Source organism: Melanostigma gelatinosum (genome assembly GCF_949748355.1).
Source record: "Melanostigma gelatinosum genome assembly, chromosome: 8".
NCBI classification, from domain to species: domain Eukaryota; kingdom Metazoa; phylum Chordata; class Actinopteri; order Perciformes; family Zoarcidae; genus Melanostigma; species Melanostigma gelatinosum.
This window is the reverse complement of record NC_136641.1, coordinates 4,273,954-4,517,711: the sequence shown is the minus strand read 5'-3', so window position 1 is coordinate 4,517,711 and position 243,758 is coordinate 4,273,954. Positions and strand designations below refer to the sequence as shown.

Genomic DNA, 243,758 nt, shown 5'->3' with positions numbered 1-243,758 from the left:
TGTCGGTATCGCTTTTCAAGGTGGTCCGGTTTTCTACCGCTGGGACTCTAAAACTTGCCTGTAGGTGTATCCAGTAGCCAGAGAATAACCACCGTATTGGAAGACAATGTGCTTGACATGATTTATCTCCAAAGCCAACGTTTGGTACGACACTGTGTTGGAGGATGTGGAGGTCGGCATGGTTGACTTTCATGCAGGAGACTGGAGTTTGAGTCCTTTCCATTAATTTGAACCATAATCTCTCCCCAGACCCAACCAGGTGTTTTAGTTCCTTCACCACCTTTATTTGCCAGACCCACAGTCTTTCTCTAACCATCCTGATCAAGATGGCGGCGCGCGTAGTCGCAGCGACCTCTCGCTCCTCCGACAATGCAGTGGTTTGTTTATTTAATAAGAGTCCGTCAGAAAGTTTGTCATGTTCGTCTCGTCTGTCTACGTTGGAGTATAAATACAATCAACAGGCTCTGCTAAACATCAGCAAGCTTCACTATACTTTGGACACTTCAATAGAGTCCATCATCGGGGAACTCGGATTACTCCGCCAGCCCGGGGCCACGTCGTACTCTAACACGGCGACCACAGCCCCGGTAAGGAGACTACCTCACCAGCCCGTGACCACATCGGACTCTACTGCGACCACAGCCCCGGTAAAGAGACATCGGAAACGGTGTGCGAGGAAGCAGAAGAGGGGTAAACGCGGAGGTATCCGAGCTAGGCTAGCGGCTAGCCCTACTCGTCCAGCCATACCATCCATCATCCTGGCTAACGTACGGTCTCTGGACCACAAAATGGACCACATACGACTGCTGAGGTCAGGAAATAGGACAGTGAGTAACTGCTGTGTGCTTGTTTTTACTGAAACATGGCTAAATGACAATATCCCGGACTCCGCTGTGCAACTCGATGAGCTAACATGCTATCGGGCGGACAGGGCCCATGCTAACGGATGTAAACAAAGAGGCGGGGGCGTGTGTGTCTACATACGTGACGTGTGGTGCCGAGACGCTGTGGTAGTATGCAGACACTGTTCACCACTGGTGGAGTTTATGATCATAAAGTGCCGTCCTTTCTACCTGCCGAGGGAATTTAATGCAGTCTTGCTAGTTGCAGTATATATCCCTCCAACCTCCAACAACAGTGACAGGAGTGCGGCACTCTGTGAACTGCATCATGCCATCAGTGAACAACAGACGGCTCACCCGGATGGTTTCATTGTCGTCGCAGGAGATTTTAATCATGCAAACCTTAAGACTGTTCTTCCAAATCTCTACCAGCATGTAAAATTCCCAACAAGGGAGAAAAACATCCTGGATTTAGTCTACACTTCACTTAAAGGAGCATACAAGGCCACCCCTCTCCCCCACATTGGACTCTCTGACCACCTCACTGTTATGCTAACGCCAGCATACAGGCCCAGAGTGAGAGTGAAAAAACCGGTTCGAAAAGAGATCACAGTGTGGCCCGAAGGATCAAGATCTGCTCTCAAGGACTGTCTCGCTACAACAGACTGGGACATGTTCAAACATGCAGCCACGTACAATAACAATATAGACAATGAGGAGCTCACAGACACTATTCTTTCCTACATCCGGAAATGCACAGATGATGTAACGGCTAAAAAGACCATCACCACTAGGGCTAACAAGAAGCCTTGGCTGACAGGGGCCGTCCATCAGCTGCTGCGGGCCAGAGACAAAGCCTTCAATGCCGGAGATAGAAATGGCCTGAAAACAGCGAGAGCCAACCTGTCCCGGGGCATTAGAAAAGCAAAACAGGACTACTCTGAAAAAAGCATCAACCACTTCAAGGACAGCAGAGACACACGCAGCCTGTGGCAGGGCATCCAGACCATAACGGACTACAAGCCTGCTTCACAGACCTGTGATGACAACATCTCTCTGCTGAACGACCTCAACAGCTTCTTCGCACGGTTTGAATCAACAAACACCACTAGCCCACAGAAAACCTCACCCTCCCCCCACGACCAGGCCCTGTGCCTGTCTGCTGCAAGTGTGAAAAGAGCACTCTCCACCATCAATCCCCGAAAAGCAACAGGCCCAGACAACATCCAAGGCCGCACACTAAGGGACTGCGCAGAGGAGCTAACAGATATCTTCACTGTTATCTTCAACACTTCTCTGAGTCAAGCTGCTGTCCCATCACACCTCAAAACCTCCATCATCATACCTGTACCCAAGAAACCGGCTCCATCCTGCTTCAATGACTATCGCCCCGTGGCACTGACCCCCATCATTATGAAGTGTTTTGAACGGCTAGTCATGGCCCACATCAAGTCCATCCTCCCCCCCACCATGGATCCCTCTCAGTTTGCATACAGAGCAAAACGTTCCACAGAGGACGCAATCTGCTCTGCTCTCCACCCAGCCCTCACCCACCTAGAAAAAGCAGACTCGTATGTAAGAATACTTTTCATAGACTTCAGCTCAGCATTTAATACCATAATCCCACAACAACTCATCTGCAAACTGGACCAGCTGGGGTTCAACACCCCACTGTGCAATTGGGTCCTGGACTTCCTCAGTGAGAGGCAACAAGCAGTACGTGTCGGCAACAACACCTCACGCAGCATCACCCTAAGCACTGGGGCCCCACAAGGCTGTGTGCTCAGCCCCCTGCTCTTCACCCTGCTGACTCACGACTGCGAACCTACATACAGCACCAATCACATGGTGAAGTTCGCAGACGACACCACTCTGGTTGGTCTCATCACCAAGAACAATGAGACCAACTATAGGAAGGAGGTCAACCTTCTGACCACGTGGTGCAGCGACAACAATCTCCTGCTGAATGTCACCAAAACTAAGGAGATTGTTGTTGACTTCAGGAGACGCCACACTGTACACCTGCCACTGACCATCGATGGTGCTGCTGTGGAGCAAGTAGAAAGCACCAAATTCCTGGGGGTGCACATCACTGACGACCTCTCCTGGGCCACCAACTGCGCATCACTGGCAAAGAGAGCCCAGCGGCGCCTCTACTTCCTTCGCAAGCTGAAGAGAGTAAAAGCCCCCACATCAGTGCTGACATCATTTTACAGGGGCACCATTGAAAGCATCCTATCCAGCTGCATCACTGTGTGGGGTGGTAGCTGCACCCAACACAGCAGGAAAGCACTCCAACGCATTGTAAAGACAGCCGGACAGATCATCGGTGCCCCACTCTCCTCGTTACAGGAAATATACACCACCCGCCTCACCCGGAAAGCCATTCAAATTGCAAGCGACACCAGTCACCCTGCACATAGTCTGTTCAGCCTCCTACCCTCTGGAAGAAGGTATAGGAGCCTCCGCTGCCGCACCACCAGACTAAAGAACAGTTTTACCCACCAAGCTGTCAGGACACTGAACTCTCTCCCCTCACTCCCCCCAATCATATCCTCCAGCCTGAGGGAAGCTGAAGCTGAAAGTACAGAAGTACTGTAAATATGTACTCATATTTATATTTATATTATATTTATTGCCCACTTTTCACACACACACATACACACACAGTATTATATTAATTGCCCATTTTCCCATCATTATTATATCAATTGCCCACCTGCCCCTACATTATTAATTATTTATTACATTAATTGCCCACTTTTCCCGTTTTTATGTGTATTGAATGTTTTATTGTAGTATAGTATATGTTTTAACTAGGATATCTGTCTTCACTTAGCCTAGGAAGTGTTTTATGTTTTATGTGTTGTGCTGCACTTTATGTTCCACCGTGGGAGAGTGGGAAACGTTATTTCGATTCCTTATATGTCCTGACATGCAAGAATTGACAATAAAAGCTACTTTGAACTTTGAACTTTGAACCATAATCCTTCTGTAGTTGCCACAGATATTGTAGCAAGGGAGGATTTAAAAACATGTTGGTATTTGTAACGGTCCAATATCAATGGTGTTGTCGTCTGGGGATTGGGTGCTGGGACAGGATCCAGAGCTCTCTGTCCCTGCATAGGATGAATGGAGATAGAAAATAGATGGATGCAACATTTTAATCCTTTCAATCAGCAACAATAGATTGTATTTGTATGCCAGTAAATCACTACCTTGGAACCTCGCCCCATTTGGAATACCGGCAGGAAGTCATAATTTTGGCCCTACTTAGGTATCTCTGTGTCACGTCCACGGCCGTACCTCAGTATCATTCCCTCGGGTTTCTTGTGGGCTTCTCTCTCCTGCCGTGTCCCCTGTTGGGCTCTCTGTGTCCCCTGTTGGGCTCTCTGTTTGCGTGTATGTGTCGGTCCTTCCCTGTGATGCCTTTCCCTCCTTTACCCATCAACACAGCTGCTCTGGATCAGCCTTGTTCGGCCTTCCCCACTCCCCAGAGTTCGTCCACCCTAATCACCTTATCCGCCTCACCTGAGCTTCTCCGCCCCAATCTCTCCACCTGGTATTTCATCCCCTTGTCAGATTAGTTGGCTTTAAGTCCTGGTTTTCAGTTTGGTCTTGAGTTTGCTCTGTAATGGTCAGTTTCGTTTTGCCTGCTTGAACTTCAAATAAAATGATATCTTCAAGTTCCTGTTGCCTGCAGTCTCCAGAGTTTGAGTCCATGTGCTCCACTCCTCATGACACTCTGAATAGCTAAAAAAAGAATAAAAAGATGACGGGAAATACCCCGTCTGCTTTTCAAGTTTTCCTTTGAAATCAAACAGTGTCTCTTACAAAGTACATACAGTTGCATGCAGTATGCATTCAATTGGGACATACTACTTTTTATCCTTGAATTTTGAATTGCCTTGAATTGGATTGTGGATCAGAACAGCCAGAAAATCATGCATATTGCACAATGCAAGTGAATACAGAGGATCCTGGTATTTTTTGGCAAACTGCATTTGAACTACAACTGACACGTCCAAAATGAACCCTAGAGGCGTATGTAGAGTGTCAGTTTGAAGCGTAGAAGCACTGACCAAGCCGCCGTGTTGGACACATTAGGGTTTGAATGTTTACTGACATATTATGCAGTATTTCACCCCTAATACACACCCTATTATTTGCATGAAACCCCAGCAATTGATGGGTCAAAGTCAAGAGATTCTACGTGAGCGATGCTGACTGTGGTAGGTTGGCCGTAAATGAGAGGTTGTGCCTCTGGAGTGCTAACAGCGCGGTAGGTCAAAGTGGGACTGAGGGCATGAGAGAAGGACCACACAGACTCCCAAAGCCACGAATGATCACGATGTTATGAAGTTACAAAGCTTTTCTACTAGCCTCATTTCACACCTTTTGTAATCTACAGCAACATGCTGCTGTGATTCTCTCAGCTGTTAAATGTATTTCTATGCACCAGTTCATCAGAGATACATTAATCAGGAATCCATTGTATGCACCATGCACATGTGCAGTTTCAACTGAATGTTTGTATCCATGGTCCCTGGTTTGTGACTGTCCATTGTTTTGGTTCAGACTGAAGTTTCTCAACAGGTTTTTGATGCATTGCCATGAAGTCTATTTCAGACATTCATGTTCCCCAGAGGATGAATCCAATTGGCTTCAGTGATCCCCTGACACCATGAGGTTGAGGTTTGAGCGAAATACCTCAACAACTAGTGTTTGCTATGAAACTGTGCATGCATTCGTGTCCTATTTACGATTAATTATACTATTTTATAATCCCCACCGTTTCCAGACTTTTGCTAAGCTAGGCTCTATAGAGCAGGAAATTGCAGTTTTAGGTATTTAATAGGATGAAAGATGTCCTGCCATACCTCCTTGTCACTATCTTGCACCACCACTTTTAACTATAACTAGGCACCCATGGTATGTAGTGTACTGGTTTGGCTCCCTGCAGGTGAAGAATTAACTTAAATGTCAGTTCCAAAACCCAGTGAAACGTTTGAGGTTTCTAAAAGTAGAACTTTGTTCTTTCTAGTGGAGCCAGCCTTGCGATGTAGAAGGGCTCATCCTGCTTCACATCTTCCAAGTGGATAAAACACATAATTCAATAAACAACACTGCTGGGTGACCGTTGTGGTGGCTCCTAAAAGCAGACCACACAGAGGAGAGATCCGCTGATGAGTTGCAGGTGCATCACTATGACAGAGCTGCGGATTCTCAAGCTGCAGGCGGTCTCAGGGCCACGCCACCCTCTTGGTGCGCATCCGTGCGCAGTGGCCCCTGTGTGATATTTTTGGTTGTGTGACTCACCCTCGACACCACAGCAGAACTGGATGATCTTGCTCGGCTGTTAGTTACATAAGTAGTTCTATTTTGAACACAACTTTGTGCATGATGAAGGATACAGGCATCAGGGCCTTTTTTTATGGTAGAAAATAATGTGTGAATAAAGAACTGTATACCAGAACGTTTTTTATGGCGTTGCTTTAAAGGAACAGCTTGTAGCATTTAGGGGGGGAAATATTGTTCGGAATGTGATATCATATTAATAAGTATGTTTTCTTTAATGTATTATCCCCTGAAAATAAGAACTTTATAATAAGCTGTTTATATCTACATATGAAGCAGGTCCTCTTCACAGAGTCCACCACGTTTCTACAGTAGCCCAGAATGGACAAACCAAACATTGACTCTAGAAAAGACCATTTGTTTGTTTTTTTCTGTCGGATACCTTATTTCTCCTACATCAGGGGTCACTAAAAGGCGGACTGTAATCCGGATCCGGATCCAGACGACGGTGTATCCGGACCCTGGACCTGAAACCAATAGATAATTGGGAATTATTTTATTTTGACGGAGCGCTTCAATATTAACCTTCGCAGCTTTGCTGGCCTTTACGGCACTCGTTCAGCGGTCCAGGAAACACACGGACCAATTACATGCATTGTAAATATTCTCACATGATGCTACTATCTATATAAGTAACAAATCAAATATGTCTATTCTGATAAACTTTCCGACTCGAATGAGATTCACACACACGGGGGAGAAAGGCGAGAGACCGAGTAGTCAGAAAATGAGTGTTACATGAGTCACAGAAGTTATTTCACATGACGTTCTCTAAAAAGAGGAACGTGGACTGCAAGACCAGAGCACGAACAGACTCGTACAGGTTGATTCTTCCCTCGGGCAGTTCAAAACCAGTATGTCTTATGTGTTCATTCTCTCTAAATGGACCTCGGTGAATTTGAATTGAATACCCCTGTCCTTCATGTTTGGCCCACAGGAAAAGATTCAGTTGGTTGTAACGTGCAGCCTCACCACTAGATGTCGCTAAACCCTACACGCCTGCCCTTTAATAATCCACACGATTCATTGATTCAGCCAGGATAACGTTATTGAATGTAAAATATCTTTTATTCGACCTTTCTCAAAATGTGGTTTTTTTTACAACAGAAATTGTCACGGTGAGTCGCAATACTATTCACAAATAGGAATTCATTAGACATTCAAATTTCCCAAATCAAAATCATCATAATTAATGAAAAGCAATGCAACTCTTTCAGACTCTGTCTGATCAAACAACATCAAACAACTTTATAGACTTTTATGAATTCTGTTTTTTTGGGGGGGGGGGGGGGGTCCGGGGGTGTCTGATGTGACAGAAACAACAGTCATCACACATCCTAAATACGCAGCAAGTAAACCGTGAAAGAAAGGAAAGATTCTGCAGTTAACACATAAAAACAAAGATCTCATCAGAAGTACTTGAGAAATATATCACTATATCATTCTTTAGTTCTCCAAAACTAAAACGGATTATTGTCTGTTTTTTCACATGAACAAATTATGTTGGTATTTTGGCAACATCTGCCTTTCAGGAGTTAACAGAAAATCAACTGTTCTCACAACGTAAATCACTGGACTTTGCCGCCGACCCGTCCCACCCCCAACATTATGTCTTTATACATGATATTGCATGATAGAAACCATGATGAAATCATTGACATTTACACAGTCTGCAAACATTTCATTTGCCGCTCGAGTTTTCACCTCCTTAATAATCTTTTGTAATTCAAGATTGAGGTAAATTCAGCTTTTGGAGTCCAATCAAACTGAAGATAACACAAAGTCAAGTGACGGTTTTAAAAAGTTCTATATCAAAATGTTTCCCAGGATCAAGCTAAATAACTGTGTGTGTGTGTGTGTGTGTGTGTGTGTGTGTGGGGGGGGGGTTATAAAATACTTTTAGTTTGAATTGTTCGACTTGAAGCTGAATCGACCTCACATCTGCAGTGAAACCCATCTGGGTCAGTGTGTCTTCAGTCGGAAAAACAGCTACAGTGTCACTACTTGTTTAGCTGGTTCTGCAGCACATCTGAATGGAATCAAGAGTTCTAGAGGCACCTGGAGTGGTACAAATATGTGCTCACCGGGGTTTTAAGGTACTGTCAGGTCCTTGTTACGGTATGTTTCAGTTCATCGTCGAGGAGACCCGACCAGTGGTCACACAGGAAGCCTGACGTGACCCTTCGGTCTCAGGGCTTTTGTTTTTCTTCTTTATCTCCTTTTTCGTATATTCTTTTCTTGTAAAGTATGTCCTGGGCCCGTGAAAGAATTCCCAAATGAGAGATGCACGCTGTAGCGGATATCTTAATCACAATACGCCTTTGATACCATCAGATATATATCAAATAAAAAATCACCATGCTGACGTCTCAGCGAGTACATATCAAAGCAAATTTCTTGCAATACCAAATGGATGAGGTTCGTAGATTTCACTTCAATTGTTTCTACCGTATCTTCTTTTTTTTCAACTCTCTCACTTCAAGGTTAAAGTGAAAGAAACCTTTCTTGAATGAGGGGCCCACCACTTCCACCCCAACATGGTTGATAGACGCAGGCTAAGGTCTGTGCAGGACAGCATAAGGGCTGTTTTCATATTGTCTTAAAGGCCCAGCTTGGAAAAACATAGTACTACTGTACTAAAATGTGTTACAACTAAATCTGTACTAACAAGGGACGTGTGATGTGTCATTCGGCCCAGATGACCACATCACAACACTGAAAAGGCCCGACTCGTGTTTGTTCATCGTTTCCGTCATGAGCCTTAAGTACAGTACTGTGTTCACAGCTTCCTGAGAGTTAGCTAGCTACCGTTCTGAAAAAAACTACACATCTAGCTATCTGCTCATTATACGTATATAGTGTAGGGATGCACCCATAACCAATACCTATTAGGCCAATATCTGGCTGACATTAGGTCTCCTGAAAATTACGTTCTTGTTCATCGAAAACGTTCACGTTCAGGGAAATGTAATTTCACCCCCAGATAAGTTTCTAATCATAGTCCATAGAACTCCATGTAGGGAGGAGGTTTGGATCAACGTCGGACTTTCACCCAGGAGACCGTTGTTTGTGTGCCATGTGAAACCAAAACCAACGTTGACTTCTTTTACAAACTCAAACAACGTAACAAATGTAATTTCCTAAAGCCAAATTCATGATGTTTTACTCAACATAACCAAAGAGCCGTGTTGCGTTTTGTTAACCACATGTTTTAAAACTGCGACCGTGAACTGGAAGAAAATACGTTCCCCTCCAAACGTAATATAGAATTCAGTTCAGTTGTATGGGAACGTAATTTTGTAGGAGACTGGCTGGCTTACTGTTTATTAACCCGTTATATTATGTGTAGGAAATGATAAGGTCAAATTGTTCCGGTTTGTAACTGCTTTATTGTTTTGTAAAAGCAAACGGCGTCCTCTGATATTTCAACGTATTTCAACGTAACACAACTACTTAGTTAGGTTTAGGAAAAGATCACAGTTTGGGTTCAAATAAGTACAGATGTGCCGTTTCTGAAGTGTGCAAGTTACGTGACAAATAAATCATCGTTGAAGTTCTCGTTCCACATGGAGAAGGAACAGCAGTCTCCTGGCTGACCCTCCCTCCTGCCCACTGTGGGCTTTTGTGGTCTGCTTCATGATTACGTGGATTACATAGGATTTTATTTCGTAAGACATCTACGGAAATACAGAGCGTGGCTTTGTATAGCTACGGACGCAGGATGAGAGCAGCCTGGATATTTTAAGATGAATACTATTGTCAACAGTGCGTCCCTAACAAAGGGTAACATAGACTACAGTCAAATATGACGCAGTAAAGGTCCATTAGGTTCATCGCTGGAGGACGCAGATCACCGTGTGTGGTTGAGCTATCAGTTGAATGGATTCAATTACTTCTCAGGGTTGACCATCAACCCACCAAATGGGCAAAGCATGCAAATTTCTTATATGAAACAATTACTTTTGTGCTTTTATTACACAACTAACTTCATTTGCGTGACGACTGGGACCCAGCTTTGGTGCCTCAGGAGGTTCAGTGATAGTAAATCAGCCTGAAGTGCTGCTCTGAGAGGGCTAAGAGCCCCCTGGCGCTCTGGATTCCAGCAGCCAGCTTTATCGTACCATGCAACCGCAGCTTGTCACATGTTAGCATCACATTGGTCACTGATATCATGACAACCGGAGTCGTTGCCTACAGAGGCCATAGCTGTGCTCATGGGTACAATGTTGAGTCACTGACCTCATCCTGGCAGCGCCACCGGACCAAGCAAAGAATGCTCTTGCAGGTATTTTCCTATTTATGGAGCAGGTGTCAATGTTTAGTTCAAAGCAGCACCCGTTCATATGATTTAACAACCAGACATCTTGGGTGTGTCGGCCAATCCCCTCTGGGCTGTCCTATAGAAATTCCAACTTGATCACAAACGTGTCGGCACATAACTCACGTTGGAGGTGTTTCTAATCACAACCGCCAACACTAGTGGCTTCGTCTTGAGCGCTACATCGAGGTTCACTGTTGCCGTGGCGACAATAATCGGGGTGTATCGTGGCATGTCACAATGCTACATCAGTGATTTCCTTTTTTTGACATTACTATTTTGTTGCTGTAACATATGGCGGCTATTTTATTGGCTGATTCCAGAAAGTTTAGACTCAATGGGCCTCATGCAAGAATCCTTTGCACAGTCGGAACAGATTCATTTTTTAATTCAGACGGACAAAATAGCAGAGTAGTCCAGACCCGATGCACCAGTCGAGAACAGAAACTCTGCATTTCTCCACAGGGAGAAATAGCTTGTTGTAATGCCTGTGTTTCAATGGATTTGAAGTTCAATATGTTGCCAAAGTCATTAAAAACGTTTGCCTATTTCTTGACGGCAACTTCTTCAGTGTAGTTGCTCACCCTGTCAGCTGCCTCAAAGTCTTTATTCAAATCTCGTAAAAATTCAATCCCATACAAAAACTTAATTTCTGCTGATTTACCTTAGTTGTTTCACAAATACCTTCTGATCAAAGTCTGCGAATGGAGGAGGTCGGCGCGGATGGATGGACCAAACAAACAGGACTTTCACCCAGGAGGCCGCTGTTTATGCCCAATGTCAAACCAAAAGTAGTTGTATGGGAACATCATTTTTTAAGTTATTGTTCTGCAGGTCGTTTTACAGGGGTCTCACAGTATTGGAACATCTTCTACTGTATAACATTCTCTCATCTTTCTATTCTTGCATTGAGCTCCTCCCATCTCACGGTCTGCTTTGCTTTAGCTCAATGTTATTTTAGCATCTCACACAATGTCGAACCATTCTCTTTTTTTTGGCGCGGTTCGGCATCGTTTCGGGCCCTTTTTCAATAAAACTACTTAAACTGCTGCTTTTTGTCTGCTGGTTTCCGACAGCAGGACTTGAAGCTTCTTCTTTTTACTCTTTGGTAACATTTTTGTGAATGAAACTCACTTTGGGACCGGTGACTATGCGCCCACTGATCTGGATTAAACTTCTCAAAAATGTGCTAAATCCAACGCGGAACAGTCATCCGACATACTGTAACCTCCCAGAGAAAAGGGAACATTCTGAAATGTTCTTGCATGAGACCCAATAGATTCCAGTTTGGCTACTTTTACGCTACTTTATAAGGGGGAGGATTTCCTGTAGACTCTTGGTCTCAGTATTTTTACTATAAAAATGTATATTTAACATGGTACGACAGCAAGTGCTTAATAATGGACCTGCTGCTGTACTCGACTCCGTTAATGCCAGTAATCCTCTTCCAGCCACGAATGTACAGAAAGACAAACTCAAAAGCCGTTAAATAGCAATATTTGAAATAAATGGTGTAAATCATACATGGACATGATGGTTCTTCATCTTAAGGATTGGATTTCTCACACAAATCAAGACTTTAAATACCGTAAATCTTTTCCTTTTTTTTTCATCATAAACGTTTTCGTTGAGAAAGTCGAGTTTTAAATGCACTGTACAACTTATTTTTTGTTGAAAATATAGTTTATCCCACTGTCTTTCAGTTGTTTGTTTGTTCATTTTTTTGTTTTGTTGAAGAATCCTGTACACTTGGTGTCGGTATTAAGATTGGGCGATATCCTGATCATTGGAGGGACGAGAAGAAGAGGAAGGGAGGAGAGCAGAGGAGAAGAAGAGAGGAGTTGTGTCCAGTGCCATTGTTGCCCTCAGTGAAGACGCTGCACTCCGTACCTCGGCTCTCTTCTGTCCCGCACCTCGATCTGGAGAGGAGAACACAGAGGATCCTCATTATACTGATTTACGAGAGAGAAACATCAAGAATAAACGTTTCAAAGGTAGTAAGTAGGTAGCGGTGGCGGAATAATTGAAAAAATGAGTTTCCCGACTCAGGATCGTCCTCCTCGGGTCTGAACAACAACTCAAAACGTGTTAGTATAGAATAGAATTTATACTATCTTTATCCCTTTAAGGGGGACATTTTTCTCTGCATTTGACCCATCCCTGTATATAGGGAGCAGTGGGCTGCCAATGACAGGCGCCCGGGGAGCCGGGGGTTCAGTGTGTTACTCAGGTACACTTCGACACGTGACACGTCCCAGTCGGGGATCAAACCGTTGACCTTCCGGTTCCCAGACAACCTCTTAACCCAGTGCGCCAAGGTCGCCCTAATAAGCAAGTAAATTAAATAAGCAATTAAAAACAAGACATCTCCTTTTAGAGTCCATGTTGTTTTCCCATTTCAAGTTAAAGCTCATCAACACAACAAAGTCGTGCCGTATGAATATCTACGGGAAAAAGAAATTCCTAACTCGGTAAATTGACGCAAAGAGAGGAGCAGGGGATGCATCGTTTCCTGCACTCGTTCAGTGTCATTCTACTTTCCCATAATAGTCGGTCTACTGCTGGTCACGTCGTCGTCTGCTGCAGCTGGCTGTCTGATGATGAGTGCTGTGGGGTTTTTGGCGCATCTTGGAAAACATTTTGCACTTGTGTCATTTAATGGCCCATTAACACCGAGCGACTGCGTGCCGATCTCCCCTCGTGGCTGGGTTGTACAGCTCTTATGTGATTGGCAGCCGCAGCGTGATGTTGGGTTGCGTTACTCCAAAAGTGAATCTCTGTAAACACGTTCTGCCTTATGGAACAGGACAATACATTTGGTATCGCAAGTGTTCTGGTTTTCCGTTTGTAGTCCGAGTAGTGTTGATCAATCACGTCAGAGTAGGCTTTGGCTGAATGCAGGTAAACACACAATTTAGCTTTTCATTGGTTCGGAATTAGCTTGTAAGCTGACTACGTCTCTCAACTCCAACATATTTAAGTCTGTTTGGATATGCTTTTTTAATTTGAAATAATACCGATAATAGTTCATATACACGGTAGTCATATGAGACATATGGGCGGTGGGTGTGGCTATGGGGGCAGCATACGGAGCGATGGCATGCAACAATAAATCACTGGTATTACTGTCTCTCAGCAATAAATGATCAAACAATCTGCTTGGGTTTGCAATCTGTGGGATGATTTATGAGTCGGACGAAGGACGCCTCCACCACCTCTGTCAGCCACATAACGCGGAGGAGCGCTGTACCATGCTCAGAGGCTCATGCAGAATGGAAATGTAGAATGGAAATGTAGAATGGAAATGTAGAATGGAAATGTAGAAGGCAAAAGTCAACTTACCCTCGACACAGCAAAATCTGCACAAAAAAAAGAACAAAAGTGTTGGCACAGACACGGTGAGGCAAGAGCAGAAGAAGTGCATGCCTGTGTAAAAACATGAATCTGCTTATGTAGGAGTTAGGCATTTAGGTCATGATGAGGCTTAATGATGAACTAAATCAATAAAATGACCCTCTGTGCTGCCACAGTTTTCATTCATTTCATTTTCTTCTCATTATTGAACTTTGCTTTTTCAACTTTTGTCCGTCACACGACGATACAAACGCTTTCATGGATTGTCCGCAGGTTGTCACACAGTTTTGTTTTGGAATTTTATATAAAGAAGCAAAAGAAAACATTTATTTATGTGAAAGAAATGCGAGCGAAGCACGAGATGCATCGAATGTGTAAAAAAAAAAGAATCAGTGACACTGTCAATGAGGTTAATCAGATGAAGACGGAAAGACACGCCCACGCTCTGGAACATCTCCAGTTACCATGGAAACCATGGCGGAGAGAACCGAGACGTCTTATGTCACTTTTCCCTCTCGACCTCTTTACTCCGCTCTTCTACTCTGCCTGAATATCCCTCAGTCCTCTCATGTCACGGATCCATCTTTCACCCTCGCTCTGGTTCTGTTTGTGTTGTTGCACGTTGTGTCAAATCTAACGCACGATCCTCACGCAAGGAGACTTTTTATTGTTTGGCATTGTATCTTTTACTCTTGCCCCTCCAATGCCTTCTCCTGCCGTTCCTTTGCTCCTCTTCCTCTTTCCCTTTGCACATTGCTGAAACAATGCAATTCAAGTGTCCTGACGCAACATCGTGCAAACTGTCAGAAGCCCTCCGGAGGCTGGAGAAACGACTGAACACAACACTGAGAGCAATGTGGCTGAAGTTGCTGAGGTGAGGTTGGTGTGTCGTCTAGTTTTCGACCGGTGCAAATCTTGTTCACGTTAATTGCCTTACAGTTAAAAGGGCCACTGTGTGGCATTTAGGGGCATCTATAATATTCATAAGTCTTTTTGTTTGTTTTTATCAGTGCAATTTTGCATAGAATGAGCCGTTTATATCTACATAGGGAGCTGGCCCTCTTCAAGCAGTAAGCCATGTTGCCCCGCCATGTGTCTACAGTAGCCCAGAATGGACAAACCGAACAAACAAAACTGAAGGCCGCCGTAGTTCTCTGACACAATTGTGAAACTGAGGTAACGTGAGCCGCAGAGGGGAAAAACCATCCGCCGTCCGACTTAGTTTTCTCCTAAGTTAGTGTTATTATGGTGTGGATGCAGCGGCTCTTGTTATCGCAGTCTTGGAAAGTGAGGAGAGAGCAGGTTCAGTTCATTGCAATCTGCAACCATGCTGTTAGATGCCACCAAATCCTACACACTGTCCCTTTAGAGGCCTAGAGGCCAACTGGGCACCTATAGCACACTCCTGTGTCACTTTTTAACATGTTCATTTTAAGTGGGGAAAAAATCTGCCAATAGTTATATAATATTGTGTAATAAGTCCTTTGATCGATGTATACTATTTTTTCAATTTCATCAAATACCCATGCTATTTTTTAAATGTCTAAAAAAAGCTGAATCCAGGCTGATTAGACCATTAAACAGCGCTTGTCTGGAGGACAAAGAAGAGGACAGCCCAACAAAAGAAGAGCATTTAGGACTTGCACATCCAATGTGCGGGAGATCAGTTTCTACCAGCGTTATATCAGAGTTAGGAGCGACTCTCCAACAACCCCAGGCAGCCAAAGTCTTCCCACACATATCCCAACCTCATCATAAGTCCTCACCCTCAAAGTCTGTTCTCCTGTATATGAGTAAAGCCTGCTGGTTGAAAACACTGACAACAAAGCATAAATCCAATCTCCGAGTTGTTTATAATATGTTTTTCTATCCATACAGAGTTATGTTCGACTAAAATGATTATTCTACCCTGCCATGCAAAACCAATGCCACTCCTTATTTCCATGTCTCCTACATGGATCATAGATTGGTGGAGAATGCCTTCACTGACCTTTGTTGTCCATCTGCAAATCATCAAGATAGAAGTCTGTCTGCCGGTTTCCCAGGACGAAGGCCAGGAAGGAGAGGATGAGGGCGTCCAGGATGCCCATGATGGCCAGCATATAGGCCCAGCGTACAGAGCAGTCGCCCAGGGAGTACTTCCCCGTCCGCTCCCCGCACATGTCCCGGATCACCTCGGCGTCCCATCCGTTGGGGAAGATCATGCAACCCAGCACCAGGCACACTCCTGCAGCAGGACACAGAGGAGGAGAGATTAGAGATTACAGGAGCACGATAAAGAGAGTGTAATGGTGGTGTTGGAGGAGTAAGGTTGGAGACAAAGAAAGAGAGATTCTAAACAACAGAAGGGGAAGAGTAGAAGTTGAGGGAGAAAAATGTGCTCGACAAATTGAGCATATCTTGAAAAATATGACAAGCTAATAATGAAGCTAGTTTAACACATTTAGACCAGTAAATTCGATAATTATCACATCATTGATATGCAGAGCAGCATGTGACGCAGGCAGCAACCTCCACGTTGGAAAGCGAAGCCAACGTAGAGGTGCCTTAAACCTGCATTCTTTCTAATGGCTAATGGCAACTCCTCTGGTTGCAAAACTACAAAATGGTGGTCCACAAACCAATGGACACAATGACTACTTCCACTTCTTATATACAGTCTGTGATAAAATACAGCACTTTACATTACGCTGCATCTTCACTCCAGACCACACATGTCTTTTCTACGGGCAACATCACTTGTGGTACACATGTATGAAGGTAGATTTGTGTCTTTATTACGCAAACAAACAAAAAAAGTTTTAAAAGCAAAAACAAAGTTTTAAAAGCAAAGAAAAAAGTTTTAAAAGCAAATATATAAACTGAGAATAATTTATTTGTTAGTTTTGCTCATGAAAATAAAATCTTTGTTTGAAAAAAAAGCTTTGGTTTCAAAACTAAAAGCTTTGGTTTTGAATCCAAAAGCTTTGGAACCAAATGTTTTGGAGCCAAAAGCTGAGTTGGGTGTAGTGGGCGGGGCATACGCTGCTGAATGTAACCAGGACTACAAATTGTATGCATCCATCATGTCTAGGAGAATGGACTCCTTCATTCCTGACCTAATTGATAGCGACCAAACTGGGTTTGTCCAGGGACGGCAAACGCAAGATAATATTAGACGCTCTCTTCATGTTATAGACAATATCGGCGAAACCAAATCAAATGCTGTGCTAGTTAGCCTAGATGCTGAAAAAGCTTTTGATTGCGTGAGCTGGGAATATTTGTTTTTGGTTTTAGAACAATTTGGTTTCGCCGAAAAGTCAATTAACAGTATTAAAGCTCTATATTCTGCCCCAACAGCGAGAATCAAAATAAATGGACGTCTTACTGACCGCATAAAATTGGAAAGATCCACTCGTCAGGGGTGCCCCCTCTCTCCAACTCTTTTCACACTCTACATGGAACCCTTGGCACAAGCAATAAGAGAAAGCTGCGATATAAAAGGAATTCTGATAAAAAATAAGGAACATAAGATAGCGTTATACGCTGATGATGTATTACTATACATCCGTGACCCAGATATCTGCCTTCTCAACCTTTTGGAACTCCTTGATAAATTCGGTACATATTCAGGATACAAATTAAATATGCAAAAAACTCAAATATTACCATTTAATTACAATCCTTCACCTTTTATAAAGGAAAAGATCCCCATTAACTGGTCACAAAAAGCAATTAAATACCTCGGAATTTGGTTAACTCACTGTACTAGTGATCTGTATAAAAGAAACTATGAAATTGTAAACAAAAAAATTAAAGAAGATCTGAGTAATTGGTCAACACCGCTGTTGAACTTAAGTGCGAGAATTGATATTATAAAGATGTCCATTTTACCTAGACTACTGTATTTATTTATGTCACTACCAGTTAAAATCTCAGCCAGACAATTCCAGGAGTGGGACAGACAGATCTCCACATTCATTTGGAACGGAAGGAAACCAAGGGTTAAATATAGCACGTTAAGCATCAGTAAGGAGGGAGGTGGTATGTCTCTCCTTAACCTTAGAGAGTATTTCCATTCCGCCCAATTAAAAATACTAGTTCTTTGGTGTGATAATGGTTACGAGGCTAAGTGGAAGGAGATGGGCAATGAATGCAAAGGTATTCCAGTACAAGCAATGATCGCAGACCACAAATTAATGTTAACTTATCGCGCCCAACTGAACCCCATTGTCTCATTCACCCTGCACACCTGGTTTGACGTTGTAAAGCAATTCAATTTGTGGACCCAGTTAAGAAAACTTGGATGGCTTGCATATGACACAGAATTTACACCAAATAGTATAGATTCTAGATTCAGGTAACGGACCAAACAAGGTATTACTGCTTTCTGTACAATAATGGAGAAAAACACATTACACAGCTTCCAGATATTGAAGGAAAAATACAATTTAGAAAATTATGATTTCTTCAGATATTTACAGTTACGGCAGTACTTTTCAAAAGAAATGAAGAGACATGAGGTAAATATGGAACCGAATGAAATAATAAAATGAATAGTACGGGCATACATTGGCAGCTCCAAATCAGTCGTTTCAAAACTTTACCAGGGAATCACAAAGGGCAGAGGAACTACCACAACATATGTCAAGGAGAGATGGGAGAAAGAACTAGAAGATCAAATATCCAGTCAGCAATGGGAGAATATGTGTGGAACCGTGTTCACTACTTCCTGTTCAATGTATTGGCGTGAATTTAGCTGAAAGAACCTTGTTCGTTTCTTTATTACCCCTAAAATGAAGACATACTTGGTCTCAATAAACCATACATGCTGGAGAGATTGTGGGGAGGGCTGTGCAAATCACCACCATATCTTCTGGTGCTGCTCCAAGATACAAACATTCTGCCAAAACGCTTGGACAATTATGCAGCATATTCTTGGGCAGCAGATCTTATTCACATGCAAGTCACTTTATTTGGGTGATCTACCAGAAGGAATAACAGGAAACGACAGATACCTCATGAAAATATTAACGGTAGCAGCAAAAAAAAGCTATTACTTGCAAGTGGCTACAAACCGAACCACCTTCAGTCGAAAATTGGATTGAAATCATGAAATTCATGATATGGAAAGACTGACTTTCCTACTGAGATTAAGGAAAGACGCATACATAGCAAGATGGACAAAATGGACCAAATATTTGTCAGAATAAGAACTTGGCTGGTGATTTTCCCTCCCTAACCTCATACAGGGTTTTTTTATTTGTTTTTTACTCTGTTCATTGCTGAAGCTGATATCTTTTAAGAAGACAGGTACTCGCTTCAAACAGAATGCTACTTCATCTGTGAAAATCTAGACCTTAACATAAATATTGCTGTGTGTAGAATACACACAGCTTCCAATACATCATTTTGATATCTGATCCTGGAGTTGTGGTTGACACGAGTGACGGACAATGTTGTTGGCATGCTGCATGGTTGTTTTGATGTATTTTGTTTTTTGTTTTTGTTTAATTTAATTATTTGTTCAAATGTATTTCCTCCTGGCCTTTTGCCAGGTGCATGAATTGTTAGTTTTATTTTTTACTTGTTTAGGATGTGTTTTTGTTTTTCTTTGCAACAAAAAAAACTAACAAAAAAACCTTAATAAAAATATTGAAGTATAAAAAAAAAAAAACGTTTGTTTGCGTAATAAAGACACAAATCTACCTTCATACACATGGACATTTAAACGGATTTGGCGTTGAGTTGAAGATTATTACGCTTCGGTCCAAAGAAATGTTCAGAAGATTCAACGTCCGCAACTTAACTGGTGTGCAACTGTGAATATTTTGAATGCCATGTGTGCCTGTTGAAGGATGTTGGGCTGCGTTCAAACACTGGAGCTGCTGTGTGGAACGAGGCGTATAGTGGTTGAGAGATCACGGGCCGACATGTAGAACGGAGGAGTAAACAAGGAGTTCAGACACTACTGATCTCTCTCTTGCTGTCGATACAGAGATGTAAGAAAACAAAAAGATTTCCATTCGCTGATGCAACTGTAACTATTTAAAAATTCAAGGGATTTGATTGGCTGTGTGCAAAAAACCTTCTCTGGGGAAAATAAACAGCAGTATTCCAAGCTCTTTCATGTTATTGCTACTGAGGTTTGGTGCCTTCATCGGACAGCTTACGGTATAAAAATGGCAGGAAATACAGCGAGACAAAGGTCCGGGTAAGAATTGAACAAGGACAGGAACATGTTATGCTCGTAGGGTCTGAAGCGGATGGATCTGAGTGTATTACCCTGGCACATTAGTGATTCCCTCTGAAGACCCTGTGTTTCTCCCACCACCCATCCATCATGAGCGAATGGTGAAGTAGTGGCAACATGATGAGGGCGGATATCAGATGAGTCACCACCTCTCTGTGCACCGGAGAGCACCACGCAAACGCGAGGAGTCGCATCTCAGGCCGAGACACACGCAGCTTGGAAAATGCGACCGCTCCTCCGTCCGAATGATTGCCGGCATAATGAGAGAATGTAATGGAAGAGAGCACAATGATGATAACACGGTAAGTAGTGAGAGAATAGAAGAGCGATGGACGTAATCGTCGGGGGAAATCATCATGGTATTAGCTTCTTTTATGACCTTTATGCGAGATATTAGCATAGATGAGAGCTGATAGAAATCAATAACTGGGTAAAGAACGTCGGGTTACGTGTTTTATGGCTTTCTGATGAATGTTTCCTCATCTGGCATGAAACTTGTCCGACGTGCTTAAGTTTAGGCTTCCTGACAATGTGGATGCAGAGCCATGGCCTGACACTTCATTCTCCTGAACCAATCATTTCCCTTTGTGCTAAATATTACATCTTGCTTTGGTGGAACAAACACCAAAGCCCGTGTGTGTGTGTGTGTGTGTGTGTGTGTGTGTGTGTGTGTGTATTGCTGAGGGGGCACTTTACAAGGATCTTGCTCGCACCAGGGTTCACCGGCCCACTTGGCACGGGGCTTTCACCCTTCTTTTCCCCTTTCACTCTATCCTTCCACTCCTTCACTCCTTCTACGTAGTGTTAATTATCTGTGCTTTTTCTGTTTGAATATGAATATAATTATAGTTTTGGAATGTAAGCTGAGCTTCTGATAAACCCTTTCAATTTTATAAATCCACCAAGTAAGTAAAAAATGTTAAACATAATGCCAAACGAATTTGTTGGTATTGAAAAGCCAGCCTTTCCGTTCTCCCCTCTCTCTTCCTTGATCATCTCCTCACTCATCCCAGCCTCCTTCACCAGCTGAGGAGCGTGCAGTGGCTTACATATAACCATATCATGTGTCATCTCAGTTTTTTATTGAGCAACGCAAAGCAGTTCTGTGAGATACTGAGGGATCAAAGATACCCTCTGGCCAATCCATCTAATTCATAAATAGATTTGTTATTTGGGTGAGCCAAATGGTCAGCTGGCACGTGAGAATGCGGACAGGTTCGATCCCCACGGAAGACATCTGTGGGGGTCGGCTGTCCGTTCATCGTGTCCTAAATAAAGCAAGACGACAAACGCCGCCATCGATTGCCTTAGAAAACAATCCGCAAAGTACCTCCAATATGAAGCTTATCCAGTGTTTATGATGAAGCTGTATAAGCTGCAAATCATCATCATCATCTTCAGAAGAAAATAGCTTGTTTAACACTAAAAATCCTGAAAGAGAATGAATAATCCATCTTTTTGTTCAGATTGAGGCACATACAGTACGTTACTCCATAAAGATGACATATTAATGAGGAGCATGGATGATGTATTGTGGAGAAATTCTCCACTCGTACTTCTACATCTCATCAACATGCTTCAGGGGCTTTCTCATTCTTTCTTCTGCTTATTTTCTTACACACACACACACACACACACACACACACACACACACACACACACACACACACACACACAGTGAGTGACAACGCAGAGACGGTCAAAAGAATCCATTATTCAGCTGTCAGGGTATTTTTAGAAACACCCCGGTGACTTTGGAATTATTTATTAAGTGGCTGATAATTAAAACATGCACGTTTTGTTGTACGTTTTGGTTGGGAAAAGCCAGCCAGAAATCTCAGAGAGAGAGAGAGGGATATCCCTCGGGGATCGTCTTCTCTCTCTCTCTCTCTCTCTGTCTCTCTCTCTCTCTCTCTCTCTCTCTCTCTCTCTCTCTCTCTCTCTCTCTCTCTCTCTCTCTCTCTATTTCTCTGTTCTATATTTAACTCGACCACTGTAGCATCTATTTAGCTCCTGCAGGAAACTGATGTTTGGTGAGTTGGTTCACATGTGTGCAACAGTGCTACCGAGCGATCTGAGCGTGTACACATGGACTAACGACAAAACACACGTATGCACTCTTTCCATGTTTGGTAGTGCGGGAAAAAAAAAACGAGCTCCAAACATTATCATTAATAATTTAACCCTCACACCGTCACGTACACATTTACCCGCTGTCTTGCTCGATGATCTGAACACACACACCCATTCACTCGCTGTGTTTCCCTCATTTTGTCACACACACGCGCTCTTGTTCGTTTTCCCTTTGCATTAAGACATGTACGGTACACTTCACACTGCTTGTAAGAATAAAAATGGACAAGGTGGGTGGTCTGTGTGTACACGTGAGAGAGTGACAAAGAGCAAGAACAGAGAACATTGGTTATTCATCAAACGCTGTGTTTCTCCTTTTCAAAATGAAGAAGTTCATAAGGATTTGTTAGTCTGCAAACTAAACAACAAAACTGTCTGCAAAAAGAGAGTCATTACGTTGTGGGTTATCAAGTATTTATCAGTGGGGGAGGAGGTATTCAGGTCCTTTACTAAAAGCAGGCGGCAACCTGAAGTAACTGAAGCCAATTGTATTAAAACTTGCATTCTCTCTAGTGTCCAGCAGGGGGCGACTCCTCTGGTTGTATAGAAGTCTATGAGAAAATGACTCTACTTCTCTCTTGATTTATTCCCTCAGTAAACATTGTAAACATGAGTTTATGTCTCAATCTCTAGTTTCAAGTCTTCTTCAATACAGCATGATGTTCATTTAGTACATTATGGTCCATTTAGAGTCAAACAGACCATGAAGCAGGGGATGCTTTAGGGCGGGCTTACTGTGATTGACAGCTCGCTGCCGCTACCAGAGCCGTATATGTCTCTACGTCACTTCTCCGCATTCCAAATATGCTAACTTTCGTTCATTGGTTGCAAAAAAGCCAAGATGGCGTCGACAAAATCGTCAAACTCAATTCTTCAAAATGGTAGTCCATAAACGAATGGGTGGCGTCATGATGACTACGTCCACTTTTTATATACAGTCATGACTTAAAGCTACTACGAGGAACTTTCATTTTGTCTTGATTTTGGCGGTTCCCTGTGGACAAAAGCGGTAGTGGTTTCTGAGCACCAGACGCCCTTTAGAAAACCTTTTGTTTTACTGGAGCAGGGTCAAACCTGTCCCGCTCAGTCCTGGTTCTGCTTCTCCCGTGCCTCCCCTCCCTCCAGCGGGCCCAGCAATACAGCCTGGGTCTCCAGCAGCGTGGCATCGGTCTACAGGGTATAAACACTAATACCACATTGTAAAAATACTCTGCTGCAAGTAAAAGTCCATCAGTTTCAGCATCAAAATATACTCTGTACCAAAAGCAAAAGTAGGCCGACTCATTCTGCAGAATAGCCCATTTCAGAATACTACATAAAAAGAGAATGCATAAGAATTATTGATGCATTTATGTGTTTACCTTCATGTTGCAGTTGATGTAGGATGTAGTTTGTGTGATGGTCAGGGAGATGGATGGGTGTGTTACTTTCATGCAGAACACTGGAATTTGCACCCTGTCACTTACATCAATGTCACACAAATAATAAGTTAACTGTAACTACGATCTTTCCTTGATCTGAACGAAATGTTTTCGTTGCCGAAACTAAACCATTCATCTGTATCTGCAGATGTAAGAAGTGACCTTTGACAAGAGTCCAGGCTGCAACAAAGTGTCAGGCGATTTAAGCAACTTTTCCGTTCTGCATTTCTTGGAGCCGGAGCTGCTCTGGGGGCATCTAGCATCTAGTGTGGAGCTGTTGGCTAATAATGTGACATATGGATATGAATATGAATGTAAATGTGCACTGAATGTGATGAGTGCAGATGAGTGAGCAGGCCACTTGAAAGAATCGAAAGATTGTAACTAATACAGACGTACTAGCGGGCATTATAAGGCATGATTAGTTACATCGATTGTTACTCAGCAGATGATATGGAGTCGATCACAGACATTTAGCTAAGTGTCACAATGCTGATTCACAGATATGTTGCAACTGACTAACTACAGTCTGTTCTTAAGGAATCCATCATTGTCTGTTTATTAATAAGCTTTTCTTAACATTTGTGGAGGCACAGATGTCACTGGTCTTTATTGCTACTTTACCACCGAGGAACAAGCGGTAATGCACGGCAACAACATCAGCATCACTTCGGCACCGAGTAGAGCGCACGCCACGGTTCAGACTTCATAAATAAACAAGATTTTACTCAGGAAAAACAGCAAAAAAAAAATACCATCCTCACTGTCAACTATCTGATCACAGTATGGATGAAGTCAGCATTATTGCCGGTTCATCCCTCATGCTAACATTAGCAGAACAGTTCGTTGCCACAAATCCACCACACTCAACTCGCTCCGCTGTTCACTGTCACTCTCGCTAACACAGAGAAACACACCAACCAATCATTGAAAACAAGTTGGTGTCCGGTTGTAGATGTTCCGTTTCATTCTGACAAACCTACTAATGACTTAATGACAGAAGAGCATTCACAAAAGAATTTCTGTCTGAGAGAGTCTGTCCACCTGATATTTCTTTGCAGTAGTATAGACTTGTAGACTGTCGCATAGAATCCCTGAAAAGATTTAAGAGGGGACATGGATGCCTCTCATTTACAGAATGCTGCCACTTGTGACTCAATTTTGTCAAATGAATCAATCTAAACTACACCGTTGTTTAATATATTTCATGTCACAGTCGTGTGAAACCCAGGGCTGGTCAACTCCCCCGCCCTCCCTCGCCATTAAACCCGCTATTGGTAACAGCGAACCAAAATGCATCACAACCTCTTAGCCACAGGTTAATAGTTGCCTTAAAGCTGCACAAATTACTATTCTTATGAAAAACAATTTATCAAATTGACATGTATGATGTGAAAAGTTTTGCCCGTAAGTCAAGATGATCACCCACAGTCCACCTGAGCTCGACAGAGCTTTTGGCTCCTTGTTTTTAGTTTTGTGACCGCCCGACTCTGCTCTCATCAACCCCATGTCAGGACGCAGGACAACTCCGCACAAATGATAATGTTCTTATTTGTGTGGCGTCTATAGGGGACTGTTTTGTTCATATCATAAGGTCATGTGTTTTCAGATTGATCCGCTACCGCAAAAAGTGGCCCAAACAATGAATGATTTAATAGCTTTAATAATATAATGCCAAACATGATGTCCAATCCTTTTAGCTTGGAAGGTTTTTCATTCACGCTCTCTATTCCTCCAAGTTACTATTTCCATGTTTTTTCTCTATTGCTTTTATACACACACACACACACACACACACACACACACACACACACACACACACACACACACACACACACACACACACACACACACACACACACACACTCAAACCGACCATTCTCTGACAGGTCGTTTCTCCCAGGACAGCTCCTCCCCTGAGCCACGGCCCATGTCCTGCTTAGTTCTGTTTAATATTGCAACAGACAGGGAAAGACGTTACAGAGAGATGGAGGCATGAGCTGATGGCGGATAAGAAGAGAGTCATCAAGCTGCAATGGCTTGTGGCCCACTGAGCTTTGCTGGTACCTCAGTTCTGCTGGAGGGATGGAAGGAAATGATACGAACCATAAACAGGAGAGGAGACGGGGGAGGAGATAGAGAGGATGGGCGAAGTGAACAACATATTTCGAGTGCATTGACCTTATGGGCCAACTGAAAATGTTCAGCTCGTGGAAGCCAAGACCGACTGTGTCACTTTGCTCTGCCAAGAGGTCTGCGCCCCAGTGTTTTGGCCTCGGTTTCAATCTTTCATTTGATTGAACCAATAAGTCCCATTAGTTGACCACGATATCGATTTTTTTGCCATACTTGTTGCTGAGTTTCCCTAATTTGAGAGAACCATTCACTTAGAATTCTGACATGTAGCTACAGGAGTAAAACCGCTGTCCTATGTGGACGTTAACACTGTACTGTACTTAAAGCCGACACAAGGGTGAATGGACGAGGACATTTTCATTGGGTGAACATTTTGGTTTCACCTTCCTGTTGCGGTAGCATGCTCGCAGACCATCGCGATCGGGGACCCGAAAGGCTCCCTAACTGACACTCTCAGTCCATTTGGCCTGTATCTCAGCCACCGCCGCTCCAAATTGGCCCTCGCTGTATTTGCTGCGGTATACTCTGTCACTGCGCGATGCCAGGAGACCTGCCGCGACGCCCAGCAGGGCAGAGTGGATGATTAAACTATCATCTCCAAGGTGGTCTGCCAAGCCCATTAGACCATTTACCTCCACTACACATCGCACGAATCCACTGGAAGGACAGTCGTTAAGTTTCACAAACTCTGACATGTACACCCAGATTAAAGGGAAGGCAAATATCAATTTAGATTTAGAAACAAAGAATGGAGGTATATCAAACAAACACAGGACTTTCACCCAGTAGACAGCTGTTTGTGTCCTGAATGAAACAAAAAAACAGCTTTGACTTCTTTCAATGTTACATTTAAATGTTAGTGACGTTACATAACAAAACCTACACATTTTTAGCCAAACCATGAGTTTTTACGAGACATAATCAAGTAGTTTTGTTGTGTCTATTTGCATTATTGCCTCAACTTTGTGTATAATCGTGCTGTGCAAAAATGTTGGCTTGGCAGGAGTTGTATTTGTAATGGGGAGATTTTACGCTGCAGCTTTGCTACTTTTACCTCTGTAAAAAGATCCACCGCTGCTTTTCTTTACCCAGTGTCTTGATTCATGGTTTCTGAGACCTGGGTTCAATACCTGTGAAGTCATGAAGATTTGTAGAAAAAAAATCGGTACCTCCGCTATTCTGTCTGATTCATGCTGATTGTAGAGCACCAAAACCCTTTCGACACACTTGGCAGAACAGAGGACAGAGTGGGCAGATGCGGATGAGGAAAGGAACAATACAGGAGGAAAGAAAGTGCTGATCTCCCTCTCTGTCTCTCCCTTCCTCCCTCCCTCCCTCTCATTTAGTATGCTGACTCTTTCCGTACAGAAAACTGACTCCCACGCTATTCTGCCTGGCCTATTTATCAAATTGATCGGCTTATGAAGGAGTCGGATGCACACAGGAGGCTCGCTAGAACTGTGCGTATGAGAGAGATCGGGGTAGGTGCTGCTCTGGCTGCTCAGAGGTTAAGTCCTGCTGACGTGGTCACTTTACTCTCTCGGCCACAAGACGTTCGATCACCGTGGATTCAATTCATTTCAGCCGTTTCTTTTCTGAGACAACAACCGTTGCAAACAAATAACTGGAGATCAGTGTAATTTAAAAGAAGACAGTAGCAATACATCAGAGCAGAATGTTCCTGTGCGGATTATTCGAATAATCAGTCAATATGAGCATCAGAGTCTTTATCCTGAAAGTGGAATACAACTTAAAAAAGACAAGAAAGAAGAGCTGAAGTAATCAGTTGAACAATCAATTAGTTAGTTGATCGTCAATCATCTGCAAGGATTATTACAAAATTGATTTGTCAAGTAATTTTTCAAGCAAAATGGGCAACAAAACAATAGGATCTGATTCCAAATGTCAATATTTGCTATTTCTCTGTGAACTGATCATCTTTCAAAACAAGATATTATGTCACCATGGGCTCAGGGTACTTGTGATATACATACTTTCTATTTGCTTCTTGATTTAATTGATTATTTATCGAGTAATCAACTTGTTTTTTTTTTTTTTTTTTGAAAATAAGTGTTAGTTTCCCCCCCTACTGTACACAATGGCGTTTGTAGATGGACTATTAGTAATCAAATGAAACCCGAATTTGACACACACAGCATATAATAATTTTGGTTGTTGTTGATACTGTATTGTTATTGTTATTATACATCCTTTCTTGTTCAAGTACCTTGTCATCAATATTAAATAGTCATATCTCATGTACATTCATTTTGTGTTTGTAAAATTTTAATATTGTGGAGGCTTCAAAGTAAGCCGGGTTTTCTGCATCTCCCTGCACAGTGATATTATTTTTCTTTGTTGTGTTTGTGTGAATTAAATTGAATATTACTAAATATTGCATTCCTTATAATGTTATCTCATGTTTCTCACACAACGCCACCTTCATGTGCTACAGCTCTGGCACCTCCACAAACCTAAATGTGTCAAAGTTACACTTGTCGCCATCGCTAAAGCTGTATTGTCCGTGAAGGTAGCACTGTAATCTGCACACGAGAGCAGGAGACAAAAACATCACCGTCCTAAAACAATAAAGATGTACATGTAATCCAATCGACCTGGATTCACCCCATATCAAATGGCGACGTAAGCCCCAAACGACGTCACATCACATCACACCACGTTGTGCACGGCGAGTTGCGAATGGATGAACGAATGACATTTGCATCCATTAAAACACATCCTAATTAACCGCAACAGAACGTGGCCTGCGGCGCTTTAACCCAAAGCGTGTTGGTTTTCACGCAAATGGAAAACCTGCTGCACAAACACCTTTTTTAATCTCACGTCCACCCGCAAGAACTCTCACGCGATACGATAGTTCTACAGGAGCGCGAGCCGGTGCCACTCCAGTACACTGACCTCAGAAGTCCGTAAAGATGTTTTGATGATGTCACACCAGTTAGTCTCTCACGCGGCTGGTGTGAGTGTTTGTGTGTGTGTGTGTGTGTGTGTATTCTGTGTATAATAATCAACTATTAATTCAGACTCATGAGTCCATATAGTATCAAAGTATATGTAAATGTATAGTCTGGAATAAAAATAAGATATGTATTTGAGCTTCTAGAGACCGACAGATTTTGGTGGATCAGGGACTGAAAAAGGTGTCAATGCAGCAGTGAACTGTGGGTAAAGTGATTGTCTGATCAATCCGGTTATCGGAAAGTAGAATGCATTCATAAAAAGAAATGCATTCATAAAAGATTTCAAATTGTGATATAACACCAACACCCCTGGATGCAAGGTGGCGGTTCGTGCAGTTAAAACAGGAGGGTCAATGAGTTTAGGACGGGGTTTCCCCCCTCATCAAAAGGCATTGTAGGCTAAGTGACAAGGTTTGCCCTACCGCACAGCAGCTGCATCCAGGCGCAGGTCTTGTAAACGGTGCAGGTGTTGCAGAAGAAGAAGAGCGCCATGCAGGCGATGCAGGCGAGGATCAGCACCATGGAGAGCAGCACGAACACCGCGGCCGCCTTGAAGCCGCTGGACGGGATAGAAGCGAAGTCAGCGAAGCTGCCCGCGCAGGTGAGGTCTCGGCTGGGCGACGGCCCGGGGCCCACGCAGTAGTGGAATAGGCCAAAGTAGCCGGTCTGCGGCGTGCTGACGCTGTCGCCGATCCAGTAGGGCTGGATGAACACCACCACGTTGACGATGGCGAAGCAGATCGTGAAGATGGCCCACAGCACGCCGATGGCGCGGGAGTTGCGCATGTAGTTGTCATGGTAGATCTTGGAGGCTTCTTGGGAAGGCAACATGTTTGGTTGTTTTTTCTTTATTTTCTCTCCTTGTACCTCTCTTTCCACCCCCTGTCCTCCTCCTTTGTTTTGACTCATACAAGAAAAATCTTTAAAAAATGCCCCCTCTCACTACCCCGATTTGTTCCCCCTTCTCCAGATATCAAAGCGCCCTAAATCCGCCCTAAATCCCCCCCCCCCCCACACACACACACACACTTTGGCTACCTCGTATGTGGCTTTTAAAGGCGTTTGAAACAGGCCTACATAACCACACGGTTAAAACGCTACCTGCAAATATGTCCGTGATATCACGAGGCTATAAACATTGTAAAAAAATGTATAAGTGAGCAGAAAATGCTACATTGAAGCAATACAAAACAAAACAAAAAACATAGCCTACCTACACCACTAAAGAATAATTGACCAAGACCAGTGATTCAACATTGCCGTCTGAGGCGCGTCTCCTCGGGGCTACTCCATGAATGATAGAGAACAAAAAAATATATTTAAAAAATCCATCCAAACAGGATTTTTCTATTATTTCACAGTGGGCGGGTGGGTTGGTGGGCGAGGGGGGAGGGGGGGGGGGGTTAAAGCTGCGGTCCTTCCTCATCCATCAGTCCAGGTCCGGGTGTCCTTTTTTATTTACCATCCGTGGGATGAGGACGCGCAGCCGTGGAGCCCGTTGTTACCGTTACCGAGGCATCCGCAGGGGTGCTTCCCCCCTTTTTCCCCCTCTGCTCGCCTTCAGCGTCCGCGCAGCATGTGTGTGTGTGGGAGGGTGTGTGTGGGGGTGGGGGTGGGGGTGGTGGGGTGACCGAAAGAGGATGGGAGAAGAAAAAAAACAAAACAGGTTGTCAACGGGAGCCCTCTGTCAAATTTCAGCAGTCCTTTCTCGTAAATCCGACATCCTCCACCGCCTCGACTCCATCATCAGCATGTTTCTTTTTCTTTTTTTGTCGTAGCCGTATCCAGTATGTCTCCGCTCTCTCCCTCTCTCCACCTCTCTCTTTCTCCGTCCTCCTCCTCCCGTTTCTCTGCGCCCCCCCCCCCCCCCCCCCCTACTCCGGAAGATGCTATGATGACAGTGACGAAGCGCGTTCTCGTACGCGCGGTGACAGCGCGTACGAGCAGTAGTAGAAGACGGGGATCAAGGTGCGTCTCCGCCGATGAGGCGTTTTCGTGACGGACACGCGTGAGATCATACGTTCTGGCTCGGGGAGCACCCCATGTGAGAGGATGCGCGTTCACTGTGCGAGATGGAGCCAATCCTGAAATCCTGAAATCCCAAATACTTCTGGTCTTATTATATTAGCTCCGAATAGCGAATGCAATGGTGCTAAAAGTGCTTTCAGTTCAATCTACAAATATGTGAAATGAACAATTAGTGTTCATTATATGTGGAATATCAAAGGTTTTTATCTTTTATTTGGGTCATTTTATTTGCATGCATTCAATAACTTTTGCATACATATTTGCAAAATATACTTAAAGTATCAGAAGTAAATGTGCAGGTGAATAGCACCTGCCAGAGTCATATTAATAAATTGCATATTTTTATTATATTATTGGATGATTATGACTGATGCATTATGTGTCAGTAGCATTTTCGCGTTATAGCTGGTGGATGTGAAGATACAACTTTATACACTGTTGGTAGTTTTATCAATAACAACGTATCATATTTCATAAACGTATTTAATCGTTTATATGTAAAACCTGAATGTGCAACGTAACTACCCTGTAGTGCAGTAAAAAGAACAATATTGTCTCTGAATGTAGTGAAGTAGAAGAATAAAACTGAAATACTCAAGGAAGGTAAAATTGTACAGTGCCTGAGTAAATGCACTGTTTTCATTTAATTCCACCACTGCATTTGTTATGCTGTTACACGTGAGATACTGTGGACCACATCTGCCTCGTTTATATGAATTCGGTGTTTTACATGTGAAATAGATTTTTATTCTTATATGTGACGTATTTTTTAAACGTGAAAGATAAATGGCTTTAGCATGGGAAATGATCACATGGATATGTGAATGGTGTGCACATCCAGTTGGGTACAGCCAGGTCATATGAAAATAGGAATATAATGGATATTCAAATCAACGTTGCCAGAGGGTCAGAGCGGCGGCCATTTTTATGTGTAACTTAATAACAACACAATGCTTCACCGACATACTCTTGTCTCACCCTGTAGCCAGTGTAGCATTAAAGTGTGGAATTAGTTAGCGGGCTAGTCAGGTTGGCTCATCTTCAGTAACCAGTGGTGGAATTCACACTTTAATGCTAACATTTAGTGTGTAATGCTACAGTGGTTACAGAAAATGAGAAGAACAGTGGGCTGGTTGTCGAAGGTAGCTATGGGTCTTGAGGTTACTACCCAACCAATCCAGAGAAGGACACGCTAGCTAGCTAGCTAACTAGCCAGCCGTCCGTCTCCGGAGCTATGTTCTCTCTTTTCCTGGCAAGGTGTGACAACACCTAATGGCCCCCACTTACGTTTAAAGTCACCCTGACCAACTAACAACAATCTCCATTTTCTTTTGAACAACTCTTAATGACCATGGAAAAAGGTTCAATGTCCTGTTCTATTTCTAAGCTACAGGTGCAGGACAAAATCAGCAACAAAGGAAGTTTTTGTAAATGCAAAGTTTGAAAGTTGCAATGGTACATTGTTAATGTTACTTTTTTGCATTTATCGCATATCGGAAAATCACATCAGGCTATGTGTACATTCATGGCATTCCACAAGATAAACATGGCTCCTCTTCTGCCAGAAACATCAATGTTGCAATGTGGTTCATTGTCATTCATTTCATTGTTTTCAAGCCTCGGTTTCCCGCCCTAAAGCATACTCCTCTTTATCTGTTTGACTCTAAATGGACCATCATTTACAAAGTGAACATCATGCTGTATTGAAGAAGACTTGAAACTAGAGATTGAGACCATAAACTCATGTTTACAATGTTTACTGAGGTAATAAATCAAGAGAGAAGTAGAGTCATTTTTCCTTGATACAATCCGACTTCTTTTTGCAAACAGAGGAGTCGCCCCCGGATGGCCATTAGAGAGAATGCAAGTTTAAGGCACTTTAGAATTGGCTTCACTTTTCAGACCTGGTGTTCTGTTATCACCAGATGTTGCAATAACCGTTGAAGCCTTCAATTTCTGTCCATTAAAAGCTCTGTTTCTCACTCTGCACCTGAACCTAGCACATTTATGGAAAACTAGGCCAACACAGTTTTTGAAGGGAGTGTATGCTTTAGAGGTGGAACATACAGAGACTTTAGCGTTAGCTTATTACTATGGGGCCCACATTTGATCCTCAAGCAAGTTGTGTTTGAGTTTGACAAAATAAAACACGTCAGTGGAGATCTCAGAGGACCTCATGCACATTCCCACATGTCTCCACACGCATACAGAAATCCGATTAATGATGCACAGGCTCAACTCTATGTTGTACCTTCTGGCTGCGCTGTTCTCGTTCCGAACATACGTAGCACATCTGGATGCTGTCCAAACAAACATGCATTTTTTTGCCCTCTTACTTTCACTGCACTCAGACTATCTTTCTTCAACCTCGGGGGCCTCCTGTCATCTGTTAGCAGCAGCAGCGGGGGAGTTGACAAGCTGCGTTAGTGTGTTCCTGCGTGCCTGTATTTTTCATGTGTGCATGAATTAGCGCGTGGGGGATTCATGTGTGTGAGCCTGTGTGTGTGTGGTAGTGTGTGCTAAAATTGGCAGTGAGGGCAAAAAGGTACAGCGTGGCCTGCTGAAGTGAAGACATGTCAGCAGAAGAAAATAGACTCGTACACAGCGAGGGGGACACCTCTCGGGGAATGAGAGGTGTTTTCAGAGAGGAAGAGAGAAAAAAACAAGACTTGTGAATTGTGTGTGTGTGTGTGTGTGTGTGTGTGTGTGTGTGTGTGTGTGTGTGTGTGTGTGTGTGTGTGTGTGAACGTCTGCATGACTGACTGCATTCGTGTGTAAAAGTTGTCAGAGGCAGGCCAGTCTATATTACATCAAACGCTGTATATATTACACATATTTAGACAGTATGCAGTATGTATGTTTCACACAGTATTTCCGAGCATGTTTCCATCTCAGCACACAGTGCTGCGTGGTCGTTCACATGATCTTGTGTTAGGCTGCCACCTGTTGGCATAACAGTGTGTTGTGGGGAAATAACAGTGCACAGTTGCTTCCCAGCAGTGATCCATCTTAAAGCGTCAACAGTACCATTAAAACTTCATCAGCTCATAAGATCCAGAAGATAAGGCTCACGATATCTTGTGCTTCCATAATTGTCAATAATTGGACAAAAACAAATATTGTCCAATGAAAACACCTGAACCAACCACCTGAGTCAGTGTGTGTCTCAATACTTGTAAAAGGCCTTAAGTGCTATTCAAATGTCTTCAATTAATCTGTCAAAAGTCTTCAAAAATGCTAAGACTTGTTTTTCTGACAATGCAACATAAAAACTCAAAATAATTGGTGACATCTATTAGATTAATAATTTACCGAATGCCTTTCGCAACAACGTGAGCCGATCAGGATAGTGGAAACAACAGCTGGGCTGCTCAGAGCAGATACACTGTCTGTCAGCTAGCGACGACATGGGGAAGTGTTTTACGTAACATAAACAACATGAAGTAACTGATCTCGTTTATTTTCTTATTCGACTTTGGTTCTTGTAAAGTTGGTCTAAAATATCAATGTGAGTTGTCGTAACTTTTAAGTTAGATTTATCATTTTGTGTTGATTTTGGCACTCCCTATGGACAAAAAGCGGTAGTGTTTCTGAGCACCAGATTCCATTTAGAAAACCTCTCATTTTACTGCAGCAGGTGTTTGACAATCTGCTACGTGCAGTCCTGGTTCTGGTTCTCCCGTGCCTCCCTTTCCTCCAGCGGGCCCAGTAGTACCATCTGGTTCTCCAGCAGCATGGTGTCGGTGTTATCTCCCAGTGGGTAGCTGGTCCAAGCTCTGCTCATGGCCGGAGGAGTAGACGTGGTTGTTGGGCATGGAGCTCTCCTTCCAACTGCATATTGAAGGCGGCAGCGAAGCCCGATCTGGGTCAGGTCCCAGATTCTCATTGTCATCTCAACTCTTTTTCGACAAAACAAAAAACACCTCAAGAGTGTAGAACGTTTGTGCAATTCAGGTTGTTTTATCAATTATATAGATATAAAAATATACGTATACAGAAACAAAATATCAAAGTATAATGGGGGAGGGGGAGGGAATCAACAATTTCATTTCCCTGAAGTGAAAAGCATTCATGTTGTTTCCAGTTCCCCCATCTGAGCCTCTCCAGGACTGTTTATTTGTGTTTGTACACATCCTCCCTCGCCTCTTATGGTCACGATCGAGGTAGATGAACAAAAAGTAATGGCTTTGAATGAAACATGCAGTTTGTGGTGATTCCTGCAGGTAATTCCTTTCTTATGAAGCTCGTAAGCTTCTGCCAGTCGGATTGAGGCTACAAACAACTTGAGAGGTTTTTTTTTTTAAATGTATGGACATAAACACCAGAACTTTTTTGCTGCCACAAACTACAACACAGCTTCACTTAAGTTTGCCCTCACGGATGATAAATTCTATATTCATTGCTCTGGTTAAAATGCTTACAGCCTTGCACATAGAAAAACAAATGCGTGTTCATTTCCCCCTGGAAATGAAATGGATGTTGCATCCTGTGAGATGATAAAAACAAAAAAGAAATCAAACGAATATCCTCGTGCATGAGAAGATGAACACGACTGAACATTCTGAATGCCAATAGCTGAGTTGAACCAAATTCCATACACAATATCTGAGTTGCAGTGTGATGCACTGAACACTGGGAGGAAGCATTTCATCAAACCTGGCACAGTTAAAGCTCAGACTGCTCTTCATTTCAATGGACGCTTTCTATGGCTTTCTGCTCTTCATATTATGTCACACTCCTCGATAAAAACTGAAATCGAAAGGACTAAATTCAGCTCCAACGCTCATTTTCCATTAATCAATTAATAAATAACTCTTCGACTTTCTGTTTGGGTGTTTTGACTCCTTTTTAATTTTCAATGGTGAAATGTGGACACAATTGTGTAGTAAGAGAACCATAAAACGCACGCCACACCCTGAAACGTGTGGCGATGCTGTTGTTCCAGTTGTCTCTTGTGCTGAAGAGTCGGTCCAGCTGATCACAGGCTTGGCACGTCGGCAGCGGTCGCTCCGAGTTGGAGCCACTGGAACACACAAGCCCTGCGAATCAAATATGCTGTCACATGATCAAAGGGCGTTTCAAACTGGGATCTGAGGCGGAAATTTGCAAATGGCAATGTGTTGCAAGGCTAGACACACTCACTCAGTGAGAAACCAAATGTGATGCTAATGCTAGCTGTGGCTAACCCCATTCCCTGACCAACATATCACCTAAGTAAGTGTATATCAGCTACATTATCATCTTGTCCCAGCTGCTGGGCGATCTCAAGCCATATAGTGTCCTTGTTGTTGTTGAGGTAATGGTCTGTGTATTATTTTTCTACAATACTAGGTGTTGAGGGTCCAAAAGGATAATACGCTCCTGGAGCTATACCTCAGATATGACATCACTTGGAAGAAATGATTTCATTGGTCAAACATATATTAAAGCAGGTCAAAATCTGCTGAAATTGTGTTCCGTTTGAATATTGTTTCCCACGCACAAATGTCCCGCATGAGTGTGCAAGCTTAGAACCGACAAAATCAGTTTTTATAAATATTCATGACAGAATTTCAGATGAAAATTTCTGCTAAAGAAACAAATGTGTATATAAGAAGTGAACCTAATCATAGAGATGTCATCCGTTTGTTTGTGGACTAAGGTTTTGAAGCCTCGAGTTTGGCATTCTGGCTGTCGCCATCTTGGTTTTTTTGGAAGGTGGAGCTAAACCAAACGCTGAATAAGACATTTTTAGGCAACAACAATGTTACAATTATGAACTGAAAACACACCGTGAAAGGGTTAAAGTTGTAAGACGAAAACACCGACAACGCCGTGGTAACGCCTGTCAATCCCAAGGTAGCCCCGCCCTAAAGCATCCCCTGCTTTATGGTCTGTTTGACTCTAAATGGACCATAATGTACTAAATGAACATCATGCTGTATTGAAGAAGACTTGAAACTAGAGATTGAGACCATGAACTCATGTTTACAATGTTTACTGAGGTAATAAATCAAGAGAGAAGTAGAGTCATTTTCTCATAGACTTCTATACAACCAGAGGAGTCGCCCCCTGGTGGAAATCAGAGAGAATGCAGGTTTTAGGCTCTTCAGCATTGGCTTTAAAGCCGAGGCCAGTTTATTCACCGACCCTTTCAGAAAATACATTTTTGAGGAGCACCTTATGGTTCTTACCCAGGCTTCTACATTTCCTGGACATGTACTCCTTTTTCTAAACATTCATTACATTTTATATTCCACAGCAACCTGCATCACCTCCTCAACTCCTTCTAGACTGAGTCACACAGTCGGACATTATGTGCTTGCCTTGCTATAATCAGCATGTGCTTGTGCTTATTTGTGGGTTAGATATGTGCGTTTGAACCATGAGGCATCTCACTTAGCACACTCAGGCTGGCTCATCATGTCCTAATCAGAGAGGATTGTGAATGTGGCAGAGAGTAGACGTCCTACATTCAGGTCTGTGCAGTCTGGAAAAAAATGATTGAAATTGCTTATTTAAAAGGCATCGAAATGTCGTTGCATTATTTATCTTTATCTTAAGCAAGCATGTGACAGATTATAAAAAGTGCCTGTCTCTTTTCTTGTCATACTTATATTTCTTGCTTTTACTCGACCGATATATGGGAGCAAAACTCTTTTATTACTGATTATTGATCACAACTTTTTCCCCTGAGAGGGTTGTAGAGCGCAGTGACCTGCGACGGGACAGCAGATGTAATGCGGAATGGAAAAAAGAAGCGAAAAAACATGAAGAACATCAACAAATGAATTTCTGCATATACTTTCTCTTCCTTATTGCTGGAGGCCCTCTCTATTTGGACGGCTGCTGTTTTTCTGCTGCAAAATGGAAACTAAACAGTATTTCTTCCTCCTTGAATAATTAGTTGCCGCTCACGCTCACACACACACACACACACACACACACACACACACACACACACACACACAACACACACACACACACACACACACACACACTGGCCGCTGCTCTCTCATCCAACCACTTTATTTATAGATCGTCCAGAGACGGGAGAGAGGAAAATGTTTAAATAACTCGACTTTCTTCCCCTTTTCTCTCTTTCATTCTCTTATTTCCTCTCTCTCTCTGTCTCTGTATCTCTTTCTTTCTCTCTCTCTCTCCCTCGCTCTTTCTCTCCCTCTTACTCTCTCCCTCAATCCTTTCGCTGCTGCTTTTCCTCAGCCCATGAAACTATTTGATTTCTGTCTGATCAGCTGCAAAATTGAGTGGATCTGCACACACACAAACACACACATGTGCACACACACACACACACACACACAAACACACACATGTGCACACACACACACACACACACACAAACACACACATGTGCACACACACACACACACACACACACAAACACACACATGCGCGCACACGCACTGTCCACGGACTGACAATGAGGGAAGCAGGACTTAGAGTGCACCCCAATTTGAGCCGATTTTCTGTGTCCACCACAGTAAGGCCATTCAGAGAAGAGAACAGGTACAGTATGCTACTGTATTTTTGTAATTGCAAATTTACTGTACTACACTATATGCAGCTGTTTCAATAGACATTTGTAAAGTTCATCACTGTAGTATTGTATACTGTAGTAGGCCTACAGTGCATTGTAGGCTGTATAATGTACAATAAACAAATTGTATGGCCTTGAACATCGTGCTTTCTATTTGTTACAGTAACAGTACTGACTGCTCAATAGATGTTGACTGGTTGCAGGTTCATATCAACAAAGAACAAGAATTACAGTATCACAGAGACAAAGGACACGTTTGTGAGATGCAGGGTACAGTACTGTAAAAATAGGGGTACAAGGAGGAGGAAGAACAAAAGAAATTGCAAAGAGCAAAGCACAGTAGTCATTTCTGATCAATTTTGAGCGACTGTAATAGAACATGTTTTCGTTCATGTGAAATTTGTTTTGAGATTAAAAATCTACTTCTCCCTGAGAACTATATGTTTTGAACAATGTGCTTTCTATTTATTGGTGTATTGTTTACTGACTGCTTGATAGTGTATATTATTTTGATCACTTTGTTTATGATTTGAGAGCAGTGTTTGATTTTGAGCACAGGTAAAACTGTTTTGAGGCGAAAGTTTCATTTTGCAAGAGGATTCAGAGGTTTTGTGAATAGTGCTTGAAGATGAGGTTTTGTGTTTACAGTTTTGAGAGAACGGGTGACCGTTTCAAGAAATGTGTCTTAGCAATCGAGAAAAACTGTAATGTATGCAATATAGGTATATATAAGTAAAACAGAATTAAATAAATAAATGGATGTAAAATAATTAAATGAATACAAATAATGAAAGAAACTGACTTTTACAGAAGGGCATTTGTATCAGTGCAGGATTAGTTACAGATGAGCAGAGCAATGGTAGTGTTGGTAGCACATCACAGTTTTGTTCCAACAACCCACCTCAACTGTTTGAACCACGAGGAGATCATTAATCTGCAGTACATACCTCAGAACCAACACACAGATTGACTGATGAATCAATTTACAGGAGATTGAGTTGCATCCCCTTTGCTCTTTCTACTAAACTTGAACCTTGCCTTTGTTTTGAATCTTTTGTTCACACACTCCTTCCTTCCTTTTGTCTGATTCCCGAACACCTTTTGCATCTTTGTTTTCCAAAAATACAATATTTCAAAACACAGCTTTTTTTTCTTTTCCAGTAGCTCGAAAATGTAATTATGGTGTTTGTGTCACCGTGGGAGGCTTTAAAAGATGTCATGATGCTTTCAGGAGAGCTGATTATTGGAAATTACAAAGAGGCCTCTTGCCAGATTTAGAAGCGCAGACGCCTCATTCGAATACGACAGCTTTTGCTGCTTCTGTTAGGCTAATTGACCACGAGTGTGCGCGCCTCACTGTTTGATTACCTACTCCAGTCAATATATTCAGCAGTACATGATGTAAGTGATTGCATTACAATGTTAGAAGAGGAGGGAAAGCGTGACGGTGTGCTGTGTTCGGGGTTCCCACAGGTGAATCTGTTGAACATTTAGAGCTTTAGTTTCACACAAAAATAGTTACGATTACATACAAACGTAAACACAATCCACTTATTAAGACATAAGACTCACAAATATATATCTGATGCACACAAATGACATGAGCGTGCCCCACTAACTGTAATCTATTACATCAACTGGCTGACTTGCTTCATGACACAAAACATTTTCTGAAGTATCTTAACATTTAAATTTGAATATTTTTTCTGTGAAGATATATGTTGAAATAGTGGATGTGATTAATGGCCTCCAGTATCACTCAAGTCTCTCCTCATTGTCTCTAATCCTTTACTTTTTCTGAATTTAAACTGAATTCAAGCGCCGGCACACGCTGCACAACGTAGCGATGCATCTGTGGCGACGCTTTATTTGTTGATAAGGATACAAGACGTATTCTTACATGGAGAAGAGTGTGAACACATGTGGCCATGAAACGTCCCCAAGTTGATTATTAACATTAAGATGATTATTTATTGGGTCACAAGTTTTCAGAAATTGTATGTTTAAATATGTAAATGAGGCATTCTCATATTAAATATGTGCAAATGTCGAATGGAAATCTGAACATTGTATAAAGCCAGGTTCATAATTCTTGTTTCCTCTTGTTGACGTGTTTGTCAAAGGTTTTTACAGAGGGATCATAGGGTATCTCTTTGTATCACTCCATAAATTAGAAATACTGTCTGTAAAATCTATTTTTAACCATGTTTTTAGTAATAAAATGTTGTATAAATCAGGCACTAAACAAACCGCTCTGTAAAAAAAATGTTCATCATATAGAGAGGAATGAAACTGGTAAGTTTGATGTAAGAGTGAAGTGGAGATTTGAAGACAGGTAGGTTTCACCATGAAACTTCCCCAGTTGATTACTTACATTTGGACAAATATTTTTCATAATACAAGTTTTCTGAAATGTTATGTTTTAGATATTTGGCAGAATCTAATGGTAACTTTTGGTGAGTTTAGGAGAAATCGACAGACTCAAACAGACAACGTATTAAAATAATCACCTGAATGTGTATTTTTTATGTTTTCTTTCCACTATCGACTAAAATAATGGATAAATAGCCAAAGTCAGAAATAGTCATCATGGGGTGCCTCGACATTATGATTTAATGCGTTGATTCAAATTGCAGGCTGTATCATGGACTCCTGTTGCTATAGCCATTGACAAATGATCAATGGTCCTCCATTGGTGATCTAATTATCACCACCTGAGAGAGAGAGAGAGAGAGAGAGAGAGAGAGGTAGAGAGAGTGAGAGGCCGAGAGGTAGAGAGAGAGAGGGAGGGAGAGAGAGAGAGGTAGAGAGAGAGAGGGAGGGAGGGGGAGAGAAAGAGAGAGAGGTAGAGAGAGTGAGAGACAGAGAGGTAGAGAGAGAGAGAGGTAGAGAGAGAGAGGGAGGGAGAGAGAGAGAGAGGTAGAGAGAGAGGTAGAGCGAGAGACAGAGAGGTAGAGAGAGAGAGGGAGGGAGGGAGAGAGAGAGAGAGGTAGAGAGAGTGAGAGACCGAGAGGTAGAGAGAGAGAGGGAGGGAGAGAGAGAGGTAGAGAGAGAGGTAGAGCGAGAGACAGAGAGGTAGCGAGAGAGAGGGAGGGAGGGAGAGAGAGAGGGAGGGAGGGAGAGAGAGAGAGAGGGAGAGAGGTAGAGCGAGAGAGGTAGAGAGAGAGCGAGGGAGAGCGAGAGGTAGAGAGAGAGAGAGGGAGAGAGAGAGGGAGGGAGAGAGAGAGAGAGAGAGGTAGAGAGAGAGAGGGAGAGAGAGAGAGAGAGGGAGGGAGGGAGAGAGAGAGAGAGGTAGAGAGAGATAGCGAGGGAGAGAGGTAGAGAGAGGGAGAGAGAGAGATAGAGCACTGGTGCCTCCGGTTGGCTGCGCTCTCCTCCTCCTCTTTCTCAGCGCCGGACAGACACCGGGAAGCGCACCGTAGACACACGAAGGATGAAGGAACTTTAAATCTGCCTCACAACTTTCAGCGCCTCTCTCTCCCTCTCTCTCTCTCTCTCTCTCTCTTTCTGTCTCTCTCTCTTCCTCCTCCGCTGCTCCACGAGCATCAGATCTGAAGAAGATTTCCTCGACAATGGATTTACCGCAATCACAATCCTGTTGTGAATGATCACACCTTCATTATCATCATCTTCTCCATCTCCTTCTTCTTCTTCTTCTTCTCGCTCTGCGGATGCTCATTAGCGTCGCGAGCCGCGATGATGGCATCGATAGGGGAATTCGACCCTCTCAACACCAGAGTCCCTGCAACTAAAATAGAAGTTACCGTCTCGTGCCGGTAAGGTCAATCCCCCACGCAAATACACACACGTGGATGCAAACGTGTACAAGTGAGATTAAAAGTGGGCATCACGTAAAGAAATGTATAAAAATATGTCTGATACGGAATGCAGATGAAGACATCAGAGTGACAAAAGTTAATTACGTGTGTGTGTGTGTGGCGAATTTGGTTGTGCCTTACTTCTAGTGTAACTAATGTACACTCTTTAACATTTTTTTTTTACATTTAAGATTTAAATGTTAAGTATAGCTGTCCAATGCATTTGCGTAGATCAAGACAAAAACATCTTAAAATAAGTGACATGCATCCATCCCGTGCTGACGGGTCAATCCCATCGGCTGCCTCCCAGCATGCATCAAGGTCATTAAAACCCTCTTGATTTCTGTACTAGGTCCAGCCGATGACCCTCTGATGTTCACAGACATGCATGGTTGTGGATTGATGCTGAGCATCGGGTCACAGATTTAAGCATGATGCAATTTTATACATTTAAAAAACACTGTCAGTAAAATCATCATTTAAAAAAAAAAAAATGATTCCATCTCCCCTGTGACTAAACATCACACCTGGCCTCTCTGCTCGGGTGGCAGGCTGCCTCTCGGCTGAACGCCCGCCGGCTGAACTGACCGGAGCAGTAGAAACTCAGTCATGGGTTTCCACAAACCTACCCGCCTGGTCTCGGGTCTGCCTCCTGAATAATGAATGGGATGCTGCTCGTGTGTAGTCCCTCCTGAGATCCGCCAGACACCTGAGTCAATCTGGAACAGGGAGTGGGCTTCCGATGCATGGATGATGGGGGTTCTTTGTGTTTTCATCCCCCCCACCCCAAAAAAAAAGAATGCAAAAAAAGGCTAGAATTACATGTCAGATGTCTTAGACTGACCAAGGTGGAGCTAGTTGTTAAATTTATGGCATTTTCTCCATCTTTTTGAGAAGAATCTTTTTGTCAGACTAGTGGACAGAAAACATCCAAAATACACATGAAGGTGTTTTTGTTAATGCATTTGTCTATTTGAGTCTGTAGATTTATCCTAAATTCACCAAAATCTCCCATTAGATCAGGGGTGTCAAACTCATTTCCACTCTGGGCCACATCAGCATCACGGTCGCCCTCAAAGGGCCGGTTGTAACTGTAAGACTGTATAACTAACTTCTCCCCAACATATTGTGAAATAACTCTCTGCATTTGATTGTTGTTTATTCAAGTGTACAAATATTGTACATGCAGTTATATAAATGAAAAATGATATTTAAACACATTTCTGTTATTATAACATAAATCATTTTAATTTAGGGTTAAGAAACCCACATTACTCTATCAAAGATCAAACTGTTAAAGAAAATAACAAAGACAAATATCAAACACAAGTTATGACATTAACAGGTCAGGTCAGGTCTGATGAACATGGATAGATGATGTATCCGTGTTGTCTGTGCTTTCATCAACAGTTCATTAGAAACACAAGTACCTGCTCGTCTCTCAGCTAGCTGTGTTGTTAGATTGCTGCTAGTTCATGAACTCGGTCTGCGATGGTGTTTCTTCACAAACTGACATTTGTAAAAGTCTGTATCTGGTCGGAGCTCTGCTCACATACCTTCAGCATGCAATGGGCTGTAGCTGTGTAAATATATTCTGCTGTGATTGCAGTCTGCCTTTTAATTCTTGGACAATTTGATGTTTTTCTTGGAGGCTAAATTTAGCTCCGTGTTTGGTGTCAAAGTGCCGACGTGAATTATATCCTTCATCACAGACATGCCTCATAACACAGAAGACAGACCCGTTTGTTCTCCTTGAAGCACAAACATGTATTCGCTTTCCCATCTTTCATGACATTTTCTTCCCTCTGCATCAATTTTTCTCTTCGTGGACATTTTGGGATTATTTGTCGATCTTTTTCAATCGTTGGAAAACCTCTTTTCAGGCTGTTGCCTCTCCTGTCCACCTGCTGTGATAGTTTTAATGTCGGTACACAGACAACATGCTATCTCATAATTTCAACTTTCTATCTCATAATTTCGACCATGGGGATACTTTTATTTTCAAGTCTAATTTTAATTATTTTTCCAAATTAAAAATAAATAAATAAAAAAACTTTTTTTTTTTTTTTTTTTTTTTTTGCTGTCGGATTCGCGGGCCACATAAAATGACGTAGTGGGCCGGATTCGTCCCGCGGGCCTTGAGTTTGACACATGTGCATTAGATAATGCCTCATTTGCATATCTAAACATGAAGTAGCAGAAAACAGTCTTAACGTGGTGATAACTTTTAGTCTTTCTCAAACACTGGCTCATGTTGTTGAAACAGTCTTAACACTCTCTGTACTGTAATTGTTCGTGAACAACATAATTGTTCAGAGATTTGGACTTCTTGTTTTGAAAAAACAAAACAAAGAAATCTCATTCAAGGACTGACCCAAAGCGAATGATAAAGACTGTGATCTTTTTACCCGATTGACCTGTAGTGTCTATATATAATATAATACATATATATTAAAGGCCGTCTTCTCTCAGACTCTGAGGCAGAAAATCTCAGCGTAAGTAACACTTACAAACTCTCCGGTTTCATTCCTATCGACATTCTGAAGGTTTGTTCATGTATCCTTCATAGCCTGATTTATATCACAGTGTATTACTAACAACATGGCCAGAATGAATTCTGTAAAAAACCTTTGACTCAAATATGTCAACAACATGAAACATGAATTTCAAGCCCCGCTTCGTCCAATGTTCTGATTTGTGTTCTGGAAACGTATGTAAATGTAGTGAGCCTTGTTCTGTGCAAAGGTAACAAAATCTGCCTGCCGACACTAAATGAATTACTTCTTCATCTTTCTCTTCATCACACTTTGACTAGTCGCCTAGTGTACACTATGTTTCATGGCTTACTGTGGCAGAGAAAAGGGTTTGGCAGCACAGTAGTTTTAGATGTTAGTTCCACACAATTACTCAGGGAGCAATGCAAATCTGCCCATGACCTAACTATCGGGGGAACGAAATACAAAAGGGTTAAAAAATGGAGTTTAGGAAATGTAAATGAATGAATACATTGTCTCAATACTATTTAAAAAAGGGCTGAAAGGATCCATTGTTACCGGAACTTTTGCTCTTTCAACAGGAGTCTGCTGGATGTTGACACATTCTCCAAGTCAGATCCAGGTATGTATGAAGTCGTGCTGTCTGAGATGCATTAATAGAACACTGTTTGTTTTGTCAGCGAAGTTTGCTTTCGCAAATAAATTATTGTATTATGAATTTGGATATTGAACTGAATATCAACTCTATCTTTACTGTCAAAAACTGGGAGATGCATTTTTTTTTTACACGTCATGTGTACACCAGCATTCTTTCTTACCGGAAGAACAGCAGCACGATATAATGGATGGTGTTTTACTCTTGCGCTGGTAAATAACCCAGAAAGCCAGAGGTATCGATGGGCGACACGTCTGCTCATGAAATACAAGAGTGAGGAGGGAGAATAAAAAACGAGGACAGGACTAAGGATGGATGGAAAAGTCAAGGTTGAAGAAATGTCGTGAGGTTGGCTGAGTTTTGGTATGTTGGTGGTAAAACAAGAAAGAAAAAAGATAGTGGAAGAAAAAGGGAATAAAAAGCCTGTCTCTGAAACTCTATTACCCATTCTATTACCCGTGGCTATTCACCCCTTGCATACTGTCTCAATAAATACACAAGGCTGGTGGTTGTCTTTAGGTATTTAGTGAATTATTATTATTTCTCTTAAGCGGGACTCTGGAGCTGCAGATGTTAGTCAGGTATCTGAGCTATGTATAATCTGAGAATAATTAAATTTGCAGCTTTCAATTTAAGACCAAGGAAACTAATGAAGACCAGAATGTCTTCATGAAACACATGTCAATTTGGAAACCTTAACGGTTCTCTATACAACAATCAGAAGAGTAATATAGCAGCAAACAACTATTTTTTATGGAAAGATATAGAGTGGTATTGTCTCCCTGAGCAAAACATGAAGTCATTCTCCCACTGTGCGAGTTGGTATCCGAGCTTCTCCCTGCTTACCTTTTAAACTTTTAGTGGATATTTGTGCATGTTAGCATGACCCACAGGCTAGCTCACGACCGTTGGTTTGGTTGCCTAAAACTAACATTTGTTTGTTGCCTAAACCCAACATTTGTTTGTTGCCTAAACGTAACATTGGTTTTGTTGCCGAAACCCAACGTTTGTTTTGTTGCCTAAACCCAAAATTGGTTTTGTTGCCTAAACCTAACGTTGGTTTTGTTGCCTAAACCCAACATTAGTTTTGTTGCCTCAACCCAACATTAGTTTTGTTGCCTTAACCCAACATTAGTTTTGTTGCCTCAACCCAACATTAGTTGTGTTGCCTAAACCCAACGTTTGTTTTGTTGCCTAAACCGATCGTTAAATTGCTTCCGTGGTGGCAGCATGTAATTTCACACATTTTCGTGCCTCCACCACATAAAGGTCATGGTCATTTCTCTTATTTCTGTGAGATCACGTTTAAACACTGTTAGCTCTGTTGCTGTTCTTTGCACTGTTCTTGCTGTTAATACTCTTAGTGTTGTGGAGGTAATCCCTCTGCCCAGAGTATTGAATTTACCACCTTTAACTAACACAATCAACAATGTCAGCAAAACGGGATAATCCTCAAATCAAGGAACGTACCGACTGGACGGTATCAACCTGTTCACAAAATTACACAGATGGTCAAATATAAAATACCAATTGTCCATTTAGATTTGCTGTTATCAACACAACAAACTGCATTTCCTGCTGCTTGTGTTGTGCTCTGTTGTTAAATCCTGACAAAGTTGAAAATAGGGTGAGAAAGAAACAATTCACTGAATGCTTTAAAGTCTTGTAAACACTTTAGAGCAGCATTCTCTTACACAAAATTAAGATTAAATTCATAGTAAAACTGTCTTTCCAGCGGATGTAAGGTTGTGTATATGATGTCAGCATGTTTGCCTCCTATTCAGCAAAAGCCGAGGCCGGAGACATTCTGGCCTCTTTCAGAATGCCAGCTCAAATACATTTTTTTCTGGCATATCCAGATTGTAACCACATTTATTTTAGAACTCTGGAAAGCAAAAATATAATCAAATGAAATGTCATTTTTGCAAATAGGATCCAATACACATTTTGAGGTGGTTTGAAATGTGATTATAACAGGATTTCTACAGATGCGTCTCAGTGATGGCATTGTGGACAGACATGGACATAAATTGTAACATGACATGGAAGCTGAGGCATGCAACTGCCAGACTGTTACTCAATTTTCTTTTTAAATCCTTGATTCTGGGTTGTGAATTGCCGACTAATGCTATGGTGGCCAATGGACTCTCTGCAGGAAGCTGCCTGGTTGTCACTCTGCCAGCAACTCACGGAGAAGCTCTGAAATATTTATTTTATTTTCAAAGCACAACATCTTTCCAATCAAAGAAAATACGGGAATAAAACATGAAGAGAGACAAAAAGGGCTGAACGGCATTAAATAAACACAAAGAGCATGGTACATGCTGTTGTTGAGGCCAGCACACGTGGAATGATAGCTTTTCAGACACACGGCGCTAAAAACGTTACCGAAACTGATTTACAGTTATAAGGAATTGAATTCCACTGATGCAAACACGATCACAGTTACACATTGGAGTACATACTCCTATGAAATATTAAAACAATAAAACCCCATTTGCAAAAACCTCAACTCAGCCCCTCAGGTGAAAAACACGTCCGTCGTCCGAGGGGCATGACACAGAGAGAGGAAAAAAGTCTTGAAATTAAACCTCCCACCTGTTCGAAACACCTCCTCTTCCATTTATCTCGATTCCTATTGGCTAACTTCCAGGAGTGTATTCGGCTGTCTGCCCCTGAGTCTACTAACACATTCAATGACTGTCAGTTACGTTTTAACCCCTTCTATAAGAATCCTTCAGTATGAAAGTTAAACTTCTGCAACTTGGCAGAAGCTTCATGTTTTTTAGCTACTATTCCTACATCACTTTATGTTTATCTTAATTATGCATTCCCAAAACCCTTATGATTATGACTAATTATGAATTATTAATTATGAATTATTAAACACTTTTATTATATCTACTAACTACAGTTTTTTGCTCAAATTTCTTACAATTCCCCCCTAACTCACAGTTCACTGTGAGTTAGCTACTCAAATGTAGTTAGTTATTCAAATGTAGTTAGTTACTCAAATGTAGTTAGTTACTCAATGTCCCTGGAGACCTCCCCCCTACTCAATCCAGGGAGAGGCTCCCTATCTATCTAAACAGAGGCAAACAATTCATGCAAACAGATATCATTTCAAGTATTTCTGTTCAGTCCGTTTCAAAACTGAGTCCGTAAAAAGGAAGACAAAAAAAGGGAAAAATTAAATCCGTAAAAAAGGAAAAGATTGAATGCGTTGAAAATCACTGCCTTCCATGTCTTGGGGCTGGCAGGATCAGGATACAGCCTGTAGGCTAGAGAACACATACTGAGAAGCCTTGACTGTTCTTTTACACTTGACAAAATTACATTTCTTAATCTTTACACCCTAAAATCCCATTATAACCCATTAAACAAAAATAAAATCTCAAATTACTCATCCAGAACAATCAGTCTATTTCCCAAATTTCCAATATCTCACCGGATGTGTTAGAAGTCCATCTGGGCCTTTATCAGGTCCTTCAGGATCTCCGAGAGGATGGTCAGGAACCGCTCGTGAAGTTCCTCTGGTGGCCTCATCTAGACTGTGGCCATCAGAAGCTCCAATTCTCCCTCATCCTCGACACATAACTGGTTGCCCTGGACAGGTGTCTGGCTCATCGTTGAAGCAATAAACCCCTGTAGAAGTCCACGGATGCAAGGGAACCCCCATCCACAGACAACTAGGAGGCCTACGACAGCACACAGAGTAATTACGATTGCCAAAAATGTATGTTTCCACTGGCCAAACATACTTCCCAACCAGTCGGTGAATGGATTTGTGACACCAGAGCTCTCCGCTAGCTCTTGGCTGAGTGCTGTCAGTCCCTCCAGCGCCCTGGTCACCGATCCATCAGGAGCTGTGTTATTTGGAATGAAAGTACAGCATGCAGACCCAAACATCTGGCACACGCCACTTTTCTCTGCTAAATCATATCTAATGCCATTCTGTTCTGCAAGGTCATAAAACTAGTCTTCGCCAGCTGTGCATGCAGTCCTGATATGGCGTCATTGGTGAAGTTTACAAAACGCTGTTGGTTATAGTAAATGTAGTTGATCCAATCGACATTTTTATTAATCATCACCCTCTGAGAGAAAACAGATTCTAAATCTGCTGCTATTTGATTTCTGGCTTGAAAGTCATTAGACACCCCCCTTGGCACTCTTATGACATCTTATGTACACTTGGTCATCAAAGGCTCCCTTCGGGCCACCGGCATCTCTTTTGGATCTTCTGTTAGCATGTGGGCGTGGAGAGATGAGTTCTCTATAAGTTGCATCAGTGACAGGCAAGATATAGAATGACAATATAAGTTGCACCAACGCACATCTACCTGTCCAATCTTTAGGCAGGATTGGATATATGGTTCTTCCTCCACACCACCACCATAAATCAGCTCTAGGTGCTGTCTGTCTTAACACACTGTTATATAGATAGTCGCTAGCATTGTGACTGTTGCTACAATTTGCAATAATTTGCAATACTACTACCTACATTGGGCCCCTTAGCTGTATCTGAGACTATACAATCAAATGGACCCTCTGTAACCTTGAACAGAGGTGGGGTATTATATTCTACAGGTGGGTAATCCCAGTGCAGCCTCTGACAAGTGTGATGGAGGGGCAAAGTGTCATCAGTAAACAGAGTTAAAATACAACTAAATTCAGGACTTATGAGTCTGAATCTTGAAGGAACTGGTGTTGCTAGGGGTTGCTAGGTCCTGAACACACAATACAATCTGTACTTCTCCGACTTGAAGCCGTATATTGTACCCACCATAAATTCCCATCTGCCATTCCAGTTTCCACCCCTTACCTCATTCTCTGCGTCAGTCGTATGTCGAACCTGGTCTTTTTTACAGGCTTAACAATAATCCTAATGAGCCCTTGTGGAGCAGGACTATCAGTAGTTGCCTTTCCCTGTACTACGTAAAGTCCTCAGTCAGTCAATTTTGGGTCTGTTAAGGTAAGTCTTAAAGGATTACATCTACCCACCCCCTTTGTACACATGTGATAAGAAGCTGGGGCATTTAACATCTTCAGTCGGTCTTTAAGACCTGGGTTGGGGTCTTTTCCTAAACCCTCGCCCCCTGTGTTCATCGTTGCCCATCCCCAATCTTCACAATCACAGTTATAATACGATAACAGCTTCCCATACTTATGTGTGGCGGGCCCACACTCGTCAGTTATGATGCACAAGGTTTTGGTCATCCACCCGTAGGTGTGGTCATACCTGGGACAGGAAACTACTTCACAGAAGTCGAACTGGACCGTTGATGTTGTACCTTCTTTGAACATAAGAGTGAGAGTTAGAGAAGCCTCTCTACGTGGTCTGAGATCGGTTTGATTAGCTACTGAGGCTAAATGTCGAATCCTGATGTAGTCATGCATGTGATCTGGTTCCTGTCTGTGGTTAATTCCCCATACTAAGAGGGAAACTACTGAACTCAGGAATAAAATAATTACAGACTTCCATAACCCACTGACCTAGAGTCTCCTAATGGACGCCCTCGCTTAAACTGTGGGGAAAACGTCATCTTCAGTACTGTCTAAACCCCTCTTTTGAGGTGTCTTTGGCTTCAAATTTTCCTGTTTGATGTTCAATCCTGTCTCTGCGAGTGTCTTACTCGTTACCTTCGCTGCTGCACAGTGAGTGAGGTGGTGCCAAGTCGCTCCCATTTTACCTTTTCTGCATGTGAGGTTGCCAATACTACCTCCCATGGACTGGTCCACCTTGGTTCACTCCACCTGCGCTTGTGGACTTTTATCCACACCAGACTGCCTGGTGACACGTCAGCCTGCTTCCTTTCGTCAGCTGCTGCTTCTGCGTTTGTCACCTGAGAAAACAAAACTCGGCTCATGTTAGTTAGAGCTCCCGTATATTTCTCAATTTCTAGAGTTAGCAAGTCTAGGCTAGGACCTATCACTGAGTTAGAGGACTTGGATTGTGCTGTATTTAAATTCAAAGTTGTGGTTTATCATGACGTTATTAATCTCAAAAATTGTGAGTAGCACCTTTACTGAAAACTATTCTAAATGTGGATCTACAAAAAATGTTTGACACCTTACCATATCCCCCCTTCACCTCGATATCTCTGCTGTAAGGGATCACATGGCAACCATCTATGTATCTTGGCTATACACTGAACCTCCCCATGGTCCTGGTGACAGCATGGGCATCTGTTGATGTCTCACGGGAGGAGGTCCAGCTGGACCTGGTCGTAGGTACTGCTGATGTTGTGGTGGGAACGGAGCATGTTGTGGTGGTGCATTGGGCTGTCTTCCTCTTCTTTTATGTGGGCAATCTCTCACCAAATGACCTTCTCTCCCACATACGTAGCACTTCCCTCTACCTACAGGTCTTTCATACCCTCCTCTGTAGTTACCTCTCCCTCTGTTGGATGCTCGTGCACGTCCTCTGCCTCTATAATGTGGTGGAGGTTGGTAGTACACCACTGTGGGGGTCGGTTCTGCTGGATTTTGTTGGTATGAGGTCGGGGGTGCAGCTGGATATTGGGGCTGTTGTGAGGCCTGAGCCTTGGCTACGGCCATCTGTTTCTTGGCCAGATGTTTTCTACTGATTTCTCTGTCGACCTCTGCTACTTGCAGTTTCAGCAGTCGCCGCTGCATTCTCCTTATCTCCTCGTCTTCTTTACTTTCTGCTCGTCTTTCCTCTATCTGCTGTTGCAAATCTTTTCTGATGCGTTCTACTTCTGTTACTTCACATTTTAGTCTTCTTACCAGTGCTCCTACTTCCTTCCTCTGCTTCTTTAATGTAAACATTATGCAGCCTAGGAGTATTCAAATGTGTGTATTAAATGTGCATGCTTGTCATCACATGAATCAAAGTCAACTCACCCTCTGTGCTGTATGGTGTGCGGCCGTTGACTCCAAAACTGGGATCCACTGCTCCACTTCCCAGATCTGGATCCACTCAACCACGCACCTTGACTAAAACAACCACAAAACTGCCAAAAGTTCAGCAGTAAATGTTAGCATACGTCTGTAGTGTAAGAGAGGTCAACGATCTCTCAAATATGTTTGCGCCGTCCGTGTCAAAATTGATTCTTAGGAACGATGTAAAATAGTAAATGTACCAAAATGAGTCAATACTGGATATGTGAAGGAATCTCGAGTCCAAAATTGAAGTTAGAATTCCGAAATCAAACTCAACATCTAAATCAGAATCAAAATCACAATCCAGTTCCAAATCAGAATTCGAAAGGTTTAAAATTGGAAGTAAAATGAAATTAAAAAAACAATGAATAATTAATCAATTAAATATTAAATTCAACTTTAAAAAATCAATAACTGTGTTCAAAGATATTCAATCAGACATACCAATGCAAGTCAAACTGTTGAACTGCACTTACACTCTGGTCTGCACAATAATGAATCACAATTAAGTTCAAGAATTGAAGCACAACTGAAACCATTAATCTTTGTTAAAATGCTGAATTAAAACCAAAGTCAACGACTAAAGTTATAATGCTTAATTAAAACTAAGGTCAGGATATAAGCTCACAGCTCTTAGACAATGAATCTCTGAAAAATTCACAGATTCTAAACACTTATAACGATCATCTAGCAGTTACACCTATCTAGCAGTTACTCCTCCTGGCCGCTTGTTGGTTTTCTGGCGTTTTATCCTTATTCTACGCTGTTCTGGCCGAACCGGAAGTTACCCTGAAACTGGCTGTTTTGGTAACGGATATGCTAACCGCTATGCTAACGACAAAAACGGAGCTTCTAATAAAGCATACGCACACACAAGTTTCACCAAAATCCCACACTTTAATTCCACTGGTACACCCTCTGTCTCCTCTCACACTCTACTGGTTATTTTATTTTATAAGCACGTTTATTTTACATACAGAGTACCGCAACACCGGAGCTACACGTAGCTAGCGTTAGCTCCTCACAGCGCGGCTACAGATTATGCAATGTTATTCATCATTTTAAACGTATTTCCACGCTGCTAAAACACAGACTAGTCACACGTATTATTGGACTTATTGTCCGGTTTTATTAAACCTTAAATCCTCCGGCTTAACAGGCTAATAGCTCCTCCAGACCCGAGTTCACTGTTACGTTATGATCACGAGTTATAAACTTCCAGCGACACACCACTCACCCAGTCCGCCTAGCACCCCCAAAAGCCCATTATTCTACATCTTCTGAATCATCCACACGATCCTCTATTTATACACGGCCAAAGCAAGCAAGAGTGTCTTCCAGGATTGGTGTTTAGCCGCAGCCTCAGAAGCTAACTCCCGCTAGCCTAGCTTCTCTAAACAGCGTATGCTCAATGGCCCAAAACGCATGGACTAGACCCACAAAGGATTGCACCCCTAAGCCGGAATGCCACAATATTTCAGTTCGCCAAGCTACATACCTGCTTTTGAACTAGTTGTTAACACAAACCCAAAAATGCACCCGCCGAGCCAGAGTTTCTCTCAGTATGTGCAAAATTAGTCCGCTTTAGCCAACAGCTGTTTGATACCAATGTGATGATTTAATTACAGCGCTGTCTGCCTTTAATTTCTTTATTCTTAGGATCCTTATACCTTGGACTAGTCCCTTAGTTCACCATACTTCAGACAGTAAATCGTACTTACCTCAGTGGAACCCGGCCTTCCTCGTGGAACGTCCCCACCGGCAACGCAGAGCTAGCCGTTAGCAACGCTTAGCCAAGCAGACATTCCCCTAAATGTTCTAGAAGCTACCTCACAGATTTCATGAAACGGCTCTGCCTACCGATATTATGGGCCCAGGATGTCTGCTTGGCCAACCCTGCCTTCAGCACACACAGCGAGGCCGGTAAGAATGTCCCTTCGTGGTTGCCAAATTTGTTGAGGCCAGCACACGTGGAATGATAGCTTTTCAGACACACGGCGCTAAAAACGTTACCGAAACTGATTTACAGTTATAAGGAATTTAATTCCACTGATGCAAGCACGATCACAGTTACACATTGGAGTACATACTCCTATGAAATATTAAAACAATAAAACCCCATTTGCAAAAACCTCAACTCAGCCCCTCAGGTGAAAAACACGTCCGTCGTCCGAGGGGCATGACACAGAGAGAGGAAAAAAGTCTTGAAATTAAACCTCCCACCTGTTCGAAACACCTCCTCTTCCATTTATCTCGATTCCTATTGGCTAACTTCCAGGAGTGTATTCGGCTGTCTGCCCCTGAGTCTACTAACACATTCAATGACTGTCAGTTACGTTTTAACCCCTTCTATAATAATCCTTCAGTATGAAAGTTAAACTTCTGCAACTTGGCAGAAGCTTCATGTTTTTTAGCTACTATTCCTACATCACTTTATGTTTATCTTAATTATGCATTCCCAAAACCCTTATGATTATGACTAATTATGAATTATTAATTATGAATTATTAAACACTTTTATTATATCTACTAACTACAGTTTTTTGCTCAAATTTCTTACACTGTGGAAGTGTTAGTTAGAGAGCGAAAGTAGGACGGAGGATCTAAGTGCGGCGCTTCACTTATTCGGGGCAACTGTAAAACCCTACTAATCAAACTTGACTGTCTGTTACAAGGGATCAATTGACACACTTTTCAAGAATTGTCATAAGCAAGAACTACCTTCATCTCTAGCTGTGTTTAAATCCATAATAAAATAATATTCATTTTTAGCTTCATTTTTAGCTTCACAGATGTCACACACAGCAAAAACTGTGGCAGACAAGGCTGTAGAAGAATGCCAAGAAAGTGCTTTTGTCAGAAAACTAATGACAACAAGACTGAGTGCGTTTAGCCCTCGAAAAGACCACAAAAAGCCGAAGAGCCGTTTCAAAGAAAATTACATCTTCTCTTCACCTGGCAATCCAAACTGCTCTTTTACAAGTTCTAGGTGTTTATGCACTTTTGCCCTCCTGATCCTGAAGCTTTCTACTGATTGAAAGTCCGGCGGCAGCAGCAACAGAAAGGCAGTGCGGTACCTTTGAGAGCCCCTCGGGTGCAGCTTTCTCTGACAAATGTTACCCCCAAATCAGCCAGACAGTCAGGCCTTTTTAATGAGTTACACAGGTCACACCTGGAGAGCACAGCTGTCTTACTCCTCGCCCGATCTGGTCTCAAGGCTCGGGTCATCATGCCCCGTGACTGGCTGCAGATGTGAGGGCAGCCTGAGGAGCTACTGGGCTCCAACCGGTACAGACAGGGAGAAGTGGTGCATGAACCTTTCCTTCAGTCCACAACATAAGCCAATGAGGTGATGAGTTCTCAGAGCTGCCTGTATAGCTGCTACATTGATTGACAGGTCGCTCCCATGGCGTTGGCCCGTCCGTGTTTTTAATTGAACCCTTTCACAGTGTGTTGTCAGTTCATGAAAGTTCATTAGTAACAATTTCATTGCCTACAAATGTCTTATTCAGCGTTCAGTTGTACTTAGCTCCAACCTCTTGTGTCACTTCTGGTTCCAAAAAACCAAATAGCAACAGACAAAATGCCAAACCCGAGGCTTTCAAACGGTTGTCCATGAACCTGTTGGTGATAGAGTCAATCATATGCATCTAGAACAAGTTGAACTATAAAATGAAAGGCCCCCTCCAATGAAAATCAAGTTTTTAACCCTGTGAACATGTACATATGGTATTTTTTGTATATGCTTAAAGACATATTGTGATGCCCGGCAGGATCATTAACGACTTGGAACAGTGTACCAATGACAGAAACACATGGTGAGACTGCCAGGTTTCATACATCACATACTTAAGGAATCAATCCCGCCTACATGAAAGTCGGTGAAAGTCAAGGTGACCTGACGTCCAACCCATTCGAATGAACGATCTCAGAAACACCTGGAGGAAAATTCTTTGAATTTGGCAAAAATGACTTGCTGATGACCTGATTAGATTCTGGTGGTCAAAGGTCAAGGCCATAATGACCTCACATGACACATTTCTGACCCAAACTCAATAGTTCATCTGCTAATTATGAGAATTTCACACGAAAGTCAAATCGGATAAAAGGATGTAAAAAAATCTAAATAACAAATTCATAGATACACACATATTAATGACGCAAAGGTGAATTATGTTGACGCTAATTCAAGGCATGAAGGGATTATTTTCATGATTAAAAAAACTAAATGTAATTTTCATGAACAGAGATGCGTTTTAAGGAGCTTAAATCAATACCTGGAGAGGACTTTTAAATGATCATGTTTTCTATCCTCTGGTTTAAATTCATTGAAAAATAAAACTGTACATTTGCTTATGTGTGCAACAGCATTACGATGTTTGTACAGGTAATTTACATCTGCTGTATTGATACAGTAGGTTGGATGTGCAATACTAAGTTCATCATGCACATAAGTGTGTAGAGGATAACGATCACATCAGAATTATGTAAAGTCTGTATTTTTTGCATTATTATGCACACTAATTAGGGTGATAATTGATAGTGTTTATTAATAGTGTGTATAATTATTAGTATGGCAGTGGTTGCTAAAACAGCTCCACAATGTGATCTGAGTGGCATAGATAATCTACAGTGAACAAACGACCAGTTTTCTGCACAGTAATGTCTGACTCATAGACTGTATATAAGCAGTTGATGTAGTCATCGATACATCACCCATTGCTTTGTGGACTGCCGTTCTGAAGCCTCAAGTTTGGCAATTTTGCCATCGCGATCTTAGCTTTTTCCAACCAATGAATGAATGAAGTTCCCATATTTGGAATGTAAAGGAGTGATGTAGAGGCTTTGGAAGCGGTAGTGTTGGGACCATGTGCTTGGCTTCGCCATGTGCTCTTGAGACAAAGAGATCTGGGCCTCCCGATTCTGCAGGCAAGGCCCATCCTGGAAGAGGAAGCGGACAATTTTCCTGCAGAAGTGAAGAAAGGGATTCTTCAGAGAGAGAGAAGCACATTTCTCCTCTCCACCTAAGCCGCCTTTGTTCCAGCCATAAGGAAAGAAAGATTCCCTTAACAAGCCAAACAGACGCACAGAGTTTTATCACCGTGCCACACGGAGCCGTGTGAACTCATAGAAGGACCACACCTCCGACCACAAAACCCACTCATAGTAAGGCAAAGAGTCTGGCCAGATTTAGTCTATGGTGTTGATTATCTTGTTTGTGTTCTTTAAGTTACTGTGTAATTTTTACAACGTGGTGTGTATGCTCAACAATCGCCAAGATTAACGGCCGAGATCGTGAATGCTGTGTATTTCAATACTGCTGCAATCGTGTTGAGATGGTTCACCGCTGGTGAGAACGGAAGTTGCTGTTTCACCGGTTCAAAGGTCAGCATAGTGCTCAGGCACCCAAAGGTTAATGTGAACATTAACTGGGAAGTTATGAAGTCATACAAAGACCAATGGACAGCCCCCCCATACATTTGTCCACTCGTATTTTCATGAGATGGACCACAAACCCTTCTGCTCCCTGCTGCTGGCGTCCAGCCTTTACGATTGTCGCGTCTCAGCTGTTGGTGATTCGGCAGCAAAGTAACACAGGAGCAAAAATGCCATGGCAGTGCTGTGACTGCGGTTTATGACAGGAAGGAAGTAATTAACAGTGTGGGTGCCGTACAGGAGAGAGGAGATTGACCCACTCAATCAGTCACTCTTTTTCCACCTCTCATGTCAACGTTTTAATCAAATTATACACGCTATTCAGAGCTTCTTCTATGGGAGGAACTACTGTAGACTGATGCTGATTGTGGAAATGCTAAATATAGTAACATCAAAGGACAGAGAGGACAAAAATACACAATATAAAATCAGGCTGAAAAGAGTTGCTTGACATCACACAGCTGAAGGTGAGTTAATCACTCCATTCTTATGTTAATATTATTCAGCACTAATAGAGAGCACCCAGTAAATGGGTCACCTGTCTATAACCACCTCAAGATGGTCCATGGGAGAGGGGGTGAGGAATATGAGGAGTCCATTTTATTTTAATCTTCTATTTCGAGGTATAGAAGCTGAAATGGAACCTCAGGGAGAGCCCTGACAGAAAAAAACGAACCAACTCTGAACAGAAATAAAATCAGCATACTAAAACAAATCCCCCCAAAAGTAGGAGGAAAGTAAGTCAAATGGCTGCTCTACTTTACGCGACTCCTTGGCGAGGAGTCAAAGGTGGTAAGACACAACAGAGAGAAGAAGAAGTCTCTTCAGATAATGACCTGATAAACTGAAATTGACAGCACACCTCAACACACACATCACATCCCGCTGTTTTCAATAGGGCCATTAAAGTGCCTTAATCAAGTCGCGGTGGAGGACACATTGCCATTATTTGATCACTGGGACTCACTATTAGACATAGGTCACCTGAACGGACCTCAGATGTGTTTTTTTAGAAATATTATATTTGGTAAAACATTCGAAAATAAATCATGAGCCAAGTTTTTTCCAAATTTTAAACAAATTTCTAGAATATTGGCAAAAAGTTGGATGCCAAGAAACCATTGCAGACAAAAGGTATGCAACAAGACGGTGTAGTTTAAAGCTATTAAAGCTGCCTTCAATCTTCTCATCACCCCACACATATATACTCCCCTGCTTTCCTTGTTCGTGCCCCTGTCTGTTCCAGTCTTGTGTCTCCCTCGTGTTTGCTCGATGCTCCAGCGTTTGCTCCTGGTTTGCTCCTTTGCCTTTTTTTGTGATTGTGGATCTTTTTGCCCACTCCGTTTGAGTCGTTTTCAGTTTTTGTTTTGTGACCTTTTTTATGAACAGTAAAGATTCCTACGTTTAATCTTCACCTTGTGTCTGTGTCTGCACTTGAGTCTCTGACCTGCCCCTTGGGCGAGACAAATGTAACTTACTTCCATAACTGAAATTACGACACAAACATACTTATTTTAAGCCAACCCACGATGCTTTAATATACAAAACCAGGAGGTTTTGTTGCCCAAACATAACCGTAGTTTTATTGTGTTTTTTTTATTTTGTTTCAATTCACAACATTACCACGTGTTTAAAACTATGAACGTAATCTTGGAGAAAATACATTTGTCCGTGTTTTCAGTTAATTTGGTTGCCTAAAAAATGTCTTATTCAGCGTTTGGTTGTACTTAGCTCCGCCTTCTCGTGTCACTTCTGGTTGCAAAAAAACAAGATGACGACAGTCAAAATGATGAACTCGAGGCTTCGACAGCATAGTCCACAAACCAATGGGTGACTAACTCCACTTCTTATATACAGTCTAACAACAAATAACACACGCAGGGTCACAATTGCAAAATAATAGAACCAAGCTCATCTCGGTATTTGTGAACACCGACTGTTGAGATATACAAAGAGGTGACTATACAACAGGGCATGGCAGAACATTTGGCAAAGCAGAGCTTTAACTGTGAGCTAAACCTGCATCCATTTCTAAATATTTCTGTTTCCAATATCGCTGCACCAACTTTGCAACCAACTGCACCTGAGCAAACACCAATGTGGTTTAAGTGACATCGTCCCGGGTCTCCTGTTGGCTTTGTTGAACCTGTTAGGGTGGGGACAATGCTTCTAAAATTCTGATATCAAAAGAATTTCTGTATACCAGTCAAGGTTTTATTTCTGGTCCACAAGGTTATCTGTTAAAAGTATCCGCCCCACTGTGCCAGGTCTGACGTTGTTGCAGAACATCTGCTCAATCAGTGAAAGTGAAAACAGGTGTTTTAGGTCCTGACAGATGTCAGGTCATCTTTGCAATGAGTGACTGAGCTTTTCTCAATTTGTGTGAGGAAGAGTAAAGCCTCTGCAATAGCTGAAAAAAAGGACGGGATGAATATTTACTCAAGGTCCACTTAGTAACTTCCTTTTTTGAAGCTTTCAACCATTTGCCGTTGTCTTAATCCGCCGAGTTCAGTTCCTAAACTCAAGAATGAACTTTCGCACTCTAAAGACCAAACTACAGAGAAGCACGCTGCAAGCAAAGGGAGCTAGAAATAGCCAGCAAGAGCTTCGGAGGCCACGCTGACGAGAGTGCAAATTACCAATGTGAGGCACCGAGGGATCAAAGTTAGTGATCAATGACAGAATCCACAGTGCAGAGACATGAAAGACGGGAGCACACGATTGCACATTTGGAACACGGACAAAAACAGAAGGAGAGCAAATTAGATACAGAACCAACCCCCCCAAAAAAAGCTTCCACACTTTGATGGTACTCAGAAGATGCTCTGTGATACCCGTTCCTGATATTCACTCTCATTCCAGTGCAATGTTGAATCATTGTTTTGTGTCTTACACCTGAGGTAGTCAGAGCCTCGTTGGCCCTGATTAGATTTTCCTCAAGAATGCGATGGGGAAAATCATACGCGGTTTCGTTTTTTTCTCCTTGTGTTGCGGCTCTGTGCAAGAATGCGCCGAGATACAAGAGCAAAGACTCTGAAGCACTTCTCCTTATCTAATTTATCAATGAGACAGTGTTTGCCCTTGGGGACATTCACGTTGCCTAGTCATTGTGTCAATTCAATTTATTACTCTTACTTCGCCATCAAATTACCTGATGCCTCTTGTATCTGCCCACACGCTCCGGATGTATAACAACCGATGCGTGTCTGGAGGAAATATGCCGTACTGGTGTTTCATGTTGGAAATGTTTTGCAAAGATGCTGAATAAGAGATGACATACTCTTCCTTCCTGCGAGCAAACTCACTATACAGCTCAACTAAATAATATGACACGCCTTGGCAACAGCCTCGACACCAACACGTGGCGTAATGATCGAATCAATCACTTGTTGATTTTTTACACTAATATTTTGCTCACTGAGGATTAAAGTTATGTAAACCTTCTTTTTTTTGGACAGCGTTCATGCATGCTGTGTACCAATTTACATTTTTCATTTTGAAACAAAGCCCCTTTCATACACCATGCTCTGACTTGCCGTTCGTCAGCTCGATGTACTCACGCTGTCGTATTCCGTCCAGGCTCGGGCCGGGTTCTAACATATTCTAGGCATGCGTGACCTCAGACTCAATGATGTCGTCCTTGGAGAGACGCAAACGGCTCTGGTGCCAGTAAAAGTCCTCTCCATTTGAACTGAAGAATTGAGATTATGGGCTGGCAAGAGGGGGGCAAAAAGTTCTGTCATTCGTTCAGAGAGAAACTCATCTGATTCATTCTTTGGGAGCCAGATTAAAATAATAGAATTCATGAGATATTTTCCTTCCCGTTCCCAACCCCTTATAGATGTACTTCTTCTTTTGTTTTCCTCTCACTGAATCCACCCTTTTGCACTTCAAAAAGCGTATTTTCATGCTCCTATTATATCACATTGATACCATTTCAGTTCTGAATTACTAGAAGAAAAAATAATATCACTGGCATTGGCTTGTTAAAACTCGAAAGCGCGAGAGAGAACACTGAGGCGATCTTACAGCCGCTCAGTGTGCAGCTCCCGGAGCTACGCACCACTTGTATTTCTATCCAACCACCATCTAAACCTCCATCAGGCTCCCATATGAAACATCCCACTTCTCTTATGTAACATCATTTGCCAGTGGAGTGCAGGCAGTTTTCATCCACATGCGTGAGCGTCTCACTCCATTAAAAATCTGTATCGGAGAGGACGGCCTTCCCACTCCCACCGGTCCGGGAGTAGTTCAGATTAATTGCAATTAAAGGTGTATCAAATCAATGAGGATTATTCATTTTCTCCCATTGCCGACTCACGTTTGTTAAATTTACTGCACTGCGTGATGCTTCCTGCACATTTCATTTCATCTGCTTTAGGATTGTGACTCACTAGCAGGTAGGAGTTATAGTATATTATTAGCTATAGCACAGCAGGTGTGGTTTTAGCTCTGATGTGTTCTTTGTCCTGCTGTGGTTTTACAATGACTCACCTTGGAAGACCATATTCTGATACATGAACTGGATGATTTATACTGGTTTTATGGGACACATGAAGTCTGTTGTCACATTTGCGGTACGGCTGTGATTTTCTCTACGAGCTGTTAAGTATTTGAGTATGAAATTTGTGAAAATTGCTTTTGAGCAGTTGGTAAGGCAGAATTTCTGTCACGGCACCAGATGACAAACGGAAGAAATGATGATTATATTTTCCCTTCATAACACTTCCTCATGCATTGTATAGATGTTGTGTTGACAACTTCCACTTCAACAAGTGTTGTGAAAAAATGTGCTGTAGCTGTTTTTCACACTTTAGAGCAGGTTTAAGAATGAAACAGAAGCTCTCAGAGGCGTATAGTTTAAATCAAAAGCAATAGGTTTATTTATCGAACAAAGTTATTCAGCCAACACAATTAAACATGCATGGGCTCTAATGATTTCCCTCTCAGAGGTCCACCATAAGACACGCTTAAACACATCAGCATCATCCTTAATATATGGGGTCCGCCCCTTGCTACACATTGGCCAAAGTCAAAGATGCAGGCGTGGCACGTTTGTACGTTATGACACCTGGGTGGAGGCCGTGAATGTCCATTCACCTTTGGCCCCTCCCAATAGGCGTTGGTTTCCGTCAGTGTGAGTGAGAGTTTGAGGCGAGAGGACCTGGGAAAGAGTGTGTGGAGAAAGCCGGGCTCAGCTGGGCGTTGGCCCTCGCTTGAATCTCACTGTCTATTGTGTCTTCCTTATCTTCTCTAAAGATGGCTGCCTGTTCTTATGTGACGCAGTTAAATAAGTAACCTCTCACCTGCTTCTCTCTGGCCTTGCTGTGTTGTGAGCACTGTATAAGTGGTTAATAGTGCTGCATAAGATAATGGTTATTAAAACTACAAATATACTAGTGATTAATTAAACTGTATATATAAGCTAGTTGCTGATTAAGCTGTATATAAGCTAGCTGTTGAATAAACTGTATATAAGCTAGTTGCTACTTAAAGCTGCATATAAACTAGCTGTTGATTAAGCTGTATATGAGCTAATTGCTGATTAAAACTGTATATATGCTAATTTTATCAACAAATCCCTCTCTTGACGTCTGAAGGACGTCACTTTCTTTACTTTCCTACCCTGTTCACACGCTGGTGTCTTCCTCTGCCTCTCCTGACCCTACCAGGCTGTTCTGCTCTTCCCATACTGGGTAAGCGCCATAAGGAGGGGGTGGTAATGGTTCCTTGGAGAGGGCAGTGGTGATGAGACGGCCAACCAAAGAACGAATACAGGGTATTATACAACATCCACATGAGACCAATATTGCAATGAACACACCCACTGACACTGCTATTGACAAGATCAGGTGCTTCCATTTTCCAAACATGTTTTCCATCCAATCTCCAAATGGATTGTTCACACCTGATGCTTCCTGCATTTCGTTTGACAGTGCCCTCAGACTATTCAGTGCTTTTGTGACTGAACCGTCCGGCGCAGTATTGTTGGGGATGACAGTGCAACACAGGTCTCCAAACATTGAGCAAACACCTCCTTTTTCAGCAAGCAACATGTCCAAAGCCATTCTGTTTTGTACAGTAATCAAAGAAGTAGGGGCCAGCTGCTCAGCCAGACCCTCTATTGCATCCCTAGTATGATTAGCCAAACGAAGAACATTGTAATGCACATAATTGATACGATCAACATTTTTATTCACAGTTATCCATGGAATAATACTTGCGACACTCTCAAAACCTGCTGCAATTTGGTCTACCAATTTGTATTCATTAGGCACTCCTCTGGGCACTCCGATAGCATCTATGTAAGTTGGACCTCTGTCCAGGCTGAACTCAGCTTCAGCTGCTCTTTTAGCTAAGATATGTCTGCGTCTGCGTTGGGTCAGGCTTTGTACTTTGTTTTGGTCCTGTATTATTTTGTCTCCCACTAAGGTAAGTGGCATTGCCAGCCTCACCATAGCACAGACTCCTATTGTAGATGGTGGTATGTTAGTGAATAAGCGCAGACCCCCACAGTAGTAGAATAGCCCTCCCCTAGCCCAAGAACCTATCTCTGAGCCTGGTCGTGTCATGTTGCACCAGTCTTCTGGCACACTACCTAGGTGGATTTGAGCTCTATCGTTGGTGAAATGGTAACAGACATATCTGGATCCTAGTCCTTTGTAAGCTTTGAAATAACCTACTGCAGTTTGGTTGTCAATCGGTGGGAATATGGATGCCAGAGTAGTGCAATGTGGTGGAGTAGCCATTTTAGTCATTTTTTGTCATGCACGCGTATCCTGTTGGGTCAGATTCAGGATATAGTGGTGCTGGTTCGGTGAACATAGCTGGTCTAGCTGCAGCACAAGCTACACAGCCACTCATTTTGTTTTTTATAGCATTATCAACAATCCAATTTAACCATACATTGTCGCTTCCTTGTCCTGTAGCTAATTGGATCACCTGTTGGGGAGTCCATTTAGAAAAGTCTTCTGATAAGACAGTAGGTGGGTCTGGTGGTAGCGGTTGTCTGTGCGGAATTATGTTTATTTGAATTCCTACTCTCGGGTCTTTGCCTGGGACGTCCACTAATAGGGCGAACCATATTATGTTTTTTCCTGTGCTGCTTTTGGTGACGTTGTTCAGGGACAGAGATAAGGGATTGGCTGTTGCTGAAAAGTCTCGTTGGAAGTCTATTTTGTCCCATAAGGTCCTTCTCGGACTTTCCCCTCGCATTGTTGGCTTCCACCGCCCTGTGTGCTTAGTTACCGCCCCCCAGGAATGACAAAACGCTATGGACGGGACGTTCACGTAATTCTCACATCTGTTGACTATGGCATTGTCAGCACACAAATACACAGCACGACCTCTCCATGCTCTTGGACTTCTTCCACAGTTAATCACATCACACAAATCAAAAGTAAAAACGGTTTTGCTCCCCTTGGTATAGTTTAAGGTCAGATATGCACGACACGCTTTTGGTGGTGGCTTGTATGCCGGTTCTGAGGCATCTCTTTTTTGCCTAACCTTCCCTCTCTCGAGGTCGTTTTGAGTTTTGTTCACATCCTCGCCGCTTGTTGTCAGATTGAAGCTTGGATGACTCTCAAACCTTGTCAGATTTTGCATGTTCACATCCTTGCCACTTGTTGTCAGATTGCAGCTTGGATGACTCTCAAACCCTGTCAGATTTTGCACTGCCTCTGGCAGACAGCCATAGTTTCCGCTAGTCGGTTTGTTCACTGTTTTGTCCCCCATTTTCAATCCCAAAGTCAAGAATATCACAAATGCCACACCCAAACCCAATAGGACCCACCCAGTTCTTTTACCTATCCCCATGTCTTTCCAGGTACCTGGAGTGGGATGAATCCCCTGTGGCTGGATGTCTGTTTCCCCCAACAGATTACACTCACACTCCATTTTGCGCCAGATCACCTCGGACCTCTGCTAAGGGTCTGGAACGCTCAGATGCTGGGGCACAATGTGACAGGTGGTGCCAAGGTGCTCCTGATTTACCTATGACCTGGACCGAGTGTGAAGTAACCTCCTTCACTTCGTACGGCCCTGTCCACCTGGGGTCAGTCCACTTTCTCTTGTGAACTTTGACCCTGACCCAGTCACCCACTCGGATGAGATTTTTCACTTCCTCCTGGTCAGCTGCACTGGTCCGCAGGACCTGTTTGGAGAGAGCCTCCGTGAGAGTGATTAACGCAGTCATATATGCCTTCATTTCAACTTGCTGCACATCTAAAGCAGGAATATGACTACTGTCTCTTGGAGGACCAGGCATTTGCCTCCCTGTCATTAACTCATGTGGTGAAAGATGCGTCTCATTTCCTTGTGCGCTCCTCATTGCCATTAGAGCTAATGGTAAGGCTTCAACCCATGTCAGCTTTGATGCCGCACATGTCTTTGCTATTTTTGATTTTAGCGTCTGATTTGCCCTCTCTACCAGTCCTTGTGACTGTGGATGATACACTGATCCATATCTATGTCTGATTCCTAGTCTGGCTTCCACTTCCTGCAAATGCTTATTACTGAAATGTGAACCATTATCGGACCTTATGCATCTAGGAACACCATAGCGAGGTATTAGTTCTGTTTGCAGCCACTTTATTACTGTCTGTGCGTCTTCTTTTTTAGTTGGGATTGCCTCTACCCACTTTGAGAATCTGTCAACCATTACCAAAATGTATCTTTTTCCTTGTACTCTGTTATCATGTCCCATGTCAGTAAAGTCTATGCTGATGTCTTGGAAGCAGGCTGATGGTACAGGATAAGAGCCCATAGGTGTCTTGTACGGTTTCTTCACATTGTGATCCCCACAGGTGGTGCATTCGTCGCAGAAGAGGGACACCATGCTTTCCATGCGTGGGTGCCACCACAGTGCTTCCACCCTTTGTAATGTTCCTTTCTTTCCTTCGTGCGTTGGTCCATGTGCCTCTGGTATCAGTGAGACACATAATTCTGCTGGTGATACCACTCTGCCATCATGGGATCTCCAAAGTCCACTTTCTCCTTTTGTTGCTCCTTTCCTTTGCCATTCAGACCATTCGTATGGTCCAGCCTTCTTCTGTATCTCAATCAGTGTTTCTTCAGTGATTTCGGGTTCTTGTATGGCTATTTTCAGAACCATCTGTTTTGGTCTGTATCCTCCTACTTCTTTAGCAGCTTCATCTGCCTTGTCGTTTCCCACACTTATTCTGGTCTTTGCCTTGCCATCATGTCCTTTGCATTTCATGATTGCCACTCTTTTTGGTAGCTTCATAGCTTCCACCAGTGCCATGATTTCCTTCTTGTGTTTGATGGGTGCGTCCATTGATGTTGTGTATCCTCTTCTTCGCCACATGGGCCCATCAACGTGAGCTGCTCCATGTGCGTAAGCAGAATCTGTGAAGATGTTTACAGATTGTCCTTCTGCTATTTTCAAGGCTTGTATGAGCGCTTCGACTTCCGCTAGCTGCGCAGATGCTGGTTGAGGTAGGATACCTGATGCTACTATTGTGTGTTTCATGTCTTCGAATTGTCTCACCACAGCATAGGATGCTGTGTTTCCGTCTTCTCCTTTGTAGCAACATCCATCCGTGTATAACCACATTTCTGCTCCTGGGATTGGTGTATTTCCCAGGTCTGGCCTTAGTTTGTTTTCAATGATTGCTCTTGCTTCACAGCTGTGTGGTTGATCTCCTTGCCCTTGTTGTAGTGATGACGCCATATTGATTCCTCCTGTTTCATAGACAATATGTGGTCTTGTGCATTCTCTTTGAATTTTCGATTTTCTTGCAGCTCCGAATGTGAATTCTTTGCTGAGGAGGAATGCAGCCACACCATGATGTGTGTGGATTTTCAGAGGGTGGCACATGACAATGTGGGATGTTTTCTCGATCGCCTTTGCAATTGCCGCCATGTGTCTTGTACAGGTGGATTGGCCAACTTCAACTGGGTCCAGTTTTGATGAGTGATACATGAGTACCACTCTTTCTCCCCCTTTTTTCTGATACAAAACTGCATTTACCATCCCTCCTTTTTGTTCAGAAACATCTAGGTGAAAAGGGAGTAAATAGTCTGGAGCTTGAAGAGCCGAGGCATGTGACAAAGTCTGTTTGAGTTTGGTGAACGCGTCTTCAGCGTCTTGTGTCCACACCAGTGGGGCAGAGGTGTTTCTAGTTCCTGGTTCCTTGAGCAGGCTTCTGAGACAGGTGGTGAGGTCAGTGTAGTCTGGAATGTGACTACGAGAGTAGCCTGTTAGACCCAGGAATGACAGCATATGTCCCACGGTGATAGGTCTGTCATGATGGAGAATGCTGTCTCTGTGGGCTGTGCTTACAGCCAGGCCGCTAGATGAGAGAGTGCGACCCAGGAATGTGACTTGTCTCCTACATGTTTGGACCTTGGTCTTCTTAACTTTGTAGCCTTTTGAGGCTAACAGCAGCAGCAGAGTCTCAGTGGCCTCCAGGCAGGTGGCAGAAGATGGGGCAGCAATCAGGAGGTCATCCACATATTGTATGAGGACGACACCATCCGGCACCTCTATATCAGACAAGTGTAGTCTGAGATGATGGTTGAACAAACCTGGAGAACAACGAAAGCCTTGTGGCAGGCGAGAGTAGGTGTATTGCTGGTCGTTGAATGTGAAAGCAAACAGTGTCTGTGAGTCTTTGTCCAGAGGGATGCTGAAGAAGGCGTTAGCGAGGTCAATTACTGTGAAATATGAGTGCTGTGGGCTGAGATTTGTTAAGGCAATATGTGGATCTGGAACTGGATATGACGCCGGTTGTGTGGCATCATTGATTGGTCGAAAATCTTGTACCATCCGCCAGCCTGTGTTGTTTCCGGCCTTCTGCACTGGCAATATCGCTGTATTGTATGGTGATCGAGTTTTCACCAACACTCCAGCTTGTAACAGACCTGCAATGGTCGGGGCGATGCCTGCGATTTGTTCTGGCTTTAGTTTGTACTGTGGATGCCAGATAGGAGGTGCAAATGGATCCAACAGCGTCACCTTCACAGGTTTGACCGTTGCCAATTTTCCCACATCATAAGGGCCAGTCGTCCATAGTGTCGCAGGCACGCCGTCCAATAGAGCTTGAGTTGCAGGATGGTCAGTGCATGGTTTACCATGATGGCGTGGCAGTGGTAAATGTTCAGGTAGTGTGTGTTCTTTGGTAGAGATGATCCATCGCCACATATCTTCTTCTGTTGCCTTCAGCAGTCCTGCTGTATCTGTGTGTGTCCATGACAGAGTATGTGCTCTTTTAATCATGGGGCCGAGTCCTCTGGCCTCTTGTCCAAATCCAACCGCTAGGGTGACGTGTGGAGCAGATTCTTTGCTGAGACCATACCACTTGGTCTGATAATCATCCAATATCACTGCTGCTGCCACGCCTTCTTTTCCACAATACACATCATGACATATTATTTGTGGAGTTAGGTGAGCCATATTGATGTCCCAATCGTCAGCATATGGGCAGTCTGGATCGTCCGTGACATTCATAGTGCAGTGCACATATGGTAGAGGAGTTTTATATGGATGCAGTCTTTGGATCTGTTCTCTGTGTATGTTGAACCAGAATTGAATTGTTGGTGTGCTTGGTCCTGTGGCTAGACATCTCAGCCAGTACACGTCTTCATCCAATGATTCCACATTAATGGACGTTTGTGGCATAGATAGTATTCGCACAGGCATTGATAGTGTGCTTGCAGGGGGAGGGTCCAGTGAGACTTGGACCCCTTCGTTGTTTAGCCATATTGTGAGACCGAATTTAGTCATCAGATCGCGGCCCAGTAGGTTTACTGGGCAGTTTGGCGCTGATAGGAAGCTGTGTGACCATTGTTGACTTCCAATTTGGACATTTAAAGGTTTAGTGCACCACTGGCGTTCTGGCGCGCCTGAGACCCCAACCACTGACACATATTTAGATGACAGGACCTGTGGAGACGTGAGGCTGGAATATGTTGCCCCTGTGTCCACCAAAAATGTGTGTGCCTGTCCGTTTATTGTGCAAGTGAGAGTTGGCTCACTTGCTAGTCCAAATTTCATGATGCCGGTGCCAGGTGGTTGTGGGGTGTCCTAGTAGGGATAATAGTTATTCGCCCACTGAGCTTGTAGTGCCTGGTTGACATTTTCTCCGGAGCTAGGATCATTTTGCGGCCATTGCTCAGTGCCTCCTAGTGGCGCCTGGTATGGCTGTCCAGCTTGATTCTGGTTTCGTGGATCCTGAAAGCCTCCTCTTCCTCTCTGATAATTTCCTCTTCCTCTGGGTCCTCTTCCTCTTCCACGTGTTGGGCCTTGTTGATGTGACAGGTCACGTGTGTGACAGTTACGTGAGTAGTGGCCTGGTTTTCCACAGGTGTAGCAGTAGAAAGTGCCTCCTTGGCCACCCCCTTGATCACCTCCTCTTTGTCCTCCTCTTTGGTTTTGTTGCCATGGTTGCTGCACCATTACAGGGACCACTTGTGCTGCTAGTGGTTCCAGTTGAGCCATCTGCTTCTTTTTGTCCTTTGCAATCTTTTGGGCCGTGTCCAGGTCAGACAGCTGTCTCTTCATCAGTGCCACTTGCAGTGCCTTGAGCTCCACATCTGATGCTTCTGCAGCTGTTCTGTGTTTATCATAGTGATGCAGTACATGTTCTCTCCATGCAGATTGAGTGAAGGAGGCGATGGCCACAGTGTTTTCAATCGCCTCTCTTACCTTTGCAGGCAATCCTTTGGTCACCATGCTTCTCCAGAGTGCCATTGATGTCTGAGATGCATCTGGGGATTCTCTAAATGTTGTTCTCCATACTTGCTCAGCGCGAGCTAGGAGATCTGCAGCAGGCTCCCCAGGCTTGGCCATGAAGGTTGACATTTGGCTGTGGTCTGTTGGGGTGGGGTACTCTCTTCTTAAGGCCTGATGTAGTAACAGCCTGACACCGCCTATGGGCGTGGGGTCAGGCGCGTTTGTGGTTCCTGCTACGGCTTCAAGCTTTTTCAGTGTGTGTGGGTCAGATGCTCTGGCCAGCAGGCCTCTGTAGTCACCAAGTGCCAGTTTGTGGGACTTTGTATATTTATCTAGCTCTTCTAGCCATGGCTCTGCTCCTGAGGACAGTGAAGGAAGGGCAGTCAGCAGTGTTGACATGTCCATGAAAGAGAAGGGAATAAATGCCATCTGGTGAGGGGCTGCAGCTGTTGGAGCTGGTCTGAGTGGCATCTGACGTGAGTTAGGCCCATATTGTTGTCCACTGCGCGTTGTTGATGGGGCTGTGGCATATCCGGTGAAATTTCCATTTAGCGTTAGCCTCTGTACTTCATGTGTTTGTGGCCATTTGTGTTCGTTGGCTGGCTGTGCAGCTAGTTCGATCAGCTCCTTCTCTTCCTCTGTACCAGGAACCCACAGGTCCGCTTGTGGTATAGCATATCCACTAGCCTCCATGTAAGGCGTATAGCCTGTTGCTGCATGGGCTTTTTCCAGCTGTTCGAGCTCCTCCAGTTGTTGTTCCAGGATTTGAATATCCTCTTGTGTTTCGTCTTCTTGTCTGTGTTGGTAACGGTCTCTGATTGAGTTGCTCACTCTGTGCCGAGTTTCGAGTGGGGCAGTCGATTCGAAAGCATCGAAGCGTGGCTCATTGTGTGCGTCGACAATTAGTGTAGGTGTAGTTTCAGGTCCGGGTGTGTTTCGCAGCCCTAGGGCGCTCAGTTGAGTCATCAGGTATCCCACAGTCTTCTCAACTTGCTTCGCTCTTTTTCTTCTCTCTTTTTCCTCTACTGAGACAGGTATCTGCAGCTCTCCTTCATCTACTGCGAAGATGCCTTTCAGGAACCCCTTTGATACTGGTCTTACTGGAGCCTGAATGAAAGGGTTATTTGTGGGCACATAATCGGGAGGGGGAGGTGGGAGATCCGGGTGCAGTTGGCTTTGTTCATGTTCATGCATGTCTTTGTGTTGCGGTGGCAGGTCAGGATACAGGTTGCTTTGTTCATGCTTGGGCTTGTCATTGTCGATAGGGGTGAATGGGTTGTCGGCATATGAGGGAGGGGCAGTGGATGAGGGTGTTAGGGCCGGAAACATGCCTCCGCTGTGTTTGGCGGCCTCTAGTGGTGAACGTGCTGCTTCAGCATCCAGCTCCATTGCGTTCCATGGCTCTTTGCCAACCCGCTCCATCCATCTCTTCTCGATTCCAGTGAGAATCAGCTTGCTGCCCATCCTGTTGTTATCAAAATCGAAGCACCGTTTAAGATAAGGCCAGACGCCTTTTTCTGCAGCTGCGTTGTTTCTTGCTGTTCTTTTTCCCATGTTTAGATATCTTGGATTTCTGTCCTGCCATTCGTTCTTCTTCTCTTCACAGTGTCTCATCACTTCCCTGTTCATCTGTTGTACCATCTCTTCTGAAGGGGAACAATTCAGCCGTTCTCCATCCCAAATGGCTTTATCTTTCCATCTTTTTATCAATCGTTGGTAGGCGTGTTGTTCCACTGGCCAAAGTTTGCTTCGTCCATTAATCCTGCTCTGTTCCTGGACAGCATTCTCCAAGATGCTCAGATAAGAGGAGAATTTCTCCGCCATGATGGGTGTTTCTGTAACATGCAATGAGAGTCTGAAATCAGTATTCCCAAATGTCCACACGATGGAGCCAAAAACTCCTGTCCATTGTTCCTGTTGCAGTTCTTGAATAGGCCACAGAAAAGCCAACATGCAGGACAAATGTTTTTTTTTTTCAAAAGCACCAGCAGAGGGAGCCAACGCTCCTCCCAAGTTTCCTGGTGTCTGGTTGAACTCAAATCAATGTCATTCACACTGCTGCATGTCTTAAAACCTGCTTTTCTCTGTAATATGTGTGTGTGTGAAATGATGATCTATTTTATTATTAACACTTTATGGTGAAGAGGACGAAAACAGTACAGGTATAGAGTTATTTCGAAGTCTCTGTGTGAATGGACACAAAAGCTCGTCCATTATACTAATGTGGCAATTTTCAGCCATAATCTTATGGTTTTAGCAAGCATTACCGTGCAGAGGTCACTGATCTTTATTCTGTTGTACGAGAGAATGACGGAGTGCTTCTCTCGGCGTTTTAAACCTTCATACAGTGACCTCACAACTCCGCATATAAGCATTACAAGTATTACGCATATTATTTAACAGTGTATGAATATATATTATTTACAAATCTGCCTATATACCCCTGCTAGGTGTGAAATGCTATGTTTTAATTACTCAAGCAATGGCTTGTAACTAAATATTTTATAAGGCAGAGAGAGAGTGTTAACCTTGCCCCCACCTTTTTAAATATCTTCCGCTAACTGTCTTTGTAACTGTCTTTGTAAGTAGACACAAATCAAGGCCGCGTCTGTATTTTTTATCAGGAGTAGTCAAATCCTCCCTAATATTCCCACCGCCAGTCTTGACTAAATGAATAGAAGATTTGTAGCAGCTGTTAACCTTGTATATTCATACTTTTAGCGACTGTCTGGCTGGAACAATAGAAGCTGTGTATTAGCTTTTAAAACTTTTTTTTTTTTTTTTTTTTTTCTTCCTGGTAGCATTCCTGGACTGCTGTGTTTCCGCATTACACTTTGCTAACGATCCCTAAGGAACACAATTTTCCAATAAATTTAACTATGCCAGTAAAACTGACACTTATATTAGCCCTCAGCTGTCTCTCAGCATATTCTAGTGATTTATGTGTGTGTGTGAATGTAACAGTCGTGTATAATGTGTGTTTTCCCTACTCTGGACACCAACCTTTGAAACAACACACCAACATTTTCAAACACCAAGCACGGCCTCAGCTGGCTGTCTCTAACGCACAAAGAAACTCAGAAACAGCATAAACTCTGAACCAGGTCTCAGCGCTTACATATATGCTCCTAATAATCGCACTCATTTAAACGAAATCGAATCCATACACAGCCGTGGTTATGTACGCTTCAAACATGCACTTTCATTCAAACAAAATTGCAACACACTGCCATTTTTAAATGCGCAGAGATCACCAATGCGGTAAAGGAATATCTTTAGAAACACAGTCAAACAAATAAACAAACGTTAAAACGTACAGCTCAGCAAATAGTCACCCGCATTCATACTAGATAATCAAAACACACGCTGCCGTGTCTATAAGCATAAATCAGTCACAAGCACGGAGTCACCCGCATTCCTACTAGATAATCAAAACACACGCTGCCGTCTCTTTAAGCATAAATCAGTCACAAACACGGAGTTGTAGAAGAGATGTACAGCTCTTTTTACACACTCATCACATTCCATCAGCAAGCTTTTTTTCTCAACCTCATCAAACAGACTGGAGCGCTACTGATCGTTCGATCACAACGCAAATGACAAACAGCTTTTTAGCAACCAAAAAACAGTCAGATTATAAAGGATTCTTTCCCTATTCCGTGACAGCTAATCCACTTTATCAAACTAAACAAACAGACACCTCTTGGACGCCTGCGCAAATGACAACTGCTTCTCAGCAAACAAACACAGTAAACACCAATTAAAACCAAATTTGAAATGCGCACAATTCACAAATACGGTCTAGCACGTAAGTAATACTTTTACAAATGCAGTGAAACAATGAACACACATTAGAACATACACGGCTGTCTCTTTAAATGTAAATCAGTCAGAAGCACGGCCTTCGGATGAACTGACTCTTTTTTTTTTTTAGACACACATTTATCAGAAACGCATTGTAACAGCAATTTGTCTTTTATCTCGATCTCATCAAACAGACTGTGTACCGCTGATCTCTCGACCACGATACAAATGAAAAACAAATGCTTTTTCAGCAAACAATCAGTCAGATTATAATAATTTCTGTCCCTATCTTACACACATATCAAAGAGCTCTGCTTCTTTAATACATCACAACGGCCGCTGCTTTTTGTCAAAAACAATGTTACAGCCGGGAGCTGATCCCGGACCTACCGCGTCGAAGACTGATATTTTAACCACTACTCCATCAGGGTAGAACGTAAATAATACAATTTAACTGCTTTTTTATCCTAGGTCATCTCTGGACCTGTACACGTTCTGGCCATTTTCATTAATCTCGTCCGTTATTAACAACACACCGATATAATCAACTTCTGTGCTCTCGTCCAGAAACTCCGTCGAGGAAACTCTAATCAGAGTAACACTATTTTTTACTGAATCGCTACACACGAGTTGATGTCCGAAGACTCGATGCTCTTAATACGGGAATCCCGCAGTCAGTTTTCTCCATACAGTTTATCAATGACATCAATGACATATACATATATCCCCGTCATGTTATGCAATTTCTTCGTAGCCCAAAACATCCCATAAGTACGTTAGAAATCACGCCTTTTGCAACATGAATTTGAGTGTTCAGCGTGGAGCGCGTGTCTGCGAGCAAATGCGTTACACGGCTCACAGCACCTCACATCTACGCTATCACAAATGCGTCATTTCTCGCCGTTATTTGACGTTTTCTGATGGGCACATTCATACATATTCACAAACCCCCAAATGGCTGTATAACAACTCTGTTGCTGTGTGTTTAATCTTTACCATATTCTATACTAAGCAAATACTTACAGTTCGGACAGTCTGAGCACATTTTAGAATATTTCTATGAATACAATGTTGCAGAATTCAGTTAAATAGGTCTCTGCATACCTTGAGATGTGCACCGGTGCGTCTCAGACCCCCCGACTGCAATTTCGCTCCGATGGCAATTATCGGGTTCCCAGCCTCGAAGGGAGTGTTACGCCGTTATCTGGAATCAAAAGGAGAGGCCTGTTAACATTCTAACCTGAAGCTCTGTATCGTATCAGATCACGTCGGGGTCACCACTTTGTTGTGAAAAAATGTGCTGTAGCTGTTTTTCACACTTTAGAGCAGGTTTAAGAATGAAACAGAAGCTCTCAGAGGCGTATAGTTTAAATCAAAAGCAATAGGTTTATTTATCGAACAAAGTTATTCAGCCAACACAATTAAACATGCATGGGCTCTAATGATTTCCCTCTCAGAGGTCCACCATAAGACACGCTTAAACACATCAGCATCATCCTTAATATATGGGGTCCGCCCCTTGCTACACATTGGCCAAAGTCAAAGATGCAGGCGTGGCACGTTTGTACGTTATGACACCTGGGTGGAGGCCGTGAATGTCCATTCACCTTTGGCCCCTCCCAATAGGCGTTGGTTTCCGTCAGTGTGAGTGAGAGTTTGAGGCGAGAGGACCTGGGAAAGAGTGTGTGGAGAAAGCCGGGCTCAGCTGGGCGTTGGCCCTCGCTTGAATCTCACTGTCTATTGTGTCTTCCTTATCTTCTCTAAAGATGGCTGCCTGTTCTTATGTGACGCAGTTAAATAAGTAACCTCTCACCTGCTTCTCTCTGGCCTTGCTGTGTTGTGAGCACTGTATAAGTGGTTAATAGTGCTGCATAAGATAATGGTTATTAAAACTACAAATATACTAGTGATTAATTAAACTGTATATATAAGCTAGTTGCTGATTAAGCTGTATATAAGCTAGCTGTTGAATAAACTGTATATAAGCTAGTTGCTACTTAAAGCTGCATATAAACTAGCTGTTGATTAAGCTGTATATGAGCTAATTGCTGATTAAAACTGTATATATGCTAATTTTATCAACACAAGCAAGGTCAATTATAATTTGATTATGGCTCAGTGGCAGAGGAGAATGAAGGCAAGGCTCGAGTCATACCGTCTCTCTAAAGGTCACTGGTCTCCAATTAGCCTCGAGGCCTCCTGAGGAGATCTGAGGAAAGTGTGAGCAGCTCCGCTCCCCCCCCCCGTTGATTCAGACGTCCGTGGTCGTCAGTCTCACACCCGAGGCATTTAGCAGCCATATTCATTTCAAAACATATCCCTTCTGGGTAAGGAATGTGTCCATATACACCTGACAGTGATATGACAAAGCAACAGTCATCTGTTCAATGCTTAGCTAAATGTGAATTTACTGTCCCAGCCTGTTTCAGCTTGAACACGGCCCCCTCACAAACAACCAAATGATGAACAAACGTGTGAAATAAAAGCGGGTTCTGCAGTTTGCTTTTTGCTAGTTGTTTCTTTTGATGCCCTTGTGTTAAACACGGAGATGGAACCAACTAGTTAAACCCTAGAAATAGTTACAAGAAACAGTGGCATTTGTGTTTTTACTGATTAAAACAGCAAAAAAAGACAATGTATTAATGATCTTTTGAGATCGATTCATCGATCTCAAAAGATCTGGAAAGATATTTTTGGTAAAGATTTGGAAAGATATTTTTGGTAAATGGACTTGTACTTGTAGCACTTTTCTAGTCTTCAGACCACTCAAAGCGTTTTACCACAACATGTCATCATTCACCCATTCATACACTGATGACAGGGTGCTACCATGCAAGGTGCCACCTGCCCAGCAGGACTCCAACTAACCTCTTACACAATTTGGTTCAGTGTCTGATCCAAGTACACATCAACATGGACTAACCCTGCTCTACCGCAGACAAAGAGCCATGCTAGCAATCAAAAGAATGCGTTTGCCAGATCCAGTACTGTGAAATACTGGTGTTGTGGGCTTATGTTCTGTAGTGCCACATATGGGTTGGGCACTGCAATTCCTTTCGTCTTTGTGGCTTGATTTACTTCTCTTAAATCATGTACCATCCTCCAACCTTTTCCTCCAGCTTTGGGAACGGGCAATATGGGCGTGTTCCAATGAGATTTTGCTCATCTCAACACTCCTGCTTCAAGCAGGCCATGAATGGTGGCTGTTATCCCTTCCACAGCATCTTTGCTAAGACGATATTGTGGTTTCCACACCGATGGCTGTCCAGATTTCTTTTCTAGAGTTACCGAATGGTGTGGAGTACAGCCGACATCATCGTCGCCTTTTGCCCATAGATGTTCTGGCATTTCATTCAACAAGTCTTCTGCTGCTGGGTGGTCAGTCAACTCACGGCCGTGATGTCTTTCCAATTCCTGCCTCTCCGATACTCCATTCTCCCTGCTGCAATGTGCTATTCTCCAGATTGTCTTGTCTGGACTGTGATGAAGTAGCGGTGAGGCAGTGGAACACCAGTCTGTTATTTCCTGGGCTCTCTTCATCATTGGTCCTCGTGAGCGGGACTCTTGCCCTGCTGCTATGGCTAACGTGACATGGGGTTCACTCTCATGGTATAGCTCATACCATTGTGCTTGAGTTTCAGTGAGTTCATGGTGTGCTGCTACTCCTTCTGCACCCACAAAGATGTCTGTGATCCTGATCATCTCTTGCACTCCTTCTCGTTCTTCCTCCCATGTGTCAGCATATTCTTCATCCGGTGCCCTCAAGTAATTATAGGTGCAATGGAATGGGTCAATAGGGGAACCATATGCTCCCTGGCTGTTGATCCATGGCTTCCAGTCTTGGTATGTTTTGTTGACGCAAGGCTGTTCCCTCTCTCCTGGCAACAGCCTGGTCCAAAACACTGCAGTCTTTTCTTCTGGTTCTTCAGAATTCGTCATGAAGAGAATTCTTCCTCCATGTGTCTGCCATGGAGTCAGTGGTTGACCTTTGAATGTAATTCTAAGTCCGTCTGCTGAACATTGAATTTCAGCTCCAACCTTTGTCATCAAATCTCTTCCCATTAAGTTGACAGGGCATTTGGGAGAGTACAGGAATTGATGAAGCAAACGTTGTCTTCCTAGTGTGGTTTCCAATGGTGTTGTGAATCTCTGCACCTCTGTTTTACCCGAATATCCAACCGTTCTCATCGTCTTTTCTGAGAGTGGGGGTGTTTTCCCATTTAGGTTTCGTAAGCATGAGGCTGCGGCACCAGAGTCAACCATCATCTCTGTGTCAACTCCGGCAACGCTACAGGTCACCATTGGTTCTGTCTGAGCCCTGTAAACCAACCATGCTTGTGGATCTTCTGGGCCTCCTCAGTCCTCACCCTGTTGGTGAGCCCCCTCTGGTACTGCTGGAGTTTGTGGCTGCTGGGCTTCTGCTACTATCATCTGTTTTGTGGCCTGAAGTTTTCTATTTAATTCTCTGTCAGCCTCTGCTATTTGAAGTTTCAACAGTCGCTGCATCATTCTCTTTATGTCATCTTCTCCACTTGTCTCCTCCGCTAGATGCCTTTGGTTGTAGTGAGTAAGGTGTTCTCTCCACATGGCATCGTCCATGTTACTCAATCCCACTACTCCACTCAGCGCTGTTTGTACTGTTGGGGGCAGGCCCTTCTGTACAGTGTGTCGCCATACTACAGTGGTGGCTTCATTGCTGTCATGTCTCCCCCCTGTGGCCATAAACCACTCTACTTCAGCTCTTTTCAGATACTGATGAGTTTCTTCCTCTAATTTTATCTTCAGTCCAGAAAGAGAGTTCATATTGGGTTTTGTGGCCCAGATGCTCCTCATTGCTGACCAGAAAACTCCTCGAAAGTTGTCAAATGAGGTTTCATCCCCCCTATTGGTCATTCCTGTACTTACCTCCAAAATATTCAATTGGGCTGTTCCCTCTGTGCAGATTATCATGGCACGTATGTCTCCCAATGCCAATTTATCCGCTGCTGTGAGTTTTTCAAAGACACGGATCCACGGATTTACTCCACCTGCCAGCGGTGGCAGCACCTTTTCCAGTGCGTCCATGTCTCGATGTCCCCATGGCACAAGCTCAGCTTGTCCGTTGGATTTTACCAGCAGGGGCTACTGTTGGGTCTGGGCTAATGGTGGCATCTCACCTCTTACAGGATACAAATGATCTCCATAGCGCTCTGGTCTCCTCCTGTTCCTGCTGGATCGTCTGGTAAGTTAACAACCTCCAGCTTCTCCTCTTACCCTTTCTCTTCTGTCCTCCTCATCAGTGTCTTCATCGCCACTGGTGGTTCCTATCTGTCTGTTCTTGGGGGTGAGGAACAAGTAACCTTTTGCTTTATACTCACCCTTCCTCAGGTTCCCTTCCTTTTCCTCTTCACTTTTTTCCTGTCTTTCTTTCTTGCCTGATGTCAATTCTTGATGGTTTCTTGACCACTCTTGTTCCCAGATAAGCTGTTTGTCTACTGTTTGTCCACTCGTTGGCCAACGTTGTTCCAGGGGCAACTTCTCCATTTCCATCTCTTTTTGCCGCTGTCTGGCACTCTTCTCTGGATCTTGGGCATCACTGAAGGGCCATGAGGTCTCTCCATCAACTCCGCCCCCCATTGCCCCTTGCTGGTCATGGCAACTTTCTGGAGTACTCACCTTCAGTTCTGTCCGTCTGTGGCTGACGCTTTCAGGCGTCAGCCCAGGCGTCCCCAGACCTGCTTCCCTCTTCACTCTCCTCGTCCATATCCAATGTTCCCCCCTTGACTCTGTACACAGGTGCTTGGATTGAGGGATAGATTGTTCTCTTCACTCTCGCATATGGCGGGGGAGGTGAGGAAAGCTCAGTCTGTCTGTGTGCTTCTGTCAGCACTGACGGGTATACTGGTGTGTAGACAGGGGTGTCAATTCAAAAGGTTTAAAATCTAAATTTAAATTAAATTTAAAAATGTAAAAATGTAAAAATGTAAAAATGTAAAAATGTAAAAATTAAAAAATTAAAAAATTAATAATTAATTAATCAATTAAAATTCAAAATCAAATCCAAATGGTTTAAAATCGAAATTTAAATTAAATTTAAAAAATCAATAATTAATCAATTTAAAAAATCAATTAAAATTAAAAATCCAAATTCAACAACTGTATTCAAAAATATTCAATCAGAAATACCAATGCAAGTCAAACTACAATTACAATTACAATCCACACTGCAATCTTTGACACTTCATCAACCCCACACTGCACAATAATGAATCTCATTTACTAATGAATCACAATTAAGTTCAAGAATTGAAGCACAACTGAAACCATTAATGTTTGTTAGAATGCTAAATTAAAACCAAAGTCAACTAAAGTTATAATGCTTAATTAAAATGAAGTCAGGATGTAAGCTTAAAGATCATAGACAATGAATATCTCCAAATAACTCTGTTGTTGTAATTTATCTATTAACCCACTGGGTGGTGTACTTCTTATAATATTATAAAACTATGCTGTGATTGTCTCTCTAAGCCACCAGATGTCAGATTGTTTTAGTACTAATGTAATTACAGATTCTAAACACTAGGATTATTATTATCTAGCAGTTACACCTCCTCGCCGCTAGGTAGTGGAGTTGCTTTCTGGCGTTATGTTCTTCTTCGTTTTCTAGCTTGCCGACAGGAAGTTAACCAACCGGATGTTATGCAAACGGATATGCTAACAGCTATGCTAACGAGAAAAACGGAGCTTCTAATAAAGGATACGCACACACACGTTTCACCAAAATCCCACACTTTAATTCCACTCATACGCCCTTTGTCCCCTCTCACAAACCACCGGTTATTTTCTTTATAAGCACCTTTATTTTACATTCACAGTACCGCAAAGCCCGAAGCTACTCGAAGCTAACGTTAGCTTCAACGGCGACAATTACAGCATCAACATTGATATTCACCATTTAAGCGTATTTCCACGCTGCTAAAACACAGAATAGTCACACGTATTATTGGACTTATTGTCCGGTTTTATTTAACCTTAAATCCTCTGGTTTAACAGGCTATTTAGCTTCCCCAGACCCGAAGATGATCATGAATGCTTTTTAGCGAGTCACACTCTAGCAGTTAAGCAAATACTACCCCAGTTCGCCTGGATACACCAAATGCCTTGTTATTCTATTTCTCCGAATCACCCACACGATCACCCACACGATCGCTATTTTAATGCATGGAAAAAGCACACGAGAGAGTCCTCCAGGACCGGTGTATCACCACTTGTGACCCGCAGTCTCGGAAGCTAACTCCCGCTAGCCTTAGCTTCTTCTAAACAGTTTATCGAGCCCAACCCAAAATACGCGGCCAAAGCCCACAAAGGATTGCAAACCTAAGCCCCTCTAAGCCACGATATTTCAGTTAGCCAAGCTACAAAAACTGCTTTTAAACACGTTATCTGCAAGACCCAGCAATGCACACGCTAGGCCAGAGCTTCTCTCAGTATATGCATGCTAGTTATGCCTAGCAGACTCTGTTCATTGATTCCAATGTGGTGATTTTTATTACAGCGCTGTAATCTTTAATTTCTTTAATCTCTGTATTCTCTGGATCCTCTGTATTCACTGGACCGGTCCCTTTAGTGCACCATGCAAGTAATACTCTCACTGCAAACTGCAATTTACTCAGTTCAATATGGCTTGCTCACACTTTTTTTTTTTCTCCCACAATCCTACCGGACAAAGCCACGCTCAGCAGGTTGAACGCCGGTCGACCACATCTCCGCTAAAGTATCTTAATCTACCTCGACAGACTTCATTAAAAGGTGCTGTTCTTAACTTTATGGTGGCGCCTGGAGATATAAACGGCCGATGCCGTGTCTCGTGTCTCGTCCAGGAGGATTCAGTCCTGCCGCGGTCGCCAAATTTGTGGAGGGAAAATGTCCCCACAAAGGAAGTGGAGTAAGCCGAGCACACGTGAATTTGCTAGCTTTGCAGTCCCACGGCGCTAAGAACGTTACCGAAACTGGTTTACAGTTAAAAGGAATTTAATCCTACTGATGCAATTACAGTTATACAATGGAGCACATTACTCCCATGAAATATTGCACTATTTAACCCACTTTGCAAAAAACTCCCTCTGGTCCCAGGAGACACATCCGTCGCCTGGGAACGTCACTAACAGAGAAAGAAAAAGACTTCCTATGCCCGCCCTCATATCCGTTCAAAACTCCTCCCCTTCTGTCTATCCCTATTGGCTAATTCCCAGGAGTGTATTCGCCTGTCTGTCTTTCTGTCCCTGAGTTCTTTAACACATTCAATGACTGTCAGTTATTGCTTAATCCCTCTATGATAATCCTTCAGTATAAACGATAAACCTTTTGCAACTTTGGCAAAAGCTTCATGTCTCTAGTTCTACTTTTAGCTACTAATCCTAAAACACTTTATGCTTATCTTAATTATGCATTTCCAAAACACTTATGATTATGACTAATTATGAATTCTCAAATATGAATCATTAAACACTTTTATTATAACTACTAAACACACAGTTCTACACTCAAATGTCCTACAATACACTGACTATGGATAATTAGGCTACCTGATGAGGGGGGCTAAGGGTCTCATGTGTAGAATATCCAGAAACTGCCATCAGGTCACGAAGGAAAAGGATTTAAGAAAGGGCTTGGGTAAAAGGAATTCTGATGCTAAAACCTGCCAAAACCAAAATTTAAATGTATGAATTTGAAAACATAAGGAACTACACTGGCTATAAAATGATATAAAAACATAAATACATAGTACATAGATTTTTGCCCTTTAACAATGGACCCACACAGAATAATGTTCCAACTGCAGTTCCCTTCGGCTCGACGGAGCTTTTACTGTTTCTTTGTTTAGTTTTTTTCTGGCCTGAAGCTGTACTATTGTTTTAGTTATTTATTGATTTTATTATTATTTTGGGCGATTCACACCCAGCACCATAACTTTATTTTGAGAATCAGGATATATGCGGCGTTACTTGTTGATAAGAAGGCTTGATTTTCACAGAAAGGAAAACAAAACTAAACCCTTCTTGGTGCAGGTTCTCTCCATATATTTGCTTCCAGCTGAGCAGCTTTGTTATAGCTGCTCTACTGAGGTTTAAGAATTGGCCTCCACGGGTTTTGGGGCTCTCTGGCTTTATCCCGCTCTTGGCAGCAGATCAATAGATCAGCGGGGGCTGTGTGAGAGGTGTTTGTGTGAGGGATTTCTGATGGACGAGCCATTCTTCTCCATCTTAAATCTGTCACCGCCTGACAGTGGATTTCCCAAACATCTATCCATCTCATCGCATTACCTTCATGTCCTCTTCTTCTATGTAACCCCCCCACACCACCACCGCCATTCTGTCCTCCTTTCAGTCCTCCCTCTTCATCCTGTCCCCTCTCTGTTTCACCCCACGGCGGGCAGCTTGTGCCCCCCAGCCTGTAAGTAAACCTGTGGTATCCCGTCTATGTCTGCCTACTCTCTGATTATATTATTCTCCTGCAGTGCAAACTCAAGAGGCAAGCTGCCAGAAATCCCCAGTCGGCAAAAAAAAAAAAAACTCACACTGTTGCTGTCAGCTCGTTCGGCATTAGCCCGATGAGTCCGAAAGTGCACTCTGCCACTTTCAGTGATGGGACGGGCAGTTGGTGTGCTTGCTGGAGATTACATTGCAGTCTGTTGAAAATATTAATTAGATGTGAAAACTTGCACACTAATAGTTAAAGTGGACCAAGTTTATTAATATAAATGATCAGATTATTGCAATTATAATGGCCAGGAGAACCATGTGATTGCTCGCGTGTGTGAGTGTGCACCTCCGCTCCGCATCTGTCCACGGCTAATCTGTATAATCTGCTGCAGAAAACTGCATAATGTTGGGTGCTCAGTTATAGGACTGTGGTCGTTGCAGAGCTCTTGTTGTACTCTTGTCACACACACACACACACACACACACACACACACACACACACACACACACACACACACACACACATCTTTCGGGAAGTATTTTCTTCTTTTGTGGTTTTATGCAAAATTGGTGAAGGTTATTAGAATAGCATATTTTGCATTAAATTGCTGGATTGTTGGCAGGTATACATTACTGACTTGTGAAAATTACAAATAGTCTCATAGTAATGCTCGCCTGGGAAATTCTTGCTAGCGCTAGGCAATTTAATTGAATCCACGTTAAGAACTAAACATCTCGGATAAATGAAGGTCTGGTGTTTTCTCTCTTAAGATTCATGCAGTGGAAGAGAAACAACAAACTCCTCAACATTGACTTACTTTTCTTTTATAAACTTATATAAATTGCTATCACTAACAAACATAATGTTCCGAAACCTAACCAAATACTTTTGTTGCTAAACCTAACAAAGTAGTTGTTTTTCAAAAAGAGACCGTATTCATGTAGTAATTGGAAACTCTAGGTTTTTGATATTTTGATATTTACCTGGAAGCAAGTTAGCGTTTTTGCTAATCATATAATGTTGCCCGCCACAGTGACAGAGGCAGAAAGAGTCTCCATATCTTGTATTAAAATTAGAAGTATACAGTTATAGACAAGATGTGCGTTCAACAGGAGGCATAGGGATAATACAATGGATGTGGGGGAAAACCTTTTTTAAAACAAAATGCCCCCAGTGCACCTCAAAACGTCCGTTCACGACCCTGCTTGTGTTTGCAGGAGATACATCTGTGTCACCTCAGAACTTACTTATTTACTGTGTGCTGTTACGCCGCGGCTCTACGTGAGAACGTAATATAATTTGAGCTCACTTCCGATTCATTGGTGTTCAGAGTTGCCTTGGGTGCCCGTCCGACTGCTGTCAGGAGTTGGAGTTGGAGAGACAACGAATTGCATTGTGATTCAGCCGCTCCGTGGCTGACCAGATGGGCTCTTTCTTTTCTCGGTCACTTCCCATGAAGCAGGCAATCAGTCAGGTTCTCAGGACACGGCCGACGCCGCGGATTAGTCCGAGCCCACTGTCGGCCTGTGTCGCTGTTACTCTGCAACCTTGGGGAAACATCAAGGTGCTGTGACTTTGATGTCTGATAAAGAGACATAGTCTCTGCATTAATTCAGCTGTTGGGCCAGAGAGAGTATTTGGGTGTGACCTTGAGGCAAGCAGATTTAATCCCCGGAGTGTGTTTGCCTTTATTGTTTCCTGTAGTGTAATCTAATTGAAAGGCTAACATGTTATTCACAAACTGATTAACTTGTAATACCCTTTTAAGCGGCATTGTAAGTCTTGCCCGTACGGTTAACAATCTGACAAAGTGAAGATTGTTTTCCTCTAAAGACACAATGCCCAAAAGGTTTGCTGCCTGCTGCCCTTTCTCTGTTATCTCCCCCTCTGTTAATTGCTCATTAGGAGGGAAAATGCACTTTTAATTGTCTGCCGGTCCAGACAATCTGAAGTTCGTTGGAGCTAATGTCCAAACTTCACAGAGGCACACAGTGGCTGATGGTGCCTGTCTAGACACAAACAGCAACACTTGGCCAATTATTAATACATCCCATAAGAGCCTTCAGTGAGTGTTGTTTGCTTGCGTGTGCAAGAACTTATATATCCAAACATGACAACATGATGAATTTGTGGGTTGTAATTGCACTGCCTATTTATGTAGTTGTATTCAAATTTGTCCTCAGAACACAAATGTACGGTATGGTGAACAAACAATGGCAGGACTTTGTAAACAGTAAAGCACAATTAATGACTGGTCAGGGGACCCACACTTTAACTTTATATTAGACTTAGAGTGAAGCGATGTCCCATCCCTTTCTATTGTCCCCCATGGAGCTTCATTTCAGAAAGAATATGTACTATAGTGAATGGCGAGAGACTCGTCATTTTTTGATCACGTTTGAATTGTGCCATGAATTACACCAATGGTGTCTGTCAATTTAGAAGATAATTGCAAGTCAAAAAAGGAGTACCATTTAGTTTTGTGGGAAACCGCTCAGTGAACTACATCAATCGTCTCGCACAATATCCGTCACAAACACTAGCTAGCTAGGTAACGTGGCTTTGTTCCACGCACAAATGACATGAGCCTACTGCTAGCGCAAAGAAAACCAAATTGCTCGGTAGATAAAAGCTCAGGACAAAAACGTCTTTCCCATCTCTAATTGGTCTCTCTCATTGGTCAGAGGGTGGTAATAACATTAATAATAAAAAGTCAGACAGCTAAAATAACAAATACTTTGCTGGCAATATTGTTCAGGTCATATGTTTCGTGATGTAGGCCTTCAAAAGTATTTCCTTGTTTTTTTTACTGAATCATTCTTACAGTTATTACATCAAACATTTGTAGTCTATTGTCGTCTATGTTGGAATCTATTCTTTTGTCTGTCTATTTATTGATATAAACATCATAACATGTAATATTTCAGTTAAATGTGTTACTAGCATGTTAATACATTAAGTAACATTAAACACAATGTATTGTTGAGGCTGTTCGGAATGCCAATATTTTGAAAAGGCATTAACCAAAAGGTCGGTCACCAAAATGCATCATCTGGGGAACAAGAATATCTCTATCAAAATTTGGGGCCAGTCTATCTTGTAGATGTAGAAACTTTCCTGGATATGTGAGAATTTAGACCTGTTGTCACTAGATGAAAAGTCAGGGGCTCCCCATTGTCATTAAGGCCATCATCTGCAGGAGATATTTTCGTCAGACCGACATTACTGCTGCAGAGCCACGCTGTTCCAAAAGTCCATGTGTGACTCGCCCTTAACGGCGAACTATGTCATTTTCTTTCGGATTGGACACCACCATCAACAGGATCATTTGTCCGTGCCTTCAAGAAATCTGTAGAACCACTGTTGCAAAGTAAATCCGTTTTATAACGTGACAGCGCTGTGGTTACGGTTTGCTTAGGTTTAGGGAATGATCATGGTTTGGGTTAAGAGGTACCAAAGTTGACTGATGCTAGGAAACGGGCAATGAACAGTTCTCTCGTATATTGTCGGCATTGTCTGTAATAAGGTCACCTGTTGACCACCTCCACCCCCAACGGACAGGAGTCATAATTACCATGGCGTTTTTTACCACCCCATTACCACCCCATTACTGTGGGGCTCTGTCAGCCAATCGTGAACACGCCGTTTTGGGGCGTTTGCTGAAACGATATATTGTGTTAATTATTCTAAGGTTTAACTGTACTCCTGTTTTGACATATTTAGGGTGACAGTCTTAATTATAGATGATATAGCTGTGCTTTTAGCTACGATAGATCTCATGAAAATACATGTGGGTCTCATTGATTTTCTTCGTTTGGATATATCCGTCTGGTGCATAAAATGTACAAACCATCAGACCAATCATTAAAATTGAATGTCGTCTTTTTCTTCCTAATTTCCTCAAACTTCCCCTTCTTCCTTTTTCATCCTTCCAGTGGTCGTGTTGTATTTGCAGGCCGTGGGAACCAAAGAATGGAGAGAGGTAAGTTGAGTAACCTTTAGCAACCAATATATATGTCTACCCTTCTGCCACATATGTGGGGTGTTTTTTTCTTTTAGGAATGCTAAATTATCAACTTTAAGAGTTTTCCTTGATGTTAGTTACCTTCAGTCAGGTATTAGAGAGGAGGGGGCGGGGGTTATTAAGATGAAGTCCAGAGGCAACTCACTGCAAACCCCTGAGAAAATGGAAAGTGTCAACCTCTTCACTTGCCCACAGGAGTGTAACCACTGTCTGAAAACAAAGTTATATTCCTGACCCAAACTGATGAATTAATAGTAAAGGTTAAGGAATTAATAGTTTAAAAAAATCTCATTAATTCAAGTTTCTGATGCTTGACAAAAGTAATTCATATCATTGAGATTCCTTTTTCGGTCTCATCAAATATGCACCAACTGCTCCTCACGACTGCTCCTTCCGTCTGCTCATTCCGTCTCGCCTCTCTGTCACTCTTTTCTTTTTTTTTAAGATGAGGAAAGGTGACTTTCCATTCGATGCTGCTTCTTTGAATTTCTTCCCTTTTTTGTTACGTCTCTCCAGCACAGATTTCCACATCGTCTCTTAGCCTCATTTCCCCTCTCATCTATGACATTCCGTCTTTAGTCGGTGTATTTACCCATTTGCAAATTCAAAGTCAACACTGATGTGTCGGTGTGAGCTTTGTCGTGGTTGATCCCCTCACGTCGAGACACCTCACACCTTTTTGACTCCTCGTGGCGCGGCTTTGTCAAAAAACATGCCATGAATTGCACAGCAATCAGCAGAGTGAACATCGCGCTGTCAGCCGTGCACGCCGTGAGCAGATAATTGTGCTTGAACGTTGTTGCTTTTTAGCACCATGGCAATACTCTGTATGTCATTTGTAAATTAAATTTTGTCCTTTGAGGGACAAATCGTGCATTTGCATTCAAAAAACAAATCAATCGGTGCAAGTACCATTTGTTTCATCAAATCGCGATTTGTGATTCTTTTTTTGTGGGAGGTTTTTGTAATTGTGTGCTTCTTCTATGGCTGTCCCTGCTGATCAGGTTGTGCACTAACTTGTTTCCTGATCACAGGATATTCTTTTCTTCCCAGCCGATGGATCTGACTCGCTGGCGCCCACAAATCATTCGTGGTGGCCCATGGGGGACTACAGACAACAACTTAGACATTTCAATTTGCGTTATCATTCGATCGCAAACCGATCAAACTCGATACTGCTGACCTTCGACCCCCTCTGTCAGAGTATAAAGTGAGCCACACAGTCGAACGATTTGCGAACACTTCTGAGACAGGAGTCGATGGTTCAGACATGCTAACTGACTGTTAGCACCTTTTACAGAATTAAACAATTTACAATCCCCAGAACAAGATGCCATCAGTTACGTCGCAGTTACCAGTGAGACTTTCAGGGCGATGGAGAGACGGACCGGAGGGAGGCTGGACCTGGGACTCTGTGACCTGAGTCAAGTGTAGCTATAATTTAGTCTCTGATTTCTCTCGGGACAAAGGAGTTAGCATCATAGCATAATGAAGCTCAGTGTGGTCATATTATTTAGAAAGGAAATTAATATTTATGGCTTCCAAATCCTGAAATGGTCCGATGGTAATATGGGTTGCTGCTGAATCTCGTTCATTTATTCACATCTTTCTCTGGTGTATTTTTCTTGATGGGAGCTTAATAACATGCATTGACTCGTGACTCAATGCTGCTATTATCACTCTGCTTTTGTAGTCTGGCAGGACAGAGGTAATCGATAACACTAGGAATCCGGATTTCGTCAGAAAGTTTGTCCTGGATTTCTTCTTTGAAGAGAAACAAAATCTACGGTTTGATGTGTAAGTATTCTTGACAGCATTTCATTAACTCTTATCTGAATGAATCTCGACTCATTTCATTTCAAATTTGGATACATTCTGCTGTGCTATGGATTCATAGTAACCACCCAAAAATAGCAACGCCTTTGATTGCATTTGAATAATTTCCCTCTCTGCAGGTCTTCCGTTTGGTGAAAAGCTAATTTTGCATGATCAGGATAAGTGATCAGACCAATCACAGATTAGATTAAACGCTGGGATGTCCAATCATGAAAGGATATTTAAAAAAAGGTCACTTGCCAAGGTTGCATGATTGCCCCACTGATTAAATAAGTGTCTGCATACCCGTGAACCTCAATCAATAACACGGAGATATCACTTAAATGCCTCTGTAGCTGTGTGTTTATTGCTCAGTGGGGTCTGTGTGTCAGAAGATTGTATAGTCAGTTCCAGGAACAGGGACATTGTTTGTGGTGACACCATTATGCTGGTGTTGTATACAAAATTTAAAACTGCTTTGCAGGATAATTTCCTATTTTTTTTTTTACAAAATAGGCTCTATGAAATAACCCAGATACTACAGGAGAATTTCTTTCAGATTTTCTTTTATGCTTGGGTCTTTTGAGATGAGACACACCAGGCCTCATCATTTGTCATGCATTGGCCAATTTATTTGATTTCCTGCCATATTTTCCTTCCCAACTTGAAGAAAGAAAACATCCAAACTTAGTCTGTTACGCCGATAGATTTCTCCTAAATTCACCACAAGTTTGCATTAGATAATGCCTAATTTGCATATTTAAACATAACATTTAAGAAAACTTGTAATACAAAGGATAACTGTCTTCATGAATGAAATCAGCAGGGGAAGTTTCATGGTGATATATATTTGTTAAAAGTTTTCACCCCACTTGTAGCGAAAAGTTGAAACAGAATCAACTTTTGGAGAAATGCAACATCATGCTGCAGTGGCCAATCACGTGACAGGCGATCCAGATCTGTACAACACAGCTGTGAGGGAACTAAAGACGTAAAATGACGTGCAGTCGCTGTTAACGGGCCATAGGTGATGCTCCCATGCCGCCGCACAACCTTGCACTATTCGCCACGACGCCTGATTTAGTGTAAATACAGCGTTAGCCAATCAGAAGCCGAGTAGGGCAGGTCATAATTTAGCCATCGTAGGAAAAAAAACGATCACTAGTTGGATACATTCTATTTTTTGACTCTGCACCAGCCTCTCCACCAAACATAATGAGGGGTCATTTATTTTTGTCTTAGTCCCGCCCCACTGGGCTGTGATTGGCTCGGTAGACTGTTCCGCTCATTTTACACATGGAAGAGTGATTGATTTTAGGGCTTTTTGCCAGAAAGGGATGATTTTAAACCGAACCATGAATTTGTATTTAAACTAACCAAGTGGCCTACCTCGGAGATTTCTAGCAGAAAGGGTTATGAAAGTGCAATTAGCAAATTTCTATTGCCAGATAATCCGTCAATCACAGCACAGTATTACCAGCCAGTACTAGCCAGTCACAGCACAGCTGGGCGGGACCAGGTGGAGCACTCCATACAGAGACATTAGCCCACCCCTTTAAACTAAGTCAGCAAATATACTGATCACCCATGTTGAGGTAATAGATACTTGGACTGGTAAGGGCAAAATAGATCAAACATTTTGACTTAAATGTGTTATTGCCCAACAAAAAAGATGAATCAATGGAATTGTTGCTTTTGGAAGTAAAGGGTTAATTTTTTTCAAGACTAATGCCAGTGAATCTGTACAAAATCCTTTATAATGCAATGTCACAAGTTCTTCCAATCTTATCGTCCTATTCCCCCCCCCCCAACCAGATACAATGTGGACTCCAGAAGCTGCAACATATCCAAACACGTAAGCACAATTTGTCGAACTCAAATTACTCAGCGTTGAACTTCCATCAGCGCTCCAAATGTATCGCATTGTATTCAGCGTTACTCACACCGCTAAAGCTAATTTACAGTGAATGAGGTCAGCGGCTGATGATGATTTGGCATGAATAAATCTATTTGGTGTTTAGATGGCCGATAATGCAAATCCATCTTGTGACTAAGCTTTGTTTTTCCTTCTCAACAAATCAACTCATGTGGGAGAGCAGAAGGTGAGTGGTGTATGCAGATAGCGTTATCCTTATGAGTAATGGCCTATCCTTCATTCATCTTCCTTTCTTTAATTTCCAATACATTCCAGTGTCCCCAGAAGAGTCTTTTGTATCATTCACTTTAATTTCATCATATTATTTTCTCCCATTCTTTCATTTCATCAAGGACAAAACACCAGCGGAAAGCTTCCCACGTACTCTTGTTCTTCATTTTGTCTGTCTGCGTTTCATCGCTCGCTCAGGTACAGCAACTTTCAGAACACAGCTTCGAAGTGAAAGCAGCTGCCTCCGTTGTTCGGGACCGCGGCAGATTGTGCACGTCGGGACATTAACAGCAGCCACAAACATATTCGGCTTTGTGGGACTCACGCCCACACCCGCTCTCTGCCCCCGGGCGAAATTGTGTCATGTCATCTCTGCTTTTTTTTATGCTGCCATGTGTTTTTCCTCTGCAGCGTTGTGCGGTTGTGAGGACTTGCCTTATGTGCAGTCTGATGCTTTTTAAGAACAATCAGTCAACAAGCAACCTGAATAAGGAACCCCACCAGGACTTCCTGGGCTTGACCTAGTTGGCTTATTAATGCGTGCTTGTATAAAAGGCGGAATTAAAGCCTAAATTGAAAGTGTAATTCATAGTGACACTTAAGTAAGATGAAATTACACTTTGATGGAACTTTAATAACTAATATCTTTCTTGCTATCCCCACGGATTTTATCTTCAGTTTATGAAAAGCACACCAGGCCCATAAATGTGTAGAGTAATTAGTTTAATGTTAATGTACTTTAATGAGCTGGTTTCCCCATGCTAACAACTCATGAACTAATATGTTAAAAATAAGTTTGAGAGCTCCAGAAATGAATGGGAATCTGTAACAAACTGAGCACACTGTGGTGTAGATGTGAGGAGTTAAGCATCGCACTATGGCCGCACCAAGATGTTATTAAAGGACAGGTTCACGTTCATCGTAAAACAATAGTCTGGTGCGCGTATCAAGATTGAGGTTTTACTTGCTGCGATTGTTCGTTCTGTCCGTACAGGCCATCAAGAAATCTCTTCTAAAAGTGATTTCAATGTAAGTGATGAGTGGACACAATCCTTGTTCTTGGGCATAAACACATTCTGAAGTTCAGCTGAAGACTACGTTTCAGAAGTCTGAATTTAACTAATTAAGTGGATATATATTCCAAAGTTATGGTCTTTTCTGTACTGTAAATGGCTGGACTACATCTTGGTCCTGTCACGTAATTAATTCTCTCTTTTCTATCCCCCCCCCCGCCCTACCTCCAAGGACTTTCTGGGCCAGACCTTCTGTACCCTCGGAGAAATCATCGGCTCCACAGGAGGGCGGATGGAGAGGACCCTCTCGTAAGTCCCCCCAACAGCACCCTGTCTTTTTGTGTCAATGACACATTTCTGCCCTCCTTCTTTTTCGGTTCAGGTTGTTGAATCGTATTCATGAAAGAAATTATGCACATGAATATTCTCGAGACGGTCAAAGTGAGAATAATGTGAATCCCCCTATCCGTCTCTCGTTCCATGTTTATTGATGGCTGCGGTGGAAAACAACGCTGGATGAGTCATCTCACTAATGCAGTGTGTATAGACTCACCACGCTTACATGGCCTCATCTATTATGTTGTTACAGCAGAGTTTGAGAGGTCAGATCAGCATCACGGCACACTGAGCTCTTGTCACTTAAGTAGTGATGGGTTTTTCATATGTCACACGAAGCCGACTAAAGGGAAGTCAATATCACTTTGGTTATTGACAGAATCTGCTCATATTTTCTGCTTGGTTACATGTAGATGGAAGAAAGCACTTTATTTCTTTACATAATAAAACTGCATTGTATTCTTTGTTGTATCTGTCTGCAGTGTTGGATAACACTGTATTCTGAGGAGTGAAGGGAATGCTGGGAGGCAGAGCGATGGGAGGTCAGAGAAGTCACGAGCCAAGTTTGAACCCGTTTAATTGCAAGGATCAGACATCTCATCAGACAGGCTGCAGGGAAGCGCTTCATCACAGTAACGCATGCATCAGAAGCTGTAGCTGATACACAGCAGCACGTTTGTCTGCACGAGTACAAAGAACCACGATGTGATTGGTTGTTGGTTTCTGTTTAGTTCATAGCTTTGTAGCCGCAGCAGATAGCAGCTGATCTAAATCACTCCTGATCCCCCTTCTGCCGGAAGGAGGGACTTTATATTAAAAAGGATCTGGAAGTGAAAATTTGCAAGATCAGTTACATGACGTCATGATTTTTAAAGGTTCCGTGTGTGGGATCCAGAGCGTTAATATAGCAGCAAACACCTATTATCTATGTGAGGATATAGTGGAGTGAGATCTACCTGAGCAGGAAAGGAAGTCTTCCTGTACGTAGTTGAGGTAGCCGGGCCTGCCGCATGTGCTATTAGTGCATTTTTAGTGCATGTGAGTCTCTTCGTCGCGCCCCACTGCCTCGCTAACAGCCGCTGCTTTGTACTGCGCTCAGTCTGCGGTTACCGCTGATAACACCGGCCCATTGGCTTTTTTTCACACTTAACCAAACAACGGCTAATTGTGAGTTTATATTTGAGATAAAATATGTGATTTTAGACGCCAGCATCGCAGAGGAGAGGAGCAACGTTTTACAGGACATTATTTAGAGGCATGTTGGGTACCGAGGATATTAATCTGGTTGTATAGTTTCATATGATACCAGTATTTTCTCTCTAGCTTTAAGACTGATCCCGCCGGTACTAAGTAAGCTAAAAGCTCTGGAAAATTAAGTCTCAGAAATTGAGAGAGTTTTTCAAACTCCAAATCATTTTTCATTTTCATTTTGTTTTTTATTCAATTTATTTTCTATCTGCCGTCAAAGTTTGCCAGTCAGCTAATTTGCGATGCCTAAAGCTTCTTTTCCGTTTATTCACGGAGGTTCAGCTCAACAAACGGCGACAGCTCTGCTTGTAAACACATACTTGTATAAAACTCCAATCTGTTCAAGTCAGTCTAGGTTTATACACTTTCTTTTTTTGTTTTCTTTTTTGGGAATGGTAGCAAAGTAAATAAATGACTGACTTCAGCTGGACTCGGTGATGAGTCTTGTCGGCTAGGGGCCAGTTAGCTGTCCCCGGCCAGCAGCACGATTGACATGTTTTAGAGAGCTTATCGTTCTCGGACAGACCAAACAACCGGACGAGGTTACGGTCCGATGGCCCAAACGCCACAGAGCTGGGCGAGCAAAGGGGCGGAGAGAGACGAACAGAAGGGGGAGGGTAATAAAGTATTTTACATTTTGGCATCACTGGAATGCCGAAGCGAATGTGATGCCAGTGTCTGTAGACGCATACACAACCGATGCAAAAAAGATCCAAGCTGTCTTTTCTGCAACTGTATGTCTCCATTTAAACTCAGACAAACACAAATGTTGCCCCCCCCATTGAATGGACTTTTAATGACTGGGACAATTACTCACACTCATCACAAACCCGCCAAAAGTTCCAGGCGATTAATCATCTTTGCACCGTATGCAGTAATGGAATTCACCTTGAGGGGAGAAATGAGAAAAGCGACAGGGTACATACAATGTCTGAAGGACTCTTATAATGACTCACGCTCTGATTAATGGGGGGCAATGGAGCTTTACACTGACCAGAAGGGATTCTCCAGCAGCGGCACAGACAACAGCCCGATCGATCCGCCCAAGCCAACCAATGCGTGCCACTGAGAAAAAATACTTTATTAAATTTTTCTATGAAATTAGCAAGTATGTGCTTCTAAAATGAGCAGTTTCACACACTCTGTCTTCTACGAAGTCCGCTGCTCTCGAGGTCGGCGTCGCAGGAAATACTTTGCAGATCTTATTGCACGACCATTAAATCTTAACTTCATGAATCTGTATGTTTCCCAACAATGGACTTGTTAAGCTCCTCCAAGTATTTGCCATCAGATATGTCGGTGGGATTTGCAAAGCTTACAAGTGGACATTTTATCCTCAATGACAAAGCAAACACACCGACTCCTGCTTTTTAAAAATACAGCTCATTAGCTGCTGAATGCTCTGCCAGGTCCCCCCCCCCCCCAGCTAACTAGATGCCATTTGGTGCTGTGCAGGCAGCGTGCAGCAGGGTCTATCAGAGCTCTTTCACTGTAAAGCAGCTGCTGGAAGCAACTTTGACGACAGCAGTGAGAGGGTTCGTCTCCACCATTGACCCTCTTTAACATCGCATTCATTTGAACCCTCAAGTCATGTAATATTGATTGGTGCAGCTTCAAAATGATACCTGCACTCAATTAGTGAGACATACATCTTAACACACTGCGGTCTATTCTGAAAGTGTTGTACAATGTTGAAAGTGAGAAATATCAAACTGAAGCACTGACAATTAATTTCCCATAATAACCAACAAAATGTTTCTTTTTCGTTGTTGTCTCAAGTGTTCTCTGCCACGCATACAGAAATAACCAAGACTAAAATACCTGGTGGCCTCAATTCTCTTTAAAAGACAACATTTTGAGTTAAAAAAACAGCCCAAACAATACGGCTGAGATGTGCAACTGTCCCTAATGATCCCTCGATACACACCTTGTGTCTGCGGAGCAGCTTGTGTATCGCCGGCCTGTAACATTAAGTGAGCAAAAATGAATGCAACCGAAGGGTGAGTGACAACTCGGCAGACAAAAGGAGAGAGGGAGGATGGAGACAAAGAACGGGAACGTAATTCAGCAAAGACGGCAACAGCAATGCGAGGATGGAGGAGGAGACGGGAGGAGGTGAAGAAGAGAGAGTGGTGAAGTTGGGAAAAGGGAGTTGGTGCGATAGACGGAGGAAGATAGATGCAGGGTAGGAGACATTTCCTGAGAGACAGAAGTAGACAGATTTGTGTTTACTTCCCAAACCTCAGAGTCCGCGCTACGCAGTAGTGCTGTCATTTAGAAGACTCTGGACTTGTGGAGTAAACTGTGACACACACACAAAAGCTTGGACAAAGACAACATATGCCCTGTATATATGTATATATATATATATATGTATGTATGTATGTATGTATGTGTGTATGTATATATATGTATATATATATATATATATATGTATATATATATATATATATATATATACATATAAAAACAACCCTGGATTATTGATATTTTTTCTGCTTTTGCTGTCTTCAAACGCACACACATAAGGAGTCAAAAACACATATGGCTCTGGTAGCCTCCTCGTGATGGTGGGTGTATGCTTTTATAGGTCAACAGTTTTAGAAATGGGCTTCATGCTGCGTGGCGAACTGAGCACTCCTTTCCACCTACCTGCGTGTTGCCACGGCAACCGAGGGGGGGGGGGGGGGGCGTGCTATTAGCCGAGGCGGTAAAAGTATAACAATGATCCAAAATACACTTTTGAAAAAAATAAATGGGGAGCTCGGTGGGATGCATTATATGGACGCCCATACGAGCACACAGCGAAGGTATTTATGAACATGAATTGATTTTTTTCTCTAGAGAAGCATAACCTGTGATCCAGACAGACACACACATAAATATATATAAAATATATGAATTCATATATACAGTCAGGGCCATAAGTATTGGGACTATGACACAATTTTTCCAATTTTGCTTATTTACACAACTCCAATGGATTTGAAACTTGTCAGTCAACATGTGGTTGAAGTGAAGACTTTCAGCTTCAATTCAATGGATGAAACAAAAGAAATCACAATAACCTTAACAATCCCACATGCTGCCAGTCGCCGAGATAAAGATTGATGAGGCGGACAGAGGGACGGTGGTGTTGCTGGCCGTATGACGGCAAACCAGCCTGTGTCGTGAAATTACACCTGGATTTTCACTGTGAGACGTTGCTCAGTGTGTCAGAGGGCAGGGGGTGTAATTGGGGGCAGTAGGATGCCTTCTGCTCTGTGGCTGATGGAAAAAAAGAGCAGCACACACATATAGTCCCAAAGAACTTTTGGCAAAAAAAAAAATACAAAAAAGGAATGTTCAGCCTCATACAAAATAAGAGATTTTCTGGTCTGTGAGCGGCAAGGCAAGTTTATTTGTATAGCACATTTCAACAACAAGGTCATTCAAAGTGCTTCACATGAAACCATTAAAAGCATCAAAACATAAAAACAATTTTAAAAAAACAGTGTAAGAAATAAAATGCAGTAGTAAAATGCAGAAATGCAGGAAATTTATTAATATATGAATTGAATGTGGTTCAATTAAAGGTAGCAGCAAACAGAAAAGTCTTCAATCTTGATTTAAATGAGCTGAGGGTCTCAGCAGACCTGCAGCTTTCTGGGACTTTGTTCCAGATATGTGGAGCAGAAAAACTGAACGCTGCTTCTCCATGTTTAGTTCTGACTCTGGGAACAGAAAGTAGACCGGTCCCAGACGACCTGAGGGGTCGGGATGGTTCATAAGGTAGCAGCAGATCAGAGATGTATTTTGGCTCTAAACCATTCAGTGCTTTGTAAACCAACAGCAGGATTTTAAAGTAAATTCTTTGTTGGACAGGAAGCCAGTGCAAAGACCTCAGAACTGGAGTGATGTGATCCACCCTCCTGGTCTTAGTGAGGACTCGAGCTGCAGCGTTCTGAATCAGCTGCAGCTTTCTGACGGATTTTTTACAGAGACCTGTAAACACACCGTTACAGTAGTCCAGTCTGCTGAAGATAAATGCGTGGACAAGTTTTTCCAAATCCTGTTGAGACATAAGTCCTCTAATCCTTGATATATTCTTCAGGTGATAATAGGCTGATTTTGTAATTGTCTTGATATGGCTGTTCAGGTTGAGGTCTGAATCCATAACTACACCTAGATTTCTGGCTTGGTTTGTGGGTTTTAACATCAGTGACTGAAGCTGAGCGGTGATTTTCAATTGTTCGTCCTTGGTACCGAAAACAATTACTTCTGTTTTTTCTTTGTTTAATTGAAGAAAATTCTGGCACATCCAGTTGTTGGTTTGTTCAATGCAGTTACCCAGCCCTTGTATGGGATTATAGTCCCCTGGTGACATAGTTATGTAGATTTGTAGTTTTGTAGATTAGATTTGTAGATGTATGTCGTCTGCATAATTATGATAACACACTTTGTTGTTTTCCATAATCTGAGCTAGTGGAAGCATGTAGATGTTGAACAGAAGAACGGTAGCAAAACAGTGGCAGATTGCAGGCCAGTGAGCTGGAGGAGGCATCTGCAGATGTCATCGCATCGTGTTGCAACACACTGTGATACAAACAGACAGGTAGGGACACATTATTAGAAAAGTGGCTCCTGCTGTATGTCGCTGTGCACTAGGTCCCAGATTTTCTTTGGTCACCTCAGTGATTGAAGGGAGGTGTCCACTCGGGTGTATTTTAGAAATAACTGTGGTTGGGCAATATGGCAATGTGTACTATTGTCAGAAATGTTGTCATATCCCTTGGCTGAATGAGGCTATTGTTGGCAGTGTTGCAAATCAAGGACAGCCATGCTTTTAGCCATGCTAGTGCCATGGTTCTAGGGATGATTATGTCTGTCAGGAGGTCCGTCCACCACTATGGCCCAGACTATTATTGGTTGAATGTGATTCAAATGTGGTACAGTTATTCATGGTAGAGAGACGATGACTTTGGTGATCCCCTGACTTCCTGTAGTATCACCCGCAGGTCAAAGTTATCCAGCATACAATCTCAAAATCTGCTCAATTTAGGACCATTTATCAGAGTCAGGAGGATGAATCCTCGTGACTCCCTCTCAGCGTCGCCATGAGGTCGACATTTGTCGATACACATTTTTTTATGAATGAAAGAATGGACACCTTAATTGCGTAACCAAGTCTTTATACATGGGCAAAAAAGCTGTGGCCGCCAAGCAGAGATGCTGAATAAAGGGTTCATTAGGGAGTTCCCTGCAGAAACATTTGCACTGTATTTTTACGGTATATTTCCCTTTCTTTGCCAGCTGCTGTTGTGTCGTTAATTATACAATTATGTGAAGTTGTCAAGGTTATTGACGTAGCTGAGCTGGAAGTCAAGCTTAAAGAAACTTGCCTATAGCGATCTACTATAGAAGCTAGTTGGCCGACCTACTGATCTTAAAAGGTCATGGATTTCATGGTCACCAATTAACATTTACCGTATGTTTGATTTATAATGACGTTGTTTTCAGACACCAGTAGGTTTTCCAGATACCTAGCAAAAGACTGAATGGGGTTTATTTTTTGACATCGGTGAAGTTTGGATTTTATTTTTCGGAGTAAAATTCCAATCTCTACATTACAATTCATTTTAAATCTCTCTCTAACTCTGTCTCTCTGCCTCACACAGACACACACACAAAGCAGTGATGTCATTGTCTGTCCCCTGTGGTCTGCATCCCACAGAAGCGCCACCTGCCATCTGGTATGGCGGTTCAGGTCTCATCTGGATTACTCTGCTGTGACAGGCACGATAGCGAAACACTTGTGCCGCTGCTGCTGTTATCTGTAGGGAACGTTAAACTTTATCAGGCTGAAAGTCAAATACATGACATTTAATCTTGCCACTCATGCAAATGTGATTAAAATATAGGTGTCGTTGGCACCTGTTGGAGTTGAGCCTCAGCAAATACCACCCTTAACCAGTGTATTACAAAGTGTAAAGAATATGGATACAAAAGGAAACTATCTTTTTATTCGTTCCAATGTCCCCATTGAAAAATAAATCAACCTCCACTACACAGCAGATGAATCCGCACAGAGACTTACAACCGTGTTTCTTCCAACTGGCAGGAATTAGCTGTTACTTTATCTTGCAAACCAAAGATATGTTTGCAATTTGGCTCTGTTTGAGCATGCAGAAATGAGCTCAGAGCTAGTTTCATGCTTGCCAGCTTCGAGCATCTTGACAAATACCCCCACAATGTTGTTCTGCAACAGTCCCGAATACATCAATCTGTTAGCAACACCACTTGTTGCGACAACAAAGGATATGGACTGCAGAGACAGAGCTTTTTGATAAGATCATTAGGACGGATTGGGGAGAACGCTTTTGCAGAGAGAGCGTAATACATTTGGCCATTGGATTTCAATCATTTTTTTATGTGCTGTTCAAATTATTTGCCCAAGTATGTGTCAAACTACAATATTGCTTTGTCTTGTGTACTTTTCCTTATCTGCAATTAACAGTGTCAAATCAAAATACAAATCAAATCAAAGCCAGAAATAAAACAAGAATCAAAACAATGGTGACGATACACAGCACTTAAAGCGCTTCTCTCTGGCTCCCACAATGTCCACTGCAAATATTTCAGAAGCTGGGCACCTGTTTTTCAGCAGCCACTTTTATACATTTCTTTTGAGTTTTACAAGCTTAAACACACACTTGCAGCACATTTAGATGTTGTATCCGATGCCTTCTTGCCTTAATTGAATGACGACCTTTTGTTTCGTCTAACCTTCTCTGTTATTATACAATGTAATGAAAGCCGTTCCCAGCTGCTGTCATTGACTATTATTTGTCTGTAAGCATGGTATTTAAATGCCGCAATCAAAGTCCATACTTGTTCTGTTGTCTGACAACAGACATAGAAAAATATGTCAACGTGTTTCCATTGGTGCACATTTACAGCAGGGGCCCCACAGGTTGTCTCTGGCATGGGACAGCTCTGCACCACTATCCTTTATCTTGTAAAATGAAACATTGAAAATTCCACATGGGCTCACTCTTGGAAGTGGTGAGAGTAATGTTCTCTGGAGAATAGTAATCTTTATTACGGGGTCGGCATCATCTCTGACTGCTGTGATTCTTGGCAGCTTGAAAGATGTTTCAGTTCTCCATCTGTTGCCGAAAGACGGGGGAGACACTTTCTTATACACCAGTAATCAGAAGTGACCGTAGGTTACACTTTACGAACACTTTCAGTGCTGACCCATTCCAACAGATACACTTTGGACTGACTTTTAAAAACTTGGTAGCCTTGCAACATGTACAAGATAATGAGACTCGTGAGGTATTGACCTCAAATGGTTAAGATTAGGCAATGGAATGGTCTATGTTATCCATTGACCTGGAATGCTCAAGGTTATGCATTGCCATTGAATGGTTAAGGTAAAGCATTGACGCATTTCGGATTTTGTGTATTCGGAGGCTTGTGTCTGTCTATGCCAGCTGCACACACATAAAGAAAAAGTTGTTCCGAGCGACAAGAAAAATAAGGATAATTCGTGTCCCCTGTACACAAAACAAATAGATTGCATTTCGTGACTATTTCATTTATAATATTTCATTTTTCGTGCATGCTCCTACACGAGTGACACAAGCAATCAGTGCGTTGCGCGAGCTCCTTCAAAACGGAACCTGTTCATGCAACAGAAATGCAACAGAAAAGATTGTAGTTTGGAGGAAGTCTGATTCTTACGTAAAATAACTGTTTGCTACTTAACTGATGTAGGTGGCATTAGTTAAGTACGTTTGCTTTGTAATAAAAGTGAGGTATAACAGGAACAGGCTGTTTTTGACTTCAGGTCAGGAGATTTGTATTGCTGTCATACCTGCATCCACAAACAAGCAGAGGGAATAATCTCTCACCGCACCGAGCTAATCAGTGAAATCACATTCTGCATTGTTTGGTCAGAATTAAATATTTGCACACTGAGCCTTCCATGTTTGATCACGCCTGAGTCACAGATCCTGGCCTGAGAAATGACTGTTGGGTAGCTTCCCAGAAAGAAAAAAAGAGGCCAATACGCCCATGCATGGCACTCTGTGAACCTTTCAAATGGTAGCTGAGACCCCGAGGTTAACCAGTGCTCTGTCAAGAGACTACACTTCATTTCACTTCATCAATAGCAGATGGCGGCTCAGCCTGTTGTGTTTCCCGTGAGCTGTTTACAGCTCATGAAATAGCTCAAAGCTGCCCCACTTTGATGGTATTTTGCATATGTAGCCCAGAGTAGCTAAATCAGCAGTAAAATCTAAAATCTATTGATATAGACAGAATCATATAATACACATGTTTATGTTCTAGATAGTTTAACGAATGCAAAGACGATGTTTTGTTAACAAGCTTGACAAATAGCCACAATAAGTTTACTTTCACTTCAGCCAATATAATGCTTTAGCCCACCTCCCGATTGTCCACTACTGTTGTGTTGACCTGTGTTAATTCATACTTAATGTAAGCATTATCATACCACAGCGTGGAGCCGGTGCACAGCAGCCTGACGCCATTTTCCAAGCTAATTTACCACGTCATGATAGCTAACTAAAGAATATGTCCGCCAGCCGTGATGCTAATTTCCGCTATGGTCAACTCCATTGAGTTATGCGAGAAACATTCGCGATCAAAAAGTCTGCTAGATGCAACGCTATTAAGTGTCATGTAAAATCATATTTTATAATGCTAAAAGTGTTACATAAACATAAATACAAGATAAAAGGGTTTAAGATTTTAAAAACTGCTGATAAGCAGACATTTCCTACCATGTTGGTGTTCTAAAAAGATTGTTGTTCATTATGTTTGATGCACTCTTTGCACTTTGTGTCAATGACTGTAGCTTAGCTGCTGGCTAAGATGTAGCTTGTTAGTGAATTTCACTGTTAGTGTTGTGTATTTTTGAGAATTTAATATTTTACAAGATGCAGCAGTGACTATAACATTTAGCTTGTTATTGGTGTTTTCTATCATGTACTTCACTGCAATTGAGTTTTTGCTAAAAGTAGTAGCCCTCTAGAGCAGGGGTCTTCAACGTTTTTCAGGCCAAGGACCCCCACACTGATAGAGAGATGGAGCAGGGACCCCCGACTATATATATTGTATAAAAGTGTTTTATATTAAACTGGGCCTCTTGCCATGAATACCTCTTTATTGTGCATTCAATACTAAACTATTCAAATAATACACAGGTTCATATCTTCATGTTTTTATTTTAAACATGTGCAAGGGAGGCCGTGCCACTGACATTTATAAACATACCGTGTCAGCTGATACCAAAGTCAATATCAACATTGTCTGTCAATTGCATGATAGTCATGCATACAAGCTAATAGACGTTTTCATTTTAAACATAAATGTGGATTAGTGCCACTGCCATGCATAAACATACCTGTTATCTTGCATACAATGCTGAACTATTAAAATAATGGACAGATTCATGTTTGGTGGGGGGTGGAGATAAAAAAAAAAAAGTAATTTCTATCATGTACTTTACTGCAATGGAGTTTTTGCTAAAAGTAGTAGCCCGCTAAACCAGTGTTTCTCAACTGGTGGGTCGCGACCCAAAAGTGGGTCGCGGACCCGTTTTCAGTGGGTCAGCCTTTGCCTGACAAAAAAAAATAAAAAATTGTGATTTTATTTTGAAGGGCATTTTTTTATGCAGCGGAATTATTCCAGCATTTACGGCACTTGTTCAGTGGTGCAGGAAAAACACCGACCAATGTGTTGTGAATCACATCACGTGATGAAGCTCCGCCAATCAAATATGAGTATTCTGACTGATTTCCTGACTTGAAATGAGAATAATATTTGTTAAAATATAATTGATGTGTGCTTTCTTTATTTGATTTGACAGTTGTTTACTACACAGATATGTTACCACTACTAGATGTCTTGAATATAGATATACCCAAATTATCGATCGATCGATCGATCGATCGATCGATCGATCGATCGATCTATCTATCTATCTATCTATCTATCTATCTATCTATCTATCTATCTATCTATCTATCTATATATATATATATATATAATTTGGGTGGTGGGTCCCGGCTTGTCATTAAGGGGTGATGGTGGGATAGTTTTTCTCTGTTCTTTGAGCTTAAGTTTTGATGGCAGATGTTGTGCCCGCTGAGTAAAAAACAATGGTGATGGAAAGCACAACAGTTCAGGGACACAAACGACAAGTTTATGATGACAAGACGCTGTTGTCGCACCGTTACATGAAACTGCTTTAGATCAGTGCCAACTCATCCACATTGTCGAAATCATCTAAGTATTCAGCCATGACATTGAGCATCCTTTAGATAACACTGACCTACGCTTTCTGGACTATTAACACAACAAACTCTGCCCGGCTGGCAGTTGCATTTCCACTGTTGTCTCAGAAAGACTCTTTCCATAATGTTAGTGGCAGAAACAAGCACTTCACATGGACATACATTGACGGTGCCAAATTGCCCCGATATGATTACATTCGGTTGCCATCTACAACTCTGGTGAGCTTTAGATTCCGGTGCATATATTACGGTGTACTTATTTACTGGGTATCAATAAAACACCTACTGGTAAATTTGGGGTAACAGTGTTGATAATGCAATAAAACAGGGTTGGGGTTGAAAAGTGTAATCCCAGAAAATGGAAGCATCCAGATGATAACATTAACGCGAAGTTAAGGACTTCAAAGCTTTGTTTTCTTCTGAAATGCTAGCCAACCAAAGTATGTCACCTGCGTGGTTAGCTGACGTCACGGAAGGATTCAATGAAAGAATAGCCACTGGAATGAATATGTACAGTTGTTGGTGCTGTATTTATTGCTGCACTGTCCAGTTTGAACTATAATCTTACAATAATACTGCAGTTAGCACAGAGAGACGAACATAATAGTACAAGAATCTGCACAATGTAATAGAATCCAAGTGGAACTGCATAAAAACATTACATTACTCATTAAAATACAGTTGTTAAAGTTCATTGAAGAATGATTTTTTTAATTGAATGTTAAGGCCTCTGGTGTTTTCAGTTGTTAGACCTCTGCTCAGGTTGATGGTGGTCCGGAGCTTTGATAGGAATTTATAACTCACAAATCTTCATCGACCAATAACAATTATAAAGGTGTCATTTGTCCCACCCCAATAGGTTCAACAAAGCTAACTGGAGAATCAAGAGGCTGTCAGTCAATTGGCCCCGTGGCTAAACCCCGCCCACCACTGCTACTCCGTCAAGTTGCTCAGAGCTACGTTACCATGTAGCCCACACTGTCACTAACTGCACTTCCTGAAGAATCATTTTGACGTTTTTGGAAATAAATAGCCAAGATTCCTAGAGACAAGCAGGCAGAAGGATCTACAATATTTGTATTAAGGATATATCCAGGATGTCAAACTGACTCAGCAGTGAAAACAGGCTAAAAAGATGAAAGCTAACGCTACAGATCAGTTCCTGTAAATGTGTAGGTCTTTAGTGCCTGTTACTATCATAAAAATGCATTCAGTCAACCTTCAGTAGCTGGCGTAGCATAGAACTGCTACCGCTAGTTAATGATGTGCTAACGTACTCTGCTAATGTTAGCTCATCAGGTTTTTACGTGACGCTAGAAAACTAGTATCATTATTACACAACGTTCCACTATGACAATGGCTCCAAATCCACAAACTAAAGCTGGTCAATGCTACGCTATGATTGGCCAGTCTGCGTTTGAATCTAAGCATGCCCACGCAGTCCTGACAAGTTGTCTGATCAGTCAGATTAACTGAAAACACCTGTGTGGGTGTTCAGAGGCTTGAAGATGAACTAATGAGTGTGGCCGTGAGTCTGTCAATCACGAGTCTTAGAAGCATCAATTTAAGAAATCAAATCTTGTCTTAGATACTCAGTGCTCAGACGTCGGAGCCTGACACCAGCACATGAAAGCACCTCGTGACAACAAGTGTTCTAGTGCTGTTTCTATTTTCGTTCCAGCCCATCTTATGGAAACCCACCTAATATATGTACATTACTGTGAGTATCAAAAGTTTAAGTAACCTATGTTCTGTTGAGTGTGCAACTGCTGCTAACATGTCAAAGGTTGCATTTCACATTACTCATCTGTCTGTCAAGCCTCTTTCATTCTTTTGTTGTTTATTTTCCTTCCTCTCTCTCACCTCCCTTCTCCTCCTCCTAGTCCTTCATCTCTTTAACCTCATCTTTCATTTTCGTAAAGTATGATGAGGCAGCAGCGCAGCTCGGCCCTTTTGTGCCCCAACTGTGACAAAGCCCCTTGTTTCTTTTCTCTCGCTCCCAATCCGTTCCTCCTTTCCTTTTATACTCAGTCTACTCTTTAAGACATCCACTCCATATTTCCTGTTCAATTCCTCCCACTTTTCACGGTTCAGTGAATTCTACTTTGACCGCAGTCAGTTTCCGGCTCAGGACTTGAAATTAATTTGAGTTTAAATTGGAGAGAAACGAAAGAAAAGGGAAAGAAAAACACAACCTTTACAAGCTTTGACCGAGAATACATCGTAGAAAAAAAGACTGAGGGTGTGATGGAAGGGATGCAGACATTTTTGTTCTTGTGTGTGAGTCATTCCTCTGATTTGGAACATTAGTAATGTTGAATATTGCATACCAAAACAATATGGCCTAATAAGATGAAATACAGTTCTACATTTAAAGAAATCACACCAACTGCTACTTTTGAAAGGATTCCAGCTTTAACACTTCCCTCTATTACAGCGGTTCCCAAACTTTTTAGGCCGCGCACCCCCTTCTACATCCCGACCGGGTTCGCGCACCCCCCCCCCCCCCCCCCCTTAATAAAAAAAAAAAAAAGAAGCAACAGAGCCTTTTAAGCCTTTATAGCCGCATAAGAATCGGACCAATGAGAGAACAGTTTGCTCGCGCGTGGCATTTGTTTACAAGATTTAGTCCGCTGTTAAATGTTGCAGTGTGAACACAAACCGAACAAAGGAGCAACTGCAACAAAGCAAACGAACTGAAGGTGTGGAAACGCCCTGAAACACTGCAACAAAGTTTCAATAACTTTCAGTTACACAAGGCGTCACTTTTAAAGAGCAATACGGATGCGAGGACACACGCACAGACTCAGAGGCAGATTATCACATTTAATTTACAATTAATGACCGACTAATGTAGCCAGGATGTCTTCGGACAAAGCATCGATGCGGCGCGACACAGTGTTGTTGGACACCGGGATCATGTCCAACTTTTTTGCTTCTTTCTCCCCAATCATACATTCCACCATCTCTCTGGCAGCTGGCAAGCTCTCTTCGGCGATTGTGTGCGGTAGCCCCTTTCTCGCTATTCTGTACCCAGATATGAAGCCCGTAGTGCGTCATTTATAGACCCAACACATGAATGAGACTCCAGTTGTTTTTGGCTGTTTTGTAACTCCTCCAATTTCGATATAAACAATGTAAGGGGCTTTTGACTTGCACTGGCATGCTTGGTGTTCAGGTGGCGACGTAAATAAGAGCTTCAGACTGTTAGCCAGAACCTCACTGCACACCACGCACTGTGGCTTTGGGGAATCTGCGTTGCCAATCCAAGTGAAGCCCAGACACACATACTTTTCATCATATTTCCTCTTTTTTTCCCAGTCTGATGCTCACTCTCGTTTCCTCTTTTTTCACCTTGACTCCGCGATGGGCCGATGTGCTCCCGATTTGTCTGTGCTATCCCTTCCTCCTTTCCGGTCTCCTCCGTCTCATCTTCCTCTGACTCTGGCTCGATTTCTTCTCCCGGTCTCTCCCCAACGCACCTCTCCGTTCCCCTCGCCTCCGATTCCTCTCTCTCTCTCTCTCTGTCCCTCTCCTCTTTTACGACTGATAGCTTCAGATGTCCCACCTGACAGTTTTTAAATTAAAATTACATTTTTTTTTAATATTTAATATTATTACACCATCAGACCGCCATTACACTTTTCCTCTCGCGCACCCCCTAGAGGCAGCTCGCGCACCCCCAGGGGTGCGCGCACCCCACTTTGGGAATCCCTGCTCTATTACATCACTCCTTTTATTCGATTGTATCCTGCTCAATAAAGCCACTTGATTTGATTAAAACCAAATTCTTTCCTTTGTTTTTCATTAAACCTCCAATAGAGGTGAAATGCTGAATCACTTCAGAGACCTTATTTGTTTCCTATATGTATCATTAAAACTACCTGGAGTTTTTGTACATGGAGGTTTTGTAAGCCGGTCCTGTTTTGTTTTGTGCACACAAGCACGTCCACGAGCATGCAGGCAACACATTCCTGCTTCCTTAATGCAATAGGCCCTTTTACAGCAGACATTTGACTTGTTTTAGTACTGTGTTAACACCAAACGCAAAGCCTCCAGTAAGTGACGCCAATAAACGCAAACGATACCGCGGTGAAGCTCACTCCAGAGAGAAGGAGGGGCTTACCTCCATGTAGATATGGACCACAGACGGCTTAGAGCATTTCTTTCCATCATGTATCATGGGTGAAATAACCACTATTGCTGCTTTGCACATGTTGTGGAAGTCCCAGATACATCGGAAAAAAACAAACAACGAACGACGTCGTGCAACTGGCCTCGGTACCTGGCGTGCTATGCTGGAGTTCACATTGATCGACACATAAACTGGTTGTTATGATTAGAAACCGTGTCTGATGGAATTATCTTCACTCTGATTGCTTTATTGTTTGGAAAGTCTCATACATGTGATTGACTAAAAAAAAGAAAGCAACGAGTTAAAGTTAACTAGTAGCTCACGTATTATGTGAACTATTCAGACTGTTTCAATAGAATTGCAACAGCTTGGGTCCATGATTACTTCCTGTCGACTGAAGTCAACAGGAAACAAACTGTTGTAGTATTTCACCCATGAAACAGCCAACTACTGAGGCCTGTATATTGTTATGAGTGTACGGACATTGTTATGAGCGAAAATGGATCGTTTTGTAACTCGACCAAAAAACATGAATCTGTCCATTGTTTTATGCATGGTAGGGGCACTAATAGGCCATCACTCATTTTTCGCCACATTCTAATTTAAGCCAGTTCAGTTAGCACCTTTGGCAATTTAACAGGCTAACACTAAGGCTAGCTAATGTTACATTATATTCCGATGGGACCTAAGATAAAATGTTTACTGCACAGACGACTGCTTTCGGCCGGTGGCACCTTTGCCCTCTTAATTGTTGCAAACAATTTCTGACGTCCGTTTACTTATTTAGGTGTCAAATATGAAATATTGGGCTCTCCTTTTTTGTTGTCACATCCAATGTTCCCTCTAATTTTTCATGTGTCTGGGCATACACACAAGCTCCCTGAGCACACTGAGGACCACTGTGAGCAACATCAGATGTGCACGCTGTGGCCACACACCAGTATCACACCTGTTCAAAACCTTGGATCATAGCAAGTTACATGGCTTATTAAAAGAATCAAATTACAGCAGCAATTATCACTAGTTTACTTTTAATATAAGTGATTTGACAAACTTTAAAGGAAAAAGACAAAAATCTTGTTGTTCATGAGATGTGTAGTATGTTTTATGTGAGAGTCCTGCTTGGCCATGGGAAGAGTCTTGCTTTGGCCTGTGTGAGGTCCTGTTGTGATGCCATGTGATCGTGGATTTGTTGAACTGACAGTATTGATGCATTCATTTTGATGGCTAGTAAAATGTTGTCAATGACAACTTTAACTTGCTTGGGGTCAGATTTTGTTTTGTGTGACAGCTCGTTCCTTTTCTCTCTGTCTTTTGCGTTTTCCTGCAATAATGTACCAATCCCCTGTCCCATCTTGAGTCTTCGTACAATTCCAACAGCTTTCAAATGACTTTTCTGCTGAATGTGACGCTTGAGGTAGTCCAACTTCCATTCAGTCCACATTTTTCCCTCGGAAAACTCATTTGCTACTTTAGCTTCGCTGCATGTTTTGCAGAGTAGACCCTTCTCACTCGAAAAAGAAAAAATCTCACCCAGTTTCACCGCTTGTTCTTCTATTTGAACATACTCCGACAGCCATTCCATCTTAAAATAACCACATTTCTTTTTTCCAATGGCTTGGTGAGTGGATGTGTCGCTGCCCGTTCGTTTCGCCATGATAAGGGGTTAGCATTTGCGTCTCGTAACTCCGCCGCACTGTTGTTAGCCAGCTAACCTGCACGGCGCGAATGGGCAGGGCAATAGTGTCAATGCTATGATTGGCTGCGTAGCGTAAGTGAACCGAATCGTATCATTGGCTGGACACCTGTCACTCACTGAGTTACGTTGCAAAATAGTACAGAAAACAAAATTATTATTATTATTATTATTATTGGTTTAATTGATTAGATAAGATTAGGACTAATATTAGATATTAATTAATACGTTTATGTTGAATTTTATTTTATGCGCTGCATAGATTTTCTTGTGCGCTGAGAATGTGCGAGCAGTGCGCGATTGCCCAAGCGCGCAGCTTAGAGGGAACATTGGTCACATCCCCCTGCACAGCATAAAAAAGGCATGTTCAAGTCTGACAGTGGGCTTTTACCCGGAACCCAATATGGCGGTGGCAAACAGTAAACAAACGCCAGCTGCACAGCTATCTAATCTACATTACAGGGTTGCTTTAAAATTCATTACTTAAATACGTAAATATCTTATTTCTTACACCAACTCAGCACACCGTCTGTCTCAGTTGTTGGTTTGATGGACTGGAAAGATTTAAATCTGTACGCGGGGTGCTCCTGTTACCACCTCTGAGGTGCCCTTAAGCAAGGAAGTATACCTCCATCTGCTCCAGTGGAGCTCGTCCGTGGCCAAATTCGATTGTTGTCAGCTGCCAGCATTTGTGCTGAGAGCAATTACCCTGGTAGAAAGTGAGTCATTTTATGAAGTAACTACTGCTGTACCGGCTGTTTTGAGGAGATGTTTAATTTTTACTAACATGGTAGCCATTTAAACACACACTGAAATCTATTTGAATCCACGTTGTGAGAGGTAACAGGCCTGATATGTGTTTGGAAGGGTGTGTCCAAAATGTGCTTAAGATCGACAGGATTTATGTGAGGTGAGTTGGGCTTTTACTTTTTTATGTGAAATGTGAATGTTGAAAACAAGTTAGGAAATTGAACGGGCCTCAACTTCCCCTTTTTCAGAAAAGTAAGTGCAGATATGCAAATTGGAAATATGACAATCTGCATGCTGGGCTGTCACCTATCTCAATAACAGCTTGTAGCTATGAATCTGCTTGGCAATTGTGTTATTCATGACATGCCACAATTACCTGCTTTCTCAGTCTTTCTCTCTGTCTTTCTCTCTCTACTCTCACCCTCAGTGGGATTCCAGGGAAGAAGTGTGGAGTCATTATCTTTGCTGCAGAGGAGCTCAGTAACTGCAGGGTCAGTACACACACACACACACACACACTGTCTCGAACATGCACACAACACAGTGTTGTTGAAGCATTTTCATATAGTTTGCATGTTTTATTTGCCCTGATACTGTTGTTATATGGCTTGCAATCGTCTCCCCCCCCACACACAAACACACCCACACACCAATACACAAAAAGGGTTTCATGATGAGCCAATCTTTCAACGATAAATCATGAAATGTACCCAAAAAAGGTCCCATCATTGGGACCCCCACCTTCAAGTTAAGCTTTTCAGGCTTGTTGAGCGCTGATCAATGCTGTATGTTGAGTTTCTCAGACTCTCTAAATATGATTAAAATGAACTGTCAAGATGGTTTCCAGCAATAAACAAAGTCATTTTTCTCTTCCAATGTTTCCATTCCCCTGCCGCAATAATATATTACTACCAATCAGGCAGTCAGATACAGACAGAGAATTCCCTCTGTGTATATGTGTATATGTGTGTGTGTGTGTGTGTGTGTGTGTGTGTGTTTCTGGTAATATTTGTATCATAGATCATTTAAAAAAATATTTAAACTAATTATCAAAGTCATTGTGGAATGGCAATTCCTTTAAAGCAAATTATAAAACACATTTGCAGTAATATTCTGGGTACATTAGTACATTATAGTACATTATAGTAAAATTACCAAAAACAGTGGTCCTCACTTGGATGGAGTAGCACTGTCCACCGTTGGGGATGTACGAAAGTATGTTTGTGTGTGTGTGTGTGTGTGTGTGTGTGTGTGTGTGTGTGTGTGTGTGTGTGTGTGTGTGTGTGTGTGTGAGAAAGAGAGGGTTGGCGGTTTAGATCTTCAGAATGAGGACATTTTTGGGAAGGGAGAACATCTTTGCCGGAGACAGACCCCTTAAAGGCATGTTTGAGGGGTCAGACCTTGTTTTAAAGTTCAGATTACAATCAGGTTGATGGTAAGGGTAAGGGTTGAGGTCAGGCATTTAGTTGTGGTGGTTAATGTTCGGGTAATGTGCTACGAAATACATTGTGTCAATGATTGTCCTCATAAAGTTAGAAGTACAAGGTTGTGTGTGTGTGCTCCAGAGAACATTTTGTGAACAGGCCTATCCTGGTTGTGTTCATCATAATTTCTCTGGGAGGTGTTGTTCTTGACAAGATTCAAATGCTCTTCAGAAATTTTGATAAGTGTGCTGTGTATGTGTGTGTGAGTGTGTGTGCGGGTCTAGGCTGACAAACCCCATCTGTCAATGGCGAGCATGTCCCAGGTTGCCTTCCTACTGGAGGCAATGACTAAAGTGGCTCATTAAGGGCAATCAATCCATCCATCCACATATCTCCCCTTCCATCCTTGGTTCCTTCCTTTCTTATCCCAGGCATTTTAATACAGAGGCAGGAATAAAATAGTTTCTCATTAACTGCTGCAACCATGCATCCACATGTATGAAGCCATTCCCTTATGTTACAGACAGCCCATAATAAAATCGGTTTCTCCCACTCGTAAAATGTGTAATTTAAAATAATCTTATTGAAATCACTGCAGTCTATGTATGCATCGGTTATCAAGCCTATCCGAACGCTGGTGTTTGGGATTCAGATCCATGGTTGCCGTTAAGCGTTGCCGTTAATTGATGTTCCACTAAAAACTGCTTCTTCTCTCTCAGGATATTGCTACCATGCAGTTGTGTGCCAACAAGCTGGACAAAAAAGACTTTTTTGGCAAGTCGGACCCCTTTCTTGTTTTCTACCGGAGTAATGAGGACGGAACGTGAGTCTGACAGCATTCAGATATGACCAGATAAGGCACTCTGAACAGACAGGAACAGATTTGATGTTTAAATAAATATGACATTGAAGCCTGATTTAAGGGCCGTCTAAAGAGGTGCATGCAACATTAGAGAGCTTTTCCCATTTTTGTCAAGAGTTTCAAATCAATATTTGAGCCTCCTTCAATTGCACACACACCCTCCAGTTTTAAAAAGAAAACAAATCATGTGAAATGGCCAAATGTGATTCTGATTTATAATGTTTTAATGCCAAAACTGCTTGTTCTGTCACTTACTTTAACTTTGACTCACTTTATATTTACTTTTTCATCTTTTAAAGGTGGGTTTCAGATACAAAGCATGCTTTAGATAGACAGATAGTATTTTATTGAACCCAAAAGGGAACTACAGGAAGCTGAAACCTTTTAAAATATATGCAGTCTGCTTATCTTCAAAGCAACCTGGTGGTCCAACAATGTCATTTATCACTGACATTTTTATGCAAGCTGTGTTGATGTTGCTGAACATCAAGAACAGCTTACAAACAATGTATTGGACAATGATTGAAAAGTGTTTTGTCAGCATTTCGGAGGTGATAGATATACTTAAACAGATGTAAAAAATAAAAATAAAAAAGCTGCAGATAAGTGATGTGGGATTATCTTCCCAGGCAATGTGAACGTGCTTTCCCTTTGGTGGCCTTGTGTGTGTGTCATTTTGCTGGCAGGTTCACCATCTGCCACAAGACGGAGGTGATCAAGAACACACTGAACCCGGCGTGGCAGCCCTTCACCATCCCCGTTAGAGCTCTCTGCAATGGCGACTTCGACAGGTCAGAGATTTTATTGCACAACTCTATTATATAAACAAATGGATAGTGAATGAAATATCATCCTGAGGTATTCCATTTCTGTAAGAAACTTGACTGTACTGACTTGTATCTGTACAAAGTTTGGTGGTACAGAGGCATGAGCCCCTGCTGAGCTGGAGGGGGGGCTGATGGTCTGGGGCTGGTTGATGGAGCCGTGGGGGATGGAGTCAGGACTATCCCATTGTCTTCCAAATCTACAGTAGAACTCGTTCAGCTTGTCTGCCAGGCATTGGTCGTTGATGGAGGGGGGGGGGCTTTAGGTTCAGTAGGTGATCTGTCTGAGGCCTCTCCAGACAGAAGCAGAGTCACTGGCTGAGAGCTGGTGTTGCAGTTTCTCAGAGTGCAGTCGTTTAGCATCTCTCACCGCCTTACTAAACCTGTATTTTGCCTCTTTGTACAAGTCCTTGTCCCCACTCCTAAATGCCTGATCCTTGTGCAGCCTTAGCTGTCTGTGAACCAGGGTTTGTCGTTGTTGTAACTCACCCTGGTGCTTGTTGGAACACAGCTGTCCTCACAGAAGCTGATGTATGACGTCACAGCCTCTGTGTACTCATCCAGACTGTTGGTAGCAGTCCTGAAAACATCTCAGTCTGTACAGTCCAAGCACGGCCGAAGATCCTCCAGAGCTTCACTGGTCCACTGCTTGAATTTCCTCACCACAGGTTTACGGAGCTTTAATTTCTGCCTGTATGCAGGAATCAGATGGAGCATGACGTGGTCAGAGAGACCCAGTGCAGCACGAGGGACGCCGTGATCGGCCCTTCTGGGGTGTAACAGTGGTCTAGAATGTTCTTCTCTCTGGTTGGACATTTAATAAACTGTCTGTATTTAGGGCGTTCATAACAGGTTTCCTTTGTTAAAGTCACCAAGGACAATAAGTAAAGAGTCCGGGTTGGTCCGCTCCACACACAGTATCTGTTCAGCGAGTGTCCGCTGTGCCTCCTGCACGTTGCCCTGCGGCGGCATGTAAACACCGACCAGCATGAATGAAGCGAACTCATGATGGGAGTAAAAGAGTTTACAGTTTATAATGAAAGATTCCAGATCAGGAGAACAGTGCTGTAGAATCACTGTCACATCGTTGCACCAGCCACTGTTGGAGTAGACACAGATTCCTCCACCCTGTAGGGGAACTTTGAGGCACAGGCAGACTCCATTGTGGATGACAACACCTTTTGCTGGGGCGATCAGAATAATGCCAGCAGTCGGTCATGGTGTCCTAGGGACCAGCACTGGTGTTATTGAGACTGACTCAGTTTTCACACAGCACTCTGTTATCTAAGTCAGGTTAGACCAGAGGTAGCCAACACGGTGCCCGCAGGCAGCTGGTCGCCCGCAGGGACCACGTGAGTCGCCCGCAAGGCATGTTCTAAAAATAGCACTAGGTCCCCATGGAGCTCCATCTAAAAATTGTAGTTTCTGTTCTTTTTGGATCAAAAACGCTTGCATTCATGTCGATTTTAAAAGGAAGAGGCCGCCGCACCGCACTAGGTTTTCAGGTTCCAAATGGCGTGCGCTTCCCGTTGGCACCGGACGCGCTGCCCCCGCCGTGATCGCACACCGTCATCAGGCCGCGGGGCAACAACTCGTGGGTGGCCGGGGTAGAGGCGAGGCAACGCAGTACGATGGAAAAGGCCCAGACTAGAGGTTTGAACGCAGGCGAGTCTCCGAGGCAAAGACGCTCGCGTGCCTCGGAGGGTTGGATTCCCCCCCCCCCCCCCGGCTACAGACAAGACTTTTTACTAGTTTCTTCGTGGAGAAAAAGGTACCCAAAAAAAAGCTGGTGACTGCAGACTACAGGCCGACATGCAGGCTTCATTGCGCAATGCAAAGTTGACCCAGATTTCCCAAAATGTGGTGATTAGTACTAATGTAATAGGATTAATTTAAACGTGAAAGAGTTGATTTTTTTTATCTTACATAACTGATCATTTGTATAAACATGGGACAGAGTTCATGATTTGTTCAAAAATGTTACGAAGGCAGTGGTTTGTACAAAGAGTCATGATGTGAAGATGACAGTTAATGATTTCCTAATTATTTTTAGAAATGATCATTTTTACAAAAATACAACAGGTGCGATTTTGAACAAAATACACAATCATTGTTAATAATTATTGTGAGGAATAATTAACATTGACATGTGATCAGTCTCTTCACATATATTATGATTATTAAAAGGTGATCTGTGCAACTTTGTTATTCAGGAAGTTTGTATCAAACAAGTAGCCCTTCGTACTGCTCAATACCCTTGAAGTAGCTCTCCGTTTCAAAAAAGGTTGGTGACCCCTGGGTTAGACTGTGCTGAGCTGCCAGATACACACTCCATACAGAAGTGCATACAGTGCCACTTTTGTAAAAACGAGGGAGCTATTATCCTTGACTCCTCTTTGATTTTTGTTCATTATCGTAGGGACTCGCTGTTCAAAATGACATCCATGAGCATTGACGCGTTAGCGGGACGTTCCATCTAAAAGGCTGGAATGTTTGAGTTAGAATGGTTTGCAAGAGCTTAAGTATAAACACAAATATACACACAGGTGTTTTTGACAGGATGTGATCTGATATAGAGCAGACCGTCGGAATTAAAATATTCTCTGTCTATTTCAGGACTGTAAAGATAGATGTCTATGACTGGGATCGAGATGGAAGGTAACATCATCTATGGGTAACCACTCACTGTGGCCCCGTGATTCATAGCGATGTTTTTCAAAAGTCAGAGAACAATGAAAACGCTGTGTGTAAATATATTAGAATGTACTGAGAAATTGACAGAAACAAAGAATCCAGAAAAGACACGTGGATAGAGACAAAGACGTGACAATTACTCTCTCAATGATAACATCTGCATTCATCTCATCTCATCTGTCTTTGCGGGTGTTTTGTCTGCAGCCATGACTTCATTGGCGAGTTCACCACCAGTTACAGAGAGCTGTCTCGGGGGCAGAACCAGTTCAATGTCTACGAGGTGAGACGTGATATTGTTCGTTCTTTTTTTTAGGACACCAGGTGAGAAACTGAAATGTTGAATTTCTGAAGAGTCTACAATAATGGCCAAACACTCAAACTAAAAACCTTATTTTTCTACAGTTTTGACCAAATATGCACACAAGTCAATACAAACACCAAGAATATATAAATGGTCGGGCTGCTCTCACTGTTGGTGGCTAAAACCTATGGAAGGTAATAATGGGGTATAATTGTTATACAACCCACGTAATCAATCTGTATGTAATCCACATAATCGTGAGGCAGGACAGTTGACGGAATGTAAAAATCGACAAAGTCGTAGAAGTGTGGAGGTTGTGGAGGTCGTGGAGGAAGGTACGGGCACAAAAACACAGGACTTTCACTCAGGAGACCGCTGTGTGAAACCAGAAGTAGCTGCCGATACCAGAGCCGAATACGGCGTCTCTACGTTACTCATCCGCTTTTCAAATATGGTAACTTCCCCTCATCCGTTGCAAAGAAGGCGAAATTGCTAAACTCGAGGCTTCAAAACGGCAGTCGACAAACCAATAGGTGACGTCATGATGACTACGTCCACTTCTTATATACAGTCTATGGTTATAACCCAAAACCCCAATCTTTACCGAAACCTAACCTGGTAGTTTTGTTGCCCAACCAGGTTCTGCACTGTAAAGGGCTTGTGCGGGCACACTGATCGCTCGCGTTGCTGGACATTCAGAGGATAACACCAAAAGAAAGTACAGCAAAACCTTTCTTAAGATATCATACGAAACGTTGTATGAGGATATTGAAATGCAATGTATCCTTTCACACTGTAAAATACACTCAGTTCTTACCAGAACATTTATTTGACTTCAATGAGGCGAGGCAATTAGGGCCAAGAACTTTTCTTAAGCTTAATGTTGAGGTTTGAATAAAACGATCCAAACAAAACCATTACTCGACAAGAAGTATTTATTAGTTGTGCTGGGGATGAAAGCCCATCAATGGCCACAGCTTATTAAAACCAGCTCAAACAAAGAATACTTAAATGTGCTCCAAGCTAACCAATTAATAATAGTACTGCAGCATAATGATTGAATCCTCTAATCTAAAGGAGAAGAGAAAGTGAAGTCGGTTTTGTAAAGTATGCATGCTTTAATCTCTCCACCTCTCCCTTTACACAGTCTCCACTCTCTATATAAACACAGTTAAACATAACATCAGTCTCAATGCGTGGCCTCTCAGTATCAGAAATCTGTTGAATTATTCATGTGAACATCGTTCCAGGGTATAAGTACCCGCTCAGTCACTAACTCGCTTCCCACCATCACCGGCAGGTTTTGCATCCCAAGAAGAAAGGCAAAAAGAAGAAATACGTCAACTCTGGAACTGTGAGTGTACGCCCACACCTCTAATGTCCCATTTCATGTTTTACATAGTCATATAGGTACCGTCACCTCTTACATCTGCTTCTCTCTTGCTGACTCTGCTGCTGTCTGGCCACCTGTTAGTCTTATTCCTTCCTGTCCACCTGGCCCCGGTCCCTTCTCTGCCCCTCCTTCTCTTTTCATCACTCGGTATGTGTGTGTGTGTGTGTGTGTGTGTGTGTGTGTGTGTGTGTGTGTGTGTGTGTGTGTGTTCGCCAGGTTACTCTGCTGTCCTTCAAAGTGGAGTCCGAGTATACCTTTGTGGATTTCATCCGAGGAGGGTGAGTGGAATAATAATAAGTCTGCTCTCACAGTGAGAGCAGACTTTGTTGCGGGGACATGAATCTGTTTACAACATCACATTGTGGGGACTCGCCGTGCTTATGGGGGCAAAATGCAGGTCCCCATAAAGTAAATCATTGCATATTAGGGTGAGGACTTGGTCTGAGGTTAGGGTCAGGGTTAGGGTAATGGCCGGTTAGGTCTGGTGTAAGTCATCAGGCAATGAATGTAAGTCAATGTTTGTGTTGTGTGTGGAGATACTTGATTGAATTTCCCAATGTACTAAGAGCATCACTCTGAATTCACTGGCTATGAGTTTTTGGGGAAATTTGCATTTGTTAATACCTAATTTATTCAGTTCAATCACCTTTGAGTGCTGGTTACATTTTGTAGGCCTTCGTGGAGGAATATTGTCCTGCAATACTAATTAGCCAGTAAACAAATTACTTTGCTCTTATTTGCATCAATGTGTATGCGTTGGAGATAAAGTGTGTGTTAAGTCTTCTGAAGTGTGTGATCTTTGTTGTTTGTTCTCTTTGATTCCCATTGTCTATGCAACAGAACACAACTCAACTTCACAGTGGCTATAGACTTCACAGCATCCAATGGTACGTCCCGCACTCTTGTGTTATAGATACATTCCTTTGTCTTGCATGTATTTTCATTCACAGCAACAGGCTCAGAACAATTCATTTGCAGTGGAAGCCGGTGTTGTGAAGTTACAAACTGACACTTGTCGAGCACATTCTGGACAAAGCAAAGTGTAGCACTAGCCCGATCTGACCAATGTCTGACGAGGATCCTGCTCTGCTTTTATGCAATTGTTTCATATTATTATGGTTGGACGTTGTCTAATAGTGATACCCGTTACCCGGAGAGGTAACTAACACTGAGTACGTAGCACATCATTAACTAGCATTTGCACCTCTGTGCCACGCTAGCTACTGCTTTGTAATGATTGTAACTGAATAAAAACATACCTGGCTTCATAGTAACACTGATCCTGAATTGTATTGTCTGTCTCAATCGCCAGCTAATGCGGTGATTCTTTTCTGCACTGTGACCTGGAGGCTTTAGCTTCTATCTTTATTGTTTTAGCGTTTACTTTTAAAATATAACGCTTCGGTGTGAAAGGCACTCGTCCCTTTTCTCCTCTGTAATGTAACATGGCCTTTCTTCATTTTTAATGGCAGACACTCCTGCGTTTTGTTATGGTGGGCGCTCCGCTGTTTCGGAATAGATTGTTACATTTAGGCTCTGACTTTCACATGATGGAAAGTGCAGTCGACCGTGCAACGTGCACGGTGCGTGGCCAATGTATTTGGTATTTCCGTTAACATGACTCTATAATTTACCTTTTCTATCCCTGAAAATATCTCATTATTCATGCCAAGATTCTGCATGCAGCTCATCGCACACACACAACCTGTCGGGTTGCAATTGCTAGACGCTACTTTTGTAGAAACCCGTTTGAAAGGAGGAGATGAAACACACGGTAGCATGAATCATCTCCTGTGCTCCACTGGTGACACTTTGTATTTCACAGGTGGGGGGAGACATATTGTTATTCACTTCTTTGTGTTGTATGTATATGTGTGTGTGTGTGCGTGTGTGTGTGCCCTCCTCCAAGGTAACTCCTCCCAGCCCACTTCCCTCCACTATATGAGTCCCTACCAGATGAATGCCTATGCCATGGCCCTGAAAGCGGTAGGCGAGATTATCCAGGACTACGACAGTGACAAGCTCTTTCCTGCCTATGGTTTCGGAGCTAAGCTGCCCCCCGACGGCAAAATCTCCCACGGCTTCCCACTGGTAAGACACGCGTGTGAACGTGCACACAAACGCATGAATTCACACACACAAGGCGCACACGCGGTCCACCCGTATATCAGGGCGTGGCTTGGACCAGAGTTGTCGCTGCGACGACAGCTGGTCGTACAAGTTGAGGAGTCGGCTCATCTGGCTGCCAGCGGGAATCTCCCAGCATTCCCCCTCCACTTCCTCCTTGCATCCTCCTGAGGGATCAGGGCAACCATTTAGGAACCGCAGGATGCTAAGCTGAAGGGAAGTCTGGCTCTTAAGACACTGGCATGGCCTCTGCTTCTTTGCTCCTGGTTTTCTTTTCTTTTTTCTTTTTTATGAACTTTAGGGCAATGATCTACATCACAGAAGTGTCTCTTTAAAAAGTCCAACTTCAAACGTTATGACTGTAACATTATGGATTCTTAAATCCCTGTCAGCAGGCCTAGACGTAGGGTTTTAGAAATACCAAGGTTAAAACATATCTCTGTGTTCATTTCATTGTGTGAATTGGATCAGTTTTTTGTTTGTGCTGAACAGCACAGGGACAAGATGCTATCCTGGGCTCGGTGGATAGTATGTGCCATTCCTCTCTCATCTCCATCACCTCTCTTTCTTTTTCTCTCAACCTCCTCGTTGTCCCCGTATCTCTTCCCTCTCCCAAAGCTGACTTTTGAAATCTTTCAATTTCCGTCTCTCTCAGTGAAAAAAAAGTGAACGGGGTATAAATTGATAACTTCATAGAACTGGAGTTGTTCTGATACCAATATACAATACACAATTTTCATTGAAACTTTGCAGTCTTCCATTGGATGTATGTGATCATTGTTTGCTGGCTAGAAAGCTAGCTAGTTAATTCCCCTCAAGTGAAACTAAGAAGGCGGGATCATGATGGGTGGTCCCTGTAACAAGCCTGCATGGGAGCTATCCGTCGGATGATGTCGGTCCGGGGATGAATGGCATTGAACTGTAGAAGCAGTCTACTCGTAAAGCGAACTAATTTTCTGAATCACGCCCAGCAGGGATTTAGCTGCCCATCCGGTTTCCTCGAGTTGTTGGCATAATCAAAGAACCACTGTGTTGAGTAACACACACACACACACACAAGCAATGGCGGCAATCAGATGAGCAAGTCAGTAATCTTGGCATCGTATCTTTACCGCTAAGTATTTGCAGTCAATTATTTCACAATTTGTAATATATACACCTAATAAAAAATAGTGGATCCCAGTGATCTCACTCTTTGGGCACAGCCATGTCTGTACTTGTGTGAACTTGACAGTTGAAGTGAGAAATGTACCGGTATTGCCCTCTGCCGAATCGCAAGCTCACAGACTTTTTCATTAGATGCAGAGGTCTGAAGTTCGAGGGAGACGGACACATTTATTTGTAGCTAGTTTTCTGGATGTCTTCTCTTTAATGGTGTGGGCCACCTGTTTTCCCCTATTTGCTTGTATACAGTGCATCAGTTAAATGTAGATATATTGCGTACAGTGGTGTATAGTAACGAAGTAGAAATACTTCGTTACTGTACTTAAGTAGTTTTTTTGGGTATCTGTACTTTACTTTACTACTTATATTTCTGTTTACTTTTACTTTTACTTCACTACATTTTGCAAAGAAAACTGATACTTTTACTCCGATACATTTCCCCTGAAACCTTCGTTACTCGCTACAAAATCAAATCTATCTTTAGAAACAAAATGAATCACGAGAGCAGCGTCGGGGACTGTGGTGGAACACAGACTGCAAGCAAGCAGGTTTGGTGAACCAGTGGTCCTAGCAGCAAGTTAAATCATTGGTTAATCACGTTAATGCACAATTGAAAACAAGTGCTCTCAAAGCCGCGGTGTTTGATTCCCAGTGATGCCCAGGATGCTACATGCTATAAGCTAGCGGGCGACTATGAGTATAATTCCACTCTACGATGACTGATTTCATGATGGAAGCAGAAATGGAAGCACCTGCTACTCCCGCAACAAACGACGGTGGTGACGAAGACCAACACCAGTGGATCGCTAGCGAGTTAGTGAGCTGAGGAAGTGTTGACAGTTGTGCAGCACTAGTTGGCTAACGTTAGCTGTAGCTATATACACGGATTGACAGGAGCCGCGAGAGCGCAGCATTCGGGGAATCCTTCGCAGCTGTGCGTAAGCTGTCTGTGACGCTGAACACACCTCTACCTGCCTCAGTATGAAGGTAGATTTGTGTCTTTATTTTTCAAAAGCAAAAAAAAGTTTCAAAAGCAAAAGAAAGTTTCAAAAGCAAAAATAAAAGTTTTAAAAGCAAAAAAAAAAGTTTCAAAAGCAAAAAAAAAAGTTTTAAAAGCAAATATATAAACTGAGAATAATTTATTTGTTAAAAAAATAAAAGCTTTGGTTTTGAATCCAAAAGTTTTGAAACTAAAAGTTTTGAAACTAAAAGTTTTGAAACTCAAAGTTTTGAAACTAAAAGTTTTGAAGCCAAAAGTTGTGAAACCAAAAGTTTTGAAGCCAAAAGCTGAGTTGGGTGTAGTGGGCGGGGCATACGCTGCTGAATGTATCAGGAGTTTCTATTGGTCCTTTGACTTGCGTCTCGTATCTGCATCATCTACACAAACGGGAGGTTACGTGACATGGAGGTAAGTTGACTGCTCTGTTTTGTCAAAATGATTGTAAATATAGCAGCACTTCACTTTCTTCTCATGTTGTTCGTGTCGGTGAGTCTCTTTTTAAGAACGACATGGAGGGCTGCTGTGTTGACATGTAGCCCCACTGTGGGCGAACGTTACATGCACCTGAGGCATCTATGTTAGCTATGGTTAGCTACACATGTATGACACAATTTAAAACAAATCCTATGAGCGTGGTTCTCTCTGACCGATGTAGGTACAGATGACGACACTGTATCTAAAAACGACATGCGTCTTATGACTACACTGGTCAGACACCGAAGAAAACTTTTACTACTTCTGCCACCTCTGCTTGAAACGTCCCTTATTTGTTCAAACGCACCACCTTGTGGCGGAACTGTGCAGTACACACACATACATGATAGTCGATAAATTGGCAATTATGAACGCAGGCTCTGGGAAAATACTTTAAATCAGTGTATTTTAGATCACATATATGCCTCGCATGGAAATTAACATGCATGTGCTACAACTCTATTATTTTTATTCATAGGTTCTTGTGTGCAATTGTAAATAAACCTATTAAATTAGTTGAATTGATTAACACAAACATATTAAGTTTTGGGTTCCTGCTGACAAGTACGAATCATGTAACAGTCAAAGGTACCCAAAACATTATCAGTTGACCCCATACAAAGGCTTGTATCATTTTATACTTGATAATTAACAAAATTGTACCACTTGTGCCTTTATAATAAGCTCCAGAGAGTAAAATAGTGACACAAAACGCATTAAACTTACATTTAAACGTGTCTGTGCATTATGGAGGGGTTCTGTATATTTGTTAAATCATTCCATTGTTTAGTTTGTTGGCAATGACTGGCTTTTCTTGTTCGACTATATGGTCTGTGTATTTATAATAATCCAGTGTGGTCATAATTCCCTTTTCTACAGAATGGAACCTCTTCCACAAAGAGCTTTTGTTCAGGTATGTTGACCTCTCTCCTCAAAATGTAATTCATCTGCATATACACATCTAAACATTTTTGATACCACTGCTGGTCAGGGATCGGCTTTCTGCAGTAATCACAAGGGAGCCAATTGATGTTGATTACCTGCATATGGTTATCTCTCAGGAATTGCAGTTTCTTCGAGCAGGGGCAGTCTATATGGATATTCCTCAGTGTGTAGTAGATGGTTTACAAAATCTAAGTGAAGTGATCAAGTCTCACATTTCAAACAGCACTGTTGCTCCATTACTTGACAGTGTAGCTGTAGTTGAATGTGTCAGGATCCAGGATCCCTGTCTGACCCGGTGTGTGTTTCCCCTGATCTCCTCTCCTCATGTGTTCTGTCATTCCCCCGTTTGTTGTGGTGTGCCATGTGCTCTGTTTGTCCTCTGCCTCCAGACACCTCCCATGGCCGCACCCTTGATTGTGCACAGCTGAGGACACTCCAGCCGATCACCTCCTGCAGCCTGACACACCAGACTCAGGGCCCACTAATGAGTCTCCTGTCACTACATAAGCTCTGGTCCTGCAGTCTGGGGTTGTCAGGTCGTACCGTCTTTCACCTGCTGAAACCCCGTGGCATCCTCTGCCCTCTTTGTGTTTGTGGATTACACGCCGCCGCTCTACCCGCCTTGTGGTAAACGGACTACACTCGCCGTCAAGCTGCCAGCCCTCCGGTGTCGAGCCACGGGACTCACACCGTCGATCTGTCTACTCTCTGGTATCGAGCCACGGGACTTCACGGCGTCAACCCACCAGCCCTCCGGTGTCGAGCCACCGGCCTCACACCGTCGATCTGCCACTCGGGTGTCGGACCACGGGCTCCACACCTTCACCCAGTCTAAATAAAACCTGTTACTATTCACTTCTGTCTCCTGTGGTCTTGCGTTTGGGTCCTACCTGTGAACTCCCGTGACAGAATGGAATGGTACTGTGGGTCGACCAAAATTTAGCATTAATACCCAAGTCCTTGAAAATCTTCTAAGCATGAACCTACCAATGACCACTCTGGCTACTGCCCATAGCATTTCAAGATCCACACTTTACAGGAGGATGAGGCAGCATAATCTCTCAGTCAGAAACACCTACTCTGATATATCAGACATTGTACTTGATCAAAAGGTGAGATCTACCTGATAGGGTCTCTACTGGCTATGGCAATGGCTATATTCATAATTAATGTATGTGTTTGGTCCATCTCAGATCCTGCAAGCAGGACACTTGCATGATGAGGAACCTGATCCAGAGCATGGGGTCACTGTAGCAGCGATGCCGTGCCCCTTGTCAGCTGAAGGTCTTGCTGCAGTGCAGCAAGTAAACCCCACCGTCGAGTCCTCTTCTTTTGGACGGGACATCTATATGCATGTCCTTCAACTGGCCTCATTTTTTGGATGAAGTTTGATTGATATACTTGATGCACATCTCATGTGCTTATTCTAAAACCAGTATGCACTTTTAACTGATCACAAATAATGCACAGTAAATAGATACTTGTGTGTTTATTTTGCTCACTCACATTATAACAAGGTGGCATAAATAGCTGCAGTTTAAAATGATTCTGGAACATTTTGTTTGTTTCACTAAAGAATAGAAAACATAAAGAATAAGCACAAGTGAAACACAGAACCATGCTCTTGCCAACAACTATTTAACACATTTATCACACTCTATTAAATCCTGCACCAGACTTAATGGCAGTTTGCAGGAGTGTTTTAAAAGATTCATCATCTTTAATGTGGGCTACTGGGAATGTGATGGTGTCTGTGCGAGCACTGACACTTGGGTAACACACAGTGTGGTTAGGCATGGCGTTCAGACACCAATGATCAAATTTCACTGTGAGTTGAATGTTTGCCGATCTTCCAAAAGCAGATGACTGTGAGCTTGACCAGTCATCCACTGCATGACTGAGGATACAGTCAAAGCCTCTCCTGCAGTGTCGCCATCAGTTTGTGCATCTTGAAGAGAAATACAAAGTGTAGACCAGAATAAATCTCTCCAGTCATTTTATATGCAAACAGTTAAATATGATGCTCATTAAGACAGTTCTATGGTATAGAATTAGGGTGGAAATCTAAACTTTCAATCACAAATAATTATTTTCAATGAATGGTTGGACATACAGTCAAGTTCTAGGAGGAAATCTTGGAAGTGCTCCAAGATTTTTGATTCCTTCACTTGCTTACTTGAACCACTTACACTCAACTCCGGGGCCAGATGGGTCATGATGTAATGTGAGTCCACCTACATTTCAAACATAGTGATACACAATGAGATTCCTCAAAACTTAGCTAGTTAAGAAGCAGAAAGGACGTTATGGAAATACTATGTAGTACAACTAGTACAACACTCAAAGCAATACTCGTGCATACTGAGTCATCGTCTCTGAAGATGAAGAGACTGCGACACTCTTCTGGCTTTGTCTGCATCACTTTGATGAGGTCACACACTTTCAGGCCCTCACGCAGTTGCTGAAGCATGGGCATGCGCTTAGTCTTCACATGAAGTCGAATCGCCCTGAATACAGAAAAAATGATTTCAAGGAAAGGGAAATAATCTCCAAGTCAAGCTGTCCAGGTGTAGTAGTTAAGACAGGCTGAGGAAAATGGCCTTGAACAAGGCTTTGCTACTACATCACCTCATCACCTTGCACAACTACAGGCCGGTGATACAACACCACGAGTTTACAGGCAGAAGCTGCATCGAGGGGACGCTGGCGTGTTTTTCGCCGCTCTTCATGCCGACACTTAATTCTCGTTTTCTACCACTCTCTGCCGTTAATCTATTCAATCCTGAACACAGTCTGAAGATTGTCCTGCCCTGGTTTTTGTGTTTCTACCATTTCCACTGCTCAGCTGATTACCTTTGGCTGGTGTTCGGCTCCTAGCCTCTGCCGACCTACCACTAGCATACAAGCTATCCGACGCCGCTCTTAGCTCTTAGCAAAACAAGCTATCCGACGTGCTCTGCCATCCGTGGAATCCCCGCTCCGGAACACTCCGACTGGGCTCTTCTCTGCCACACTGCCAGGAACTTCCACGAACCCTCCCTCAGTCCTGCCAATGCAACTTCGCTGCTTTCCATCGCCGCTGCTGAAGGTCGAGGTCCGGTGTCTACCAGGCTAATGGTGCCGGCTGCTAGCTGGCTCTCTGTTCTCTTCATGGTGCTCCTACAATACTCTCCGCTGGAACTCCTAAACTTTTCCAGCCACACCATCCCTGACTGCCTCGCAGTTATCAAGTCTCTCGGACTACTGCGTCGTGCCCGCTACATACACCGGGCATCCCGACGCAAGTTTTTCTACTCCAAAACTCCTATTCCCGCAGTTGTATCCGACAGTCGGTCCGTCGCACTGCGATGTCATCATCACAACAATCGACGTCATCCGACCAATCCTCACGTTCGCTCTATCTACCTGAGGTCCCTGGTCTGTGCTGACAGTGTGCTGGTTTCTCCCTCCTCGTCCTCCCCAGCATCTACGAACAACACTGCAACATTTATGCTGCTGAATACTCGCTCCCTCAACAACAAAGCATTACTCATTCACGACATTATCACTGACAGAAGCATTGACATTCTATGCCTAACAGAGACATGGCAAAATCAGCAGGACTTTGTGACACTCAACCAAGCCACACCCCCAGGCTATGTATACATCCAGAAGCCCCGCTTCCTGGGTCGTGGCGGTGGACTGGCTGTTATCCACCGAGCCGGCATCCTGGTCAAAGAGCTCCCAGTACCTACAACCTCCTCATTCGAGAGTGTTGTCTTCAAACTGGCTGGGTCTGCTCCGCTCCTGGTCGCCCTCATCTACCGCCCACCTAAAGCCTCCACTACCTTCCTGTCTGAGCTTTCTGAGTTGCTCACCTCTCTCTTCTCCATGTCTCCATCAATTTTCCTGCTTGGCGATTTCAACATTCATGTGGACTCCAGCAACTGCAAGTTTGCTACTGAATTCCTGTCACTCCTGGACTGTTTCAGCATCAAGCAACATGTCAAGGGTCCCACCCACAACAAAGGCCACACACTGGACCTGGTGTGCTCTACCGGCCCACCACCCCCCGACCTACAGCGCCTGGACCTGGCTGTATCTGACCATCACGCCATCCTCTTCACTGTTCCTGTCTCCCTGCCCAGGCAGCATCCTAAACGCACCATCATGTTTAGGAACATCAAGACTGTGAGTGCACCAGCCCTATCCAACCTGATAGCTACCCACATGGCCTCGGCTCCCTCCGACTCCACCGTGGACGGCCTGGTAGCCCACTACAACGCTGCCTTATCCCTCAGTCTCAACTCTCTCGCCCCCATCAAAACCCGGACTGTTTCCTTCACCCGCCCTGCCCCCTGGTTCACTTCCGAACTCCGCAGCATGAAGGCCTCTGGTCGCCAGCTGGAGAGGCTTTCTAAAAAAACTGGCCTCACGGTCTACCTCCTGGCCTTTCGTGACCATGTGGAAACCTACAAGGAAGCTCTCTCTCAGGCCAAAACAGTATACTACTCTCATTTGATCGGTGCCCAGCAAAGCAACCCTCGATCATTGTTCTCCACCATCAACCGCCTACTCCGCCCCATTGACGCCCCCCATCCCTCTGGTGCTCCCGATCTCTGCTCCAAATTCCTCGACTTCTTCCAGGCGAAAGTCGACTCCATCCACCAGCAGCTCCTGACACCAGCCCCTCCCCCTCCACCCGCACTTCAGCCACCTGGCAACGCCCCTTCAGCGCCGCACCTCTCCCTTTGTGACCTCTCCTCCTTCTCCCCTGTGGATGCTCCCCAACTGGCCAAGTTGGTCAGCTCGGCCAAGACGTCCACCTGCTCCCTGGACCCCATGCCTACAGCCCTGGTCAAGGACTGCTTACCCACCCTCTGCCCCTACATGTTGGACATCATCAACGCTTCTTTGGCATCTGGTATTGTCCCTACCAGCTTCAAAACTGCCTCAGTCACCCCCATCCTCAAAAAGCCTGGCCTGGACATTGATGACCTCCACAACCACCGGCCGATCTCCAACCTCCCCTTCCTCAGTAAGACTCTGGAAAGAGTAGTCGCCGGCCAACTCCATCTCCACATGTCCAACCATGAGCTCTATGAGCCCCTCCAATCCGGCTTCAGACTCCAACACAGCACGGAGACCGCCCTCATTAAGATCATCAACGATCTCCTCATTGCTGCTGACTCTGGCCGCCTCAGCATCCTCATCCTCCTGGACCTCTCTGCAGCATTTGACACTGTCTCCCATACCATCCTCCTCAACCGCCTATCTGACCTTCTAGGGGTCACTGGCACCGCCCTCTCCTGGTTTTCATCCTACCTCCATAACAGGGAACAGTTTGTTTCCATCAACGGCTCTATTTCCCCCCTAGCCCCAGTCAATCATGGCGTGCCCCAAGGCTCTGTGCTTGGCCCCCTCCTCTTCACCATCTACATGCTCCCCCTCGGCAAGATCATCCGCCATCACGGACTGAACTTCCACTGCTATGCTGATGACACTCAAATCTATCTCAGTACTACTCCATCCTCCCAGTTCCCCCCTCAGTCCCTTGTCAACTGCCTGCATGAAATAAAAACCTGGATGTCATCAAATCTCCTCAAACTCAACACCAAGAAGACAGAGCTCATGGTTGTGGCACCCAAGGCGCTGCTCCGGAAGGTTGGTGACTTCATCCTCGAGGTTGACGGCTGCTCCATCTCCCCATCTCCTGAAGTCCGCAACCTGGGTGTCATCCTGGACTCCACCCTTTCCTTCGAGTCCCACATCAAGTCCGTCACCAAAACTGCCTTTTTCCATCTCCGGAACATTGCCAGACTCCGACCGTCACTCTCGGAGTCTGTTGCTGAAACCCTGGTCCATGCATTTGTCACCTCCCGCTTGGACTACTGCAATGGTGTCCTGTTCGGGGTACCCAACAAAACCCTGGACAGGCTCCAGTATGTACAAAACTCTGCCGCCAGGGTTCTCACGCACACAAAGCCCTGGCAGCACATCACCCCCACCCTCATCAACCTCCACTGGCTCCCGGTCAAGTCCCGCATCTCATACAAGATCCTCCTCCTCACCTACAAGTCCCTCCATGCCCATGCCCCCCAGTACCTATCGGACCTCCTCCGCCCACATGCCCCTCCCCGGAACCTGCAGTCTTCAGACTCTGGCCTGCTTGCCACCACCCGCACCAAACTGCGAACCTTCGGGGACAGAGCTTTCAGTGTGGCAGCCCCCACCCTCTGGAACTCTCTCCCTGCGGTGATCCGCAACATCTCCACTCTGGACGCCTTCAAAAGGGCCCTCAAGTCCCATCTGTTCGCCAAGGCTTTCGGCTCCTAGTTTACTTATTCTGTTTTTCTGACTGTTTGTCTAAACTGTTTTTGTCTAAACTGTTACTCTTGTAAAGCGGCCTTGGGTCCCCTGAAAGGCGCTATATAAATTAAAGTTATTATTATTATTATTATTACATGTAGACAACGATATACATTTCCTTTTAACCCGACATGGACATGTCAGTAAAATACATTTTGAGCATTGTAATTGGAGTGCCTTGGCCTCTAGCTCATTTCTCTTTACTCAAAATAAATGTTTCACATTGAAGCCAAAGAGCACCCTAGAAACAATAACCGATTATCATTATCCTTAAATTTCTCAAAGAAAAAATAAAACACACAAGGCCTATGATTATCTGAGGCCACACTTTAGCTTATCTTCATCAAGTTTAATACAAGACAGTAACATGGTTGTAACCTCGTCATCTGTACCTACCTCGGTCAGACAGAACCAAGCTCATAGGATTTGTTTTAAATTGTGTCATACATGTGTAGCTAACCTTAGCTAACATAGATGCCTCAGGTGCATGTAACGTTCGCCCACAGTGGGGCTACATGTCAACACAGCCGCCCTCCATGTCGTTCTTAAAAAGAGACTCCACGACACGAACAACATGAGAAGAAAGTGAAGTGCTGCTATATTTACAATCATTTTGACAAAACAGAGCAGTCAACTTACCTCCATGTCACGTAACCTCCCGTTTGTGTAGATGATGCAGATACGAGACGCAAGTCAAACGGACCAATAGAAACTCCTGATACATTCAGCAGCGTATGCCCCGCCCACTACACCCAACTCAGCTTTTGGCTTCAAAACTTTTGGTTTCACAACTTTTGGCTTCAAAACTTTTAGTTTCAAAACTTTGAGTTTCAAAACTTTGAGTTTCAAAACTTTGAGTTTCAAAACTTTTAGTTTCAAAACTTTTGGATTCAAAACCAAAGCTTTTATTTTTTTAACAAATAAATTATTCTCAGTTTATATATTTGCTTTTAAAAGTTTTTTTTTTGCTTTTGAAACTTTCTTTTGCTTTTGAAACTTTTTTTTGCTTTTGAAAAATAAAGACACAAATCTACCTTCATACCTCAGCGGCATGTGAAAGGATATTTAGCATCGCAGGACTAGTCTTCAGCCCAAGAAGAGCGAGGCTGAATTCTCGCAATTTTGAAAACCAACTTCTTTTGAAGATGAACAGGACATGTTTCAGTTTCAAGTAATGACTGGGTTGTTCCTTTCGGTGCTGCTTTAGTATTGATCATGTTTTGATATTTGAGTCATGTTGTGGATGATCAGATGGAGTTATGATGGTAGCAGTCGCGCAATTGCAGATTCAGCTTGAGCAAAACCTTTGCCTGTTGTGTTCAAATCAGGCCCATAGGAGTTTACAGGGCAGGTGTCCTTTCTCTAAACACTGACCTGATGCATCAAGTGGATATGTTTTGCTGAACACAATATTATGCATTTGTCCTCTACATCCTCTAGTCTAATGAGCAGACTTATAAACGCACTGTTACAACTCCTTCATAGTGTCATATTGCTTTTCGGAGAATTATGATGATAAGTTCATAGTAGATGCAAAAGTATCCTTATGTACAATATATTATGTTGAACATTGTTGCTCCTGAATGGATCACAGCAACCCAATTATGTTCAACACAGCTCCATGTCCGTGGTCATGATGCCACAGCACTTAAAAGAATAAACTTCATAATTCTCACAATTCTGACCCTTTGCTTTTTTATTAACAGCATTTACTTGTACTTTTACTTTCAATGAACAGGTTATGATGGTCATTTAATGTTCAGGTTGTGATGTACATTTAATGTCAGAAAATTACTTTTGAAAAGTACTTTTGTACTTAAGTACAATAAATATCAGATACTTTAAGACTTTTACTCAAGTAGTATTGTAAGAGGTGACTTTTACTTTTACTTGAGTAGTTTTCCAGGAAGGTATCTTTACTTTTACTCAAGTATGGCTTTTGAGTACTTTATACACCACTGATTGCGTATCATTACAGCTAATAGCAGCATGTATAAGATATGTTTGATTATCTTTAATTGGAAGAACAATGTAAATATGCCTACAGGAGGGATTGATGCCCATTGCTTATTGCACCGCCCTGTTCATTACTGTCTGTACACTGAATGTGTGAATGTCTACTGTGCGCTTCATTAGTGTCCTGTATGCTGTCTGTTGCAGAGCGGTGATGCTGAAAATCCAAACTGTGTGGGCATAGAGGGGGTTCTGGAGGCTTATTTCCAGAGCCTGAGGACGGTGCAGCTGTACGGACCCACAAACTTCGCACCTGTTATCAACAAAGTGGCAAAGTAAGTTTGAAAGTGTGTGTGTGTGTGTGTATTGGGTGCAATTATACCTTTTTAGATTAAGGGGATAGTTATGGTATTTTATTTTCTGTCAGCCAGAACTGATGGATTTTTTTATTAATTTGTTTGCATTTATAAACCTTGATCAAAGCTTATTAGTGACATGTGGCAAACAACAGTTGAGTTCTGATGTGGGGCTTTTACACACATATCTCATTTATGTCTATGACCTTAAAATACCTTTTTCTCCAAGATATTTTAAAACTTTGAATGATATATCCAGTATTTGCAGTGGGATACATAGACTTTCAATGGGGGAAAATAAGACTCAAAATGGGTGGCGGAATCCCTTTACGTCGAAATAGAAAGCATTTTGTACAACCTTAAATTGTTTTCAAAAGAGTTTCATTGGTATCTGTGGCATTTTTCTTGCATTTTAGGATTCCAAAAGCTTTATACTTTGTTAAATTGGGAAAATGATAGATCAGGCTTATAGTTTTAAGACACTTCCTCCTGGGCTTATTATGTAACTCCCATCCTGCCAACCAGTCTTTGATCAGCACCATGGACAGCAGCCAAAGTGCCAAATTCATCAACGCTAATTTAACAGCCTGCCCTGGACACTGCTCAAGAACCACCGCGTCGGAAATACCTGGCTGCTAGCAACGCGGCACGTCTGAGCGAAACTTTTGTCAGTCGAGATGATTAGAAAAAAAGCTAGTACTCTTCCTCCTCTGTTGTTCTATGGGTATTCAGCATATGGGGCAAATTGCCAGTTAAAGCAATAACTTTGATGTCTTTGTCTATTTTTGCACCTTAAAACTAAGACCTACAACAAATGAAAGGTCTAGAGGTTGCTAAAAGATCTGACTCCAAAACATTCCATGTTTTTGCTGTGAAAACACGGATTAACCTGGGTCACTCGATACAAACACACACACACACACACACACACACACACACACACACACACACACACACACACACACACACACACACACAGAAATATGGAGTCACAGATCAATGTCATGTTCAGCCAGGTGGAACTGCTAAGTCGCTTGTATAAGATACCGTCTCCCTGCAATAAAGACACAAACAGCAGGTAAAGGACACACACACACACCTACGGGTTGAAACACTCAACCAACACTCACCTGCCAAATATCAGCTCAAGCTTGAAATGATGCCAGATGAGTTTGGAGACGTGGATATTTCCGTTTGTTTTTCTCATCGAGCCCCATGTTGGAAAGGGAATGAAGAGCAGTGGAAAAACAAGACGCAGGGTCACACGGTTTCCTTCGTGCCGTGTTTTTCGGCGCTCGTTATTTTTTGAAGGGTCTCTCTTGTTGCTGACGGTTGTGGTTTTTAGGCGGTAAACAACTGTGAACAAAGGGGTTGCCATGGTGTTTGGAAGGAGATCAAATCCATTTTAATTGAGTTTTTATGTTACATTCAAATCAAAATGTACTGAAACCCAGAGATCCCAAAGTTAAATGCCCATTTTTTGGGGTATAATAATAATAATGGTTTTCATGTAATATTTTTTATGAACCATTTTTTTTTGACTCAGTTTTATACTTGTGTTTTTGGTTTAGTTCAGAAAAGACACAAACCTCCAATTCACTCTTGCTTGAGCCCCGTGCTCAACTTCATTCAGCCCGTGAGGAAATCCTAAACTTGATAGATCTACCTAGATTTGCTAGGCTGTGATTGGACAAGCACACATGGATAAAACTGTACAGGGAGTTGACAAAGAAAGAATGGAAATGTATCTGGAAGCCATCGAAATATATATTTATAAAAATAATAATCAACCTAATTATATGTAATCAAGTAATGTTGGAAACACACCGACCAATTGCATCCGTAAACCATCTCAATTGACGCTACTCGGCCAATGAAATATATGCGTTATATATATATAATCATCGGTTCTCGAGTGAGATATACACACATGGGAGTGGAAACACACAGTCGGAGGATTACGTGAGTCAGAGAAGCTATTTCACATGACGTGCTCGAAAAAGGGAAATGTGGACAGCTTGTAGAGTCCTTAACCAAGAATGGACAGACTCCTAAATGTTCATTCTTCCCACGGGCAGTTAAAGAACCAGTACGTCTCAAATCTTTTGAGTAGACGTACCCACTCAAATCTGAAATTAATGCCCAGAAAATAAACAATCTAAAGCAGTGATTCTCAACTGGTGGGTCGCGGACCCGTTTTCAGTGGGTCGCGGGCCTTTGCCTGACAAAAAAAAAAGAAAAAAAAAGTGATTTTATTTTGAAGGGCATTTTTTTTATGCAGCGGAATTATTCCAGCAATTACGGGACTTGTTCAGCGGTGCAGGAAAAACACCGACCAATGTGAATATATATGAGTATTCTGACAAGTTTCCTGACTTGAGTGAGATGTACAAACACCGTGACACACGGGGAGAGACGAGGATACAGAGAGCAGAGCAGGACTGTTGTAGTGTGAGATGTGAAAGTCAAATCATTGAACGATTTCCAAAAGAGAGAAATGTCCAGAGAGACCAGAGTCATTAGACTCTGACTGGACAGAATCATAGAGGTGAATTCTTCAAACACTAATTTCTCTTTTTAGAAGATGAGAAAAATACAATATTGTGGCTTTTTCACTTCACCCTCAATGACCTGAATTTAAAGCTGCAGGGCAATTCAGTGAACATAATTTTTCTAAAATGAATTTTCACTTTTCACTGAATTGCCCTGCAGCTTTAAATTCAGTTCATTCAGGGTGAAGTGATGAAGCCACAATTATCAATGGCCAGATTATATTTTTCTCATCTTCTAAAAAGATAAATTGGTGTTGGAAGAATTCACCTCTACGAGTCTGTCCAGTCAGAGTCTAATGACTCTGGTCTCTCTGGACATTTTTCTCTTTTGGAAATCGTCCTATGATTTAACTTTCACAACTCTCGCTACAATAGTCCTGCTCTGCTCTCTGTATCCTCGTCTCTCCCCGTGTGTCACGGTGTGTGTACATCTCACTCAAGTCAGGAAACTTGTCAGAATACCCATATTTGATTGGCTGAGCTACATCACGTGATGTGATTCACAACGCATTGGTCGGTGTTTTTCCTGCACCGCTGAACAAGTGCCGTATAGGCTGGAATAACTCCGCTGCATAAAAAATGCCCAACAAAATAAAATCACATTTATTTGGTTTTTGTCAGGCCAAGACCCACTGAAAACAGGTCCACGACCCACCAGTTGCGAATCACTGCTCTATGGGGCCCTTCCAGTAGAGAAAACTTCCACTCGAAGTGACGCCCAGGGTGCCATTCCAGTGGAGAAAACGTAATGCAGTGCTACAAACTGTAGGCTGCCGGACATGCTAGAAACATTTCTCTGCACTGGTGCCCCCTGCCCCCTCAGACAGCCTGAGTCTGCCACTGTAGTTGCTCAGCACAGACAGTTATTTTGGTGCCATATAGTTTGGTCAAATAAAAAAAATAAAAAATTCTAAGACAGTGATGTCATCATGGGACCAGAGTATTTTCCTCAAGTCATTTATAAGTCAACATCTAGAGAGCAGAAGGGAGAAAAATAAAAGACATGCTGTTGATTCGGTTTGGCAAACATAGCTTCAGGAAGGTCAAAGGGTCGGACACAACTAGAAAGTCACTGTATGTCGTGAGCTTGATTGAACTCTGTGCATGTCCTGAGCCACCGTAGACTCTGGAATGATGTTTGAGATCATCAGGCAGGTGTTCTTGTTGTTTTCACTAATCGTCTGCAAGCCCTCAGGCAGAATGTTAGCTCTAACCCGGGTTAATTTGTGTGTGTGTGTGTGTGCACGTTCCCCAGCTGCGCAGCAGAGATTACAGATGGCTCTCAGTACTTCGTTCTACTGATGATCACAGATGGAGTGATATCCGACATGGTCCAGACCAAAGAGGCCGTGGTCAATGTGAGTAAACGAAACACACACATACAGCGCACACACACACATTTGATGTGTAAACAAGCGTGCACGGAGACTGATGGATGCTTTTCACTCAGTTCTGATGTTCATCTCAGTACCCTCTCTTGTATTTCGTGTGGAGGGCAAAAGCTCCATTATATTTCGAAAGAATAATTCTTTGTATGATGTTTGGATTAAAGCAGCTTCTTAGTATTCCGTGATAAGTGAAAGACAGAAGGAAAGGAAAAATACCAAACTCAAATTCAGGGAGAGGAAAATATATTTTTGCTCTAATTGTGACTGATCTCACTTCCGTGGAGAGATCAATAGTCGTTTCAATTGCATAGTTTGAGAGGCGCCTGATCCAATTAGTTGGGTTCCAAGTGTTTTCTTTCATGGCAGGGGATGTACGATATTAAAAACAAGTTATTTGTTATTTTTCCCCTCCTAATTAAAAAGCTGAAGTGTCTGATATTTGCTTTAAATCGCTTTAAAACTCTTCTTCCCTGGGGTTCTATTTCATCCTTACTAACCGCCAGAGGCAGTGCTTCACACTGGATATCTTCCGTCTCGTGCATGCGCAGGTCGAATATTTATATCAACAAAGTCACGTGTGACCTCGGATGACCCCCGTCGTCTATAAGTTCCGGTGTCATCCTGAGCTCAGTCCTTTTTCATCTTCTCGCTACGCAGGTTAGCTACCATGGTAGCATAAACAAGGATGTGTCTACGATCAAGACATATTAGAGCTCGTCGCTGTAGCCTTGTGACCACCGGTCGGAGTTGCGGTTCTCTCGCCCTCCAAAGGCTGCGACGAGCTGTCCCTCTTCGGATGGAACGGTGTGTTCGCCGTTCGGACATCGAGCCCCGGACTGGTGGACGCCCCTATCATCGGTCGTCACCAGTCTGATAAGGGCCACCTAAATTGTGTTGACAGCAATCGGTAAGATCGATTAACATTGTTTTCTATCGATCGAGTGGCGCGCTAACGAGAGCGTAGAATTACGCTGTCGGCCCGCCCTTCACAGTGTTACGGCTATCACAGTTAGCAGAGTGTTCCTGCTCAGGCAAACTTGGTGAGACACTAGATCGGCATTGGCGTTGTGTCCATTGAGATTTCATCTTTACATCTGACGTAATTCGCAGTTAGCAGTGTCTTCACTCAGGCTAACTTGGTGAAATGCTAGCTGGGACTGCGTCCATCAACTTTGTAAACCTTACGGCTGTCACAGTTAACAGAGCGTCCCCGCTCAGATTAACTCAGTGGGAAGCTAGCTAAACAGAGCTGATACTGGGGCTGTGGCCATCAACTTTGTATCCTTACGGCTGTCACAGTTAACAGAGCGTCCCCGCTCAGATTAACTCAGTGGGAAGCTAGCTAAACAGAGCTGATACTGGGGCTGTGTCCATCAACTTTGTATCCTTACGGCTGTCACAGTTAACAGAGCGTCCCCGCTCAGGTTAACTCAGTGGGAAACTAGCTAAACAAAGCTGATACTGGGGCTGTGGCCATCAACTTTGTAGCATTACAACTATCACAGTTAGCAGAGTGTGCTCACTCAGGCTAACTCGGTGAATGCTAGTTATACTAAATCAACATTGAGTTTGTGCCCATTGATGCTTTTACGCATTACGGCTGTCGCAGCTGGCAGTGGCCTCACTCAGGCTAACCTGGTGGGACACTAACCAGACTAAGTTAATGCTGGATTGTGTACATTGATTGCTGTAAACATTATGCCATATCAGTTAGCAGAGCGTTTCGCTCCAGCTAACTAGACTAAGCTAATACTCTGATTGTGTCCATTGATTGTTGTAAACATTATGGCCATATCAGTAGCGGATATCAGTTAGCAGAGTGCCCTCGCTCAGGCTAACTGGTAGCACACCAAGAGTTACAGCAACTGTCCAAGTGAAGAGAGTGTCCTCGCTCCCCTCTCACTGTACGGACTGTGTTCTTTTTTTGTCCGTTTTTTCACAGTAGCAGAGTGCTCTCGCTCAAGCTAACTGGTGGGACACCAATATCTGCAGCAACTAGCTTAGTGAAGAGAATGTCTTCGCTCCCCTCTCACTATAAGGACTTTGCCTGGCCTGTTTCCACAGTGGCAGAGTGCTCTCGCTCAAGCTAACTGGTGGGACACAAATATCTGCAGCAACTATCTTAGTGAAGAGAATGTCCTCGCGCCCCTCTCACTGTAAGGACTGTTTTCTTTGGGTCTGTTTCCACAGTAGCAGAGTGCTCTCGCTCAGGCTAACTGGTGGGTCACCAATATCCGCAGCGGCTGGCCAAGTGCAGAGTGTCCGAAGGATCACTCTCCTCTGACTGCCCCCTGCCTGTTCTCTCAACATTCAGCAGAGCACTCCCGCTCAGACTGATTTGGAATTCCGCATCAACTAGTGGGACAAGGGTTCCACCAGAATCGCGGCCATGTTAAACTCTCCCGGCTGTAGGACCTGTATAGCTCCTCTTCAGCCTGAGGACGGCCCTGACCTCTTGCCTTAGCCTCGAGCTTCTGAGGCAGGGCCTCTCGGAGAACCCAGGCAGGACCTGCGGCATCACGCCTTGAGCAGTAAGGTCTGCTAGGCTGGCCGAAGTGGAACACCTGATGCGTGAGGTCTACCTCCCCCTGTCAGGGCAGCTAAATCCAGCCCAACCTACCCTGGTCATTTGTATGGCGCTTGCATGCCTGGCATACACAGCAGCTGGAACATCCACCTGTGAGTGCCTTCTTCAGGCACCTTCCCGCCCTCACCACCTTTTCTGTTCCTCCCTCCGAGGAATATCTGAGGGAGTTGCATGCATGATGGAGACACCAGGGCTCTCTCCCGCCTTACATCAGACCATGCAGGAGGGGGGAAATCTGGCCTTGCACGTATTCCAGCCAGTCAGACGACTATTGCGTCCATCATAGTTTCCCCCGAGGGGACTCTGAGGCCCGATGCCCTCGACCCAATGTCGGGTCAAAGATGACCTGCTATCCAGGGCTTATGACACAGCAGCGCTGTGCACCGTATCGACAACTCCCTCTCCCACCTCATGCTTTCCCTCGCAGATTCTCTCCAGCATGCTACTTCGACGCTTCCGCTCAGTGATGCTTCATTGCAGGCGTTTGCGCTCATGTCGAGGGAACTTGGACGTTTGATGTCCACCCTGGTTCAGACTCGCCGCCAGGTTTGGCTGGCGCAGTCACCCCTATCTGAGACATGTAGGAGGACCCTCCGTACTGTCCCAGTGGAACCTGGTGAGCTGTTTGAGTCAGCTGCTATACGGGCGCTTCAGCGAACTGTTAGAGCTAACCAGACCAGGCAGCAGTTCTCTGGTCTTTGCAGGGACATGCCTGCACCCCCAGACCTAGGGGTCCCACTTTGGCCCCACAAGGCCGTTTTCTCAGCCTCCAGCTTACCCTAGTAGCCGCCACAGGCCTCTGCATCCTGCTGAGAGACCGGATCGCTACCTATACAACCCTACCTACGTCTCCCCCTCCCCCCCCCCCCCCCCCGGGGGGGACAGGAGATGTCTCCGGGCCGGCTGTCGGGGTTCTTTTCTCCCAGCAGCAGATTTCCAAGGGAGAGTGGTTCACGTCTATCGATGCCTATTCCCATGTTCCCATGGTGCATCACCACAGGCAGTTTCTACATTTCGCCTTTTAAGGCCGCCACTTTCAGTCCTGGGTGCTTTCATTCGGACTCTCCCATCTCCCCATGGGTGTTCACAAGGTGTGTTACTGCTGTCCTTTCCTCCTGCAATCACAGGGCGTGAACATACTGCCATACTTAGACGACTTGCTGACCTAAGCGCCATCCCGGCTTCAGGCGCCACAGGACACTGCTCGCCTTCTCTCACGTGGCCCGGTGGGCCTCAGGGTGAACATGGAGAGGAGCTACCTGAGCCCTTCTCAGAGCATAACCTTCATTAGTGTGGCCCTATGAGGGCCAGTCTGTCGCCCCAGCATGTGGACAACAACCCCCACAACCTCTCCCCCTTCCGAGGGGGCAGACGGTTGCCCTACATCCTTTTCTCCGACTATTGGGTAAACTGACAGCTGCCTCAACTGTCGTTCCCTTGGGTTTGCAGATGGCTGAACAGCCTTCACTTGGATGCCAAGTGGCACAGATACAGGGCAATAATATTATCAAGACAGTGCCTATTCACTATCCCCATGGAGGGAGTGCATATCTGGCAAACAGTCCCAGGAACCGAGCCCCAGGGGCTCGGTTCCGTTCCACCAGGAGATGGTCACAACAGATACCTGCCTCTCAAGGCGGGGTGCAGTGTGACAGAACAGGACAGCCTGGGGGCAGTTGTTTGCTGAAAGACCGCAGGTCCAGGTTCTAGAGCTAGCGCTCGAGCACTTCCTTCCATGTTTGAAGGGAAAGCATGTGCTTGTCCGGTGGACAGCACCTCTACTGTGATTTCCCATGAACTATCAATGGGGCACCAGATCTGCAGAAGTTGCTACGGGGATCACTGTGGCCTTCTGACTTGGGAGGCCCCTCGCCTAACCAGCCATTGGGCAATGTACCCACCAGGAGAACGGAACCAGGTTGTGGTTTTCCTGTTCCGTCACAAGCCTCCACCGTGAGAGTGGCGGCTGCATCCAGATGTGTCGACCCACTGCCCCCACTGGGTCTCCCTGACGGAGAGGACCAGCCCTCTGGGTCAAGATGCCCTGGCTCACACGTGGCCAGAGGATCTTCTTTATGCCTTTCCACCATTCCCTCTGATTTTGCTATAAGCTTGTCAGAGTTCTTCCCCGACAGGAGGGATCTCCTGTCGCAACTAGAGGGTCGGATTTGGCATTCCAATCCCTGCCGCCTTCAACTATGGGTCACGGGAGGGCCCGACCGGATGCTGAGTGGCTGCATAGAACCAGTCTGACTGACTATTCTGAATGCCAGTGCGCGGTCTACCTGCCTGCAGTACAAAGAACAGGTGGAAGCTGTTCTGACTTAGAACAAGGCTTAGAACAAGGTCCCAGTACAGCGCCCGTGCCTGCTGTACTGAGTTTCTACAGTCCATCCTGGATAAGGGCCGGTCTCCCCTGCATGGGACCTACCCTTGGTACTGGACACCTTATGCTTGTCTCCTTTTGAACCCCTGGCACAGGCGGAGCCGAGATGGCTGTCGGCAAAACGGTTTTCTCCTTGCCGTCAATTCAGCTCAATGTGGGGGCGAGCTGCATGCCCTGTCAGTGGGAAAATCATGTCTGAGGTGGAACTCAGATGGCTTGGGTGTCAACTTTCTGGCCTAATGCAGTGTTTCTCCCAAGGGTGTGGATACGTTCAAATATAAACCGGCCTATCCAGCTGGCAAAGTTGACCCCCCCCCCCCCCCCATTGGGAGAGGAGCGGTCAAGGCTGCTGTGCCCAGTGTGGGCCCTCAGAGTTTATGTGGAAGCCACCGCCTGCATAGTCAGTTATGGTGAGCCTAAGAAGGGCTGTGCTCCTTTAAAAAAAAAAAAAAAACAGCACCTGTCCCACTGGATAGTGGAGGCCATTGCCTATACATACAAGGCGAGCGGCTGTGCTCGGCCATCCGGGGTGAAGGGTCACTACCATTACAAGTCTTAGTGAGGACTTGAGCTGCAGCGTCAGAACGCTGCAGCTCAAGTCCTCACTAAGACCAGGAGGGTGGACCACATCACTCCAGTTCTGAGGTCTTTGCACTGGCTTCCTGTCCAACAAAGAATTGACTTTAAAATCCTGCTGTTGGTTTACAAAGCACTGAATGGTTTGGGACCAAAATACATCTCCGATCTGCTACTACCTTATGAACCATCCCGAACCCTTAGGTCGTCTGGGACCAGTCTACTTTCTGTTCCCAGAGTCAGAACTAAACATGCAGCGTTCAGTTTTTCTGCTCCACATATCTGGAACAAAGTCCCAGAAAGCTGCAGGTCTGCTGAGACCCTCAGCTCATTTAAATCAAGATTGAAGACCTTTCTGTTTGCTGCTGCCTTTAATTGAACCACGTTCAATTAATATATTAATCAATTTCCTGCATTTTACAACTGCATTTTATTTCTTACACTGTTTTTTAATTGTTTTTGAAATCTCCTTTTCTTTTGCCTTGTGTTTTGATGCTTTTAATGGTTTTATGTGAAGCACTTTGAATTACCTTGTTGTTGAAATGTGCTATACAAATAAACTTGCCTTGCCTTACCAAGAGTGTCTCCACACCAAGGGCAAGCCTGAGTGGTGTGCCTGTGGAGGATATATGTGCTGCGGCCTCATGGGCATCACCGAGCACATTCACCAAACACTACAGAGTTAACGTTGCCACCCCTCACCCACTGGGGAGGGTTCTTTGGCCAATTTTCTCTGCCGGAGCTATACGAGGTAGTTACTGTGCTTCCTCGTGACTCTTTTGGTATAAGTCATCCAGTGTGAAGCACTGCCTCTGGCGGTCAGTAAGGATGAAATAGAACGAAAGTTACGAATGTAACTACGGTTCTATGAATCTTGGATGACCGCCAGAGTTCTTGGTCACTCGGAATCCCGTGAACTCGCGAGAAGATTCCATAGGACTGAGCTCAGGATGCCACCGGAACTTATAGACGATGGGGGTCATCCGAGGTCACACGTGACTTTGTTGATATAAATATTCGACCTGCGCATGCGCGAGACGGAAGATATCCAGTGTGAAGCACTGCCTCTGGCGGTCATCCAGGATTCATAGAACCGTAGTTACATTCGTAACTTTCGTTTTCGCCAGGCGCTCGACTTTTGATTTTGTGACAAGGAGAGTTACGGTTTGGAAAATAGAGGTCATTTCTGTAAGTTTAGGATATTGGGTCAGATAAACAGCCTCACCTTTCAGATTCCAAAAAATAATGAATCAACACTTGTGTTGACAATGTCGATGATACAGCCAGAAGTTTAGTTTGAAACATTCAATAAATTAACTAACATTATCAACAGAATGTGGAGAGGTAACTGTGTTGACATTATGTCAAGCATGTTGTCTATTGTGTTGTAGATATCTACTGAAATAAGCACGCTAACCAGCTAGCCCCACCCCGGCCTGTGTTGTAATACCTCGTGTACCTTCAGGGGTGATAGCGAGTCTCTGTAGCATCCAGTCTGTCCTCAGTCCAACACTGAGGATGAAGAAGTGGAGCTGCCCCGAGGGCTCGTCATTAAACATTCTTTTTTTTGCAATTGCCAAAACACAAAAACCTTTGGGATAATTATTGAAAGCAGTAACTTATCTATCTATTGAGCAGGTCTGCTGAACCATAAGCACATTGCTTTACACTAAGTTTGAAATTCTAAAACATAAGTTTATCTACATTAGACTTAATCATTCAAAACTAAAAGCTGTTGTTTTCAGGTTTGCATTTGTGTTCGTGGTCTATATTTATAGCATGCTACAAATGAAAATGACAATTGTGTTTTTATACTTGACGCATCAGTGTGCAGTTGGCCTGTGGAGAGAGCTATATATTTGGTGTTTGTCTGTAAAGTTGTGATGCAAATATAGTATTTTTAGAAGAGTGTATACAGTATTAAATGAAGTGTTGCTTTTGCAAGAGATAAAAGATTTTCATTTTTTTTTCTGTAGAGTTTCAACAAAGAGGATCTCTAGTTTCAGAAGTTATGTTTAAGCAATTGCAAAAAAACAGCACCCATGGTCTTTGTGAGTTTTGGTTCTTTGTTCAATGGATTACATTTAAACACAGTAGAAAACGACTCACAACGTCGCGTCAGGCAACTTTGCCAAGGAACCCCAGTTAGCAGCCAGCTTAATTTCAGCCAGTGCACTGGGGGCCTGATCCCAGGGGCACTGCCCAGACTTCCCGCAGGATCACCAAATGTCACATTACCGCCATTACACAGGTCAGACCCAACACTCCAGCAGACCGCTGTGACTCCCGGTGCTGGGGTTTGTGTGCTGACGGAATCTGTGAGTCCATTTCATATCTTCTATTTAGGATTCAGTCCAATAAACAAACTATTAAAAGGGTACAGGGGTCCCTACAGTTAGTGTCACAAACTCACGGATGGGCTAACTTAAACTAAAGGCCGACAGAAAGATGATAAAATAGCAGCATTATTTTAAACCTGCTCTCAGAGTTTCAGCAGTTTGGTTTGATTTAGCTTATCCTCAACCTGCTGTTTATGGAAGCCCATTTCCGACATCAAAAAAAAAGGAAAAGATAAAAAGGTATGAGAATTATGAAAAAATGATGAGATAAAAAAAATCATATTTATGATATGAAGTCGAAATTATGATATTAAAAGTCAAAATTATGAGATAAGAAGTGCGCATTCGCTTCAGTGACGATGTCCTCGCAGGTCCCTTCATCCCCTCGCCAATGTTACAGTTCATCAAGGGACCCTGTTAACTGGCGACTTTCAGCCGAATACGTCTGTTGACGTAGTTCCGACAGCTGTTGAAAATGGGAAGAGAACAGGTAGCTGTCCTCGTGAATGCCGCATTGTTTAATTTTGCAGTACAGTGTCAAACCTTCTCATTTACAGTCTATGGTCAAAACAGACTGGATTAGACGCTGGAGCGTCTTTTGAGGAAACGAGTCCACTCAAGTTTTAAACCTAACTTGTTGTTTATGTGTTGAAACAGGAAGGGAGCAGGTTGCCCTTCATTTGAAATAATAAAGTTGATAAAAAAAAACACATAATTGTCTTTGGAGCCCATTTTGTGCAAACATGTGTCACGTAAAAGAACTCTGTAGCACAGTTGAAAGAAATAGAAGAAAAAAATATATATACAGCATACAAATTACTGAATTCTATATACGGGATTCAAACTCATCATTGTGTGGAAAGAAAGTCGGTGGGCAGATGCACTACTACTACACAATCACAATCAACGTACTGATTTGATACAATTAAACAAGGTATGACACAGTCAGCAGTTGCTCCTAAGAGCAAAGGGACAACTTTTTATCTCATAATTTCTTTTTTTTGTGGTCATTGTTTTTGCTTTTGTCTCCTGCTCAGGCATCAGGACTCCCCCTGTCCATAATTATCGTAGGCGTTGGACCCGCTGAATTTGATGGTGAGTGTTTCATTATAGTAACATGTAACATTATAGTAACAGGTCCGTCACGTCAACATGAGTTAACGAGGACAAAAAGTCACTTTATCTCCAGAGGACAAAATAGTTTAATCGGCATCACAGTCTCGCTGTAGAGATGTCTCTTTAATCACAATAACACACGTGATCCACTTTAAGGTGACTGGCTTCACACCCAGTTGAAGCAGTCGCCTAAAAAACAACGAATGAGCATGCACACATTGTCATAATACCACCATGGCTCACTGGGTTAAGAGGGTTGTCTGGAAGGCAAGGTTGACGGTTTGATCCTTGGCTGTGTTGTGAAAATAAAGCTATCTTTCACACTTAGAGCGGATTTAAGAATGAAACAGAAGCTCTCAAGAGGCGTATAGTTATATCAAAAAGCAATAGTTTATTTATCAACAGAGTTATTCAGCCCAGCAATCAAACATGCATGGGTGCTAATGGTTGCACTCTCAGAGATTCGCCATGAGACACACTTGGACACGGCAGTGTGAAGCTTAATATAGGGTTCCTCCCCTTGAGGCCCATTTGTCAAATTCAAAGATGCAGGCGTGGCACGTTTGTACGTGTATGACACCTGGGTGGAGGCCTGAACGTCCGTTCACATTGGCCCCTCCCAGAAGGCGTTTTCTTCTGTCAGTGTGTGTGAGATATTGAATGAGAGAGGACCTGTGAAGCAAGTTGTGAAGAGGGGAGACTACTAGGGCGTTGTCCCTGCATCTCACTGTCTATTGTTCCTTCCTTATCTCTCTAAAGATGGCGGCCTGTTCCTTGTGGCGCAGTTAAATCAGTAATCTCCCTCCTGCTTCTCCCTGGCCCTAGCGTGTACTGTGTGTATTGTATGAGTGGTTAATAGAGCTGCATAAGCTAATGGTTATTAAAACTGCAAATAAGCTAGTGATTAATTAAAGCTATATATAAGCTAGTGGCTGATTAAGCTGTATATAAGCTAATTTTATCAACAAATCCCTCTCTTGACGTCTGAAGGACGTCACTTTCTTAACCTTCCTACCCTGTTCACACGCTTGTGTCTGGCTCTGCCTCACCTGACCCTACCAGGCTGGTCTGCTCTTCCCATACTGGGTAAGCTCCATAAGGAGGGGGTGGTGGTGGTTCCTTGGAGAGGGCAGTGGTGATAAGACGGCCAACCAAAGAATGAATACAGGGTATTATACAACATCCACATGACACCAGTATTGCAATGAACACTCCCGCTGACACTGCTATTGACAAGATCAGGTGCTTCCATTTTCCAAACATGTTTTCCATCCAATCTCCAAATGGATTGTTTACACCTGATGCTTCCTGCATTTCGTTTGACAGTGCCCTCAGACTATTCAGTGCTTTTGTGACTGAACCGTCCGGCGCAGTGTTGTTGGGGATGATAGTGCAACACAGGTCTCCAAACATTGAGTAAACACCCCCTTTTTCAGCAAGCAACATGTCCAAAGCCATTCTGTTTTGCATAGAAATCAAAGAAGTTGGGGCCAGCTGCTCAGCCAGACCCTCTATTGCATCCCTAGTATGATTAGCCAAACGAAGAACATTGTAATGCACATAATTGATACGATCAACATTTTTATTCACTGTTATCCATGGAATTATACTCACGATACTCTCAAAGCCTGCTGCAATTTGGTCTACCAATTTGTATTCATTAGGCACTCCTCTGGGCACTCCGATTGCATCTATGTAGGTTGGACCTTTGTCCAGACTGAACTCAGTTCCAGCTGCTCTTTTTGCTAAGATATGTCTGCGTCTGCGTTCGGTCAGGCTTTGTACTTTGTTTTGCTCCTGTAGTATTTTGTCTCCCACTAAGGTAAGTGGCATTGCTAGCCTCACCATAGCACACACTCCCATCGTAGATGCTGGTATGTTAGAGAATAAGCGCAGACCCCCACAGTAGTAGAATAGCCCTCCCCTAGCCCAAGAACCTATCTCTGAGCCTGGTCGTGTCATGTTGCACCAGTCTTCTGGCACTCTGCCTAGGTTGGTTTGAGCTCTATCGTTGGTGAAATGGTAACAGACATATCTGGATCCTAGTCCTTTGTAAGCTTTGAAATAACCTACTGCAGTTTGGTTGTCAATTGGTGGAAATATGGATGCCAGAGTCGTGCAATTTGGTGGAGTAGCCATTTTAGTCATATTTGTCATGCACGCGTATCCTGTTGGGTCAGATTCAGGATATAGTGGTGCTGGTTCGGTGAACATAGCTGGTCTAGCTGCAGCACAAGCTACACAGCCACTCATTTTGTTTTTTTATAGCATTATCAACAATTCAATTTAACCAAACATTGTCGTTTCCATGTCCTGTAGCTAATTGGATCACCTGTTGGTGGTTGCTGAAAAGTCAATTTACAAATTACAAAACAAATTACCCTGCATTTTGCGTCAGATCACCTCGGACCTCTGCTAAGGGTCTGGACGGCTCAGGTGCTGGGGCACAGTGTGACAGGTGGTGCCAAGGTGCTCCTGCTTTACCTATGACTTGGACCGAGTGTGAAGTAACCTCCTTCACTTCGTACGGCCCTGTCCACCTGGGGTCAGTCCACTTTCTCTTATGAACTTTGACCCTGACCCAGTCACCCACTCGGATGAGATTTTTTACCTCTTCCTGGTCAGCTGCACTGGTTCGCTGGACCTGTTTGGAGAGAGCCTCCGTGAGAATGATTAATGCAGTCATATATGCCTTCATTTCAACTTGCTGCACATCTAAGGCCGGAATATGACTACCGTCTCTTGGAGGACCAGGCATTTGCCTCCCTGTCATTAACTCATGTGGTGAAAGATGCGTCTCATTTCCTTGTGCGCTCCTCATTGCCATTAGAGCTAGTGGTAAAGCTTCAACCCATGTCAGCTTTGATGCTGCACATGTTTTCGATATTTTCGATTTTAGCGTCTAATTTGCCCTCTCTACCAAACTTGTGACTGTGGATGATACACTGATCCATACCTATGTCTGATTCCTAGTCTGGCTTCCACTTCCTGCAAATGCTTATTACTGAAATGTGAACCATTATCGGACCTTATGCATCTAGGAACCCCATAGCGAGGTATCAGTTGTGTTTGCAGCCACTTTATTACTGTCTGTGCGTCTTCTCTTTTAGTTGGGATTGCCTCCACCCACTTTGAGAATCTGTCCACCATTACCAAGATGTACCTTTTTCCTTGTACTCTGTTTTCATGTCCCATGTCAGTAAAGTCTATGCTGATGTCTTGGAAGCAGGCTGATGGTACAGGATAAGAGCCCATAGGTGTTTTGTACGGTTTCTTCACATTGTGATCCCCACAGGTGGTGCATTCGTCGCAGAAGAGGGACACCATACTTTCCATGTGTGGGTGCCACCACAGTGCTTGCATCCTTTGTAATGTTCCTTTCTTTCCTTCATGCGTTGGTCCATGTGCCTCTGGTATCAGTGAGACACACAATTCTGCTGGTGCTACCACTCTGCCATCATGGGATCTCCAAAGTCCACTTTCTCCTTTTGTTGCTCCTCTTCTTTGCCATTCGGACCATTCGTATGATCCAGCCTTCTTCTGTATCTCAATCAGTGTTTCTTCAGTGATTTCTGGTTCTTGTATGGCTATTTTCAGAACCATCTGTTTTCGTCTGTATCCTCCTTCTTCTTTAGCAGCTTCATCTGCCATGTTGTTTCCCGCAGCTATCCTGGTCCTTGCTTTACCATCATGTCCTTTGCATTTCATGATTGCCACTCTGCTTGGTAGGCTCATAGCTTCCACCAGTGCCATGATTTCTTGCTTGTGTTTGATGGGTGCGTCCATTGATGTCGTGAATCCTCTTCTTCGCCACATGGGCCCATCAACGTGAGCTGCTCCATGTGCTTAAGCAGAATCTGTGAAGATGTTTACTGATTTTCCTTCTGCTATTATTAAGGCTTGTATGAGCGCTTCGACTTCTGCCAGTTGCGCTGATGCTGGTTGAGGTAGGATACCTGATGCTACTATTGAGTGTTCCCTATCTTCGGATTGTCTCACCACAGCATAGGATGCTGTGTTTCCTTCATCTCCTTTGTAGCAACATCCGTCCGTGTATAACCACATTTCTGCTCCTAGGATTGGTGTATTTCCTAGGGCTGGCCTTAGTTTGTTTTCAATGATTGCCCTTGCTTCGCAGCTGTGTGGTTGATCTCCTTGTTGTAGTGATGACGCCATATTGATTCCTCCTGTTGCATAGACAATGTGTGCTCTTGTGCATTCTTTTTTTGAATTTTCGATTTTCTTGCAGCTCCGAACGTGAATTCTTTGCTTAGGAGGAATGCAGCCACACCATGATGTGTGTGGATTTTCAGAGGGTGGCACCTGACAATGTGGGATGTTTTCTCAATCGCCTTTGCAATTGCCGCCATGTGTCTTGTACAGGTGGATTGGCCAATTTCAACTGGGTCCAGCTTTGATGTACCTCTCTTTCTCCCCCTTTTTTCTGATACAAAACTGCATTTACCATCCCTCCTTTTTGTTCAGAAACATCTAGGTGGAAAGGGAGTGAATAGTCTGGAGCTTGAAGTGCCGATGCATGTGACAGAGTCTGCTTGAGAGTGGTGAACGCTTCTTCTGTTTCTTGTGTCCAAACTAGTGGGGCTGAGGTGTTTCATGATGGAGGATGCTTTCTCTGTGGGCTGTGGGCTGTGGGCTGTGGGTCTGTGGGCTGCTTGATGAGAGAGTGCGACCCAGGAAAGTGACTTGTCTCCTACATGTTTGGACCTTGGTTTTCTTTTGAGGCTAATAGTTGCAGCAGTGTCTCTGTTGTTACCAGGCAGGTGACTGCTGATATCGCTGTTCAGCTTGATTCTGGCTTCTTGGATCCTGATTGCCTCTCCCTCTCTGGTAATTTCCTCTTCTTCCACGTGGTGAGCCTTGTTGTTGTTGCTGGTCACGTGAGCGGGAGCGGCAGTCCCGTGCGTAGTGACCTGGCTTTCCACAGTTGTAGCAGTAGAAAGTTCCTCCTTCCTGCTTCTTTTTGTCTTTAGCAGTCTTTTGAGCCACGTCAAGCTCTGCCAGCTGTCTCTTCATTAGTGACACTTGCCATGCTTTGAGCTCCACATCTGATCCATCTACTGCTGCTCGGTGTTTATCATAAGTGTGTTCTTTGCCTGCCATGTCTGCAGTGCTCTTCACTAATATGCAATATAAAAAGGTTGAATGCAGTATTCCAAATGTCCACCAGATGGAGCCAAAGCTCCTGTCCACTGTTCTTGTTGCAGTTCCTGAAGTGGCCACAGAAAGAGCCAAAACTCCTGTCAAATGTTCTTTTTTTTTTTTTTTTTTTTCTCAGTTCGTGAAGTACCAACAGAGGGAGCCAAAGCTTCTCCCAACTTTTCTTGTGCCTGATGGAGCTCTGAACAGCTTCATTCACACTGGCTCACGTCCAAAACCCTGCCTTCTCTGGAACGTCAGTGTGTGTGAAATGTTGGTCCACTTTATTATTAACACTTATGGTGAAGAGAACGAAATCAGTACAGTTCTAAACTTATTTCGAAGTCTCTGTGTGAATAGATAAAAAGAAAACTCTTCTCCTACTGTAAGATGGCAGTTTTCTGCCCTAATCTGGTTGTTTAAGCAAGCGTTACTTTCAGGGCCACTGTATCTGTTCCTATCGTACGAAAGGGTGACGGAATGCCCCATTCGGCGTTTTTGACCTACTTACAGTGACCTCACAACTCCGCAATATAAGCTTTACAAGTACAGCGCATATTATTTAACAGTGTATGAATATATTTTATTTACAAATCCCCCTTTTCACCCCTGCTAGGTGTGAACTTCTATGTTTTTTTAAATTACTCATTCAATGGCTGTAACTCGATGTTTTAGGTCTCTATCATCTGAATCGTCTGGATCAGAAGTTGATGGAGTGCTTATGTCTAGTTCGGGTGTGTGTCTGATTCGGGGATGGAGAGGGAAGAGGGGCAGTTGAATTAGATAGGTGCTGGTGTATATGATACGTGGTTTCGAATTTCTCAGATCAGTAAGGCAACTAGTATGCCCATAACCCCCCTCATTATAATTTCTTCAGCTCTCTGTCCTTGCAGTGGACACAATCCAAGGCCGCTCCTGTTCTTTCTTATCAGGAAAGCTCACACTCCTTAATATTCTCAGCGTCTGTCTGACTGAATGGATCCCTGCTCTGTTTCCGCTTTAAACTTTGCTGACGGTCCCTAGGGAACACAATTTTCCAATAAACCTGTAGTCTTTTTAACTACGCCACTAAAACTGACACTTATATTAACCCTCAGCTGTCTCTCAGTCTATTCTAATGTTTTATGTTTGTGTGTAAGTGCAACGCCTGTGTGTCATGCGTGTTTTTTCTGCTCAACTGACACGAACATGTGTATCAACTCAGCACTGGAAAGCACACGAACCTGTGAACTCGACTCCAGCTCTCAGCTGTCTCTCTCTGTCTTACATGTACGCTCCAAACATTCACTGTCATTCAAACAAAACACTCAATCGACCATACACAGCCGTGATTCCACAAATAATCGCACACAGACCTCGACAGGAAAGGTCTATTGACCTTATTGTTTACAGTGTACGCCTTGTGCGAACACGGTCCCTAAGGAAATGGCAACTTCTTGTGCTATAATTGACATTTATGCTGCATGCAAACCCATACACGGCCACTTCTGCAATACTGGTACACAAACCTAATGGATCTTCGTTTTACAGTGTACAACATGGACGAACGTGGTCCCTTTAGGAAATGGCGTTTTTGCAGTCTCCAGACACACTACATTCACATCAGCGTATGTCAACAGCAATTTCTATTTACTCAAACTCAGCAAACCGACTGTGGCATCGCTGGCCTTTTGACCACGACACAAATGACAAACTGCTTTTTCAGCAAACAAGTACAGTCAAATTATAATCAATTCTTTCCCTATCTTACACACAAAAGAAACAGCGCTATTTTAATGCATCACAACGGCCGCTGCGTATCATAAAACACAAGTACAATATCTGCTTTGGCTGGGGCTCGATCACGGCCCTACCGCGCGGCACCCGGGGATTCTTTAGCTAAAACTCCCTAAACCGTTTCCCATTCATTTTCAATGGTAGTCCTAAACCAGTACGGATGTAATATATCTTTGGCCACCAGCACCAGCAGCGCTGTGGTGCCGTTTTGCGAGAGAAAGATTTTCTCCGGTGTTTGTCAGTCAGTCGGAGCCTGGAAAGAGCATCGACAGCCCGCATTTTCCGGATCTATTCGCTGGGTGGACACTACGTTGAACGGTAAGTCATTAAGATGAATAACAATGAATTAAAATGTCATGACAATTAGTCTGGGCTGTCTGACATTCACTTGAAAGCTTCAAAGATAAAGTTAGTTGTGTTTTTTTTGTGTTATATTGTGTCGAAGTCGGACTTCTGACTGTATGAGTTCGTTACCTTACAACGTAACGTAATCTGGAGCCGTTAACGGTTCATACCGGTTAATTCATGTCCGACTTTGATGCGTTTTTGTGACCAAAAGTATCACAAGTTAACACGAACGTGCATTCAAATAAAATGAGTTTGCGTTTACTACGCATGTCAGTGAACACAGAGGCTGAGCAGCGGCCGGTTGAGGTTGTGGTGAACGTAAGATATACTCTGTTACTTTACGGACACGTAACAAAAGAACAACAAGCTGTGACCGGACCCGGTGGTTCATGTGAATCACGTTAACGTTAAATAAACATGCACGTCTCCGTTGTATCACGTCACGTATCGTCATTAATGCATGTAGTTCATAGTTATGTACATTAACTGCTCCACGTGTGTTTGACAGCATTAGTTACTAACGTTAGTTACTTGGCAGATTCAGGATATCAGACAAAATATACTCAACTAATAAATGATGTGTTATTACAGATTAAACTACCAGCAGTATATAAAGTCATTAAAGTGATGAACACATGCTTTTTTGTACTTTTACTGAAGTCAGACTTTGAGTAAGTAAGATTTGAATGCAGGACTTTCACTTAAAGAGTATTTACACCATGTGGTGGTATTAATACATATTTTTTTACTGAAGTACAAGATGTGTAGACTTTCTCCATCACTGTTAAAATAATGTTTATGTACAAGAAGTGCAAGAAGATATTAATTTAATGAAGTTCTAATTCTCGTCTGTTTGCATCTCAGTGATGGATGAAGATGAAGAGCTGGAGAGAGGGATGCTGAGTATCTCCTTCAAAGCCACATGTGCAGAGCTGAGAGTAAACATTTGATGTCTTTCATTTCTACCACCTGAAGATTTAAAATCAGTTACAGTTCAGCCGGTTTGCTATTAATCGTGTATTCTATTCAGTGTATATGATATGTTTTTTGTTTGTTTACCAGCTGTTTCTGCATCATCAAACAGCCAGACAACAACAGGCTCCGGGAACAGAAAGAGGTTTTTCACCAAAAACGTTCTGCCATCAACAGACAAGCATGGGACCATGACTTCTTATCCCACATGAAGCATTGAACCGTTCTGTCTCATGTTTAGGTGTTCTGCTTGTTGTCCTCGTGACTATGAATTGATACCAGTCATGATGAGGGTACGTATCACTCTTTGTTTTCTTATATGGATAAAAAGAAACAATATGTATGTATGAAACTGCTGTGTTACTAACACCTGAATGCATGTGTTTGAAGTGTGCCATGTTGCTTCACCTGCCTAGGTTACATCACAATGACTGGCCACTGAATATTAACCCATTGAAAGACAAACACACGTGTATGAATGAAGTATATTCTTTATATATTAATGTGAGAAACAGTCTGTCATTGGATACGGCTGAGAAAGGTGAAGTAACGATACTAACAGTTGTGTTTGTATATTGTCAAAATATAAATTACTGACAAGGTGTTTTCCATTGTAGAACCATCTGCTACACTGGCTGCACCAACTCATCTGAAGGGTTCACAAGTAGATGGTAAATACATCCAACATGTAAACACATCTGTCATATTCACTGTGCTCATATCTGTTATAAACCGTTGATTGTGTTTTGTGATCCTTCTCTCCTTGCAGCTGTAACTGTAAGGAGACCAGTGCCTGTTCCTCAGGAGCTCACGTGTCTGCTGCCAGAAGGAGCGGGTCGTCCAGCAACAGAGGCGACTGTCACAGTCCCTGGTGTGTGTTATTTTACCTGTATTTGCATCTTAAAAATATACTTCATGTAGTGTTCATCAAAACTGTTGTTAATTCTATACAGTTGCTGCTGCACTGTATTCAGACAATAGGTAGGCAGCACTCCAGTGTCCAGCTTGCTGAGTTTCACAGACTACAGTGTAGATGTCATGTTACATCCTTGCTTCATCTTACTGTCAATAATAATGACAACATGTTTAATATTCTCTGTAGTGTCAGAGGCCCCCCTGATTTCTCCTGAGACGCTCAACTGTCACCAGCACAGAGAGATAAAAGTTAGTGTGAGAATGTTTTTCATGTCAAAAGATTAAATCAAGACGCAACCAGAATCGTACTCATTTGCTCCGTTTATTCTTGTCTGACTAGGTGAGCCATCACCCAGGCCGTTAGCTGTCCCCACCCGTCCTCCTCCACAGCTCCCTGGCTACGAGCATGAAGTCAGCCAGTGGACCTGTTCACAGCAGCAGAGGATCTGGATGAAGACAGAGCTGGAATCCACGGGTCTCTGGCCAGGCTCCTTTCCTGTGCGCAACCTCATGAAGATGGTGTCATTGTGGCGTCTCCCTCCCCAGCCAGAATGAATCCACAGCATCTCTGATCTTCCTCCTCCAACGTTCTTTCAGCTGGAACTGGATGCTACAAGGAAAAGGGTGGAGGGCAGAAGACAGCCGAAGAGGAAGAGGACTGAATCCCAGCCCACAGGTCGCAAGTGTCGATTCTGTCAGATGGATCTGAAGCAGGATCCAAACAGTCCTCACATTCACACGGGGTTCCCTGGACTAACAGGGAAGTACATTTACTGCCCTGGTAAAGTATTTTCCTTTTACAAAGACCAGGGCATGAGAAGCAGACAACCTGCTTTTTATGAGACAGAAAAAAAGAGATGGGAGGTTGAAAAGGGAAAGTAAGAGAAAAGGGGAGTGTTTTGTCATTACTATATTTGTTTAACATATTTGTGTTGTGTATTTGTGACCTTGCATTATTGGCTCTGTGTTCAATATTCACTGTCCCTGTTGTGTTTAATAAATATATTTCATTCACTAATGTTCACATGTCTCATTAATACGTGAATCATTATAGTCAACAGTAAAAACTACAATATAATAGGTTTATAGCCAAAAATAAGTCAAGTACTTGATAATCTATCTGCCACTACAATCTAGTGACAATCAGTAAAAGGTAAAGCTGGATAAACATTTCTTGATTTATGAATAGCTCTTTGTCATTGATGAGTGGCTTAGCCCCAGTGAGACTCGAATCTGCATCCAGGAGCTGAAACCAGCGATATGAAATGCTGCAATTTCATTGGCTGTCAGCGTATGCCAACTATACACGGCTTGCCACCGCGTGGAAGGCAGCTATGCTGACCACCACACCACCAACGCAGTACAGCAACAACACAATTTAATACACTTTAAGTAGCCTAGGCCTCTGCTCTGGACCTGTACACTTCTGGCTACTGTCTTTAATTTCGTCCGTTATCAACTACACACCGATAAACTTAAAGTCTGTGCTCTCGTCCAAAAACTTCGTCAAGCTTACTCTAAGCAGAGATAATACTATTTTACACTGAACGCCACACACGATTTAATGTCCTGGGACTCGGTGGTCTCAATACGGGAATTCCACAGTCAATTTTCTCAATACAGTTTATCAATGACATCAATGACATATACATATATCCCCGTCATGTTATACAATTTCTTCGTAGCCCAAAACGTCTTATAAATTTCGTTAAAAATTACGCTATTTGTGACACGAATTTGAGTGCTTAGTGCGAAGCGCGTGACCGCGACAGAAGAGGCGCGCGACACGGCTCACATCACCTCACATCTACGCTGTCACAGGAGCGCAATTTTTCGTCTTTATTTTACGCTTTCTGCTGGACTCATTCACGCATGTGTACAGACCCCCCAAATGGCTGGGCTGAATAACTCCGCCGCAGTGTGATTATTCTTTACCAGTACTCTATGACTATGCCATACTCACAGTTCGGTCAGTCTGATAAAATTTGGATCATGTCTATAAATAGAATATGCAGAATTCAGTTAAATAGGCTTCTGCTCACCTTGTTTGTTGTGCCGGCACTATCAGACTGTCCCCCGAACTGCAGGCACGACCTGGTGGCAAATACCAGGGCTCCCAGCCTCCGGGGAGACTCGCATTTTATTTCTGAAATCACAGATAGAGAGGTCGGTTAACATTCCAATCCGATATGCTCTGTATCAAAGTTGCCCGCATTCTCCACCAATTTGTTGTGAAAATAAAGCTATCTTTCACACTTAGAGCGGATTTAAGAATGAAACAGAAGCTCTCAAGAGGCGTATAGTTATATCAAAAAGCAATAGTTTATTTATCAACAGAGTTATTCAGCCCAGCAATCAAACATGCATGGGTGCTAATGGTTGCACTCTCAGAGATTCGCCATGAGACACACTTGGACACGGCAGTGTGAAGCTTAATATAGGGTTCCTCCCCTTGAGGCCCATTTGTCAAATTCAAAGATGCAGGCGTGGCACGTTTGTACGTGTATGACACCTGGGTGGAGGCCTGAACGTCCGTTCACATTGGCCCCTCCCAGAAGGCGTTTTCTTCTGTCAGTGTGTGTGAGATATTGAATGAGAGAGGACCTGTGAAGCAAGTTGTGAAGAGGGGAGACTACTAGGGCGTTGTCCCTGCATCTCACTGTCTATTGTTCCTTCCTTATCTCTCTAAAGATGGCGGCCTGTTCCTTGTGGCGCAGTTAAATCAGTAATCTCCCTCCTGCTTCTCCCTGGCCCTAGCGTGTACTGTGTGTATTGTATGAGTGGTTAATAGAGCTGCATAAGCTAATGGTTATTAAAACTGCAAATAAGCTAGTGATTAATTAAAGCTATATATAAGCTAGTGGCTGATTAAGCTGTATATAAGCTAATTTTATCAACAGCTGGGACGTGTCCTGTGTCCCTGAGGAAGACATTGAACCCCTAACGGCTCCCTGTCATGGGCAGCCCACTGCTCCCTATATAAAGGGATGGGTCAAATGCAGAGACAAATTTCCCCCTTACTGGGATGAATATAGTACAGTAAACAAACACACTATAGACAAACTGTTACAGCAGTATATTTTAGTGGCTTAATTTTAATATAAAAAAATCACATAAATGCAAAAATCCCATTTCATGTGGGTTTTTCTTTACTGTCCAGGCTTCCTCAAATCAATCTGGTATTGTGAAAAAACATATTTCACTAGGCAGTCTGAACAAGGCCTTATGCCGTGTTCACACCAAACGCGAATCATTCGCACCGCGTATTCGCGGCGCCGGTCTCGCCTGGGACTATTTGTGTTCATTTGCGTGAATCGCACGAATCGCACTGGATACGCCAGAGAGGGGGCGTGGCTTATCGCCCTGAAAGCCGTTCAACTGTCCGCCATTAACCATGGAAAAAATAACCTCTATTTCTGCTTAGTACGTGTTGTGGAAGTCACAGATATCCCGGGAAACTAAACACCGTAATGTCTGGGTTCATAACATTGTCCAGAGGAGCTCCGTGGATTTTATCGAGCTGTATTCACTGTGTCTAGCAAGCCACAGGTCGCTGTTTACTACAGCTGTAGGAACACAACATAAACTTGCCTCATTGAAACAAAATTCCTGATGACCTCTCTCCATTTTACTCCCAAGTAGATGCAAATGCTACATGACATGCCTACTAGACGACATCAAATCGGTCTGTTTGGTCAGGTTCAGGAAAAGATCATGGTTTGCGTTAAAATAAGTACGTTAATCTCGGATGTTTTCTCAGGGGGTGTGTCTTGTAGAAACATCAGTGTCCTGTAGCCAGCGAGACTACAAATAGACCTTGGCGACAAGAATTATTTTTTAACGGGTTCCTTTTATTGCAGGAGTACATTTTGACCAGAACATAAATTCCCACATGCTTTTGTTAACTACTTTGAAACAATAAAGATTCAGTGTGGACAATGAAAGAAATGTAACAGTTGAGAGACAGGTAACAGATTAAACTAGAAAATGCATTTCCTGCTGAAAATGCGTTGGAATGCTGAAAGCTGAAATGAATCTCAAAAACATTGCTGAAAAGAGATATCCAATTTTTAAAAAATTGCAAAAAGCTTAGTAATTCAAAAAGTTGAAAGATTACAAATATGAAGTTATATCACCCTTCTCCTGAAAGAGCTGAACATTTTGATCTTCGAACGGTAGTGATATTTGTTGTAGTAGTAGTAGAAGTTGTAGTTGTAGGAGAAGTATTATTAGCAGTATCAGTATTAGTAGCATTTGAATAAGTACTAGTTGTAGCAGGAGTGATATTTGTAGTAGCAGTAGTAGTAGAAGTTGTAGTCGAAGTATTAGTAATTAGAAGAAGTAGTAGAAGTAGTAGTATCAGTAGTCGTAGTAATAGCTGTAGTAGTGGTCGTAGTATTTTATAGAACAGTAGTAGTAGTATAATAAGTAGTAGTAGTAATAGTAATAGTAAAGTCAGTTTTTGAAGTAGCAGTTGTAGTAGTACTAGTCGCAGTCGTACTAATAGCTGTAGTAGTATTAGTACTGGTAGTAGCAGGAATAGCAGTATTAGCAGTTACTGCTTACATTGTCTGAAATGTTAAGGTGATTAAGGGGATGCAAATATGTTTTGCCTGACCCGATGGGACTCCTGTGAGCAAACAGTAAACCACTTTGGCAGCTGTATCATACTTGGTTCTTCATATAGACCAGTCCAGTACGCTCCTCCACCTCCTGGGAGAGTCTTACAGTCCACAGATCAATGACTTGTTCAGTGGGAACTACTTGAGTGCAGTCTGTTGCTGCTCGGGAGGCTGTGACGCCCTAATGCCTCATCATTGGCTCTTTGCATTCTAATGTTTAAGCGATCGAATGGTGGTGAAAGCAAGGTCAAACTGGCTTAATAACACCTCAGAAAGAGTGTGTGTGTGTGTGTCTACACCTTATTGTCAGGCCTAATTGCCTCTATTTGTTATTTGCTCTGTCTTCCGTCTGTGGCCTCCATTTCTGATCGCGAGTGTGTTTAATCTCCTGAGGCTGGGATTCATTTAATCTTAAGATTCATTCTCATCAGAGTAAAACTTGATTTAAATGAAGCGTAGCTCCGTCTCAGAATTGAACAACAATAATCTCTGATTAGTGAATCCAAGTTCAAACTAAAATAAAATAAAAAATCAAGATGGTGAAACTTGCTCACCCAAATTTAGATTTGTGTGCTCTCAGGAGCAGGTAAGTACAGGCTATAAAAGGGGGACACAAACCTTTGGATTGTCTCAATGCCATCAGAGACTGGACGGCAGAAAACTGCTTACAACTCAACGACACTAAGATGGAGGTCCTAGTTATTGCTCCAGATGAGTTTGTCCCCATGATCAGGCAGATTATTAGTCCACTCTCCTCTGCTGTCCATTGCAACCTGCGCAATCTTGGGATTTTCTTTGATCGATCCATGTCGTTTGACCCTCATGTTAAGCAGCTGTCCAGGTCATGTTTCTTCCATCGAAGAAATATCAGTAAACTGAGATCTGTAGTATCAACACCTGAATTAGAGATGATCATACACACATTTATCTCCTCTCGCATTGACTACTGCAACTCACTTTTCACATCACTCAGTGCATCTGCTCTTAACCGTCTGCAGGTCATCCAAAACGCTGCCGCCAGATTACTCACCAGGACAAATTGACGGTCTCACATCACCCCCGTACTCTGATCTCTCCACTGGCTCCCTGTAGCATCTAGGATACACTTCAAAATTCTCACCATCACTTACAGAGCACTTCACGGTCAGGCTCCGGCTTATGTAGCTGATCTACTTCGCTCCTATTCACCCGCCCGCACTCTCAGGTCAAATGCTCTAGGTCTTCTGTCAGTCCCACGCACACGATTTAAGACCCGTGGTGACCGAGCCTTTGAGGCAGTGGCCCCGAGGCTCTGGAATGCTCTGCCTGCAACTCTGCGCCTCGCAGATACTGTGGATACTTTTAAGAACCAGCTCAAAACCTACCTGTTTAGGCTGGCGTTTGAGTAAAAACCCATGTCCTAGACCTGCTCTTAAAATATGTTTAAAATTTTTATTTTATTTTTTGTTTTTCTCTGTGTATGTAATTTATTGACCATAGGGTCACATTGTTTTTTTATGCTTTTAAACTTCTGCTCTGTTAAGCACTTTGTGATGTTATGTCTGTGAAAAGCGCTCTATAAATAAATTTCATTCATTCATTCATGGTCTGTGTACCATAACACTGTTATTCTCTAAGTGGTGTCTGGGGATCCCAAAGGGGTCGGTGAAATAATTTGTTATAAAACATAATACATGTGCTGTATCATTAAAAAGAGCATATCTACAGAGGGGGATAATTTGCACCACAAAACAACCATATTGAGTCCATACCTCCACCCACGTTAGCTGTGGGCCAATAGAAACTCTGATATGCTTGAGACACATTTCCTTGTACTCTGTCTTACTTTCCACGCAGCCTGTTATTTTTCACTGCCAGAGTGACTCCGGTTGCAGGATGTACACTGTCGCAGGGGCTCTTTTTGAAGACCTCTCAGAATGACATCTCCATCAGAGCGCCACATTAGAGCAAGCACCTCTTCCTGTGTTTGGCCATAGTTGGAAATGGCTGTCTGAAAGCCTGCTGAGCTTTCATTTTTGCTTATGAAATGGTATTCTCGGTCTCGCCTCTGAATACCTGTTGTTACGCCCCATACTGTGCTCCACAACAGCAAATTACGTGATGAAAATACAACAGAACATCCTGTACTTCCTCTAAGTTCTCCCTCTGTGGTTCCAGTATTGAGTCATGCTCTGTCTGTCGCTCTCTCTCCTGTTTTAGCGATGGAAGAGCTGGATGGAGATGAAGTGAGGGTGTCCTCCAGGGGCCGTCTTGCCGAGAGAGACATTGTACAGGTACTCCCCGTAATACTGTTTAACGTTAGGGTTAAACTTGAGCTTGTTTCTGTCAACAGCAGCTGTATGCATTTCCAGGAGGAGGACTGCTGCAATTCAAAACACACACACTGGGGACTGCCTCATACAATATACATCACAATACCAGTTTATGGTGGGCCACTGACCAAGCTCTGTGTCTTGCTCAAGGGCACAATACAATGATTCTGGTTTCACTTGCCCGCACAGCTCAAAAGTACCTGTCCATTTAATCCTACAGTTCTCTCCAGCAGCACAATCCCACTCGTAACGCAGCCTCCGTATTCAGCAACCCCTGTGAATGGGCAGCGACTAACAGTAGATTGCCGTGGTGGCTGCGTAGGACTGTGATCCAAACATTACAAATAGTTCTAGAGCGTTGTCAAGTCCAAAAGTCAAAATGTATTGGAAAAAAAAGATAGATGTGATCATTTCCAGAATTCATGTTTTTATCCAGCAAAACATTCAGCTTCAACCCATATGTGTTGTTGTTCAGCCTTTCAACAACTACATTTCTACTGGAAAAAACTCTCGCTTCTCCGATTTGTAAATAAATATAATGCAGGCGCACCTGGCTTTCAAAGGGAATGGGAGATGACACTGGTTGGTTTAATTTGCGTTACGCCCAAAACATACCCCTTGATTAATCAGGAAAGTAAATACAACCCCTTTGTCTCTTACGCCTTACCGTCTAACCAGTGAAAGAGGTGTGAATGCATAATGGCCATTCACTTCATAGATCGTTCAAATAGGGCCCTCAGTGTGATGCTACCCCTCACTTTTGCCTCTGAGAGAGAACAATCGTTAAACATTAGCTGTGTAACGGCTGATTGTCGATCCTGATCCGTTCTGTTCAGTTACATTATGATGCGTTCAGGCTCTGTTCAGTGAAAATGAGCATTGAACAAAGGTAAATTATGACGTTGTCATGATGTGTTCAATGTGATCTCATAAAATGTAGTGTTGGTGAGAATAAATCGAGGAGTTTGAAGGAGATGTTTTCACATCATAAACAGATATTAGAGATGAACTAGAAAATGCATTTCCTGCTGAAAATGCATTGGAATGCTGAAAGCTGAAATGAATCTCAAAAACATTGCTGAAAATAGATTGAAAAAATTGCAAAAAGCTTAATAATTCTAAAAGTTGAAAGATTACAAATATGAAGTCATATCACCCCTCTCCTGAAAGAGCTGAACATTTTGATATTCGAACAGTTTCTGTACCTTAAAAGAATTCCAGCGGTAGTGATATTTGTTGTAGAAGTAGAAGTTGTAGTAGAAGTATCATTAGCAGTATAAGTATTAGTAGCATTTGAATAAGTACTAGATGTAGCAGTAGTGATATTTGTAGTAGCAGTAGTCGTAGAAGTTGTAGTCGAAGTATTAGTAATTAGAAGAGGAGACATAATCATCATGTTTGACACACATAAACAGAGGTTATTAAATGACAGGCTTCATCACAAGCAGTTCAGTTAGAATTCACTCTCTGGGGCTTTTATTTTGAAATGGGGTGTGTGTGTGTGGGGGGGGGGGGTGGAGGAGGGGGGAAAGACCTCTAAAGATCCCTAAGACCTGAATGACTGTATGAGAGACACAGAGAGAGAGAGGGAGAGGAGTGTATGTGCGCGTGTCTGTGAGTCTGTGTGTTTATCAACATCACTAATTGGCTCAATCGCAAACACCTGTGTGCCTGAAGCCATTTCATGGAGATAAAACAGGGAAACACCTCTCAAACAAATCATCAAAACTCCCATAACCGTAGCTCCTATTGCTCCGATATTAATAATTGAGGGGAAGAATGAGTTGAAGAACAGAACCTGTAAAAATTGTGTCTGTAGTGTAAAAAATGTGGCTTAACTGGCGATCTAGAAATGGGGTACCGTGTTCTGTGGAAGATGTTTTTGAAGCAAAATTTAACATTGGTCTCTATGGAGCAGAAAGTTGGTTTTCCTCTCAATTAACGGCGTCTGTGTCAAATGTGGAAATCGGTGGGATTCTACAGTAATTTTTCTACGACAAGGACAATATTAGCTACTTCTACATCCAGAAATTATGCATGAAGAGTGAAGATTGTGGACACAGTGGCAAAACACAAATGTTTTTTTTCACAAGAATCTCAAGCGAGATTAGTGAGAGAGAGGAGAGAAGATAGAATGAGAGAGAGAGAGAGGAGAGAAGATAGAATGAGAGAGAGCGAGAGAGGGGAAACAGTGAGAGAGAGAGAGAAGAAAGAATGAGTGAGAGAGAGAAGAAAGAATGAGTGAGAGAGAGAGAGAAGAAAGAATGAGAGAGAGAGAGAGAGAGAGAGAAGAAAGAATGAGAGAGAGAGAGAGAGAAGAATGAGTGAGTGAGTGAGTGAGTGAGAGAGAGAGAAAAGAATGAGTGAGTGAGTGAGTGAGAGAGACACCTCTAAAGATCCCTAATGCTGCGTTCACACCGGTCGCGTTGATTTTTTAACGCACTGCAAAAAAGCGTCCAACGCGCCGCCGGTCGTGTTCACACCAGACGCCGCAAAATCTCGTAGCGCCGGAGAGGGGGCGTGGTTTATCGTCCTGGAAGCCTCCATCTGGCCGCCATTTATTTCCGCTGTCAACCATGAAAGGAATAAGGACAATTGCTGCTTTGTACGTGTTGTGGAAGTCCCTCAAACGTCGGAATGCCAAACGCCGTCATGTCTGGTTCATAATATTGTTCAGAGGAGCTCCGTGGATTGTATCGAGCTGTATTCACTGTCTAGCAAGCCACCGGTCGCTGTTTACTACAGCTGTAGGAACACAAAATAAACTGATTTGGCTGTGATTCAACGGCAATAAACCGACAAAAAGGGACTCCGAAATAACTACGTAATGATGCCGATTTGTACTTGTCTTCTCCGACAAAAAGGGACTCCGAAATAACTACGTAATGATGCCGATTTGTAGGCTACTTGTCTTCTCAATGGAGCTCTGATGGATCGGTGCTAGGCTATGCTAACATCGTAGCAGCTCCACCAGCACTCAATAACGTCACGTAGACGTAAATACGGCAGCGTCTATTCATTGTTTGTACCGTATGGTTTACACACACACATGCATACACATAGTTTGGTCCGGTCTCTGTTGATATGAGGTATCGTAGAGCTCTGGGTGAACACAGACGGCTACAGGATTTATTTCCTGATTCAACAACGGCAGAAAGCCAGTGATGACAGGGGGAGCAACTCAACGCTGATAGGCTATCGCGCCACAGCGTCACGCGATTATGTCGCTGAAGTTGAAAAATTTCAACTCGCGCGTTGGCGATTTTGCGGCGTCCAACGCGTCCACCGCACTGCAATAACGCGTCCAACGCGCGGCGCCATCGCAAAATCGCGGCGCGCCAGTCTCATCGCGTCTGTGCATAGACTTTGTATGTAATCTCGATACTATAAATTGAAGTCACAGTGCTCACATTAGACCTCAACTTGCCATAAACCAGGACTTCACAAAGGGTCACTTTTGCTTGTTAATAAAACAATTCATGACAAAAAAAATAAAAAGGAGAAAAAATGAACTGGGCCATAAACGTGTAGTGTGCCACTTTAAGCTGCGATGACCAAACATATTTTGCCTACCATCACTCATCACCGTCCATTTCAAAAAGCAAGACGAGTTGTGTTGCTACGCCTGAGGGAACATTAACTAGCATCTTTACCTGGTGATTGGTATATTACCCAAAAAACATACATTTAAATGTAATCCAACGACCTGCGCAGTTCCATCACTCATACTATTTAATATGGCAGAAACACATTTAGTGTGTCGCAATACATGGCATGTCTACCAAGAATAGCAGGATGCTCTGCTGCATTCCGGCGCATTTTGCAGTATGCATGCTTTTCTGTCTGTTCTGACCCACAATCCTATGAGCAAGAGGGTCAAAGTTCAAGGTGCCATGAAATGACAAGGAGCTATGTCCCAATCCAGTGCACACTGCATGTAACAGTGCATACTTTGTTTGGGCAGCTGCAGTACGTACTAAAAGTTAAAAAATAAAATCCACCTCACCTGTATAGTACCCGTTGGAAAGCTTAGAATGTACACTTCATTTACCTGTGAGCTGTTTGGGGAGGTGGATACGTGCAGAGGTGTATAAATTATTGCAATGACATACATAGATACAGTATGTTATTACTTTTCAAATATGTCCTGATTGCAATTGCAGTATCCATATCTAAATTTACACGTAGATTTGTATCCTCACAGCTGCGTAGTGGACAGGGTGCACGAGGGATTGTTTGATATACAGCCTCGTGCATGGATGCAAGGACAGTTACATACTTTCTCCTCCACTCTGAATATTGAATTCTGTTGAGAAGTGCGTATGCTGAGAGGGAGGTGCACATTTCTGTAGGTGGGCTTTTAATCACCTGACCTGTCTGACACTTTAAGAAGTGCACTTCCCTCTTTAAAATGTCTTTGTGGTGTGGCAACCCAGGGGACATGGAGGCAAGATTCAGAATAAAACAGGAGACTCAGAGACAGTAACCACGGAACAAAAAGTGTCCTTTAACAGGTTAGGGTAAAGGGGGATGGGGTCAGAGTTAAAGGATTCCTCCCGGTCGGGGTCTTTGGCCTTCAGTCTACACCCAGTGTGAGACAATTCCTCCGTCCTGTTAGGGAGAGCAGAGGAGAGAGGTGAGTCTGCTGAATTACCTCCCGTCTGATGCAGTTCCTCTCAAGTGGTTCTGGAGATCCTCGTAGTCTTCTGTCTGCAGCTGCTGCTTCCCAGCCCTGTGAACATATGCTCACTCTAAGTACCTGATGGGCTGCAGGTGTGACCAATGCCACGTGTTTCATAAGTTTGACTGATTTTGAACTCAAAACTAGCAAAGGTGAAGAAGAAAATCCAGCTATAATAGGACACAAACATGCTTTAAAAATGTGCAAGCACTGAAAGTTATGTTCCAATGGTTGTGATTAACTGGCCGTATACCCTGATATCTGATATCTAAGTGAATGAACTGCTGGAAATTTCAATATTTGAGTGAAATTTGTGCACATCAAGTTAAAAGTGTTTGAGTTGTTGTTTTTTGCTGCAGAATGTTTCTTTCATATTGCTGCAGTAAAGTAATTGAAGTGGTTGTTGGGGTTCTTATCCATGGTATGAGTGTAATAAATCCTCCGATGTGGCCCGTCAACCTCTTGATTGTCACAAGAACTTCACCGGGATTGCTCTCATCCGAAATTAGTTAAGTGCATTTTGTTCAACAAACAGAATTTGGAGCAGCGACCCAAAGCTGGAAAAACGTTTTGAAGGATTCTCGATACACTGTTACTGAATTCATTAGCCGGCCTTTACAGCTTCCTTCCAAAAATGGTGGAAGTACTTTCGTTCCTAGAACTGCCACTGTATCACCACACAGCGACACTATGGTGTCATATTCATTCATCTAACAGGTGTACAAACAAATCTACAGTACTCATTTCAGCTGCATGGTTACACAGTGGCAGTATTAGGAAAGAAAGTAGTCCCGCCATTTTGGAAGCAAGAAGGCTCGGAAAGAGTTTTGTTGTGCATTCTTAAAAATATTTTCATTTGCTTTGAGTCGCAACTGAAAATGTTTGCCGGTCCAGATCCACTTCATTCATTTTGGAGAAACACACTCCCACATAATTGTTTACAATCATGAGCTGACTGGTCGAACTTGGAGGATCTATTACACTCAAATGGAGCAGTAAATGTAACTATATGGACAAGAATCCAAACTTTCACTTTAAAATGTTTAAGTGTACTGTAGGTGTTACGGTTTTAATTTGTCAAAAGTAACTCATTACTTCCCGGTCTACACCGAATATGAGATCAGCATAATGGTGTGGTGTTTCATGATTATGTTCTATAATTTCCATACTTTGTACTGCTTACCATTTCATACTTTACCAGGGTAATTTACAGCTGGCAAGTTTCTTATTTGGCTCGTAAAATGAACATACTCCACACTGATAGCTGCATAGTTTAATCTTAAGAGTGCAGACTACACACACGTGGGCAAAGCTAGATGGCGATGTCTGAGACAATTAACGTTAACTATCAATGTAAATACGGTATATTCACAACCAATTTATAATGCAATACTAGGTTGACATACACTTACCACGTATTCTTTGACGAGTGTCTCCATGTCTTCATTGAGGTAGACACTTCTCCTCAGGATACAGTCGCGCTTGACGTTGATGTCTTCATTCTGAAACAAGCATACCAACAAGATCCCCCCACAAAACATTAGCCAGTGTATTGTTTCTACAGTTTAAGTAATGCTTAATTTTACCTTTTAATATACTGTATTAAGTAGTATTTTAAGACTCAGCAACACCCCCCCCCCCCCAAAAAAGGAAAGAAAACAACAAATACACACTTACTTGAGATGTCAGTGCCATTATAGTGCACATTGTCTTTCCTGCAGATCCACCTTTGGCACGGAAAACCTTCAACAGGTCATCTCATTTTACAATCAATGAGGTACTTTTCTGCACTGAAACAAATACCAAATGCACAGTTTTGAAATCACTGATATACTAAGAAATATGAATCTCAAGATAAACTACAATGTCTCACTGTAACCAGTTCCCTTACTCTGGGTAAGGACGCAGCATTTGACCTCCTTCACAACCCTATCAACAGTTTGCAATCTGTCCTCCAGGCTCTGCCTCCTGTCCTCCGCTAAAAAGCAGCTCTGCTCTACTGTGTGTGTGCATACCTGCTGCAGAAAGACAGTTAACGCCATCGTCTGTTCATCAAATTGCTACTAATGAACCCGCAAGCACTTTAAATTAGGTGACACTGCAATAAAATGGGCTAAAAATATTTGTAATGATGGTAACTAAAAGGAAAATCTAGAAGTTACGTCCCGTCAGAAAGAGTGGGTGGCTCAGCTGTGGAGGGTGCGGAGTGGTTCGGGGAACGGTGCCGGGAAGGGACTTAATTAGGCGCAGCTGAAACTAATCCTGATGGTCTCACTCAGCTGTATTTAATCACACAGTAGCGAGGGAGGCAGGTCGGGACGAGCGACAGTGCTATGATGAGACGGACAGGCGGCGTGTGCTCGGAGGCAAGGCAGGAGAGCACACGGCCAAGCCCAGTCAGAGTGTATGACAATAAAGAACATTTGAAACCGTCATTCAACCGTGTGCTGGCGGCATTGTGCTCCCCAGACCCACCGGGTAGCAGAGAAATATAACGTTACAGTTATGGGATGTTGCTTACCCTTATGTTACATGTTATATGTCAACTAAAAACCTCAACCTGACCGAAAGTCAGACAAGATGTAACGTTACAGCAGGACACGTAAAACACGTTATCACTCGAATATCAGTTTACAAGTTAGCTCCGTTACCAATTTCGGCGACACAAAGCATTTCTATGTCTCCATTTCAGAGTAACTGTGGGCTGTATAATTGGTGTTGGCCTAACAGTTAGCCGTTAACATTAAGTGTCCGTTTTAATAAAGTGCCGTTTAACGTTATAGCCCCGTTTGCGCAAAAGTCCGTTGCCTAATTTTAATGACTGACTCGTTTTAATTAGTAATACGTCGGATGTTGGCTAATGTCAAACGTTAGTTGATATAACGTCACGTATTACAACACGTGCAAGTAAGCTAGCTAGCTCACGGGACTAAAATGTTTGCAATGTTAGAATTAACGGATTTGACACTCAATGTATCAATAATGGTGTGACACAATATCAACTGCACTCATAAAACATGTGCAAACACTAACGGGAAGATTATATCAGATGAGAGCAGATGTTACAATCCAGGCTGCAGGTTGCGCTGAGGTAAGATGGCCGACTGAAGTCCTGAGTCACTTCCGCTTCTGAACCAATCTTGAATGTTTCCCGGCAAAGCATATTCATACCATATACATACGTTTTAACTGTTTCAATTGAATTGAATTCACAATTAACTGATTTATGCTGATTTTAAGGAATTTGAATCGGTATATTTTAAAAATATAAGTATTTAAATAAAATGAAATGGTTTCAAATACTTAATGATAAACTATGCCATGATTCATTTTTCTGAGCTCCCTCCCTGATTGGCCGCAGACAGCAGGTGAAAAGGTATAAAAAAGTGATGGAAGCGTGCAAACTGGTTGGTCTATCACCTATGTGGTGCAGGGTAATGAAGTTTAAATATAACTCTTTACATACAGCAATGTGAGGAGGAATAAAAAGGTTACAGCATACCGTCCTGTGATTTGTTTGTGCACTGCCAGACAAAGTAGGAGGCACAAATCGCCATCAGATAAAAGATGAAAAATCAATGAGAAAATCATTCACTGTGAGGGGGGGCCTCACCAAAAATAGACGCAACAGAAGTTGTCTGACTTTAACAGACGGATGCAGCCAGGAGATTTATGTCTTTTTGATGTCCAAAACAGGCTTGTTTTAACATTGCGAGACCAAATATGTCATCGATACAGACCTTATATTTACATACAGATGCTATCTAAACATCTAAACTATTGTTCACCCCCGCTTCCAGTTTGTCCCGTTCAGAGACTACATCGACAGATCCGGCAACCACGTCCTCAGCATGGCCCGGCTGGCTAAGGACGTCCTCGCCGAGATCCCCGACCAGCTGCTGTCTTTCATGAAGAGCCGGGGAGTCGAACCGCGACCGGCCCTCTCCTCCTCGCCGCTACCGGAGCTGCACCGACACATCTGACCCGGACCACCCCCCCTTCTCTGCCTCCCCATCACCGACTCACTCAGTCTCCGCTCACCTCCCATACAGCCATTTGTCAACAGGAGCAGAAGGATGTCTTGCCGGTGAAGCCAAACGGTCACAACACAGCGACGCAGCGGGCACTCATCCGTGACTGATCTTTTCTTCTCATATTTCTCGTCAGCAAAGTGTTTACTTTAGTCACATTTGGCAGCGGTCCCAGGAAGTGTGAGACACCAAATTCAATTCAAGCCAGTCCCCGAATGAAAGCAGAGCTGTTGATGGGCAATATAAGGCAGCTTGCATCGGGTAATTGGGGGGGGGGGCAAGCTTTGACTGCAATCTGTTTGGGGTACTGTTTGCGTTTTTTTACCATCGTCGTTATCATCGAGCTGTGCCAAATCTCTTTAACACTGAAATAGAGGCTGACAAACAATTAGTTCAGTTCAGTCCAAAAGGGTTTTCAAACTATGAGGTGTGCCTCCCAACGGGGAGTTAAGGGGGGGGAGACACGAGGTGGATGTCGGCGTTCTAAAAGCAAAGTTATTGCAGTTCGGCCCGTTGACTTGGTCCTCTTCTCCTCACAGTCACCAGTTTGATCCGCTATAGTGGCTGTGACTCGCAGCTCATGAAGTCTCTTTTAACGCACGATTGGTGCAATTTGCATCGAACAACACGCTCCACTCTCGGAGTCACTCAAATCTAAAGACGCCGACATGACGCACATACCTTTAGAGTCCTTGTTACTTGCACTCTCCGGCAATATCATCATCTCTGTGTCCATCGCAAATACACGTCCATCAATCTGCTTAGAAAGCTCCTCTTTATAACGGCAGAGCTTGCCTGAGAATCTTCATGTTTTCAAAGTTTTCTTCCGTAACAAAGTACTGCAGTGACAGTCCATGAGTACATCGCCAACAGAAGCTGCTGATTTATTCGGCGCATGTTGTCAACTTGTCGTACAGGCAAAGAAAAGTTGTAACCGACTCCATGACAATCTTGTTTACAGCCTCCGAATGATAGGAACTGTAGCTTTATTCCAAACATTAGAGCCTGTTTATCCCCCAAATGAAAGGCAGACAAAGAATAATGCAGTTGAACACACAGCATCCAACTTAGTAAAGCCCTGGTTTCATTCAGCCGGATGATTTAGTGACAAGAAGAGAGACTTTCAGATGTGAGGCGTCATACAGAGGCGTTGGCAGGTGTAGTGTGGGGGTTCCGGTCACGTGTTCATTATTGCCAGTCACAGACCTTCACGCAGACACACACAGACACACACACACCTGTGTCTGCCACGCCACACCCATCCTCCCTTTGCTCAGCATGGGCCGAGGCCGGGTGCAGATCCTGCTGTTAGAGAAATGCCAGTCCCTCCGGCTGCCCCGCAGAGAGGAGGAGAGGGAAGGAAGGGAAGAAGGAGGTGGGAGTGAATGGAAGGGAAGGTTTAGAGAGGGAGAAACGGAAAGAAACATAATTGACAAAGGCCATGAGCGTGAGGACGAAAGAGACGGATCCGTTTGATGATGCCAGTGGGGAAAGACAAATGGGAGAAACAGGCGGTGGCAGTTGGAGACGGTAACAGAGATGAAGTCTGTACTTTGAGTTTTTGCTCATAAGTCTGTGTATGCATATGTTTTGGGGAAAGAAACCTCAAAAGAAGGATACATGCACATTCTCCAAAAAGCAATATAGCCGACCCCCAGTGTGATGTTCTCCCTATGCATGTCCCTCCCCCTACCGTGACATTTTATTCCCAGGCAGACCGGAGCCATGTGCAAAGTGGACGAAGTCTGCCACCCGGTGTTCACCGTTTGTATAGCAGGGTACCTTTTATTATGCATGACTACTGTACATTCCTCTACTAACTCAGCACAGCAGACACATGAACTGCAAGCTCCAGCACACGTGTGTGTGTTCTCATGTGAAATGTAACGGCTCCCTTTTTGAGGACGTCTAGTTATTGTCAGTGTGAGGATGAGGATGATGATGATGATGGCGGTGGCGGCTAAGAGAGGTGTTTATGCAGTTTAATGTGTTTGTGTAAGTGTTTTGGTTTTTTATGAACTTGTACAAAGTTTAATCGTCAAGGCGTTGCATGTCGAGGAATGAATGCCTTCCAGTGTTCAAGTAGTTTTTGTCATTGCAACTTGATTGTCAAAAAAGAAAAAAGAGAGGTATATCTCGAAGTAATATGCATTCTTCTTGTGTGAATGTACATTTTCATTTGTAGATTTCAGAGCAACCCAGAAGAAAAAGGTTGGCATTGTACTGTGCATTTGTGCCACAGGCTACGTTGAATGTTGATGTAATTGAACCCAAAATACGTTTCATATCAGCCTATCACGCTTGCTGAAGCGCACAATGCCACGTGGTTAACGTTGTGAAATAAGTGGTTATGTTTGGGCAAGAAAACTACTTGGTTATTGTTCGAAAAAAAGATGGTTTGGGTTCAAATAATAACTCACCAAATGTAGCGTATCAACCGTAACTACCGTGAATGAATACAAACGTCTTTCGCGAACTTTCTTACGTTAAGGTATGTATAGAAGCGTGACAACTGTAACTAACGTAACGATGGCCTGCCTCGGTCGGCGCTAGCTGCTCTTGGCCTGTCTCGAACGATTCCGTCGTGACGCCCTTTCCGGTCATTACGCTGTCATTTTCTTCGGCGATCGCCAACCAAACGTAAATAATATTAATTCATACATATCAAATAATCTATGTGTCAAATTTCATGAATATATATGGACGTTTATATGTCTAAATACTATAGGAAAGTGACTTTGATGAGAGAAAGCAGAAAGAACGCTCCGGCGACGCTTAAACAGCTCGAATGGAAATTAAGGAGCTTTTATTGCATCATTTGGAGTTGTTGAAGCGTGATATCTTATTGTGAAGGACAGAACTACGGTCCCGGATGTGTTGACAGCATTGATGGTCATTTTTGCGACCCTGGAACAAGCGAATATCCCCGAAAAACCAGCAGCAGCCAGTGTTTACAACGTGTTTGTACGGATTAGGCCAAGAGCAGTGCACGGCTAATTCACCCGTGTTAGCATCGTTTTAACGACTCTGGTAAAGGCAAAGCTAACTGTAATAATTACAACAATATTTCGTTTGAAAGGTACGAAGTTTAACTTCAGTTTAACACCATTAAATCAACTGAAAACATTACACGATCATTTTTATCAACATTGTAAGTGAATTGTATTGAAACATTAGCTAAAAACTGTCCGGTTTGGGGTACAATTCCGTTACCGCTTATAAATACAACAGCCCTAAGTGGACCTTCTTTCGTAACATCAAGTATCAAACTTAACAATTATAACTAATAAATACATACCTGCCCTAATCTTTCAGTCTTACATAACGCCACGTGAGAAGAGTAATAACCATCAATAAATAACAACCACCCTCAGTAGACTTACTTGCATATCGTCACGTAACAAGTTTAACAACTTTATCTAACGTGAAAAAAACAACAACCGCCCTTATCCGTCTTTCCTATGTAACTCTACGTAAGAAGCGTAACAACCATCAATAAATAACAACCACCCTTAGCAGACGTTTTTGCACATCGTTTAACAACTTTGGTTACCATGAATGAATAACATCCGCCCTTAGCCGACTTCCTTACGTAGCATTACGTAACGAGCGTAACTCCAACCTGCCTTTACTGGACTTTCTCTACACGCAACTTTCAAAATAACGGTCGCTGGATTATCTACGTCACTTTCGCTGCCTGAATGCAAAAACATCAATATTTAACACATCCCTGGTTTGCAGAAACGTTCAATTACCACATTGTTCTTCTCTGCGACTGGGCTGTTGAACTAACTAGCGCTACGTCTTGCAGAAACCATGGTATATTCAGTCAGCGCAACTTGAGAAACATGTATTTTTGATATTCTGCAACGATTTGGAATAAAGAAAATAGACATAGAAGGTCTCTGCAAGACACGGACGATATCAAAAAGTATTCTGATGGCACTAAAAGCCCGTAGTGTGATTTTTGTACAAGGGCATTTTTGCCCGTCTCTTATCTTTGTCTTAATAGATGTATGTTCAGCCCACTGTGTTTAAGAAATGATTCTTTTCATTGTATATACAACAAAGGATGGAACAATGGAAAATGTTTTCTGCCTCATTTGCTTAGAGTAGAGCTACAAACGCCTTTTACATTTCTGTCTCTAATAACAAATCTATATTGTAGGTTGATGTTTTTATGAATGTCCAATAAGAGGAATGTAGACGTTTGAACTATAAGCCCTGAACTGTTTCGACTGATAGGTTGTGTTTTGATATGCGGTTTGACTGTGTTTGTGCTCAATCATATCTCAAGTTGATGAACTGCAATACAGTGAAAACCAAACATGAAACGACACCATCTGATTTATTCTACGCTGTTGTTTGTACGCTGACACATGATGGAAGGTGGCGAGTTGATTCTGTTCCTGGGAGCGATGCCTTCTGTAACGCTGCACAGGGTGATGAGGCTCCTCCCATGAAAATGAGTTGATTCAGTAAACAGATTATGCACAGAACTATACATAACGTTTGCCTGATTCACTGTCCCCTGTATCTGTTTCCCTCTTTTAACAGTATTTATAACCGTCCGTACTCACATTTCTGTGATAATGACATGGTAATTACAGTAATGCCATTGGCAAAACTGACAGTGATGGATTACAACCAATTTGACACTTTTTGCGGAGTGCAGAGAAAAACTAGGGCTGTCCAGAGGGTAGGAAACTAATGTAAAAACGTATGTTTAATTTGGAAAATGTGATACAGTATTTATATGTGCATGTGATTAAAATCAGTCCCTGCACAGGGAAACATAAAATAGGCTGTTTATTATGATTTCAGTATGTAGACACGAGCGAAGGGGAGAGAAAAGTGACCAAACAGATCACACAGAGGAACAGTCTGTGCCGGGTCCGAATGTGACCGCCTCTTGTGACTAAAAGAGGCGGAGGAGTAGCTCTGCCTGGACGTAAACATGCTGATAAAAGAGGTGCTTTCGGAGCGGCCAGGAGTCAAGGAGGCTTCGCTCAGAGAGACGGAGGAGCTCAGGAAGTGAAGGAGCTCATTGTAGAAACTCTCAAACATGGTGGAATGAGACGGCAGAAAGACTGAACCGCGTCTGTGAATCTGTTTCCATAAACCCACTAGCACATCACTCTCCTGCAGCTCTGCACAACAACAAGCAAGTTCTGATGTCATTGCAGAGTTCTCACACACATTTTACGAGTATGTGGAAAGAAGCAAGGAACAACATCTGGCAAAAACGTGTTTTTTCTTCTTTTTTTAAAGGGACTTGAACAAACCCGGTTTTGTAGGACTTTGGGTAATAGGTCAGAGAGGCTGAGCTCAGGGAAACTTTGGGCACACAGAAATAAAAAAGGGGAAGAAAAGGGAGGCACACTTGAAGTTTTAAACGGGTCTCTTAAGGGCTTTGGACTGGCTACTGTAGGGCTGTGCACAACATTTTTCGAGGAAATAGCTTGAAGTCATTGTTTCAAATTAAGGCTATTAGTTGTTAAAAGTCCAAAGTGATTTCCTCAAAGGTTAACTGGAAACAAGTGTGAGGCTGTACGATCAGTTACAAGAGTATCGAATGAACGGGTTGTATTCAAAGTGACAGATTCCGCTGCAAATCAATGCAGAGAAAATAATCAAGGAGACGTAATCGTGTCGAATTTTAAAAGGCCCAATAAAAGTAGCAGCGGCGGCACCAATAACAACAATGTAGCCTTTCTGTTTCTCCACTTATGTGACCTCTGTTTTATGAAACAGCTTTTTCTTGTTATGCTGTCACAGCTGAGAGGTGCCGTCGACGGAGTTATAAACCGAAGAGGATCATCAAACTTGGCACAATCACACGTGTAAATCCGTGTGATGTCTCTCTCTGAGTCAATTCTTGATTTATGAACACACAAATTTGCTTTCTTGCAGAGGCGCTAAGATGGATGGCACTCCTGTACCTATATGACATTCCCATACAACTAAACTGCATTCTCCATTACGTTTCGAGGGAAACACAATTTCTCCTGGATTACGGCCGCAGCTTTAAACAAGTGTTTTAACGTTGTATATAGAAACAAAACTAACTCAATACAAAACTGCTGAGCAAGTAGTTTTGTTTGAATTTACAAAATCGGCACCCGTAGCGGAGCGTCACAGTTTGACGGGTAGGGCTACCCGTTCCATTAAACAAGTGAGGACAAGTGGTCCACATGTAACGAGTTGGGAGTAAGAACAGATTGCTGTATGCTAAATATGAAGCTACTGCCGGCAACCAGTTAGCTTAGCTTAGCATAAATACTGGAAGCCATACTTAATAAATAAATGCACATCCTAAAACTTTGAACTTTTAATTAAATATATTTAAATGACAGACATACATTTTCTTTCCATTCCATTTCTTTCCATTTGTTAACAATTTGACACTGGATGACAAATTCAGCTGCACATTCATCCAGTCATAACGTGATTCACTCACTGTAACGTGAGCTGGTAGGTTGGATGAAACATCCACTAAAAGGCTGCTATGCTCTGCCACCAGGGCAGCTACAATTATGCTAACAGCATAGTTGGATGACATTGCATCTTAGTGCAGATTGTACTTTTTTTCATTTCACTTCATTCCCTTGAAACTCCCCATGACTGATGATCTCAATGTGAGCAGGCAGTCCGGTGTTTGACAATACATCTATGCCTCATCGCTCGGTCTCTCCCCGTCACTGGGATCTGTGAATAGGCAGAGACGTGCCTTAAAGCCATTCAATTACGAGCTGGCCACCATCATGTACATACTCGGAACAGAGAGAGAGGAGCAAGGGGATATATAATAGGCCTGTTTTGGAGTTTGAATAAAAGCAAAGCTTTGTTCCCTGTCTGTAAACGGTTTGGATTAGGACTACAGATCCAGGACTTGGAGGCATATTATTCTCTGCGGAGCACAGCAGTAGCCATGACAGCAACGTCCAAACACTGCAGCCTCTGTCCTTTATTACAGTATTTGGGACCTGGGTACTTTTGGGAAACAATGGTGGTGATGACTGAATTTTTTTAAATAACTTTTCACAGCGTAGGAGATCCCAGCAGCAAAAGGTCATTAAAGGAACAAAAGTTCAAGACAAACAAGCCGGAAACAATATATACTATGTATCTATACAATGTGCTCTCCTGCTTTACCGTCAGTTTAGCTGGTGCGTTTGCTGCCACCAGTTGGTCAATTTGAATGAAACGGTGGGACTTTTTTTTCCGCAAAGCTAAGCTAACAGGCTGCCGGCCGTAGCTTTATAATTGGTGGACAGAAAGAAACCAAATTCCAATAGTTCTATCTATATCTATAAATCGTGAGAAGAGAGAATTTGTGCACAAATGAACATTCATGACCATCTTTACTGCCCTTTCCACATTACCTCATATTAAAGCAGTCGTTAAGAAGAGATATGCACGTTTAATGTTTTATGCATGTGTTATTAAAAACATATAAACGTGTCAAATATATTTGTAATTGAGATCAAATGAATGCATTTTGGCGGAAATAACAGGCTGTTTTCATTTTCTCTCAGCAGTTAAACAAAACGCCAGCCTTTTATATTTGATTAAAATAATTCAAGCATGTATATAAGAAGTGGACGTAGTCACCCGTTGTTTGTGGACTCCTGTTTTGAAGCCTTGACGATCCGCATTTTGACTGTCGCCATCTTGTTTTTTTGCAACCAGTGAACAGAAGTGACCATATTTGGACTGCGGTGGCGTGACGTAGAGACGCTGTATACGGCTCTGGTAAAGACCTACCAATGATAAGGTAGCCCCGCCCTAAAGCATAGTTGTCTTTATGGTCTGTTTGACTCTAAATGGACCATAATCTACTCAATGAACATCATGCTGTGTTGAAGAAGACTTGAAACTAGAGATTGAGACATAAACTCATGTTCACAATGTTTACTGAGGTAATAAATCAAGAGAGAAGTAGAATCATTTTCTCATAGACTTCTACACAATCAGACCTCTTTTTGCAACCGGAGGAGTCGCCCCCTGCTGGTCAGTAGAGAGAATGCAGCTTTAAGGCACTTCCAGTGGCTTCACTTTTCTGAACTGGAGGTTGATGCCTGGTGATATATAGATAGCTACAATTCTCAGAACATGATGAACATTAAGGCTCCCCATGTGGCTCAATGGCGTATTGCAGATATGACTGTTCAACAAAAGACTTTCTGAAAATGTATAAAATCTCCTAGAACCCGCCTGTGGGTCCCGACCCAGTATTTGGGACTGCCTGATCTGAACTACTGAACTGTTTTCTACCTGTAGTGCTTCACTCCACTTCATTAATGGCCTGAGAAACACAGTCAAATGAAAGCCAAACAACAGCATCTTTCATGCACCTGATCCACTTGGCCACCAGCCAGCAGAAGGCATAAGCAACACAGCAGGGACATTCATCTCACACCAGGCATCAGGGGGATTTCCTATATTTCTGGTGCCATCGGAATATCTGCTTCAGATATCAGGGCGGATTGTTACTCAGGCCCCGTGTTGTTAAATATTCACTAAAGAAATCCACAATGGAGAGAAGTCTGTTGTGAGAGATGAAAGACAATTGAGGAGAAAAAAATGACAATATCAGAAATGTTTTCAGAACCTCCCACAAGCAAGTGTGTGTGTGGAAGCGGAAGCGGGCAGGCATTTGCCAATAAAAGCCCCCCCCCCCCCCCCCCCCCGCCCGAGGTTTATTGACGACAGAGCTGGTTCACGACCTTGAGAGACAGCTTTTGGACTTTGGCCTGGACGTGTTTTTACGGGTTGAACAAATGACAAAAAATGAAAGTGAAGTCAACAAGTGCCAGACGTATGGACACGAGGTTATGGCGCAGGGTGGGGGGGGGGGGGGGCAGCTACGCGTAAAGGCAACAGTTAATAATACGTCATGAACGCGGTGCAAAGCGGTGAACTCTGTAACCTGTCGTGTGCGTCACTGTGTCTGAAGCCACAGTTCACTAACCTGCTGCTCCAGCTTTCTCTCCCACTCTCTAACATTGACACATACCTGGACTCACTTCTGACCGAAGTGACATGTGTTGCTTCACTTTGCAGCCACTGCAGCAAGAGCCCCATGTAACTGTAGCACCCACTCCTAACAACTATCGTGTATTTAACTCAATAATAAAAAGCTATTGACATCTGGTGTCATTGAAGGAAACTAGAAGATGAAACCCTGTCAAGAAGTTGAGCTCAATAGAGCATCTTTTGGGGGTCTGGTAGCAATAGCTTGCAGCCCTGGTTGGGTTAAAGTGGAACGTTACATTTCTCCATACAATGCTGCACTGTAACATTGAAGCCATAGACTGTACATAAGAAGTGGATGTAGTCATGGTGATCATGGTCATCCATTGATTTGTGGACTGCCGTTTTGAAGCCTCGAATTTGAGAATGCAAGTTTTAAGACAGTCCCGCACGGGCTTCAATCGGCAGAACAGGAGAAGAACTGGTTAAAACTAGGCTACAATGCTGTGTGATCTCCATGTATTTTGACTGGGACATGTAGCTTCAGCATGTTAGCATCCCCCCACCCCCCCCACCCCCCTCCTCCCCCGGATAAGATAAGATAAGATATCATTGCTGCTCTGCAATTTGACCAACATATGTTGTATGCCGATAATGATGTGTAAGCTAAAAAAACAGCTTCGTAATCAGGGAGCACATGTACAGACAGACATCATTATGCAGAGACACAACTCAGAGTTAGAAAGAGTCTGCAAAGGTTGCAGTAGTATGCAAGCCAAAGACACTTAATCCATCAAATTAGGATGAGACTTGTGAGAGCAACTACAAGCCAACTAAGCTGTCTAAGACGTGCATTAGACACAGGAGGGTTGTGTTGGTGTCAGTAGCTGTGGTGGTTGGTTGGGGGCGGAAGGGTCGTGGTTCTTTTCAGATTTATTACAAACTCATTGTGTAACTCTTGGGGGAAATATTTGTTCCCAACAACAAGCTGGGTTTTTAACAGATATGGTACATTGCTGTTGGTACTGTGAGTCTCAGGGGAGTGTCTGAAAATAGATAGTGTTCTTGGTAGTGGGGGACAAACAGCAACTTTAGGTGAAAGGCTGAAGTGTCCTGTAATAGATGTCATCTCCCATGAAGACATTTTTCTCGAAAATGTATTTTTAACGTCTCAAGGGGGGGGGGGGTGCAACAAAACGTAACAGGCCACAGCTGGATCAGTGTTTTCTCCACTGCCACGGCACTGATCCGGTCATCTCACAGCCATCAACGTGTGATGAACACCCCCACCCCCCCCCCCCCCCACCCCCCCCCGGATCCCATTCACATCCCTTCACCTGATGCTACAGACAGTGGAATAATCCGCTCTGACACCGGCCATGTAGGTTCTGTTGACACGGCGGGGGGTCCAGGGTCAGCCGGTGATGCCAAAGCTGGTTAGGGGCTTAGAAGGGGGTAAACAAAACTGTGCTTCATCTACATATCTCCAAAAGGAGACGCAGCTGCCACTATGGCCAAAATCACAAAGTCTTCACTATTATATGTAACCATTTTCTTTATTCCATGTTCTTGATTACCATCTTTCAAAAATGAATAAAGCTGCTGTCGAATAGTGTTCATGGCTCAGCAAGTGTTTCCTTAAGTGACGTGACCCAGAAGTATCAAAGTGGCAGCCATGATTACAGCTTTTTGAATCCTCTGAATGCAAAGGAAAGGTGCTTAAATGCTTAGGGCAGTGATTTTCAACAGGTGTGCCGCGGCACCCTAGTGTGCCGCGTCAGATCGTCAGGTGTGCCGTGGGAAATTTTCTAATATCACCTAATTAACCATTGTCGGGTGTCTGTGCTGTAATAAAGTGTCGCAGATAATGTAATACTCTTCTATGGCAGTGGGTGGCAGCAGAGGGATTTAAATACCTGTAAAGACAATAGAGTTAGTGCTGCGCGACACGTGACAGTGACAGTTTGGGATCAAAGCAAGACGAGCAAGTGACAGTGATGAAAAACAAAACAAAAAAAGGTGACAGTGATGGAGAAGTTTTTGAGAAGGGAAAATGCAAATGCCGAACAGGGCCCTGGACAAAATTCTGACCCAGATGAAGGCCCAAGTATGAGTGGTCGACAAAAGAAAAAAGACAAGACGGTGAGCTCGAGGCAATACAGCGAAAGCTATCTTTCATTTGGGTTTACGTTCACCGGGGATGCAACGGCACCGAGTCCGCTGTGCTTGGTGTGTGGTGAGAAGCTATCCAATAGCGCCATGGTGCCAAGCAAGCTTAAACGCCATCTCCAAACGAAACACCCTTCCGTTCAAAACAAGTCGATGGACTATTTTGTACGCTTACGTACAAACAATGAGAAACAGGCAACTGTTTTGAGAAAAACCACAAAGGTAAACGAGAGAGCCCTCAAAGCTAGCTACCTTGTTGCTGAACTCGTAGCTAAAACAAAGACGTCCCACACCGTGGCAGAAAGATTAATACTGCCAGCTTGTAAAGCCATTGTGAATGAGATGCTCGGCCCTGACGCGGCCAAAGAGATCGCTAAAGTGCCTCTCTCAGATAACACAATTGCCAGACGTATTGATGACATGTCTGCGGACATAGAAACTGTTGTTTTGGAAAAGATGCGCATCAGTAAGAAATTTGCCTTGCAACTTGATGAGTCGACGGATATTAGTGGACATTGTCAGCTCTTGGCCAACGTGCGTTTTGTGGATGGAGAAGCCATTAGAGAAAACTTCCTATTTTGCAAGGCACTGCCAGAAAAATCAACAGGAGATGAAATATTTCGGGTCACGTCGGAATATCTTGACAAAAGCGGGCTTACGTGGGAAAACTGCACAGGTGTCTGCACTGATGGAGCCGCAGCCATGGTCGGGCGCATCAAAGGCTTCGTAAGTAGGGTCAAAGAAAGAAACCCAGCTGTTACTGTTACGCACTGTTTTTTGCACCGTGAGGCCCTCGTTGCAAAGACCTTACCAGCAGATCTAGGTCCTGTGTTGGATGATGTTGTGCGCTTAGTGAACTTTGTGAAGACGCGACCTTTGAAATCTCGCTTATTTGCGTCTCTGTGTGAGGAAATGGGAGCGGAACATAAAGTGTTATTGCTCCACACGGAGGTCCGGTGGCTGTCGCGCGGCAAAGTGCTGGCCCGTGTGTATGAGCTCCGAGAGGAACATAAAGTGTTTCTGACAGACGAGAGGCCCGATTTCTCAAAGCTGCTTGCAAGTGATCAGTGGTGTGCAAAGCTGGCATACCTGGCTGATATATTTCATCATCTGAATGAACTGAACACACGGATGCAAGGCCGAAATGAGAACCTGCTTACAAGCACTGACAAAATGAACGGATTCCGTTTAAAGGTGCAGCTCTGGCAACAACATGTGCAGCGTGGCAACCTTGAGATGTTCCCACTCACCGAGAAACTGCAGGATGGCAACACTGCTGCAATGTGCGAGGTGATTGGCAAACATTTGAAAACTCTGGAGGAGAAGTTGTCATTTTATTTCTCTTCAGCCTTCACAGAATGCCTTGACTGGGTTAGGGACCCATACAGCTCAGCATCCGTTGCTGGAAAGGACATGACTTTAAAGAAGCAAGAGGAACTCATTGAACTGAAACAAGATCGTGGTTTAAAGCTAAACTTTGCTGATCTTCCTTTGGACAGTTTTTGGTTAGCTGTTGCCAAGGAGTTCCCCATTCTGGCCAACAAAGCTATTTTGACATTGCTCCCGTTTTCAACCACATATCTGTGTGAGCTGAGCTTCTCAAGCTTGACAGCGATAAAAACTAAAAACAGAGAGAGACTGAGAGCTGTTGAGGAAGAGCTTCGTGTGTGTCTTTCTACCATTCCTGCCAGGATATCCATGTTGTGTTCATCGAAACAGGCCCAGGTTTCACACTAAGTGAGTACAAATACATTTAGAAACTATATTATTAACTATATGTATTATATGTACTGTGTTAGTGTCTTTTTGTGTCATTTTGGTTGGTGGTGTGCCCCAGGATTTTGTAAATGTAAAAAGTGTGCCGCGGCTCAAAAAAGGTTGAAAATCACTGGCTTAGGGGAGGGAACACTGGGCCAGTCTATTAGATAGATAATAGATAGATAATGCCTTCCCACAATTCCCTGCGACAGCAACATTGAAAGCAAGGCACCGTCTGCTGTCATTGATTGATTGAACACTGTGGGTCAACTTTTTTTTTTAAACATCGTTCTTCGGAGGTTTGATTCTGTTTTGGACAGGAATCCTTAGTTGAATTCCACAGCATTGAGTTTGTCACTGTGCTCCAACGTCCTGATGAATTTCATATTAACTTCTCTCCTTGGCCTCATGACAATTCCCATCAAGGTCAAGGAAAAGTGTTTTGGAAAAGACGTAGAATGCAGGAGTCAACCTCCGGCTCTGCTGAGTCAAGCCAATGCTGAAAACTTGCATTCGACTTGCATTGCGACGCCTCTGGTTGAAATAATACGTCTGGTTGTATAGAAGTCTATGAGAAAATGACTACTTCTCTCTTGATTTATTACCTCAGTAACCATTGTAAACATGAGTTTATGGTCTCAATCTCTAGTTTCACGTCTTCAATACAGCATGATGTTCATTTCGTAAGTTATGGTTCATTTAGAGTCAAACAGACAATAAAGCAGAATATGCTTTAGGGCGGGGCTTCCTGTGATTGACAGGTCCCTGCCACTACCAGAGACGTATACGGCGTCTCTATGTCACTCCTCCACATTCCAAATATGGCAACCTCCGTTAATTGGTTGCGGAAAAAAGCAACATGGGACATCGCATGAACACCAGGCTTCACAAACCAATGGTTGATGTCACAATGACTCCACTTCTTCTATAAAGTCTATGGTAGGATGTCACTTTTTGGACTATTCGACCGGAGCCTAATGCCTAGAAAGCATTTAGCTATTTCTCCCGTCCAGTGCTTTTTGCTGTCTTTGTTAAAGGGTATCGTCTGTGATCATTACAACCTTACAAAAATGTGCCCAAGAAGCACACATTTTCCCCATTTGTCTTTTGGCCCATTGCAAGCATTACCAAGTGAAATAAATCACTTTGACTCATTAGGTTCATCTGGAGACTTACATAATATGCACGGGTGTAGGTGTTTGTGAGTTGGAATGGAGCAGCCGAAACCAATTAGTTTGCGTGGCAGAGAAAAAGAACCTCTGTGGACTTCATTAGTCCGTGTGGGTGATACTACGAGCTCTGCATTTCCTTGAATGTGACTTCAGATCAGACCTACAACTTACATGGTGTCTCGGGAGCTGAAATGGGTCACAGAGATAACTTGCGTAGAGCCGAGCTTTAACGAGATACCAGGACTTCATCCAACGAGCTGACTATTGATGTGAGCGGAGGATGTAATCTGTGTGGGGAAAACAGGGAAGTGTTGACTAGATGAACAGCAAGCTGCCCTGCTTCTCTTTAAGCACTTTGTAACCAAAAACCTCCAAAAGTATGAGCACTCCCTACACTGGCTCCCTGTCTCATTCCGGATTGACTACAAAGTCCTACTACTCACACATAAATGCATAAATGGACATGCACCTCCCTACCTACAAGATCTCATCACTCCCCAAATCTCCATTGGACAATCTCCATTACCCTCAGATCATCAAACAGCTCGCTTCTCCGGGTCCCCAGCACCAAGCTCCGCACCATGGGCGACCGGGCCTTTGGCTCGGCAGCTCCACGCCTATGGAACAGTCTCCCTGACCACCTAAGGGCAACACAGACACTGGTCTCTTTTAAGACTGGCCTAAAAACCTTTTTATTCAGGAAAGCCTTTCTGACCTAAGTCACTGTCAGTTATTTCTTTTGTGTTTCTGTTCATTCACTGGTTTTTATTTTATTTTGTTATTTTGTTTTTTTTATGTTTTAACTATGTACTGGCTCTGTGGCACTCTGAGATTAAAAAAAAAAAAAAATGAAAAGTGCGTTACAAATAAAATACATTATCATTATTATTATGATTAAAAACCTGATCCCAGGTCACCCCGAAAAATGCAAAGGACTGTGTAAAGAAATGGGAAACTGTCATATTATCTCACGCTTCAGTGAAACGAAAAGAAGAAGACCCCCAAATTGACAATCTGGCAGGATTGGCGTTCTTGGCTCCTTTTGAAGGCCAATTCAGCTAATACTTTAGAAACAGGAGGTCTTAAATGATTTGACTTTATATTTTGGAGCCAAATCAAATTGTTTACAGGGCTTGTACAAAGTTGACAAAGTAGTCAATAAATATGAGTTGATAGATAAGTACAATCCCTCCTCGCCTTTGTGGAGTTTGGTTAATGGCTTTTTGCCGGTTACACCCATAGACTTCTACACTGTAAAACAGCACAGCCCTGTTTAGTTATGTCCACTTACTTCTTCTCTTTAACTCAAAGAGCTCTGACACATTTTACATTTTGAACTCAGCTGTTCAAGTTCTTGAAAGGTAAACTTACAGTAATTCATTGTGTTGACTTTTTGAGATTTTGAAGTTTTGATTGAACTTGTGATTTTAAGTTATCAGTAAAAAAAAAAAAAAAGAGACAGAAGGCGGGAGTGGGGAATGAAAAAAAACATTTGCTGCAATGTTTGAGTTTTAGGGAAACTTTCTTTTTTAAACCATGGCCAGGTTGAAGCTTTTACATAATCTACTGGTTAAACACTGCAGATAAGTCACATACTTAAATTCCAATAAAAATATCGGCATTTTGTGGTAAACAAGAAAGGACTATTGCCACCGGCGGAGGGGCACTATATACCTGACAACGGCCAATGACTCGAGGCGGAGGAAGAGTACGTTACTTTCTGCCTGCAACAAGAAGAGCGGACAGAACAGAGCGCAGTGTGGATTTTTTTCGCTGGGCTTCAGCACACAGAGGTGAGTTTAAATTATGACTTTGAGTATTTTTCCTAATTAATATCATGTGTAACGTTAGTAATGTAACACAGTTATGTAGGTCGGGCTTTTTAAAGGCTAAATGTGTGGTCTTGATGTTTAGCTAGTTTAACAGTTTCCCCGGTCTGTTTTGCCCGCGAACTTTTAAAATGATAAATGGTGGACCTATTTAATCTGTAGTGTTTTTAATAAAACGTATTTAATGTAGAAGTATAAACTATTGGTTAATTCTTAATGTGACCGCAATATTATTTTTTATTCATTATTATATGTGCCACTGAAGTTTTTCGCTGAACACCTCCACCCCCCCAAGTGAAAAACGAGCTAGCTAGCTAGCTCGTTAGCTCGTGATCTCCGCGGACAGCAGAGTAGAAACTGCACAGAGATGAAGAGACGGACTTTTAGTTATAGTTTACTCCTGTCGTAGAGTAAACACATTAATTTAAAATGACAACAAATCCTCCAGTAGAGACGATATGAATTATTCAGACACGTGTATTTGACCGCTCCCCTCTGCAGTCAACTCGCTTCATCACTGGTATGTTTACACAGACAAACGGAGCTGGCAAATGGTTGAATTAACTATGTCGAACGTCAATTGTAGGTTAAACGCAAATAGTTGAGCCTTGTTCAGTGAAGGGTCGCCAAACAGTTGACATTTTGTTACAACCAGCCCCTCCTATTACCAGCAGTGTGTCTCCACATCAGCAGACAGGATCAGTGAGGCCATAGTGCTGTTAGCCAGTTTAATGTTAACTGTTGAAAAGTACAACTTTATGTAGTTTGTTTTTGTAATGTTTAGACTTGACATACATAATGATATATATTATGCAGGTTAGGGCCTGGCACTAAATGGTCTACAAACAAGTTGATACTAACAATTAAACAATAAATTATATACGTATTATTCTAGTAATCTTTGACAGGTTGGAGGGTTTCAGAGACTTCCTTTACTCATTCCTGAGACTTGCGCTGTTGAATTGGATTATATTGAGAGGCGGTTCTCGTACTCTCTACAAGTAAATGTAATACATTTCAACATCACAATCTATTGTCTCACTTATAACAAAACAAAGCTACAACTGAATATTTTAACCATCATCAAGTTTGAAACTCTTGCAGGGCTATTATTATACTGCACACGATTTAGCTAACTCAATAAACTGAATAAGTGTATTTAAAAATTAGATGTATGAATCGGTTTATCCTTTTTTTCTAATCTCGAGGATGTTTGCTTCAAAATCACTTGATCCCTGTTTTTGTTTTAAGTATTTTGAAATTGTAAAGATTGATAATTTAATCATAAAGGAAATAAATGTTGTATTTGTGTTGAATACATATATTTGCTTTTTTCACTAAACATGCAATTCATTTATTTTTTTCTGTTTACAGATATCATCAAGAATGTCCAGTTCATGACGTGGAAATGTAAGTTTTGTGCATTCTCCTCCAATGGACAAGGAAAAATAATCCAGCATTATAAACAGCATCATGGACATCATCGTAGGTGTTTAGGCCTTGTCTGTATTTATGATGAATGTTTGAAGACATTTCAAAACCAAGCTGAACTTAAAAGACATTTTAAGGAACATCTGAAAGAAGGTCAAAAAAGGGAGAGATCCATTTCTTGCCAGAGCCACCTGAGGGACAAACTGCCAGTAAATCTGAGAAGGATCGCGAGACCATGCTTCTAGAAATGCAGAAGAAAGAACCAGATTCACAGCTTCTGGATGATCTGATGATTGCAACATTCTCGCAAAGAAGAAGTGAAATCATTGGTAACGAGCCACTCATCTCTGCAGTCATGGACAGATGGCCTGCATTGTTTAGTGAAAGACAGGTAATGTTTGCCAACTGAGTATAGCATATAAATCCTGTATTTTCATTTCAATACTGATCTTATTTTCCCTCACTCATACATATTTCTCTGCATTTTGTCATCTGTCTGTTTCAGCTGAGTGCCGAGTTCAGTAGGATTGCCACTAAAGACCTGCTGGAGTCATTCCTGGATGGACTCGATGCCTTGGTGCCAAGTCTTCTAGAGCTGTACAAAGCAGGTGTTTCATCGAGTAGGAGATTGCATCTGCTTTGGTGTCACATTAATCTACTCTTGCCTGTTCTTTTAGGACACAAACCAAAAACGAAGAACAGCCGCCTTGCTTGGTCTTCCATGCTATCTTTCAGAGGATTCCACCGACATAATCCGGATGTGTGACGTAAGAAACTGTATTTACACCTTTACCTTTTATACACTCAATTTTTGTAATGTGACAATGGTAACATTTTTCATGTTCATTAGTTATTACCATACCCTTCAGCGCTCTCCCTGTCTATTACTATTGGTTGAGCTGGTAATGGTAGCTTTACTGCAGCAGAGCTGATGATATTATAAGTCTTCAAATTATTGGAAAAAATAAATAAATTATAGTCTATTAATTAGAGTGGCAGTTATGTTTTAAATTTGGTGATGTCGGTTAAGATTTGAATGTCTTTATACATCTTCAGGCCCATGGAGAAAACCTTGACGTGATCATGAAAGGAATGCAGGTTGGACTGTTGATTGGACACGAAGGCACTCTGCAAGATGCATTTCCTTTGGAAGTCTTCAATGTGGCTGTGGTAACTTTCGCGATACACTAACTTTTATAACGAAAACACAAAAAAAATCTTAAGAATTGTTTTATAAAGTTCCCAGTATCCCACATTTTACCTCTGCATCTCTTCTCTCATTCCCCCTTTCTCAAAGTATGCGATTAAGTCATGCCCTTTTTCTGTGTTTGTATTGAGATTTTATGACACTATTAATTATCTCACATTTTGCCTCATAGTACCTTACCTCAACACTTCTAGTTGTCAACATAAGTTATATGTTAATATTATGTGTTGAACATGACTGTATTGATGTTATGGCCTGTTTAAGGTACTAGTATGCAACATTTTTGTGGATGATTTTATGAACCTCTTTTAATTATCTCACAGTTGTATTGTGACAAATGTGAGATAGTTAAAAGAGGTCCATAAAATGTCCACAACCCCATTCTCTCAGATTGCCTCCACTTGTATGTGGTAACATTGTTTTAAACACAGCTATTTAGTGTCTGCATGTGTGAGATGTACTTAAACACAATGTTCAAGCTTGTGTATCTTTTCATCAAATAAATGCTATATTTTTAAATCGGCAGTAAGAATTATGGGTGATTTCATTTTTTTTATTTTCTGACAAAGCAAACTTGCAGTTAACTTTTATATGTAAGTTGAAACCAATTTAGAATTTAAATCCTCTTAACTTGAAATGGCAAGTTGTATGCACATGGTTAAGTTATTTTAACTTGAAACTGTGAGCTGCAATAATGCAGAAATGCGTGTTGGTTTCACTAGGTAAGGAAAGTTTTCTTGACCTGATAATGTAAAACAATTCTTTGTTTTAACTCTCTGTATCAAGTTCAAACAACAAGTGAAAAAAAGTTCAATCAACTGACAACTTGAACAGTAATGTTGAGACAACTAGAACATTGCAGTTAAATCAACTTGATTAACTTTAATTTCTGAGTTGAATCAAAAGCAGTCTTCAAGTTAAGTTAACTCACATTTTCAAGGCAGCAGGTGAACTTTCGTTTGCAAGTTTAACTGACTTGAAATGTCTTACAGTGTATGGGACAGTCTCTGGGTATAGAGCGCAAGTATAAACAAAGCTTCAGCAGATTTTTGTTGCTTTCACCAAACTTCCTGTGAAGACGAAAGTTTAAAAACTCCATGCATGTAGCGAGCCGTGCCCTTGATGTGCCGTCCCTGACACGTCCAAACCTGACGCCAAAGGATAGACGTCACAGTTAATGCATCGAGGTGAGAATGTGTTGCAATAGCAGCACTTACAGCAGCAGCAGTAACAACAGTAGCAGTATCAGAACCCTGTGCAAAACAAACCCCCTCAGTGTGACATAGTGTGTCCTTTTACACGACGGCGTAACAGACACTGACTCTGTACCGTGCTCGAGCGCACACTGAAACACTGTTTACAAGCAGGCTGAGAGTGGATCATTTATCCGAACGCGGTGAAAGGTAATCTAACCCTACGCAGGCAAATCGAATTAGGTCGGAGCCGGTGAAGCTACTTCGGCCCGGCCCACTCAACTGGAGTGAAGGCAAAACTTCTGTTGCTGATGTTATTAGGCATCATGTAAACACACTGGATGGCTCCCTCAGTCGGCCTCCCTCTTCCGCGGGAGCCAATTGCAGCGCCCCGAGCAGGCGAGCCTTCATGAGCCCAACCCCCCCTGGTAGAACTTCCTCAGCTCCGATCATGTGATGGCTGAGCGAACAACCAGCCTCTCTGGAGAGAGAGAGAGAGAGAGAGAGAGAGAGAGAGAGAGAGAGAGAGAGAGAGAGAGAGAGAGAGAGAGAGAGAGAGAGAGAGAGAGAGAGAGAGAGAGAGAGAGAGAGAGAGAGAGAGAGAGAGAGAGAGAGAGAGAGAGAGAGAGAGAGAGAGAGAGAGAGAGAGAGAGAGAGAGAGAGAGAGAGAGAGAGAGAGAGAGAGCAATGCAGCCGTGTCGCGGAGTTACATGCCATTACGCGCTGACAGCTGCTTTCAAGAGAGGGGAGCGCACGTTGCAGGAGGAGCGGATTATTGTACGCGATTTTCCCCTCACACATCCGAGTGAGTCTAAGCAGGGGAGGCTGGTGTTTTGTCTGTTTGTGCCTGCGCGTGCTTGTCCGTATCTCTGTTGTGGAGCACAGCGGGGACGCGTGGCTCCGTAGAGCTGTGCTTGGAGAGGTGTTTGCTGTCTTGTATATGCGCGCTCCGAAGCGACCCCTAATGTTTCATGCACCATCATGCTTGCTGCTGCGCTCACACTATCTATAATCATGTAAATCTAATATTGGAAGTTTTTTTTCTGTGATGTGACTAGTCACGATGTTAAACACGTCATAGATCCCGTATTGATTACGCATGCATGCCTGGTGAAGACCAGGAGCGCGTGCTGTCAAAGCCCCCCCCCCCCCCCCCCCATGCCATAAGCGTATATGAGTGGAATGTTGGCGGTAGATGCATTACCGAAGGTGGTGGTGGGGTGGAGGGGGACCGCACAATAACTTGAATGCAATGCTGGTCGCCTAACTCAAGGTAAATGAAGTACTGATAACAATCAATCCTTATTGAGGTCTCTGGGCTTCACTTGGCGAAACGGCAGCTTATCAGCTTTACAGAAGAGGGCGCACAGCCATTTATTATATTCGTCGGTTCATGCAATACACATGTGGCAATTTAGAGTGATTTCTTTCGTCATGTTTAATCATCATAAGACGTTGATGGAATCTAAGGCCGTTTGATAATGTCTGGCGTTTTTTTTAATCCATGTTAAATATAGATGCATTGTTGCTTGGGTAAAAATAGACACTAAATCCTTCACTCATCATCCCATTGAAATCTGTTGATTAACTGTGATGAAATATAAGTTTATGTTGTAACCACACCCTTGGGAGTCTGCAGGAGGCTTTCAGGTTGAACTTTGCAGTTTTATTTTTATTTCTGAGAGTTGCAAAAAAAAATTGCAATACATTTTTGTTGTTGTGTTTTTAATTTTTTTGGGGGGGGGGGGGGGCTAAGGGCCACTTAGAAGGAAAGGGATGGAAACACACTATAGTTTTTTTTGGGAATGATGATCACCCCAGTGCACAAACCTGCTAACGGGGAACTTAGATATAATTTAAAAGTAATTTAAATGAAGCACAGACAGAGTAGGTGCAAAATCTCCTCCTTCTTTTTTTTACAAACACAATGTAGTTTTGGTATGCAATCAAATTCAAAGACACATCTCTGTCATAGCCATGATGATAAAACTCATTTCCCTTTTGCAGAAAGAAGACAGAATTTTTTCGTCGGCCGATCTCCAGCAGAACAGATTGATCTTGAGAGCAGAGCAAAGGAATGGTGGATCACCTGCCGCTTGGTGAGGAGACCTTCCTGTATTACACCAGCTCCCCGGGGTCGGACTACAACTGCCTCTGTCACCACGCTAATGGTGGCGCGTTGCCGGGCATCATGGTAACCGACGCCTTCATCTACGACCACCACCCCTACCAAGGGCAGACGCTCTCCTCCTCCCCTCGCCCCTCTGAGGATGACCTCAGCGACTCCTCTAGCCCTCGATCCTCCCTCTGCTCGAGCCCCGAGGCCTCGTCGCCGACGTTGCGGAACATCCTTGGCGCCAAATACGAATGCAGGGGCAGCAGGAGCAGCGGGAGCTGTAGCTCCTCGGGAGGAGAGAGTCAAGAAAGCCTGCTGGACCTCCTCCTCTCGCAGGCCTCCCTCCCTCGCAGCAGCTCTCACTCTTCTTCTCTATCTTCCTCCCTATCCCCCCCCTCCTCTTCTTCATCCCCATCAACCCATCTTTTACCCATGGGCCTGGCCTGGGAGTCCAAGAGGGAGCAGCGGCTGACTCTCCTCCAGCAGCACGCCAAAGAGGACTGCTACGAGTTCCCTGCCTTCCTGGACGGGATGCAGGATCCAGCGGCGCTCCTCTTTCAGCCCACCCTGGAGGAGATTGAGGAGTTCCTGGAAGAGAACATGGCGGTGGCATTGGAGAAAGAAGAGGACGGGAGTGATGAGGCAATGTCGCCAATGCCAGAGGATGCTGAGGCGAAAGGTTCAAGGACTATAGCAGGAGAATTTGTGTCAGTGTCACGGAATTCGGATCAGACTGTGCCCGTGGCACATTCGCCTCTCTCCTCCTACACAGAGACCAAACACACACCATGTGCATCGGACATGAACAGCTCGCCATCGGCAGTGGATTTTAGTTCTCCTCGTGGCATTGACGAGATCAAACATGAGGATTGTGGTTCACCACCAGAAGGTACCGGCACTTCCAGTGTGCCTGTCATCCTACAAATCCAGCCCATCCAGATCAAACAAGAGCCCAACCCCAGTGCCATCTCAGATACCCAGCAAACCCAACCCCCAACAACCCAAACCCAGCCACCCCAGGCCCCGTCGGACATCAAAATTGCCCAACTCCTGGTCAACATCCAGGGGCAGACCTTTGCCTTGGTGCCTCAGCTGCTTTCTGCGACAAACATTACCAGCTCAAGCAAAAACGGGATCACCGTGTCCCCCAAATTTGTCCGGATCGCGCCGGTACCCATCGCCGCCAAACCCACTGGGCTTGGAGAAGTGGGGTTCGGCGGGGGCCCGACTGCGGGGGTCCTCGTCGGAGGTCAGAGGTACCAGAAGAGCGCAGTAGCGGACCTCATTAAAATGCACAAGTGCTCTTTTCCTGGCTGTAATAAGATGTACACCAAGAGCAGCCACCTTAAAGCCCACCTGAGGAGGCACACGGGGGAGAAGCCCTTCGCCTGCACGTGGCCCAGCTGTGGATGGAGGTGAGCAGAACCAAGTGTCCTTATTTTATCAAATCAAATGATCCCGATGAGAGCAGTCATGGGCTGGAGAGATGAAGATGTATTAGAACACTCTTGCTACCTACAGATTTACACACATTGCAACCTTGAACTGATCAAAGTCTGGTGAATGGTGAGGAATGGATGGATTGGTCGGAGGATAGAATATACCGTACATAGAAGGTGCAGCTAAATGAGTGATGCAATTGCAGGGGGAAGTGTTCTATCGATACTACAGAGATTACAGCAACCAGGACTATCAACTTCCGCTGTGGACTCATATACAGATAGCTGTTGATAATCTAATACATCACTCTTCCGATGTGAGTAGACTTTGAAGAGATGCACACAAGGAAATTAGTTTTCCATGGCAAGAACAGTGATGAAGGAAAGGACAAATCTTAATCCACCATTAATGCAATTGGATGGAAAAGTGTTATTGTTTTCGTTGAACTCCTCTCTGAGAGCGGAAATGACACGTTGGAAGGTTTTCATACCTTTTCATCGAACAGGAAATGGGCAGATCTTTCACGTCACCACTTTTTAGTTTCATGGGAACATGAAAGTGTTCAGGGACAAATTTGGGCTATTTTGCTTCCAGAACACATTTTCTTTCAGACTAGAGGAAAGAAAACTTGTTTATTCTACTACTTTGTCGACATGTGTCTGTAGATTTCTCCGAAATTCAACAAGTTACCATTAGATAATGCCTCATTTGCATCTTCAAACAAAACATTTCATACTTTTAATAATAGCAAACAAGTAAGTAATTAAGTGGGGAAGCTTCATGGTGTTATCTAATTTGTATTACCCGATTCACCTGTCGTGTCTTCAAAATGTAACATGTTTACAAAACATGTCTTTAAAGGCCATTTTTTCTCAGACTCTGAGCCAGAAATCTCCCCTTCAGCAGCGCTTACATACATCAAACTCTCCAGTTTCATTCCTATCTATATTCTGAAGGATTTTACAAAGGGATTTATTCATATATCATTCAGAGCCTGCTTTATACAACATTTTATTCTTATGCACAGGGTGAAAAATGTTTTTCTCCCTGATTTATGGAGTGATAAAAAGAGATATGCAAAATACCTTCTGTAAAATCCTTTGTGTCATTTTGGTGACATATTGGAGTCAAACATTTTGAACCTGGCTTTGTCCAAAATTCAGAAATCTGTTCTGGAAATGTATGTAAATCAGCACATATTCAACAAGATAATGACTCATATGCATATTTATAATTTCAGAATACTTGTGACACTGCAATGGAAGCAATCAATTGGGGTGGTATATTAGTTCAAAACATTTACACCATTCACCTGTAGTGTCTCCCCTTCGATAAAGGCTTAGTTTATGGATGGGAGGGGATGGTGACAGGGTCCATCTTATTCAGGAAAACTACATTGAATTATATTCAAGACAGTCACAATCAGTTTGATTCTACATGCTGGCTGTGTGTCTCCACTATCTGTGTTTTGTACCATGGTTCAAGTTGTAGATTAGATAGAACGCCTTTTGAAGTTTTGTGCATGCAGACTTTGCCCCCTGTTAGTTATTCCACTTGTTTGCTTACTGTCTGTGCCCACATCACACACACACACACACACACATACGTACATTCACGCAGCGCAGGATCAAGCTCATAGTTTTCTACTTCATACGTGTACTTTTCTGTCCGGCAATCATTGCTTTTCATCTAGAATCCTGATCTGCACTCGTCCATCCAAAGTACAAATTCCGACTTTTGGATTCCATTACATGGAGCTATTGCCCGAGAGTGCATGTGTTTGGATGGAGGCAGGGTTGTGTTAGCAACATGGTTCAGTTTGAATTGAGCCTACGGGTGAGGTTAGAATTCGTATTAGCTTTAGGTAAGGAGAGTAGCGCAAATGTGGCTGTGAGAGAGTTAGTCCAACTCAGCGTATAGTTCTCCCTGCAACACCACACTCTGAGGACGCTGCTCTGAAAGCCTGCAGCCACTTAAAACCCTCCGGATGTCACACTTTTTTTCATAATGTGCGTTATGTCTGGGTTTACGTTCAAGTATTTGTAAACATATTATATTATGTTATTCTAGACCAAAAAAATCATTCGACCCTCTCAGCATTTTTTAAAGCTGGCTTTTGGCAAACGTGTGTTTTGGTCACATAAAGACATGATGTGTTAAATGCATTTTGTAGCATATGCCCTTTTCCCGTGTTACGCAATTTCAAAAAATTTGACATTTTGGGAAACACGTTTAGCCATCTTATGCTAATATGAGAGGAGTATCCATCGTCTCTGCAATAAAACGACAAACTATTTATTTTTTGGGCAAACACCCAGTGACCAAGAAAAAATGGTTCCGGGTATAATAACAATGATGAGAAGCAAGAAGGTCAAAAGGGCAGGAGGAAGGGGTGTCGAACAAACACAGACAGGACAGAACAAGATCAGGGTTGTTATAGTCGCTTGTTACATAAGAAAGTCCCCACGGCCGGTTGTTATTTTTTGCAGTAGTTGTTTTGCTGTAACCTAACCACTTGTTTCGGAATGTTGGCATTGACATTGTGCGTTTCTGCAAGCCTGCTACCAAATGTATTTTTGAAACGTTTCCATGGTTTGCAGGAACATACTGTGCCGACATTTGTTCTGGTGACTGGCTTGCATTTCTGTCCTCCCCAAACTACACTTCTGCATTCTTCACATGACAGCAGTAATATACTGTACTATACAGTTGCCCTTTCTTTGCTCCTCTCCCCAGGAAATGGAGGTGAGCTTGGGAGTAAGGCACCTCTTAGCCTCTGTAACTGTAGAATAGATCCATGTGTTTGCCCCTCTGGGGTAGAAAGGAGTGGTATTTCATTGGCTTTCTATAACTCAGTGGAAGTTATGTTTCTTGCTTCTTTCTTTCCAAAGCTTTAAGGTACCCCCCTCTTTCTCTCTGGCTATAGTTAGTTTATGGTTATGCTTATGTAAATATCTGGATGCAAGGACAAAGTCACATGTCAACACTTAAAAGGAATACATGCAGGCAACAGTATTTTCAGCTGAGACCTGCATGGAGACTCCCGCGTGAGTTTTTCGGACTGGGCTGGAACCAAAACAGTTTGCTGTAATAACACGGCAGCTGTCATCGGTGCTCTGGCGTGTTGTCCTTGTCAGCCGATGCATCCGTTGTTACAACAAGACAATGTTGTTGGGTGGCGACGGAGCTGTCACTTTTTGATTTTGCGACACACTTGGGCACTTAGAGCTCAGCTGACTATCAGTCAGCTGAGATATGTTATCGACGCTCCTAGGTCCTTCCAGAAAAGAAAAAGCCTGTGGCGGAGCTAGAAAGCATCCAGTGTCCTGCTTCAGAACAAATTCAGGAAGTCAGCTCATCTGGTTTAAAGAAATCCATCTTTGGGAAACCAATCAGAAGATGTTTTGTGGCTACTTGTATGTAGCCTTGCTCTGTCATTGATTAGTGCTGTCACACATTAATGTAATTCAACTTACACACAGTTGAAATTGAGCCGCTGATAAACACGGTGACGGGAGACGTAAATGTCTCCGAGCTGACGGGAAAAACAAGGACAATAAAAGACGACAGATGAAACTCCGGTACACTACGTGCGCTTGCCAACATCTCTTGTCATTGTAATTTGCCAGGTGTAAACCTGACAGCCCCACCCTTACGTGACTGTTTTCACTGTGGTCTGTTTGGCTGCAGAGCCGAGAGCTCAGTTTAGGAACAAGCCAGAACAGAGCCTGCGCATGTGTTTCCCACAGCGCCTGCACGCTAAAATGTATACTGTGTTGCGCTGCAGCCCCGCCAAGACGCCCCAAGGACTCAAGGTGCAAGTGAAAAACTATGAAAACTGGCAGATGGTCAATTCCACCCCCCACCCCCAACAGAAACGTGGATTTGAAGACCAATCAGTGTATTTGTACAAATTCTAAACGTATGTTGTGTTGAAAGATCTTCCCCAGTGCAGTATGTTGTAGTTGGGCTCAAGCCCAGTTTGAAGTCAGCAGAATAGCTGCATGGTTTCTATCATGCCCTGGCTTGAAGCTAATACAGTACAGCTCTAGGGTGTAATGTGTGCATGCGCGACACACGCAGATTACCATAAGGAACAAATGTAGAGTGCAGAGCATAAAGAGACTGATGTGGTTTCAGATTTTAACTTTAACGACATGCCTCTTGGTGTAGAATAAGTAACCCTTAAAGGTACAGTTTGTGGCATTTAGCAGGGGATCTATTGGAAGAAATAGAATATGATATCAATCAGTATGTTTTCTTTGGTGTATAATCACCTGAAAATAAGAATTGTTGTGTTTACTTTACCATAGAATCTACATAGGGAGTGGGTCCTCTTCACGGAGGCTGCAATGTTGCACCGCCATGTTTCTACAGTAGCCCAGAACGGACAAACCAAACACTGGCTATAGAGAGGGCCTTTCATGTTCTGGTCAGCCAATGTGTTCTCCTACACGCTTGGAATACAGGAGAAGTTTCAGTCAGTTGTAAGACGACGCCAAATGCTACATGCTGGCCCTTTAAAAAATGCCTTTCAGCTTGTTGTTTTTACCCCGCAAACTGATTGGTTTGGTTCACTCCCACCTCTCTCATCAACATTTCCAGCAGCAGCAGGCTACAGATTTTTGCCCAGCACCACAGAGGCAAAGTTAGCAGCTAACTGGTGAACAAAGTGGAACATTTAGCTGCTAAAGACTTACAGATAATAAAGGTTTTGGTGGGGAATAAAACAGAGCCAAAAGCAGAGTAAATGTTTCATCCGTTAGGGGGCCAAAACCCCAAGTTCAAATAAATGCTACTGTTGTCCAATAATTGTACAGTTTAGTAGGCAACATTTACCATGTCAAATTTTTAACTTGAGAGTATGTTTTCATCTTATTCTGCTAGTGAGCAAGTATCTTGTAGCACATGCAAACTGTCGCATAAACTCCAAAAAAAGATTAAAAAGCAATATAAAGCAATATATCCCTCCAGCTCAACTATACAGAAAACATGCAGATTTGTAATAGACCTAGACTCACCCAGAACAGACTGACGTGGCTTTATGGAGGGCAATGACAGTCAGAATATCTCAACAGCTATTGGATGGACTTTTGTTCTGACATTCATGGTCCTAAAGACTTTGTGATATCCTGACCTTTCGTGTAGCTCCGCCATGTGGTTCCAATTTGTGGCTTTCGGTGACGTGTCTCAAAAACAATGTTGATGGATTGCCAAGAAATTGGGTACAACATTAATTTCCCATCGGGAAAAATTAGAATAAGTTTGGTGACACCTTCACGTATCCTCTAGCTCCATAATCAGGTTGTAATTTGTCCAATGCTTTGGTTTATGAGCAGATACAGCATCAGCTGTGTTTTCGGGCTGATTAGCAACGGTAGCATTAACACACAAAATAATGATGGTAAACACAATAAATAGCACTGCTTAGCTTCAGGATGTTAGCATCGTCATCAGGGATGTACAGAGGCGGAACTTTAGCCAGAGACTTTGAGATGGTCAAGCCTTTTATGGGGAGAGTTCAAACTCTTTTGGCGATGAATGACAACCGTTCGTATCCTCCCTTATTATTGAAATTGTTAGACAGGCCCAGTCTGACAGGTACCCCCTCCGCTTTGTGCTGCCTGTGGCTGCATACCACGGCAGAGGACCATACAGTAACTTCTGTAATCAGAATGTAAAAAACTCTCTATGACCACCAACCGATCCAACCTGGAATGGTTCGCTCGTTCCGGAGTCTTCCTGAACTTCCCGATGGCCAGTCCACTCTTGATTGTCACTGTGAGCATGTCGGCATGCTGACATTAGCATTTAACTCGTCTAACGCAAGTACAGTCTCACAAGTGTGGCCGTAGACTCTTATGCTGCAACAACATGGAACCAGACGGTAGATGGCAGACGGACAACACCTTTTGGGTAACATGGGGAAAACAGTTCAACGGGATGGCAGGACAAAACGATGGAATCGTACTTAATATATTTATTTCCCTCACGGTACTAATATATATCATCGTATGTCCTTTTTTGTCTGTTATTTCACATAATTAGTCTAGTTATGCATTCAAAAAATGAAGCTTTCTCTTTAACAATTTGATCGCAAATGTTCCCCTTGTGCGGGGGTGCTAAGTAACATCAGGTTGTGTTCTGTCGTGTAAAACGACAAAAACAAAAGTAATTCTGTCTTCTGGTACCGTTGCTGGTACTCTCTGACGGCCTCACCTAATTTTACGGTCTTGCTGTCGTTGACCAAAATGATTCACTGCCTGACTCCATGTGACCGCAGCATTAGTCTGGTCACAATGTTGACCAGTTATCTATACTACTCAGTTATAAGACCATATCCTGAACATGTAAAAGGCCAACAGATGCAGGGCTGCAAACAAAAGTAAGCCCAGATAAAGCTTAAATTGATGTAACAGTCTTTGGAAAAGATATTCTCTGGCTTTCTGACTATAGGCAAAATAAAAAGAATTCAACACCAAACAATTAACCAAATTACCTTTAAAGGCTGTTTGTTTTTTGAGGTTCCTTGCTTTTCAAATTCCAGACTTGGGCTTTATAAGCTCTGTCAGTTATCTTCTTTTTATTGGGCCATTCAAATTCTGAAGAGGCAGGATAAGTAAACCACTTCTAGAGCGGAAATGCTAATAACCGTGAGCGACATCTTTATATCTCTGTGAGTTATCGCCTTCATGACTTCAGCTAATAATGTAAATGCGCCGGGAAATGAATCTGTGTTAAAGATTAATCTGATTTTAACAGCTTCACTTATACATAGACACACACACACACACACACACACACACACACACACACACACACACACACACACACACACACACACACACACACACACACACACACAAGGCCCACAGGCACTATGCTATCAACCACTTAACCCTTCACTATCATGATACTCAAAGCTGGCCTGAGCCCCTAGAGACTGGAGCAGAGCAGTTCCTCTGCTCTGGTCTAGTTCCTCTGTGACATTCCGTGAGAGTTTTGATCGACTGCGATTAGGGAATAAAACACAACAATTTGAAGCAATAAAGGTGGGATTAAAGCGATGCTTGATGTTCCAAACAAATGTGTTTTGATAAATCACATCCTGGGTTTTCCTTCTGGCAGGTTCTCCCGTTCTGACGAGCTCTCCCGACACCGGCGCTCCCACTCGGGAGTGAAACCATACCAGTGCATCATCTGCGAAAAGAAGTTTGCCCGCAGCGATCACCTGTCGAAACACCTCAAAGTCCACCGCTTTCCACGAAGCAGCAGGACAGGGCGCTCTGCAAACTGACTCTTATGACCCCACTCTGACAGACTGACGCTGAGTGGGAATGGGGGAGGGGGTTTGTGTGTGTGTATTTGTGTGTGACGAAAGACAGCGGGGGGGGGGGGGGGTTTTAAAGTCCAAACACCTTTTTAAAGGGGTCTGTGTAGGACTCTTGAGCTGGTGTGTGTTTATGTTCTAACGTGTACGCGTGACGTACATCCATGGTACTGTTATAATTTATTGGGTGGCGAGGAAAAGACTGTAAAAAAAAAACTAAAGTGAAACAGAAAACTGTTACTTGACACAACACCCTCACAGGTGGAATAAGCTTCTTGTATAAAACAACTTTTTTTTTTCTCACTCAATATTTTAGCTGATCTAATTTGACGAAAGATTTACTACTCTGAGAAGTTTTACACTTTGAGATCCGTGTTATTGTTATTGCTGGAGTCAAAAGCCTTACATGAATAACAATAAATGCATCGCTTTTATTTTTTTACCTTCCTGGAGCCAAATGTTGTTTCGCAAAAACGCATCGCTTGATGGCTTGAAATTGAATTTGTTGCCCGGCAGCAAGAGGTAGCTGGACATGGGGAACTGTTGGGGCCTTGGTGTAATTCTTCCCCGGTGGACAGCAGAGTGATTGATGCATCAACATTCCTGTAGCTTTGAATACGTGTCTTTATTGCCTTTGAGTCTCATTACAGGAAAAAAACAAAACACTGAAGTAACCTCAAACACAAGGAGAATGCTCATGTTCATGTTGCATTACAGCTCACCAGCAAACATCATGTCGTTATGTAATTTACACTGGTACGTGAAAAGTTTGTATTTCTGGCTATTCTTTATTTTTGTCTCATCTGGTCCAGAGACTGTTTCTTCAGAACATTGGTATCTTTTTTTGGGGATCAAAACTAAGTTGGGGTGCAGCCACATCCAATGATTATCTGCGAATTATTTCAATCCAATGTTAAAAACAAGTTTGTTCTTCTGTCTTCAGCTCGTGATGGATAACATTTGTTTCCTGGTTTTGTGATGCCATAATCATCACTTACTTCATGTCACTGCTGTCACAAGTGGCACAAGCAAAGGCTGGTGGACTTGAACGTATCAAATCTCTTGCCTCCTCTCCTGCCTAATCTATTTTCTTTTGTCCCTCTTCTGTTTAATGTGAATACAGAATCATTTTTTTGCGGATCAAATGAAATGAAATAATTTACATATCAAATCTAAGTGGACTCTTTTTTTGCACTTGCTGATGCTGGAAGTATGTGCCGTTACAGCATCAAATAACAAATTCACCCTCCTAGTCATACCAGACCAAGTAGAGCCTCCTTTATACTCTCGAACGGCTGCGTATACAATCTGCTTGGAGGAGGCGTTCCACACATGCGCAGTAGTCTTATTACTTGTTACAGCATATTCGCCAAAGGTATATAGGAAATTGGAGATCATTTAAAAAACTATTTCATCTGTCCCTGGTCTTGAACATATCGGATCTATTTCCATGAAATGAGATGCCTTGGTCTCGGACTGGAAGGGAAAAGTGAGTGTTCTGCTTGTTTTCGTCATTTTACATTTCCCCGTATATGTTGCTTTAGCGTGTATCATTGTGCATCTCAGTTGAATTAATTGTACTATGAAGTTGAGGATCAGCTGACGATAATCCGTGCCGATATTTTTTTTAAAGAGGAATGTTGAAGTTTTGAACTGGAATCCAGTTGTTTTTGGAAGCGTTTGATTCGCCGAAACCTACGTCGATTGACGAACCCCTTGAGTCACAGGTGTCAAACTCAAGGCCCGCGGGCCGAATTCGGCCCGCCACGTCATTTTATGTGGCCCGCGAATTCATGTCGGCATTTTGACACCAAACATGGAGCTAAATTTAGCCTCCAAGAAAAACATCAAATTGTCCAAAAATTAAAAGGCAGACTGCAATCAGAATATATTTACACAGCTACAGCCCAGTGCATGCTGAAGGTATGTGAGCAGAGCTCCGACCAGATACAGACTTTTACAAATGTCAGTTTGTGAAGAAACACCATCGCAGACCGAGTTCATGAACTAGCAGCAATCTAACAACACAGCTCGCTAAGAGACGAGCAGGTACTTGGGTTTCTAATTAACTGTTGATGAAAGCACAGACAACACGGATACATCATCTATCATGTTCATCAGACCTGACTCTCAGTGAGCAGCTCTTGGATGTAGCTGCATGCACAGGACGACGACAGGGAGGAACATTAGTGATGCAGAGAGGTGAACAAACAGCTTTGAACAAAGTTAATGTCAGAACTTGTGTTTGATATTTGTCTATGTTATTTTCTTTAATAGTTTGATCTTTGATAGAGTCATGTGGGTTTCTTAACCCGCAATTAAAGTGATTTATGTTATAATAACAGAAATGTGTTTAAATATCATTTTTCATTTATATAACTGCATGTACAATATTTTTACACTTAAATAAGCAATAATCAAATGCAGAGAGTTATTTAACAATCTGGCCCTTTGAGGGCGACGTGATGCTGATGTGGCCCAGAGTGGAAATGAGTTTGACACCCCTGCCTTGAGTGATCGGTACGCGGCGGATGAACAAGACGCTGTATGGAAGAAGTGTAACATCGATGTCAAGCATTCCTTCCGTACAATCAGGAGAAACACTTTTCTGAATGGGTGTCACGTGTGAGCCTGTGAATGTATGTAAATACTGTATATGCATCTGAAAAGGAGATCTAAATTATTCTTCTGGTCATTTCTGTGATTGTGAAAGATTATTTTAAAGAACATGTGAAGAAAGCTTACAAAATGGGATAATTCAAATATATAGTGAGAGATGTGGTAACATGTTTTTTCTGTCAGGTTTTTACACGACACATGATTCTAAAATGCTCATGGCAGTTTTCATAACACATCCATGGATCAGAATTGATACCATATTCTCCAATATGCATATCTGTAACTTGGTCAGGTGCAAATTGCAATACATTATACTGTATTATGAAACGTGATGAGTAAGGTGTGTGTGCACTGTAAATACATTACAAGCGAAGAGTTGCTTAAAATGTTATATTTTTGCTTTTGTTCCTACGTAAAACACATTTACAATAAAAATCCCAAAACCAAGTACATGTTTTCTGTTGTCTGGGAACGATTCACAGTCATGATCAGCATTTATCACACAAGCGCCCCAGACCACCAACATAAATTCTTTAACACAAATATAACTTTCGCAATGTTTATGTGTTCAACTTTTTACGTGGAAGATAATGAATTTGAGGTCTGTTTTCAAAAGTTGCACAGCCTGGCTTTAATATTGTTAAATTTTGCTAAGTAAGCCATTCCTAAGTCCCGCCCCTCAAACACAGACTGGCCAACCATAGTGTAGCATCGGGACAGCTCCATAGATTTAATTAATGCAATGGTTTCTGATTTCCTACATTGTCAGGCTGGTTTAGTGGGTTTGGATTTAGACATGACATGATTAAATCTTTTGTAAAAGTGATACTCGTTACCTGGAGAGGTAGGAAGAAAGTATAACACGTGTGATTCTTGGTTGTCCAGTTCTAGCTCAATATGCAACTGAAATCACTGCCTATTTGGTAAAAGTGCACTTTATTTACCCTCCTCCAGTTGTGTGTTTACGTAATATATAGCGCTGTCACAAAATGAAAAATGAAAAAAATTTATAAGGCACATACTTTGCTCACAATCCCACAATGCAGTGTTTTGCATTTCTTAAGATGCTAGTATTGCCGTTGTGCGACTCTACACCTGCCGGTGATGACGCAAAACGACTGCAGTTATAAGCTTCTATGAAACTTGTAAAAAATAGTTTTGATTTTTTCATGATCTTTTCTGGTATGTATTCCAAAGGTCAAAATACAAATAGTAAGGTTAGGTGACTCATATGAACATATTGCCCTGGTGCCTATTAGCCACATAAGAGAAGAAAAAATAACGGTTTCCCGTAAGGTTGCATAAGGAACATAAAGCTTGGAAATGTTAGAAATGTCAAGATTGGTACCACATGGCAAATTTGCATGGAAATGATACCCCCCCCCCCCTCCCCTCCCCAATCTTTTTTTCTGCACTCCCTTCATCCAGACTTGTCCTTGCTCACCCCACCACCTACCCCTCCTCCCTCACAACATTTTTAAATAATGGCTTTGGATGTCATTGTGAACAAAAAGAGTAGCGGCTAGGTGTCTGTGTGCGCGGTGTCTGTTATGCATATAGATCATGTCGATTTGTGAGCCATTGCCGTCTCAGAGGCATTCTGGGAGGCAACAGAAGGATTTCATTCAACACATCTGGATCTGAACAACACTCTGCTGGTCTTTGCTCGTCTCAGGTTCAGCAACAGGGCTCCTTTTCTTCAGATGTCCGAAGATTTTCTGAAAGAGGAAAAAAGGTTGCTTATATCTACTAGACACCGATAACCTATGCGTACTTCAACACTGATTGCTTGGCAATGCCGCGCCGAGCATGCTTGAACATGCGACAGCAGAATCAAATACAGTTCAACAACATAAAAGTAAAACAAAGTCTTCTGGCAATCAAGCACTTGGACGTACTATTCATTTTTATTTAAGTAAGTGACAGTCACATTCTCCAGGGGGTTCACATTAGACATGTATTGGCTGGTCATAATCAGAGTCGTGTCGTGCAGGAACTGTCAAGGAAGAATCTTTCGACAGCTACATTTCAAGAATGCGTCCTCATTGAATCACTGAAGGACTGTTCCAATGTCGAGGACCCTTTGAAGTCGAGCAAAAGTGAGTCCCTTTGTTCTTGGGATTTCCCAGTGTGTATCCTCTGAGCTCCTGAAACAACCACAACCCTGTACCCACGATGCATTTCCTAATCTCCGATTTGAAAACAAGGAAAAAACGCAAACAAACTCTCAGTTACTTCACCTCAGCAGTCTGCGAAAGTCATCCAGTTAAACCATTAACGTTCAAGTATTAAAGTATTACAGTACAAGCACAAAGAGGACAGCAATGGCATGGCAGAGAGACAGCGGGGTAAAATGTGTAAAACCAGCATATTTTTACATCTAGCTCCGTGAATTTATTTATTAATTTATTTCGGCCATGTATGTGTTACCTTCACAGCTGCCTCGACTGTACTTTCTCACATGGCAAGACTGCACATGTTTCCTTTACTACTATCACCATTTGAAAGCAACACGCTTAAGTGGCCTTGGGTCCCCTGAAAGGCGCTATATAAATTAAAGTTATTATTATTATTATTATTATTATTATATAGACTGGCGAACAATCGCCACTCGAAGTATACGTGCAAGCACATCCACAAGACAGGACGGGCCGGCACCTCGAATTTCACCGCTACCGCACGGTTGTGATTTTTCTTATTCTTTACATTACCAAGCCTTAGCTGTACTTTCTGTTGTTTGTTTACTGACAATTACCATGAATGTTAGCATGCTAACATGTTAAACTACAATTATGAACACGGTCAACATTGTACCTGCCTAACATCAGCATGTTAGCATTGTCGTTGTGAGCATGTTAGCATGCAGATGTTAGCATTGAGCTCAAACCACAAGCTAAGATTGTCCGTAACTCTATATAATACATCTTAAACCCCACTTTCTACATAATTCCCAATATTAATGAACTGAGGTTGCCACCCTTTTATTATATTTTACATTGATAGAATTATACTTCCTGCATACATACTTTGTCAAATCAAACCAACAACACGAAGCAATTAGGAGCCTAGAAACATACAGTCACAGAAAATGTAACATTTGTTGATATAATTATATTTTACATTGACCTTGTTCACCTAAGGCATGTTGTTATAAAATTCTAAATCAAAGCAGCAGTAACAGGTGTCTTCCATATCGTCAGGCACACAGTGTTCTTTACATAACCATACAGCATGCTGAGATGGGTCTCCTAGGTGCAGTGAAATGCCAGCACATTTCATTTAGACTGCAACGATGGGAGTGGTACTTCATTTACACGCAGGGGCACAAGCAGGATAAACCCGACTTGCACACGTTGTGCAGCAGGCATACAAAATAGACTGCTCATTAAGAGTATACATGCTGTACACATACTCACGTGGAGCAGGGAGGAATTCTCCATGTCGACAATGGCAAGCTAACCCGGCCACCTGAGAGACAAATGTATGACAGCAGGAAGGGATGGAGTCCACTTTCCAGCAATTTGGCTTCCCATGTGTTCCAGGGAGCCGACATCTTACATCATCCCCACATGACACCACACAATGGGTGGACACAAAGAACCTTGCCGAGGATGGGATCGCCTTAGCAGACAGGAAACTGGCATTTTCATGTCTGACTTCTGATCTCTGCAGTTCCTTGTGTGTCTGTACTCGGCACGTGCACTGTCTTACGTGTTACAGCGTCTTAGACATGCAAAGAAGTCACTCCATTGATCAACTGCACCAAAGAAAAAAAGCTCCTTTAAACAAGAGTTCGGCCTCCGATCCCAAAAGTGAGTATTTGAAACGATGTGCTTGTTTATGTGCAAAATCAAAAGTAAAAGTAAAAGTACAGTAATAGCCAAATCCCTCATGTAATTGTTAAGATATTGTATCATTATTATTATTATTATTATGATGATGCATTAACAGGCAGCATTGTAATACTGTTGCTGGCTGCGATGGAGCTAACTTAAATGGGTTTAAATTCAGTTGGGTAGTTTAACCAAACTTAACACTTCATACGTGTAATCAATGAAATAAATACATGTCAACATTGTATTTTGTACAACCAGAACGTGTCTGAAATATCAGTAGCCCAAAATACATTGCCTTCATGCATTTTATAGTATGTTATATAGCATTATGAACTGCCCAGCCTGCTTTCATCAATTGGTGTGGTAATCACCAACCAGGAGACCAAACGACTTTATATATATAGTTTTTTTTTTCTGAAGTTACATTTGTGATGTTTGTGACACGTTTTACTGTTCCATTGTTTCTGTATGAATTTTATGCATTTTACGTACTTATTTTATGGTAGGCCAATGATGGTTTTCCGAAATCAAACAAAATGGTTTTCATTGCATAAACTTAACTGCGGCTGCCACCGCAGTTGTGGAAATGGAAGGAACATAACAAATACTAATTCCTATTTCTTTTCCATTTTTCTTCCTTTCATTCCCGCTCATTCACTTTTCATGAGACGATTCTTTGAAGGGATGAGCCAACATACACTCCACATCAAGTAGCGGAGCACAGTGACAATTTGTCACCGAGATGATTGACACCCACCGACTGGGAGGGAGGCGAAGTCAGTGGAACCCGCAGTTCAAAGAAGTAGGAGTGTGGCACGCAAAAGGGGTGGGCTGTCACTTTAAGAACCCGTCTCCCTCGGGCAACAAGCTCTCAACTCAGCTTGTAGACGAGCCCTCCTCCCTCACTTTCTAATGCCTGCTTTTGTTTCACATATATTGAACCTCTCTAAAGCAGTATGTCACACACACACCTGAACGCCAATGCAGACTAAGAAAGTTAGAAGCTCTTTTAGGCAGGGCGACCCCCACACGCACAAAAAACACCCACCGCTGAATGGAAAACTCTTGGATACATCACTGCCTCTCCATCCAATTTACAGTAACACCATCTCTCACTATCATCTCGATGGAATCCTTTTTTTACTATCCATCCACATTAACACATGTTTTATATTTCAGGTATCTGAAGAGCGACTTACAATGAAGGCAGAGTGGAGAGGAGGCTATCAATCAATCAATTTTTTCTTCTCCCATTTCTCTCGCTCTGCCTCAGCCGAACGACTCTTTGACCGCTAGAGGTGATTTTAATGAGGCAGAACAAACTGGCAGATGGCCAGAGACACACTCATGAGGTTGGGATTGGGAGCGTGACCACCAGACCCGAGCTGAAGATGTTCAAAGCATTTACTAACCGGTGTGACATACTGTGGCGGCAGCACAGGGGAGCATTGATTTTTACTTAAAACTGGTGATGTGGGTCACCGCCGATGACCTGCTTTGGTAGCTGTGAATGTGGAATCACGTAAGATGTTTTAACTTAAACGTGCAATAATTGTTTGGGTACTTGGATGCATCGCAAACAAGCCTCAAAGTCAACAGTCAAATAATGAGTGTATATGGCAAACTATATTCACTCTCTTTGTGGTCTCCATTAACTCTTTGGTTGGCAGGTTGTGGATTTATAAAGCTTTTCCTCTGAAAAGTCCCCATGAGCAGCCCCTTTCACATGAAACGTTTCCAGAATTTTGTTGCTGGGCCCTATTCACAAAACAACAGCGGTTAGTTTGTGTGAGTATAAGGTGTTTGAATCCGTTGCAGCAGCGGTGAATCCAAAGGTTTGTACGATGTCCTATTAAACGTACTGCTCCTTGTTCAGTGTGTTTTCCTACAAAAGCCTGCAACATGTGTCAATTTTCAAAACTACTGGTTAGATTTAGAAATAGATCGTGAAATACTTGGCTAGGTTTAGTCAACAAAACTACTTGGTTAGGTTTAGGAATATATCGTCGTTTGGGTTAAAATATTCACGGAAGTGCTGTTGCTAAAGCACACAAGTTACGTGAAAAAAACATCAACATTAACTAGTTTCACATGGGGAACAAACAGTGTCTCCTGGCTAAAAGATCTCTGTTTGTTGGACCCATCTACCTCCCCTCCGCCTGCCTAGTGTGTGATTTAACACAACATCCTTATTCAAGATTACGTGGCTAACATAAGACAAACATTTGTGGAATATCTACGAATGACAGCGCATTCTTTTTTACTGGTATTGCTACGAATGCTGGATGAGACCCAGAGTCATGGTGGAAGTCCCTTTCATATAAACATATTCTTGCCAAAATACGTGCTAAATGTGGAGCTCCTGGTCTTCGCTAGCACCGAGCCACAAACCCGCGTTGCACACTACTCTTTATTTGTTTTGAGATACAAGGACTTGTTTTTGTTGAATATCTTGCTAGGTGAAAAAATGTAAACTTTTGAGCATTAAGTCAAGTGCAGGAGATTAAAAGAAAACGATCAAGAAAAACAAAAAGGTGCAAAAATGTTTCCAATATAGAGTATACAGTCGTCAACATTCTGCATACAGATGGACAGAAGAGAAGCAGACCTTTTGAAGTTATTGTAGGAAAAGCACAGGTGTTACTGATGAATTTAACGACGGGTTTATTCGATTCAAATGTTCTTGATCTTCGACGGTTAGCCAGCATGCACAAAAAAACAAGACCCCGAAACCAAAGCAGCGAAACGGAATTCACATTTGTATTATTTTTGTTTCTACGACTGTGAAATGTCAAAATGTCTTTTGTGAAAGAGTGCATTGAGAAGTTTATGTTAGAGTTTTTATACTTTTTCATGGCCACAATTGAAATCACTCCAGTTCCTAAACTAGCAGCGGCTGCTGAGCAAATCATGAGAGATTCACACTAAGTGTGCTATATAGAGCGTGATGTGTCAAAAATGATGAATAGCCTTGTTCTGTAGAAATGTCAAAAACATTCCCTTGCTAACGTCAACTCACTTTTAGGAGATTGCACTTTGGTTTGGTGGGATTAAACCGGCAAATTGTACTCCTTCAGACGTTCTTGTTTGTCATTCTAGATTTACTGAAAGTTTTATTCTGCGGTATCAAAGATAATTTGGCACAGCGAGCAAGTAAAGGAGCCCCCGAATAAAAGAACATTTGGAGGGGTTTGGTCTGTAAGTCAGAGGACGTCATGATCTGTCTCCAGTCCATAGCAGTGTCCGGTGTTCTGGCGAACACTTAACAGGCTGTGATGTAAAAGTGAGCGCTGGCTTCATCGTGTGTTTATCTAATGAGTCAAACCCCACTGACGGGAGGCCATGATGACTTAATCTGTCCTCAACTGCAAAGACACACAGTCTGTGTTTGTGCATTAGTGTGTGAGGTGGTTGGTGTATTTTGGTCCGTGAAAGCTTCCATGTGTCTGCAAGCATGGACATGTTTGCCAGCAGGCCTGTACAGTATTATCAGTTCTGGTGTCACTGGCTGAGCAGAAACCCTCACCTCCAGTGTGAGCCCAGCCTCTTTTTCTTTTCTTTTTTAAACATTGCGTAGTTGTTTGTCGTAATCAAGATTTAATTAGCACTTTAACGCTGACACCTTCTTCACGTGTTTCTGATCCAGCGTGTGACTTGGTTTTCTCTCCGTTGCATTTCCAATTTTTATTTAAGCCTCTTAAGAATGAACGATTACATCTTGCATAACAGTGCGCATAAAAGACGTTTTGACGTGTGGGTTTCAAAGTCAATGTGGGATGTAAGAGTGGCAATAGTGAGAAGAAGATTAAGAAGATACACATGGCGTCAGTATGCTAGCTTGTTTACTTGTACCGTTGTAGAAGGTGAAGATCACTCTTTACCTTAAAAGTGCATGAAAAATATGCATCAAAGCAGGGGTCTTCAATGTTTTTCTGCATTAAAGTGTACATCAACCTGTTGTGTTTCTTTATTATTTTACTTCAGTTCTAGTAAGTGCATAATATTTCAATATTACAGATCAGAATCAGATAACATTGTAATTGCTTGCGCAGCTGATTATACATGCTAGCAGAGGCGCTAGCTCGGCTATCACTGGTAATATCCTTCTTCTGATATGTAATTTCAATGTCTTTTCATAACCACGACAAAATTGAAATCCTGATTCCTTTCATCAATCATTTGGAGAAACAAACAGGAATGTTTTGGAGTGCTGATACTGGCCTGAGGGCCATCGATGCGGAAGCCTAATTAACCCAATGACTCATGAAAAGGAATCTTGCGCATCACGTAAATTGAAGCTTGGACCTGTTGCCTGAGGTCATGGCATTAAATTAGAATTTCCACCAAAAAGAAAGAAGCAGCAAGTAAGATGCTGTGTGTTTCAGTAGCACCCACTAAAACTAAAGATTCTCCCACCATGCAGTGTTTTCTCTGACCTATGATTTACATATTTTCAAAGCATCGCTGCTAAGGCATCAGTGAGTTTCTGACGTTACGATTCAGCCGCCTGCACCTATTTCTTAGATGCGGGACTGTCCAAAAGTGTGCGCCATAATCCCCCTCCATTCATCATGTCTTGCCTCTTTACGCTGTTCTTCGATTGAGACCATTCAGAAACAGCTGTGAATTCTTTTGTCTTTAGTTTCAACTTGTTTGGATGAAACTTCATACAAACTAATCCATTAAAAGCAGAACTGATCCTATTACTTGTCAGGTCTGATAGTGACTGGGCCCATTTGTGACCTCAGCACTTCTTACATTAATCTGTGATTTGGTCATAGTGTCACAGAGTGAAAATAGGAAGAGCCAGGAGGAGAAAAGGACAAAAGAAGTTGTGTTTGGGAAAGCTGGGACGTTTGAGTCCTAATGTTGTCAGCATGTACCTGTAGTAGACGCAGTGAGAGCAAGGGCCCCTACTGTAACCCTCAACTCACTCTTTCCTTCTCTTATGTAGTCATGTGTGTGTGGCTTGGCTTACATAGATATATGTGCATATTGCTGCATATGGGAGCCATAAAAAAAAGCAATACATTCACCGTCCTCCCACCCTCTCCACCTTTTACCACACTGTATTTACGGCTACATAGCTCTGTGGCTACATTATACTTATTTACACTCACTCTAACAGCACTTTATTAAGAAAAGAAGCCATGAATTAGCGGCACGCACACACACTTCTGAAAGGCACAGGAGAGCGCTGTAACCGCCGGGGGAAACATAACTCACTTTGTCGAGCGCTCTCATTCAGACTTGCCCTCAGGTCTTGTGAATGTCACAGCGAGGGGTGGAGAACAAAAAAAAGCTGTTTGCTAGCACCGCGTCTGCTGTTGTGCAGATGGAGAGACGTGTGACACACATTCAAATCACACTCTCTCTCACACACACACACACACACGGCAGGAGGCTTTTTAACCAAACTCCTACGCAGACGCATGCTCGCTTATGTTTCCTTCAGCACACTCACAACCTACACAACGCAACAGGAGACCTTTTACGCTAACCTATAATAGCTTTCATCATCTGGTTTCGCCGAGCATGTTCTAACACAAACCAACATCTGTCAAGTTTCAGTCTTGTTTCAGAAACTGCTAGACGAACGCCGACTTATGAAAGATTTTCATAACTTTCGTAAAAAAAAGCAAATTAATTGAATTCTTATCTTGTAAGAAGAACATGGGATAATACGTGTTCCCAGCAGTTAGTTTTTCATTTATCGTTGCTTGTTGTGTGAATGTTGCTGTCCAACTGAGCTACAGTAACTTTACCCTGTCGGCGCAGCAACAGCGGCGGCCCACTGACAGTGGTCGGTCAAATTGTCCTGTTGTTATGATATATTCACTTATACATTATACATATAATGATATATATATATACACAGTACTGGCAATGTGGTAGTGCTGTGTATATATATATATATATATATATATATATATATACACAGTGCTGGCAATGTGGTAGTGCTGGGGCCCAAGGCCTATACAGAGAGCAGGCCTTACAACAATGAGTGGGGAGGAGATTGCACAACTACAAGTGATACAGAATACTATTCTGGACACATAGCTGTTAACCGTCATAGAGGAAGTCATATCAAATTGAATAAGGTGCCGTTTGCTACACCTTCAAGAAGGGTACCCTCAAACCCATCTTTGTCATGGTTTTCATCTTTTTATTTATTTATTGGTAATAGTCATTCTGCACTATCACCTTAATTCTATTGATACTGTTGTATAGGTTCATTTTCATATGTATATATATACTTTTTGGATATATATTTATATTGAACATAGTCGTTACATGTTTATTACATCTGTTCTACTTTTTTGTTTTTTGTTGTCCTTGTTTTTTATTTTTCACATATTTAAATCTTTTTCCTGCTCATTTGTAAATTCTGTGAATATACGCGGAGAGAAACGAAAAACCGGAGTCAAATTCCTTGTATGCGTTCACATACAAGGCCAATAAAGCTGATTGTGATCTGAAATAGTCAGTAGTGATTTATAACAAAATGATGTGTTCGTTATTTTACATAAACTATAAAGAACCATAAATGATTCTGTTTACCAACAGAAGTCTGATTATATATAAGTCTATGAGAAAATGACTCTACTTCTCTCTTGATTTATTCCCTCAGTAAACATTGTAAACATGAGTCTTCTTCAATACAGCATGATGTTCATTTAGTACATTATGGTTCATTTAGAGTCAAACAGACGATATGCTTTGAGGTGTGCTTTACGGGGTCTCTAAGTCACTCTTCCACAGTCAAAATATGGTCACTTTCATTGGTTGCAAAAAAAACAAAATGGTGATGGCCAATATGCCGAACTCGAGGCTTCAAAACAGCAGTCCACAAACCAATGGGTGGCGTCACGACGGCTACGTCCACTTCTTAAATACAGTCTGTAGTTTAGGCGCAAAATCCGTTGAGACTGACATGCTGAGCACATCTGCAAACCGAGCGAGCAGTCACACCTTTCAAACATAAAAGCATTAGTGAGTAACTAACGTCATCATGAAGCATGCACTGGTCATAAAAACCTTACGCTACCGTCCACGCCTATTGTTCTCTTTGTACCACTTGTGTCTGCATGGTGTGACCTGTGTGCAGCAGGCTTCGGTGAATGTCGCAAGGCTGTGCACTGCGTGGGGAGAGGAAAAGTGGCGGGAAGACGCTGTTGGGTTCTGGCCTATGGCTTAAACATGTGCTGTGGACAAAGACAATCAGGCCTTCACTTTGTCGAGCAAAGGGTTCATCCTGATTTGTAGTTTGATGAGAACAAGCCTCCTCTGGGTGAAATTTCACACTCAGGTGTGAATTCCCCCTCCCCCCAAAAAACTATGGTCCAATCTCATTGGCCGAAGGCCAGGCGAACCCAGGACCCCTGTGGTTCGACCCCTGTTCTATAAAACTATCTGCTTCCCCCAACTCAAAGCTTTTTTCCAACTCTCCCTCCGGGGTTAACAGGAGGCACACACACCACTCTCTTCGCTCGGACACCCCCGTCCAGGCCACAGAAGAACCAGCTTTCCCCCCACGAGGGAGCCCCTCGAACCCTCATCAAACCCTGACAGGTCACGAGCCATTTCGCTGGACGAAACAGCCCGCGATAACGAATCTGCATCAGCATTCGTTCAGTGCTTTCTGCTTCTTTTTATTTTGTGCACAAACCGGCACAGAGGAGCCGACGAAGCCTCGCTCCTCTCCTGACCGATGATTACCGGGAGACCTACGGACCACGTCGTCTCAGCCGAAGTTAAACTGTCCTCCCTGCAGCGAGTACAGATCGGACCTGCGTTTGCTCCAGAGCCACGCCACGACGGACCGAAGCCGCACCAGCAAACGCCGTGCGACACACAGCGCCCGCTGTAAAGCCGCGCTGCAAGCAGCTCCCCCCTGTCCCCCTTCCCGACGAGGAAGACGGACCACTTTGCTCACGAACACTTCAACGTTGCAACGAAGCATCGACAAGTAAGGTTCTTGGCATTTGGGCATATCTTAGCTTAAATTAACTTAAGTTTAATTCAGGCCATTCATTTATATGTTGATATTCCCGTGTTTTTGTGTGTTTAAATTACTGTCGCGTGATATCGAGATATTGCGCAATCATTACGGACCAGAGAAGTTCCGTTGTATTGGTGTACTGCTATGACTGCTTGCTTGGGATTATTGTCATTCATTGTCTTCCACTCCGTGTGGAAGTTCTCTTTTCATTAACTCGACTCTGTGAGTGAGCTGAGGTGCGTGGCTTATCACGGCATATGTTACCGGCAGTTCAAAGACGACAGCGGTATACTTATGCGTGATAGAGCCAGCCAACTCAGGCTCACTACAACGCGGACCGCGCGCAGAAGTCTGATTCATGAGCCCCCACCTTTTTTCTCTTTCCTCCTCTCACGTAACACGCACACACAGCTCCTAGCTCTACCCCTGGTGAACCTCGTTCAAACGAGCGCCTCACAACACACGTGCTGCCCGGCACACGTGAATTACGTACAGCAGCCCCATTCTGCCATTTTGTGCGGGTCACTCGACTCCGCCATCTTTGTAGTTTCTAGCTGTAGTTCTTAAGGCCCCTCCCCTTTCGGCCAGCGTCACTCGACGCCGCCATCTTTGTAGTCTAGCTGTAGCTGTAAGACTCCTTCCTGTTCACCCACAGACCCACACACACACACACACAGACATACACTCTCATCCATTTTATTCATTCTTTAGTTTAGGCATATACAATTGTATGATAACGTTTGTTGGTTGCAATATTAATTGATTTGATCATTTATTATTTTGATTCAATAAACTCTGTTATACTTTCAGGAGCAGTCGTCTGTGATTACTTGTGCATATGTATTTGATAAGACTGTATGTAGTAGCCTGTGCTCGAACTTAAAAACCTTCACTGTCACTGAATGTATAGTCATACGCAGACTATCGACATTATGAGTGACTACTAATTATGAGACTTAGTTTTATCGTTTGGTTATTGGTCCCTGTTCGCAGGGTGGTGCCCCGTTTATATTAATAATCATTAATAATTGTTACATACATCAATAATTCTATTGATGTCAAGAATTCAGTTTCTTAAATGCTGATAACCCAAACACGCTCCTTTAGTTCCCAACATAATGGTGCCCCGTGTGAGGGTACGTTATTCCAGTTTTGTTACAGTATATATGCACATTAATCCATAATTATTTTTGAATAATTAATTTTCCAAACAATATTTTTTTTCGAAAAATTATTTTTTCTTCTTCTTTTGAATGATCCAAATTCCTGAAACTTATTTCCCAAAATAGGTAGGCTTTGATCTTCAAAATCTTGTCTTATTGTAATTAAATTTTTGATTTTAAATCCAGATTTTTAATCTTAATCTTTAATTCCCTTCTCGAAATTTTATTTCGTTTCCAGGTTTAATTATTCGTTTCATTTCTTAAAACTAACAGCCAGCTGTGTAGTAGATTTGATCGTTTATTTGTAATACCTTGCTTGCTTTCTTAAATCCCTCAAAGAAGTTACACACAGCTGTCACAGGCCCAAAGTGCTAAACCACATTAGCATTTTCGCACCTCTGGCTGCAAAGCAGTAGTGATACCTCAGAGCAGCAACAGTAGAAACGTAAGTCACAGAGCTAGACATTTCACTGTGCGCCTGCATGAGCCGTAACACTAACAGTAATTAACATCTAACAGTAGAAATCCTAAGTTACAGAACTAGACATTTCACTGAGAACCGTAAACACTAACAGTTTCCGTTCTAACACTAGGGAATTAACAACCACTGGGAGCCGTGTTCATTAGAGAGAATGAGCAACGAGAAATCCCCCATTCCTGGAGCTGTAGCTCCAGAAGACACCGCATTACGAGATACGGTGGCTGATGTCCTCGGACTCACAGCAAAGGAAAGAGAGTACTTTGCAAAATACACTGCTGTCCTATGCGACGAGCAATTAGAGCAGCTGGTGGCTTATGTAAATAACCCAGCAGGTAACAGAGAGCGCCTGATTCAGGACGTAATCGGCGAAATACTGCTCATCTACCATCAGAAAATGCAGCTGCAAGCTGCCCGAACCCGGGCACAGAGCGACGAGCAGCAACGCGAGATCTGGACACTCCGAACAGAGGTTCAGGAGTTGTCACGTGACTGTAGAGCCCTACAGTCAGAAAATAGTAGCCTGCGCAGTGACCTCAGAGAGGTCAACCTAGAACTCTCTAAAGCATCAGAGAGTGATGACAAACTGAAAGCGCTTCAAGGTGTTCCAGCAACCCCGGTAGGTACTGCTACCCCCTATCGAGCCTTTCAGCCCAGTCATTTCTTGGTCTCGGCTCCCTCATTCCCCGAGACCCGAACCACCTTGCATTTCTTGAAAGCGACATCCGCAACCAGGAGGAGAGAGGACCAACACCAGGTCCTAGTCGGCCCAGGTGGCTTCAAAACCACCTCAGGCGACCGCAATCCTCCACGCAGTTCACGCGCGCGACAAGAACTGACCCCATCCCCCTCAGGGAGGGAGGATGATAGTCATTACCACCATCGCGAGTATGGAGACTCGGACGGCCCAGGCCCCATCAACCTTGGAGGCCTGCGTACTCGACAGATTGAGTCTCTGGTAAAAGACGTAGAGCGCTTTAACCCCGATAATCACGACTCGAGCATCGATGACTACCTTAGGGAGATCGATCACTGCCTCCTCGACCTATCGCGCCCCTCATCGCGCGAAAAGCTAAAGCTAGTGTGGAAAACCACTGCGCGAAGCGTCCACGCTTTTGTGGAAACGCTCCAGCCGAGCATCCGCGACTGCTATTCATCCCTTTGTCACGCCCTTAGGGAGGAGTACTCCTTGTACTCCAACCCAGCTTCTGCCACCCTCGGCGCCTTTGCCATTTCCCAGGAAAGGCTAGAATCTCAGAGAGACTACTTCAGGCGCTTGAGATCTGCGTACTTCCAAGGACGTAACGCCCCAGGTCTAGAAGAAGACGATGCCTTCAAGTCGCTTTTCTTGCACAATCTCCACGACAACGTGAGATACGATGTTACTATGCACTGCAGAACGAGTAACCTCACCATGCCAGAGATTAGGAAGTACGCGCAACTTGCATGGAAGACACGCGGACGGCCGACAAATCGGTACGAAGACACCGCCATAGTCTTAGGCATCCAACAGTCGAGCGACACCGACCTAGCGTCGGAAGACGACGAGAGGACTTGGCCTAGCGAGCCCTGGTCACCCCCGAGGAACAAACGACCCTGGCGGTCGAAAGACCAACGGAACCAGGGGGGTGAAAGACGCCCTCAAGGGCAACACATCAGGTCACGCTGACTCGCAGCTCACCTGACTAAGCCAAGTGACCTTTCCCCCTGCTTCCAAGTCGACGTGGTAGGGGGGGGGAAGAGAACTCAGCACACTTCCGGAAACGACCACTCCCATTTCGCACCTCGTTCTTCAACCTTCTTGGGCGACCTTGCTCGCAAAGGCAATGCCCGTTATGTATATCTCTATACATATTCTTCAGTCTTACTGGGGGGTCATAACACTCTTGCTCTACCCGACTCCGGGTCAGAAACGAGCCTCATGTGTTCCCCCACCTTTTCGCATACACCTCTAGGGTGCCACAACCTTAGAGGCCCTTCGAGCACCCTAGCTCGTAAGATCTTTTGTCAAATAAGCCTTGTTCTCCTGCTCTGTCAGCATGATCCACCTCCAGCTTGTTCAACGAAACCACCGCCTTCTTTCAGCCGAGTCATCACCCGGGCCTGTCAAGTCGCCAGTGCCGTAGGTAACTGAACTTGACCTGTGCGCCGGACCTGTCTCCATCTCTAATTAGGAGGGTGGGGGGAGGGAGATATCACCAGCCCGCCATGACACACTCCAGAGTGAAACTGTTCGCGACGTTTCCCTGAGTGCTGGCGGTAACGTGGGATATCTGCCCTCGCCACTTGAACAGCGCGAGGGGGGTGGGATCTCTGACAACAGAAACTTAGAGAGATGCACTTCACAGGAAGTACACTCTAATCTCGCCAGTGCCGAAACCAACCGGCAGAATGGCAGCTTACTATTGACTACTAACGTTTAACTGCATGCTCCAACTCACCCTGTAGACATGCACTAATCGCTAACACAGCCAACTTCAACCAGAACAGTTGCATGACCTGAAACGTTCATTGCAACTGTAAACTGATGCTCCACTCTCATGAACAACTCGTTGCATGCTTTATAGACTCTATCAGAAGTAACCAGAGAAGACATAACCTCTGCCGTAGCAGTCAGATTTAACCCAGGACCTCATCCGAGAAGGCTCAGCTGTCAACAGCTGGAGCAGCGAAGGACCGGCCTAGCTAGTCACACTAGCCGTGCTAACGAAATCTGTAAATCTGCTACCACTACTGTTATGCAACCCTCACAGGTACCTCTGGCCTATAGTCTTGGCAACGCAACTCCAATATCGATAGATTCCAAAACTTAGACACAGGACTCGCTCTAAATCTACCGATTAGAGAGAGGTAGACGCACATATCATGTACTAATAGATCCAGAAGCGACAGACTAACTGGATTCCCTCCTATTCATAACACCACGTAGCCAACCTACGACTGCTCCGCCGACGGACTCCAGTCCTGTCTAGGAGTTGAACCAGTAACCACTGTTTGCCCCTCACCTGCTTCTTGTCTTTCTATTCTTTCCTTCTCTCTCTTTTGTGTCTTGTTTTGTTTATTTGGGTTGTTACTTTCTTTGACACTATGCCGCAATGCTAGATTATCACAACATCATAATAGCGATTGAATTATTTGGGAATAATGTTTTGCTCACCTATGATTTGAATTGTGTATGATAGTAGATGTAGGTAGAAGTAGTTAAAGTCATCTGCCCAGATGCCACCTTAGTCATCTGCCCAGATGCCAATGAACTCTGAACTTGAACACCATGAACTTGACCACTATGAACTTGAACTCTATGAACACTGCCTGTTTTAACCACTGCTTTTGGTCTCAGGAACACTTGGACTGTCTCACCTCTTCAGGTTTCCCCACCACATGGATGCACATGCCAGCCCTTGGTTTGCTCTAAAGACCGAAGCCAACACCTCGCTCTTCAGAACAAAGGGGGGATGTTGGGTTCTGGCCTATGGCTTAAACATGTGCTGTGGACAAAGACAATCAGGCCTTCACTTTGTCGAGCAAAGGGTTCATCCTGATTTGTAGTTTGATGAGAACAAGCCTCCTCTGGGTGAAATTTCACACTCAGGTGTGAATTCCCCCTCCCCCCAAAAAACTATGGTCCAATCTCATTGGCCGAAGGCCAGGCGAACCCAGGACCCCTGTGGTTCGACCCCTGTTCTATAAAACTATCTGCTTCCCCCAACTCAAAGCTTTTTTCCAACTCTCCCTCCGGGGTTAACAGGAGGCACACACACCACTCTCTTCGCTCGGACACCCCCGTCCAGGCCACAGAAGAACCAGCTTTCCCCCCACGAGGGAGCCCCTCGAACCCTCATCAAACCCTGACAGGTCACGAGCCATTTCGCTGGACGAAACAGCCCGCGATAACGAATCTCCATCAGCATTCGTTCAGTGCTTTCTGCTTCTTTTTATTTTGTGCACAAACCGGCACAGAGGAGCCGACGAAGCCTCGCTCCTCTCCTGACCGATGATTACCGGGAGACCTACGGACCACGTCGTCTCAGCCGAAGTTAAACTGTCCTCCCTGCAGCGAGTACAGATCGGACCTGCGTTTGCTCCAGAGCCACGCCACGACGGACCGAAGCCGCACCAGCAAACGCCGTGCGACACACAGCGCCCGCTGCAAAGCCGCGCTGCAAGCAGCTCCCCCCTGTCCCCCTTCCCGACGAGGAAGACGGACCACTTTGCTCACGAACACTTCAACGTTGCAACGAAGCATCGACAAGTAAGGTTCTTGGCATTTGGGCATAGCTTAGCTTAAATTAACTTAAGTTTAATTCAGGCCATTCATTTATATGTTGATATTCCCGTGTTTTTGTGTGTTTAAATTACTGTCGCGTGATATCGAGATATTGCGCAATCATTACGGACCAGAGAAGTTCCGTTGTATTGGTGTACTGCTATGACTGCTTGCTTGGGATTATTGTCATTCATTGTCTTCCACTCCGTGTGGAAGTTCTCTTTTCATTAACTCGACTCTGTGAGTGAGCTGAGGTGCGTGGCTTATCACGGCATATGTTACCGGCAGTGCAAAGACGACAGCGGTATACTTATGCGTGATAGAGCCAGCCAACTCAGGCTCACTACAACGCGGACCGCGCGCAGAAGTCTGATTCATGAGCCCCCACCTTTTTTCTCTTTCCTCCTCTCACGTAACACGCACACACAGCTCCTAGCTCTACCCCTGGGGAACCTCGTTCAAACGAGCGCCTCACAACACACGTGCTGCCCGGCACACGTGAATTACGTACAGCAGCCCCATTCTGCCATTTTGTGCGGGTCACTCGACTCCGCCATCTTTGTAGTTTCTAGCTGTAGTTCTTAAGGCCCCTCCCCTTTCGGCCAGCGTCACTCGACGCCGCCATCTTTGTAGTCTAGCTGTAGCTGTAAGACTCCTTCCTGTTCACCCACAGACCCACACACACACACACACACAGACATACACTCTCATCCATTTTATTCATTCTTTAGTTTAGGCATATAAAATTGTATGATAACGTTTGTTGGTTGCAATATTAATTGATTTGATCATTTATTATTTTGATTCAATAAACTCTGTTATACTTTCAGGAGCAGTCGTCTGTGATTACTTGTGCATATGTATTTGATAAGACTGTATCGAGCCTGTGCTCGAACTTAAAAACCTTCACTGTCACTGAATGTATAGTCATACGCAGACTATCGACATTATGAGTGACTACTAATTATGAGACTTAGTTTTATCGTTTGGTTATTGGTCCCTGTTCGCAGGGTGGTGCCCCGTTTATATTAATAATCATTAATAATTGTTACATACATCAATAATTCTATTGATGTCAAGAATTCAGTTTCTTAAATGCTGATAACCCAAACACGCTCCTTTAGTTCCCAACAACGCAAAGCACGGACAACAAGCGCCTCAAATCTTGGCCTGCGCCAACATCTTTTTTTTTTTACCTTTTTTCGATCACAATTGAATCACTGGCTGATTAGACAGATCTTACAGACCCAGAGAAAGTGGATGAGGTTTATCTAAATTAAACCTGCCAACCTGCCGACACTGGGAGTGGTGCAGGATCAAAAACAGTTTTGATATTTCTGCTTTAATGTGGCTCAATGTAAAGTAGCAAACGCGACATAGGAGGTTGGCGGGGTTTGTGGAGGTCTGTGCGTATGAATACACTTCATCCCCAACTAGCTTGAAGTATGTTTTTTTTTGTAGCTGACCTCTGCTGTCTGTTTGGGGGGGGGAGACAAGAAAAAAGATAATCATCCTACAGTATTGCAAAACCTGCTTTTTTGGGGGGTAGGGATCCTTTTAACTTCCTGGCGTACTTCTTTCCATGAGGGCTGGCTTGTATTCGCAGAGTTCACCGAGTGTGGTGGAAAATAAAGTTAAAACACAAGCCCCTTTCATAGAACACTTTGGGAAGTTGACTTTTCCTGTGTGTGTGTGTGTGTGTGTGTGAGTGTGTGAGTGTGTGTGTGCAGGGGACAAAGAGAGAGAGAGAGAGAGAGAGAGAGAGAGAGAGAGCTGTCTTCATGCATGTGTCGGTGAAAGTCTTAGTAGGCAGTGTACACACACACACGTGGGGGGTTGAAGGAAGGGAGCATTTTACCGAATAAATCTCATCTGGTCGACTTTGTTCCGCGACTCAAATGACCTCACAGTCATTTACTGTAACTCAGCGGAGTTACATTGAAATTGAGCACTGGTTTCCTGAACACTCTGCAGGATGCCAGAAATGTCAGGAATCACAAGACAACTGGGACTAGCCCCCATGTCTTTATATAGACACCAAAAATGCTGTCACTGGAGTAAACTCAGTCACCACGACAGCCAGTGAGTGTGGAGAAGATACAAAAGTGTGATGACTCTAGATTTAGTCGTAAGAAGAGAGCTGGCCGCTTGAGCCGGAGCCCAGTGTTTTGCGTAGTATCCAGGCAGCAACCTCCGGTTCTGCCGAGTGAAGCCATTGTGGAATTGTCTTAAATCGTGCGTTCTCTCTACTGACCAGCAGGGGGCGACTCCTCCGAATACAAAAGAAGTCAGATTGTATAGAAGTCTATGAGAAAATGACTCTACTTCTCACTTGATTTATTACCTCAGTAAACACTGTAAACATGAGTTTATGGTCTCAATCTCTAGTATTCTTCAATACATTATAATGTTCATTTAGTCGTGATATTATGGTCCATTTAGAGTCAAACAGACCATAAGGCGGAGTATGCTTCAGGGCGGGCTTCCTGTGATTGACAGGTCACTGCTGCTACGAGAGCCGTATCCGGTGTCACTACGTCACTCCTTTGCATTCCAAATATGATAACTTCTGTTCATTGGTTGCAAAAAAACAACAACATGGCGACAGCCGTATTCCAAGATGGTGATGGCGAAATCAACAAACTTGAGGTTTCAAAAACTATGTTATGAACCAGACATGACGGCATTTAGTTTCCCGGGATATCTGGGACTTCCACAAGTACTAAGCAGAAATTGTGGTTATTTCTTACATGGTTGATGGCGGAAATAAATGGCTTAAGTTAATAATGGCTTCCAGGGCGATAAGCCACACCCCCTCTCCGGCGCGTTCACGCAAATTATCACAAATGGTCCCCCACGATGAACACACCTTTAGTTAGGTCAAGGAAAAGAGCTTGTTTGACGTTAATTTGTCTGACTAAAGATTCACGTGAGTAGCGAGTGATAAACAAGTAACGTGACCAGCGCCTCACGAGACAAAGTGTGTTCTTTTAGTTTCACATCCACCTCCCCTCCCTCCTATTTCGCTCTTTATACTTTGTCAGTTGCTAACGACATTCTAATAATGACGCGGGTGGGTTTACATAGTTGGCAGAAAGCACGGTGCGTTGGTCTCAGACGCCAATGGGCACTGACCAACCGTCTGTATTTGACGAGTAGGGAGTGAAACTGGGTTGTCTTATCCTATACTCGTCCTATTTATCAACCTGTTGGCAACCTAAGTGTTTAATGGCACAGCTTGCTTTTTTGGCCACTCAACCAAATGATACTACAAACAGTTAACAAAACATTTTCAACACTTTAACAGAGCTCGACCACACCAGCAGAACCAAAGACGGAATTGTAACGGGACTCTTTGGGTCGACTGCGCCCCATGGGTGGACGAGCCATAATTGCGGTGTTCATTGGTAGTCATTTGGCCCAAATGAAGAAGAATTATTTGAAATTAAAGTAATGCAGGTCATTATTTGGATCTCAAATTCGGTCGGGGCTCACAACCCTACCAGCAGGCCACAGGCTAGCTGAACACATACAGTAGTAATCTAAATACACAGACGAGGTGCACTTTACTTGCAAATTCACATGCGCACATGCACACAAAAAACGCACTGTGACGGTGGCGGTTAGATAAACGCTACCGTGTTTATGGGCAGTACGATTCAAACGGACTCAATGAGGAAGTCAATCATCTGAGAGAGCTTGAGGTATTTCCTACACCCTCAGCCTTGAACACAACCTTCTGTACTTGTCATCTTTCACAGGGATCAGTGAAGGGTTGCAGTGACAGCAGGCTCAGCAATGTAGCCCAGATATCCTTTTCCCCAGCCACTTCCTCCAGCTCTTCCCGAAACATATTTTCAAAAATGTTTGGGAAATTTAAAAGCATACTTGGTAGTGTTCTGTTTTTCCTCCCTTGGTATGACGCGAATAAATGACACGAATAAATGCATTATTTCCATAGCCATGCTCTCTCCTGACGTGGTTATGAATAAAAACTAAATAAATGTTGTGCCTCGAGTGTTCAACACTTATATTAGTGTTTTGATGCATTGGGTGGCCTCTGAGTTGATAGACTAATGACTTAAGCAATAAATGGTAAGTGCTGTCTATGTTTTAATTTTGGTCTCACTGTGACAGATACTCTTCCTGAGAACCAGACACGTATTCCCAAAACCTTTTTGTTAAAGCATTCCAGTCTTTTAAAGGTTTAGCCCATACCACTTTAAATGAATGACTTTTTTTAACTAAAGCATACCTGCTTTGTAGTAAACGGGTTATAACGAGTAAAAAAAATTATCTGGTAAGAATTGTATTTTAAAACTGCCTTAAAGTTATGTCAAAAGACATATATGTGTTACTGTAATGAGCATGCTAATCAGCTACCCCTGGCCGGTCCTGTGTTGTACCTGGAGAGGCGATAGTGAAGAGCCAGCCCGTTCCCTTGATCAGAGTGACGCACCGAGGCACTGTTTAGCATCTGTATCATAGACTGTATATAAGTAGTCAACATAGTCACGACAGGATGTTGTCACGTCCAACTTGAAGGTACTGAGTGTAGATACAAAACGCCGAGTTCAGGAGCCAAAAAGAGGTAGAATTTAATAAGATAGCCCACAGAGGGAAAACACAGGAACAGACGTGTCAAGAAAACATGAGGCTCGAACGAAGGGCAAGGTACAGACACGCCTTAAATACACTTGAGGCAATTACACAGGTGAACCCACTTAAGGTGAGCCAAGTCCAATCAGTCCACAAAACCTAATTAAGGCGCACTCTGCCACCATCTGCTGGATGTCCTGGGGTCCTACGGCGCAGTCCTGACAGTACCCCCCACCCGACGGCCACCTCCAGGTGGGCCAGGCTGGAGAGGGTGTGCACGGTGAAAGGCACGGATGAGGGCAGGATCCAGGACGTGCCGTGAGGGCACCCATGAGCGTTCCTCTGGGCCGTAGCCCTCCCAGTCAATCAGGTACTGAAGGCCTCGCCCCCTCCGCCGGGAATCCAGCAGCCTCCGGACGGTGTAGACAGGGCCACCAGCGACGACCCGCGGAGGCGGCGGCAGTGGGGCAGGCCTGGACAAGGGCGAGGAGAAGAGAGGTTTCAGCAAAGAGACATGAAACACTGGTCTCACCCGGAGAGTCCTAGGAAGTCTGAGTTTGTAAGCCACCGGGTTGATCCTCCTCTCCACAGGAAATGGACCGATGAACCGGGGAGTGAATTTGGAGTCCGTGCGCAGAGGCAGGTTCTTGGTGGAGAGCCATACTCTCTGTCCAGGGCGGAACGTCGGGGCGCGCCGTCTCCTGCGATTGGCCTGGATCCGATGGGTTTCGGTGGCGCGTGTAAGCGCAGCACGGGCCTTCTTCCAGGCCTGGCGGCATCTGGCCACCGCAGCATCCGCAGAGGGGACCGCTGACTCGGACTGCTGAGAGGGAAAAAATGGCGGGACATATCCGTACTGAACCTCAAAAGGCGACATACCGGTGGAGGACCCACTCAGTTGGTTGTGGGCGATCTCAGCCCACACCAGCTTTCGACTCCAGGCACCCGGATTGGATGATACCATGCAGCGTAGGTATTTCTCCAGCTCCTGGTTCACGCGTTCCGTCTGTCCATTACTCTCCGGATGGTAGCCTGATGAAAGACTGACAGACGTTTCAAACAAGGACCAAAATGCACTCCAGTACTTGGACATGAATTGGGGCCCTCTATCAGAGACAATGTCACTAGGGATGCCATGGTGACGCACCACCTCTCGGACCACCAAATCAGCGGTTTCCTTCGCAGACGGCAGCTTAGGTAGTGGGACAAAGTGGCTTGCTTTGGAAAAACGGTCCACAATTACAAAAATCACTGTGTTACCATCAGAAGGTGGTAGGCCAGTGATGAAGTCCATTGAGATGTGGGACCATGGCCGATAAGGAACCGGCAGGGGGTGGAGCAGGCCCGCCGGGGCTTGGTTTCCTGACTTCTGTGTAGCACAAACAGAACATGCGTGAACATACTCCTCAATGTCAGTTCTCATGCGTGGCCACCAAAAGCGGCGGCTGACTAGCTCCATCGTGCGGGCAGCCCCAGGATGGCCCATCACTGGTGAGTCATGCCCCCATTGTAGAACTTCAGAGCGGGCGTTGAGCGGGACATACAGACGGCCCGGGGGTACTCCACTAGGACCTGGATCCTCCTCTTGCGCACGCAGGACGGCGTCCTCCAGGGCAAGCGTCACCTGTCCCACCACGCAGCTGGGGGGAATGATGCACTCAGGGACAGGGTCAGTAACGTTGGCGTCATACTGGCGCGATAAGGCATCAGCCTTGGCATTCTTGGTGCCGGGGCGAAACGTGATGATAAACCTGAATCTGGTGAAAAACAGGGCCCACCTGGCTTGTCGGGGGTTCAGGCGCTTGGCCTCACGGATGTACTGGAGGTTCTTATGATCCGTGATGACTGTGAATGGGTGGCGCGCTCCTTCCAGCCAGTGTCTCCATTCTTCAAGTGCCCTTAGGATGGCCAACAGCTCCCTGTCACCGGCGTCATAGTTCCTCTCAGCGTCACTAAGCTTGCGAGAGAAAAAGGCACATGGGTGCGTCTTGTTGTCCATACCTGATTTCTGGGACAGCACAGCTCCAACACCAGACCTGGACGCATCCACCTCCAACACAAACGGAAGGGCAGGGTCAGGGTGCCTCAGCAGTGGGGCTGACGTGAACTGAGCCTTGAGATGCTCAAACGCCGCTTGCGCCTCCGGGGTCCATCTGAGTTTGGTTGGGGCTCCCCGGGCCACTGCTGTGATAGGTGCTACTATGGAGCTGAAGCCTCGAATGAAACGGCGATAAAAGTTAGCAAACCCCACAAAACGCTGTACCTGCTTGAGAGTGGCGGGAACCGGCCAGTCCAGTACAGCCTGCACCCTGGATTCGTCCATGATTACTCCATCGGGGGAGATGACATACCCCAAAAAGGAGGTGCGGGTAACGTGGAACTCACACTTCTCCAGTTTGACGAAGAGCTGGTTGTCCAGCAACCGCTGGAGGACCTGCCGGACGTGCTGGCGATGTTCTGTGAGGGACTTGGAAAAAATTAGCACATCATCGAGGTAAACGAACACACTGCGGTTGAGGAACTCCCTGAGCACTTCATTTACAAAGGCTTGGAACACAGCAGGAGCATTGGTCAGACCAAATGGCATTACCCGGTATTCATAATGTCCACTGGGGGTGCTAAAAGCAGTCTTCCACTCATCATTCTCTCTGATGCGGACCAGATGGTAAGCATTCCGCAGGTCTAGTTTAGTGAACACTGTAGCTCCTCCAAGAAGATCAAAAGCGGAAGACATGAGTGGCAACGGATATTTGTTCTTTACTGTGATGTTGTTCAGTGCTCGGTAATCTATGCATGGTCGTAGACCACCATCTTTCTTGGGTACAAAAAAGAATCCTGCTGACACTGGTGAAGTTGAAGGTGTAATAAGCCCGTTCTTAAGAGACTCGCTAATGTAGTCCTCCATGGCCTGAGTCTCGGGCCTGGAGAGAGGGTATAGTCGTCCCCGGGGGGGAATAGTGTTAGGCAACAGGTCAATGGCACAGTCAAAAGGTCTGTGAGGAGGAAGTGCTGTAGCTCTAGTCTTACTAAATACTTCAGCTAGGTCATGATACTCTGCAGGGACTGAAGAGAGCTCAGAGGATGAACAGGCAACAGAACACCTCATCACAGGTGTAACATGTTTGGCTGAGATACACTCTGGGCTCCATGATAACAATTCGCCAGTGGACCAGTTGAACTGGGGATTGTGTTTCTGAAGCCAGGGAAACCCTAGTACTACTCTATCATGTTGGGATTGGACTAAAGCCAAAGAAACAGTCTCTGTATGTGACCCAATCTGCAGTAGTAAGGGGTGTGTCATGAAGTCAATTTTACCGGAGCCTAGGGGTCGTCCGTCGAGCGCCTGGATTTTCACAGGATTGGGAAGGGCCTTGGTAGGTAGACCGAGGCGTGTGGCCAGAGCAGAGTCCATCAGGTTTTCCTCTGAGCCTGAATCGATCAGCACCGTGATAGGGATGTTCTCCGGGTTCTCTGGGGTCCAGGTGAGTCGAGCCCTCAGGCAGAGGCGCTTAACTGGGTTGGGGTACTGAGATTGGACAAAATTGCTCACTACGCTGTCCCCTCCTCCTAATGAGCATCCTCGTTCTGCAGGTGTAATGCGGTACCTGCCTACCTCCATTGCCTCCGCTTGAGCGGGCTGAGCAGTGGTGCCCGACGCGCCCAGTGGTGAATGCGCTTGGGGAGGTGCCGAATTGGGAAGCCTGCGCTCACGCCTCCTTTCGCGTATGCGCTGATCGAGGCAGATAGAGGTGGTTATGAGCTCATCTACAGTGACCCCCCACTCCCGACTAGCCAAATCATCTTTGACCGCCTCCGACAGGCCATTGTAAAAAGTGGTCAAAAGTGCTTCATTGTTCCATTTGCACTCAGCTGCCAAGGTGCGGAATTCTATGGCATATTCAGACACAGGTCTAGCTCCTTGGCGGAGCGAGCTGATGCGGCGTGCTGCTTCTCTGCCACTCACTGGGTGGTTAAAAACCTGGCGTAGTGTCTTGGAGAACTCTACTGCATTAGCACAAAGTGGGGAATTTGCCTCCCATAGGGCAGTAGCCCATACTAGAGCTCTACTGGTTAGCAGCGAAATCATAAAAGCGACCTTAGCTTTTTCTGAGGGGAACTGATCAGGCTGCATGACAAAACACAGGTCACACTGTGTCAAAAATCCCTGACAGGTCTCTGGAGTGCCGGCATACCGCTCTGGTTTCTGTAGGAACGTCTTGGCAGCCGGGGGGTTCGGCTGGTGCATTTGCTGGGTTATCCAGGCTTGGATCTGCTGGATCGAGGTTCCCTGGGATTCCACAGCGCCGAGCACCTGGGCTAGGCTGACGTCTCCTCCTTCGGCGCCTGTTACACTCATGTTGGTGGTTCGAGCCTACTGTCACGTCCAACTTGAAGGTACTGAGTGTAGATACAAAACGCCGAGTTCAGGAGCCAAAAAGAGGTAGAATTTAATAAGATAGCCCACAGAGGGAAAACACAGGAACAGACGTGTCAAGAAAACATGAGGCTCGAACGAAGGGCAAGGTACAGACACGCCTTAAATACACTTGAGGCAATTACACAGGTGAACCCACTTAAGGTGAGCCAAGTCCAATCAGTCCACAAAACCTAATTAAGGCGCACTCTGCCACCATCTGCTGGATGTCCTGGGGTCCTACGGCGCAGTCCTGACAGATGTCACCTATTGGTTTGTCGACTGAGGTTTTGTTGTTTTTTTGCAACCAATGAACAGAAGTTATCATATTTGGAATGTGGAGGAGTGACGTAGAGACACCGTATAAATGTCTCTGGTAGCGGCAGCGACCTGTCAATCACAGTAAGCCCCGCCCTAAAGCATCCCCTGCTTTATGATCAGTTTGACTCTAAATGGACCATAATGTACGAAATGAACATCATGCTGTATTGAAGAAGACTTGAAACTAGAGATTGAGACCATAAACTCATGTTGACAATATTTATTCAAAATCAAGTGAGGAGTGGGGTAAGTTTCCCATAGACTTCTACACAATTTGACTTCTTTTTGCAACCGGAGGAGTCGCTTGGCTTTGGGATTGCTGACTTTGTGTTACTACAGCTCCTCCAATTGAAAGTCTGTTTCCTGGCGCTACAGCCCTTATCCTCCGTGAGAAGTAGTCTTCTGCCACTTTGATTTGAATCCAATGAACAAACTTATCAAAGTGTACACCTGGAGATTATAAATTAAATTATAACTAACAAATCTACATTGTGTGTGTGTGTGTGTGTGTGTGTGTGTGTGTGTGTGTGTGTGTGTGTGTGTGTGTGTTGGTGTCAGTTAGGTGATGATGACCTGACAGAGCGCTGGCCAAGATACCGACATTCATCTGATAAAACATGATCTGTATGTATGTGCGTGCGCATGTGTGTGTGTGCTCATGTGGGCTGGCTGGCCGGCTGTGCAGTTTCCACCAGGTCAGTGATGCTGTCATCCAGCCAGGAACAGAGCGGGACTCGGGGGCCCGGCCAAGCCAGGGGAGATACGGCCAATTACTGATGAAACAAAAGAAAGCTCATTCACATCTCCATTAGAAAACCTTGCCAATTCACACATATTAATCATGTTTAAATATGGTACAGGAAATGTCATGAATGTGGATATTCTTTCTCTCACTTTTCAGACCACATCCCACACCACCTCAGTTCATTTATTTTATTTTACTGTGTGTATATATATATGAACATGTCATTATATATCGTCATAGCTCACTTAATTTCATTTCATTTTCCTTAATGTTATCTTATCCCATTTTATTAAATCCTAATAAACTGCATTTACAGTATATTGTCGTACTATTTAATCTAATCTCACATTCTTTGGTTTAAATTTGATTTAATTTGATCTTGTCTAGTAAAATATCATCTTATTTCATCTCATCATAGCAAAAAACAACAGCTATATAAATATATATGTCTAAAAACCTCTATTTCTACATTTATTTTTTCAGTATCTCATCCACATCGGCCTTTCCATTTTTTGTATTATGTATCAGAAGCTATTTTTAACTCAGTAATTTGGATTGAAGGTTTCGTCGGATTGAAACAGTAAGTCATATTTCATAATGTATTTGAAAATATCAGCAGGATTCTAGCATGTTGAAATCGCTCTCCTAAGGCATGATTGAGGTGTTGCAGTTGGCCTTGAGTCCTCTCTTAGTTTCTGATATGTGTGTACAGATCCTTCTTTGGCGTGTGAAGTTGCATGTCCCACAGCTATTTGCTGTGTGCCTCATTGCATTTACAGTTCTGCTTTAACAACATTACTCAACTGAGATACTGCGCGTGTAAAAAAAAAGCTCATAATAGCATCTACTTGAGGGTTAAAAAGGCCTCGGCACACCAAATATGTGTGTGTTGCAACAGCAGGTTAGGACGAATGAGATACACAGAGGCTCTGTGGCTTCGGGCCCATTATTGTAGGTTTTATTATAACTGGAGGAGACTCTATGGTCTACTGTAAAACTCCAAAGTACACTCATTTATGATTCGTATCGAGTCTTTGCTTTGCATGTGGGAGGATCTGCTGTGTTACAATAATTAAGTACACTAAATAAACTAAGTGCGGTATCTTCCAGACAGCATGTACTTTAATTATCGGCACCACAATCTACTCCACTGCGGTGTGTTCTTGGATGGACGCACACGCAATATTACCCCTGCCATTGTTACACTTGTGTGTGGCCAAGTTGTTTTGGATATGTGGAAGACGTCCTGTGTGTCCCACCAATGTCCCGCTGTGTCCATAATTCCCCCAAACAGGATTTGGACTCCATTCTCTGCTTCGGGTCAATAGTTGACTCTCTGGGTTTACAGCCGAGGGCCTCCCAGGTTGCTTTTAATAGAATGAATTTGACGATTGGCCAAACAGCTCCACCCTGCAGTTTAAGCTGCTAAAACTGTCATAACACGCACACACACACAATGGCCTGAGGAAAGATGTGCAGTTGCAGCGTCGGTGGTGTGATTGGTGAACTCGGGTGGTTCCTTTGCAAGTTCACTGACCTGCGTTCTATTATTGAATCCACTGGAATTAGCAATGATAAATAGAAACACTTGCATTAGCCAGTTTCACTATAATCTGATAAATGTTGTACATTTTGGAAATTCTTCTCTCCCCTTTGTGTAAATGTGCAACTTTCCGCTGGATGTATTATTTACAGATGTTAGACTTGGGATTACTTCCACTTCTTGTCCCACAATCAGATGGAAATCAGGGTGTTGATGTCAGCGGTTCAGTCCCAGTGGTGGAAGAAGTATGAAGGCTCTTTACTTTGTGATGTAGCGATGTAGAGAGGAGAAACCAGAGGAGGAGCTACTTCTGCCGGGTGCTGAGCTCTCCTCCTGCCGGAGGTCTGACTGCAGCCAAGCCGGATCAGGGTCTGTCTGCGGCGGGCTGGTTGCTGCTGGAGTCTGAGCTGAACTATTTTTTGGTGAACCTAAACGATTTCATCTGATTTTGCCGGAATTGGACCCGAGGGCACCAATGACAAGCATTAAGAATAACTATATAGTTCTCTCTGATGGTCTCATTCACTTATGTAGGTCATATAGAGCAGTGGTCCCCAACCACCGGGCCGCGGACCGGTACCGGGCCGTGGATCATTTGGTACCGGGCCGCACAGAAAGAATAAATATTATATTATTTCCGTTTTATTGATTATCAGAGTCTGAAAGTTTTATTTTGAAAAATGACCGGATTCTCTCACAATTTCATCCGCCTGTGGCTCCTGACACATGTCAAAACGCTTGTCTCGGTGATACGTTACCTCAAAAATTAAACCCGCAAACTAGCGAAAATGAGTAAATAACTTTTGGAGGGCTTCTTTGCAAAGGGAAAAGGCCACTAAGGAGACAAAAGAAGAGCCGACAACTTCCATGAAAATGAAAGCTTCATTTAACAGACAATATCAAGAGTCTAATTAAATATCAGGAGTAATTCTGATGCGCCAAGCCCGCTCTGCAGAATATGTGGCGACAGGAAGATCAGCTGCTGGAGATTGTAAATGACGCCGGCCTTAAAAGTATGTTTGAGACAACAACTCTGCTGGTGTTATCAAGGCTGAATATCCTGAGATTGCCACTAAAGCACTGAAAACCCTGCTTCCATTTCACACTTCCTCTTTGTGAAGCGGGATGTTCTGCAGTGACGGCAATCAAAACAAAATCACGGAGTAGACGGGACATCAGGAACAGACTTCGGGTGTCATTGTCTCCCGTTACCCCCAGATGGGTCTCGTTGCAGAGAAACAAGCTCAGGACTGCCACTGATTCAGCGTTATTGTGAGTTGTATTTATTCATGCAGTTTATATTTGTTTTCATGCCGATCGTATCATTTTATTTCGTCGTGTTTTTCCGCCACACCTTGAAGGCCGGTCCGTGAAAATATTGTCTTACATGAAACCGGTCCGTGGTGCAAAAAAGGTTGGGGACCTCTGATATAGAGGCATCCATAATACATTGAAAGGGTCTCAGAACCAGTTAAAGGTTCCTTACAGTACTTTTAAAGTATCTAAAGTCAAATGACTCATTATGCAAAATGTCCCTTTTCAGGGTGTTCGTGTCGTCATATTATTGCATTGTCATTATTGATGCATTATTATGTTTAATATGAAAGCTAGTTGAGATCACCCTTCACATGCCTTGTGCTGTCATGACTCCAAAATGTCCACTTGTGTACAAGAAACATCAGAATTGAACGGCCAAATTGCCACAAAACTTACTGAGCGCATTCACGATCCTCACAGAACGACCTCTCTCAACTTCTGTGAGCCAATCTCAAGCCAAAGTGTTCTTGGGTTTTTCATTTATTTTTTACACACAAGACATCCAAGCACATTCATGCTCCCACCGGGATAAACCCTCTTAATCTCCCGAACCACATAACTGCTCCTCTAAGAGCCGCCTCCGCAGAACAAACTACTACTTGTAAGGCTGCAAAATATCAAGCTGGAAAGCTGCTTTCATACCGTCGGACCTCAGGAACATTTGCAGTACATTGAATTGAATCACTCCATAAACATCCAGCTCAAATCCAAGTGCTGACTGGGGCTGATTCGAAAGCCATCGCATCGTGTTCCAAACGAGTTTGGGCTCAGTTGCAGCAGCACACGAGGCCAACAATCCCAGTCATTAAAAAATAAAGCAAGAGTAAATTACATCCTGAATGGCTGCCATTTCTTTTCTTCTTTTTTCTGTTTTTCATACAGAGATCCTGCCATTATTATACCATATACATACAGCATCTGGTTTCCATTTGTGTTTTGTTGGGAAGATGGTGATTGCGGTTCTTGTCTGCCAAGCTTCCCCCCCCTCCTTTTGTTTCTGTATTTCTATGGCTTCTATATAACACTGTGATACAGCAGGGCGGAGTGTCAGACCAGAAGAAAACACTAATGCCTCGAACCTCTGCTTGCATCCACCACGTAGAAGAAGAAAACCCTGAGGAAACTGTGGCGACTTAACTCAGCTGAGAACAAAAGACACTTTCATTGTTCGATTTCTCAGTTTTTCTGTCTCCATCTGCTCAAGCGATGCTGCAAAAACATTCAAATGTGCAACCGTGCTGTAGTCCTAGGCCTTGAGCTTTCTTTATACTCGCGCTTGGCCCCTTGGATACGGACCTATAACCCATAGATGATTGAGAATTATGCACTTTTATCACTGTCTGGTTTGGATCTGCCACCCAACATGGCAGGAACAGACGACAACGGACTGATAGCTCTGCAGAGAGGATCATTGGTACCAGCCTGCCCTCATCCAGGACTTACATCTCCAGAGTCAGGAAACGGGCAGGACACATCACTGCAGAGCCATCACACCCTGGACACAACCTGTTCCAACTACAGAGCACTGTACGCCGAAACCACCAGACACCAGAACAGCTTATTTCCGCTGGCCGTCATTCTGATGAAGACTTAATCAGTCATAAAGCACTATTACCTCCATTTTGCACTATTACCTCCATTTCAGTGTCATTGTTGTGTTTTATGTTCATATATATGTATATACTTTTGTATATATTTACATTTGTACATAGTCTTTAAATGTTTATGCTTACCTCTGTTCTACTTTGCTTTCCTGTGTACGTACGTTGAGTGCAACGGAAAAAAACGGAGTCAAATTCCTTGTATGCGTAAACATGGCCAATAAAGCTGATTCTGATTCTGATTATTACATTTTGGAGGAGCGCTTCTATTTTAACCGGTACAGCTTTTCTAGCCTTTACAGCACTCGTTCAGCGGTCCAGGAAACACACAGACCAGTTGCATGCGTTGGAGATTATTAAAAGATGTAATGTGAAGCGCCACTACAAAACAAAGCACAGATATGTTGTGCAAACGTACCCACTCGCATCTGAAATGAAGTGACAGATAATAAACAATCTAAGAGCCCGATATGATCACAATCCTAACATAACATTTGACCTGTCCAGTGATGTTACCAGAGAGGAGTCGAGCTGAAACTAGTGCTTTCGCAGATAAAGTCCCTGCTCACATATTTCTCTTTTAGAATAATGTGGAGATTTAAGATGCACATTTTTCAAAAGCTTTCTGTTATGTATAGAATTTTTATATGCAGCCCTGACTGTACTTGAAATAAGAGAACATTTTTTATTATTACAGTTTGTATTATTTATAATCCATCTAGTTTAATTTTAAAACTGATAATATGTTGAATTTTAAACAATTTGATTTAGCTTCAATTTAGCTTCAATTTTAGCTTTTTTTTTTGCTTTGGTTGGAGAAGCTTTGGGTAGTGATGGCAAGCTGCAGAATGTCCAGCAGGCCGCGACTATCAGGAGTCTCAGCTTGTTGTCAATCTCAGAGCGTCAAATACCAACACTCTTGTCACGTCTCGCCGTCTGACAGCAATGCAACCCTTTAGTCTGCATGAGACACATCAGTCTTTCAAGTCACTGGAACGTAAACCAATTATGTCCTTATTAGACGCTCAGAGAAAAATCTCTGTGAGTGCGATGGCCTGGTATAAAGACCAAACAAAACATGGTTGGATGGGTGAAACAAACAGAACTAACAACCAGGAAACCAGTGTTTGACTCCCAAATTGTTGTCTAGTTATTTTTCTTCGTTTACCTATCACAGTATATAAGTGGACGTATTCATCGTGACCTCACCCATTGGTTTGTGGACTGCGAGTTTGAAGCATCGTGTTCGGCAATTTCGCAGTCGCCAGCTTGGATTGAAGCCGTTGCCATGTTGTTGTTTTTCGCAACCAATGAACAGAAGTTACCATATTTGGAATGTAGAGGAGTGACGTAGAGACGCCGTATACGTCTCTGGTGGCATCAGTGACCTGTCAATCACAGTAAGCCCGCCCTAAAGCATCCCCTGCTTTATGGGTTGACTCTAAATGGACCATAATCTACTAAATGAACATCATGCTGTATTGAAGAAGACTTGAAGAGATTGAGACCATAAACTCATGTTTCCAATGTTTACTGAGGTAATAAATCAAGTTAGAAGTAGAGTCATTTTCTCATAGACTTCTATACAACCAGACTTCTTTTTGCAACCGGAGGAGTCGCCCCCTGCTGGGCAGTAGATAGAATGCAAGTTGAGGACCAGAGGTTGCTGCCTGGTACCTATTTGAAGGACAACCATGATGGGTTTCTGAAACATAACTAAGTGGTTTTATTGCCTAGACCTGAGCAAGTGTTTCCTGCGACCGTGCAGTGAGCTATGTGTTGGAAAGTGACGCCAAGGGGTCTGACAAAGCATCAGCATGTGACGAGTTGGGATGAGAACTTGTTGGGAATCCCATGTAGCTTCAGAGAAAGGAAGGTCAATAACCATCCCAGTGAATTGCAGGAGGGGAATACAAAATGAAAATAAAAACATAATTCTGCAGGTGCACTCACGATTAATACTTTACGTTTCTACTTCATGGAGGTTATCACCATCTTTCTGTAGACTGACCTGAAGCCGATTGCTTATCCCACTCAGCGTTAATGATGCCTTGCGTTCACATAAAGGGATCAGTGTGTATCAACCAAAGCGTTTTTGTGACGGTCAAACTGCGTCTGAACACAACTTGCCGACGTCAGGGTTAGGCGGCTATTCACACTTACAACCAAGCACAACACTATGGATGCCTTCAAGGAAAGTCTTGAGTTCGTTTTGAGCACAGCCCAACATTATAACTACACACTCAATCCCACACACAACATCCTGCTGCTGGAAATCGAGCTCCAAATGTGGTGCCGCTGCTCAAAGTAGTCCCCGACAAATGCACAGCTTCTGTTTGAGTAACGTAAAAAAAAGCTGTTTCAGCAAATTGTGTATCCTTCTTAAAAAATGAAAGTATTTCTTTGTCCGCAGTTTTTGAATCAACAGGATGAATGAATTGAGATTCTATCACATGCATGACATGTGATTTCAGTCTAGTCCAAAACAAATCTCTTATGTCTCATTTTTCAGGATCTTCAGTGGGAGTCTTGCTGTAAGTTACTTTCAAATTGTTGTTGTTTCAGTGTGTAATAGGAAATTGAGTTGGTGTTCCTCATTAACAAGGAGCCCTAAAAACAGTCACCCAATGCCCTGCAGCGTCTCACTGTATCCATCATTTGATATCGTTGTATCACTGAGACATAACAGGTTGTGGGGTGCCCTGCTGTGCTTTTGTCGGATTTTCAAACACATCTTATTTTACATTTCTGATTGCCTCCCGTCTCTGAGGCTTTCCGTCGGAGGCACTCTGCGGGGCAACGTCTGAGGGCGCCTTGGACCAAGCGGTTGACCACAGGAGAGTCCTGCCAAGCCATTGTAATGTTAAAACAACCACTGCATTCCATGCACTGCAGTACAAGCACTGAGCCAGGCTTGGAAAGTTACCGAATTTGGGGCCCATGCTTCTCCAAAAAGCTTCTTGGGGGCTCAGATAATAGATGTTCTGCTTTAAAACTAATAGAAAAAAAGATTATCTTGGAGCAAAAAGGACTTTGTGAACCTGGATAGTATAGTGTATTAAGGCTGGTGGCATCAGAGAGTACTGTGCCAGTATCCCAGAACTGGGAAGCCTTAAAAACGCTGGGACGCTTTCCCAGCCTCGTGTCTTCTGCAAAGATGAGAAGGCTCGTTTGTCACTGAATAATAGAACTGGATCACTAAATTGCAATAAACTTGTGTCAAAAAGCTTCTTTTTTTTTTACAACGTTAAAGACAAGCTGATCGGTGCAGTAAATGCCTTTCAGCGTTGCATGTCTCTTGTAGTCAAGCTGCCCCCCCCCCCTCAAGCTGCCTCCTGCGCGTGTTCCCCATCATAACCCTGGGATTTGAACCTGTGACCTCCTCCGTCATATTTCCAGCCAGCTCTGCCAGCCCTCTCCGCTCAGCGCCCAGTCGACTAACAAACACCAGTCAGTTTGTTACTTCTGCTGTTGGCACCGGCTCCTGTACCACGCAGGGACCTGGAAGCGGAACATCTCGACCTGAAGCTGTTGTTACGTATGCAGCAGCATTTATAAGCCACCGGTGGAGCTTTTAACTGGAGCTCTTTCAAGTCAGTTTCGACTCACGTGTTCATGCCAGTGTGAATGTGGTCCGGCGTAATGTTTTTTTTCTGTAAATTGTATTTCCATACAGTCATATGCAAAGACCCATCATCACATGCGCTCTATTTGCATACAGCTTGATCTGTAAACACGGGAATTGCTTTGGATCGCCAGCCCAATCTTACATCTGCAATTGGGCTTCATTTCCTCCTCCGTTGCCCAAATCTGATACCGCAACTTTGACATGACACGAACAGCCAGAAAGCATGGCAGACGCACAGCGGCGCTCTGTGTGTCGACCTGGTCCAAGTCCCACCTCAGATATCAGCGCGCGGCTCCCTGTGGTCTCACACGAGAGCATCTTACAGGTACAAAAAAACAAAGAAAAGACAAAGATGTGGATAACTGCATCTGTTTGCTCGAGACATAAACAGACGCACAGTCATCCCATTCTCTCTCTCTCGCTCTCTCTCTCTCATATTTCCCTTCTTCCCTCTCAGCTATTATCTTCCCGTCTGCCCCTGATGCTGGCCGAGCTCTTCGGTCCGGGCCAGACACTCGCCCCATTCACTAGATCACTTTGTGTGTGTGTAATCACTGCAGCGCCGTGTACCGCTAAGTGTGTGTTTGAATTGGACCGTGCTCTTGGTGAGTTTACTGGAACAGATATGAGATCTCATCCTGTTCCTCCTCCCAGCCCGAGTCCTTCCACAGAGCGGTCCAATCACCAAACTCAGAACTTACGATAATACCATCAATGACTTCAGTGCTATGATAGAAAGAAACATAAAACACACATTAAGGGAGGGAGTAAAGATTTTAAAAAAGAAAGCACTGGAGTGTACTGAGTGTTAATGTAATGGAGGCTTTTGGGTTTTTAGTGAAGTGGTCGGTTGTTCCCTCTTATCAACCAATCACGTTGTGAGGAACGGACATATTCAAAAAGCACACTATAGTATTCAACGACCCAGAGACTCTATCGTCCAAACTGTATTATTCCTTACAACCCTGACAGTCAGTGCAGACCAGATCCTCTGCCCTTACCTTTCACAATAAAAGCCCTGGACATATACACTGTGTAACTGTTTACCAGACGCAGATTCACTCAGACTATTTCACGAAAAGGCAACTAAATAAAGCAGCGTGTAGGCTATATGACAATTAACCTCAGAGAGATCTGTCATTATGTTTTATTATTTGTTGTGTCATTTATTCATCACCGCCCCGGTGTGTAAAGGCCTGAAGGGGGTCGAAGGGGGTCACAGCCCGCAGCCTGGATGATAAATAGGCAGGTTTCTTAACCAGATACTCATATATTGCAGTCGTACTCTCTCCAATCGTTGGGCCTTCGCCAGCAGCAGGCCTGCGGCCCCCGTGGCTTTCTGGGCGTCAGCAACAGGTTGTCAGCTGGTTTGATAGACTGTGACTCAGCCAGAACACCTGCACATCCACTCTGTTGAAGTGGCAATGAGTGAAACACCGGCTGCATCAGAGCTTTTTGACTCTTTCTCTCTCACACATATAGCAGAAGGTCTGCGTCACAACAGACTCATATCTACACATGAAAAACATATTGAAACGAACGGAGCCATCGTTAATATTGTTAGTGACTTTGTTAGCGGCTATCCTTCAATAAAAACAAGTCTACTGCATGGAGGAAGAGTACAAGCAGCTAAAACAGCTGGGAACTTTTATTGTGAAGAATATAGGACAAGCAAGTTGTTCATCTAACGCTTTATAGCTGTTCCTCTGACCACAAATCACAGCCATGGTTACACACATCTTCAAGCATGGATAAACTTATATAACTTGGAGTATAAAATTCCCGGATCTTCTGGCAATCTTCCGTATCCGTGGGGCCCATTGAGCTATCCTTTAACCCCGCCTCCCAGCCCTCGGTCCAAAAACAACTCTGGATAACCCTTTCAGTGCATTTCACAATGTCAATGACCTAATGATTTAAATAAGAGACATTCAAGAACACAAATGATGAGTTTCTGTCTCATTACCGTCTCAATTACTGTCTTTCCCAAGTCGATGGGAAAAAGTCTTTTGGGGCCCAATGGCATCACGTGACAGACACAGAAGTTGTAATTTCACTGATTTGTGACGGCTGCATGTAGGCGACTTTTTGCACTGCATTATGGGATACTATCAGTTTATTAGGAGTATAATGAGATCATTTCACCATCCATTTTTTAAAATCACCTCCATGCAGCAAACATTGGACAGTGGAAGCAGGACATGGAAAGCAAACTAACGGTGCCACGGACAAGAGAATCCAGAACACGCTGTATCAAACCCTCGAGTGTTTGTGTCGCAGGGCACACACCGGACACACGGGCGCACGGGAAGGAAGGTTTGAAGACTTTGAGCTTCCACACTTGTGGAACTCTTGTTTGTTTGCATAAGCATTTGCCTGCCTTGCAGACGGTTCTTGCATCTGGGTTCGTATGACTTTTAACTGGAAGCGGCGCTTTCAATACTGAGGCCCGGGATGGTGTTTGTTATAGAGCGGTACCTCCCGTGGGATATCTGCTTTCTCTGTTGCACAGGAATGTACAGAAATTGAGACCTTGCGAAGACTTCGTCTGCGTTGGGCATACAAGAGAGAGGAGAGCGGTAGACACACACACACACACACACATATACACCGAGAAAGTGTGCCTGAGTTTTGTCCTGAACACAGAGTTTTTAAACACTACCACATGCTGAGAATCCAGCAGCGAGAGAGAGAGAGACACACACACACATTTGTGTATTTACGCTCACTTATCTGACTCTGCATGTGAGAGAGACAGAGAGAGTTGACTGTATTATCCACTGCTGACGCCTCGGACCAATTACCAGACTGATTAGCCTGCACTTGGCAGAAGAGCACGAGGCTCTGCTTGAAGCCAATAAGAAACGCAGCGAGAGAGTCCGAAGTGTTTAACTCAGTCACTCACACACTGTAGATGATGCTTGTTACAATGACCGACAGTTCTCTGGGAGAGTTCAGATGCATGGCCAGTCAGAAAATGTGTTTTCCAGAAAACTGTCATCGTAGTCCAACATTCCCTGGTTAGCGTTACAGTTTCTTCCATGGTCGGACTGTTCTGTGCACCGTATGGGTGTGTGTGTGTGTGTGTGTGTGTGTGTAGGAGTGAGAGTAGACTTTTATATAAATGTCAGACCAGCCCTGCACATTTTCAACAAAAAAAACAACAGTAATTCAGTAAAACGATCCCACATCACGCTACACAACCACAGTGAGATGAGAAACATCACATCCAGCACATCTCACAGGCAGACTTTGTCCAATAGATTGAGTGGAGAGCGGTTTGGAGTAGAAATGGAGCGTCCATATGTCGGAGGACGCGTGTGAGTGTTTCTGTGAGTGGGAAGGCTCCATCAAGTGTCGCATTTGACACTTATAACAGCTTAATCATTAATTTGATGTGCGTGTGTATGTTCCACAGAAAGGTTTTTTTTTAACTCCATAGGGTGATGTTCTTTTACACCATATTGTGTACTTAACGCTTGGGCCCAAAGAAGGACAGTTCCAAACTAGAATTGGCAGGCGTGGTCAGCAAGCCTCACTAACAGCGTAGCGACACACAAACATCCCAAACAGGACTTGTTCCTCACTCGCTCAGGACGGGCAATGTTATGCTGCCAGTTGGTTTCGTTTACTTTCTGAGCACCGTGAGCAACTAGGAAACAAATTAACAGACAAACCTGTGAACCCATATCAAATATTATTATTTCTCAAATTGTGCATTTGGCTCTGGCAGAAGAAAACAAACTGAGAGAACTGTTACAAACGCACCTTGCAGCATGAGAGTGCAGCAAGCACAGTTAATTATTGAAGTCTGACATTCCAACCACATTAAGATGCAAGAACTAATCGATGCACTCTGCTGTTTCATAAGGCCTCGGTGGCTGCCGAGTCACTGAGG

General features: G+C 43.4%; 4 protein-coding genes and 1 long non-coding RNA gene across 7 annotated transcripts; 3 read left to right on the top strand and 2 right to left on the bottom strand.

Moving 5' to 3' along the window:
• Positions 1–12,383: 12,383 nt before the first annotated feature.
• Positions 12,384–29,606, bottom strand: LOC306781338 (LHFPL tetraspan subfamily member 4 protein-like; the record flags this gene model as incomplete). The annotated part of the gene is made up of 4 exons (XM_079274155.1): positions 12,384–12,437; positions 13,861–13,877; positions 15,863–16,099; positions 29,198–29,606. 4 exons carry the CDS (start codon positions 29,604–29,606, stop codon positions 12,384–12,386), a joined length of 717 nt encoding a protein of 238 aa, XP_079130281.1.
• Positions 29,607–42,039: 12,433 nt separating this feature from the next.
• On the top strand, positions 42,040–170,658 carry LOC306781111 (copine-9-like; the record flags this gene model as incomplete). The annotated part of the gene is made up of 20 exons (XM_079273801.1): positions 42,040–42,119; positions 45,238–45,278; positions 87,549–87,595; positions 89,331–89,434; positions 91,268–91,307; positions 92,844–92,920; positions 111,511–111,574; positions 113,227–113,330; positions 114,056–114,160; positions 116,810–116,851; positions 117,092–117,167; positions 118,489–118,542; positions 118,798–118,859; positions 119,422–119,468; positions 120,491–120,672; positions 132,800–132,927; positions 136,756–136,858; positions 145,814–145,871; positions 161,882–161,955; positions 170,476–170,658. 20 exons carry the CDS (start codon positions 42,040–42,042, stop codon positions 170,656–170,658), a joined length of 1,671 nt encoding a protein of 556 aa, XP_079129927.1.
• On the bottom strand, positions 64,423–76,229 carry LOC306781110 (uncharacterized protein). Of its 3 annotated transcripts, XM_079273800.1 has the most exons (3): positions 75,471–76,229; positions 75,256–75,355; positions 69,432–72,182 (listed from the first exon to the last, which is right to left on the bottom strand). In XM_079273800.1, exon 3 carries the CDS (start codon positions 72,169–72,171, stop codon positions 69,700–69,702), a length of 2,472 nt encoding a protein of 823 aa, XP_079129926.1. In that variant the 5' UTR covers positions 72,172–72,182; positions 75,256–75,355; positions 75,471–76,229; the 3' UTR covers positions 69,432–69,699. The 3 variants fall into 3 exon arrangements, 2 of the variants coding, with proteins under 2 accessions (XP_079129926.1, XP_079129925.1); XR_013772188.1 differs by lacking the exon at positions 69,432–72,182 and adding an exon at positions 64,423–65,805 and having other exon boundaries at positions 75,256–76,229; XM_079273799.1 differs by having other exon boundaries at positions 75,256–76,229.
• LOC306781113 lies at positions 154,922–155,460 on the top strand. The gene is made up of 3 exons (XR_013772189.1): positions 154,922–155,016; positions 155,248–155,309; positions 155,401–155,460. It is a non-coding gene; the product is annotated as an uncharacterized lncRNA (long non-coding RNA).
• A 20,516-nt stretch (positions 170,659–191,174) lies between the features above and the next one.
• LOC306780463 (Krueppel-like factor 15) lies at positions 191,175–201,299 on the top strand. Its single transcript, XM_079272851.1, has 3 exons — positions 191,175–191,246; positions 192,449–193,972; positions 201,126–201,299. Exons 2-3 carry the CDS (start codon positions 192,519–192,521, stop codon positions 201,292–201,294), a joined length of 1,623 nt encoding a protein of 540 aa, XP_079128977.1. The 5' UTR covers positions 191,175–191,246; positions 192,449–192,518; the 3' UTR covers positions 201,295–201,299.
• Positions 201,300–243,758: the final 42,459 nt, after the last annotated feature.

Coding starts and splice junctions, on each gene's coding strand:
- LOC306781110 (XM_079273799.1), bottom strand. CDS start 72,171: ATGGCGGAGAAATTCTCCTCTTATCTGAGCATCTTGGAGAATGCTGTC.
- LOC306780463 (XM_079272851.1), top strand. CDS start 192,519: ATGGTGGATCACCTGCCGCTTGGTGAGGAGACCTTCCTGTATTACACC. Junction 193,973..201,125: donor TGGCCCAGCTGTGGATGGAG/GTGAGCAGAACC, acceptor TCCTTCTGGCAG/GTTCTCCCGTTCTGACGAGC.